Source organism: Pinus tabuliformis, chromosome 8 (genome assembly GCF_031772625.1).
Source record: "Pinus tabuliformis cultivar Carrire ecotype Pingquan chromosome 8, CPIR1, whole genome shotgun sequence".
Classification (NCBI taxonomy): domain Eukaryota; kingdom Viridiplantae; phylum Streptophyta; class Pinopsida; order Pinales; family Pinaceae; genus Pinus; species Pinus tabuliformis.
This window is the reverse complement of record NC_142294.1, coordinates 1,670,512,202-1,670,800,559: the sequence shown is the minus strand read 5'-3', so window position 1 is coordinate 1,670,800,559 and position 288,358 is coordinate 1,670,512,202.

Sequence of the window (288,358 nt, the reverse complement as noted above, 5' to 3'; positions counted from 1 at the left end):
CAGCCGAAAAACCTCCGTAACTGGCAAAGTTTCCCCCTAATGAATTATTATAAAGAGTGGAAAACCCTTGGTAAGGGTTCCAAGCTTTAGCTAAGGGTGGAAAACTTAAAAATGAATTGACCAAGGAGTATGGCACATTCCCTTATTGGCCGTAAAACAGATTCCCAACTCCTATGCCACTAAATGCAGGATTAGTCCAACCCTAAAAGGGATTGTTGCCTTGACTCGTGAAAGAAAAAGGCATAGATCGTACCATCGGATTGGATTGTGGTATATGACCACTTCCAAAAGGAAAACCCTAAAAAGATGCCAATCCACTCATCATGGATGTGGAGGCAGTTAATGGTACATTAAACGGAGCTGAAGGAATACCCTGAGAGTGCATTCGAAAAGGGAAGAATCCAAAACTGGATGCATGTGCTTGGGAACTTCCATTCGTCGACAGAATGGAAGTAGGCCCAAACAAGGATGTGCTGGCAATGGACCCATATAAAGATGTAGAAGGGATGGAAATAGTTCCTTCCGCTTATACTGATATAGGAGTCTGCATACTTTTAGCACTCGTAGTGGATGCCATGCTTCCAGCAGTGGTCATCGAAGGGATGTGCCTGTGTGGACCTAGACTTGAAGGTCTATGTGTCGGAGTCCCAATGTATAACAATACATCTAGATGATAAGAAGGCAGAGGAGAATTTGGAGCCACAAACGGCTCTGAGATTTCTTCTACCTCAATATTATCCTCCGACTAGAAGAGGACTCGAGAAAGAACTGGGGTGTTCCTCTCTGGCTCTGTGGTAGTACCAAGCCTATCTTGTACACTAATGCCCCCAAGCGGAGGATCAATCTCCGATGCACTGACTGCCACTGGGTGAAACCCACTGGTAGTATCGCTCCTACGCCTTCTAGGAGAAGGCTTTGGACTTGCAGGTGAAAGCCCATGAAGTCTAGAGGACCATTTAAGGGATCAATTAGCCACTTTGAATATTTTAATAATATATACTTAAAGACTCAAGAAAATTGAACGCTAGGCCGAATAGGAGCACAGAACACACACTATGTCCCTAAAATAATTCAACATTCAAACAACTTCCAAGTATTTCCACTACTAGCAAAGGTATCAGAGGAAGTTACGCTGACCTCCAAACAACAACTTTGTTGGTGCAAGCCCCCAAGCTTTGCAAGGGTGCCCTCCAGAAGTACTGCTAAAATTAATGCAACATCAACCTCAGGTTCCATGGGATTCCCCTTCCCAGCCACCTGTGTAGATCCCTAGGATAGGCAACTAAAGATACCAACTCGTATCAAAATCTGGGTGGAACAGTCATGAGATAAGATCCGACAAGTAAGAGAGGGGGTATCTCTCATCCTTATCTTCAAAAACCCTCGTGCTTAACTCCCAGTCATGGAGCTTTCCCGGTCTCCCTAACGCTATTGGATTTTCACTCTTTATTCAGACTTCTATGTTTGACAATTTAGAGTGGCCTTGGAGAGTTTACTCTCCTCTCACCTAATCCAAGGCCCTAAATAACCTAAAACTTGTTGGTGTACTTATTGACAATATAGAAATTTCTAGTTTATTTTATTAGCGCTTGATTTTAAGTGGTTGTTATTTTTAAGTCAAAGGGACAATACGGAAGTGAAACTGATGGCGTTCATTAACACAAAAGAAATTAATGAAAAACTAACTTATATGCAATGCACTTGTTTTTTCTTCGGTGAAAAGCAACTTCTACTTGGGTTCTAAGAAACTTCTATTAAAGCCATAAACTTTTTCTTTTCTTTTCTTATAACAGACTTCATATTCACAAAAACTAAAATACTATTGATGCTATAATGATGCAAAACTACCCTAATGCAAGGTGTACATGATAATGCAAAAATTCTAGGTTACTCTAAAAAGAAAATGAAAGTAATTTGTTTTATAATCTAACTTAAGTGTTTTGAAAATAATAAGAAGTTTGACCAAAAAATCTTTCCCAAAACAAGGAATAAACACAAAGATCGCAAATCACTCTCAAAAACCAAAAGAAACCAAACTCAAATTTGGCAAAGAACGAAAAAACAATGTTTTTGAAGGACTTTTCTTTTTCAAAAAGGAAATAAAAGCAACTTTTCAAAAGTACTCAAAATTCTACCAAAGACTCAAAGACCGAAAGCAAATTACAAGGAAACTTTGCAAGTTGTCAATTCCACACGAATGAAAAATTAACAAAATAGGTGTTTCAAGATGCACTAAATGATCCAAAAGCAGCAAAAAGAGGTTTGAGACAATGATCAAGAAATCATGAAAGACACACTTTCAAACTTGTCAACAAAAACTTTCAAAAAGCAAGAAGAAGTGAATGGCCACAAAATTGATGGGAAGCCAAGCAAGAAAACCATAAAAATGAAGTTTGACAAAAAGATTGCAAGCAATCTTCTGTTCTGGAAACCCAAACAATCAAGAGCCTCTAGAAGAAGCTTTGTGTTTTCAAACAAAAATGATAAAATTCACTGTAAAGTAAACCAAGACCAAAAACTCTTCAAAGTAGGAGATAACTTGAAACACAAAGCTCATTGAAAAACAGAAATCTGAAAAAAGAAACTAACTACTCAAGAAGCACACAGGCCAAGAAACAAATCTTTCCAGATAAAAATACTTGAAAAAATCATGCAAGACAAATGTATACGCAATTGTATCTCTACACAGCTACGTGTACATGTGCTTCAGCTAAAACAAACCCGCATATACGCAGCTTCAGTTCAAAGAAACTAGCGTGCATACGCTTCTGCAACCCGACAAAGGTGCGTATATAAAGGTTTATAAGCAAAAACAAAAATGAGGCCTGATGAAACAAATCATACTTGAAGTATGAGTTCTTATAGGAGCAGACAGTACAATCACAGCAAGCAAATTGAAAGTTGAGCCCTGATTGGTACTAAATAACCCAAACTAGGAACAACAAGATTGTTGTCCCAAGTGGAGTCACCAATTTTGTTAAGGGATAAAGTCCCCTAGGGCTTTGGGTCAGAACCCTAGCAGAGCAGGAGTAATCTACTGAAAGAAACAAGCATCAAACTCAAGCCAAATGCTTAAACGGGTAAACTGTGTGAGGATGTACATACCCGGGGGTCCTTTTTTCGGGTAGTTCTAGCTAGGGTCCAAACCCTCTGCAACTCCTCACGATCTTTGAACCTGCAAAACAACCAATTCAAAGATGCACAACAGCATATAGATAAAGGATAGTGAAATCAACTTTATAACATATAAGTAGATGGTTAGTTATACATTGAAATAGTCATTCATATATAAACCATAACAATAACATTAAATGCATGAAAAAAGTGGACATCAGGAACAAGACAGTGTTTCTTTTTATTGCAGATAACTATAACAAGACATAGAAAGAGTTCACTTGAGTCTTCCTCTTCCGGCTCCAAGCAGAACCATCCTCCAGCTCCGTCCAGTGCCGGTCTTCAAAAGGCTCCTTCCATAACCAATACAAGGATATCTCCAACAAGTGAAAGGATATCAACTCTCAAGGAAACAAGGGTTTCCTAAACTTGGGGAAGTGCTTGAAGCACAGGGATCTTTAGACTTGATCAGGGGATAATCTCAATAGAGTAATTCTCTATTTTCTCTCCTCCTTAAGGCCTTCCCATTGAAGTCTTTTTATACTTCTCCCAAAGTAGTTTTTTAGTTGGAAAACAGTTGGGAACAGTTGGGCCATAGGCACTAATAGGTAATCAATAGGTAAAACCCATGATCTCCACCCATAATTAAGGAAATTTAATTCTTTTAAGTGTTTTAAGACATATACGCGGGTTGGGTATATACTGACCCGCGTGTACACGTGTTTAATACAGGGAAAAGTCACATACAGGGAGTAAAACACTGTTTTTTTGAATATTTGGACCAAGTCTAGAAGGAGGGGTGCCCTATGCCATAAATCAAGCATCACAAATACGTAAGGTGATATTTGGAGCTATAACAGAGAGCGATTAAGGGTTCTCAGACCAAGATATAAATGAGAAACAGAGGGTAATAAAAAGCAAAGGGAAATTAAGAATCCTTTGATCTGGATTAGCAAGAAACAACCTAAACTAAGGAGAAATTAAGAATTCCTTAACTTAGATATCAGTAGAAAACATGTATATGCATACCTGTTAAAACATAGTGTAATTAAACAAATTTTGAGATATTTTTCCAACTATAGCATTCAAATTCAAAAATACATTAAAGATTGTGGAAAAACATTAAGAAAGATAACGATAACATAAGAAAATACTTGTATGTACTTCACTCAACACATGAATCCTATGAAATAGCTTGTCTTTATTCATCAATCCAGATTGTTGGATCAGTCAATGATACAATAGCTTTACATTCTTTTGATCAAAATTCTATAGAAATGTCTAGGAATCCCACCCTACATACTTTGAATTGTGAAGTATTTATACAAATATTATTACAAAATATCTCAAACTAACTTGAGATTTAATCTAAGAAATAAAAATATCTTCTTGCAAGAAGATATAGATAGCTATTGAATTGCTTTCTTGTTGTCCCATTTATTTTGGTATTGTTGGCCTTTATGGTTTGATTTTAGCCCCTTATGCTCTTTTTCGTTTGAACTTTCACACTGGAGGCTTTAGTCACTTTAGGCTTTCATCTGATACACTTTGACACTATTACTCTTTGACCGTATTGACCTGTCTTCATCTTTTCACCTGGTTGTTTTACTTTTACCCTTTTACTGCATTTTTCTTACAGTAAATTAGTCAATTTTTCCCACAATTCTGCATCAAGTAATTGGATCTTCAACATCCTTCTGTATATCTCATCTACCTCACTGTAGTTGGAAAAAGTAGGCTTATTGATGAAAAAGTTTTTTACCTCATGCTGGAGGTAAAACAAGTTTTCTTATGTCTCATAAAGTACTTTGCCTATTGGCAATGCCATCATTGAAGATGTACATGCATGTTCTATTGCTAGCTATCTGGGTTTGATGTTGTAATCTTGTTGTGTCATGAGTTTTTCATTTATGACTAAGGGACTGGGTAACCCTTTCTCTCTCAAAATTTAAAACTTAGCCATAAATCTATCAATGGATACCTACATATTTTGGCACTTGTCCTCCAAGTTTAACATCAAGATTCTCTCGGAAAGGACCTTCCTTACCTCCAAAATTTTTTCGGTTTTGTCTTCGATATCCAATTCCTGGAGCTCATATATATTTCTATTGTTAAGCAATTGGATGATTTCGGTGGCATCTTCGGGCATCTCCCCAATTCCTCTTTTACCTTTTGGATAGCTTTTGTAGCCATCTTTATTAGGTCTATCTGTTCAAAAATCACCTGAATATATGGCCAAATATCATTAATAGAGTCAATGATATTGGCCCATAGTAGTTCCTTAGCTTTTCCAAGAGGTTCTTTGAGTGTTAGGTCCTTTTCCATGGTTTTTATTCTCTCATTCATCCTAGCAGCTTTTTGCACTTCTTCCTTGTGCATGATTTTGGCAACCCTGTAATCAGTTTCCAAGCTTATCACATTTTCTTTCAGCTTATTCATTTATGTAGCCTGTATGGAAATTTCCTCCATAGATCTAACTAATTTTTCTACCTCTTCTCCTCATGTACCTGTTGCTGATGTAGACTGTACAGAAACCTGTTCTATTGTGGCCATAGGGGTTTTTGGAGCCAATGAGGATGCCAATGTAGAATGAATGGTTGTTGAGACTGTTGGGATGGAATTCACTGAAGTTGTGGTAATATCAGTCTACTTCAATTGGATTAAAGTGTCCAATTCCTTCTCTATTTCCCTTAAATGATCATTTAATTTCATGACTAGGTCCATCAATTCTTCATGTCTAGTCTGGCTATCCAAGACTTCCAATGTCTGGGGATGTTGTAGCTAAGGTATCTTCAATTTTTTTTTAAGTGTTGCAATGTCATCATTCTTTTTCTTAATTATTTGTTTAGTGGCCTTGATATATTTGGGATCATGTCCCAATTCAATCATAAGTCTTCCAAAGACTTAATTCTAGTATCCTTGGTCTGTGAGGAGGCATTTTCCAACTGATATTGAGCTGAGATATTGGTCAATGAATTCTGCAATTGATGGGAAGCTATAACGTTTCTTGTTAGGGTGGAGTAAATCATTTCTCCAACTTTTTTATGAAATTGAATTTTTTCTATGGGATGAATATCCCTTTCCAATACCTCAAAATCAATCTTCTTGTAATCTGATGATGTCCTTGGTGGTTGCACAATTGGCTTTATGAAAGACATTTGCATCTTTCCCTCCTTGATTTCAAAATCTGACATCAACCTGGTTTGATTGGTAGGTGTAATGTTTAAATACTGTGCATAAGATTAAGCCTTCAGTTTTTCATTTCTCATCTTGATTTCTTTAAACCTGTCCTTTATGTCCCTATCTTTGTCAGTAGACCTACTAAAGGATGAAACTTCTACACTAAGCTACCTTTCCAACATCTGATTCTATGATGTGGATGGCTCCTAAGTTTCTCCAAATGGAGTTGTTCCTTTACTTATGTATAGCTTAGTATCAGTTACTTGTGCTGAGTCCTATGTGTCTTCTTGTTCTGAAACAAGATTGAGCCTTGGTCTCTTGCTCTGACTAGCTATCCCTATCTACAAGACTAATCTCCAACCACTAAGATTGATTTTCATATATTTCAATCTCTGGTATGGGATGATGAATGTAAGTCCCTAATTTGACCTTTTGTCTAGGTCTGGTCATAAAACCTTGAGGGTCATATCTCCACATGAAACTATTTGGAAATTTCATTTGTTGCAGAATCAAATCTGCCTCCTGCCCTACTTCTCTAGAGTTGCAAATGAAGTGGCCTAACTGGTTTTTTACTTTGAATTGAGATATTTTCTTGGCTAAGACAAAATTTATCTCATCTGAGTTCATTATCTGTCTATAGTCTTCTAGAGCAAATAACCTCATGGGGAGGTATTTGGGGAGTTTGTATGGGGCAAGATGGCACCCATAGATTCTTATCTGAGTGTGGTTTTGGTAAATGTACCAATCTCCCACTTTACTTTGCTTGGATAACTAAAACACCCTTTTGATATCTTGACTTATTCTAGGTGGAGGGCTTCCTGTCAACATGGTCATGACTGGATGAACAAAAGACTCAATGAAATTTTTATAGGTATATGGTGATTGAAACTTGTGGAAGATTGGGGTCCAAAATATGACAGACCTGGGTTGGCCTCTCGTATCAAGCTTCTGGAGGGTAAAGGGAAATTTGTCCGCCTGGTAATATAGAAACATGTGGTACAATACATATGGGTATTTGAATATTCTCTCATTGTCCATTCTAATAAACTGTTCATGCATCCTTTCAGCTATGAACTGGGAATAATTGTATATAATAGTAGGAGGCTTTCCTGGGGTGAAAATGGACATGAAGGCCAGGATAAGATCATCAACAAATTCATCTGTGGTGCAACCCAAAATACATGATATCATAGTCACAATGTGCTTTCCCCTTTCAGAGAAAATAGAAGAAACATATGAAGGGGCATCCGTGGAAATGTTTTTGTCTTCAACAATGAAAGTTTGAAATAACTGGGTTAGTTTTTATGGACTCAATTTGGTGTACTGGTCTAGCAAATCTCCAATTGAGAGTGGGGTTAGGTTTGGACTTGGTTGGAGCTGTAACATCTCATTGATTGATTCAGCTGTGATGGTAAACAGGATTTTCTAGCTCTCTGTCTGGGAATGTAACATGCATGGCACATATGAACAATTTCTGGAAAAAAATGTACTTGTGGAAATTGGTATTTGGGAAAATTGGATTCCCAAATACCAATGTCATCAGAATGGTTCAAATATCTGTCCCTACTCAAATAATGAAGCTTGAGAAGGACCTCATATTCACTGGTATCTCTGAACTGGAAATCCCTGTTTGCTAGGGGGAGGTGATCTAGGTCCAAATGGGGAGTGGTGATAGGTCTGACATCCATGGAAACATGGGCAACCATAATTCAGTTCTTGTGAATTTGAATTTGTCTGTGTAGGGTTCTATCAGAGGTTTTGATGTAAAATGGTAGTTTTTAGAAGGGTTTCGGTATGTGGTTTGAATTTAAAGTAATTCCAATTAATTTTACTTAATTAAAACACCTTTAAATACAAAACGTTTTCAAATTAGAATTGTGGCTGGTAATTCGTTCACAGATACTTGGAGTTTAGGTGAATTGACTTCAAACTGCTATTTTGGACAACGGTGGAAGGTTGAAAGTGCTCTGAGAACTTTGAAGGTGGTCTTCGCAGCTTCTTTGAGGATTGAAATGGGGTTAATTAGTAGTTTTCATGTTTGTAGGTGTTGCACTGGTTTGCAGAGGTTTTCAAAGAGATCGAGTGAAAATGATGAAAAAAGGCTTATCAGCCTTTTTATGGAGCAATGGTCACTTTTTGGCGGTAAATTTTATGAATCAATAGTAGGTGGTTTATCTGGTTGAGCGGGGAGGTGGTTTCCCAGGCCATCGCATCGCTTATGGGAGTCAGGTGGTATTTCGGAGGGGTCACCTAATCTACTTTAGAGCTTGACACGTAGCAGTTAGGGGGCCAAGGAAAATCGCTTTATCAGGTGAGTAAAGGTCAGCCGTCGGGTGCAGCCGATATGGCTGTGGACCGTCATATGTGGGGGATGGTGATCGGACAGCAGTCAGGTGAGGGAAGATTGCAAGTGATAAGAGCATGAGTTTCGAGGGGGCCAGTGCTTTAAACTTCGATGGTTTGGGGTTAATTAAGATTTAATCACAGATTTAATTGATCGGGCGGGGGTTAATGACAGGATTAATTGGTTTTGTTGGGATATGGGGTAAATGGTATAGTTTATATTTAAAACTGAGGATTGGGATATTTATTTAGGGAATTTAATTAATATATGGGAAAAGGTATATGGGGATTTATATAATAAAGTTAAAATTAATATGAAATTAGCGTAGTGAGCAAACCCTTAGCATAATGTAAAATTTGCGCATTTTATTCACATTTGATACTTAGGATAAAGTAGTTTTGTGGGTTTTCTGAGTGAAATAGGATTTACATGGGATTTATTTAATTTTCCTAGGAAAATAAATTTTAACCTTAGGAAAAGGGGGTGTATTAGGGAAATGAAGGGAAATGAGTTTTATGAATGGAATTCTAACACTTGATGTCCATAAGTCATTAAGTTGAGGGTTTGGTCCCACCAAAAGTCATAGAAATGCTCTGAACCTCTTTGACTTGAAGGATTTTACAGTACTAGAACATACTTGTGGATAGGAAATTAGTAAGGGGGGAAATGAATGAGGGGGAGTTAATCATATTAACTTGCAAACCTTTGTTTTTGCTTCCATAATTGATCACACATATATAAATATGTGTCTAAGCAAGATGCATGTGTTTTGATCCAATCAGCTATATACTTCAGTAACCTTTCTTATACTTACCCATTTACGTACCTTACCATTTTTTCTTCATTTTATTTAGGTGCATTTAGACTAGCAAACCCTTATCATCCATCTTTCTTTTGAAAGTAATCTATCTAATTCTAACCTTATATCATCTAAGGGCTCAGATTAAACTGATGAGCTCCTTTATTTTCTCTACCTACCCAATGATCTTCCAAGATTAAACTATTTGGTCATATTTTATTATATAACTATAAACATAAAATTCAAAGCATGAAATAGCCAAGATTAAACAGTTTGATTACTATGGATTGTGGCATGAATAACAAGTTGCATTATTATGCATAAAAGTAAATAGTAGTGGCATTTAGACTTGCACACTTTCATGGTCTCTTTTTGTTTTTGGGGTTCATATATTTTCATTTTTTTTACCTTATCTTATTCTTTTTGTCCTTTGATATTTCTTTTAGGACATACTCTCTTTACATTTTTTCAATTTTTAATATAAAAAACATCTATAAAAAGCAAAGGTATGTACAATATTACAAATCTTAACCTTAGTCATTCAAAATTATGACTCCTATTGGTATAGGAACCTAACAATGGCTCCACTTGGTGATGGCATCTTTTGAAAAGATGTCAAGAACTAATGAAGATCAGTAGCCTTTGAATTATTGCTAATGTTACCTTGCAAAGTGTCCTTATGTGAATCTGCATTATTGATACTTATGAAAGTAAATTTTTTAAAGCTTAGGGCCTTCTCTTCAGGCTTCAACTTCAAAGATCCAACTGGACTTTGAAAATAAAGTATATACAAATGGGAAATGAAAATTAGTAACTTGGTTCAAAGTAATGTCTTAGAATTCTAACATTCACTGGCCCACCTTTTGCATCTGTACCATTAATTTCTCTCAAGAAGAAGGCATTATTTCCTCTATAAGCATAAATGACATAGGGACCTTTCGGTAGGAAATCAAATTTCCCATGTTTTCCTTGGTCTTCCCTCCTTGAATCCCACTTGAGCACTTTTTCACCAATGTAGAAATCTTCAACCTTGATTCTCTTATCAAAAATCATTTTAATCTTTTCCTGCGCAACTTGAGACCTGGCATAGACCTCTTCTCTGATTTGTTGTAAGTGAATAGTTTGGTTGATTCCTCTTTGAATACTTTCTGGTTCAATTGAAATTCTTGAAGTATCTTCATTAATGGTACTCCCAAAGAGGATGGAAAGACAACTTCCATCCCATAAACTGTTGGGTTGTGTTATATTCTTTCCACGTAGTTAATAGGGGGTTTGAAGGGCACCCGTAACCCCACTTTATGGGGTCCGGGGCAGCGCCCTGGAAAATTTTGGTTTTGGACCATATGTTAGGTTGGGCAGACCCACCTATGGTTTTGTGCATGATTTTCACACATGTTTTTTGGACGCGATGGTTTTCGGTCCATGGTATTGGATGCTTCGGCATGTATAAATATGTATTGTAACATTGAAAGGAACATATGAAAAATCAAGCTGGTAGTCCCGATTTTGGGATCCAGGGAAAAATCTCTGTGCATATGTATTTTATGGGTTATGCTCTCGCATTGTTTATTTTCTTTGTTTAAGAATTCGTATGCAGGTAATTTCTGTACAGGGTTAAAACCTACATTTGGTATCAGAGCAGTTTTGGCTTCAAGGGGACGCCTTTGTTGCTGAGGGGTTTCGCTCGGGCCTGTGGTAGACCCTGTTCAGTGGGAGATCTGCGAGATCGATTCTGGTGGTGAAAGAAGATGGCGAGCAGTGGAAAGATAGAGATTGAGAAGTTCAATGGTCAGAATTTTGAGTTATGGAAACTCAAGATGGAGGATCTGTTGGTGGATAAAGATCAGTGGATCGCGGTAGATCCGGGTACTAAACCATCGGGAGTGACCGATGAATAATGGAAGAAGTTGGATCGGAAGGCAAAGAGCACAATACGATTGTGTTTCTCGGATTCAGTATTGCTGAATGTATCAGGGGAAGCTACGGCAAAGGCTTTGTGGGTCAAGTTAGGGACTTTGTACCAATCTAAGTGTCTGTGAATAAACTGTTCCTGCGGAAAAAGCTGTATAACCTGAGGATGAAAGATGGAGAATCGGTGACAGAGCATCTGAATGCGTTTAATACTGTGGTAAGTCAGTTATTATCTGTTGATATTAAAATTTTAGATGAAGATAAGTGCATTAGTCTGTTGTGTTCTCTACCAGATTTGTGGGATAGTCTGGTTATTGCAATAGGTAGCAATGCAACTACTTTGCAGTTTGATGAAATAGTCTCAGCCTTGATGACGGAGGAGATGAGACGGAAAAATATGGACAACCAGAATGGTGATGCCTTGTCTGTACGAGGACGGTCCTAGAACAGAAAAAAAAATGAGTCATCGATTGGGAGATCTAAATCTAGAGGGAGATCTAAATCTCCAGGAAAACGTACAAAGCTGGTGTGCTAGAAATGCGGAAAGGAAGGGCACTTCAGAAGGGATTGTAAATCTAAAGCTCCTGATAAAGGAAAGGGATCTGATGATGCTCCTTCTGCAGAGGCGAAAACCACCTCAGATGAAGGTGGGGATGTGTGCCTGGCTTCTTCAAGTACACATGTAGATCATGAGGCATGGTTGATTGACTCAGGTGCATCCTTCCACTTCACTCCCCATAGAGAGTGGTTCTGCGAGTATGAGAAATACGATGGTGGTGATGTCTTCTTAGGAGATGATAGGAAGGCTAGAATCATTGGTCGGGGAAAAGTAAAGTTGAAGTTGCAAGGTGGAAAGGTTAGAACACTTCCGGGTGTTCTACATATTCCTGCATTGGCCAGAAATCTGATTTTTGTAAACAAGTTGGATGATGCAGGTGTAAAGACGGTGTTTGAGAAAGATACCTGCAAGATGGTTCAAGGAGCACTGATATTAATGCGGGGATTTCGGATTGGAACTCTGTACAAGCTGCAAAGTAGCACTGTTGTTGATGGGTGCAATAGTTCTATGGTTCCTGAAAATGGGGTAGAGAATCTAGTGGTCTCTGGAGAGAAGACCATGTTGTGGCATCAAATACTTGGACATATTGGAGAGAAGGGCCTTCGAATACTTCATGATAAAGGTATGGTAGAAGGTATGAATAATAGCTCTCTGGATTTTGATTTCTGTGAAAATTGTGTATATGGGAAGCAGAATCGGGTGAGTTTACCCTCTGGTGGTGAGAGGACGAAACAGATATTAGAGCTTGTGCACAGTGATGTGTTTGGACCTGTGAAGGTTCCATCACTGGGTAATTCTTTGTACTATGTATCATTCATAGATGACTTCTCAAGGAAAACATGGATATATTTTCTTAAGAAGAAATTTGAAGTCTTTGACAGGTTTAAAGAATTTAAGGCTCTGGTGGAAAATCAGACAAAGAAGAAGATAAAGGTGCTGAGGACGGATAACGGTGGAGAATTTTGCAGCAAGGAATTTGAAGAATTTTGTAAGAATTTTGGTATAGCACGGCAGAAGACTACTCAATATACACCTCAACAAAATGGAGTCGCAGAAAGAATGAACACGACGTTGATGGAAAGGGCAAGAAGCATGCTCAGTGGTGCCGGGTTAGGACAAGCATTCTGGGCAGAGGCAGTGGATACTGCATGTTACCTAATCAACAGATCACCTTCATCAACGTTGGAGGATAAGACTCCACAAGAAGTATGGACTGGTAAGAAACCCTCTCTTTCACATCTAAGGGTATTTGGATGTGATGCATATGTACATGTCCCAAAGGAGAAATGAACCAAGTTGGATAGTAAATCTGAAAAGTGCATCTTTATTGGGTATAAGGATGGTTTAAAGGGTTATAAGCTTTGGAACCCAGTCACACGGAAGGTTGTGTACAGTCGAGATGTGTTGTTCAGAGAGGTAAAAGATGTTATTCAACATGAAGTCCAACCAAAGGAACCTGAGAAGATATAATTTGAGCCAAAGGAGGAAGAATCAGACTCTGCAGCAGAGGAGGAATCAGAAGATGAAGAGCCACAAACTCCGGCCGTGAGAAGATCAGTTCGAGAAAGAAGGCAGCCAGAAAGGTATAGTCCATCTGCTTTCAGTTCAAATTTTGCTTTATCTTTTACTGATAATGATCCTAGAACTGTGAAGGAAGCAGTGGATTCAGAGGATGGAAAACTCTGGAAAGAGGCCATGGTCGATGAAATGGCATCTTTGCACAAAAATTAGGCTTGGGATCTAGTGGAGTTGCCAGCTGGAAGGAAACCCATTGGCAGCAAATGGGTGTTCAAGAAGAAGACAAATGCAGAAGGAAAGGTGGAGAAATACAAAGCTCGGTTGGTAGCAAAAGGTTATTCCCAGGTGCCAGGAATTGATTTTGGTGATATTTTTTCTCCTGTTGCCAAGGTAACTTCTATTAGATTACTTTTATCTATTGCTGCTGCTTTTGATTTTGAGGTAGAATAGATGGATGTGAAGATAGCATTTCTTCACGGGGATTTGGAAGAGGAAATCTACATGAAGCAACCTAAAGGCTTTGTGGTGAAGGGTAAGAAAGAACTGGTATGCAAGTTAAAGAAGTCTCTGTATGGGTTAAAAAAGTCACCAAGGATGTGGTATCAGAAATTTGATACATTTATACGGGGACTTGGCTTCACCAGAAGCAAAGCAGATCATTGTGTATATTTTAAATTAATTGGTGACCGTATTATTTATCTGGTCTTGTATGTGGATGATATGTTGCTGGTTGGAAATGACAAAGAAATTATCCGGGATTTGAAGACCCAATTGTCCTCCAAATTTGACATGAAAGATCTTGGTGGTGCAAACTATATTTTGGGCATGGAAATTAAAAGAGATCGGTCAAAGAGGAAGCTCTAGTTAAACCAGAGGAAGTATGTCGATACAATACTCCAGAGGTTTAATATGCAGGATAGTAAACTAGTGAAGGTTCCTATTCCTGTAGGTGTGAGGTTATCTGCTGAACAGTGTCCCAAGACACAAGAAGAGGAAGAGGACATGTCTCGTGTTCCATATGCAAGTGCAGTGGGTAGCCTGATGTATGCAATGGTCTGTACTAGACCAGACATTACATATGCAGTGGGAGTATTGAGCAGGTTTATGTCAAAACCTGGGAAGAAGCACTGGACAACAGTGAAGCGGGTTTTCAGGTATTTGCGTGGCACTAGTGATTATGGTTTGTGCTACCAAGGAAGACCAGGATTGGACAGAGTGTTGGATATTCATGGCTTTGTTGATGTAGACTGGGCTGGAGATCTGGATCAGAGAAGATCTGCAAGTGGGTATGTGTTTAACCTATTTGGAGGTGCAGTCAGTTGGATGAGTAAGAAACAATCTGTAGTGGCACTATCAACTACAGAGGCAGAATACATGGCAGCCACTCATGCAAGCAAGGAAGCAGTTTGGTTGCAGAGATTGTGTTCAAGTATGGGGTTAGTACAGGGAGCTATAAGAATAGACTGTGACAGCCAAAGTGCAATTTTCTTGGTAAAGAACCCTGCTTATCATTCAAAGACAAAGCACATTGATGTTCAGTATCACTTTGTGAGGGATATGATAGAAGACAGAAAGGTGTTGCTAGTAAAGGTGGACACTTTGAAGAATACTGCAGATGCATTGACAAAATCTGTGAGCTCTGAGAAGTTCTCTTGGTGTAGAGAAGCAATGGGAATCTTAGGGCTGAAAAAATGACTAAGCTCTCCTGTGGCCCCCTGTGGAAATAAAACAACAAGTGGGATATTGTTGGGTTGTGTTATATTCTTTCCACGTAGTTAATAGGGGGTTTGAAGGGCACCCGTAACCCCACTTTATGGGGTCCAGTGCAGCGCCCCGGAAAATTTTGGTTTTGGACCATATGTTAGGTTAGGCGGACCCACCTATGGTTTTGTGCATGATTTTCACACATGTTTTTTGGACGCGATGGTTTTCGGTCCATGGTATTGGATGCTTCAACATGTATAAATATGTATTGTAACATTGAAAGGAACATATGAAAAATCAAGCTGGTAGTCCCGGTTTTGGGATCCAGGGAAAAATCTCTGTGCATATGTGTTTTATGGGTTATGCTCTCGCATTGTTTATTTTCTTTGTTTAAGAATTCGTATGTAGGTAATTTCTGTACAGGGTTAAAACCTACATAAACTAGTTGATAGGGAGAAGTACCAATTGATTTCTTAGTAGTCAATTTGTCTGCCCATAGGGCATTGACTAGCTTTTTATTCCAAGTTTTCTTATTGTCCTCTAGTAACTTCTTGATGATGTTTACTAGGCTTTTGTTTGAGGATTCTACCATTCCATTAACTTGAGGGTAATAGGTTGTGGAATGGCCAAGGTTGATATGGTATTTATTGCATAAATCTATCATTCTTTTGGATTTAAAGGTTGTTGCATTATTAGTAATGAGCTTAGTTGGACATTCAAATCTTGATAGAATATTGGTTTCAAGGAAGGTTATGATAACATTATTTGTGGCTTGCCTTGAGGGTGTGGCCTCTATCCATTTTGTGAAGTAGTCTTTGGCTGTGAGGATCCATTTTTGTTTGGCATAGGAGGGTAGGTGAATTTCACCAATGAATTTTAAACCGCATTGCTAAAAAGTTATTTTTGCAGAGATTGGCTTGAGGGGTAAAGGTAAGAGCTTTTTCTTCCCCTAAAAAATTTGGCATTTGTGACAGTAAGTCACATATTTTTCGACATCAGTAAATAGGGTAGGCCAATAGAAACCAACGCTAAGGATTTTATCTGCAGTGGTATTCCAGTAAAGGTGTCCTCCACAGTCACCTACATGAAATTATTCCAAAAAATTGCCAGCCTCATACTTTAATAAGAAATTAAGAAGAATACCTTCATGATCTCTCCAAAACATAGCATTGTCTAATATAAAAAATTTCAAGGATTTCATCTTCAAAAACCTGCTTTTAGTCCCAGATAATTTAGGAGGAGCTTGTAAATTTAGTAAAACATAAATAATATCAGCATACCAAGGTGATTCATTAAAGGCCTAGATTATTAGTGGAGTCGTCATCTCCTCTTCATTATCTATTGTTGCAATAAAGTTCATATCCAAGGCCTAACAGTTTGATTCAGCCATGAGTTTGGCTAAACCTTGGCCCTTGATTAACTTAGTAGGTTTGATTTCTATATCATACTCTAAAATAATAGCAATCCACTTTCCCCTCTTGTCATCAGGACCATCCTCAGTTAGGATGTCTTTAATTACTAAATTAGGAATGTAGGCTACTATATGAGAATATAAGATGTATACCCTAAAGTCCTTATTGGCTTTGACTAAAGCCAAGGCTTGTTTTTCCATTATAGTATATTTCAAGGGGGCATCTCTTAGGGCTCCTTTGAAGAAAGAAATGGGTTGTTCATAGCCCTGGTCATTTTTCTGCAATAGAACTACAACAATTGTGTGCTCAGAAGCAAAGGAAAGCAAGATGAAATCTCTGTCAAATTTAGGACTGATTAACACAGGTGTCTTAGTCAAGGCTAGTTTAATGTCTTCAAAGGATTTTTTAGCCTCAACAGTCCATTTTATGGTGGAGTCTTTTTTCAGCATGTTGTTTAGTGATCTAATTAATTCTGCCATATTAGATATAAATCTTCTAAGAAAATTAATTTTTCCTAAAAAAACTTGTAACTCTTTAATGTTCCTAGGGTGTCTTATTTGCAGGATGGCTTCTATACTAGCAGGGTCTATTCTTATACCATATTTTGAAATTATGTGACCTAACAACTTTCCTTCTTCTAACCAAAACAAGGACTTTTGGGGGTTTAAGGAGATTCCAAATTTCCTACATTTAATAAAAACTTGCCTTAGATGATCCAAATGTTGATTGTCAGATTTTGAAAATACAGTAATATCATCTAGATATATCACAAGGAAATCATGAATTTATTTTGCAAAGGCTATATCCATAGCCCTCTGAAAAGTGGATCCTACATTTATTAGCCCAAAAGGCATTTTCACATACATAAATGTGTCCCACAGAGTAGTAAGGGCAGTTCTGGGTTAGTCATCTGGATGAACCAAGATTTGATTGTAACCAGAAAACCCATCCAACAAAGAGATTCTAGTTAATCCAACTACTCTCTATAAAATGTGGTCCATTTTGGGGAGAGGGTAATTGTCTTTTAGTGACACCTTGTTGAGGTTTCTTAGATCCACGCAGAGTCTGATCTCGCCAGTTTTCTTTCTAGTTGGCACCAAGTTTGAGACCCAATCAGAAAATCTTATTGGTGCAATTACTTTAGCATCATACATCCTCTGAATTTCTTTTTCGATTGCAGGTAATAAGATAGGATTAATCCTTCTAAGTTCTTGTTTGAAAGGAATTTTATTTTATTTAATAGGAATTGTGTGCTGGATGATGTTGGTGTCATAGGATTTGAGGTCCTCATAACTCCAAGCGAAGACATCTTGAAATTCTTTCAACAACTCAATGTATTTCACTTTTTCAGTTGGGGATAATGATTTTGAAAGTTTGATTAGTTTAGGATTTTCATCAGTGCCTATATTACATTCTTCTATATCAGACCTTGAAGGTTCCATTTTAGGTTTCCTAGGAACATCATTTGAATCAAATAAATCTTCCAAAGGGGTTAATCCCTTCAGTAATAAGTTATCCTTGAGATTAATTACTTTGGTTTCTTCACTGATTATTTCATCAATCTCAATTTTCTCTAAGTTATCTACTTCTAATTTGATAAATTTAGTTGGGTTGAGTCTATCTATTTCATCACTCTCTATCTCATTTATTTCTATCTCATTCTTAGTGTCAAAATATATTGATGTATCAGTATCTATATTGTTATTGGTAAACTCTTCTTTTGAAATTAAAAATTTATTTATCTGTTTATCATCAAAAAATATTTGTCAATTCTTCAAATTATCTGGAATTGTAGGTCTATGCCTAACTTTAGTAGTGTATTGATGGTTAGTTTGGAAGGGTAATTTGCAGGTGCTAGCAAACATTGCTAAACCATGGGCTTGCATGTTATGTTTTCTAGGAATTACTGCAAGCTTTGTTTCTAGGAAAGTGTTAAGTATTTCTATGATAGTTCCCCTATAACAACTTAATCTAGGGTCCTTAGTCATATATATACCATCAATCTGTTTTATAATTAGTCTAGATTCTCCCATGATAGAAACTCTTTTAGCTCCTAGATTCCTAACTAACTTAAGACCTAGAATTAATGCTTCATACTTGGCCATATTATTGGTACATTTAAAATTCAATCTATATGCATGGCCTTCTGAGTAATTATTTTCCAAATTATATATCCACACTCCTACTCCTGCTCCTAACCTATTGACTGATCCATCAAATTATAAATTCCATAATATCTCATGATCTATATTTACACTATCTAGTGCAACAAACTTTTCATCATTTATAGCAATTTTACCATCTTGTTCATTGAACAATTCTGTAGTCTTGTCAATTTCATTTTGTGTAGAAACTGCAATTTCTTTTGGTTTTGCATTAGTATTGTCTGAAATTTTTTCTTATGTTTGATCAGCATTATACAAGATAAAATAATCAATATCTTAGTGTATGGAGTAGATGGGAGATTTTTGAGGCCGAAAATATCTCAGTATAGTTTCTTAGGTTGTCCAAAGATAGAGATTGTTGCATATGACATATCTAGTTGTAAGAATCCCTGAAGTTTGGCCCCCATGATCTAGATAATAGCATGCCATACTTTGGTGGGATGTCAGCAACTACAATATCCATAAGGATTCTTTTGGCAGGATATTGGACAAAAGTGACACACATGTCTTTAATCAATCCTAGACACTTTACCTGACTAGAGTCAAATTAGAATAAGTCTTTATAAGGCCTAGTAATGTCTAGGTTTAATTTCTCCATCACTGATTTGGGCATTAAGTTGTGAGAGGTCCCAGAATCCAACATTGCATTGTGTATAATTTTGTCATGGATACTAATGCTAATGTAAAAAGATGTAACTCCTCCTTCTAATGGTTTCCCATTAACATTTCAACTAAATATGAGTTATGTTTGGTCATCAAACAAGTTGATTGGATCCTCATTTTCAGCAATGTTTAAGGTTTGGGTTATCTATGATTTATAAGTTTCATTCTTGATTAGTTTTGTTAAAAGAAATGAAATCTTTAGCTTTTCTATCTCTGTTCCCAAATTGAATGGAAAAGAGACTTTTTCTTCTTGAAGGTTTTGAATTTTTGTAGTAGGGATTTGAGTAGGCTTATCTTCTTTTCCTTTATTGGGGACCTCCTTATGTGGATTTTCAAATCTGATGTTTTGAGCTTTGTCCACTGGTTCCTTAGGGGGAAATGAAGTTGATGGTTGATTAGCAGAAGGTTGATTAGAGGTTATGTCTACAATTGTGGGACTAGAAGTTTTTGGGTTTTCCCTAGGGAGAATTTGGAAGATTTTGAAACAGAGGCTTCTTTTATTTTCGTGGGTTGATTTTGTATTGTTTTCTTGGTTTGTTCAGGGACAGAAGCATTCTTTTTGCTTCTTAGATTATATTGTTTATGAACTTCAATGATGGCAGAATCATATCCCTATTTGTAATCAAATGATTCCCCTGACTGTAATTGTAATTGTTGCAGCATATACAGTTCCTGCTCATTTTGGGTTAGAAAAACAATTTCCTCGTCATTTATTCCCATTAGGTTAATTTGTGTATCTTGTTATAGATCTTTCAGATGGGATGTCTCTGCATAATTTTCTTGAAAAGGAGGCCTAATGTTATGATTTGATCCATTTTTCCCAATGTTTTGGTTTTTTCTAATATTTGGGTTTCTATCTGGAGGTGCTTGTTGGTTATCCCATTGAGGTTTCCTCTCCATGTTCTCTATTCTATCCATTAGTATTTCCATACTTTTGGTTAAAATTTCTATTTTAATGTCAGATGGTGAATTTTCATCCTTAGCAGTCCCTCTCCTTTCATTTCTAACTCTAGCCCTTTTAGCTAACAAATTAGCTTCTACACTAATAGCTACACTTTGCATTTCTTCTAATGTTGGGGGGTTTCTTTCCCTAAGTTGGTATGCCATATTTGTGTCAAAACCATCAAGGAACTTTATTAATGCTAAGTCAGGTGGGGGTCTAAGGTTAACTGGGATTGCATTATATATATTATTGAATCTAGTGCAGTAATCTTGAACAGTTTCATTAGGTCCTCTTCTAATATTCTCATATTCTGAAAGGATTTGTAAGGGGTTCTTTTTCTTTTCCCACCTATCAATAAACAACCTTTGAAAATTTGCTAGGTCTGCAATGTGGTTGGAAGGAAAGGCTCTAAACCACTTCTTGACATCACCAATCAATGTTTGGGCAAAGAGTCTTATCAAGACATCTACCCCATCTATTTCATGCAATTCAAAAAAGTTAGACATCTTGTTTACATGTTGTTGGGCAATGTAATGACCAGTAGCATCAAACAGGAAAATCTTACTCTGATAATATGTAGACATAACATGAAGTTGGGTAGGTAAAACAAGAGGAGCATATCTATTTGCCATTGTTGTGAGTTGGGAGAGGCTGGTATGTGGGGTTGAGGTATTTGGAGATGATGCAGCAGTGGATGAAGAACCAAGACTAGTAGATGATGAATGGGTAATGACAGATTGGTGAGGGAGTGTAGGTATAAATGGTGGCGAAGCATGGACTTCAGAAAGTATTATTGTTGAAGTTGAAGGGAACAATGGTGATCTAAAAGTAGTGGAAAATTGTTTAGAAAGCTTAGGGGCAATGGTAGTATTAATGCATGATTGTGGAGATTTCAGAATGTATTCATCAATTGATTTGTTGGCCTGTTGAATTTCAAGGTCTACAATAAAATCAAGATCTAGAACTGTTTCATCGATTGCATTTTCAGATTTTGTTCTAAATAATGAAAGAGAAAATGGCACATCAAAGGGAAGTTATTCTAAAAATAACCACTCGTCAGTGTGGAGGTTTGCCGTTACACCAAAACCCGCAGGTGTTGGTAAACATTACAAGCCAGTAACTAGGATCCCCAGGGTGGAGATTACGGATTCTATAGAGGTGCGGTGATTCTTCCAACACCCCCCCTCAAACGCAACTTGGGGGAATCGAACCTGGGTCCAAGCTCTGATACCATGTGGAGGTTTGCCGTTACACCAAAACCCGCAGGTGTTGGTAAACATTACAAGCCAGTAACTAGGATCCCCAGGGTGGAGATTACGGATTCTATAGAGGTGCGGTGATTCTTCCAACAGTCAGTACATGAATTAGCATTAACTAATGGTATTTGGCTAACTGGAATTTCTTATTTTTTAGATTTTCTTGAAATCGTTGGGTGTGGAGCCTGATTATTTTCTGTATTCCAAGGTTTCAGCCAGATGTATACCCCAGGAAGACTGTACACCCCTCCACGTAGGGGGGTGCGGTGGGGACTTGTCCCCCCCATGGGGGTCCGAGGGCCAGAAATCCCCCAGTGGGGGTTCAAGGGCTAGTGATCCCCTGGCGGGGGTTTGGGGGCAACGCCCCCAAAGCTAAAAATAGATGTAAAATTTCCTTGTAAAAGTCTAGTAATTTCTAGTCAATCTGGGCCGCTCATTAGGCGGATGATCTGACAGTAGAAGTTATGTTTATTTTAGGTTTTTTTGCCCTAGAAGGTAACCCCTCAATATATATGAGGGAATCTTATTGCATCTATATATATTTGTATTCTGAGTGAGGAAGGGAGAGGAGATTGAGAGCGAAGAGGGTGTTACAGCGGATCTGATGTAGGTTGTATCTCTTCATTTTGCTGGATAATATAATAAAATAAGGATTGGCCATTTCTCCATGGACGTAGCCCAAAATGGGTGAACCACGTATATCTGTTTCTCTCTTGTTTTATGCATTTTTTGTGTTTATATTTCTGCAATATTTTATGTGTCCCAATGCTCCGTAATATATAATTTTCTAATAGAAATTAGGTTGGGATTATCAACTACTGGGGTAGGGTTTGGGTCTAGATTGGCCCTAGTAAAATGAGTCTTCCTAGAATCCAAAATTTCAAACTTTTGAATTGTTTTGGTGATAATTTTTTAAAATAACTTCTAATAAATGACTTTAAGAGGCTCAAAATGTAGATTTAGAATTTTCTTAAGCTTTATTAGGGTTGAGGATTCGTTGGTCCCCAATATGGTCGTCACTATGTTATCACTCAGAGATTTCTCTAGAAGTTATTAGAAGAAAGAAAATGATCGAGATAACCATAAACCAACTTTGGAGCATAAGCTCTAGCCAACCTATGGCTCAGAGAGGGATCTCTCTATATGATTTAGCTTTGTTTGTTGGGATTTCAGGCTAGTTATGAATGTTCTAGGGTTTTAGATTTTTATTCAATATTGGATGGTGGGATCCTTGAAATAGATGGATGGAATTATGTCTTCAAACCATTGGGCTATGGATTCAACAGAAGGGCAGAAGAACTGGATCAAATCACTAAAGGGAATGTTCAAAGGGCGAGCTAGTAGAGTAAAGTGGAGGTCTTTGGGACAGTAGGGTGGACTAGTTTTAATCAGGGTGAGAGAGAAATTAAGTTCTCAAACTGGGATATAAATGAGGAACATAGGGTAATCAAAAGCAAAGGGAAATCAAGAATCCTTTGATCTCGATAAGAAATAAAAAACCTAAACTAAGGAGAAATTAAGAATTCCTTAACTTAGATATCAGTGGAAAACATTTATATGCATACTTGTTAAAACAGTGTGTAATTAAACAAATTCTGAGATATTGTTCTAGTTATAGCATTCAGATTTAGAATTACATTAAAGATTGTGGAAAAAATTTAAGAAAGATAACGATAACATAAGCAAATATGTGTCTGCACTTCGCTCAACACATGAATCCTGTGAAATATATTGTATTTATTCATAAATCCATCTTGCTGACTCAGTCAATGATACAATAGCTTTACAGTCTTTTCATCAAAATTCTATAGAAATGTCTAGGAATCCCACCCTACATACTTCGAATTGTGAAGTATTTATACAAAAATTATTACAAAATATCTCTAACTAATTTGATATTTAATCTAGGAAATAAAAATATCTTATTTCAACAAGATAGAGACAGTTATTGAACTGCTTTCCTGCTATCCCATTTATTTTGGTATTGCTGGCCTTTATGGTTTGATTTTATCCCTTTATGCTCTTTTTTCTTTGAACTTTCACATTGGAGGCTTTAGTCACTTTAGGCTTTCATCTAATACACTTTGACACTAATACTCTTTGACCTGCTAACCTGTCTTCATCTTTTGACCTGGCTGTTTTACTTTTACCCTTTTACTGCATTTTTCTTACAGTAAATCAGTCAATTTTTCCCAACAATTCTGCATCAGGTAATTGGATCTTCAACATCCTTTTGTATATCTCATCTGCCTCAATGTACTTGGAAAAATTATACTTAATGATGAAAAAGTGTTTTACCTCATGCTGGAGGTAAAACAAGTTTTCAATGTCTGATAAAGTACTTTACATGTTGGCAATTCCTTCATTGAAGATGTATTAGCCTGTTATTTTGCTAGCTCTTTGAGTTTTCTATTGTAATCTTGTTGTGTCATGAGCTTGTCATTTATGACTAAGGGATTGGGTAACCCTTTCTCTCTCAAAATTTGAAACTTAACCATAAATCTATCAATGGTTACCTGCATATTTTGGCACTTGTCCTCCAAGTTTAACATCAAGTTTCTCTTGGAAAGGACATTCCTTACCTCCAAAATTGTTTTCGTTCTGTCTTCTATATCCAATTCTTGGAGCTCATATCAAGAATTGGATGATTCTGGTGGCATCTTCGGGCATCTCTCCCAATTCCTATTTTACCTTTTGGATGGCTTTTGTAGCCATCTTTATTAGGTCTATCTATTCAAAAATCACTTGAATAGATGGCCAAATATCATTGACAGAGTCAATGATACTGGCCCATAGCATTTCCTTAGCTTTTCCAAGAGGTCCTTTGAGTGTTCGGTCCTTTTTCATGGCTTTTATTCTCTCATTCATCTTGGCATCTTTCTGTAGTTCTTCCTTGTGCATGATTTTGGAAAGCTTGTAATCAGTTTCCATGCTTGTCACCTTTTCTTTCATCTTATTCATTTATGTAGCCTGTATGGACATTTCCTCCATAGCTCTAACTAATTTTGCTGCCTCTCCCCCTGATGTACCAGCTGTTGATGTAGACTGTGTTGAAACTTGTTCTGATGTGGCCATAGGAGTTGTTGGAACCAATGAGGCTGCCAATGTAGAAGGAACCTCTATTGATATTGTTGGGATGTTTTATCGGGAAATCTAGTGTCTATGAAGAATTGCTAGTCCCACTAATATGGGTAGCTATCTTAGAAAAAAATAGATGAAAGTTACTTTCGTTTTCCTTTGCGAGAAGTAGATAGGGGAGGAGCAAAGAATACCAACCTTGATCTTTCGCTCAGTTCCTTGCTTGTTCCTTCTCCTCTCTGACAGGTCTTTGCCGCTCCTTCCTTGACCACTCCGCTTCAAAGAGTACATGTAAAGTCAAAGCAGCATAATACCTTCAAAAAGCAGAGATCTACAATCATAAACAATATAGGACCAGATATATATTGACCACATGAATGCATATATTATCAGACATACAAGAATGTGGAGGAAAACTTGAATAGATTTATTGATGTAAAGATTAGAAGAGAGGATTACAACAAATTGATCTGACCCAGCGTCATCCTCCCAGGATGAAAGCCCTTCTTCACCTCATGAAAAGCTTAGATCACCCAACACTATGATGTTCCACCAAGAAACCAACAGCACTTCCTTACAAGATACAAGATTCCAACCTTTGGATCTCTGGGATGAGGGATCCATATATAGATGATTGTAAGGGGGTGAGTTAGCTTCTCGAATTTTGATTAGTGTTTTCTGTTTGATAGTTCTTGATTCCACTTGGAGATTGATGATCTCTTACTCATCCCTGGGCGAATTCAGAGAGGCTAGTGTCACAGGAGAAGTTTCTGGAAGATTCCATGATCGTCCACCTTGCAAACTGTCTATGCCATTTGTCTACTCTCTCCCATCGCACCCTACAAAAGGGATTTCCAGTATGCATCACACTTTTTGCACTGAGCAGGTGAGATGCATTGCACCCTTAGCACTGAGCAATCTGTATGGTCCAGTTTTGACCAGTTCTGAGCAGTTTTATGTGGAGAACTTCTGGGAGATGATGTAATCAGCTGACCTTGTTCCTTTAGGGCATGAAACAACACTTTTAGGGACTTAGAATCCCTTGGTTTATGGACATATGTGATTGGGGTTGTACTGCCCAAATATGTCTATAACAGTTGCCCCCTAAAGCATGAGGTCGAAAATATTTTGATGTTGGGTGAAATGCTTTATCATGAGGATCCGAGATTTTTCGAACTGGAAGGCGACCTGTAATAAGATACAATACAATACATTATCTTCATAACATTTTCATGATCTAGATGAGGCGGGAATTCCCATGCTCAGCTTTATAAATTCATTTTCATGTACATAGGACAGACAACCGTCTGTGTGGCAGACTAATGATTCTAATAGAGCCATCATCCTTTGATTCGGATGATTATCTGTGCAGCAATGATGTACATTTGATGTCTTTATTTTCCTAAATATATCACAGACCGGATGGATGAAAATAGATCCGGGGTCTTCAAACTCATCCAATATTCACCTAAAGTACAAGTCGATCCATGTGAAAAATGTTCTGGAGTCAAACATGGAAATACATCGCCTGATTACCAGCCAATGATGTAAGCTATTAACAGGCACGAGAGGAATCACTAATAATGATGATGACCCTCAAGGTACTACAATAAAATTCGTGTGGTGTGAAAATGAGACTTGGCGTCAAACACCATGCAAAATATTTCGGTCGAAGGCCATTGATGTAAACCTGTCGCCGGAAGTGAGAAACTTTCCATTGAGGCATGCAAGCTTCAAAGTACTGAAGGGTTGTTCCTAGGTTGACTTCCTGGATAATGAGTTGTCATCGACAACAAGTGACCCATCGTAGGAGGGCCTTAATGAATCCCACATCTACAACACGAAATGGAGCAAATGATTTTGTGGAGGTGAAAATGATCTGATGATATAGGGTTCAGGGTGGCGGTCATGAAAGAATGAAGAGTGAAGGTATTGCAGCAGGTGAGACACAAGCTGGATTGGTGAATTCTCTGATCAACTTCTCTTGAACATATCGGCGACACTGAAATGGATTGGTAGTGTTAACCCCAAATATGGATGGTAAGGTGGACCAATGGTAGTATGATCGGTGAACGAAATAACCCAACCCGACTCAATCATGGTGATGGAGTGAAAGTGTCATGTTTAAGAGCGACTCGCTACCAATAAAGTTTCTTCAAGTTTTCTTCCCAATTTTCCCTAGTCATTGCTAACCATTACCTCTTTATTTTTATCAAGCTTGAGGAGGATAACATATGCTTGTTCTATAATTTTCCCTTCGGGCAAACCCGTCGCTATGTTTTAACAAGCCTAGCGACAGTGAAACTCGTTCTTGTCTGTATGGACAAGTTTGTCACTATTGGTTTTAATGAGTTTAACGACAAAGAAAACTTGGTCCTTTTTCAATTTTAGAGAGTCTGAAAAGGGATGGAAAGGAGACTCTAGTAATCCTTTTTCGTAATATAATCCCTCAAGTCCGAAAAAGTATAAAATAATACAAAAGGGATGAATTTTTGATAGTTTTAATGAGCTGAACAAGACAAGCACTCGATATTTTTGTGTAATAATCCCTCAGGTCCAAAAAGATTAAAATATAGAGGAGGGATAGCACTTCTGATAGCTTTAACGAGCTAGAGAGGCCAATTTCTCGGCAATATTTTCATATTTTATGAATCAGATGAAAAGAGCTTAAAGGAAACTCATTTTTGAGTAACGAGTGATATTTTCGGGCAGCTACTAATTCCAGGTAAGGTTTGGAATTTTCCAGTCGCGAGAGTGTCACAAGGATGGCTAACAGAATCACTCATCGCGGTTGTTCCTCAAAAGGGGTAAACAATCAAATGGAGGTGTATGATCAGCTAAAACAGAGTGGAGGTGATGGTAAGAACACAACCATGGCTCTAAAGTTGATGATGATGCATTCGCAATGGTTATTTACTGGAGGTTGGTTCATTTTTTAATGAGCTTAAATTCTGGGGGAGCATTTTCTCATTGCTTAGGTTTAATTTTTAACGAGCTTGAACTTCGCATAAAAACTTCTCGTTCCAGTCATATAATAAGGATGTCTCATCGATAGGTTCAATTTTTAAGGAGCTTGCACCATTCGAAACTTTGCTCCGAATCCTTTCTTTATGTGAGCTAGAAACGACCAATCCTACGAGTTTAAAGGGTTGAGAATCTACAAACTAAGAAAATAAAAGGTCGCTCTTCTCTTACATGCAAAAAGGTTTTCATGCCCCCAGGTATAGCGAAGTAGAGTTTCCAGGTTACCCTTCAATTTGCAGACAAAACATTTGCTCTATCGGGAAAGGTCTACCTTTTCCAGGTTACCCTTCAATTTGCAGAAAAAACATTTGTTCTATTGGGAAAGGCCTACCTTCTAATGGAGGTATCTTATTCCAGTCCAACCCCATCTTCCTAAAATGACGGGTGTGTCAAACTAGTCATATTCCTACGTGGAAACCTACTCTATACCTGAATTTTTCCTGCCGAAGAAGACCAGGGTGCATGCCCCCTGGGTTTTAGTCATGGCCACAGAATTACTAGCATTCTTCAGGTGGATGGACTAGAGATTGATGAGATATTCCTTGCGTGAAAAGACTAGTTAGGGATGGCATTTGGCTATTAGCTATGTGTCAGCCGAGGAATGAAAGTTGGTCTACGACCTAGACCACTCTGCCTTCATGCGAAAAACACATTACTTGAAAGAGTGAGGAGACAATGGCTCCCATCCTATAAATATAGTCGCGCCCAAGGAGCAGATTATAATCTAAAGGTCCTTGGACTACCATTACGTTGAGATACACGGTTTTCCCTCTCAAAGTTATAGGCAAACTTGGAGGGATCCCTAACTATCGACTGGTTCCTTTGTCGAAGCCTGTTAGATTTCGCATCTCAGTCAAAAGCGATGGAAAACCAAGCACTTTCCAAGCAGTTGAGGAAAGGATAATCACAGAAGCCCCCTCATCTATGATGTTACCGACCATGACCATTCTGTAAGCTTGAAAAATGATTCGAAATGGTACATTAGACGGTAAACGGGGTCTGCCTAGCAGATTCCAATCGAAAGAAACGACCAGGTTGCTTGGAGGTGGGACCGAATAAACGGCCGGATATGAATCTAACGAACTTCCTTCCTGTAGTAAAGAAATGGGTAGATTTCCCCCATGTTCATCGGAGTCTGTGTTTACGAAAGAAATTTTAACGGTGTCATTCTCATTCTCTTCGGTGACTGTATCATCTGAAGATGGACCTTTCGAAGACAAGACCGGGTCGACTGTCGCCTCGACCTTTTGACTTTTGTCTGGTATGGATTCGGAGGGTTTATCTTCAATGATAGACGCTTCGACCGACCACAAAGTTGTGTCAGTCGGATTTTCAACTAGCGATGGACTCGGCAAGAGTTTCTTGTACCCAGGAGGAAGTCGTAGTGGTGAAGCAGGACAGTTATCCAAAACTCTTTTAGCTTCATCCAGGAAGGTACAATGGTGGACGACATGATTGCCTTCACATATTTTGCAAGGAAATTTACATTTTCCTTTCTGTCCAGAGACTTTGTTTTCACTAGTTGACTGTTTACTCTCAACATGATCGTCAGAGGTTGATGACACCGGATTGTGAAAATGAGGAGACCAGTCCCTTAAGATCCGATGGATGCAAGGACAATCTTGATGATAATGGTCTCCCTTGCAAATGACACAAGGAGATTTAGGCTTGGATAGTGCAGTGTGTGGATTTTCTCTAGAAGACGCATGGTTGCCCCTTTTCGCCTTTGGCTCCTTCTTCTTCTTCTCTTTCATCTTCCCTTTCTTCTTCTTCTTAGTTACTTGGTCTTCAACTTTACCAGCTTTACCAAGCGTAGAGGAAGGAGGGGAGGGAGAAATAGTGAAGCAAAAGGTTGGGGGGTAACTCTAGTATCATCTAGTTGCTGATTTGATTTCTTAGGAATCGGGGTGGTTTGAACGACAGAGGTCGAGAGAAGCCATATTGGCAAACCAATTGTCAGTCCTAGGAAGGACAATGTAGCCATATGAGGTGCACCAACATCTCTCCAAGAGGAGAAATTACTAGTATTTCCCCCAAGGGGAAATCCTTGGTTGGTGGACTCCATTTTTCTTAACCTAAGACCAGAGAGGGAACAGTGACGTTATTCCGGTTAAAAGAAATTTTAGACGCTTTGACACAACTTGCTTTTTCAATTTTTAAGAGTCGAGAAAAAGCTAAAGATGACTCTAGTTGCCTTCGATTTTTAATGAGCCTGAAGTGACAAGTTCTCAGATGGACCTTTTCCTTTAAGGAGTCTGAAAAGGAACGAAAGAGACTACTCTGGAAATCTAGACAGAGGGATTACCAAACCAATCACAAAACTGCAGAATACTTTTTACAGTATGGCAGCCAATCTTCCCAAATGTTGTGTTCAGTGCATTGCAATCGATAGGGTGGCAGATACGGCTTCCTAAGGATAAAGGATATAGCCTATTATGGTCTCCCAATATATACTCGACGGTACATGGGAGCACAAGTCCGTATTGGCACTTGTCATCTCAAAAAGGAGGAATCACCCAACCTATGATGAAAGCGATAGTTACCAGGCTTTACGACGCCGGAATACGTCTCTAGCCTAGACTTCTAAATGTTATGTGTTAGGTTCCAAAGCGTTTTTATGTTCATTGAATTTATTTTACAATTGATCTTTCTTAAGAAGTTTTCCTTTCAGGTTCACCGTATGATGTAGATATACAATTCCTAAAATGCAATCTAAGATGATAAACAATCGTTTAATCTTTTTTTGCAATGAAAATCCTAGCTACTAAGGAAAGAGAAGCAGTATTCTTTCAACATAGAGTAGAGAGCATACACTAGATGCACTGTCCTAAATCAAAATCAACAAGCAGTCTAAATGCAAATGCACATGCATGTATTTGCTTTTCACTTTCTTAATGTGTGAATGACAGAAAGAATGCTAAGTACAAAACTGAATCATTTCAAGCGACGGTACTAAAGATTTTCTTTTCAAAATACAAAAGGAAGATAATGACGACACTTTGCGATTTTGAGTTGAAAACTAATTTCTACACTTGAAAAATATTAATTCAAATCAAATATAAGAGTAACAGTGTAATCGACCATCAAGAATAGTGGGATTCTTTTCTTTTACTGAAAACGACACTTGCGACACTTCCAAATCAAAAGACGACAGCTTGATTACACTACTTCTTTGTAAAAGAGAACTGTAAATGGATCACAATACATAAAAACATTCACAATTCTTTGTACTATGGAAGCTGAAACATGCAAAGGAAGGGAGTTTCCATAGAGGTATACTGATCACAGACAGCAAAACTCCTGAATAAAGTTGAAGAGAGTGGAAAAAAACCAAAATTTGGGATCAGAAGGAGTCTTATCTGATCATCACGCTTGTAACACAGGGAAATAGCGATGCATCCCACCTACTACACATGGGAGGTGCGATGCATCCAGATTCCCAAAAGGAGAAGGTGCGATGGTCCAGGGACGAGACTTCAACTTGGTTCTCAATCACAGTTTGCAACTTAGTTCAGGGATTTAGGCCGAGCAAATGATAGTCAGTAAATGAAAAACACAGGGGCTGATATAATGAGGCTACTTGAGCAACCACCAGGGAAATTAGGATTCTTGGAAATCAATTGTTTAATTTATAAACAAAACCCGAAGATAGACTGAAGCAGCATTGATCTACTTTGCACTTTCATAGCAAATGCAGTTCAAAGGCTTGTTGGCTTGACTTCAGGCTCCGTCTGTCGTTTATAAATCAAACAAATATAGACAAGCAAACAAGCTATTCGCTCCCCAGCGGAGTCGCCATTTTGTTATCGGGAAATCTAGTGTCTATGAAAAACTGTTAGTCCCACTAAGATGGGTAGCTATCTTAGAAACAAACAGATTAAAGTTACTTTACTTTTCCTTTACGAGAAGTAGATAGGGGAGGAGCAAAGAATACCAACCTAGATCTTTCGTTCAGTTCCTTGCTTGTTCCTTCTCCTCTCTGACAGGTCTTTGCCACTCCTTCCTTGACCACTCCGCTTCAAAAAGTACCTGTAAAGTCAAAGCAGCATAATACCTTCAAAGTGCAAAGATCTACAATCATAAACAATATAGGACCAGATATATATTGACCACACAAATGCATATATTATCAGACATATAAGAATGTGGAGGAAAACTTGAATAGCTTTATTGATGTAAAGATTAGAAGAGAGGATTACAACCAATTGATCTGACCCAGCGTCATCCTTCCAGCATGAAAGCCCTTCTTCACCTCATGAAAAGCTTAGATCACCCAACACTATGATGTTTCACCAAGAAACCAACAGCACTTCCTTACAAGATACAAGATTCCAGCCTTTGGATCTCTGGGGTGAGGGATCCATATATAGATGATTGCAAGGGAGTGAGTCAGCTTCAGGGATTTTGATTAGTGTCTTCTCTCTGATATTTCTTGATTCCACATGGAGATTGATGATCTCTTACTCATCCCTGGGCGAATTCAGAGAGGCGAGTGTCACAGGAGAAGTTTCTAGAAGATTCCATGATCATCCACCTTGAAAAATGTCTATGCCATTTATCTACTCTCGCCCATCGCACCCTATAGAAGGGCTTTCCAGTATGCATCGTACGTTTTGCACTGAGAAGGTGAGATGCATCGCACCCTTAGCACTGAGCAATCTGTATGGTCCAGTTTTGACTAGTTCTGAGCATTTTTCTATGGAGAACTTCTAGGAGATGATATAATCAGCTGACCTTTTTCCTTTAGGGAATGAAACAACACTTTTAAGGACTTAGAAGCCCTTGGTTTATGGACATATGTGATTGGGGTTGCAGTGCCCAAAAATGTCTATAACAGGATGGAATTCACTAAAGTAGTGGCAACATCAGTCTACTTCAATTGGATTAAAGTGTCCAATTCCTTCTCTGTTTCCCCTAACTGATCATTTAATTTCAAGACTAGGTCCATCAATTCTTCATGCCTAGTCTGGCTCTCCAAGACTTCCAGTGTCTGGGGATGCTGCAGCTGAGGTATCTTCAATTATTTTTTAAGTGTTGCAATGTCATCTTTCTTTTTCTTAATTAGTTGTTTAGTGGCCTTGATATCTTCGGGATCATGTCCTTATTCAATCACTAAGTCTTCCAAAGACTTAATTATAGTATCCTTGGCCTATGAGGAGGCCTTTTCCAACTGATATTGAGCTGAGATATTGGTCAATGAATTATGCAATTGATGGGAAGCTATAACTTTTCCATTTAGGGTGGAGTAAATCATTTCTCCAGCTTGTTTATGAAATTCAATTTGGTCTATGGGATGAATATCCCTTGCCAATACCTCAAAATAAATCTTCTTGTAATCTGTTGATGTCCTTGGTGGTTGCACAGTTGGCTTTATGAAAGACATTTGCATCTTTCCCTCCTTGATGTCAAAAGTTGACATCAACCTGGTTTGATTGGTAGGTGTAATCTTTAAATACTGTGCATAAGATTGAGCCTTCAGTTTTTCATTTCTCATCTTGATTTCTTTAAACCTGTCCTTTATGTCCTTATCTTTGTCAGTAGACCTACTAAAGGATGAAACTTCTACATTGAGTTGCCTTTCCAACATCTGAGTCTATGATGTGGATGGCTCCTGAGTTTCTCCAGATGGAATTGTGCCTTTACTTCTGTCTAGATCAATATCTGTTATAGCTCCAAATATGACCCTTGGTATTTGTGATGCTTTGTTTATGGCCTAGGGCAACCCCTCCTTCCATACTTGGTCCAAATATTTTAAAAACAATGTTTTACTCCTTCTAGGTTACTTTTCCCTATGTTAAAAGCGTGTACACGCGGGTCAGTCAATACCCAACCCACATATATGTGTTAAAACACTTTAAAAAATTAAATATCCTTAACTATGGGTGGAGTTCACGGGTTTTACCTATTGATTACCTCCTAGTGCCCGTGGCCCAACTATTCCCAATGGTTTCCCCAACTAAAAAACTAATTGGGTGAAGTATAAAAAGATTGTTTTGGGAAGGCCTTAGGGAGGAGAGAAGAGATAGAATTACTATATTGAGATTATCCCCTAATCAAGTCTGAAGTTTCCCTGTGCTTCAAGCACTTCCCCAAGTTCAAGAAACCCTTGTTTCCTTGAGTGTTGATATTCTCCCACTTGCTTGAGATATCATGGTATTGGTTATGGAAGGAGGTTGTTGAAGACTGGGACTGGACGAACCTGGAGGATGGTTCCGCTTGGAGCCGGAAGAGGAAGACTCAGGTGAACTCTTTCCATGTTTATTATATTTTTCTACAATAAAAAGAAATGTTTTCTTGTTCCTGAGATCAAATTTGTTTATGCATCAGATGTTATTGTTATGATTCATGTATGAATGATTATTTTGATGTATAAATAACCATCTACTTAAATGATATAAGGTTGATTTCATTATAATGCTTTATATATATGCTACTATGTGTATTTGACTTGTTTAATTTTCAAATTTGAAGACCATCAGGAGTTGCAAAGGGTTTGAACCCTGGTTGGAATTACCCAAACGAAGGACATCCGGGTATGTTCATCCTCGCATAGTTTGTTAATTTAAGCATGTTTCTTGAGTTGAATGCTTGTTTCTTTCTGTAGATTACTCCTGCTCTGTTGGGGTTCTGACCCAAAGCCCTATGGGACTTATTCCCTTAACAGTATCAATTACTAGTGCTACATCCTATGTGTCTTCCTATTTTGAAATATGATTGAGCCTTGGTCTCTTGCTCTGACTAGCTATCTCTATCAACAAGAGTGTTCTCCAACCACTCAGATTAATTTGCATTTATTTCAATCCCTGGTATGGGATGATGAATGTAAGGCCCTAATCAGACCTTTTGCCTAAGTTTGGTCATAAGCCATTGAGGGTCATATTTCCACATGAAACTATTTGGAAATTTCATTTGTTGCAGAATCAGATCTGCCTCCTACCCTGCTTCTCTAGAGTTGCAAATGAAGGGGCCTAACTGGTTTTTTACTTTGAATTGAGATCTTTTCTTGGCTAAGACAAAATTGATCTCATCCAAGTTCATTATCTATCTATAGTATTTTAGAGCAAATAACCTCATGGGGAGGTATTTGGGGAGTTTGTATGGGGCAAGCTGGCACCCATAGATTCTTATCTCAGTGTGGTTTTTGTAAAGGTACCAATCTCCCATTTTACTTTGCTTGGATAACTGAAGCACCCTTTTGATATCTTGACTTATTCTAGGTGGAGGGATTCCTGTCAGCATGGTCATGACTGGATGAACAAAAGAATAAATGAAATATGTATAGGTATATGGTGATTGAAACTTGTGGAAGAGTGGGGTCCAAAATATGACAGACCTTGGTTGGCTTCTGGTATCAAGATTCTGGAGGGTAAAGGGAAATTTGTTCACCTGGTAATATAGAAACATGTGGTACAATACAGATAAGTATTTTGAATACTCTCTCATTGTCCATTCTAATAAATTGTCCATGCATCCTTTCAGCTATGAACTGGGCATGATTGTATATAGTAGCAGGAGGCTTTCCTGGGGTGAAAATGGACACGAAGGCCAGGATAAGCTCATCAACAAATTCATTAGTGATTCAGCCCACAATACATGATATCATAGTCACAATGTGCTTGTCCATTTTAGAGAAAATGCCAAAAACATATGGAGGGGCATCCTTGGAAATGTGTTTGTCTTCAACAATGAAAGTTTGAAATAACTAGGCCAGTTTTGATGGACTCAATTTGGTGCACTGGTCTAGTAAATCTCCAATTGAGAGTGGGGTTAGTTTTGTACCTGGTTGGAGCTGTAACATCTCATTGATTGATTCAGCTGTGATGGAAAACAGGATTTTCTGGTTAGGTGACATTATTTCTCTTCGACTGGGAATGTAACAGGCATGGCACATATGGACAATTTTTGGAAAAAAAATTACCTGGGGAAATTGGTATTTGGGAAAATTGGATTCCCAAAGACCAATGTCATAAGAATGGTTCAAATATTTGTCCCTACCCAAACAATGAAGTTTGAGCGGGACCTCATATGCACTGGTATCTCTGATTTGAAAATCCCTGTCCAATAGGGGGAGGTGGTCTAGGTCCAAATGGGGAGTGGTGATAGGTCTGACATCCATGGTGATAGGGGCAGCCAGAATGGTTCAAATATTTGTCCCTACCCAAATAATGAAGTTTGAGCGGGACCTCATATGCACTGGTATCTCTGATTTGGAAATCCCTGTCCAATAGGGGGAGGTGGTCTAGGTCCAAATGGGGAGTGGTGATAGGTCTGACATCCATGGTGATAGGGGCAGCCATAATTTAATTCTTGTGAATTTTAATTTGACTATGTAGGGTTGTATCAAAGGTTTTTTTGTAGACTAGCATCTTTGAGAAGGGTTTGGGTATGTGGTTTGAATTTAAAGTAATTCCAGTTAATTTTAATTAATTAAAACACCTTTAAAGACAAAACATTTCAAAATTCGAAGGGTGGCTAGTAATTCATTCACAGATACCTAGAGCTTAGGTGAAATGACTTCAAACTAGTGTTTTGGACGATGGTGGAAGGTTGAAAGGGCTCTGAGAGCTTTGAAGGTGGTCTCTGCAGTTTCTTTGTGGACTGAAATGGGGTTAATTGGTTGCTTTTAGGTTTGCAAGTGTCGCACTAGTTTGCAGAGGTTTTCAAAGAGCTCGAGAAAAAAAAGATGAAAAATGGCTTCTCAACCTTTTTACGGAGAAACAGTCACTTTTTGGCGGAAAATTTTATGAATGAACAGTAGGTGGTTTATCGGGTTGAGCGGCGAGGCGGTTTCCTAGGCCAGCACATCACTTATGGGGGTCGGGCAGTATTTTGGAGGGGTTGCCTGATCTACTTCATAGCTTGAAACATAGCAATCGGGAGGTCGAGGAAAACTGCTTTAGCGAGCGAGTAAAGGTCAGCCTTCAGGTGCAGCCAATATGGCTGTGGACCATCAGATGAGGGGGATGGTGATTGAAGGACAGTCAGGTGAGGGAAGTGCACGGGTGATAAGAGCATGGGTTTTGGGGGGAGCAATGCTTTAAACTTTGGTGTTTTGGCATTAATTAAGAATTAATCACGGATTTAATCGATCGGGCGGGGGTTAATGGTAGGATTAATTTGTTTTGTCGAGATATGGGTAAATGGTATAGTTTATATTTAAAACTAAGGGTTGGGATATTTATTTAGGGGATTTAATTAATATACGAGAAAAGGTATATGGGGATTTATATAATAAAGTTAAAATTAATATGAAATGAGCAGAGTGAGCATACCCTTAACATAATGTAAAATTTGCGCATTTTATTCACATTTGATACTTAGGATAAAGTACTTTTGTGGGTTTTTTGAGTGAAATAGGATTTACATGGGATTTATTTACTTTTCCTAGGAAAATAAAGTTTAACCTTAGGAAAAGGGGTTTTATTAGGGAAATGAAGGGAAATGAGTTTTATGAAGGGAATTCTAACACTTGATGTCCATAAGCCATTAAGCCGAGGGTCTGGTCCCACCAAAAGTCAAAAAAATGCTCTGAGCCTCTTTGACTTGAAGGGTTTTAAATTACTATTACATACTTGTGGATAGGAAATTAGTAAGTAAGGGGAAAAATTAATGAGGGGGAGTTTATCATATTAACTTGCAAACCTTTGTTTTTGCTTCCATAATTGATCATACATATAGAAATATGTGTCTATGCATGATGCATGTGTTTTGATCCAATTAGATTTATATTTCAGCAACCTTTCTTCTACTTACCCTACCATTTTTTCTTCATTTTTTTGGGTGCATTTAAATTAGCAAACCCTTATCATCCATTTTTCTTTTGAAAGTAATCTATCTAATTCTAACCTTATATCATCTAAGGGCTCAGATTAAACTGATGAGCTCCTTTATTTTCTCTACCTACCTAATGATCTACCAAGATTAAACTATTTGGTCATATTTTATACTCTAACTATAAACATGAAATTCAAAGCATGAAATAACCAAGATTAAACAGTTTGATTACCATGGATTGTGGAATGAATAACAAGTTGCACGTAATCATTATTATGCGTAAAAGTAAATAGTAGTGGCATTTATACTTGCACACTTTCATGGTCTCTTTTTGTTTTTGGGGTTCAAATATTTTCATTATTTTTTTTGACCTTCTCTTATTCTTTTTGTCCTTTGATATTTATTTTAGGACATACCCTCTTTACATTTTTTTATTTTTTAATATAGAAAACATTTTCAGAAAGCAAAGGTATGTACAATATTACAAGGCTTAACCTTATTCATTCAAAATTATGACTCCTATTAGTATAGGAACCTAACACAATAAATAAAATATGCTAAAAATAGAGAACAAAATAAAACTCACAAACCACTATTGACACAAGATATCACCTAAGAAACACTTTTCAAGAGAAAATATAGTTGGAAGGTGAGGTTGCTCTTATTTCTTTATCTGAATGTAAAAAGGATGCAAGTATAAAGAAGTGATACCTATGTCCCATCAGATACTACAATGCACAAACCCTCTCTATTTTTTCTCTCACTCTCCACTCTTAGCTAATCTACTCATATATTGAAAAAATGCACTCAAATTCAATGGAACCCCTTTTCCTCTTGGTATCTTGGTTATAAGACAACCCAATAGCCTACTAGTGGTAAGGTTTGACTCCTTCAAATATTAACTAGAGTTATAATATTGACTCTTATATAGTATTCTTCATCATGATCATGTGGTTAGCCCCTTTTCAATGAATAATGTGGGTTTACATGGAATCCCCGCAAATTATGGTGGTCGACTTAAATAGGTCAATTTTTTATGCATAACTTTTTCATACAAGCTCTGATTCAGGTGATTCTTGCATTGTTGGAAATATATCGAAATTTCTATTATGGAATGTAGGTTATAGTAAAGTTAGGACCACAAAATGTGTTGATTTAATGCCTCAAAATGGTTCCTAAATTTTTTCACCCAAAATTTTCCAAATAGGGATCACTAAGAAAAAATGGTCTTGTGCATTGATTACTCCATTGTTTCCACTCTAAAAGCTTAAAAATGGATGAAAAATAATATAATGATCCAATCTTAATCATTCCTCCCAATTTGGGGAAACTTTTATCCATAAAATATTCTACTTAATAAGGTGACGAAAAGTTTCCTCCACCTTCTCTCGGGTGCACCATATAGTCTTACCTAGAAGTTATCTTTTCAAACCAATCTACCAAATGTCATGATGCCTCTATATTTTAGTTCTATACATCTTATGAAAAACTATATCTTCTATCAACTCTTCTGAAGTATTTGTTGCCAAATCCTCTACCAAAGGTATGATTTGTTCCTCTTCCTAGTCTATCATGGAAGGCTCGTATAGTTCCATATTATCTACATTCATCACTAAGTAAATGCACGTATGTGGAGGAATATTGAATCTATAGGAATTCTCTCCAATATTTTCTAGTATCTGAAAGGGACCATTTTGCAAAGCCATGATTTACTTACCATAACCCTATAGCCTCTCCTTGTTCAATTGTAACAATACTCTATCTCCCACCTTCAATGACTTCTCTATTATATGTTAATAATTCCTAGTCTTGTAAATTTCTTATGGTTTTAACAACATCTCATTTACTTGTATATGGATTCTCCTGATCTTCTCAACAAATTTTTCATCCCTTACAACATCCCCTATAATATCCTCCCTCACTCCTCATTGCTACCCATTTGCAATATCTAAATGTGATGGTGGAAAATATCCAAAACAAATTTAAAATGGGTACTTACCAGTAGAAGTGTGCATTTCTCTATTATAAGATTTGTTGGACATTTTATGGTATGAAGGTGGTTGGCTATGTAAGTGTTGGCATTGATGTCAAACAAGGATAAGCCTGATGATGGGGCTTCATGCCTTGGTGGTTGTGATTCCATTTAGGTAGATAATTTGGAACCATATTTTGAGGCATAATATGGGCTTAGTGGCTAATCACACTCCTTTCATTGGAAAGTTATCTGGAATAGATTTCCAATGGTATGCAGAAATCCAAAAATCGACTTGTGGTTCAAGAGATATGCTATGTTGAAGTTGAAGATGATTCGGGCCTTATGCAGTGAGAAATATCGGAGATCAGAGGTCATGGCATATCGACGATCAAGGGAGTCAAGGGTTAGTGCATAGGTCTCAGTGAATTGGAATTGGAGGTCCCAGTGAATCACATATCGGAGGCCCCGTCGAATTGCATATTGACAATCCCACATGTCGGTGGTCTCGTAATTTCAAGGGATATGTTGGGACTATGCATTCCTTATTAAATCGTTGGGGAGGCCAAAAAGGAGAATACAAAGGAATTTTGTGAAAACCCAAAGTAGGCAAGGCCCCTTTCTCTCTCCTCCAGGAATGACACATGGAGGCATCCAGTTGGCTCCAATAAGGACAGAAGGCAACATCGAAGGAGCTCCGATGAGGAGAAGTGGAAAGCTCTTATTGGTTCTGATAAGGGACATGTGGTCGCTTGTGTCATCATGACATCACAGTACAGAGGAACATGTAGAAGTTTGTTTCATCATCTATGGATCGCCTAATGGGCCATATCAGAGTGACACGTGTCACTAGTCATAAGATGTCGCGTGGCATGAGATGACATCACTTCGGCAATCAGCGATCGAAGGTTTGCAATGGTTGGCTCATGTGCCACAATGAAATTTTGGTGGCATGCGGGATAGTAGGTGGTCACAAATGCTTAAGGGAACCAAGGGATAGGTCTAAACAAAGGGGCCAATCGGCAATCGGCGATCGGCGATTTTTAATGCGAAACACATTATCACAAAGTCGAAATCATCGATAAGGAGCTCTGATGTGGTAAGCGCATGGTCTGGAGTAAAGACAAGAAACCAAAGGCATGATACTTTATAAGGGAACCAAAGGCCCCCGTCAGAGCGCTAAAAGACTTAGTCCCTTAAGGCCAAGCCCCTTTTCACTTCCCTCGGTCCGATGGTGAGAAGTATGTGGTAAGGGTTGAGTGGAAGGAACTTAAAAATCATAGATCTGTGATCGTAAGTTTGTGGTTGTTGGCACATTGGCAAAAAATGAAAAACATCAATATAGGGGGCTCTGATATGGTTGTCGCTCGGTCACCGAACCAAGTCCTATGGTGGAGATATAGTAGGGGTCTAACGCAAAAGGGGCTATACTTGATGAGAGGTCGGAAATCGTCTATTTCATAGGTTTACACCACTACACAACAGTACAGTGAAAATATTTGATATGACGATACAGGGTGCCATTAAGATGTATGAATCTGTAGTTGTGGTTTTGAATGAAAAATTGTAAGGTTGATGGTCGAATACCTCTCATGCATGCATTGTAAATAACTGAAAAAAGGATACTCCATGACAATGTACAAGTAGATTGATGCGAACCATAAAGGAGCATGGGGAGCCTCTATGAAATATGTAAGGAGTGATATTTAATACATATCATGGAGGGTTAGTTGTATGATAGAGAAGTGATCGTCACCCATCCTTATGATTTTAATGCAACGACTAAACTAGAGTTTGCATAAATCAATATAAGAATGGGGTTCCATGCCTCGGGAACATGCATGGGCATAATTGATGATGACAGTGACTGCATCGAGCTAAGAGAAGCACAAGAACAAAACTTTGAACCTCCATTGAGCTAATTGGGAGTGTGAGCATACTTGCGAGAGTGCAGAGCAGTGAGTTGTGTATTGGAAAAGAGTGTTACAAGGGTAGTGTTGTGGTGAAATAGTGGAGATCCCTGAGTAGAGAGTAGAGCAGTGAGTTGTGAATTGGAGCAGAGTGTTGCAAGGGTAGTGTTGTGGTGAAATAGTGGAGAGATCTAAGTAGAGAAATCAGATCATGGAGAAATTGTTGTAGTGTGAAGCAATAGGAAGACTTCCACAAGTGTTCAGAAAGAAGAGTTGTAGAATTTTAATCTGTAGACAACTATTAAGTATTAAAATTGTACGAAATAGTAAAACAGTGGTAGTGACAGGTTGGTTCCTGCACACTTAAGAGGTTGGTGCTTGCTAAACAAGAGAGATTGGTGCCTCTTTGCAATTCGGTGCTTGCTAAACAAAATAGGTTGGTGCCTCTTGGAAAGTTGGTGCTTGCTAAACAAAGGGGGTTTGGTGCCTACAGTGAGTGGGTCCTCACAAACAAATAGGTGTAATTAATTTGGTGCTTAAATTAAATCATAAAACAAATAACAAATTGGCAGTTTTTTCCCTCTGTCTTTCCACCTAAAAACAATGTGTAAAATGTATGTTGGTCATGAGATTGTTGTTTGAGTATGTGTTCTGAAAGTTTATAAGCTTTATTGCTTCATGAATGAATGATTTCACATATGAAATAACTATAATAATAGTAAGAAAATAAAATTAAGAGTTTCTTAAATTATTGATTCACCCCCCCCAGTAATTCCTTAATTCCAACAATTGGTATCAGAGCCAAGTTCCTTCAATAACAGTTAATCACTAGAAGGTAGATCCTTAAGGAATTATGAATAGGTAAGAGAGTCAAGTAGTTTACTTGAGTAGGGTACCAGCCTTTGATGGAGACAATTATACCTTTTTGAAAGTAAGAATGGAGGCATATCTTATGTCCCTGGGGGTAGATGTTTGGACCTCAGTACTAGTAAATTACAACGTCCCAAATATTCCCCCCACGGATGAAGATAGCAAGAAAATGTATCTAAGCAATGGTAAATCCAAGCATGCCATTCTTTCTAGTCTCATTCAGTCAGAACTTGTGCATGTTATTCATTGTATGTTTTCTTATGAGATGTGGGAGAAGCTTAACCAGTGTCATGAAGGAGATGAAAAAGTGAAGCAAACAAAACTTCGGACTTTCATAAAGAAGTTTGAAAGCTTGAAGATGACTAATAATTAAAGCATAGCTGAGTACTTCCTCATAGTTGATGAAGTTGTTAATATGATTAGATGACTTGATGAGGAAGTCAAGGAAAATTTGATCATTCAAAAGGTATTAAGATCTCTACCCATGAGATTTAATGCAAAAATATCAACTATAGAGGAAATGGTCAACCTAAAGGATCTCAAGATGGATCAGATACATGCTACTCTTATAGCCTATGAGATGAGAGTAGGAATGGAGAAATATGAACCAAAGGAATTTGCATTCAGAGTATCCAATAAGGGCAAGGAATGCAGAGTTAATCAATACTTCTCTAGCAATGAATCTGATCAGGATCTAGCTCAACTAGCAAGAAAACTGAAGTGGGGCTCTGGTAAATATAAAGGGAAGTTTCCCTTTAATTGTTTCGACTATGTAAGAGTTGGAAATTTCTCTTCCAAATTCCCTTACAAACAGAGCACTGAAAGAGAAGATGGTCTGAAATTTAGAAATAAGTCCCGTACATTTCAGAAGAATAAACCCTACAATAAGAAGTGGTTCTATTACAAAGACAATAGTTCTGACCTAGAATCAGACTATGAAGATGCATCAGAAAATGAGTCAAATTAGTATCTTCTTATGACCCTCGAAACAGACTCCAAGAAACAGGGACTTATGGACTTTGACCTTGAGGGAGAACTCATCAGTGCCCTTGATGAGTTGAAGAAAGAAAGGAAGAAAAAAAGGCAGTCGAAGGAACAGTTGTAGCATGGAGAAGAAGGAATGTATAACTCAGATAATAAGGATTTTGCATATCAAAAAGAAAAATTTGAAGAGGCTATCAAGAGCAAGGATAGTCTATCTCTTCTGCTGAAAGGAGAACAAGGAAATCATGAGAAGCTAGAAGAGGAGAACAAGTAGTTGAAATAGGAGTTTCTCAAGTTGAAAAGGGAAATGGCCTTAAACATATGCAAAGATAATTTTCTATCTTTAGAGGTTGAGCTGGAGGAAGCCAGATGAAAACAAGAGGTACTTCAAGATATCATTCAAGAATTGGAAGAAAAATTCTAGTATCTTGAAGCAAAAGTGGTCTCTCTAAGAATTGACCTTGAGAAAGAAAAGATTGAGAAGGGTCTAAGTGAGAGATTTGTTGAAGGGACTAGAAGACTAAATTAGATTTTTAGCTGTTAAAGGCCCTCGGGAATCAGAACCAGACTAAGGTACTCAAAGGAACAAGAATATTCTATCGGTAATAAGAAGATAAACTTCAGGTCTACAGGAGTTGAAGAACCAAAGAGTCATAGGATGAATCATCATGAAAGAGTTCATGAAGGCAAAAGAGAAATCAGACAAAGAGGAGACCACCAATGGAGGATGATTCAAATAGACAGTCGACCAATGTATTTCTCTACTAAACCTCATAATTTTTTTGAAAATAGGTGTGCCTACTTATTTTATGGTCACTGCTACAAGTGTCATATATTTGGACATAAAGCTATTAATTTTAGAAGTGTCAAAGTTGAAAGAGATGAAAATCTCAGGTTTAATTCACACCGGACTACTAAGTCACAAGATTCCTCATTACGGAATCAAAATGCCTTCACTCCCCTAAAAATCAAAGTTGAATGTTTTAAATGTAATAATTTTAGGCACAATGACAACGAATGTAGAAGTATGTTTGAATACCTATTTAAATCTCAAACTAACATACATACTCATATACAAAAGGATAAAAGAAGTTGGAAACAAAAGACCAAAATGAGCATGACATGTGGGCTCGCTTTATTAGTGCATAGTAAAGAAAAAAATGGTATGTAGACCATGGTTGTTCCAAACACATGACAAGAGACAAGAGAGTTTCTGTCACTAAAATAAAAATATAGAGGAGGCAATGTCACCTTTGGAAACAACACTCCAGCAAGAATCAAAGGAAAAGGAGTGGTCGATCTTGATCAGAAGATAAAAGCACAAATTGTGTTGTATGTTTAAGGCCTCAAACATAATCTGCTAAGTGTTATCCAGATGTGTGATAATAGCGAATTTCTGATCTAAATGTTGTGATATTTGTAATATAAAAAATGGAAAACTATTGGGGAAGGCAGTCAGGACTCACAATAAAGTTCATGCATTCGATGACTCAAGGGTCAGTTGTTACTTAAGAAAATTCAATGAAGCACGACTATGGCATAATAGCCTCGGACACATGATTTTTGATAGCTTGATAAGGATAAGAAAGATAGGTGTGGTAAAAGGATTACCTATATTGTCAAGGCCTGATAACACCATCTGCAAGTCATGTCATATTGGGAAGTAGACCAGGACTCATTTCAAAATGAAAGAGTTCTCGTTATCAAGACCTCTAGAGCTTATTCACGCGGATATTTGTGGCCCCAAAAGAAAAAAAAAACATCAAAAGGAGAAAGGTACTTCATATACTTCATGTTGTTCATTGATGATTACACGAGGGCTACTTGGATTCTCCTCCTAAAAGAAAATTCACAAGCATTTGAGCACTTCAAGAAGTTTAAGGCTCGGGTAGAGAATGAGAAATATTTGATGATAAAATGCTTGAGATCAGACAGGGGGGGGTGTTCACCTCAAAAGAGTTTGAATAATTCTGTGAAGATCAAGATATTATAAGGTAGTTCTCAGTGGCCATAACTCCTTAGTAAAATGGAGTTGTGGAGAGGAAGAGCCGAACAATCCAAGAAATGGCCAGAGCAATGTTAGATGAAGCAGGAGTGGCTCACCACTTTTGGGGAGAAGTAGCTCAGGTAGTAGTATACTTATCAAATAGAACTCATCTCAGACTTGATAGTGACAAAACTCCATATGAGTTATGGAAGGGTAGAACTGCATTAGTTAAACAACTCAAGGTGTTTGGGAGCAAGTGCTTCATTAAAAGAAATGAAATGAACCTTGGGAAGCTTGAATCACATGTTGATGAAGGAATACTACTTGGATACTGTATTTGAAGCAAAGGGTACATATTCTACAACAAGAGGACAAGGAAGATAGAAGATTGCATTGGCATAGTGGTTGATGAATTAGGCTCACAACTTGAACCCTCTAAAATTAACTTGGACTCAGATGATGAAGAGAGTTTAGAGTTGAGGGACACAAATCTAAATGAAACAAATTCAAACAATGAAGGTGAGGAGGAAATCACATCTTCAAGGACAAGAACGCCTTCCAGGTATGTGAAAAAGGAACACCCTAAGATTCAGATTCTTGGAGATCAAAGAAAGGGTGTCTAGACCAGAAGGAGACTTGTGGGAAATAAAAAACATGAAAATTTGACTCTACTATCACAAATAGAACCAAAAAACCTCTATCAAGCAAGTGAAGATAAGTTCTAGGTGAAAGCCATGAATGAAGAGATATACCAAGTTGAAAAGAATGACACATGGGAGCTTGTCACAAGAAAAAATGAGAAAAAATTTATTGGAACCAATTGGATTTTCAATAATAAGATGAACGAAAAAGGTCAAGTAATTAGGAACAAATATTGGTTGTTTTGAAAAGGGTATGTTGAGATAGAAGGGGTAGATTTTGAAGAAACCTTTGCACCATTAGCCTGACTAGAAATCATAAGAATCTTCCTTGCTCTTTCCATTCACAAGAACATCAAAGTTTATTATATGGATGTAAAGTCTGTCTTTCTCAATGGAGACTTAGAAGAGGAGGTTTACATTGAGCCGCCTGAAGATTTTTCTACTCTCCTCTGATGAAGGAATTGTATGCAAATTAGATAAGGCTTTGTATGGTTTGAAACAAGCCCCTAGAGATTAGTATGAAAGTTTAGATAATTATCTTTAGAAACAAGGTTTTAAGAAAGGCTCATTTGATAGCAATATCTATGTAAAGTCGGAAGATGATTATTTACTAATAGTGGTTGTGTATGTGGATGAAATCATATTTGGCAATGATGTGGAGTAGTTAGGGCATCGGTTTGCAAATTGTATGAAAACAGGGTTCGAAATTTCCATGATTGGTGACTTGTCCTTCTTCTTGGGTCTACAAATGACTCAGTCCCCATGAGGATTTTTTATATCCCAGTCCAACTACCTCAAGGAAAATTTGAATAAATTCGAAATGGAGGATTGCAAACCTGTCAGCACACCCATGACTACAGGTTGTAAACTGTGCTAGGAAGATGCAATTCCACGGGTAAATCAAATTGAATACAGATCAATGATAGGAAGCTTACTTTATCTGAAAGCTTCAAGGCTAGATATCATGCAAGCATTGGGAATTGTGGCAAGATTTCAGGCTTGTCAATGATAAATTCATGTGGTGGTTGTTAAGAGGATTTTTAAATATCGTTAAGGTACAACAAAGTATGGATTATGGTATCCCAAGAGTAAATACTTCAATCCGAAGGCCTACACAGATGCATATTGGGTTGTAAGTCTAGATGACAGGAAGAGTACTTCTGATGCAGCTTTCCTTTTGGGTGACTGCTTGGTATAGTGGGTTAGCAAGAAGTAGGCCTCGATTTCTCTATCAACTACTAAAGCAGAATATATTATTGTTGTGACCTGTTGTACACATATTCTATGGATGAATAAAACCTTAAAGGATATATAGGTAGAGTTTCCTAACCCCATTCCAATAATGTGTGACAACATTACTACAATCAACATCTCAAAAAATCCAATCATACATTCAAAAACCAAGGACATTCTATCAAGTACCCTTTCTTGAGGGAACAAGTTGCAGCCAATATTATTAAACTTGTATATGTGCCCACTAAAGAGAAACTGGAAGATATCTTTACCAAGCCACTTGCAAGAGAACCATTTGAGTATCTCAGGCAGCAGATAAGAGTTGTTACTCCTAGATCCAAAAGACTTCATTTTGGTAGGATGTGGCAGCTACTCAGCAGGAGGAACTCACGGCAAAGTAGGATGCATTGATTCATGGGGAGTGCAAGTGAAGTTTTATTTTCCACTGGTGTCAAAGGGGGAGAAATTTGGCAAAGATGAGGGGGAGTCTTCAGTGTTTCCACCAATGCCAAAGGGGGTATTATTGGACATTTGACAGTATGAAAGTGGCTATTTGTGTAAGTGTTATCATTGATGTCAAACAAGGCTCCGCCTGATGATAAGGCTTCATGCATTGGTGGTTCTTATTCTAGCTAAGTAGAGACCTTGGAGCCATATTTTGAGGTGTAAGATGGGCTTAGTGGCTAGTCAAACTCATTTCATTGGAAATTTTTCTAAAATTTCTTTCAAATGGTGTGTGGAAGTCTAGAAATGGACTTGTGGTTCAAGAGATATCGCTTGCTGAAGTTCAGGATGATTCATGCCTTGTGCAGTGAGGAATATCAGAGATCTGAGGTCCTAGCATATCGAAGATCGGGCGATTCAAGGCTCAGTTTACATGTCCCAGTGAATTGCAATCAAAGGTCATAATGAATCACATATCAGAGACCCCGACAAATTGCATATCATCGATCTTGCATGTTGGTGGTCTCGCAATTTCAGGGGACAAGTTAGGACTGTGCATTCCTTGTCAAATTGTTGGGGAGGCCAAAAATAAAAATACAAAGGAATTTGGTGAAAACCCAGAGTAGGTGAGGCCCCTTTCTCTCTCCTCCAGGAAAGACACATGAAGGCATCCAATTGGCTCTGATAAGGATAGAAGGAAGCATCAAAGGAGCTCCGATGAGGAAAAGTGGTTGAATCTGATTGTTTCTGATAAGGGACACGTGGCCACTTATGTCATCATGATATCATAGTACATAGGAACACGTGGCCACTTGTGTCATCATGACATCACAATATAGAGGAACACATGGTAGGTTGTTTCGATGTCTATGGATGGCCGAATGGGCCATATCTGAATGACATGTGTCACTGGTCAGATGATGACATGTGGCATGAGATGATGTCACTTCGGCAATCGAAGATTAGACGTTTCCAATGGTTGGCTCATGTGCCACAATGAAATCTCATTTAGATGCAAGATAGCAGATGGTTGTGAAGGCTTACGGGAACCAAGGGCTAGCGCTGAACAGAGGGGCCAATCGATAATCAGCGATTGGTGATTTGTGATGGACAACACATTGTCACAAAGTGGAAATTGTTGATAAGGGGCTCCGATGTGGTAAGTGCATAGTCTAGAGGAAAGAAAAGAAACCAAGGATGTGGTTCTTTATAAGGGAACCAAGGGCCCCAAGTACAGTTTTGAAATTATTAGTGCCTTAAGGCCAAGTCCCTGGTCACCACCCTCGATCATATGGTGAGAAGTATGCGGTAAGGGATGAGCGAAGATAACTTAAAAATCGTAGATCGTTGATCGCAGGTTTTTGGTTACTGGCACATTGGCCACGAATGAAAAACATCGATATAGGGAGTTCTGATATGGTTGGCACTTGGTCACTGAACCAATTCCTATGGTGGAGATACAGCAGGGGTCTAATGCAAAAGGGGCTAGACTTGATCAGAGGTTGGAAATTGGAATTTCATAGTGCTACACCACTTCACAGCACTTCGATGAAATGCTCTGATATGATCACATGAACGCATTGTAAATAAATTCAAAATAGAGTCTCCATGACGATTGTTATAGACATTTTTGTGCCTTATATCATTGAGCATGAAATGTCCATAATCTAAGGGATCCAAAGTCCCTAAACATGTTGTTCCTACCCCTAGAGGAACAAGGCTAACAAACCACAGCAATTCACAAAAGTTCTCCACCAGAAACTGCTCAAAAACAAGTCAATTCAGGATCATTTTAGTGGATACACTAGCTGTTTGCACTGAATGTCAAAGCCAACACTGGCTACCTGCACTGAACGAGAGTGGACATGTGGCAAGTTCATTTCTCAAGGTGTCAGAACCCAGGAAGCTTCCAAAATGACACTTGCCTCAGGGAATTCGACTGGTGATGAGTAAGAGGTTCCAAATCTCCAAGTGGAAGTAAGAACCTCCAAGTGGAATCAAGAACTGATAGAGGGAGAGGACACTAGTCAGATCTCAAGCTGACTCATCCTCTATCCAAACATCTATATATGGATCTCTCCTCCATGAGATCTAGAGGCTGGAATTTTGTTATTGCAAAGAATTGTTGTTGGTTTGAGATTGGAATCATTGGGTGCTTAATGCTTTGAAGGGGGTGAAGATAGGAATTCCATTTGCTAGGAAGGAGATGCTGGATTGGAGCCCTCTGGGTTGTATCCCTTCCTGAACCTTGTTATTCATCAATAAAGCTATCTTGGTTTCTCCTATATACTGATGTATTTTTGATGTATGAATGCATTAGTATGTTTAGTTTATTTCTAATCCTGAACTAGTTATGAATATGAATCCATGTCTTTTGTAGTGTTCTCTTCTTGTGATCTTGCAGAAACCTCTTGAAGCTGGGCGAGCGAGAAGGCAGGTAGCTGGGAACTCTCCAAGAGAAGAGAAGCCGGATCGTGGGACAAACGGAAGACACCGGTTAGTCCATCTATCTCTCTCTTCATTCTTAATTCATAAAGGAAGAATACCAAAAAAGTTGTCTATGTTTGTTGCTAAGGCATTGTCACACCTTAGGTGGATAGGATCGTCCTGCATAGGCATTTTTCCCCACAACAAATTGGCGACTCCACTGGGAAGATCTGTTTAGTCATTTTATTTGTGTTTCTATCATTGTTTGTTTCATAGACTCGACAACAACAATCGAACTACATCTGCTATTCCCGGATGCAAAGTAGACAGTTGCTGCTTTGATCCAATCACTGGACTTGTCTATGATCTGAACAATGGACTCACAAATTATTTGATGATCCTTTGTGATAGATATTAGTACCCCCTCAAAGCATCCCTTTGATTGTACCTTGCTTGTTGCTTTGATTTGGCCTGAAACAGTAGATTAAATAGCAATCTGTGACCCAGAACCAGTGAGAAACGAGAGTTTATCCTTCAGCGCAGACCCAGTGAAGGGATTCTACATTTCAACGCAGGTCCCGTGAAGGCTACCTGCGCTGAATGTCAAAACCCCTGTGTTGAGGTTGCGCTGAACCAGTTTGCCCTTGTGCAGCTGGGGTTCTCTGCTCTGTTTTGCCTTGTTTTAATCTCTGATTTTTGCAGCCTGTAACCAGCATAGGTACCAGTCTGATAACTCCTTTTCTCTGCTTAAATTCCGCCTCCTTTTGTACAAAAATACTGTGAGTGTTTTTATGTGTTTGTGACATCATTTACAGTTTTCCTTTGCATGAGTGAAATAGTCATCCTGTAGCCCTTGATTCAGATCTATTGATTGTGATCTTAGGAGAGAGTTCATTGGTTGTTTGCAGTTGATTATACATTTACTCTTGCTTATTGGTTTGAGTTTGTCTCTTTTAAGTGTCGAAACAAGTATTCATTTCGAAAATTGTTAAGTGTTGTAATCTCTACTACCCTCTCTGATTTCGAAAAAGTAAACTTGTTTGTATTGGTCATTTAAAAGCAAATTCAAAGTTGTACAAAAAGCTTTCTTTGTAGGCATCAATACTAAGAAAGCGAAAAACAAACACCTGCATTATGCATTTGCATCTTGATAGTTTGCATGTTGGATTTAGGAAAAGTGCATTAGAGTGTGTTGATTGCTCTTTGAGAAAAGATGGTGTCTTTATTTTCCCTTAGTAGCTAGGATTTTCAAAGTTGAAAAGATATAAAGCTTGCTTATCATCTTTAGACTGCATTTAGGAATTGTACCATACATCTCGTGGTGAACCTTGAAAGGAAAACTTCTAAAAATATCAACCTAAAATAAATTGAATGAACTTAACAATGCTTTGCAACATAATGCACAACATAGAGGTCTAGGCTAGAGACGTGTTCCGGCGTCGTAAATCCTGGTGACTGTCGATCTCGTGGATGGTGGGTGATTCCTCTTGAGGGACGATAGCGCCAGTACGGATTGTTCTCCCACGTACCATCGCGTATATATTGGGAGACCCCTATAGGCATAAAACCTTTATCCTTAGGAAGCCGTGTCGGCCACCCTACTGATCGCAATGCACTGAACACAGCATTCAGGAAGATCGACCGCCCATACCCTAAAAAGTATTCTGCGGTTTTGCGAAAAGTTTGGCACACCCTCTGCCTAGAACTCCAGAGCAGTTTATTTTGGCCTTTTTCAAACTCTATAATAGAAAAAGTCCATCCGAGCATTTGTCACTTTGGGCTCGTTAAAACATCGAAGGAGACTAGAGTCATCTTTAGCTTTTTCTCGACTCTTTAAAATTGAAAAAGCAAGTTGTGTCTAAAGCGTCGTTAAAATTTATTTTAAACGGAACAATCACCCTTTATTCATGCGTTGATCTTTAGGTTGAAAAAATGGAGCACACCAACCAAGGAATTCCCCTTGGTGGAAATCCTAGTCCCTTCTCCTCTTCGGGAGATGTTGGTGCGCCCCATATGGCCACATTTTCGCTTCCAGGACTGACAATTGGCCTGCCGGTCTAGCTCTTTTCAACCAATGTCATTCAGAACACCATTATTCCTGAACAGTCGAGTCAACAGTTAGACCAGACTAGAATTTCCCACCAGCCTTCTACTTCATCTAATTCTTCCTCTCCTCCTTCCTCTTTGCTTGACGAAACTGGTAAAACAAAAAACCAAGTTCCTAAGGAGAAGAAGGAAAAGAAGAAGAAAGAGAAGAAGAAGAAGGAGCCAAAAGCGACTGGGGGCAAACAAGTGTCGTCTGAAAAAAATCCACACACAGCACTGATCAAGCCTAAATTGCCATGTGTCATATGCAAGGGAGACCACTTCCATAGAGATTGTCCCTGCATCCCTCGGATACTAAGGGACTGGTCTCCCCGTTTGCACAATTCGGTAGCGTCGACCTCTGATAGCCATGTTGACAGCTCACCGTCGACTAGTGAAAGTGAAGTCCCAGGACAAAAAGGGAAAGCTAGATTTCCCTGCAAACTGTGTGAAGGCGACCACGCCATCCACCGTTGTCCCTTCTTAGACAAGGCTAAAAGAGTTATGGAAGATCGCCCGATTTTACGAGCGCAACTTCCTCCTGGATATCAAAAACTCCTGCCGAGTCCTTCACTAGTTGAGAACCCGACTAGCCCGCCCAGGTGGTCAGCCGAAGCACCTATCATTGAGGATGAACCGTCTGAATCCATACCTAACGAAAGTCAAAAGGTTGAGGTGGAAGTTGACCCGGTTTTGCCTTCAGAGGCTCTATCTTCGAATGATACCATCACAGAGGAGAATAAAGACAACACCGTCCAAATTCTCTTCATCAACACAGACTCCGATGAACAAGGGGGCAATTTGCCCATTCCTTTGTCACAGGAAGGAACTTCATCAGAGTCATACCCGGCCGTCTATTTGGTCCCACCACCAAGCAACCTAGTTGTCTCGTTCGACTGGAACCAACTAGGCAGACCCCGGTTGCCAGCAAGCATACCATTCAGAATTATCATTCAAATATACAGAATGGTAATGGCTGGCACTATCATTGATGAGGGGGCATCTGTGAGTATCCTTTCCTCTATTGCTTGGAAAGCGCTTGGTTCACCAGCGCTTTTGCTTGAAATGAGAAATCTATCAGGCTTTGATAAAGGAACCAGTTGACCTTTAGGGATCCTCCCCAATGTGCCCATAACATTGAAAGGGAAGACCGTTCAAATGAACGTGATGGTCGTTCAAGGACCCTTGGATTATAACCTACTCCTTGGACGAGACTATATATATTGCATGGGAGCCATCGTCTCCTCACTCTTTAGAGTAATGTGTTTTCCGCATGAAGGAAGAGTCGTCAAGCTCGTGGACCAACTTTCATTTCCCGGATCACGCATCGCAAATAGTCATATACCATCCCTAAATGGTCTCTTCACTCAAGAAATGTCTCAACCCACTATCCGTCCTCCTGATGAGCACGAGTAATCCAGGAGGATATGACCAAAACCCAGGGGGCATGCGTCCTGGTCTGCTTCGGCAGGAAAACTTTGGGTATAGGGTAGGTTTCCGCGGGAGAATATGACTAGTCCGTACCCCGTCCGTGGTTGGAAGAGGGGTTGTTCTGGAATAAGATTCTCTTGTCAAAGTTATGTGAGAGGGCGGGTCTCGTCACTCACCTTTGTCTATTTCGGTAGACATCGCCGAAGAAGTGTTTTGTTGAAAGAATAACAGAACAATCTTTGGATAACCTGAAAGAGGTAAGCCTCTCTCGTTAAAACAATTGTTTTGACGGAAAATAAGTAGAGGTAACCTTGAAATCGTACTTTATACCTGGGGGCGTGCAAACCTTTTGGAGTGCAAGCAAAGAGCGGTTATTTATCTGTTTTTTGGGTTAGCCATTTCCTAACTTGCATAAAGAAAGGATGCGGGGCAAAGCTTCGTGAGATGAAGCTCCATAAAAAATAGAATCTCAATGAGACACTCTTATCATATGACTGGGTAATCGAGCAGTTTTAGCACAAAGTTCATGCTCGTTAAAAAATAAACACAAGATCTGAGCAGTTTTAACGCGGACTTCATGCTCTTTAAAAAATAAACATAAGCAATGAGCAAATGTTTCCACCCGCATTTAAGCTCATTAGAAAATGAACTATCCCAGTAAATAACCACTGTGAATGTAACCTTATCAGCCATTAAAGCCTTGGTCTTGTTTGCACCGTCACCTCCACTTTTCCATTGGCCGATCGTTCACCTCCATATGTTTGTTTACCCATTTTGAGGAACAGCTGCGAAGAGTGATTTCACCTAGCCATCCTTGTGACACTGCCGTGATTGGAAAATTCCAACCTGTACCTGGAATCAGTTGCTAACCCTGTTTATCACTCGTTCCTCAAAAGATGAGTCTTCTTTAAACTCTTTTCATCTGACTCGTAAAATATGAAAAGATTGTCGAGTCCTTGGCCTTCCAGCTCATTAAAGGGACAGGAAGTGCTATCCCTCCTCTAGATTTTAATCTTTTTGGACCTGAGGGATTATTGCACAAAAAGATCGAGCGCTTGTTTTATTCGGCTCGTTAAAACTATCGAAAACTCATCCCTTCTGTATTGTTTTATACTTTTTCGGACTTAAGGGATTAGATGACGAAAAAGGACTTTTGGAGTTAACTTTATGTACCTTTTCAGACTCTCTAAAAATGAAAAGGACCGAGTTATCCTTGTCGTTAGACTCGTTAAAATCATTAAATAGCGGCAAACTTGTCTTTAGACGAGAATGAGTTTCACTATCACTAGGCTCGTTAAAACATAGCAATGGGCTTTCCCGAAGGGCAGGTTGTAGAACAAGCATATGTTATCCTCCTCAAGCTTGACAAAAATAAAGAGGTACTGGTCAGCAATGACTGGGGAAAAATTGGGAGAAACTCAAGAAAACTTTGATGGTAGCAAGTCGCTCTTGAACATGACACTTTTCCTCCGTACCACAATCGGGTTGGGTTGTTTCATTCACCGGTCACATCCATGGTCTCGCCATACCATCCATATTTGGGGTAATGCTACCGATCTATCGCATCAGTGTCGCCATATGTTCAAGAGAAGTCGTTCAGAAAAGTCAACTGTGTCCCATCCACTGCCATACATTATCCTTCATCCTTTCATGACCGCCACCCTGAATCATATGTCACAGATCGTTTTCACCTCCATCAAAATCATTAGCTCCGTTCCGTGTCACTGATGTGGGATTCATTAAGGCCCTCCTTCGACGGATCACTTCTTGTCGACATCAGCTCATTATCCAAGAAGTTGATCTAGGAACAACCCCTTCAGTACTTTGAAGCTTGCATGCCTCAATGGCAAGTTTCTCACTTCCGGCGACAGGTATACATCAATGACCTTCGACCGAAAGATTTTGCGTGGTGTTCGACGCCAAGTCCGTTATTCACACCACGTGAATTGTACTGCAGTACCTTGAGGGTCATTATCATTATCGGTGATTCCTCTCGCGCTTGTTAACGGTTTACATCATTGACCGGTAATCAAGCGATGTCTTTCCATGTTCGACTTCAGAACATTTCTCACATGGATCAACTTGTACTTAGAGTGAAGATCGAATGAGTTTGAAGACCCCAGATCTAGTTTCATCCATCTGGGTTGCGATATATATTCAGGAAAGATAAAGACATTGACATGTAAATCATTGCATCAGATAATCATCCTACTCAAAGGATGATAATTTCATCAAAATTATCAGTCTACCATCAGACGATTGTCTATTCTATGTACAGAAAAATAAATTTATAAAGCTGAGCATGGGAATGCTTGCCTCAGCTAGATCATGAAAGCAGTATGAAGAATAATGTAATGTATTGTATCTTATTACAGGTCTCCTCCCAGCATTGGATGAACTTCGGATCCCCCTGATAAAGCATTTCACCCGATAAACAGCCTCATACTTTAGGGGGCAACTGTTATAGAAATTTTTGTGCCTTACAGCATTGAGCATGAAATGTCCATAATCTAAGGGATCCAAAGTCCCTAAACATGTTGTTCCTACCCCTAGAGGAACAAGGCTAACAAACCACAGCAATTCACAGAAGTTCTCCACCAGAAACTGCTCAAAAACAAGTCAATTCAGGATCATTTCAGTGGATACACTAGCTGTTTGCGCTGAATGTCAAAGCCAACACTGGCTACTTGCGCTAAATGTCAAAGGAAACACTGGCTACCTGCGCTAAAGGAGAGTGGACATGTGGCAAGTTCATTTCTCAAGGTGTCAGAACCCAGGAAGCTTCCAAAATGACACTTGCCTCAGGGAATTCGACTGGTGATGAGTAAGAGGTTCCAAATCTCCAAGTGGAAGCAAGAACCTCCAAGTGGAATCAAGAACTGATAGAGGGAGAGGACACTAGTCAGATCTCAAGCTGACTCATCCTCTATCCAAACATCTATATATGGATCTCTCCTCCATGAGATCTAGAGGCTGGAATTTTGTTATTGCAAAGAATTGTTGTTGGTTTGAGATTGGAATCATTGGGTGCTTAATGCTTTGAAGGGGGTGAAGATAGGAATTCCATTTGCTGGGAAGGAAATGCTGGATTGGAGCCCTCTGGGTTGTATCCCTTCCTGAACCTTGTTATTCATCAATAAATCTATCTTGGTTTCTCCTATATACTGATGTATTTTTGATGTATGAATGCATTAGTATGTTTAGTTTATTTCTAATCCTGAACTAGTTATGAATATGAATCCATGTCTTGTGTAGTGTTCTCTTCTTGTGATCTTGCAGAAACCTCTTGAAGCTGGGCGAGCGAGAAGGCAAGTAGCTGGGAACTCTCCAAGAGAAGAGAAGCCGGATCGTGGGACAAACGGAAGACACCGGTTAGTCCATCTATCTCTCTCTTCATTCTTAATTCATAAAGGAAGAATACCAAAATAGTTGTCTCTGTTTGTTGCTAAGGCACTGTCACACCTTAGGTGGATAGGATCGTCCTGCATAGGCATTTTTCCCCACAACAACGATGTACAGGCAGATTTATGTGAAATGAAGAAGCATGGGGAGCCTTTGTAAAATATGTAAGGAGGATTGAGATTTAATACACAGCATGGAGAGTCATTTGTATGATAGAGAAGTGATCGTCACCCGTCCTTATGATTTTAATGAAATGACTGAACTGGAGTTTTCTTAAATCAACAGAAGAATGGGGTGTCATGCCTAGGGTACATGCGTGGGCATAATTGATGATGACAGTGACTACATCGAGCCAAGAGAAGCACATGAACAAAATTGTGAACCTCCATCGAGCTAATGGGGAGTTTGAGCATACTTGCAAGAGTGCAAAGAAGTGAGTTGTGTATTGGAGAAGAGTGTTGCAAGGGTAGTACTGTGGTGAAACAGTCGAGAGCCTTGAGCAAAGAGTGGACCAGTGAGTGCGAATTGGAGCAGAGTGTTGCAATGGTAGTGTTGTGTTGAAACAGTGGATACCCATGAGCAGAGAAAGCAGAGCACGGAGAAAGTGTTGCAGCAGGAAGCAAGAGGAACACTACCACAAGTCTTTAGAAAGAAAAGTGTAGAAGTTGAATCTAGATACAGCCATTAAGTTGGTATTTTACTTGTAATTTGTATGCATCTCTTTTAGTATGAAAATTTTATGAAATAGTAAAACAGTCGCAGTGACAGGTTGGTGCTTGCACACTTAAGAGGCTGGTGCCTCTAGGCAAGTTGGTGCTTACTAAAGAAAAGAGGTTGGTGCCTCTTGGCAAGTTGGTGCTTGTTAAATAAAAGAGTTTGGTGCCTCTTTGCAAGTTGGTGCTTGCTAAAAAAGAGGGTGGTGCCTCTTAGCAAGTTGGTGCTTGCTAAAAAAAATAGGTTGGTGCCTCTTGGCAAGTTGGTTCTTGCTAAAAAAGGGGGTTGGTACCTCCAGTGAGTGGGTGCTCACAAATAAACAGGTGCAATTAAGTTGGTGCTTCAATTACATCATAAAACAAACAAAAAATTGGTGGTTTTTTCCCTCTGGTTTTCCACGTGAAAACACTATGTAAAATGTATGTTGATCATGATTTTGTTGTTTAAGTATGTGTTCTAAAAGTTTATAAGATTTATTGCTTCATGAATGAATTCTTTCACATATTAAAGAACATAATAAAGAATTATAAGCATAGTAAGAAAAGAAAATTAGGATTTTCTTGAATTACTAATCCATCCCCCCCCCCCAACAAATTCCTTAATTCCAACAAGAGTTTTGTATATACACCATGTTTTCATCCAAAATATTCAAATGCTTATGATTATAACCCCACAAAAGTTGCACAAAAATCAGCATTTTGACCACTTCTATTTTCCCATATATATGTGGATGGAATGTTGTTGAAATCCTCAACTTTGTGTCCATATTACCCTACAATGTAGTCCAAAATACACTAAGAAATTTTGTGCCAATGTCTAAAATGGTGTTCCTTGGTATCCCAAAGTGCACCTAGACCTATCTAAAGAAAAAAATTTCTACCTTTTTTCCCGTTGATGGTATTTTTACAAGGCATTATAACATACATATTGTTGAACCTGTCAACTACCATGAATAGGTAGTCATGCCCCTTCTTGTTTGTTGGTAAACCTCCCAAAAAGTCCATGGAAAATATTTCCTAATGACGCATAAGTATAGGAAAGGGATGATATAAACTTTATTTCCTATTATTAGGCTTATTGTTACATAAAATTCTTGCATCCTCTTATGAACCTAGCTACTTGTTCTTGCATCTTAGGCCAATACACATACCTCCACAAGTTAGCCATTGGCTTCCCTATACCAAAGTGTCTTGCAAACTTGGTGTTGTGAGATTCTTTGATCAATCGTATTCACGCACCTTTAGGAACATATAACTTATCTCGCATATAGATACCCATTCCAGATATGGTATTCAATTATGTTATCACCATCGTGCACATGACACTAGCTCTGCAACTATTGAAGAACCTCATTTAAGTCCTCATCCCCTTCATATGCTTCTTTGCATGCATCATGGGTCATAAATGGTCCATGTGCATCAAAGTTCCCAAACCTCTGATATTTGATGTGGGTGGCCTTGAAATCAAGTCAGCTAACCTTTTCATGTTGACCTTCTTCTAGATGATTACTAAATGTAATTGTTGTAAAAACCCCATCGACTTGCAATGTCTCATTTGTTGTATCTTACTTTGGGCATACACATAATGTAGATGCTATGAATCTATGTTTATTACTTTATCCTTTCCCATCAAATAATGTTTCCACTTCTTCACATCTTGCACAACGGCATATAGCTCCTTGTTGTAGCTGGGGTAGTTGAGAGTTCCCCGTGAAATAATTTAGAATAGTAGTATACAAGCCTTCCTCCCTCCATAAATACCACTCCCATAGCATACCCACTCATATTTGTCTCCACTTCTAAGGGTTGTTGAAGATTCAGTAATGCTAATTCTTAAATAACTTTCTTTTTTAATTCCTCAAAGGCCCTATGCTGACCCTTTCCCCATTGGAAGCTCTTTCCACTCACTATTATGGTATGGACTAGTGCTACTATTGCTAAAAATAAGGATATGAATTTCACTATGTATTTTGTTACCTCAATGACACTCCTGACCTTAGAAAAATTAGTAGGTACGACCACTTCATGATGTTAATTTGGAAACTCAATGATAAATTCCAACCATGGGATGAGATTCCTATTTTCGAGAGGACCAATTTTGATTATTGAAGTGCTCAATTTGGATAAGGAAAATTATATTTTGGAATTAAAGCTTACATGTGCTTATTTGATCAGGTCAGCTTTAAAGAAAATGTGACACCCTTGGAAGGCTATAAATACAAGTGACCTCAACCTCATTTGGGTATCATCATTATGATCATTCTTATTCTTTATTTGGTTTGGCTTGCAAAGTTCTAAGGTGGTTCATGGAAATTTTTCTCAAGATTGCAGGATCCAAAGCTCACACGTGTTATGATTTTGGTTTCTAATTACAAGTTTGTCACAAGAAATTTCCGGCACCAACTGCACACATGTCATCTCATCTGTGCAACTTCAACCTTTCAACCACATCCACATCACGCCATCCCTTTAGTTTGGATCTAAGGGTTGAATTTTTATAGTTGACCAAAGATTTTTCCAGTTGACCGCAGAGTTCAGAAATTGACCGCAAAGTTCAAAAATTGACTGCAAACAGTGATAGTTGACCACAGGATTTTGAATCAAGTTTTGATTATTGGCATTATTGGGTTTATCTCGTGATGTTTTTTAGTTTATTTTTTCTTTCTAGTTGTATGGATGAATATACGGATCACTGTACTATCTTTTGTTGAATCATTCAATGACAATCTAATAAGAAGAAGAATTTGAAAGGGTTTTCCCTGTCGTGGGTTTTTCCTTGGTCTTTGACCAATCCTAGTGTCGCTATATGTGAATGTTTTTCTTCTATTGTTCTTTTATGTTCTGTTGCATTGATAATGATATTAATTTTTCTATATAGTTTCATATGTTGTTGAATAATGATGTAAATTTGAATAATGTTATGATGTTGTGGGGTGAATTTAATATGGAAATAATGAAATCTAATTATCAAAGCAAAGAATAATATATCCCTAAGAAAAATTAACACATGATGGCCTTCATCTTGGCAAGACCTATCTTTGGCTCTCCTCCACCTATCATACACCCCAGGCATACCAAATACTATTGTTCAAACTCACACTTCTTAAGATTTTCTAGTAACTAGTGTTTTCTAAATGTCTCTAACACATGCCTCAAATGTGAGATGGATCTATAAAAGGGCACAATATATCATTCATTAACCTCACAAACGTAAATTAGCACATTGCATAGACCAAAATACGTGACTAAATACTCATAAAAACTTTGTATGGTTTTGAAGGTGGTTTTACATGTATCTTCTTCTTTGAGTTGAACCTAGTGATATTCAGAATTTAATTCCATCTGGGTGAAGTATTTGGCTTCTTACATCTCATCCAACATATCATATTTCCAAGGAAGGGGGTATCTATTCATGAGCATAGTTTTATTTAAATCCTTGTAACTAATAAACATCTATTAAGTCTCGTCCTTATTTGGCATAATGATGATGGGTGATCCACATGGTGGCATAATTTTTTGAATGACACCCTACTTCAGTATTTGTTGCAACTACTTCTTCACCTCACTTCCTTATATAATATAGTGCTTGTATAACCCAATGTTTGTCAACAAGGAGTTTGGAAAAAATTGGATCTCATGCTCCACTTACCTCTTGGGTGATAGCACTTTAGGCTCCTAGAACACACCCCTGAATGCAACCCTTTCATTTTTTGATTATGCTCTTTAGTACACCTCCAAGGATGATTTTTTTCTCATTTACTCTTCTATAGACTAATCTTATCTTAAAAATAGTAAAACGAACTTCTTGCTTGAACCAATCAGTTTCTTAGCTTGGTTGGCACTTACTAGTGAAATTTGGACTTTCCCTTGTGTTGGTTAATGTAGAATGATTTTACATCCTTGATGAGGTATTTTATTTGGATCTCTCATGAATATTTCATCATGCATGTACATATAGGGACTTCCAAATAACACTTCATCTACATCAAGGGGAACTACACCTAGTTCTACGTCATTCATAAAATTAGCATTAGTAGCAAATATGATTTTGCATTGTTTTACCTTAACTTTTGTGTCCTTATTTACTTATCCCAATGGATATGGGCTTGGATGATCACAAAATTTCAATCTCAATTTGTTGACCATCTATGTTGAAATGATATTTTCCTATGATCTTGACTCAAATAGAGCATCAAACCCTTTCTTATTGACTTGTATATTTATATGGAAGAGTTTAGTAATTTTTTTCTCTTCCTATTGTTGAATGATAGTCATATTCACCTCCTTCTACAATAATGAACATACAATATTCTCATCCATATCTAAGTTAGTTTCCACCTAATTACTTTAATTTGTGGTCGTGAGAATTTTCTTCTTAGTATCTTTCTTTTTTTTCTTTGGGTTGAGCTCTAGATGCAACTTCCAACACTTATCTTCTGTGTGACCATAAAATTTATGGAGGTTGTAGTGTTTTTTTGGATCTTTGCACTTATTTTTTATGGTTGTTGTATTTTTTTCCTTCCCCCTTTCCACTTCTACTTCCCTCCTTAAAATCTTCATGGTGTTATTTCTACTTTGACCCACTTGATTTATGTTTCTCCTAGCTTATGTTATCCAATTATTGTGCCTATACATAAGCCTAATCCAATGATATGGCCTTAAAAAGTGTTACTTGATTCCATATATGGTTTTGAAAACCCCCCAAATACTTGAGGAATACGTTTGGATTCTTTGAGTACATAACCAACATTATGCCCATATTTCTAAATTCTTTGGTGTACTCATGTACACTCTTTTCCTATCCCTCCCTAAAGTAATGCCACCAGATCCACTAGTCCTCTATATACCTGATAAGGTGTAATTATTTCTTTATGATGGTTTTGAAATCCTCCCACTTAATTGCTATTGGATCTCCCGTCAACCTCAAATTTTATGTGTGGATTTCCCACTAGGTCAGGGAATGGACCTCTAATTTCAATCAAACAAATAAAATCTTTTATTCATCCTCTATGTGATTAACACTAAAATAAACTTATAATTGTTTCAACCATTGATTTAAAGTTAGAGCGTTTATCTCACCTTGACATGTCATGATGTTAACCTTCACTTCCATTTTGAATAGGAAGTATGAATGGTTCATGACATTCAAACTAGGTTGATCATTTTTAGGTTATTTCTTAGATTTCCTCTCTAGTTCTTCATGATATATTGATTTCCCCTCTGATCCAACCTCCATGTTAGAACTTAAATCTTCTCTTGATAATATGATCTTATTATTTAAGGCCTCCATGAGGAAGCTCGCATTACAATTTATATCTGTGATTTGTGTTTTCAGCCACATAGACCTTTCCTTTGCAAGATCCTTAAGGTTATTCATAGATTCTTCAGCCATGATTGGGGTTTTGTGACTTTTAGATTAACTGATTTGGATCCTTAGTTGTTGGTCAAAGTTGTCATTGATGTCAATATGGCATTGTTGAATATAGCTAAATCTTAATGATTCCCTAACCTTAATTACTTGGAAGCCCTAGCCCTAGAAGGTTGACAAGCCATGGAAGTGTTGAAGAATGATGGTTGAACATTTATGGAAGGATCTTTGCGTCTATGAAGAAGAATACCTAGCAATGGAACCCTAGCTTCATGGAATAAACCCTCAAACAAGGTTTCCATGAAAGAATAACTGGAGGGAAAAGGATCAAATCATTTCTTCTATAAGTATCTTTGATTTCAAGTTACCAATATATTTTGAAATAAATAGAGAAGATATTGTTGAAGGATATATTAGGTGTGGGGCTAGGTGATTTACATTGGTTTAAGTTATCAAAATGCATGAGTGGGTCAAATTTGAGGCAGTTTTAGAGATTTGATGACAAATTTCCCCATAAAAGACACTTTTCCAACATGTGTATAGCCTAGCATGTGTATAGACCATAAATGATTGGAAGTTTGGTTATCTTCATAGGAAAATATTTAGGATAGATTTTATAGCCCATTTTCCATCTAAACAACAAGTGATAGCTACATGAAATGATGATCACAACCTAGAGATAAACAATTTAAAGAAAACTACAATAATTTCTAGGAGATATATTACTTCTTGGACCAAATAACTTGAAAATTGTTATGATGAATGACCTAGCTATATCAACATTATAAAGTTCCTTTGGGTATTTGTTTTGGGACATCAGAAGGTAAATAGAGTAAAGAGGAGGAGCACCCAACTTGTAAATTATTTTAACAATGTATTCGATCAAGAAACAATTCCAGAATTCAATTGAGCATAGGCACAGGCATTTGGATGAAGGAGCATGCTTTTATATATACTTTGATGGTTTGTTTGGATCAAGACTTGTAAATTTATATGGTAAAATTGTTGTAAACTCTGCCTTGTGGAAGGTTTGTAATAAACCCATGAATTCAACCATGTGGAAGGTATATAATAGACCTATGAGTTCGACCCAATGGAAGGCGGGTAAAAGACCTTTAAATTTGGCCCTATGGAACCATAGTCTCCCACAAACCTTGGCCCTTATGGAAGTTTAGGTTGGAAATAACATAGTGTTTTTGTTAATTTTTTGTAGGGTTATATTGTTCTTTTCTATGATAATTTCATTTCTTCATTTACACATTAAATTCACCCCATAATAACATAACATTATTTAGATTTACATCATTATTCAACAACATATGCAACTATATAGAAAGAAAAATATCATCATTAATGAAACAAAACATAAAGTAACAATAAAAGAAAATCATTCACACATAGAGACTCCAGGATTGATCGGAGACCAAGGAAAAACCCACTATGGGAAAACCCTTTCAAATTATTCTTCTTATTATATTGTCATTGAATGATTCTGCAAATAACAGTAAAATAAACCATATATTCAACCATAAACCTATCTATAAATAATGAACTAAACAATATCTATGAAATGAACCCATCAATGCTTATACTTGAAACCCTCATTCTGAAGCCTATAATGAATTGTCACTATCTGTGGTCAACTGTCGAACACTGCGGTTAACGAGAAAAATATTTGGATAGTTAAAATTTCAACATTTAGGTCTTAGTCGCATGTAAGAGGAGTCATGCATGTGATTGAAAGGTTTTAGTCGCTCCCTTTAGCTTATAAGCTAGCAACTACAGTCAAAATCGGCCTTTGGAAAGCTTGCGACTATGAGTCAGAAACCTTAGATGACAGTCACATGGAGGACATGTTGTGCATGCAATTGAAAATATTAATTTGCATAAATGAGTCATTTAGTGAGCTACTGCAATCTAGATCTATTTGTGTCATGCGTGTGACTAAGGCCAAAAACCCTAAAACAGAAATGTAAGCTTTGAATCCTACAATCTCTCCTTTATGCAAACCCATTCTCCATGAACGTGCCTCAGACCTGTGTGAGCCAAACAAATAAATAGAATAGAATAATGTCTCATGATGGTATCCAAATGAGTTTGAGGTCTCTCGTATTTATAGCCTTCGAAGGGTGTCCCTTTTTCTTTAGGGTCAACCCAATCAAATATTGTGGGCTTATAATTCAAAAGTACACTTTCCCTTGTCCAAATTTGATTATCTTTAGGTTGATTTTGGTCCTCTCAAAAAGAGGAATCCAATGCAATCATCATCTCCATAAAATAAGTTTTCCAAATTGTAATTTTACCATATTTTAATCTTTTAACACCCCCTCTCAACTAGGGAGAATTCCACTTGCATCATGTAATGTGTATCATGTCATCAAATCATATCTAATCTCAAGTATATCATAATCACGTATCTTCATTATTCATCTCAATTCATCTATTTCTTATTCCTTCTTATCTCTTGATTATCCCTTCTCATATGTTTAATATTATCAAATCTAAAAGAACAATAATTTGACATCAAAGGGGAGCCTAAGCTACCACCCTCTATCCATCGGGGAGCCACTGCTACCACCTGAAATCATTGCCAGTAGAGATCCCATAAATGGGGAGTCAAATATATAACCTGCATCATAATCAGAGAGAACATATCAAAATCACATCAGGGAGCATATCTCAACCTAGAATATCATGGGGGAGTTAAACATCTACAACCCCATATCGAGCAATAGGAAATATAGGGGAGCACGTCTCAACCCATCTTATTTCCTATTGATCTTCCCATCAATGACCCTAAAGAGTCATGTGGTAGAACACCTGCATCATAATTCAAGCTTGGTTGAGATATCTGACTTACCAAAAATGTAAGTATCAATCGCTCCCAAGCCTCCTCAACCTGTTGGCCAAACGAGGAGGGACAATCCCAACAAAATTGACTTGTGGGTATGATGCCAAATGGTGTATACTATGTAAAGACAAAGATAGGGGAGAAACATATCCAACCCTATGGGTAACAAATATTGGTCATACCTTATTGTCTAGAGATCCCTCAACCCTAGGAGCCCTTCATCTCAATTCCACACTATGGAAGCTCAGATATGGGGGAAGAGTTGGCTTAGCATCCTCGATTAGTGATGATATTTATACTTCAAAAACATCTCATCATGCTCATATCTAGTATCATCTTAATCATCATGTCGCAATAAAAATTGTCTCTTGTTCATGAAGGTTGTCAAACAAGATATTATATTAGAATAAAAATATACATATCAAAAAATGCTACCATAGTCATACTCCCTCTCTCGAAGGTCGCAAACACGAACCTAAGCTTGTCTCGTACATTAGAACTGGCTCAATATATGAAGGTATCTCATTCCCAACTATATATGGGATTCTCTTCCAAAATGATCCCACTCTTCGTCATCGCAATGTATCCATGTCATATCCTGAGCCTTCTCGAAAGACTTTCTAATTAGCTTCTTCATCCTTCCTCACAGCTAGCCTTGCTACTAACATCATACTCAACCTATGTATTGTTTAAATCTATGGACTTCTTATCAAAAATATCATGGCATATCTCATACTAAGGAAGCACCCAGATTCACACATCAATAATAATCCCAAACATCATTAGTACATCCATGCAATCACATATCATACGAAGAATATCTCAGATCAAAAATTGTTCATCCCATGCAAATATCTTGAAGGGTGTGTTTGGGAAAATTATAGACTTATAATTTGACAGACATATATTATCAACCAGGGTTAGGTAACCTTATGAGATGTTGCGCAAAATATATGAAGGCTAATACTTTAAGTTTTTTTTCTAAACAAAACCACATACACGCAGCTTCAATATCTCTTTTCCTCATCAACACAACAGCAAAGGATATGGAGCGGATTTAATCATCCCTCTATAGCACCTAGAATTGTTGATGTTGATCAGAAAAATATAATGGATCAATCAAACACCAATTAAACCAATTCAAAAATTCGCAATTTGAATTAAAGCTTACTCAAATAACTCTAGACATATTCATCCAATCAACTTCACCATTTAACCATCATACATGTGCTGCTACAAATTAGAAAAGAGGAACAAAATATGCATAATAATTCTGTCAACTCATGAAAATGTTTAAAAGAACACAAATCTGCAACTAGAGGAGTTGTGAGTAAAGGGGGCCCTCCCTTACTCACAACCCCTTCAACTACTAAATCAGTTTACACAACAAGATCAGTAGAACATGGAACTTTATATTAATCTGAACAAGTATTACAGTAATATAAAAGTCTGGTATATTAGCCCTCCCTTTTGCAAATGAAACATAAAAGTATTTATACAAGTGCAGAGGCATAAACTTGCCCAAATTAGGAAAACTAACATACTGCAACATTTTTCTAATAATAACTGGAAAAGACAATAAAAATAGACATGTTGATTTTGATCCATGACTGAAAGCATGGATCAAACTGATCTCATTGAGTTTGCTAGAGTTGTTTCCCAATATGGCCATCTGTGAGAGGTATGAAGATCTAGGTGGTTTCGGTGGCAGTTTTGAGGTAGCCAATAGGACAACATCCATGTAAATGGATTTCTTGACAAAACCCATGTTTTCGTTCTCCTCAAGGCTAACCAAAACATACTCAACCATCACGATCGTTGCAGGAAATTAGTGTATCTCCCAGAAATCGACGACTCTACAGGAAATCATGGATTGTCAGTAGGAAATCACGGAACCACTTCAGAAGATAGTTGGTCTGCATAAGGTCTGGTTAGCACTCTTGAAATTGCAAATAATTCGATTAGGTAATATTCAACTTCAAAAATACTCAAGCATAAAGTTGAATGATACTTTTTAAAATGATTTGCATACCTTAAAGCTCACAACACCCTTTTGGTCAAAACACATATAATATGGAAAAAAGAGAGTTGTCAAGGGTCAAAAGAGGGGAAGCAAGGCCTTATAAACATGATCAAAAATAGACAAAATCGAGACTCAACATCTCCCCCACACCTAGCTCCTTGCATATCCCCTATGCAAGTAAAAATGTTGCAAATCCAAAGGAAAAATCATTATTTGCCCTATGTTGCAGCTACTGCATCCAAGTGATCCAATTGTGCCCTGCTAGACTCAAATTTATGAACCTTACTTTTATATTCTTCATTCTTCTTCTGCAGGTGCTCAATCCAATCCTGGTTTTTCTTCATGATTCGACATGCCTTGTGATGCTTCGGTTTCCACTCCTTCATTTCTTTTTGTAGGCATAGTTTGTTCTCCTTTATAGATTCATTTTCCTTCCGAAGAACCCATTTAGGCATAGTGAGCTTGGTGATAGCTTCCTCCATCTCCTTTAGGGATTTCTTTTTCTTAGAGGTTTCCTCATCCCCATGCTTCCCCTAAAAGAACTGAGGTAGACTTGGTTCCTCCTGCTCTCTGCAACCTTCGATTGTTTTATCCCCACTTTCCTGTAGTTGTGGAACTTGGAAAGACACAGCCTCCAACTCTTCTTTTTCAACAAACATAGCTAACTTAGTCTTTACTTGCTTCCCCTTATACAAGTCTTGGGGCTTCTTATCCTTCTTCTTAGTTTTAATTTGTTGTACCCCCTCTTCTATAGTTTCCTTTATCTCCAACTTTGTTGCCTGACTTCTCGTAAAATGCATATCAGGAGAAGAGGTACCCTTTGACGGCTTAGGCTTCTTCCCCACAGTTTCCCCAACTACCACCACCTCCTCATCTTTCTTAACCTCTCTGTCAGCTGGCCATGGTTCCGAGGTTTCTTTCTCAGCTTCTCCGCTAGCTCTACGTATTTGGTTTCCAATAAATCATGCTCTTTCTCATCATCCAAAATGTAATTATCTACTAAAAACTCTTCCCATGTTTTATTTTGTTTCTTCAAAACCTCTGTCATGATAATTTTGATAAGACCGTGATGATAGAGGTTCTCCTCTATTTGGGATTCCCTTTCCATGGTAGAAGTAGCCATCTTCATCAAACACATTCCACGATAATATAGTAAATTCAAGGGTTTGTCTTGGAAATGGTCAAGGAGACAAATATGAAACAGGAAAGCTAACCCGAAACAAACTTCAAAGGTGATATACTTCTGCAAGAGAAACAAGAGACGTAGGTACTTACTTCTAAGGTAATCCTACGGAATCCCCTTGCTCTAGTCTGGGTTTGAATGTTTATTTTTTAGGAAGGGTGCCAAAATATCCTTGTTGAATCATTGGTTTTTAAACTAATGCTCTCCTTCCTGTGGAATTCCACAAGCTTGGGCTACCAACCCCTCAACTAATCTGAACTTAATATTTCCCTCATATGCCCTGTCGCCATTTAGGTTTATAGAAAAGGACTTCATTACTTTTGAATTATGCCTGCTAAACTTTAAGAACAGAGGTAGTCATCCTGTCTTCTCCAACCTTGTATTACTCTGTGGGTAAGAATCAAGTAATGTAGGACCCTAAGGTTTGAACCTGACAGCGGACTGCATTTTCAATAGTAGACAAGAGTGGGAGAGAGAAGAGTTTGATCAATTCTTTGATATGCATCTAAGACCAAGCGAGATCACTCAAAACCTGATAAGAACAAGAATGTTTTAATTTAGGAAGGGTGTAGGTTAATAATAAAACTTTGAATGACGTTGAACATGATCATGATTTCCATCATGATGCATTCTGCGGGGTAAATGTTGGGAAGATAACCAATGTACACATCAAAAAAATAATTGGGAATGGGAACTCACATTATGACACAACGGCTCGTAGCCACCTTATTCCATGAGGGTGGCCATGACTCGTATTCATGCAAATTCAAAAATTTTGTATCGTTACCTTTTTACCTTAAGTATTCTGATGCCAAACGTACATGCTTGATCTTACCTTACAACAGTCAAGTGCCTTGGGTGATGGTTGCACTTGCTTTGGAATAATAAACCACTTATAAAACATATCGTATGCAAGATCGTGTAATTACATGGCCTCAACTAATAATGAAGATTACCAACACTTGCCAGATTCTTTAGGATAATGTTCTGATGGAAATTTGTTCTTCAGGAAATATGTCATTTGCTGCAAGAAATGCAACTATTCAACTTCGCTAAAGGAAACCATGTTCTCCCCTTTTTCTTGTACAGTTTACTGCACATGAATATGTGTGTTGAAGTCGAATGTGAAGTATTCTCATTGGATTACTAGCCATTAAGGTCAGTTTTTAACCAACGCAAGGTCCATCACCATTAATGAAAGCGAGGACCAAGGTACCTCAGATGCATCCTATCAGGTGTGAATGTATGTGTTGTTTTTGAACCCCCTGTAGGATCCAGCAGTCAAGGAGCCATGATGAATCTCCATTGTTGCTGACAAGAAAGCCTGTCATTAAGGTATACAAGCTTCAAGACATAAAAAGTCTCTAATCTTGAACCCAAATAATTTGCTTATGTCGATGGGGCAAGGTTGTTGGAAGGAGGGCCTTAAGATATCCCACATCAATCCAACATGAGCAAACCAAAAATTAGCTGAAAGATAGAATTTATTTTGAGGATCCCAAAGGACCTACTATCCTATGAATTTAACGAGCCCAGGGTAGTTCATGCTCTCCTAATTTCAATTTTAGAGAGTCTAAAATACTGAAAAAGAAGACTCCAAGGGAGATCCTTTTCTATGATTAGTCCATTGGGGCCAAAAAAAAAGGAATAAACCTATACCTAATGGACATTCCTCTCATGGTTTACTGAGCACGAGAAGGAACAAAGTAAGCTCAGTTTATTATGGCAGAAAATAAAGAAGAGGTAGTGAAAGGAATGACTCCCTTCTCCACCATTTCTAGCTCTTTCTTCTTCACAATCTCTTCCACAAATTCCTCCTTATATTGGGGCTTTTTATATAGGTTGAGTTTGTTCCCATTCACCAAGAAGGTAACATTTCCATCATCAATTGTTTTAACCCAAAAAGATCCATTATCAAAAACTTTCTCAATTTCATAGGGGTCAAGCCAATGTGAGTTAAGTTTCCCTTTAAAATTCTTAAATTTTGAATCAAACAGCAATGCCCAGTCTCCCTCTTTGAACTTATTTTTATTAATGTATATGTCATGCCATTTATCCCGTTGTTGTTGGATTAGATTAGTGCTAAAAATCATCACACCTAATCTCATCCAACTCATTAAGTTGTGGGATTCTCTGTTGTTATGCTTCATTAAGGTTTATGCCTAAATATGTTGTCATCTTAAAATTTCTTATCTGAAATTAAATTGGAAGTAAAACTTGTTTTCAACACACCAATTCATACGAAGAGAAGCCAGTGGTGTTTCTCCATCTGATCCTATATGCCCACAATGCCTCGGGAAGTCAATCATACCAATCCTTCTTATGTAATTTCACTATCTTAGTCAGGATTTTCTCCATCACTTTATTTGTTGATTCCACCTGCCCATTGGCCTTTGGATGGTAAGGGGTGGACTTCCGATGAGTAATATGATATTTCTATACAATTCCCTACAAAAGCTTTGACACAAACTAAGTACCATAATCAGTAAAAATTTCCCTTGGCACCCCAAATATTACAAAAATATCATAAAACATAAATTCTACCACTCCCTTCTTCATTTCTCTAGGTAGTTCCCTCGCTTCCACCCACTTCGTAACATAATCAGTACAAACTAAAATATACTTCTTACCTTTGGAAATAGGATTGATGGGACCTACAAAATCAAGAGCCCACCTCTCGAATGGTTCTATGAGAACTTGTGGCTACAAAGGCATTTCATCCGCTTGAACAAGTCACATATTCTCTCGCAGCTGTCACATTTACAAACATACTCCTTTGCATCTTTGAAAAGACTTGTCCAATAGTAACCTGAGCAAAGGATCTTATAGGTTGTCCGCTTATCTGTGAAATTTCCTCCACAGGGTTCATCAGGACAAGCTCTCAAGATATCATACATCTCATCCTCTCTGACACACCTACAAATAATCAAGTCAAGTCTCGTGAAAAAGAGGTCTTCTTTTATCCAAGAGTAATCAACACTTTTTCTAATAATTCTCATTTTCTCACTAGATGAGAAGTAGGGTGGTAACTTTCATGTAGCAAGATAATTGGCCATTTTCGCAAACCAAGGTGTTTTGACAGAAATAGAAAACAAATTCTCATCGTGAAAGCTATAATTAATAGGAATATCCTCACCTACATGGTTGAGCCTAGATAGGAAATTAGCTACCTAGTTTTCTTTTCCTGGCCTGTCCAATACCGTGATGTCAAATTCCTGCAGCCCCAAAATCCACCTAGTAATACTACCATTATTGACTGGTTTATTCATGAGATATTGATTAGCAGAATGATCAGTATGTACAAAAACTTCGTAACAAGTGATGTAATGTCTAAACATACTAATAGCATAAATTACAGCAAGGAACTCTTTTTCAGTTATGGTGTAATTTAGTTCTGCGGGAGTTAAATTTTTACTAACAAAATAGATAGCATGGGTTATGAGATTTTCCTTTTGGCCTAATACCACTCCTATAGTTGAATTAGAGGCATCATTGGAAATATGAAAGGGAAATTTCCAATCTGGACCTCTCAAGACATGTGTTGAAGAAATCTTTTCCTTAAGTGTATCAAATGCAGCTTGACACGCATCACTCCAATGAAATTCAGATTCTTTAGTCAATAATTTAAACAATGGTGAGGTTTCCTTTGTAAAATTCTCAACAAACCTTTTGTAGTGGCCTTCATGTCCAAGGAAAATTCGATCTCCCTTTTCACTGGCTAGTGGGGGCAGCTTTTCAATTACTTCTATCTTTGCCGGATCAACTTTAATTCCTGCAGCAGAAATATGAGGACCCAAAACAATACCTTAGTCATAATCATAAACATTTTTCATTACCCAATGAAACATTAGTTTCTCTACATCTTTGCAAAACTCTCCTAAGGTTATGTAAAGCTTCTTCAAAAATATCACACATTACTGTAAAATCATCCATGTAAACCTCTACACAATCATGCAAAATATTAGAGAAAATACCAAGTGTCACCCTTTGAAATGTGGTTGTTCTACTGCATAAACCAAATGGTAGTACCTTATATTCATAGGTTCCCTAGGGAAATGTGAATTTCATCTTCTTTTGGTCTCCTGGACCTATCTTAATTTGATTGTACCCACTGAACCTATCTAGGAAAGAAAAATACTTCTTCCCTGCTAAAGTGTCCAACACTTGGTCTATAAAAGGCAAAGGAAAGTGATCTTTTAATGTAGCTTTCTTTATTTCCCTATAATCCACACACACTCACCATTTACCATTATTTTTAGGGACCATAACCAGTGGGGATACCCACTCATTGTCTGAAATAAGATAAATGAACCCTACATTTAACAATTTCTGCAATTTATTTTTTACAACTTCTCTCAAAGCGGGGTTCATTCTTCTTTGTGGTTGTCTCATAGGCTTGGAATTTCCCTCTATATAGATATGACGAATGCATGCGTCTAGGTGAATATCCATCATGTTTGTATATTCCCAATAAAATGTATCTGAAAAGTCTTTCAATGTCTGCATTAATTGTTTCTCTTGTTCAGGAGTCAAGGCAAAATTGATACTTAAAGTTTTTCCAGAAAAAATTTCAATTACCTTACCTCCACATTCAGCCATTGAATACGCAAGAAATATAGATAAGAGGGTTGAATGTAATTTAGCTTCTGTACTATATTTATAAGAGTTGTGCAGGTCAGTGATGGTATCCATATTAGGACTAGACTGCCCCTCTAAATGTTCTACAAAATCAGGATTAGAAATATAACAATTTATCAGATTTTCCTCCATATTTTCCTTAAGGCTCATGGGTTGGGCTATTGTAAACACTGGGTTTATAATTTTTGAATTATGTTCTTCATCATCCCAATAAGTATTTTCTAATTTTAGGAGGGGTTTGGCAGGGGGTATAGGTTGATGTGTTTAGTTTCAGCCCCATGAACGATGGTCATGTTTCCAAACCTACACCATATGTAGGCATCTGTAGTATCTAACCAATGTCTCTCCAAGATCAAAGGATGCCCTCTCAATTTGGTCTTAGTTTGAAGAACATAAAAATCTACAGGGTACTCCAAGGAACCCAATGAAATGACGATGTCTTCTAATACACCCTCTGGCTTTACCTTAGACTTGTCTGCTAATTCTAACAAGTAGGAGTAGAAAGTAAGTCAGAGGATCGTATGTGAGATAATGTCTCCATTTTCATAACATTGATAGTTTCACCTAAATCGATTAAATTGTTTCTTAATGGATACCCATTGATAAAGGTGGTAACCATAGGGATTCCAGGGTCTTCATGTTTCTTAGTAACAAACCCGGTGAACATAATACTTGCAAGTGTCCCACCTACTTGAATTGTAGAAGGTTCCTTCTTCCATCTCCCTGGTTTCTTGGTACATAGCTCCCTCACGGTTTTGGCATAAATCAGGATATTCTTAATTGCTTGCAGTAATAGGATCTTAATGCATACATTTCTCAGTTCAGACACAAGATCAAACTCAAATTGTTTTATTTTCATCTCCAATCTCTCTGGAAAAGGTGGCTAGATAGTATGCAATGAGGAAGGTTCTTGTGACTTTGGAATGGTTTGTTATGTTGTTTCTAGTGTTTTTTCTACTTTATTTGTATCCAGAGTGTCTTCATCTATAATCTCTTTAATTTTCCTAGGCCGAGTCACCACTTTTCCTGATCTGAGTTTAATTTCCTGCAGTGACAAAGGAAATTACTACAACACAGGAACAAAAATTTCCTGTAGAGACTGTGGTGCAATAAAATAGGTAGGAAAAGTGGGATAAGTGGCCACTCCAATATTGTGAGTAGATTGGATGCTTTATTGTTTGGATTGGATATTGGTTGGACAGGAAGTTGTGTGGGACGTGGTTAATTTGATGGGGAAGACAACTGAAGTTGTTGTTGTTGTGGCTAAACCATTTGTTGTGGTATGGGTTGTGGTGAGTAAAAGTTTTGAGGGGGATAATATTATGTAGCAGGGTAAGGAAAATTCCCCTGCCAAGGTTGTTGTGGGGCCAAGGCTTCCAGGGCATTGGAATGTTCCACATCTGATTCTGGGCATAAGGAAAATGAGAATGTTGTTGTGACATACCTATAGGACATGGTTGCCATGGTTTTTGATGTGACATTGCATAGATTTCATTGATAGCTTCATGATCGGCCAGATATGTTGCTTTAATATCTAGAAGAGAAGGACGCTGATCAGTAGAATGATAAGCCGCACAAATTCAGCATACCTCTATATTGTCTGTAGGACATTCCCTCAAGGGATGTTTTTTCCTACACTTGGATAGAACACAACCAAGGATTTCTCCACTTCCTCCTGATTCTTCTTATCCTTCAAAGCATCTAACTATGAAGACAAAGTGATAATATTGACAGATATAAAATTTTCAAATAAGTTTCCCATTTCAGCTCTAGTTACCCCATCCCCTGCCACTGATTTAGTGAGTCTGGAAGAGGTATCTCCGAATCCTTTTCCAACCTTATAATTTCCCCTCGAATATCATCAACACAACTCGCACAAATCATCATAACTTAATTTTGATACATCACCTACTCCCATCAAGTTCAAAACCTTGAGAGATTTCAGGCTTTTGGCTCTTAGCAAGATTGTTCTCAGGGTTTCCTTTTTCAGCTAATTCATCTTGGATCTTTGCAAATTATACTAGAAGATTTCTAGGAAGTATTCAAGGATTTCTTCCTCCTTCTGGGTCATGCCAAAGATTTCTTCCCTAATGTCCCTAGTTTTACAATAATCCTGGTACTTTTTCAAGAACACCTTCTTCATGTCATCCCATGTCAAAATGGAATTTGCAGTCAGTCCCATGAACCATCTGAGAGTTGCATATTTTAATGTGGCAGGAAACAACTTCAACTTTTGAGCATTTGAAGAATAATTGTAGCTCCTACACAATAAATCAAACTCAAATAAGAAGGCATCGAGATCTTCATTATAGGTACCACGAAAATTAGCTAAAGCAGAGGGAGGAACGTTTTTCATCTAACTATCCCTAATAGAATCTTTGATAGGAAATTTTAATGTAAATGGTTCCTCTTCCTTCTCAAGATAGCCCCCATTTGTAGGACTAGTACCCTCTAAATGAGCCATATCGAACCAAAAGGGAGTGGGACCCTGGTAAGTTATAGATCCTTCAGAGTCATGTATTTGGAACTTTGGTTCTTGAATAAGATTGAAGAGGAATTATTCTTTAGGTTGACCACTAAGAAAGGATGATGTCCCCCTAGTAAGAGGAGATTCTTTATGAGCAGCAACAGATGATTCTCTTTTATAACGATTCTTCTATGTCATGGGGGTATTGCTCTGCTTAGGATCAATTGGATCCCTATTCAGAATTCTCAGTCCTTGGTTCAGATTCTCCCGACTCCTTTGCCTTGTTCTTTACAAACTTATTTTTCCCTACCAATTTATTAGTGAACGAAGTGGTGCTCACACCACCACTAAAAATATTTGAAAATTTATACTGGCCCCTATCTATAAAAATTCAAAACTTCTACTTACCAAACAATTAGGACATGTCTTTGAAGAATTCTGATATTTGCAGGTATGTAGGCCTTACCCACGTCTTACCACTTCAACTCCCCCAGTCCTGAAAAAAACTCAGACAAAAAGAAATCACACTAAAACACTTTCAGTATCATCCCTTAGCACTTCCCCGACAACTGTGCCAAAATGTTTGGGCAAATTATAGACTTATAAATTGACACATAAATTATCAACCAAGGGTAGGTAACCTTATGAGATGTTGTGGAAAATATATGCAGGCTAATACTTTAAGTGTTTTTCTAAACAAAACCACATACATAGTTTCAATATCTATTTTCCTCATCAACACTTAGCAACAAAGGCTATAGAGAGGATTTAATCATCCCTATATAGCACCTAAAATTCCTGATGTTGAACAGAAAAAGATAATGCATCAATCAAACAACAATTAAACCAATTCAATAATTCACAATGTGAATTAAATATTACTCACAATACTCCAAACATATTCATCCAATAAGCTTCATCATTTAACCATCATACATGTGCTACTACAAATTAGAAAAGAGGAACAAAAGTTGTGTAGTAATTCTATCAACTCATGAAAATAATTAAAAGAACGCAAATTTGCATCTATGGTAGTTGTAAGTAAAGGGGGTCCTCCCTTACTCACAACCCCTTCAACTGCTAAAGGATTTTACAAAACAAGATCAGTAGAACATGGAACTTTATATTAATCCAAACATGTATTATAGTAGTATAGAAGTCTGGTATATCATCCCTCCCTTTTGCAAATGAAACATAAAAGTATTTATACAAGTGCAGAGGCATAAACTTGCCTGAATTAGGAAAACTAAAATACTGAAACTATTTGCTAATAATAACTGAAAAGACAATAAAATTTGACATGTTGAGTTTGATCCATGACTGAAAGCATGGATCAAACTGATTTCTTTGAGTTTGCTGGAGTTGTTTCCCAATACAACCATTTGTGAGAGGTTTGAAGATCTGTGTGGTTTCAATGGCAGTTTTGAGGTAGCCAATAGGACAACATCCATGCAAATGGGTTTCTTAACAAAACCCATGTTTTTGTTCTCCTCGAGGTTGACTGGAACATACTCAACCATCGAGATCACTGTAGAAAATCGGAGCAGTTACAGGAAATCAACGTATCTACAGGAAATCGGCGACTTTACAGGAAATCATAGGTTGTCTGCAAGAAATCATGAACCTCTTAGGAAGATAGTTGGTCTACACTCTTGAAATTGTAGATAATTCAATTACGTAACATTCAACTTCAAAAATACTCAAGAATAAAGTGAAATGATACTTTTTTAAATGATTTTCATACCTTAAAGCTCACAGCACCCTTTTGGTCAAAACACATATAATATGGAAAAACGAGAGTCATGAAGGGTTAAAAAGAGTTCAAAAGAGGGGAATCGAGGCCTTAGAAACATTATCAAAAATAGACAAAATCGGGACTCAACAGGGTGCTTAGAGGAAACTCAATCTGTATGAAGTGTCTCAATCATGAATTCACTCAAGTTCTATGCACAATATATAAAAACGGGTGTCCACATGAAACACCAATGCTTCAATCAAATTTCAGTTTCCACGTCATGTTCAACAATGTCTCTTCGTAACTTCTTGGAATTTAATTAGAGTGTCCAAGGATTTGCATTTCCACTTTCCATAAACTCTTTAATAGATTCACGATATAGATTTTCTTTTCCAAACTTCAGAAATTGATTCAACATGCCATGATTCATTACTTCAAGCTACAAAAGCCAACTCCTTCTTACTTTGATCATCAAAGGCTCATTTTTTGTCAAGAATAGACCATCAATATATAAAACCAAAATAAAAGTCATATGTTTGACCAATTTTGAAGTAGAGGTTTGGATCGACACATCATCCTAGCTTCACCAGTTAACTTGCCAATGTGTACATAACTAGCTTGGGGAGGTTGCTTCACACAATTATTTCTACAAAAATAACACCTTACCAAACCAATATTCTTAGCCTTACATAAATCAATATTGTGCAATCAAATCAACTAAGTCAACTTATCAAAATTTAGAAGCCAAATTAGAACTAATATCAAAATCATCAATGTCACTATAACAAATTATTTGGACTAGGTGATAGGCAGAAATATCATCCAATTATCAAGTTATGACTTTATGTATTATCATGCCAACAAGTTGTCATTTTCAAAGCAATATTGAACCAAACTTCATCAAGTCATCCTTGTGATCATAATATAAGTCACTAGCTGAAAATGCATACACCAAGAATAAGTACTCATGCAGGTTCCATCAATTTATTATGAGATTACTTCATACTGAATCCCAATTGTTTATCATTCAACCAACGAGTCAAATCTAATGGTGGTGACATAGAATACCAATATAAGTCACTGAAAGTCACTATGCCCATATAGCATTGTTATTAAGGAAAATCTCCAGTTGTCAAATCAAATCATTAGTCATGAGGTCAAAACCCAAATTTTCTATCACTATGATATCTATAGCCCAAAACATATCTCTGTTGAAAATAATACTGAGAGGGGGGGTGAATCATTATTATTAAATTCTTTTTCAATTCATACAAAGATTTGTATACGCAACTTCATCTAGTTAAAACAGTGTGTATACGCAACTCTGATTAATTAAACCCGCGTATAACTTGTAGACTTATAATTTAAGTTATTATTCAGTTGTTGATCATTAATCTATGTGTCAGAACCATATAAACTGTAACCATGAATAGGAAAAATAGAGCAGACAGTCACACAAAGAACACAAGATGTAAGGTGGAAACCCAATGTGGGTGAAAACCACATGCTGCAATTTGTCTCTATCTTCCTTCAATTAGAAACTTCTTTTTACAATGATTCTGTACTGGTGCAATCTTATACCAGTACACAGGCTGCTACCTGCAGAAGGCTACAACCCTCTCTCGTTCTCCAGCTTCACCTGGAAGGGAGCTACCACCCCCTTTAGCTATTGTACCAGCTGAGGTACTAGTACGCAGGCTGCTACCTGCAGAAGGCTTCAACCTTCTCTATCTTCCAAGGACCACGTTTCATAAATTTTCAGACTGGATCCATGAATAACATCAATCATACATCAAGTATATCTGCAACAATCAATCTCCTTTGTACAACCCAATATAGAATCAGCCAAATACTTCTCAGAATGCTGTAACCAAAAAATAGTAACAGTAACCAAACACCAATTCTGAACCCAAAACACTGCAGTAATAAACAGAAGCAGCTAAAGCATATTTCATAAAACGTACGCTACTTCACTATGCATAAACTTGCATACATACACAGTTGTATCACTACGAACCAGCGTATACGCTTCCTTCAGTTGTTGAACCTATGTGCATACACACTTATGCTGCACCGAACCTGCGTATAGATCTATAAAAGATAATTTACCTTTTTACTTAATCAGACATCAGTTATACCTAGATTATCAAATTTATAGATTTAATCATGCGCCAATTATAACAGATCAAAAGTTGTAAAGATACTACTATTCAAGCCTTAAAATCTTGATCCATCAACAAAACTTATCTATCTTTTAGCGCTTAGGTTCCTCCTTGGTTCAGCTCCAGAAATGCACCATAAACCAATCACCAGTATTCCAGATCTTGATCCTCTTAAGATATTCAACACTTTAGTCAATACACTTGCCAAATGATCTCCTTCCCTTTTTATAGTCCTAGGCCTTACTCAAACCATGGTCCAAAACCATTGAAAACCAATACTAGGGACCCAGAACCTAGGTTCAACACTTTGGATGCAATACCAAGGACCAAAACCATAGGTTCAAATATGATGGACTAAATACCATGGACCAAACATAACTTTTCCCACATGTACGTGCTTTTCTTTACATAAAAGTGTGTGCATACACATACGCGCCTTTTGATCAGTGATCCCGCATGTATACGCCTGTATACGCAACTCTGGTAAGAGGAACATGCGTATGCCTCATTTTCTTTCATTCTGAGAGCCTGAACTGTGATCTGCCATCTGATTGAGTTGCCATCAAGGACAACACCTGTGCCATACTACCCAACCTATGTCATAATGCCAACAATCTCCCCCTTTGGACTTGATGCCAACCCCAAGTTACTCAAAGTCATTCTCCCCCTTTGACATCAAGGGCAAAAGGGTTATGCTCCCCCTGAGTATATGTTGAATTATCTGCTCTGCTATGCTATACAAGCTCCCCCTGATTGTAGGCAAGGTCTACAAGAAGATGTTCTACATGACTTTATACATTATAAGTGACCTTCCTAAATACTCATACATACATCCATCTCCCAACCAAGTGGGGATACACCAAGAATTTACATATGATAAAACAAGAACATTACATCATTCATCCTAGGCATAGTGGGGAAACCAAGATACGCTGTTACATGACCTTAAAAAGAAATACATGACATAGAGATGAAATAGCTATAGCAAGACTAAGATAGTTATCAAAAACCAACATCTACAGCATCTGTCAATCACCATTCAGACCAGCAACCACGTTTTCGCTCTGCTCCTGCTCCTTCTGAAACCAAAACAACTATAAAATTTTACCAAGATCTTCTGAGCTAATGCCAACAATTCATTATTAGAAGAATATATGCTCCCCCTGAGCCTGTGCCAGATGATCTCTGTTAGACCCATAACAGACTCTTTTCATCCTGAGTCTGACCCCACTGCTTTTCTTCAAACCAGAATATACACGACTGCACCCACTGAAACCAGCGTATGTACGCGTATTACCCACCAAAAACTCGCGTACAACCATCAATCTCTGAATACATACAAGATTCAACAGCAGGATGATGCATCAACTACCCCTAGCTTCTGTCTAAGGTATTCAAATGTCTCCCTAAGTAATGGTTTGGTGAGTATATCAGCAACTTGTTCCTTAGAGGGAACATACTCCAATTTGACCTTTTGTTCAAGCACTTGTTCTCGGAAAAAATGATACTTGATAGGCATGTGCTTAGTCTTAGAATGCATGACAGGATTCTTTGAAATGCTGATTGCACTTGTATTATCACAAAAAATGGAAATAGGTGGAGTACAAGTGATTTGAAGGTCTTGCAACATTTGCATCATCCAAAGGAGTTGCATGCAGCAAGATGCAGCAGCCACATATTTTTCTTCAGCTGTAGATAAAGCAATGGAACTTTGTTTCTTGTTGAACCAAGATACTGATCTAGGACCCATGAAGAATGCACCACCACTAGTGCTTTTCCTGTCATCCACGCTTCCTGCCCAATCTGCATCTGTATATGCATGAAGTGTGAGATCTGTACCTCTAGGATACCACAAGCCATAGTTTTGAGCTCCTTGAAGATACTTGAAAATTCTCTTGACTACCTGAAGATGAGTTTCCTTTAGATTTGCATGAAACCTTCCAACTATCCCTACTGCATGCATAATGTCTGGTCGAGTACCTGTTAGATAGAGAAGACTACCAACCATGGATCTATAAGTTGGTTGATGTACAGCTACTGATTCATCATTTGCGCTGAGGCTACATCCTGTCACCATAGGAGTACATACTGGTTTCGAATCCTCCATCCCATATTTCTTCAAGATCTTCTTGAGATACTTGGTTTGTGATAGAAAAATACAGTCTTTGTTTTGTTGAACTTGTAAACCAAGAAAATATGTGAGCTCACCAAGCAGGGACATTTCAAATTCTTTTTGCATCACCAAGGTAAAGTTTTGACTCATGTTTTCTTCATTACTACCAAAGATGATATCATCAACATATACAACAAGTATTAGCAACTTATCATTGTCAATTTTTATATATAGATTGTTGTCTGTTGATCCTTTTGCAAAACCTTGTTGATGAAGATACTTATCCAACCGATAATTCCAAGCCCTTGGAGCCTGTTTAAGGCCACAGAGAGCCTTTTTGAGTCTGCATACAAGTTTTGGATCATTTCCAAGGATAAACCCATCTAGTTTCTCAATGTACACTTCTTCATCCAAGTCTCCATTCAGAAAGGCAGATTTGCGTCCATCTGAAATACTTTGAACTTCTAAAAGCTAGAGAGAGCAAGGAACATTCTTATAGCCTCAAGTCTACCAACTGGTGCAAAAGTTTCTTCAAAGTCTATACCTTCTTATTGCGCATACCCTTTACAAACAAGTCTTTCCTTGTTTCTAACCACATCTCCATTTTCATTCAGCTTATTTTTGAAAATCCATTTTGTCCCTATGATATTCTTATCTTTTGGTCTAGGAACCAAATCCCAAGTGTTATTCTTTTCAATCTGTTCAAGTTCTTCCTCCATGGCCTTGACTTAGCATTCATCTTTGCATGCCTCTTTTACATTTTGTGATTTGGTGGAGGAGAACAATGCTAGATAGCTTGAAGCTTCTGAAATGGTTCTCCTTGTTTGTACACATGCCTCTTTCTGCGCCAAAATTTGAGATTCTGGATGATTCTTATGAACGTATCTAGATGGAGTCTTTTATTCTATTCTTATTTGTTCTTCTGGTGCTTCATGGGTTTCTTCTTCATCATGAATCTGATTTGATGTTGAAGGATAGTCCTCATCATCTTTGAAAACTTCAGATCTTACCTGCCTAGGAGTATTTCCTTCTGCATCAACCACTACATCAATACTTTCAATAATTTTTCCAAGTCTTTTATTGTAACACTTATATGCTTTGATGTGGGGAGAGTAACCAAGGAGAATGCCTTCATCTGCTCTAGGTTCAAACTTACCAACATTTTCATCAGTCCTTTTGATGTAGCATTCGCTTCCAAAAATTTTGAAGTATTTTACCGTGGGAATCTTACCATACCAAAGTTCATGAGGAGTCTGAGTGTTATTTACCCGGACGTTTGTCTTGTTGAGAATAGTAACAGCGACAAATGCGGCTTCACCCCAGAAGGTTGTGGGAGTTCCGGACTCATCAAGCATAGCACGAGCCATTTGTTGAACCATTTTGTTCATCCTTTCCACTGCTCCGTTTTGTTGAGGAGTCCTTACAGCAGAGAATTCCCTTCCTATTCCATGTTCTTCACAAAAATCGAAAAATTCATCCAAGGTAAATTCCCCTCCTCGATCAGATCTGAGGCATTTGATTCTGCGATCTGATTCGTTTTCAACCAAGGCTTTGAAAGATTTGAACTTTTCGAAAGCTTCATCCTTATACTTCATGAGTCCTATTCAACACATCCTTGAAAAGTCATCAATGAACAATATGAAGTACTCTTCTCCTCGAGGTGACCTCTTTCTAGTTGGACCACATATATCAGTATGGACAAGTTCAAGTGGCCTGCTAGCTGATTCTTCCTTCTCAGGGAAATTAGTTCTGGTTTTCTTACCAAACTGACATGATTTGCATATTGTATTGTCTAGAATTCTGATGTCAGGAAGATCACGAACCGCCTGATATTTGCATGCTTTCCTCATCTGAGAGAAACTTAGATTCCCCAGTCTTCTGTGCCATAGCCAGTGTTCATCATTCTTGCTTAAATAACATTGTTGTTGTCCTCCCTTTAGTATGTATAAATTATTTGGAGTTCTTATGCCTTTGATCACTGTTTCTCCTGTATCAAGCTCACGAACAATACATCCATTTGATCGAAAAATTACCTCATTTCCTTGATCACACATCTGACTGAAACTTAATAGATTATGCTTTAAGCCATCAACATACATAAAATTTCCAGCTTTGACTTTTTCTTTCAAACGAACAGAACCTTTACCTTTTATAAGTGCAGGGGTGTCATTTCCAAATGAGACCTTCTTTTCCTTTTCTAAGGCAATATATGACTGGAGTTTTTCTTTATCACCTGTCATATGTTTCGAGCATCCACTGTCAATGTACCATTGATTTTCCTGTCCTTCTGCATATAAGGCTATCCCACATCGTTCTGGTTGTGGTTCTTTCTTTTTCCATGTTTTGGGACTCAATGAAGCTTGTTCCTTCTAATTTGTTTGCTGAAACCTACTCCTCCATTCAGAATCTTCACGACCGAAGTTTTTACAGATAGAACATTCTATTTCATTTTCAAGAGCAGAAAAGTTATTTTAGGTTCTTTTCATGATTCCAGTCATACTCCTTTGTTTTTGAGCTTCCCTAGTCATGATGGTCTTGTAGGAAACACATTGAGAAGCTTTATGACCAAAGTTATGACAACATAAACATTGGCAATTGAAGAAATTCCTGTGATTATAAAACCTACCAACCAATTGATTGTAGTTTCTATTGACATCCATTCTTGAGCCAAATTGATAATGATTTATCTGTGGTTGATTGAAGCTTTTGTTCATCCTTGAAGTAGATTGCCCCCAATTTACTTGGTAATCTTTGTTCATTCTTGAGGCAAATGGTCCCTAGTTTACCTGGTAATCTGTATTATACTTTTGCTGTCGATTGTCAACCTGTTCACTTCTCCTTGCTGCATCAAGATAACTTTTGGAGGTGGATGGCTTCTGTGCTTGCTTTTATGCTTGAGATGTTTCTTTAGAATATCCGAGACCTGTCTTGATTAGAGGAGAACGCTCCACTTTGATAATCTCATCTAAAGTTTCAAATCCTTTAGCAAATCTAAGATTAAGAGATTTTGTTTTCTCAATTTGTTTTCTAAGTCCCACAATTTCGTATTTTAACTCTTCATTGTGTTTATCTTTTTCAGCAAGTTAGAATGTCAAAGTATCTATAATCATATTCTTTTCCTCTAAACAAATTTTAAGTTTCGAAATTTCTTCATAAAGACCTTCTTCATTTATAGCATCCAAGAAATCATCATCTTCAAAAGCCATCAAAAGTCTATCATCATTACCTTGTTCATATTCATCACTATTTGACAATACATCATTGTCTTCATGTGTGTAATAGCTCTTCTTATTTACATTCTATTTTCTGTTCCATCTAACAGGTTCCTTTCCTTTGTCTAGTTTATCTTTATGAGGACACTTTGCAGCATAGTGACCGACTCTTCCACAAGCAAAGCATTTGAAAGGCAGCTTACCTTTGAATCTTCCAGTTCCTCGTTGAAGGTTCTTGAAAAAATTTGATTCTTCCTCTTCTTCAGACATATATCCTGACTCATTGTAATCTCCTTTTCTTGAGGCTTTGAATGTGGATTCTCTTCTGTTTGATGGTCCCCCTTTTCTCATTTCGTAAACAGTTAGAATTCCATGCAATTGAGACATTGTAAGGCTCTGTAGATTTTTATTTTCTTCTATGGCAGAAACCTTTGAATCAAACTTAGGAGACAAAGATCTTAGAACATTTTCAACCAAAAAAACTTATTTTATTTCTTCACCCAAGTTTTTCATACAATTTACGATCTCATCTATATGAAGGAAATAGTTAGCCACGCTTTCATCATTGTGCATTCTGAGACTTTCATATTGAATTCTAAGAGTTTGTAGTTTTTCTCGTTTTACCTGTTCATCTCCTTCATAGCTCAGAACGATATTGCCCCATATTTCTTTTGTGGTTTTAAGCTGCATAACCTTGACGAATTATGATTGAGATAGACTCCCTAATAGAGTATTGACAACCTTTGCATTTGTTTCATACTGCTTCTTTCCAGCCTTATCTATAGGAGTTGCTAATGGAAATGCGTATCCTGTTTCCACAATATCCCAAACTTCTGTACCAAGAGATTGAAGATAGGCAGTGATTCTTACCTTCCAATAGACGAAGTTGCTCCCAACAAAAACTAGTGGCCTGATAGATTCTTCTCTCTCGTAGTTGCTCACAATGAGATCTTCCTTCAAGCGATCAAGCTTCTTCTGAAGGACCTGCTCTGATACCAATTGTTAAAAATAATACTGAGAGGGGGGGTGAATCATTATTATTAAATTCTTTTTCAATTCATACAAAGATTTGTATACGCAACTTCATCTAGTTAAAACAATGTGTATATGCAACTCTGATTAATTAAACCCGCGTATAACTTGTAGACTTATAATTTAAGTTATTCTTCAGTTGTTGATCATTAATCTATGTGTCAGAACCATATAAACTGTAACCAGGAACAGGAAAAATAGAGCAAACAGTCACACAAAGAACACAAGATGTAAGGTGGAAACCCAATGTGGGTGAAAACCACCTGTTGCAATTTGTCTTTATCTTCTTTCAATATAAAATTCTTTTTACAATGATTATGTACTAGTGTAGTCTTATACCAGTATGCAGGCTACTACCTGCAGAAGGATACAACCCTCTCTCATTCTCCAGCTTCACCTGGAAGGTAGATACCACCCCCTTTAGCTCTTGTACTAGCTGAGGTACTAGTACGCACGCTGCTACCTGCAAAAGGCTTCAACCTTCTCTACCTTCTAGGGACCACGTTTCATAAATTTTCAGACTGGATCCTTGAATAACATCAATCATACATCAAGTATATCTGCAACAATCAATCTCCTTTGTACAACCCAATATAGAATCAACCAAATACTTCTCAGAATGCTATAACCAGAAAACAGTAACAGTAACCAGACACCAATTCTGAACCCAGAACATTGCAGTAATAAACAGAAGCAGCTAAAGCATATTTCATAAAACGTATGCTACTTCACTTAAACCTGCACACATATGCAGTTGTATCACTACCAACCAGCGTATATGCTTCCTTCAGTTGTTGAACCTGCGTGCATACGCACTTATGCCGCGCCGAACCTGCATATAGATCTATAAAAGATAATTCACCTTTTTACTTAATCAGACATTAGTTATACCCATATTATCAGATTTATAGATCTAATCATGCGCCAATTATAACAGATCAAAATTTGCAAAGATACTACTATTCAAGCCTTAAAATCTTGATCCATCAACAAAACTTATCCATCTTTTAGCACTCAAGTTCCTCCTTGGTTCAGCTCCAGCAATGCACCATAAACCAATCACCAGTATTCCAGATCTTGCTCCTCTTAAGATATTCAACACTTCGGTCGATACACTTGCCAAATGATCTCCTTCCCCTTTTATAGTCCTAGGCCTTACTCAAACCATGGTCCAAAACCATTGAAAACCAATAATAGGGACCCAGAACCTGGGTTCAACACTTTGGATGCAATACCAAGGAACAAAACCATAGGTTCAAATATGACGAACTAAATACCATGGACCAAACATAACTTTTCCCACATGTAGCGCTTTTCTTTGCATAAAAGTGTGTGCATACGCATACGCGCCTTTTGATCGGTGATCCCGCGTGTATACACCTATATATGCGACTCTGGTAAGAGGAACATGCGTATACCTCATTTTCTTTCATTCTGAGAGCTTGAACTGTGATCTGCCATCTGATTGAGTTGCCATCAAGGACAACACCTGTGCCATACTACCCAACCTGTGTCATAATGCCAACAATCTCAACATCAATTCAAAGCTCTAAATCATCATCAAGCATCATTTCAAATTTCTAAGCCAATATGCTCACTAAGTCAATTCAATAGTTCAAATCTCATGAAATTGTTATCATACACTTTCATATACTAGCATCAATGGTCAAATTGAAATAACATACTAATATGAATATTATGGTCAGCTGCAAACACAAGTTTAGTCAATAAATTCAAATTCTCTATAGTAAGTCAAATATTAAAGCTTCCTTACTCATATAACATTTTGTTTTCTGCTCCATGTCTATATGACTGTCATTGTTTCCGAGAAAACTAGTGTCTTTTTTATCTGCTAGTTCCACTAATATTGGTAGCTATCTTAGAAACAAACAACCAAAGCAATTTTCAATTTCCTTTATGTATGATAGATAAGAGAGAAACAAAGGGGACCAAACTAGATCTTCCGCTTGACTCCTTGCTTGATTTCTCTCTCCCTTGATAGAGCTTGCAACTCCTCTCCTACTTGTCCCGTTTAGAGAATACCTGTAGAAACAAAGTACCAAAACACCATCAAAGCATCTCGATCTATAATATCATAAACAATGCAAAATCAGAAATACATTGAACATACAATTGCATTCACAAATAACAAGATTCACAAATACACGATTGTATGGAGGAAAACTCAAATAACTTTATTAAAATAGAAGGGAGAATTACAACCCAGCAATCTGATCCAGCATCATCCTCCCGGCATCAAAGCCCTCTTCACCTCATGAAAAGCAAGTTCACCCAACAATACAATGTCTCTTCTCAAAGATAAACCAACAACACTTCCTTTCAAATTACAAAATTCCAACCTCTAGATCCCTCAGATGAGGGATCCATTTATAGATGTCTGCAAGGGTGTGAGTCATCTCTGGGTTTTTGATTAGTGTCATTCCACTCATAGTTCTTGGTTCCACTTAGAGATTTCATTGATCTCTTACTCATCCCTGGGCGAATTCAGAGAGGCAAGTGTCATAGGAGAAGTTTCTAGAAGATTCCATGAGCATCCACTTAGCAAACTGTCTCAGCTATTTCTCCATTCTCACTCATCGCACCCCACAGAAGTCCTCTTTAGTAGGCATGGAACCTAGCTAGTGTAGGAGTCAATATGCATCACACCTTGATAGTGGAGCAGTCAGTATGGTCCAATTTTGGCCAGTTCTGAGTGGTTTTTCATGTGGAACTTCTGGGGAAATATGTAATTAGTTGACTATGATCCTTTAGGGTATGAAACAACACTTTTAGGGATTAAAGAGCCCTTGGTTTATCGACATATATATTGGGGTTGTAATGCCCAAATATGTCTATAACAGTTGCCCCCTAAAGCATGAAGTCGTAAATCTTTTGATGTCGGGTGAAATGCTTTATCATTAGGATCTGAGGTATTTGAACTAGAAGGTGACCTGTATAAGATACAATACAATACATCATCATCATATTATTTTCATGATCTAGCTGAGGCAGGCATTCCCATGCTCAGCTTTATAAATTCATTTTTCGTGTACATAGGACAGATAATCATTTGCAGTTGCAGACTGGTGATTCTTGGTATGTAGAGTCATCATCCCTTAGCTTGGATGATCATCTGCGCAACTTCCATGTACATCTGATGTCTTTATGTTCCTGAATATATCGTAGCCTAGATGGATGAAACTAGATCTGGGGTCTTCAAACTCGTCCAATCTTCGCCCGATGTATAAGTCGATCCATGTGCAAAGATGTTCTGAAGTCGGACATGGAAAGACATCGCCTAATTACCAGCCAATGATGTAAGTTGTTAACAGGCGCGAGAGGAATCACCGGTAATGATAATGACCCTCAAGGTACCACAGTACAATTCACGTGGTGTGAATATATGATCCAATGTCAAACACCACGTAAAATCTTTCAGTCGAAGGCCATTGATGTAAACCTATCGTCGGAAGTGAGAAACTTGCCATTGAGGCATGCAAGCTTCAAAGTACTGAAAGGGTTGTTCTAAGTCAAATTCTTGGATAATGAGCTATTGTCGACAAGAAGTGACCCGTCATAGGAGGGCCTTGATTTATCCCACATCTACAACACGAAATGAAGCAAATGATTTTCTGAGGTGAAAAAAATCTGATGATACAAGGTTCAGGAATGGTGGTCATGAAAAATGGAGGGTGAAGGTATTGCAGTGGATGAGGCATTAATTGGATAGTGAATTCTCTGAATGAATTCTCTTGAACATATCGATGACACTAAGATGGATTGTTAGCGTTAACCCCAAAAGATGGATGGTATGTTGGACTAATGGTGATATGACTAGTGAACGGAATAACCCAACTCGACTCAATCATGGTGATGGAGTGAAAGTGTCATGTTCAAGAGCGACCTGCTACCGATAAAATTCTTCAAGTTTTCTTCCCTTTTTCCCTAGTCATTGCTGACCGGTACCTTTTTATTTTTGTCAAGATTGAGGAGGATAACATATGCTTGTTCAATAATTTGCCCTTCGGGTAAACCTATCCCTATGTTTTAGTGAGCCTAGCGACAGTGAAACTTGTTCTTGTCTAGATGGACAAGTTTGTCGCTATTGTTTTAACAAGTTTAACGACAAAGAAAACTCGGTCCTTTTCATGTTTAGAGAGTTTGAAAAGGGATGAAAAGGAAACTCTAGCAGTTCTTTTTCATAGCATAATCCCTTGATTCTGAAAAAAGATTAAAATAATACAAAAGGGATGACTTTTCCAATCACTTTAGCGAGCCAAAAAAGAAAAGCGCTCGATCTTTTTGTGGGATGATCCCTCAAGTCCAAAAAGATTAAAATGTACCAGAGGGATGGCACTTCCCCTTACTTTAACGAGTTGGAAAGGCCAATAGCTCGACAATCTTTTCATATTTAACGAGTGTAAAAAGAGTTTAAAAGAGACTCATTTTTTAGGGACGAGTGGTGTTTTTTAGGGTAGCAACCGGTTCCAGGTAAGCTTGGAACTTCTCAAAACATGGTGATGTGAAGAGGGTGGCTATCAGGACCACTCATCACAACTGCTCCTCAAAAAGGTAAATAATCAAGTGGAAGCATATGATCAGCCAAAAGAATGGAGGTGATGGCAAGAACACAACCAAGGCTCAAAAGGCTGTTAGCAGGGCAATCACAAAGGTTATTTACCGAGGGTGTATTCATTTTTTTAATGAGCTTGAACTAGGAGAAATTACGCTCAGTGGCGGGTTTATTTTTTAACGAGCTTGAACCTTGCGGAAACATTGCTCATACCAATAGTTAAAGATGTCTCTCATTGGTAGGTTCATTTTTTAGTGAGCTTGAACTCTACAATAACATATGCTCATTGCCTTTTTATGTAGGCTAGAAACGACCAAACTACAAAGCTAAAAACACTAAAAGCTAAGGAACTACTAAGGTTAGGTAGGATAGTTTTTTCTTCCGTCTAGACAAAACACTTCCTTTGCTTCGTCCGTGCACTGCAAACAAAGGTGAATGGTGGTTCAGACCAATCACCTAACCTAAGAAGTTGAAACTAAAAAGCTAAAAAATCTAAAAAGCTAAGAAATGAAATTGGTCATTTTTCGCTTGCATAAAAAGGTTTGCATGCCCCCAGGCATCAAGAAAAGGAGAGTCTCCAGGTAACCATATAGAAGTCACTGCGGTTAAGTAGGATTGTTTTGTTCGCAGAGCAGATAAAACATTTCCTAGGCTTTGTTCGCAACGCAAACAAAGGTGAATGGTGTGCCAGACCAATCATTTAACTTATAGGGAAATTCATATGGTAGGATGGTTTCGTCAGCGGTTAAACAAAACACTTCCTTGGCTTTATCCATAGAGTGGACAAAAGTGAATGGTGTGGGTCGGCACTTCCAATCACATAACCTACAAGGAAACCTATTTTTTCAGTTGGGCTCATCTGTTGAAGCAGACTAGGGTGCATGCCCCCTAAGCTTCATTACATTCACCGGACTACTTGCCGCAATTAGGTGGATGGAATGAAGGTTGATTTACGAGGTCTAATTAGAGACTCGACTTGGAACTTGTTATAGGGGTCCTTGTTTCATTTTTTAACGAGCTTGAAACAAGACAAGGAACTATGCTCATATCCTTGGTTTCATTTTTTAACAAGGTTGACACAAGACTACGAACTATCCTCCGGCTCCCTGATAACAACCCGTAAGAGGTCATGAAGGAAAACTCTGGTTTTAATGCCCCCAGTACATGGTGTACGACATCGTTGAATTGATCATCAGTTGATGTAGGTATGGAACTGGTTGCCACATAATTAATTCGTGGTGGGGATGATACCATTGGTGCAAAAGGACCCTTTAAGGAGGATGGTTGACTAGGAGCCATATTTGGACTGGGGAATGAAATTTGGTCAACGGTGAGAATTTTTCTTTCATGTGGGAAACAAATCACTCAAAAGAGTGTTGAAGCAATAGCTCCCATGCGATAAACATAGTCATGCCCAAGAAGTAAATTGTAATCTAAAGGTCCTGGGACTACCATCATGCTCAGGTAAACAGTTTTTCCTCAGAAAGTGATGGGTAACTGAGGAAGGATCCCTAATGGTCGACGGGTTCCTTTGTTAAAGCCCAACAGATTCTGTGTAACTAGCACAAGTGATGGTGAACCGAGTGCTTGCCAAGCAGTTGAGGAAAGGATACTCACTGATGCACCTTCATATATAATAGTGCCAGATACAATCATATTACAAACTTGTACTATGATCTGGAAAGGCACATTAGAAGGAAGGCGGGATTCTACCAATTGATTCCAATCAAAGGAAGTAACTAGACTACTTGGAGGGGGCACCGTAGAAACAGGAGAATTAACCCCTTGAGTTACGAGAACTGGAGGATTTTCCTCTTGTCTTGCTGGAACAGGTGGACTACCCCCAAGCTCATTTGAATCTAAGGTAACAAAAAGAACTTGTGTGGTATCATTTTCACTCTCTTCGGGAAAGGTCTGATCAACTGAAGATGAAATAGGGTCTAATGTTACCTTGACCTGTTGATTTTGGTCGGGTATAGACACATAGGATTCAATTTCAGAGAGAGTGGTTTCGACCGACAGTTGATTTTGGTCAGTTAGATTTTCAACTAGTAAAGGTCTTGGGGAGAGTTTCTTGTATCCAGATGGAAGTCGCTGCGATGAAGCAGGACAGTTATCAAACACTCTTTTGGCTTCATCTAGATATGGACAAAGGTGAAAGGGGTGTATACCTTCACATAACCTACATGGAACTTTGACCTTTATTTTCTGTCCGTGAACTCCACTATTACTAGTTGATGGAGTGTTACCAACATGATCACCAGAGGTTGATGACATCAGACGGTGCGAACTGGAAGACCATTCTTTCAAGATCCAAGGAAAATAAGGACAATTTCAATGAAAATGGTCTTCCACACAGATTATGCATGGATATTTGATTTTGTGTGGCTTAACGGACGGATTTTCATTAGATGTTGCATTCGAAGCAATGGTTGCTTGTTTGCCCTCTTGCTGAATTGGCTTCTTCTTCGTCTTATTCACTTTCTTCTTCTTCACTTTCTTCTTCTTCTTAGCCACTTGGTTACTAGCACCAATACTTTCACCAAGCGAAGAGGAAGAGGGGGAGGGAGAAACAAATGAGGAAGAAGGCAAAGGGTCAACTTTAGGATCAATTGGAGGTTTATTTGATTGTGGAGGAATCATGGTATTTTGAATGAAAGAGGTTGCGAATAGCCATATTGGCAAGCCAATTGTAATTCCCGGAAGGGATAATGTAGCCATATGAGGAGCACCAATATTTCTGAAAGAAGGAAAAGGACTAGGATTCCCATCAAAAGGGATTCCTTGATTGGTAGATCCCGGATTTGTCTCCATATATCTGAACCTAAGATCAACGAAGCAAGAGGGATGTTATTTCGAATTAAATAAATTTTAATGATGCTTTGACACAACTTTGCTTTTTAAATTTTTAAGAGTCGAGAAAAAACTAAAGATGACTCTAGTCGCCTTCGATTTTTAATGAGCCTAAAGTGAGAAGTGCTCAGATGGACCTTTTCTTTTAAGGAGTCGAAAAGGAACGAAAGTGACTACTCTATAAATCTAGACAGAGGGATTACCAAACCAATTGCAAAACTGCAATATACACCTTGGTGGTAAATTAAAGAGAAATTACCAAGGACTTATGTACGACAGTCAATCTTCTCGAATGTTGTGTTCAGTGCATTGCAATCGATAGGGTGGCAGACACGGCTTCCTATGGATAAAGGATATCAGCCTATTGTGGTCTCCCAATATATGCTCGACAGTACGAGGAGCACAAGTCCATACTAGCACTTGTCGTATCAAAGAGGAGGAATCACCCAACCTTCAATGAAAACGATAGTTACTAGGTTTTACAACGTTGGAACACATCTCTAGCCTAGACTTCTAGATGTGTTGCGTTAGGTTCCAAAGCATTGTTAAGTTCATTGAAATTTATTTTAGAGTTGATCATGATTAGAAGTTTGCCTTTCAAGGTTCACCTCGTGATGTAGATGTAAAATTCCTAAATATGCAATCTAAAATGATAAACAATCATTTGTTTGTTTTTAGCAATGAAAATCCTAGGTACTAAGGAAAGAAGATTATGATTCTTTCAACAAAGAGCAAAGAGCACACACTAAATGAACTTTTCCTAAATCATTTCCGCACACAATCCAAATGCAAAAGCAAATGCATGTATTTGTTTTTCGTTTCCCTTAATGTGAGAAAAGAAAAAAGGAAAACTAAGTATAGATCTGAAATATTTTATTCAAAGCGACATTTCGACAATTTCTTTTTCAAAATGAAAGGAAGACTGTTATGAAACCAGCTCAAGAAAAGATAGATCAACGCCTTAGAATTCAGCCTCTTCGAGGGGGCAACCTCCTTTACATTACATAAATGAACAATTCTTGGATGATACAAATGAAAAAACCTCCTTTCTATATATAGGAGTCTAAGGAGTCACAATATAATCCAGCCGACCTAACAATAATAATATAAAGCCACAAAAATAACAATAGAGGGATTCTATGGGGCACAGAAATAACAATATGGGGGTAATAGGGGTATAACTACAATAGTAATGGGGTAATCACTAGTATTATAGGGACCCAACATGCCCCTCTCCTTCAAAAAAGTGTTGTCCTCAACGCTTGAGTAGTTCTGGATACTTCTGCATAAAATTCTCATCCTCCCATGTGGAATCTTCAGCGGATAAGTTCTTCCACTTGATAAGATACTCTGAAATTGATCGATTTCGTAGCTGTCGAGTTCTTGTTTCTGTGACTGCTTCCGGTTCCAATATAATTTTTCCTTCCTCGTCAAGTTCTGGCAATATTGTTTGAACTGGGAGCTTGTCGCCTATAACCTTCTTTAAACATGAAACATGGAAAACTGGGTGCAATCGAGAAGCTGCAGGAAGCTCCAATTTGTATGCCATAGTACCAATCTTTTGCAACACCTTGTACGGACCATAATACTTTGGTGATAATTTATTATCCTTCTTAGCTTGCTTTAGGGACATTTGCTTATATGGTTGTAGCCGTAGGAATACCCAATCACCTACATCAAAACTTCTTTCACTGCGATGTTGATCTGCCTGTTGTTTCATTCTATTTTGTGCCAACACGAGGTTATCCTTTAAGAGTTGGAGGACTTGTTGTTGATGTTCGATGTGATGTTCCACTGCCTGAACCTTAGAATTTTCTCTTAAATATGATGTGATGGATGGTGGTTGATACCCATAAAGTGCCATAAATGGGGTCATTTTTGTTGCTGTATGGAAGGAAGTGTTATACCACCATTCAGCCAGAGGCAACCATTTGACCCATTGTGTCTGTTTATCAGATACAAAGCAACGAAGATATCCTTCCAAACATTTGTTTACTATCTCAGTTTGCCCATCAGATTGAGGATGATAAGATGAGCTATGAGCTAACTGAGTACCAAGACAAGAAAATAATTCTGTCCAAAAATTTCCAGTGAAAATGGGATCTCTGTCACTTACAATAATCTTTGGGTTTCCATGTAGCTTTTGAATTGTTTCCATAAATGCAGTAGAAACTGTACTGGCTTTAAATGGATGTGATAATGCACAAAAGTGTGCATACTTGGTAAGTCTGTCAACTACCACCATGATGACACTCTTTCCCTCAGACTTGGGTAAACCTGTGATAAAATCCATTGAAACCTCCTCCCAACGTTGGCTTGGAATGGATAAAGGTTGTAATAGACCCGGTGTCTTAATTGTTTCAACTTTATTTTGTTGGCAAACCAAACATTCCGCCACAAACTTTTGAATATCTGATTTAAGGCCATCCCAAAAAAATTCCTTCTTAACCCTGTGGTAAGTTTTTAAAAATCCTGAGTGCCCTCCTAAGGGAGAAGTGTGCAATTCCATAAGAATCTTTTGTTTTAGCTGGGAATTCTTACAGAGGTATAAGCGATCTTTGTACCATAACGAATCATTTTGCCAGCTAAATGTATCAGAAGTACTGGAATCTTGTTGTAGCTTTCGAATAAGTGCCCACACTTCTTCGTCATTCTTCCATTCCTCCCTTGCTTCGTTTATCCAATCTGGTTGGATAATAGAAATGGCACACAACAATGCTTCCACATCCTCATCCTTTCTTGAGAGTGCATCTGCCACCACATTTTGCTTCCCTTTTTTGTAGATGATTTCAAAGTCATAACCCAACATCTTTGTGACCCACTTTTGTTGCTCTTCAGAGGATAATCTTTGTTCTAAAAAGTATTTAAGGCTATCATGATCCGTTTTTACCTTGAAGTGTCTTCCCATTAGGTAGGGTCGCCATTTCTTAAGTGCATGGAGTATTGCCAACATTTCCTTCTCATAAATAGCTTTGCTTAAAAACTTTCCCTTGATTGGACGACTTTCAAAAGCAATGGGTCTTTCATCTTGCATTAGAACAGCACCAATTCCATTTCCTGAAGCATCACATTCCACAATAAAGGTTTTTGTGAAGTCCGGTGTAGCTAAGACCGGTGCTTGGCACATTGCCTCTTTAAGATGTTCAAAGGCCTTTGTTGCTTCCGGAGTCCATGAAAATGAATCTTTCTTCAATAATGTTGTTAGAGGTGCTGCTATTCTCCCATAATTCTTAACAAACTTGCGATAATACCCTGTCAACCCAAGAAATCCTCGCAGATGCTTTATGGATGTGGGGATTTTCCATTCCTTAATGGCTTTAATTTTGCTAGGGTCTACCTTAACTCCTTCATGAGATACAATATGACCCAAATATTCCACCTCCTGGACTCCAAAGAAACATTTGGATCTTTTTGCATATAATTGTTTCTCCTCCAATAGTTGTAGCACCTTGTCAACATGTTCAACATGATCCTTCCAAGACTTGCTGTAGATTAGTATATCATCAAAAAATACTAACACAAATTTTCTAAGGAATGGTTTGAAAATTGAATTCATCAAACCTTGAAATGTTGAAGGTGCATTGGTAAGGCCAAAAGGCATGACCAAAAATTCATAATGACCCTCATGAGTTCTAAATGCCGTTTTCGGAATGTCTTCAATCTTCATTCTGATTTGATGATATCCCGAACGAAGATCCAACTTGGTGAAGTAAATTGATCCATGCAATTCATCCAGTAATTCATCAATGACAGGAATGGGGAACTTATCTTTAATAGTGAGCTTGTTGAGCTCCCTATAATCTGGACACATGCGCCATGATCCATCCTTCTTGTGCACCAATACTACTGGAGCTGAGAAAGAACTTTGACTCGGTTGAATTATACCAGCCTCTAGCATTTCTGCAACCATACGTTCAATTTCACTTTTTTGGACATAGGGATATCTGTACGGCCTGATGTTTGGAGGAACACTTCCTGGAATCAGATGAATAGCATGATCATGATCACGCATAGGTGGGAGACCTTTGGGAGTCTCAAATACCTTGGAATGATTGTCCAGGACTTTTTGGAGATCTGGAGAAATAGATGATTCCAATGTGGAAACATCTAGCGAACATAATTGTGCAATTACACCTCTTTGCTCCTTTTTTAGAAGCTTTGTCATGCCATTAGAGCTGATTATCTTTCCTGGTTTCCCTGCAATACCCCTTAATTCAACTTCCTTTCCTTCCACAGAAAATTTCATGAAAAGTTCTTGAAAATTAAAAGCTATTGTACCCAAGGATTGTAGCCATTGGACTCCTAGTACAACATCAGCACCTCCCATTGGAATGGAAAGCATTGGGCTAGTCAATACATATTCTCCCATGGATAGCTTGATATTATGGCACTTTCCAGAACAATTTATTGTTCCTCCATTTGCAATCATCACTTGACACTCTGGTGCTGGATATAGGAAGCAATTCAATTCTTTTGCTACCCTACAATGAATAAAATTGTGGGTGCTTCCTGAATCAATCAACACTATTACCTTTTTCTTCTTGATTTGTCCTTCTATCTTGATGGTTTGAGGAGTGGTAATTCCCGCCAATGCATTACAAGATATGGTCGGATTTATTTGTTCTTCATCTAGGCTTTGTTCCTGGAATATATCCTCTTCTTTTGACCTTTCTTGCTCCTTTTCTTCTTCCTCTTCACAATCTATGTAGAATAATTTCTTCTCAGCACACTTATGACCTTTTGTGTATTTGCTATCACAATTGTAACAAAGCCCTTTTGCTCTTTTTTCTTCCAATTGTTGTGGTGTCAACCTTGTAGGTTGTGGAAGACTATGGGCAACAACACTTCCGTCTTTATAGTTGTGAATGGTATGCTTCCTAGTTGCCATAATTTTGCTTTCCATTTTTCTTGCTAACCTGAATGCCTTCTCTAATGAATCAGGTTCCCAAAGGCGCACATCATGTTGGATATTATCCTTTAAAGACCCTATGAACACATCAATCCTATGCTCCTCTGGAATATCTTTTACCCTTATGTTCAATTTTTGGAACTCCTCAATGTGCTCCATTATTGAACCCTTTTGTTTGAGACTTATCAATTGGCTAAAAAAAGTGTTGCTTTTTGTATCCTCATAATGTGCTATCAATTCTTCCGTAAAAATTGCCCAAGTGATAAATTGTTTACGAGAGCAAAGCCATTGATACCATACAAACTGATTTGGTTCCAAATATAAAGTTGCCATACGTACCTTTTGTGTGTTTTGCACATTATTGAGATCGAAGAATTGCTCCATCTGTAATATCCATGTGGCGGGATCCTTGCCATCAAACTTCCTCATATCGATTTTTGGAATATGGTGGGTCTTCGATCCAACATTAGAGTCTATGGAATCATGATTAACATTTCTTTTGTTCTCATCATGAGTTTCCTTTACTACCTTTTCACCATTAGTAAGTATTTCTTGTAGAAAATTTGTCAAATCTGTCTTCAAATCTGCCATGTCTGTCTTCAAATCTGTCTTCAAATCTGCCATGTCTGTCTTCAAATCTGTCTTCAAATCATCCATCTTAGCTTCCATGCCCTTTATCTTAGATTCCACGCCATTTATCTTAGATTCCACGCCATTTATCTTAGCTTCTGTTAGCTTTTGTGAGCGTGACATTTGTTGCACTTGTTCTTGTAATTTTGATATATCATGTAGCATTTCTTCCTCTTCTTCATGAGTCATGCTAGAGCTTTCAGGTTCCTTACTAGGTGTTTGCATTTTCTTTCCTCGGGGCATCAGTTACCGATAATAATGCTTTACTATGCCCTTTGAATTCCGTTAAACCAAGCTTACACAAAAATTTAAAAAAAACTACACACCTTTTTTCACTTTATAGAAGCCTGATATTGAATCTGATGTATCTCTGTAATTTCAGATCATCCAATTCTGAAGTTAACCTGTAGTAGCCTTCTGCGTCCTCTTTCCAATGCCACAAGTCTGAGCCAAATTGGATTCTCCAAGGAAGAGTTATGTGAAATCTCCCACAGTGACTTGCTTTTAGACTGGTTCAGTAGAGCGAACTTGTACGACGTGCCACGAGTCACTGTTTCAACCTTTGAATCTGAAACACACATACAAGAAACTACAGTCCGTCCTCTTTCTGTACCTTTTTACGAAATTTCAATCCGATCCTCAGAGAGAGAGTTATGACGATTTTCCCCAGGTCACCTGTTTTGAATGTAATTCAGGAGTCTGCAAAAAGACCAACTTCCTCAGATCATATCTCCGCAAATATCGCACAAAAAGCTCTGAAATTCAGACCCAAGGTTCAGCCAATTCTTCTCAAATGGGTTTTTTTTGCGACTTCTGAAACATCACAGAAAAAAAGTTATAGCGAAAATTCCACGATGACCTGTTTGGAGCAGCGAAACCCTAGAATCCAAAGCTCTGATACCAAATGTTATGAAACCAGCTCAAGAAAAGATAGAAAAGATAGATCAACGCCTTAGAATTCAGCCTCTTCGAGGGGACAACCTCCTTTACATTACATAAATGAACAATTCTTGGATGATACAAATGACAAAACCTCCTTTCTATATATAGGAGTCTAAGGAGTCACAATATAATCCAGCCGACCTAACAATAATAATATAAAGCCACAAAAATAACAATAGAGGGATTCTATGGGGCACAGAAATAACAATATGGGGGTAATAGGGGCACAAAAATATAAATAAGGGGTATAACTACAATAGTAATGGGGTAATCACTAGTATTATAGGGACCCAACAAAGACTTAAATTACACTCTTCAATTTTGAATAGAATATGCTTTCGACACTTCAAATATCAATAAATCAAATAAAATACACGACAAAAAGTTCAATCTACTATCTAGAGAAAGAAGACTCAAAGACACTTCTCTTTTTGACACAAAATGATAGTTACGACACTTTTTTGCACCAAAATGATAGTTCAATTTAAGCTACTTTTTGACAAAGGATCGTAAATGGAAAACTACATAAAACATTTACTAATCCTAATCAATGGAGGCTGAAATATGTAAAATAAGGAGGATTCAGCAATGAGATACTGATCATAAGCAGAAAAACAACTTAATAGAGCTGAAAACAAGGACTAAAAACCTAAATTTCAAAGAGATAAATGATATCACTCAATCATCGCACCTGTGCTTCACAAAAATAGGGATGCGTCTCACTTGCTACACACAGGAGGTGCGATGCATACTGGCTTCCAATTACAGACAGTGCGATGGGCCATGGAGCACAACTGAGGTGGGTTTTGGCTCAAATTTGCAGCTAATTTTAGTGAGTTAAGTTGAGCTACTATGAACAGTAAAGAACAAAGTATAGGGGTATGATCTTAGGAGGTTAATGAGCTACCAACAAGACATCTAGAGTGCTTGTAAGTCAGATCTTCAAATCATAAACTAAACTGGAGATTGACTGAAGCAGCATTCATCTACTTTGCAATTGTAGAGCAAGAGCAGTTCGAAGGCTATCTGGCTAAATTTTGGATCCATCTATAGTTTATAAAAAGAACAGTTAACAACAAACAAGCAAACTGTTTGTTCCCCAATGGAGTCGCCATTTTGTTTCCAGGAAAACTAGTGTCTTTTCGATCTACTAGTCCCACTAAGATTGGTAGCTATCTTAGAAACAAACAATCAAAGCAATTTGTGATTTCCTTTATGTATGATAGATAAGAGAGAAATAAAGGGGACAACCTGGATCTTCTGCTTGACTCCTTGACTGATTTCTCTCTCCCTTGATAGAGCTTTCAACTCCTCTCCTACTTGTACCATTTAGAGAATACCTATAGAAACAAAGTAACAAAACACCATCAAAGCATCTCGATCTATAATATCATAAACAATGCAGAATCAGAAATACATTGAACATACAATTGCATTCACAAATAACAAAATTCACAAATACATGATTGTATGGAGGAAAACTCAAAGAACTTTATTAAAATAGAAGGGAGAATTACAACCCAGCAGTTTGATCTAGCATCATCCTCCCAGCATCAAAGCCCTCTCCACCTCATGAAAAGCAAGATCACCCAACAATACAATGTCTCTTCTCAAAGATAAACCAACAACACTTCCTTACAAATTACAAAATTCCAACCTCTAGATCTCTCAAATGAGGGATCCATTTATAGATGTCTGCAAGGGTGTGAGTCATCTATGGGTTTTTTATTAGTGTCATTCCACTCATATTTCTTGGTCCCACTTGGAGATTTCATTGATCTCTTACTCATCCCCGGGCGAATTCAGAGAGGCAAGTGTCATCGGAGAAGTTTCTAGAAGATTCCATGAGCATCCACTTAGAAAACTATCTCAGCCATTTGTCCATTCTCGCTCATCGCACCCCACAGAAGGCCTCTTTAGTATGCATCGCACCTAGCTAGTGTAGGAGTCAGTATGCATCGCACCCTGATAGTGGAGCAGTCAGTATGGTCTAGTTTTGGCCAGTTTTGAGTGGTTTTTCTGGCGGAACTTCTAGGGAATGATGTAATCAATTGACTATGATCCTTTATGGTATGAAACAACACTTTTAGGGATTAAAGAGCCCTTGGTTTATCGACATATAAGATTGGGGTTGCAGTGCCCACATATGTCTATAACAGTCATCCTTTAGGTGAACGTCTGATTTCATGCACCAAACTTCATTTTTGTGTCCTACAGGCATAACACACCCATAGGCCTTCTTATGTGTGGTTGGAGAGTACAGTCGCACCCTTTGTTATAGACATTTTTGGGCACTGCAACCCCAATCAAACATGTCCATAAACCAAGGGCTCCTAAGTCCCTAAAAGTGTTGTTCCATACCCTAAAAGAAGAAGGTCAGCTGATTACATCATCTCCCAGAAGTTCTCCATGAAAAACTGCTTAGAACTGGTCAAAACTGGACCATCTCACCTACTCCATGGTCAAAGTGCGATGCATACTGCAAATCCCTTCTATGGGGTGCGATGGGAAAGAGTGGACAAATGGCAGAGACAGTTTGCGAGGTGGATGATAATGGAATCTTCCAGAAACTTCTCCTGTGACACTTGCCTCTCTGAATTCGCCCAAGGATGAGTAAGAGATCATCAAACTCCAAGTCGAATCAAGAACTATCTGAGAGAGGACACTAATCAGAATCCCAGAAGCTGACTCACCCCCCTACAATCATCTATATATGGATCCCTCATCCTAGAGATCCAGAGGCTGGAATTTTGTATTGTGTAAGGAAGTGTTGTTGGTTTCTTGTTGGAATATCATAGTGTTGGGTGATCTAAGCTTTTCATGAGGTGAAAGAAGGGCTTTCATGCTGGAGGGTGACGTTGGGTCAGAACAATTGGTTGTAATCCTCTTTGTTTATTCTTGATGTTAATAAAGCCATTCAAGTTTTCCTCCACATTCTTGTATGTTTGATGATATGTGCAATTGTGTGGTCAATATAAATCTGGTCCTATATTGTTTATGATTGTAGATCTCTATTCTTTGATAGTATTATGCTGCTTTGACTCCACGGGTGCTCCTTGAAGCTGGGTAGACAAAGGAGAAGCAGCAAGGATCTGTCAGAAGGGAGAGGAACCGAGCAAGGAACCAAGCGCAAGACTGAGGTTGGTGTCCTTCATTCCCCTCTTATCTACTTCTCATAAAGGAAAACGAAAGTGGTTTTAGTTTATTTGTTTCTAAGACAGCTACCAGTCTTAGTGGGACTAGCAGCTCCGAGTGGACACTAGATTTCCCGATAACACCCTTGAGCTTACTTATGTGTCATTGAGAGGCTACAATTTCACATGTAAGCTTTCTTTCATGCGACTGAGGCTTGGAGTAATGGAAAACTTTCTCTCTTAGATCAGAACTTTGCTACAAATCAACAATATCAAATATTTTTCTATTCATGTAAATTAAACATACTTCAACAATAAAGAATATACATATAATGAAAATGATAATAGGAGTAAGGATCTTATGGAGAGATTCTCCCTCTAAATGAGTGACCCTTTCAACCATAATTCATTAACATGTCTATAATACTATCATGCATCGGCATAGTTGTTAGATCATAAAGTCAAGCTATATCATGTTCTAAAATAGATATCCATCATGGTCAGCATCAGCTACTTCATCATCATATATGAACATGGCATCAAACTTTCTTCAAAAGTTAGAGTTTTAGAATTAGGGTAGCATGCAGGTGTAACATCATACTTCAAGAATCATGAACACAATAGTACTTTGATCAAGTCAAGGCATTCAATTTTATCATATCCCATAATTACTAAACACATCAAAAATATAATCACAGTCAACAAAAGATCCTAAATATCAATCTCATTGTTACACTTTTATCATCATGGCTATCATGATTTTCACAAAGATTATCAATAACATCAAGTTATCATGTATTAGAATCGAGGTGCTAACCTTCTTTATGGGATCAAGATATCCAAAATGATAGATTATAGTCAATCATCAAGTATACCAATATATCAAATATTAGAATCAAGGTGCTAACCTTATTTATGGGATCAAGATATCCAAAATGATAGATTATAGTCAATCATCAAGTATACCAATATATCAAATATCAATATTAAGTAGCTTTATAGAATCAAGAAATGTAAATTTCATCATAAGTACTGTTGAACCTCATAATTACCCTCTCCTTGACATTTTTTCTCACCTTTTTCCTTCACTTTCTCATAATATTACAAACCCAATCAATGATAAATGCTAGGTTTTTTCTTAAGGAAAGCATTAAAATGATTGCCATATTATTTTTCATGTTCTTGCTATTTGAATATATTTTTGCAAATTAGCTACAGAATGCAGCCTATTCTGCAGGCAACTATGGATTCCATAGCTACTCTCATGGTTTGGCAGGTTCCAGATGTCAAATGAAGAATTGGGCCACATGGGCATTTCTAGAATCATCTCCACATAGATTCTATCCTAAAGTATGTTCTCTGAAAGCAATAGGACTCTTGATTTTCTCTTTTGTAGCTAATCAAGAGTCTAACAGTTCTATTTCAAATCTAATTCGAATTAGCCACCTGTAGCTGATCAAAACTTTAAACAGTCCTATTGCAATTCGAATTAGCCACCTGTAGCAAGTTTATCTCATAAACAGTTATGTTATTTTCCTTTAAATATCAGTTGCATGGAACCGAGTTGGAAGTTAGAAGGAATTATGTTAATTTCAGGCTTTTTGCTGATACTCTATATATAGACTTCATTTTTTTCATAATACAAACTTCATGTTGCCAATGATCGTTTAAAGTGCATCCTTAACTAGCTAGCATTCCAGCCACGTCAGTTGCAAAGGGCCCCTACACTGAAGGAGGTTTTTCATTTGTTATTTTTAGTTCAATTTCCATTTCTCTGTTTTCAGCAAATCTATTTTCTAAATTAGGATGATATTTCATTTCAGATTTTAATCAATAACATAATGATAAATCACAACTGTGCAGCCTTGTTCTTCTAATATATCTTGTGGAGAAAAATGACTCTATTTCCAAACTAAATTAAGATTGAAGTAATAAGAATACACAATTTCTTAGTTTTCTTACTGTTTTGTCATTCATTTTCTTATAATGAAATTGTCAATTAATTTTGTTAATGGATGTTTTCAAAAGACATTTCAAGATGATGATGATCCTAAACTAAATGGTTAAATGTCTAATTCATACAGTGATTGAATTTACTCAGTACATTGTTATTTCCCTAGGAACTTAGGAACTAGGTATAATTGATTTCTTACACAACACTTCAAGAGGGAAATGCTTCACATTTGAATGTTGGAGAAAGTCAAAAATACATTAGTTGTTTACAGTTAGTTTTACATGCTTTTACCTTTTTTCTTTCAGATCCTCACTTAGTTGCATCATTGATATTCCCAATAATCATTTCAAGGAGATTGATTTAATCATATTCCAAAATTGAATGGTTGAATGTTTAATGAATGCAATTACTGAGTCACCTTCTGCATTAATTTCATTCTTGGTTTTAAGAATTAGATCCATGGATTAGGACTAATGATAAGATAAGATAAATGCTCTATTTTTTTATTAGGTTCTAACTAGCCAATAGTTCTTGGTCCATTTTTAGGAAATTAGATTAACTTAGGAACATTTACTTTCCTTTAAACTTCATTAGATTCACTAAAATTTTCTCATAGTTTCAGGTTGTACATTCTTAGACATCGAAGAACAAAAACCCCCCAAAAACAAAATAAAATACAAAACAACGAAGTAAGAAAAAGGTTAACTAAGCACATATAGTGCACCACACTTCATTAGCTTAAAAACCTCAGTTGATAATTTATGCAAGCAATTTAGGACACTAAATTGAGGAAACATTTTTGCACAGTTGTCGGGGAAGTGTAATTCGGTAACCTCATCTCTTACATCTAAAAAATGATATGCTTAGAGAAAGAGACTCTAGGGGTAGGTTCATAGAAAGAGGAAGAATTTTAATTCCTACAACACCACTTACTCCACCAAGGCTAAGAAGATATACACCTCCATCTCAAACTCGTATTCCACATTTCACTAGCCATATACTTCCTGAAGTTATAAGGTTAGAAATCTGATTAAGAGGATCTCCTACTTCATCTACTGAGGCAGTCCTAGAGGAAGAAAATCTTGGATCTCCAACAGAAGGAGTAGCCTTTTTCACCTCTATAGGGGAACATAGTTTAGCTGAAGAATTAGAAATTCCTAGAGGAGAGGGAGAAGGAGAACCTTTCTTCCACATACCATTGATAGAGGAACCAGAGGAAGAGAAATTAACCTTGCAAGTTGAATATTATATTAACCTTGAAGAATCTATAATGGCAGGAAGAGAAGAAGAAGGAGAGGGAGTTCTGAATGGAGAATTTGCATTATTTGGAGGAGGAAGAGGTAGAGGAAATAATGTAGAAGGTAGAGGAAATGATGGAGAAGGTAGAGGAAATAGGGAAGTTGATAATTCTTTTGGATTCCCTATAGTTGATGAAGAAACAAATGCCACAATGAAAAATATCTCACCTTCTATCTTCCCAAATTTTCATGGATTAAAAAGTGAAGATCCTGAAACCTTTTTATTTGAATTTGAAGTCTTGTACAGAGCTTATGATTATTTACAAGACTCTAAAAAACTCAAATTGTTTCCTTCAACATTGAAAGGAGTTGCTTTAAAATGGTTCATGGGATTGGTCACTCAGTCTATTAGAACATGGAATGACATGAAGAAAGCATTTTTGGATGGGTATTTGGATTATTGCATGCCTATCAATCACAAATATGAAGTGTTTAAAATGATGCAAAGAGAGGATGAAAATTTGGAGGATTTAATTGAAAGATTCAACTATAACTTAAAAAGAGCAAAAATGGAAAACTTAGATCAAGATACTTTAAAAGCTCTTTTATTAAAATCCATTAGAGATGAGTGGATGGACATCCTTAACATGATGGGGAGGGGAGATATCTCTCAACTCTCATTAAATGACATTAGAGAATTATGTGTTCATCTCTCAAGAGGAAAATCCAAAACTGGGAAAGGTCCAAGAGATCCTTCTCTTGCTAGAGTGAATAAATCTGCAACTGGATATGTGAGTAGGGCAGAAATTGGAAACATGCTTGATGGATTTAAAACAGATAATCTATGTAGACTTAGTGAATACATAGACACACTTAAGTTAAAAAAACAAGTAGAAAGTCAAGACTGGTTTTTTAGCTACTTTCTGTCCCAAGTGCAAAAAGAAGAATTCTTTAAGAGAATGCCCTTTGGATGCAAAAATCATAGAGACTTGTGTGATTTGTTCAGAAAACCATGAGACCAAGAGTTTTCCTTCAATTCCTGGTCTTCAGGTTGTTTCTCAAGAGGAAACAATTTCAAATCGAACAGAATCTCTTTTCTTTGTCTCTAGAATACTTTGGTAGGGGCCACAAAACTAGGGTTTTAACACCCAAATTTATATTTAGCCCCCACCAAATTGGAATTCTTGGCAGTAACCTTGGCCTCAATCTCAATCTCAATCTCAACCTTGGGCTCAAGGAATGCAAAATCCCTATGGAATATTCTCTCAATTCTATCAATATCCTCCATCATATCCAAAGTATCCTCCCCAATAAATTCCTCTACAAAATCAATAGCCCCAACTTCAAAACCAAAATCCTCAACTTTCACTGTCATTCCCACAGAGACCAAATCAGTTACCTGCCCAACCATTACCAAACCCCAACAATAAAAATCCTAAGAATACCTATATGGTGGAAGGACAGCAATTTCCAACTTATATGATCACTCCTCTAGATCTCAATGATGTCCAACTAAGATCTGGTAGGATATTAGAAAAGAAAAAGCCTTTTGTAGTTATTCAAGAACAAGACAATTCTGAGGAAGATTCTCTACAGCCAAATAAAATTTTTGAAGGAACATATATTCAAAACCATAATACTGAAAATGAAAAACAGAAAGAACGAATAAACTCAACTCCTATCATAGAGCAACCACCAATATCTACTTTTACACCTCCTTTTCCTAAAATATTACAAGTTGATAAAGGGGTAGAAAAGCATGTTATGTTGCCTAATTATGATTTTCTAGATGAAGTGAAAAATGTCTGTATCAAAATACCTTTGTTACAAGCCATTAAGGAGATTCCAATTCTTGCTAAAACAATAAAGGAGTTGAGCATGAAGAAACAAGGAAGAAAAACAAAAGAAATAAAAAGAATTTAGCTGGCAAGAAAAATAGTAGACATAATGATGGGGAAAATTACCATACAAAAATATGTAGATCTAGGAAGTCCAGTTGTAAAAATGCATATCAATGGAGTTGAAATTCTAAATACATTGATTGATTTAGGAGCAGCAATAAACATCATGAGCAAACAAACCATGGAACAGCTCGAGCTTCCTAATCTTCTTTTTACACCTACATTACTGGAATTGACAGATAGATCTGCAATCAAACCAGATGGTGTGTTGGAAGATATTTCAGTGTCCTTAGACTCTTGGGAGTACCATGTTTATTTTATGATCTTAATCCCTAAGAACAATCTAGGAATACATCCACTTATATTAGGAAGACCTTGGTTGGCTATAGTTGATGCTTTCATTAGCCGTAGATCTGGTGATATGTATATCTCTGATGGTAACTCAACTAATAAATTCACTCTATATCCTCCAGCAAGAACAATCACAAAGACAGATGACAAAGAATGGATTGATGATGATAATGATATTCAGCCTCTCTTTACTATTTCAACCATTAGTGAAGATAGTCAAATCTTAAATATAATGGAAAATTTTGAATCATCTCTAGAATATGAACATGATCAATTTCAAGAAAAATCCAATATTGAATATTTTTCATCTAGGTAGATGTATCTTTATTCTATGGAAGAATTTTGTAGCTCTATAATTGAAATCTTTCCTGGGAAAACATTGAACATAAACAATGACTTGGAAAATTACAACAAGAAAAGATAATCAAAACATTACAACAACATTCTTCTGCATATGCATGGGAATACACTGACATGAAAGGAATTAGTTCTAAGAATTGTATACATCACATCTACATTGAGGAAAATTGTAAACCTATCAGACAACCTCAAAGAAGGATGAATCCAAATCTTAGGGAAATTGTGAAAGAGGAGTTGCAAAAATTGTTGAATGTAAACTTCATTTACCCAATTTCAGACAACGAGTGGGTTTCTCCTCTAGTGATTGTGCCTAAAAATAATGGTAAATGGATCATATTTATTGATTATCGAGAATTGAATAAAGCTACCCTAAAAGATCATTTTCCTTTGCCCTTTATAGATCAAGTGTTAGATACATTAGCAGGTAAGAAGTATTTCTCATTTTTGGATGGTTTTAGTGGTTACAATCAAATTCAGGTAGCACCTAAAGATCAAGATAAAACCACATTCACCTGTCCATGGGGAACTTATGCCTACCAAGTACTTCCTTTTGGATTGTGCAATGCACCTGCAACATTCCAAAGAGCAGTACTAGGAATTTTTCTGATCTAATACATGATTGTGTAGAGGTGTATATGGATGACTTTACAGTTTATGGGAATACATTTGAAGATGCTTTAGGAAATTTGGAAAAAGTTCTTAAATTATGTAGGTAAGAAAACCTTTCACTAAGCCATGAAAAATGTTTTATGATGTTTACAGAAGGGATTGTTTTAGGACATCACATTTCAGGAGATGGAATTAAAGTTGATAAATCTAAAGTTGAATTCATCTCTAAACTATCAATTCCAAGTTGTCAAAAGGATGTTAGAAGTTTTCTAGGATTCACAAGATACTATAGAAGGTTTATAGAAAATTTCACTAAACTAGCATCCCCACTCTTCAAATTACTCACCAAAGATTTTGAATTCAATTGGAATCCTAATTGCCAGTTGGCATTTGAGACTTTAAAAGCAAAAATTTCTGAAGCACCCATCTTAAGAGGTCTAAATTGGAAACTACCTTTTCACATTTCAACAGATGCTTCAGATACAGCTTTGGGAGCTATATTAGGACAAAAATATTTTATCCCCTATGCCATCTATTACACAAGCAAGAATTTGACTCCCATTGAGTTAAATTACACTGTAACTAAAAAGGAATTCTTAGTTGTTGTTCATGCTATCAACAAGTTCAAACATTACATAACAGGCTATGAAACCTTTGTTCATACAGACCACTCTGCAATTAGGTACTTCATGAATAAACCTATTACTAATGGTAGAGTTACAAGATGGTTATTACTCCTACAAGAATTCAACATCATTGTTCTAGATAGACTTGGAAAACAAAACACAGTTGTTGATTTCTTGTCTAGAATTCAAAATATCAAAGATGACACTCCAGTTGAAGATAAATTTCCTGATGAATATCTTTTTGCAGTAGCTACTCAGACCCCTTGGTTTGCAGATATTTCCAATTACTTAGTCATAGGAAAATTACCTTCACAATTGTTTCCTAAGGAGAAAATAAAAATAATTCAAACAAGTGCAAGTTACTCATGGATTACTAATGAATTGTATAAAACATGTTCAAGTCTCATAATCAGAAGATGTGTTTGAGAAGATCAAATGCCTGAAATTCTTAAGGCATGTCATGATGAAGCTTGTGGTGGACACTTTGCTGACAAGAGGACAGCCTATAAAATCCCTCATTTAGGATATTATTGGCCCTCCATCTTCAGAGATGCCAAAGAATATGTCAAAAGGTGTGATAGTTTCTAGAGGGTAGGAAAACCTTCTCCTTCAGATGAAATGCCACTACAAACTCACATACTCATTGAACCTTTTGAAAAATGGGCCTTGTATTTTGTTGGACCAATTAATCCTCCATCTAAACAAAAGAAGTATATTTCGGTATGCACTAATTATGTCACTAAATGGTTACAGGCTAAATCATTACCTTTTTCTAATGAAAAATCTGTAGTTAATTTTCTTTTTGAGGACATCTTCACTCATTTTGGTGTTCCAAGAGAAATTGTGACAGATCAAGGATCTCAATTTGCATCTAAAATGGTGGAAAGTCTTATGGAAGATTACAAGATCAAAAACAGAAAGTCTACTTCTTATCATGCACAAGAAAAATGGTCAAGTTGAATCTACCAATAAGGTGATTGAAGTAATTCTCACTAAGATTGTACATCTACACAGAATAGATTGGGAAAAAAGGCTTCCTGAAGCCTTATGGGCCTACAAAACTACATGGAGGAGCACAACAGGACATACTCCCTATGAGCTTGTTTGTGGGAAGCAAGTCTTGTTCCCTATAGAGTTTCAAATTAGAACCTTCAAGATGGCAATCCAATTGGGACTGGATTTATCAGAAGCACAGAAACATAGATTGGCTCAACTCAATGAGCTTGATGAAATTAGGCAAGATGCAGTTCAAAGAACCAGTATAGTCTAGCAGCAAAGGGCTAAATGGCATGATAAGTATATCAAGGAGAAGAAGTTTCAAGCAGGGGATTGGGCACTTTTGTTCGATTCAAAATTCAAAGATTTTCAAGGAAAGTTTCAGACTCATTGGCTTGGGCCATATGAGATTGAAGAAGTCTTTAATAATGGAGCAATGAGAATAAGGACAATAGATGAAAGAAAGGTACCTCTTCTTGTGAATGGTCATCGGTTGAAGATATATCATAAGCCAATTTCAAGAGAGGATTTTATCAAGATTTTCCAAGATAACACTAAAATGAAGTTGGTGAAGAAGAATTCTTCTTCTCCACTAACTTAGCTTTTATTTTTCTTGTATATATATATATATATATATATATATATATATAAAACAACATAAAAAAATAATAATAAAATGTATAAGTATGAAAACCAATCATTAATTGGCATACTTATACAGAAAATACAGGGTGAAAATCAGAGATTTCTGACATTCTATATTTTCCATTTCCTTTCTGTAATAAGTAGTGACATAAAGCTACATTTATTTGCAGTTCATAATCTACAAATTAATTTCATTTTATAGCCTCATTCCATCTCACCCCATTTTCATTTTATTTTTCAGTTTCATTCCATCTCACTCCACTTTCATTCCATTTCATTGTCATATTCCATTTCCATTTCATTTCACATTCATGTTCCATAGCCATACTTCATTTTTTATCATTTTCTGCAGCTAATTTGATTCTGTAGCCATATCTCATTCAACGTCTCTGGCATAATTATACAACTTACAAACAAATGATGATTGCAAGAAATTGAAGAATCTTGTTTGAAGACCAATATGCTAAAAGGGTACCTACAGATCAACACCAAAGAAAACATCAAACGAAAAGGTTAAGTTCGAAAAGGTAAAGTGAAAAAAAGTATTTAAAATAGCAAGGTTAAAACATAAAGTATATATAATATGGATTTTCATATGTTTCCTTGATGAATCATCATTTGATTTGATTGCAATCTCCATCATACTACATATCTGCCACATCCTCCATATTTTGTCACATAACGGTCCATAATTAACTCCCACGTTGATTATTAACGGTCATGACTACGACATGACATACTTGTCTACATGTCTCCATAACCCCTACCATCTGTTCATTTCATACAAACTCGCAGTTCCTTTCACCATATTCACAGCCAATTCATTTCATAAAATAGAGAAGGGTAATTATGAAGGTTGAGAACTCTGCGTAGTATAAGGCATGGGGCTAATTGTTAGATCAGAACCGGTAGGAGAAAAGTACATGGAAAGCTGCCCACAGCTCAAAGAAATGTTGCAGAAAGTTGGATGGGTTGAATTCATCGAGAAATTTGAGGGTTTTCATAAGGACGTTACAAAATCCTTTTCTCGATCTTTTGATGGCACAGAGATAGAAATTGGAGATATCAAGTTTGCAGTAACTGAGTCATTCATGACTGAGGCTACAAAACTTCCAAGGCATGGTGAAAGATGTTTCAAGAATAGGGAGTTCCACAATGATTCATGGAAATTAATACTCAAAAACCCAGGTATGGATGTCTATGTTTTTAGAAAAGGTATTCCCATTTCATCTCTTAAAAGTAAGTGGAGGAACATGCTCTTGGTTTTACAAAAATTTATCACTTGTGAGGGGAGGTTTGCTTGCATGTATGTCTACCATATCCGTTTATTGATGAACTTCTTAGAAAATGGAGAAATCAATGTTCCTTTCTTCCTGCTAAATAGATTAAGCAGGATGGCCTCAAATGTGCAAAAGATAATACAGTTCATAGAAACAACCATGTATCATCATGGAATGATAAATATATTGATTGGGTTTTATTTAAAAAGCATAGGAGATACCTGGGAGAATTTCCTTATCATAAACCATTTCCAAGAAGCACCAAAGTCATCTAAAGAAGATAATTTCATAAAAAATAGAAGAAACAAGACTGGTATAGCTATTGAAAACAGACCTGAGTCTTCATTGTAGAAAGATGATGAAAAGTCAATCTTTGAAGAACTGATAGAAATCAATAAAAAAACCAAGGCAAGAGGGAAGATAAGAAAGGAGAAAAACGTCACAAATGAGGAGAATGTAAGTCCTCCACACCTTAGAAGAAGCTCTAGACTCCAAGGTTTGGTAAAGAAAACATCATCAAAAGGGACAGAGTTTATAAATGTAGATGAGGAAACCCCATAACCATCTCTTGTTAACATATCTTCTACACACAGTCCTCAAAATTCTCATGTTCATCATTTTGAAGGTAGCCCAAGTAGAAGATCTCCAGTTATAGACCCAATGCAGCAACAAATATATGACTATATAGAATCACTGGAGAAGAGAAGTGCCTCAATGAACCCAGAACCTTCTGTCAATCCGCAAGAACCTCTAATTGATTATCTCAAACAAGGAATTTATGAATTAGAGATATTGAACAAACATATCAAACAGGAGAATGAGACTTTGAAGGAACAAAATAAATTGGACAAGGAAATTCACGATAATACCATTTTGCATCTAGGACTATGGTATAAGAAAAATAGGAAATTGAAAACAAAGTATAATATTTTGAACAGAGCAGTCATTAACCTTAAGTACAACCTTCTTATGAGAAAGCCTATAATGACAGTCACTTCAAAGAAGAGCAAATGAAGGAAATTGGATGTACTAGCAGAGGTGTCTGATCAAATACATTAGGGAGGAAGAACTCACATTTTTGGAAAATTGCATCAGGACATGCAATAATTTTGTAGTGGGGGTATGTTGAACCTCAAAATTACCCTCTCCTTGAAATTTTTTCTCACCCTTTTCCCTCACTTTCTCATAATATTATAGACCCAATCAATGATAAACTCTAGTTTTTGTATTAAGGAAAGAATAAAAATGATCGCCATATTATATTTTCATGTTCTTGCTATTTGAATATATTTTTTCAAATTAGCTACAGAATGTAGCCTATTCTACAACTAGTTGTGGATTCCATAGCTACTCTCATGGTTTGGAAGGTTCTAGGTGTCAAATAAAGAATTAGGCCGCATGGGCATTTCTAGAATCATCTCCACATGGATTCTATCCCATTCACTTGGTCCAGATCGAAAGAAAAGCAAGCCTAAGGTCATTGTCAAAGATGGAGTCAAAGTATGTTATCTAGAAGCAATAGGACCCTTGATTTTCTCTTTCATAGTTAATCAAGAGTCTAATAGTTCTGTTGCAAATCTAATTCGAATTAGCCACCTGTAGCTGATCAAAATTTTAAACAGTCCTATTGAAATTCAAATTACCCACCTGTAGCAAGTTTATCTCATAAACATTCATGTTAAATTTAATTTGAATTATCCACTTGTAGCAAGTTTATCTCATAAACAGTTATCTTATTTTCCTTTAAATATCGGTTGCATGGAACTGAGTTGGAATTAGAAGGAATTACATTAAGTTCAGGATTTTTGTTGATACTCTGTATTCAGACTTCATTTTTTTCATAATACAAACTTCATGTTGCCAATGATCGTTTAAAGTGCATCCTTAACTAGCTAGCAATCTAGCCAGGTCATTTGTAGAGGGTCCCTGCACTGAAGGAGGTTTTTCATTTGTTGTTTTTAATTTAATTTCCATTACTCTGTTTTCAGCAAATCTATTTTCTAAATTAGGATGATATTTCATTTTAGTTTTTAATCAATAACATAATTATAAATCACAACTATGCAGCCTTGTTCTTCTAAGATATCTTGTGGAGAAAAATGGCTCTGTTTCCAAATTGAATTAAGATTGAAGTAATAAGAATACACAGTTGCTTAGTTTTCTTACTATTTTGTCATTCATTTTCTTAGAACAGAATTGTCAATTAACTGTGTTAATGGATGTTTTCAAAAGCCATTTCAAGATGATGATGATCCTAAACTAAATGGTTAAATGTCTAATTCATACAGTGATTGAATTTACTCAGTACATTGTTATTTCCCTAGGAACTTAGGAACTAAGGTATAATTGATTTCTTGCGCAGCACTTCAAGAGAGTAATGCTTCACATTTAAATATTGGAGAAAGTCAAAAATACATTAGTTGTTTACAGTTAGTTTTACATGCTTTTACCTTTTTTCTTTCAGATCCTCACTTATTTGCATCACTAATATTCCCAATAATCATTTCAAGGAGATTGATTTAATCATATTCCAAAATTGAATGGTTAAATGTTTAATGAATGCAATTACTGAGTTACCTTCTGCATTAATTTCATTCTTGGTTTTAAGAATTAGATCCATGGATTAGGACTAATGGTAAGATAATATATATGTGTTAAGTTATGGTATGTTCTATGCTTATAACAGTTTACTTTCTTTTTCTTACTATGTTCCACAGATTAACAATCACATGTACATAAAGTAAAGTGCAGATAGAACATTAAACGATCGACAGAAAACAAGCCAATACAAGAGACACAAGATGTGGCGGCTAGCCAGGGACAAACCCCACAATGTGTGGGGAAACCCTTTGATCAAATCTTCTTTTATCTTCAATAATTCAGCACAGAGAAATAGTACAATAAATCTGATTCATATCAGCAGCAGCAAACCCTAGATCAGCAGCATCAGCATTAGCGGCTTTATTATCAAACTAGGGAAGACGATATCTCACAAACCGACCGTCAGATTGACTTCATTCCACCACAAAAAGTTTCGGCTTCCAGAGGAGGTTCAGATGAACCTACAATGCAGTTCAGATGAGGAGATCTTCTAGGCCACGCAAGTCAATATTTACTTCTGCAGTTGCAGCTTCAGTTTCAGCAGTTTCCAGCTTCAAACTAGGGCAGTCGATATCTTGCAAACCATTTGTCGAATTGACTTTATTCCACCACCAAAAGTTTCATCTTCCAGAGGAGGTTCAGATGAACCTACAGCGCAGTTCCAAAGAGGAGATCTTCTAGGCCACACAAATCAATCTTTACTTCTGCAATTGCAGCTTCAAATTCAATAGCTTCCGGCTTCACATGTGTGAGAGGGAGACCCATTTCAGCGCAGTAGAGAAGAGACTCATTTCTGTGCAGTAGAGAGAGAGAGAGAGATGTGATGAGATGAGTGAGTGCAAATGAGGAAAAGTCCTCTTATATTTATACACAACGTTGGTGTTTGAATAGATGCCACTGTTGGGCTTCTGAGCCTACATGAGTTGTAGGTTGGCTTGATAATAATTCCATAATCAAAATAAATTCATATCTCCATGAATACTTATCGGAATCGGATGATATTTATATCAATCCGACACCTCTCGATGAGAGGAATCTAATAAAAATATTATCAGCCATGAATAAGATGACCCACATGAAGTTTTTCCCTGGTTTCCAATTTTAACACTCCCTCTCAACCAGGGAGAACTTCATCTGCAATCTGTCTATCGGTCGTTACTATTCATCAATCAAATGCATTGCCCTGTACAGCCTGACCCTTGCCCTACTCTGCTCTATTCTACCTATTCTGCTTTGTCTTGTTCTGCCCTATACTAATCGGTACTATTTTTCTCCGTTCTGCTCTACTCTTGCTTTGTTCTGTTCTGCTCTGCTTTTGTCTGAATTATGAAGAAGAAGAAATGATCGAGGATGTATCATACTGAATCAAAGTCAGTCTCAGAGTATGTACCACTGGTCCCAGACCAGTCTCAACCAACCCGAAGTCAGCGTCATAGTGAGTACAACTCCACTGGTCCTAGACCAGTATCATCCTCCACTGACTCAAAGTCAGTCTCAGAGTGTGCACCACTGGTCCCAGACTAGTCTCAGCCGACCCGAAGTCAGCTTCATAGTAAGTACCACTCCTACCACTGGTCCCAGACCAGTATTGCAGTCTCAGAGAGTGTACCATTGGTGCCAAACCAGTCTCAACCAACCCAAAGTCAGCGTCATAGTATGTACCACTCTCACTGGTCCTAGACCAGTACTGCACTGACACGAAGTCAATCTCGGAGTATGTACCACTGGTCCCAAACCAGTCTCAACAGACCCGAAGTCAGGGTCATGGTATGGTACAACTCCTACCACTGATCCTAGACTAGTATCATTGATCCCAGATCAATGGAGGTCATCCTAGTGTAGGGAGTATGGTAGATACAACGATGCATCCATCGGTACTACTATGGTCCCTAACTTCATTTCCCTGCTCATTGATCAGATGAGAGGTACTTCCCATGAGTCCCAAACTGCATGGGTAGGATGCCTCGACAGGAGAACTAATCAATCCTATCCTCACAGGAGAACACATCAATCCTGCTACAATCGCCATGGAGAACACATCAATCCAGGCCGCCATGGAGAACACATCAATCCAGGCCTCACAGGAGAACTAATAATCCTGCTACACAGGAGAGAAAATCATCCTGTTCCACAAGAGAGCGAATCATCTTGTCCCACAAGAGAGTGAATCATCTTGTTCCAGTGTGCACCACCAGGGGAGGGTAAGTCACCCTGTGGTCGTATGTTGCTCCAGTAATAACCGCAAGCCCTCAGAGCTCCCAGAGCTCAATGTATGCCAACATGCAGGACCCTTGTACAAGGGTTTCTTGCCGACTCCAAGTCGTTTTGGAAAATCACAGATTAGATCTTTCCTCGGGGCTTTGACAAGGTGTATCAACCTGTACATCATCTTAATGTGATGGAGCTTCCTTGCTCATCGACTTACCATATCCCAGATGATGTCTATCCATTGGAGCAATCGACGAATACGGGATTCCTCAATAATCGAATCCCACCTCTGGTTGTTATAGAGAATCACAGTGGTATCCAATGTAAATCCAAACAGCTCACTGAAGAGCTTTTGCAACCAGACTGCCTCACACGAGGTCATGCTAGCAACAATATATCCTGCTTCGGCGGTGCTCAAAGCCACCGACTTCTGCTTCCTGCTCATCCAGGATACGAAGCAAATCCCAAGGTTAAACAGCACCCGGAAGTGCTCTTACGGTCCACCACACTGCTTGCCCAATCAACATTAGTATATCCAAGTAGTCTCACATCTCGGACAGTGTATCTCAATCCATGAGATATTGTGTCCTAAAGACATCTTAGAATATTCCTGGCATCAATGCAGTGAGGCTCAACCAAATATGAGCACATATTGCTAACTACAAAGCATATGCTCAGACGGAGGTTCACCAAGAACATCAATGTGAATGAGTTTTTGAAACTCAGAGGCACTTCCCAAGTCTGGTTCGACATCACTACCATATAACTTCTAAAAGTTAAGATCCTTGAGGTAGTCACAGGCTTGCAGTCCATCATACCAAATCTTTCCAATATCTTTACCACATATTTTCCTTGAGATAGGAAAGTTTCTCCTGGCTTTTGCCACACTTCAAGTCCTAGGAATTAGTGCATCAGTCCTAGGTCCTTCATTTCAAATTCAGAAGCCAACTCCCTCTTACATTTGTGAATGAGAGGGTCTGCACCTGTTAGAAAGAGGTCATCCACATACAACACCAGTATGAGAGTCTTGTCATCTTCAACCTTAAAGTAAAGGTTAGGATCGACTTCACTCCTAGTGAATCCCAGCTTCATCAAGTAGCTATCGATTCTCTCATACCATGCTTGGGGTGCTTGCTTCAGCCCATAGAGAGCCTTCTTCAACCCGCATACATGATATTTTCAATCATAAATCTCAAATCCTTCAGGTTGCTTCACGTAGACCTCTTTTTTGATCGAGTCGTGCAAGAACGTAGTCTTGACATCCATCTAATGTAGGTTCCATCCTTGTGAAGCGGCAAGGGCTATGATCGAGCAGATGGTCGTATATCTGGAAACAGGTGCAAATATCTCATCATATTCTATACCTTCCTTTTGGGAGAAACCTCGAGCAAAAAAACAAGCCTTATACTTTTCCATACTTCCATCTACTGCATGATTTCTCTTGTAAAGTCATTTGGAAGTAACAACTGTCTTGTCCTGGGGTCTGGGAACTACTTCCCAGACATCATTCTCCATAATAGACTCATATTCTATGGTAATAGCACCCTTCCATAGTTAATGCTTGACGAAATTTGGGAATGATGAAGGCTCCTTTTGTATGATCGTGCTCATGATGGTCAGGTATCCCTGATACCTGTTAAGTTTCTTACTTTGACGGAAGGTTTCTCAGGGTGCACCATGTCCTTCAGCATCATCAAGTATCCCCCTAAGCCATGAAGGCCTCTTCCTAGAAGAGGAAGGCTCATGTGGATGAGAATCAATCATATCCATGGGTTCCTCTACATCAGGCATTGATTCATCATCCTTTTCTTTCGGTTCCTTAGTGTCGGCTTCTTGAGAGCTCCTCAAAGTCGAAAGGTTGCTCACCTTGCGGTGAACTTTTCTTCAGGAGTCTTGGAACCCAATGCTTGATGAGGGCATCGATTTTGTACATATACATCAGTGATTGTAGTTTCAGCCCATAGAAACTTCGAAAGTCTTTGATCATGTAGCATGGCCCGGACAGCTTCCATAATTGTGCGTTTCTTCCTTTCTGCCACACCACTCTGTTCAAGAGTATATGGGGTAGTAGTCTCCCTCTTGATGCCAGCCTCTTTACAAAAATCATGGAACTCATTAGATTCATATTCAGTCCCACTGTCATTTCTTAAGATCTTGATCTTCAATTCGATTTGATTCTCGATATTTTTTCATTTTTTCCAGGCAGCAACGGATGCATTTGATGGAGGCTCAACAATATTGCCTCTCACATGATCTAACACTCCTTGATTCTCAAGGGTTAGATTGATAGACATCTTCCATCCGTGATAGTCAGCTTTCTCACGGAGCTTGTCTTCAGTAGGAAAGAGTGTTGAGGACCCCATAGTTCTTTTAGGATAGCCTTGCCAATATTCTCTTCGGTGATTGCTCTTGCTCTTGCTCGGGCTTTGTCTTCACCTCAGCTCTGATACCATGTTAAGTTATGGTATGTTCTATGCTTATAATAGTTTACTTTCTTTTTCTTATTATATTCCACAGATTAGCAATCACATGTACATAAAGTAAAGTGCAGATAGAACATTAAACGATCAACAGAAAACAAGCCAAGACAAGAGACACAAGATGTGGCGGCTAGCCAAGGACAAACACCACAATGTGTGGGGAAACCCTTTGATCAAATCTTCTTTTATCTTCAATAATTTAGCAGAGAGAAATAGTACAATAAATCTTATTCATATCAGCAGTAGCAAACCCTAGATCAGTAGCATCAGCATTAGCGGCTTCATTATCAAACCAGGGCAGACGATATCTCACAAACCGACCGTCGGATTGACTTCATTCCACCACCAAAAGTTTTGGCTTCCAGAGGAGGTTCAGATGAACCTACAGTGTAGTTCAGATGAGGAGATCTTCTAGGCCACGCAAGTCAATCTTTACTTCTACAGTTGCAGCTTCAGTTTCAGCAGTTTCCGGCTTCGAACTAGGGCAGTCAATATCTTGCAAACCGTTCGTCGAATTGACTTTATTCCACCACCAAAAGTTTCAGCTTCCATAGGAGTTTCAGATGAAACTATAGTGTAGTTCCAAAGAGGAGATCTTCTAGGCCATGCAAATCAATCTTTACTTCTGCAGTTGCAGCTTCAAATTCAACAGCTTCCGGCTTCACATGTGTGAGAGAGAGACCCATTTCAGCGCAGTAGAGAAGAGACTCATTTCTGCGCAGTAGAGAGAGAGAGAGATGTGATGAGATGAGTGAGTGAAAATGAGGAAAAGTCCTCTTATACTTATACACAACGTTGGTGTTTGAATAGATGCCACTGTTGGGCTTCTGAGGCTACATGAGTTGTAGGTCGGCTTGATAATAATTCCATAATCAATATAAATTCATATCTCCATGAATACTTATCAGAATCGGATGATATTTATATCAATCCTACACCTCTCGACGAGAGGAATCTAATAAAAATATTATCAGCCATGAATAAGATGACCCACATGAATTTTTTCCCTGGTTTCCAATTTTAACAATATGCTATGTTTTTTTATTAGGTTCTAACTAGCCAACGGTTCTTGGTCCATTTTTAGGAAATTAGATTAACTTAGGAACATTTCCTTTCCTTTAAAATTCATTAGATTCACTTAAATTTTCTCATAGTTTCAGGTTGTACATTCTTAGACATCAAAGAATAGAAACCCCCCAAAAACAACATAAAATACAAAACAACGAAGTAATAGAAAGGTTAACTAAGCACATATAGTGCACCACACTTCATTAGATTACAAACCTCAGTTGATAATTTATGTAAGAAATTTAGGACACTAAATTGACTAAAAAAGTACCATGAATCGAAATCACTTTCATATGCATGCATGAGCCATTTGTGAAGGTGATATACTCATCATTTCTTAGGGCTTACCTTGCCATCAATATTTCATATGTATTCAAATACGTGTGCACTTCCTTATTTTACATAGGCAGGTTGTAGCACTTTGTCACCTTTTCATCAAGTGATTTTTTACCTTTTCCGATGCTATTTATTTTCTTCCTGCACTAGCCTATCTTTTATGCATCTCATATGATCCTCAAGAAGGATTCACTTATCACAACTCATTAGGAGGTTAGAATCATCCAAATACTCAAGTATACATGTAGGAAGTAATAATATGAGCAATAATCAGATGAATAAGTCTAAAAAAAAATAAAGACATAAAGGAGCATCATAAATTTAAAAATACTTATCTTTAATGAGAGGTGATTATCTCCCTCTTGAACCAGACTTAAAGAGCCATCACTATCCATTGTCATATAACAATGGTCACTTCAATATAAAAAAAAAATGATCATCAACCAAGCCTCATAGAAACTATCCCATCTAGAGCTTCATCAAATCTATCACAATTGCTTGAGCATATTCGTATTGACCATGCTAGGATTTCTAGATTTCATATCTCAAATCTTTGTCATAAACCAGGGTTTCTCTGAAACCCTAAACTCATAATATCCATCAAAACCTAATACACAAATTGTGTAAGTTTTTCTTCAAACCCTAGAATTATTTTAGGTCTTCTCCATTATCTCATGCTTCCATAAAAGGTGTCTTCATTGGGGTTATCTCCATGACTTTCTTTAGCCCAACTTTGATACCATGTTAATTTTTCATATGGATATATTATTCTTTACTATGATAATTTCATTTCTTCATTTACACATTAAATTCACCCCATAAAATCATAAAATTATTCAGATTTGGATCATTATTCAACAACGTATGAAACTTTGTAGAAATAACAATATCATCATCAATGCAACATAACATAAAGGAACAATAGAAGAAAATCATTCACACATAGAGACACCAAGATCAATCGGAGACCTAGGAAAAACCCGCTATGGGGAAAACCCTTTCAAATTCTTCTTCTTATTAGATCTTCATTGAATGATCCAGTAAATGGGAGTACAATAATCCATACCTTCAAACATAAACCTATCCAGTAATAATCAACTAAACATTTTTTATGAAATGAACCCATCAATGCTTATACTCAAAACCTTGATTCTAAAGCGTGTAATGAACTATCACTATTTGCTTTTAATTGTCAAACACTATGGTTAATGAGTAAAAACTTCAGCTAACTGAAATTTCAACATTTAGGTCCTAGACACATGCAGGAGGATTCATACGCACGGATGGGAGGTTCCAGTCACTTCCTTGAGCGTATAATCTAGCAACTACAGTCAAAATACACCTTTGGAAAGCAAGTGACTGTGACTTGTAAACCCTAGATGCCAATCGCATGGAGAACATGTTGTGCATGCGACTGAAAATATTTCGTCGCATAGATGAGTCGGTCAGTGAGCAACTGTAATCGAGATCTCTCTCGTTAGGGGAATTTTGAGGTCTAAAATGGACCTCCTAAGGAAATTATTAAATAATAGTGGAAATAATAAAATAAGATTAGATTACATCATTAATTTTAGAGGGAAAGAAGAAAAAACTATTTTTTCAACTCGTATTTTTAACTTATCTCCATATGGGTTTACTCAGATTTTAAGAAGAAACACTTATTCGATATAGAATTTGATTCCTAATCCAAGGAGTACCCATGTTTCATACTTTTGATGAATCTTGCTACATGAAAAATGTGAAATACGTGAAAAACGTGATTGCAACCACGTTTTTTCATGTATTTCTCATTTTTCTTGTAGTCCATTGTAAGTATGCAACATGGGTGCTCCTTGGATGATGAATCAAATTTTTCATCCAATGAGTACTCCTGCTCGAAATTTGAGAAAAACCTTAGGAAGATAAGTTGAAAATACAAGTTGAAAAAGTTGCTTTATTATTTTATTAATTTTTAAGCTTTTTAATTTTTTACTCAAAAATGGTGAATCATCCCCCATGGTTGACATCATCATCTTGAATCCTATTGGTTCTTATAAAGTTTATTTTGGTTGTACATTTTTCTTAGGAGGCCCATTTTAGACGTCAAAATTCCCCTAATGGTGTTATGCCTGCAACTAAGCCCAAAACCCTAAAAGAGAAATGTGAGCTTTGGACCATGCAATTTCTCCTTCGTGAAAACCCATTTTCCATGGACGTGCCTCAGGCCTATGCGAGCCAAAATCAAGAAAGAAAATAGAAGAATGGGTCATGATGATATCCAAATGATTTTGAGCTCTATTGTATTTATATTCTTCCAAGGGTGCTAAGTTTTCTTTAGGGCCAACCTAATCAAATATGCACATGTGGGGTTATAATTCAATAGTACACTTTCCCCTTGTCCAAATTTGATGATCTTTAGGTCAATTTTGTTCCTCTCAAAAATAGGAATTCAATGAAATCATCATCTCCATCAAGTAAGATGTACAAATTGTAATTTTACCTTAGTTTGATATTTTAACAGTTTTTAGACCTAAAGTGGATTTGCATGCTCAATCATGTGTTGATTCGTTTAAAACCTATGAAAGTATTTTTTCAAACCTAAGGAGATACTTATAATTGAAGATACATTTGGAGGAGAAACTTATTTTCAGATCATGATTTAAGACATAATTGCATCCTAGTTATTCTTTTAGACAATATCAAGGATCTGCAATCAAGGTATTATCAAACTTTATGAACAAGTGATCTGCAGTCAAAGTATATTGTGAATTATCCCTAGTCTCAACAAGGAGTGAATTATTAGGTCAGATCTAAGACAAGACCTACCCACAAGTGGTTGTTGGAAATAATACTAAGAGGGGCAGGGGAGGTGAATCAGTATTAGCAAATCAATAACCTTTTCATTTCCATAATCAGATTCATACACACTGCTTTAGTTAAGGGAACTCGCATGTACACGCAACTGTCTTTAATGCAACTAGCGTATATCCAACAAACTTATGATTCAGTTAATTCATCATATGTTGATCTTTAATCAGTGCATCAGAACATCATTAACCATATAAATAGTAACCAGCTGCAGTAAAAACAGAACATATCATCACACATAAGAGACACACATGAACACCATGATATAAGGTGGAAACCCAAGGCGAGACAAAAACCACCTGCTGTTGTTTTCTTTAAGATAAGAAAAACCTGTTTACAATCTTGTATTGGCACAGACTCACACCAGTACATAGGCACCCACCTACGGAAGGCTACAACCTTTTCTCATTCTCCAGATTAACTGGAAGGGAGCTACAACCCCCTAGCTCTTGTACTAGTCGATATATTTACTAGTACATAGGTGTCAGCCTACAGAAGGCTATGACCTTCTCTTTTCTTCCAAGGACCACGTTTCATAAATTTTTAGACTGGATCCATCAATAACATCAAAGCAAAAAATTAGTCACCATTGCAATACAACCATCAACTATATCCACATCATCAATCTCTGAATCACCCAAAACTGAATCACTGAAACCCTATTATCAAAACATAGTCACCAAAACACAGATTAGAACCCAGAACTCTGCAACAACCACTTTGAACCAACAGCAAACTCAAATATCAAATCTCATAATGTATATGCTACTTGGTTGTGTCAAACTAGCATGTATACGCCCTCTCACCAAAGGGAAGTAGCATACAGATCTGAAAATAATTACTTTTACCTTCGCTGCAATTTATTACTTCAGATATACCCAGATCATCATATATAAAGGATAAGGCACGCGTCAATATTCAGATCTGAACTATTCATGATCATACCATATAATGATAATGCATTTTAGTCTTCATGATCCTGGTCCATCAACCTTCATTTGCCACATAGGTTCATCTTTAGCAAAGCATCACATACCCGTAACCTGCATACTAGATCTCACATTTCATCAAATATTCATCACTTGCACATTGGCCTAATGATCTTCTTCTCCTTATATAGGTTTATACCTCTCTCAATACCATGGTCCAAAACCACGTAGGACCAATAACTTGGACCCAATACCTAAGGTCAATACCTCAGACCAAATACCATGGACCAATACCAAAATACATGGACCAAAACTTATTTTTCCAACATGTACACGCCTTTCCTTCTCTGAAAGTGTGTGTGTATGATATACGTGCCTTTGTATATAGTGAACCTGTGTGTATACGCAACTTGGTATATAGTGAACCTACGTATACCTTTCCGTATACGCGCCTTTGTATATAGTGAACCTGCATGTATACGTAGCTTGGTCAATGGTGAACCTACGTATACCTTTCTTTCTTCATTCTTGTTGTTTACCTGCTATACTGTGATCTTTCATCTAAGAGAGTTGCCATAAAGGACAACACTTGTGTCATACCTGTATCATAATGCCAACAGTGGTTGCAACAATAAGATTTGGTGCAAGACTAAGCTAATCGAGGAAGTAAGGGCTTACTCAAAGATGTAATAAGTTCTCTAAAGAGTTTCAGTATTCAGTAACATTTGTATATTGAGATACAAATATAATGTGCTCCTAAGCCCATTGCAATAATTTACATAATCCACATAGTTGAACATGTTCCACACTCTGCATTAATTACAGTGGTGAAAATTTACGTGACTTAGAGCTGATTTGATGAACCTTTGAAGACATCATAATTCAGAATTATAGAAGATCCTTAAAACCTTATTGAAGCAGTTTGTTGAAGGATATTATTAAGAGTGGTTTACATACCTATTGAAGACCCTCTTGAAGCATTTTATTGAATACATCTTGAAGCATTGTGATACATCTTTGAAGCCTTCATGGAGTAACTTTGGAAAAGTTTGTTTGGGGATCATGAAGACTCTTGGAGACACTTTCTATGGTTGATATTTATGTCATCAATAAGTGAAGTGTTACTGAAGATTAATTGAGAGCGTTGTTGAAGATATTGTTAAGGCTTGTTGCATAATATATTTGGAAGCCTTGAAGAACAATTGAACCTATATTGAAGAATTGAAGCAGAGGTTTGAAGCCCTAGAGGATTAAAGTCCTCAAGAAGACAAGATTGGAACCTTAACTAGCTGAGAGAGTTGGATCCCTAGAGGATTGGAGTCCTCAAGAATACCAAGTTGGTGCTTGGAAAAGTACAGATTGGAGCTTCTTAGATTTAATATTGAGTTATTCATCTAGGTTGGAGCCTTGAAGCATTATTTTACTTGATTTGTTATAAAGAATATTGGAGTTCTTGTCAATCTAATTAATAAAATTATTTATTCTATATTGTTCATTTTGTGTTTTGTTTATAAGTGATCTAAACTATTAAAGTAACAATTATAAAATAAATATCGATTCACTCTACCCCTAGTATTTCCAGCAATTGGTATGAGATCCAATAACTTCAATCTTAACCTTACAGCTAGAAGGTAGATCCTTAGAACACAAATGGCAAGGTCAAGGAAGAAAGAATCTAAACCTTTTGAACATGTCTCTTCCTCAGTCAAGAATTTATATGAAAGTCAAGGTGACAAAGCTCCCGTGTTGAATGGAACAAATTTGGAAGTGTGGAAAGGTAGAATGAAATTATTTTTGATGGCTCAAGGTTTTTAAGTATGGGAATTTTTGGTTACCGGAATGGAATATGAGTCCAAGGAATTTAATGCAATATAAATTAAAGCACTCATGAGTAGCCTTAAAAATCCTATAAAGGCCAAAGTAGAGAAATTTTCATCAGCAAAAGAGATATGGGAAAATCTTCAAGATCTTCATTCAAAAGGACATTTTCTCATAACCTCAAATGATGAAATCCAAGAGAACAAGGATGATCTAGAACTAGAGAATATAGTCAAAAGAAAAGTTGAAGACACCAAGAGCAAGGAAGACCTAGAAAATTAAGAAGACCTCAAAAAAATATCAAGTAAAAACTTGTAGTTGCTCTAAAAATAATTAGCAGGTTGAACAAGGATAATCATAGGAACTCAAGAAGAAGATACAAAATGGTGATCATAACCTTGACAAGAAAAATGATGAAGTTTCCCTTTCAAAGTACCAATTACAAGAAAATAATTAGGATCTCACTCATCTTAAGGAAGAATTGCATAAATTTCATAAAACACATAATGAAGAAGTCACTACCTTGGCAACTCAATTGGAAGAAAAGAAATAAATTCAAAAAGTTGAAGACAAGAATTTGAAGGAACAATTGGTCCTCCTCAAAGGAAAAATTGGTGAAGCAGAAAAGGAAAGGAATTCCATGGCATACCAACTTGAAGAAAAGGATGAAGAGATCTCCAAATTAAAATCAGATGTCACCTCTCTCAAGGCCCAATCATGTGAAGCAACAAAGATGAAGGAAGAAATGGAGAACCATTTAGGAAAGAAGGGTGAAGAATGAAAGAAGAAATTGATATTCTAAGGAAATAAATTGATCAGCTAAACAAGAGTTTAAATAGATCTCAAAACCTTGTTGAAAATAGAAACAAGAAATTTTAAAAATAGAATCTAGAATATTCCAATTTTAATTTGTCCTTGAATTAAAATTGTGAATTAAATTCGAATTTAGTCTCACCAGCTTCTTGGAAATAAATAATTAATTCATTATGGATTAATTAGTTGGATAAATTCAAGTTAGAAGTCTTTCTACAATCATGCAACAGTTAACCCTTAAATTAATGAGTTTATCCCTTAATTAAGGAGATAAGATTGAGTTATATTTGAGTTGTAATTAGTTAGCTTAGTTTATTGAGTTAAGTCTAGTTAAATTAGTTCCAAATTGTTTGAGGAACTAATTGTGAGATATCAGTCACTTGATGCATGCATGCATCCAACTAGTGTATGCTAGATAACTAAAGATTCTCTCATCAGTAACTTATGCATGTCTATTCAGAGAAAGACCCAGTTGAGCTAAATGTCAAGGAAATTGTACTATCAGTTGCATGTTTTCTCCTATAAATGAAACTCATGCATGCAGAAGGAACAAGGTTCCTTGAGGATTGCACAGTTTTACAGGGTGTGAGATCAATGTGAGTGATCAATATTACACTTGGTAACAGAAGGATCACCCATAGAAACTGCACAAGGAAATAGGAGGCTTGGAGGGTAGAGGAGAAGGTTTTTGAGAAGCCTTGTTTTCTTATGAGCATCCAGGAGGATTGTACTAAGAGCTAGTTAGCTGTGAGAACTAAGGCTTTGTATAATTCTGATGTATTTCCACCTTGTATGATAATATAGATAGTGGGGTTTTTAGTTGAGGCTTTCCGTGAGTATTCTTCTATGTTTCATGTGCATTTATTCTTCTTCTGGTTATATGTGTTCAGCTTGATCTTGCTCAAATCTTTTAAGCTTCCGCAAAATTGATTGTAGAAGTAGATTTAAGTATTTTGCTTTAGTTATATTGAATTATCAAGTTAATCTATAGTCAGAATTTCTACATGGTATCGGAGCAAAGGTTATCAGAGCTATGAACAGTATACTGAGAAGAGAATTCGAAGTTTGAAGTTCGAGGTTGCAGGTGCAAATCGAATTCATATCATACTTCAGGTTGGTCAATGGCATTCTATGGCTTGAGACTTGAGTATGCCTTGGATGACATCTCGAATTACATAGCATGCAAAGATCACATGGAGGTTGTATTAGAAGACAATGGCTTGAAGGATTTCATTGATCTAGAAATCCCAAAGCCAGTTTCAACTAATGCACAAGAGTTGGCTGAGTGTAAGAAGTGTGTGGTGAGGGCGAGACGGATCATCCTTGAGGGATTTCGAGACCATATTGTCTCGAGTCTCCATGGGAAGGATACTCCATATTTAATGTGCAAGACATTAAAGGACCTCTACCAAAATAGTAGCGACTAGAGGAAATTTGCACTCAAGGACAAGCTTCAAATAATCAATATGGAGAACGGCGATACTATTTCCACATATCTGAACAAGCTCACCACCGGCAGAGATAAGCTTAGCAGTGTGGTAATAACTACTGTTGATGATGATATGGTGAGCCTCACTCTCCTTGGCCTTCCAAAGAGCTAGAATAGCTACCAGGACTCTGTGAATGGAAGGGAGAAACTATTGGATTGGGAATGACTATGGTCAGATCTCATGCAGGAGTAGATCAGGAGGAGAATTCAAGATGGTTCTTCATCCAAGGATGATGATGAAGAAAATTTTGCCTTAGCAAGTAAGGCAAGGAAAGGGAAGGGGAAGGCATCCCATCCAGAATCGAATTCTTCTCTTGGAGCGAAGAAGGTTGACAACTCTAACGTGATATGCTTTAATTTTCACGAGATGGGACATTATGCAACTAATTGCCCATTGAAGAATTCCAAGAAGGGATCCTCAAAAGGATCGAAAGGTGAGGCATTAGCCTCTCAGATCGAGATTGACTTCACTCTCATCACATGCATGGTGTCATCAATGATGGGTTGTGGTTGGTATCTTAATAGTTTAGCCTCATTCCACATGACCAGCGACAAAATTTTATTTAGTACCTTGGAAGAGAAAGACCTCAAGATGCACATAGATATGGGTGACGATGAAAGGTATAGTGTTTTAGGAGTGGGCATAATTTATTTTCAGAGGGATCATGGAGCTTTTATCACCTTGACAGATGTGAAGTATGTACCTGGACTGAAGAAGAATTTGGTATCGATTGCGATGTTGGAGGAAAAAGTCTACGATGTTGTCTTTAATAAGGGAAATATTTTCCTTAGACACATCACCATGGGACAGGTGAAACAGATCTGTTCACAAGTTAAGAACCTGTATTCTCTTGAGATTCAAGATGCATGCAAAGCCTTGAGGAGCAAGGAAAATGTTAGAGACTTGGTGGTTGAGAGGGAGAGTAAATTACCTCTCAACATGCAGCCTCAGAAGAAGTCTCAGACAATTGTGGAGAAGCCACAATTGGAGAAGTGGGTAGAGGGATCACATGCAGCCATACCTCTAGGTGTGAGGTGGAGCGATGTGAAGTGATAGTCTCAATAAGGTTGAAATTGCACAGGGTCCATTGAGAGGTTTTATCTCGTGGATCATACCTTGCTACGGGAGCCCAAAGTACATAGTAGCGGGAGGAATCAGTGGGATTGATGCAGTCAGAGATCAAAGTGACAGAGGCTAGAGCAGTCAGATACTGAAGATCACAAAGAAGGATTGACAACAGTGCAGAAAGGTAGAGTCAGCCGAAGCGCAAAGTTTTAATTCAACGGAGGCAATAGCAATCAGAGACTTTGATAACAGATGCATCATACTGATTCAGGTTGGATGTTTTTTTTGTTTCTGAAGTTGTTGGAGCAACAGCACTAGAGAGAAGTGTTGCAAGAAGAACATTCCAAAGGTTCAAGATCAAGATCGTGTTGAATTCCTTTCTTGTTGAGAGGAAGTGTTGAAAACAGCAACAAGAAATGATAAAAATAGAATCCAAAATATTCCAATTTTAATTTGTCCTTGAATTAAAATTGTGAATTAAATTCGAATTTAGTCTCACCAGCTTCTTGGAAATAATTAATTAACTCATTATGGATTAATTAGTTGGAGAAATTCAAGTTAGAAGTCTTTATGCAGTCATGCAACAGTTATCCCTTAAATTAAGGAGATAATATTGAGTTATATTTGAGTTGTAATTAATTAGCTCAGTTTACTGAGTTAAGTCTAGTTAAATTAGTTCCAAACTGTTTGAGCAACTAATTTTGAGATATCAATCACTTGATGCATGCATGCATCCAACTAGTGTACTCCAGATAATTGAATATTCTCTCATCAGTAACTTATGCATGTTTATATATAGGATAGTGTACTATCAGTTGCATGTTTTCTCCTATAAAGGAAACTCATGCATGCAGAAGGAACAAGGTTCCTTGAGGATTACACAGTTTTACAGGGTGTGAGATTAGTGTGAGTGATCAGTGTTACACTTGGTAATAGGAGTATCACCCAAAGAAACTACACAAGGAAATAAGAGGCTTGGAAGGCAAAGGAGAAGGTTTGTGGGAAGCCTTGTTTTCTTATGAGCATCCAAGAGGATTGTACTAAGAGATGGTTAGCTGTGAGAGCTAAGGTTTTGTATAATTCTGATGTATTCCCACCTTGTATGATAATATAGTGTTGGGTCCTATAATACTAGTGATTACCCCATTACTATTGTATTTATACCCCTTATTTATATTTTTGTGCCCCTATTACCCCCATATTGTTATTTTTGTGCCCCATAGAATCCATCTATTGTCATTTTTGTGGCTTTATATTATCATTGTTAGGTCGGCTGGATTATATTGTGACTCCTTAGACTCCCATATATAGAAAGGAGGTTTTGTCATTTGTATCATCCAAGAATTGTTCATTTATGTAATGTAAAGGAGGTTGCCCCCTCGAATAGGCTGAATTCTAAGGCGTTGATCTATCTTTTCTATCTTTTCTTGAGCTGGTTTCATAACATTTGGTATCAGAGCTTTGGATTCTAGGGTTTCGTTGCTCCAAACAGGTCATCGTGGAATTTTCGCTATAACTTGTTTTCTGTGACATTTCAGAAGTCGAAAAAAAACCCATTTGAGAAGAAATCACTCTAAACCTTGGGTCCGAATTTCAAAGCTTTTTGTACAATATTTGCAGAGATATGATCTGAGGAAGTTGATCTTTTTGCAGACTCCTGAATTACATTCAAAACAGGTGACCTGGGGAAAATCGTCATAACTTTCTCTCTGGGGATCGGATTGAAATTTCGTAAGAAGGTACAGAAAGAGGACAGAATATAGTTTCTTGGGTGTGTTTTTTAGATTCAAAGGTTGAAACAGTGACTCGTGGCACGTCGTACAAGTTCGCTCTACTGAACCAGTCTAAAAGCAAGTCACTGTGGGAGATTTCACATAAATCTTCCTTGGAGAATCCAATTTGGCTCAGACTTGTGGCATTGGAAAGAGGACGTAGAAGGCTACTACAGGTAGAAATTTCAGAACTGGATGATCCGAAATTACAAAGATACATCAGATTCAATATCAGGCTTCTTTAAAGTGAAAAACGGTGTGTAGTGTTCTTTTTAATTTTTGTGTAAGCTTGGTTTAATGGAATTCAAAGGGAATAGTAAAGCATTATTATCGGTAAATGATGCCCCGAGGAAAGAAAATGGAAACACCTAGTAAGGAACCTGAAAGCTCTAGCATGACTCATGAAGAAGAGGAAGAAATGCTACATGATATATCAAAATTACAAGAACAAGTGCAACAAATGTCACGCTCACAAAAGCTAACAGAAGCTAAGATAAGTGGCGTGGAATCTAAGATAAATGGCGTGGAATCTAAGATAAAGGGCATGGAAGCTAAGATGGAGGATTCGATGGTAGATTTGAAGATGGACTTGAAGACAGACATGGAAGAATTGAAGAAGTTGCTACAAGAAAGGGTCACTAATGGTGAAAAGGTAGTAAAGGAAACTCATGATGAGAACAAAAGAAATGTTAATCATGATTCCATATATGCTAATGTTGGATCGAAGAATCACCATATTCCAAAAATCGATATGAGGAAGTTTGATGGCAAGGATCCCGCCACATGGATATTACAGATGGAGCAATTCTGATCTCAATAATGTGCAAAACGCACAAAAGGTACGTATGGCAACTGTATATTTGGAACCAAATCAGTTTGTATGGTATCAATGGCTTTGCTCTCGTAAACAATTTATCACTTGGGCAATTTTTACGGAAGAATTGATAGCACATTATGAAGATACAAAAAGCAACACTTTTTTTAGCCAATTGATAAGTCTCAAACAAAAGGGTTCAGTAATGGAGCACATTGAGGAGTTCCAAAAATTGAACATAAGGGTAAAAGATATTCCAGAGGAGCATAGGATTGATGTGTTCATAGGGTCTTTAAAGGATAATATCCAACATGATGTTCGCCTTTGGGAACCTGATTCATTAGAGAAGGCATTCAGGTTAGCAAGAAAAATGGAAAGCAAAATTATGGCAACCAGGAAGCATACCACTCACAACTATAAAGACGGAAGTGTTGTTGCCCCTAGTCTTCCACACCTATAAGGTTGACACCACAACAATTGGAAGAAAAAAGAGCAAAAGGGCTTTGTTACAGTTGTGATAGCAAATACACTAAAGGTCATAAGTGTGCTGAGAAGAAATTATTCTACATAGATTGTGAAGAGGAAGAAGAAAAGGAGCAAGAAAGGTCAAAAGAAGAAGATATACTCCAGGAACAAAGCCTAGATGAAGAACAAATAAATCCAACCATATCTTGTAATGCATTGGCGGGAATTACCACTCCTCAAACCATCAAGATAGAAGGACAAATCAAGAAGAAAAAGGTAATAGTGTTGATTGATTCAGGAAGCACCCACAATTTTATTCATTGTAGGGTAGCAAAAGAATTGAATTGCTTCCTATATCCAGCACCAGAGTGTCAAGTGATGATTGCAAATGGAGGAACAATAAATTGCTCGGAAAGTGCCATAATATCAAGCTATCCATGGGAGAATATGTATTGACTAGCCCAATGCTTTCCATTCCAATGGGAGGTGCTGATGTTGTACTAGGAGTCCAATGGCTACAATCCTTGGGTACAATAGCTTTTAATTTTCAAGAACTTTTCATCAAATTTTCTACGGAAGGAAAGGAAGTTGAATTAAGGGGTATTGCAGGGAAACCAGGAAAGATAATCAGCTCTAATGGCATGACAAAGCTTCTAAAAAAGAGCAAAGAGGTGTAATTGCACAATTATGTTCGCTAGATGTTTCCACATTGGAATCATCTATTTCTCCAGATCTCCAAAAAGTCCTGGACAATCATTCCAAGGTATTTGAGACTCCCAAAGGTCTCCCACCTATGCGTGATCATGATCATGCTATTCATCTGATTCCAGGAAGTGTTCCTCCAAACATCAGGCCGTACAGATATCCCTATGTCCAAAAAAGTGAAATTGAACGTATGGTTGCAGAAATGCTAGAGGCTGGTATAATTCAACCAAGTCAAAGTTCTTTCTCAGCTCCAGTAGTATTGGTGCACAAGAAGGATGGATCATGGCGCATGTGTCCGGATTATAGGGAGCTCAACAAGCTCACTATTAAAGATAAGTTCCCCATTCCTGTTATTGATGAATTACTGGATGAATTGCATGGATCAATTTACTTCACCAAGTTGGATCTTCGTTCGGGATATCATCAAATCAGAATGAAGATTGAAGACATTCCGAAAACGGCATTTAGAACTCATGAGGGTCATTATGAATTTTTGGTCATGCCTTTTGGCCTTACCAATGCACCTTCAACATTTCAAGGTTTGATGAATTCAATTTTCAAACCATTCCTTAGAAAATTTGTGTTAGTAAGAAACAATTATATGCAAAAAGATCCAAGTGTTTCTTTGGAGTCCAGGAGGTGGAATATTTGGGTCATATTGTATCTCATGAAGGAGTTAAGGTAGACCCTAGCAAAATTAAAGCCATTAAGGAATGGAAAATCCCCACATCCATAAAGCATCTGCGAGGATTTCTTGGGTTGACAGGGTATTATCGCAAGTTTGTTAAGAATTATGGGAGAATAGCAGCACCTCTAACAACATTATTGAAGAAAGATTCATTTTCATGGACTCCGGAAGCAACAAAGGCCTTTGAACATCTTAAAGAGGCAATGTGCCAAGCACCGGTCTTAGCTACACCGGACTTCACAAAAACCTTTATTGTGGAATGTGATGCTTCAGGAAATGGAATTGGTGCTGTTCTAATGCAAGATGAAAGACCCATTGCTTTTGAAAGTCGTCCAATCAAGGGAAAGTTTTTAAGAAAAGCTATTTATGAGAAGGAAATGTTGGCAATACTCCATGCACTTAAGAAATGGCGACCCTACCTAATGGGAAGACACTTCAAGGTAAAAACGGATCATGATAGCCTTAAATACTTTTTAGAACAAAGATTATCCTCTGAAGAGCAACAAAAGTGGGTCACAAAGATGTTGGGTTATGACTTTGAAATCATCTACAAAAAAGGGAAGCAAAATGTGGTGGCAGATGCACTCTCAAGAAAGGATGAGGATGTGGAAGCATTGTTGTGTGCCATTTCTATTATCCAACCAGATTGGATAAATGAAGCAAGGGAGGAATGGAAGAATGACGAAGAAGTGTGGGCACTTATTCGAAAGCTACAACAAGATTCCAGTACTTCTGATACATTTAGCTGGCAAAATGATTCGTTATGGTACAAAGATCGCTTATACCTCTGTAAGAATTCCCAGCTAAAACAAAAGATTCTTATGGAATTGCACACTTCTCCCTTAGGAGGGCACTCAGGATTTTTAAAAACTTACCACAGGGTTAAGAAGGAATTTTTTTGGGATGGCCTTAAATCAGATATTCAAAAGTTTGTGGCGGAATGTTTGGTTTGCCAGCAAAATAAAGTTGAAACAATTAAGACACCGGGTCTATTACAACCTTTATCCATTCCAAGCCAACGTTGGGAGGAGGTTTCAATGGATTTTATCACAGGTTTACCCAAGTCTGAGGGAAAGAGTGTCATCATGGTGGTAGTTGACAGACTTACCAAGTATGCACACTTTTGTGCATTATCACATCCATTTAAAGCCAGTACAGTTTCTACTGCATTTATGGAAACAGTTCAAAAGCTACATGGAAACCCAAAGATTATTGTAAGTGACAGAGATCCCATTTTCACTGGAAATTTTTGGACAGAATTATTTTCTTGTCTTGGTACTCAGTTAGCTCATAGCTCATCTTATCATCCTCAATCTGATGGGCAAACTGAGATAGTAAACAAATGTTTGGAAGGATATCTTCGTTGCTTTGTATCTGATAAACAGACACAATGGGTCAAATGGTTGCCTCTGGCTGAATGGTGGTATAACACTTCCTTCCATACAGCAACAAAAATGACCCCATTTATGGCACTTTATGGGTATCAACCACCATCCATCACATCATATTTAAGAGAAAATTCTAAGGTTCAGGCAGTGGAACATCACATCGAACATCAACAACAAGTCCTCCAACTCTTAAAGGATAACCTCGTGTTGGCACAAAATAGAATGAAACAACAGGCAGATCAACATCGCAGTGAAAGAAGTTTTGATGTAGGTGATTGGGTATTCCTACGGCTACAACCATATAAGCAAATGTCCCTAAAGCAAGCTAAGAAGGATAATAAATTATCACCAAAGTATTATGGTCCGTACAAGGTGTTGCAAAAGATTGGTACTATGGCATACAAATTGGAGCTTCCTGCAGCTTCTCGATTGCACCCAGTTTTCCATGTTTCATGTTTAAAGAAGGTTATAGGTGACAAGCTCCCAATTCAAACAATATTGCCAGAACTTGACGAGGAAGGAAAAATTATATTGGAACCGGAAGCAGTCACAGAAACAAGAACTCGACAGCTACGAAATCGATCAATTTCAGAGTATCTTATCAAGTGGAAGAACTTATCCGCTGAAGATTCCACATGGGAGGATGAGAATTTTATGCAGAAGTATCCAGAACTACTCAAGCGTTGAGGACAACACTTTTTTGAAGGAGAGGGGCATGTTGGGTCCCTATAATACTAGTGATTACCCCATTACTATTGTAGTTATACCCCTTATTTATATTGTTGTGCCCCTATTACCCCCATATTGTTATTTCTGTGCCCCATAGAATCCCTCTATTGTTATTTTTGTGGCTTTATATTATTATTGTTAGGTCGGCTGGATTATATTGTGACTCCTTAGACTCCTATATATAGAAAGGAGGTTTTGTCATTTGTATCATCCAAGAATTGTTCATTTATGTAATGTAAAGGAGGTTGCCCCCTCGAAGAGGCTGAATTCTAAGGCGTTGATCTATCTTTTCTATCTTTTCTTGAGCTGGTTTCATAACATATAGATAGTGGGGTTTTTAGTTGAGACTTTCCCCTAGGTATTCTTCTATGTTTTTTGTGCATTGATTCTTCTTCTGGTTATATGTGTTTAGCTTGATCTTGCTCAAATCTTTTAAGCTTCGACAATTTTGATTGTAGAAGTAGGTTAAATTATTTTTCTTTAGTTATATTGTATTATCAAGTCAATCTACAGTCAGAATTTCTACAAACCTATATGACATCCTAAGTCATCAAAGATCCCCCCTTAATAAATCAGGTCTTGGTTGTGCAAGTGAACCCTCAAGCAAAAATTATGCAAACCCTAGTGCATGAAACAACAAGGATGTGTAGAAGCTTGGAAGAAATTTTGATGCCCCCAGTTCCAGCAAAATCAAGGATATTAATAAAGATAACCTTAAAATAAAACATACTCCAACAAGGTGTCAAGAAGGTGTCAAGAATGCAAGAAGAAATGGATATCATCAAAGGATCTCAAGTAAAAAAGACTTCAAAAGTTCATTAAGGCAAGCTCCATCCTCCATGTACGAAAGTATATTTTTTTGTTATTGCTATTATTGTAAAAAAATTGGACACATGGACAAGGATCGTAGGGCATACAACAAGAAAAAAATAACAATCCTCATCAACCTCCTAGAAGCAACTTTGCAAGAAGAATTCATCCCTCCTCATTGATGAACAAGATGGAATGCTTCAAATGCCATAACATTGGACATATGGCTCATGATTGTAACTTGATTTGGGTTCCTAAACAAGATAAAAGCATGACTACCAAGTAAGAAAAGAAGTTTACACACGTTTGGAGAAGGAAGAAAATTGAATCAAAAAGTGTCTTAGACACTCAAGGCATCAACTCGTGTTATTAATCTAGTGAGTACGTAGTTGGAAAATAAGATATTTGAAGTTTTGATGATGAGATTCTTCCAATTAAGAAGAAGACCATACGTATTGTTAGGGGGAGCTTATGATAATTTTACTATTCTTACAAGATACTTCCTTGATGATCCTTGGGAAACCCTTGACGAGTCACACATGAAAAATCATGTTATGAGACACATAAATATATCTCTTGATGGATCATCTCTCAGAAATTTTGGAGAAGATATTATTTGAAAATTTTGGATAAAGACATCATCTACTCCATTTCTTTCCATGGAAGCATGCAAATTATTAGGGGGAGCAAGTCCCTTTATGAACATGATCCTTTGTCCCCACTACACATCTGATGGACCATTGTTTAACATGCCTTCCACTTGATCACAACATAGTAAGCATTCTTGGGTTCCATAAGAAAAAAGGAGAGCAAGAGAATATTTTATAGGCAGGGGGAGTTGGTTGATGTAGACTATGGGCATCTCTCTTGTGCCACATTGTCAAAATAAGGAAAGAATGATGACAAGGGGAGTTGCATGAAATGAAAAAAAGGAGTAGCGTGGAAGCATGATAGGGGTAGCACTTGTTGGGAAGATGTTGATAAGAAAAGCACCCCATTTTCCATTGATGTCAAAGGGGGAGAGAATTTTGAAAGGGCAAGAATATTTCCATCAATGAAAAAGGGGGAGATTGTTGTTCAAAGTGGTCATTGATGTCAATATGACATTGTTGAATATGGATAGATCCTAATAATTCCCTAACCCTAATTGCTTGAATCCCTAGCCCTAGAAGGTTGACAAGCCTTAGAAGTGTTGAAGAATGATGGATGAACATTTATGGAAGGAGCCTTACATCTATGAATAACAATCTCTAGCGATGGAACCCTAGCTACATGGAAGAAACCCTCAAACAAGGTTGCAATGGAAGAATAACTAGAGGGAAAAGGATCAAATCATTTCTTCTATAAGCATATTTGACTTACAGTTACCAATATGTTTTGAAATAAACATAGAATAAATTTTTGAACAATATATTAGGTGCAAAGCTGGGTGATTTACATTGGTTTAAGTTATCAAAATGCATGAGTGGGTCAAATATGTGGTATTTTTAGAGAGTTGATGACAAATTTCCTCATAACAGATACCACTTCCAGTTGTCAAGACACTTTTCCAGCATGTTTCTAGACCAGAAATGATTGCAAGTTGGGTTATCTTCATAGGAAAATATTTAGGACAGATTTATAGCCTATTTTTCCATATAAATAGAAAGTGATAGCTACAAGAAATGATGATCTCAGCCTAGAGATAAAAAAATTATAGCAGTGTACAATCATTTCTAGGATATATATCATTTCTTGGGCCACAATAATGTGACCAGATAACTTGTAAACTATTATGATGAATGACCTAGTCATATCAGCATTATAAAGTTCCTTTGGATAGTTGTTTTGGGACATCAAAAGGCAAATATAGTAAAGAGGAGGAGCATAGAACTTGTAAATTAGTTTAACAATGTATTGCTACACAAGAAGCCAAAAAAAAGGATGTGGAGGATCTACATTTTTTTAGCAGCTCTGTTCAATAGTACAGGTTGGATCTCCTCAAAGGGATGTGTCCCTCCACACACAAACTAAATACCAAGTGGGACTCCCATTTCGAAAAAGAAACTCGATTAAGAAACAATTCAATAATTCAATGAAGCATAGGCAAAGTAATTTGGACGAAGGAGCATACTTTTATATATACTTATGTGGTTCATTTGGTTCAAGACTTGTAAATTTTTGTGGTAAAGTTTTTGTAAACTCGGCCCTATGGAAGGTCTATAATGGACCTGTGAATTCATTCGTGTGGAGGGTCTATAACAGACCTTTGAATTCGACCCTATGGAAGGTATGTAACAGACCCATCAATTTGGCCCTGTGGAACTACAGACTCCCACCAACCTCAAGCCCTGTGGAAGTTTAGGTTGGAAATTGCATAGTGTTTTTAGACCTGAAGTGGATTTTCATGCTCAGATCTGTGGTGATTCGTTGGAAACCTATGAAAGCCTTTTTTCAAACCAAAGGAGATACTTAGACTTGAAGAGACATTTGGAGGAGAAACTTATTTGCAAATCATGATTGAATACATAGTTACATATTGGTTATTCTTGTAGACAGTATTAAGGATTCACAGTCAAGGAATTATCAAAATTTGTGAACAAGTGATCTAAGATCAAAGAATATTGTGAATTATCCCCGATCTTAACAAGGAGTGACTTTTGTGGTTAGATATAAGACAAGACATACCCACAAGTGGTAGCAACAACAAGATTGGGTGCAAGATTAAGCAAGTCGAGGAAGAAAGGGCTTAGTCAAAGAAGTAATAAGTGCTCTAAAGAGTTTCACTATTCAATAACATTTTCATATTGAGATATAGATATAATTTGTTTCTAATCCCATTGCAAGACTTTGCATACTCAACGTACTTGAACATATTCAACACTCTGAACTAATTACAGTGATGAAAATTTATGTGACTTGAAGTTGATTTGATAAACCTTTCAAGACATCATCATTGAGAATTATAGAAGATCCTTAAAGCCTTATTGAAGTAGCTTGTTGAAGGATATTATAAGAGTGATATACAGACCTATTGAATACCCTCTTGAAGCAACTTATTGAAGACAAATTGAAGCATTGTGATACATGATTGAAGCCTTCATGGAGTAAATTTGGAAAATAATATTTGGGGATCATGGAGACTCCAAGAGACATTTTTTGTGGTTGATAAATTTGTCATTAATAAGTGAAGTGTTATTCAAGATTAACTAAGTGAATTATTGAAGATATTTTCAAGGATTTTTTCAGAAGGTACTAGGAATCCTTGAAGAACCATTAAACCTTTCTTGAATAATTGAAGTAGAGGATTGAAGCCCCAAAATATTGGAGTCCTCAAGAAGACTAGGTTGAAGCCTGAAATAGCTAAGAGGGTTGGATCCCTAGAGGACTGGAGTCCTCAAGAAGACCAGGTTGGTGCTTGGAAAAGTACATATTAGAGCTTGTTAGATTGAAGATTGAAGTCTTCATCTAGGGTTAGATCCCTAAAGCATTATTATACTTGATTTATTGTAAAGAGGATTGGAGTCCTTGTCAATATGATTAATAAAATTATTTATTCTATATTGTTCATTTTGTGTTATGTTTATAAGTGATCTAAACTAGTAAAGTAACAATTGTAAAAATAAATATTGATTCACCCCCCCCCAGTACTTCCAACACTTGCAAGTCCCCATAATATACCAAAAGAAACTTTCTTTGATACCAATATGATCCATAAAATATCATGGATATTTTATTGGATAGTTCGCCACAAGAAATTTGAATAAATTATACTTAAAATCAAAAATATATAATATGAGGGTTAATTTCTCCTTAGACTTGTAAATTCATTAATTTTTATGTTATGCGTATGCATGCAATAGATAAAATATGGAAAAAAAATAGAGAAAAACTAAATAAAACTTACAAAGCACAATTCACACATGATATAATGTGGGAACCCCTTTGGCAGAAAACTCAGTTGGAAGGGGAGGTTGTTGTACTCTCTTTCTCTGAATGGAAAATGGATGCAAGTACAAAAAGGTGAGAATTATGGCCCAAAGTCTACTACAATGCACAAACCCTCTATGTTTTCTCTTTCACTATACACTTTTGGCTACTCTGCTCATATATGGAACAAAATTCACTTGAATAGAATGGAACCCTTTTCATCCTAGTGATTCGGTTATAACACAAACTAATAGCCTACTAGTGATTAGGTTTGATTCATTCAAATTCTAACTAGAGTTACAAAACTGAATTTTCTAGAACATTAGGGGAATTTTGAGGTCTAAAATAGACCTCATAAGAAAAATGTACAACAAAAATAAACTTTATAAGAACCAATAGGATTAAATATGATGATGTCAACCATGGGGGATGATTCGCCATTTTTGGAGTAAAAAAGAAAAAAGATTAAATAAAAATAAAATAATAAAACTACTTTTTCAACTCGTATTTTCAACTTATCTCCCTAAGGTTTTTACTCAAGTTTCTAGCTGGAGTACTCATTGGATGCAAAATTTAATTCTTCATCCAAGGAATACCCATGTTGCATACTTTTGATGGACCATGCTACACGAAAAATGAGAAATACATGACAAAATGTGATTGCAATCACGTTTTTCATGTATTTCTCAATTTTCCTGTAATAGGGCCCATCAAATTATGAAAAATGGATACTCCTTGGATGAGGAATAAAATTATGCATCCAACGAGTGTTTCCACTCGAAATTTGAGTAAACCCATAGGGAGATAAGTTGAAAAAATGGGGGCTAATGTGGCATCCTTTTGAATTATGGTGGTGAATTTTGATAGTTCAACTTCAGAGAGGCATAACTTTCTCATACTAACTCTGATTGAGGTGATTCTTGCATCGTTGGAAACATCTTAGAGTGCATATTGTGAAATTTAGGCCCCTAGTAAGGTCAGGACCAAAAAAGGTGTTCATTTAATGCCTCAAAATGGATCCTAAAGTTTTTTACCTTGAATTCCCAAACTAGGACCATTAGTAAAAGTGGTCATGTGCACTAATTCCTCCACTTTGTGCACTCTTAAAGCATCAATAGATATGAAAAATAATATAATTATCCAATCTCAATCACCATAGGAAAAAGAACTAGATAAATTTAATTATACTTTTCCAACGCCTTGCTTGAAATGAGATGTGAAATTTGATTTATCAATGTATGATGGAGATATTAATGTAAAGAAATTGGATCATTGGGTCAAGAAAATTAAAGTAAATTGTAGAGTTCAAAATTTGTAATTGAATAAGAAAAAGTATAACTAGTCACTTTTATAGTGGGAGGTACAACATTAATATAGTGGGAGAGTAAGAGACAAGAAGATCCTCTTAAGCAAGGTAAAATGATGTTTTCCTAGTATGAATTTAGTGTTGTATTAAATAGGTTATGGTATATGCAACAAGCAATAATGGATTGGAAAAATCTAAGGAAAATTAGAGGATAGAATGTGCACGATTGCAATCAAAAGTTTAGAAAGAGAGCATTGATATTGGGCATTCATCTTTATACACAAGGAACCATTTAAAGTATATTTTAATGTTGCATAGATATTTGATACATATTATTCGTATGTTTAATCTAACTAATCTTGATGAATTTTGTGCCCAAGGCACTCATATTGAGTTAAAAGGAAAGAATATCATGGACAACTTCTCAAAGAATCAATTTAGCCACTTGTAGGAAAGAGAAAAGTAAAAGGTAAAATCAAACGAACAACCATGGTGAATAAAGAAGATGAGAAACCTTCATCTAGAACTAAGATGAAAAATATTCAAGAATAAGATGAATAATAAGAAGACCACTACTATAACCCAATGGGATCTTGGCTTAGATTCAAGTGATCAAACTAAGATCCTGACCATGGGAATAGAAAGTGCATCTTATTCCACTAGTTATAGTATTAATACTCATTCTTTAAAATATGAAACAACACATGAAATTATGAATGGAGGTGAGATAATCCATATGAGTTATCTCAAAAAATACTAAGATTGATACGCTTTTTAATAGAGATTCACAAGATAATCTCATTTATGAAGAAATTGTTAAGGCATTGGGACCTGAAACTAGGCCTCTTTAAAAACCATATCCTTTAGGATGGGTATGTGAAGATGCTAAGTTGAAAATATATAAACAATGTAAGCTCATATTTTTAATCACCTCTAAGTTCATAGATGAGGTAGAATTATATATCACTTAATGTTTGTGGAATTGTTTTGAGAATTCATTATTTATATGATAATAAAATTATCTTCTACATGGAGGAGAAAAAGTATAATCTTACAAAATTATCTAGATGGATATAGGTTGCCACCCACCTATTCCATTGTCTCAATGGTTCTCTATCTTCTTGGAAGTTTTTTAATGCTTTTTTGGTCCCAACCTTATGGGACCATTTTGAGGCCCTAAACGATTATTTTTTGGAAATGTATTGGGCCAAGGGTTTCCATGGCATTCCTGGACCTAATGAAAAGTTGTATTCCTTGGATATTTATTTCCAATGAGCTATTGTACACCCCAAATGAATATATGCAAAATTTGTGGCCTTGAGAAGTTGATGTACCAACTAGCCACTTTGGGGCCCGCAAAGCTTTTGGTGTTTCATATTCTAGGTTGAGATTTTTTGACCTCTATGTTTCTCTATTTATGTTAAAAGACCATTGTTTTGGCCTTTTATAACAACTTTTTTGAATGTGAATTTACACCATATATCTCTTTTCAAAGATTTCTACCACCATTCTAGCCAATTTGTGTTTTGCAATATTTTGTTATTTGATTTATTAATAGAAGTTTGGTTTTTACCATATTATTGTAATCTCTGCTATGTTTATCTATGTGTATTCCATTTCATTTCCTACATTTTAGTTCATTTCATTCCTTGTATAACCTGGTTCACAACATATGGTATTGAGTCTATTGTGAAAACTTGTCATATGAAGATTAACTTGTCTCTTGTTACTACATGACAGATGAAAAGGCTTGTATATGCAAGAAAAAAAATTGTACTTGTGATTGTAAAAGCTAAGACTGATCATAAATATAAAGATCTCTAAGTATGTGATACTAAACATAATGATGAATTTTTTAAGATTATTTCTAACTATAATAAAGTGTTTTAGGAACCACAAGGTTTACCTCCAAGGAGAAAGATACACCATGGGATTCCATTATAGAAAGATGCATCTATTCCTAACATTGGAATGTGTAGGTTAATATGTGAATGAGAATGAAGAAATAAAGAAGCAAGTTTAGGAGTCTCTCAAGAAATGAGTCATTTGACTATTTACTTCTCCCTATGGATCACTCATTGCATTGGTACTGAAGAAATATAGTATATGGATAATGTGTGTGGATTATCAAGAATTAAACAAAATTACAATCCAAAATTGTTACCATATTCCTTATATTGATGATTTGTTGGATTAATTGAAAAATGCAGTTTATTTCACTAAGTTAGACTTAAAAAGTCGTTATCATCAAACAAGGATATTTGAAGATGATATGTGAAGAATTTCTTTTAAAAACAAAACAAGGGTTATTCTAATGGTTGGTTATGCCCTTTGGGCTTTGTAATGATCACGATACTTTAATGTGGATTATGAATGATGTGTTTAGGCCATTTATAAATGATTTTTTTAATAATCTACTTAGGTGATATATTTATTTTTAGTAAAAGTTGGTAAGATCATGTAAAGCATGTTAGCAAGTATTAGGTGTTTTAAAAAATTAGAATTTGTGCCTAAATATGTCAAAATATGAATTTGGGAAAACATCTTTACTTTTTTTGGGCTATATAGTCAGGGTGGTGAATTGAAAATTGATCCATCTAAAGTTGAACCTTGAATATGAAGTGACCTAAGCCTAATAATATAATAGAAGCTAGCAGCTTCCTAGTTGTAGTTTGATATTGGAGGAAGTTCATTGCTAACATTTTTTTTACATGACAGGTACTAAGCAAGTCTTACAATGATGAAGTAAACAACAAAAATCCTTTGACACCTTGAAAAGAAAGATTAGTACAACCTCAATTATAGAACTGCCAAATTCACAACAACAATTTGAGATTGAAACCGATGTAAGTGACTACACCATCAAAGGATTGTTAATACAAAAGTGGAAACGATTATGCTACCATTATGAACCTTCATTGGTTCAGCAAGAAATTACCTATTTATCACAAAGAATTTTATGCTCTAATTGAGAGTTTAAAGATATGGAAACATTGTTTGAGGGTACAAAGGTACTCACTCATATGGATCATTAGTATTTGCAGTATCTCCAATCACAAACCAACTTACAAAAATTATGTTGTTTCCAAAGGATGGAATTCTTGTAAAAATACCATTTAATCATCAAGTATAAGAAATATATATAATACAAAATTATTGATATGTGTTGGTTTTAACTCTACAGTTAATTGTTGCAAACTAACTCTTAATAAATAATATGAAAGATGAAATGACACACATACACACACTTAACATGGATATTTTACATTATAAATCACAAATCAAGAAAACCATAAAATATTTTTCGTATATCATTTCTTTACAATATTACAATATAATATAAACCCATAATTCATTAATCGTGGATTAGAATACAACTGTAGTTCCTTAACCAGAATTAAATTTTCGTGGACCACAAAATTGTGTGCCATGAATACATCAAAATGATAAAACATTGAAAAGAAAAATCACTTAATAAAAACCTCTTAGAATCATAAAAGGGTTATTTTTTACGGAGATTTCACTCTCACTGCCATAATTTATCCTTACAACTTGTACCAACCCAATACCTAAGCATACTATTTGTAATTATATTACTTCCTTTTTTGCATTAGTGTCTCTACAGACTATCTCTTGCTCATCTAATTGGATTATCCTCCAACTAAATTTAACACATACCCACTTGTATATATTTTGTGATATAGATCTCCATCCTATTATATTTCCAGTGTTCTATGTTGTTACAATCAATTTAACCCAATATTTTATTCAATTAAAAATATTTCCAAAACAATCTAAACTTCCAATGATCAATAGAAATTATACATAAAATAGTAAATTCAATGAAAATTAAGATACAATCAAGAGAAATAACAAGAAACACAAAATTTGGTCAAATACCAGGCAAAAACCCACAACGGGGAAAACCCTTTCAAATTCTTCATTTTATTAGATTGTCATAAAGTGTTTACTAGAGAGATACAATGATTACATTCATCAACAACAATCTTAAAGTCAAATATTTGACCATTAAAAAAAACTGTAACAACCTCCAGGGTAAATGTGCATATAAAAAAAACATAATAGGAACAGAAATACAATAAACATATCAACCATAAAAATCCATATATACATCAGCATACTTACACCAAATCAAGGGAATGAACTTTTTTCATTAATAAATGCAATGAACCAACCGGAGATGGGACTACCACGTTCCACCCAACCATAGAATGGCTGAGACAAGTCTCTCCTCAGCCAATCACCTTCGTGCCATATTCCAAGCACAAATGTGGGATCTCATAAAACACATCAATCAAAACTCATCCATGACTTCCAAATGCCACCCACCTCAACCCACCAAACAGTGATTCCACCTCATAGTCGGACATCACCAAAAACCATCATCAGATTGGTCTCCATCCAAGCCTTCCAATGCCTCCAGAGCATTTGTCCAACCAAGGCTTCCAGAACTAGTAACTCAACCCACAACTTATACAGGGCTTCCAAAGTGTTTATCCAACCAAGGCTTCCAAGACTAGTAAATTAGCTTACCAAGGGCTTCCAGAGCATTTGTCGAACCAGGGCTTCTAGAGTGTTAGTTCAACTAGGGCTTCCAGGACTAGTAACTCAACCCAAGCTACGGAAAAATGAGAACCAACCAAAACAAAGCAATGAAAGTAAACCCACAATCACATGGCTATCCAGGAAATGGCAAGGTTAGTCAATCCACTTTCAATATTGACCATCCACCATGCCAATGGCAGATCATAACCAAGAAACAACATGCATGTTCCATGCATGCCAAAACTAGTGAAGAAATCATACATGCAACTCTGTACCTGTAAGAAAATTTGATGTAGCTACTAATGTCAATGCCTTCTTGTGCTTTCCTACTCTTCCTTTGCCTTCTTGCTCCAAGAATCCAAGTATGCCACACCCTCCAAGAGTGTTCTAAGAAAACTCTAAGTAACCAAGAGTATGAGAGAGAGAATAATGAGAGAGCTCCAAAGCCAAACTGACCAAGTCTTGCCAACTAATCCTTAGAAGCCTTTTTATTAATGAGGCCTCTAATTTCTTCATTTTCCAATTCCAAACGAATAATTTCTTTGCATACATGAGCTCTTATTAACCTTAATCTAGTTTTACATTATGTGGATACATGCTATATTCATCAACATGTACTTGACATGTATATTAGTTAGTCTTTAGCTACAGGTGGATCTGTTAAAGGATTGGAGTCCCTTGAGAGATGTTGTGGATGTGTTCAGTTGCAAGCAGCTTGCTTGGCATAATAAGATGAGGTAATTGGTGTATTATTATGCTTAATTATACATTGACAGTTATGTGTTTATGGCAGCATGATGCAGGGAGTTGCATGGTAAGACAAGTTTCCATGAAATCTTGAAGAAGGCTCTGGTTGAATTTCCCTGGGAACCATGGGGATCGAGTCATGATGTTTGTTGTTAGTCTTGTGCTTTTGGATTTTTGCGATTGTTGTGCTTGATTTGTAAATTTTATTGTGTCTGGTGCATAGTTATGCCACTTTGTTTGCAGAGTTATGTTGTTATTGGTTTTCATGGTTTTCTTCTTGACTATCATTCTTGTCTATCTGACACGTGTGCATATAACTACATTGATCAACTAACATCTATCATGAATGTAACCATAACATAAAAGGCGTGTACATAACCTAATATATATAACCCTAATGCATATAACAATGCTTAACCTACATACCTACATGCCAAATACACAAACCTGTATGATCACATTTCCTCGCCTCGAGGTCCAATGTTGCAACTTCACTTGATGATCTGCATCCCTTGCTCTATCTCAACTAGCGCATTAGCATCATAACAGCCAATAGCATCATGATGACCTAAATTTCATACAATGACTTCACAAGGCATTTTTTACCTAATATTCAAACTATAACCAAGACCATACATGCATAACAACTTCATATAGATATATAACACATGAGTACCAAACCATATACACATCATTCTAGCTAGAGTCCAGTCATCAATGCATGACCACATCAACTACACAAACCATGACCTTATGCATGACAACAACCATTACTCCACTATACACATTGCCACATGCAACCAACAATATGCATAAGCAATGTTAAATCAACTACACCTGCGCATAAACGCATGTAGTCAAACATAAGTGATCAAATCTTGTAATCAACCTACAAGATTGATACATGTAATCAAAAATATTCAAAAACATAACCTAACATACAAGGATGTAAATAGGTATCATGAAATCAACATGTAAGCGACATATAATCCATACACAGTCAGTCAAATCTTCCAAAAATCAAGACATCGTGTCTATTAATTTGAAATCAACATTCACAAATACTAACAACCTATAAACATAACCCTTACTATACATGGTCCACACTAAGGTAGAAGGAGGAAGCTACTATAATGGCCCGATCTCCAATGTCCAATTATGGAAATGGGATCTCCAAAGCTCTACTAAATTTAACCACACTTGAAAAGAAATCAATTTTCATTTCTCATACATTTTGTATGAGATTAAGTCAAAACATTGCACTTATTCAACTTGTAACATAATAACTAAAAACATGCCACTTTTCCATTTCCTTACATGCAACTTTTCAAATCCCTTACATGCAACCTTTTAAATTCCTTACATGCAATTCTTCAAATTATTTGAATGAAAATAGGCATATATCAGCTACAGCCATATTATCATACTACACTACTATCCCATCAAAAAAGGAATATTTTCTTCAAACAATTACCATACTTTTACATTTTCTTCAAACAACTACTATATTATTACATTAGCATGTAAGAATTTCTTTAAACACTTTACATGCAAACTAATATAGTAAACTATTTGCATACAAGTAAGCATATATCAACTACAGCGATACTATTACACATCAATACTATCCCCAACCACAAACAACATAATCATTGGGGCAATTTATCAAACAGATTGTATGCAATTAATCATTGAACCATTTAAGCATTTCATCAAACACTTTGCATGCAAACTAATATAATGAATGATTCAATGAATATATCCTAAACTGTAGTAGTACAAGTTATGGAAACTGAACCATATGATTAGTGGAATTATTCTTGACTATAGTTCAAGTTTCAGCTTCTAATATTCCATAGATGAAAAGTTATAACAAAATACCAACACAATCCTATTTGGTGCACAATTCTAGGAGTATCCAGAAAGCTCGATTTACATTAGTCATATCTCCTCAAATATAGGAATAAATGTCTGAAATTTTTATCACAATATAAGTGGGATTTCCTCTCATTGTGGAAGAAATTTTAGCTCCTGAGAGTTTCCATAACAAAAGTTATAACAAAAATGTCAACCTAACCTGTTTGAGACCTGATTTTAGGAGCATTCTGAAGGCTCGACGCCCTCTGCTCATATCTCCTAAAATATTGCGACCCAATATCTGAAATTTCTACCACATAACCATTGGTATTTCCCTTCAATATGGACAAATTTTCAGGTTCTAAAAGCCTACAAAAGAAAAGTTATTACAGAAATTCCAATGTGAAATGTTTAAAGGTGCATTCAGGAAGGTCATCTTCCTTAGATCATAATTCCTAAAGTATTGTGAACCAATATATGAAATTTTTACCACATTATCAATGGGATTTACCTTCAGTATGGACAAATTTTCGACTTCTAATATTCCACAAAAGAAAAGTTATAATAGATATGACAGAAAGGTCTAAAAATTAACCTTTTTCTTCTTTTTGCCTATGATAGAGCCCATCTTGTCCAAGTGTTTGAACCATGCTCTGATACCACTCTATAACGACCTCCGGGGTAAATGTGCATATAAAAAAATATAATAGGAACATAAATATAATTTTAGATATAACAAGCCTCCAAAAGAAGAAATGATGTGTGATGATCATCTCAAATGAGGGTGACTTTACCTGTATTTATAGGCATTGGAGGAGGGCTAACTTTACTTCTAGGCCAGCCTGAACTTTTGTGCACTTTTGGGTTTTTACATTAAAAAATATTTTTTCCATGACCAAATTAAATTATTCCAAGGGAAATTTGGGGCTAGACTAGATGAGGAATATTCTCCAATGGAGGAAATTTATCCTTGAGCTGCCAAATTAACACATCCCAATTTGTATCAACAAAGTCATGTATGTTTCTCAATATGTCCAATCCTAGTCTTCCTTGGGATTAAAATCCATAATCAGTAGTGGCACACAAATACTGAAAACCTTTTTTACAGTTACCCAATGATCCTTCCCATGTTTTGACATATACCTGCTCAGAACTCCCACTTCATGTGCAATGTAAGGTTCAGTACAAACCATTATATACATCAAAATACCAACCACACTAGCATATGAAACATGGGAGATGTATTCTTCCCCTTCCTGTGTCTTGAAACATTGATCTGCAAATAAATTTACACCTGCAGGAATAGAGACCTTTACTAGTTTACATTCCTACATATTAAACCTCCATAATATTGCCTCAAGATATCCTTTACCAATTTAAATTTATACATATTAAACCTTTGAATATTATCTCAACACATTTCCTCTAATTTAATGATAGTTTCTTGCTTACCCAATATCTTTTAATTTCCATGTGCAAAATGAAATTTGCAATATGTCGATCATTGGGATTAGTCAAAGTAAGAAAAACAAATTTTAAAGGAAAAAGATTCCCCCCTCTTTTTTATATAGGTGCCACTTCTCTTTTAAATAAAGGGAATAAAGACAATTTTAGATATAAAATTCATGAGACAGGAATAGGATTTATATCAAATTAGTATTAACAATTATATAATACAACATTCACATAAGAATAAATAAAAGGTGTATATTCATCAAACATTATTTTTAGCATTACATAGAGTAGAGCATCACGCATTTGCATGGATGAAATAAAGATGGATTGCATATGCACAAAAATTTAAATGACGATTACATTTTGAACTTCTAGAGATGAAATAAGATATGCACTTGCAATGTTAAGATTATAACTCAAATCCAAATATCTCACTAGATATGAACTCCTACGCGTTCTTTGTGGTACCATTAAAAGGATAAAAATATCTATTTAAATTTTCAAAAATATATTTGAGAAATTAAAATGTGTTCATCCATTTAAGTACTGGATGAGAATAGTTTTTAGGATTAGTTCAATTGATGGAATCGTTGTAGTTAACCACCTCTGATATTGAGAAGTCACAGGTTCAAATTCTCTCGACACTCTTGGCATAAGGCTCCATGTTTGAGCTAGTGGGGGACTATGAACCACATAGAAAGAAAAAAGAATAAAAGCACACATGGCATAAAATAGATAATGATTGGATATATTTCTAAGCCACTCCGTGATATGAAGGTCCTTGGTTCAAAACTCTATGGGAAAAATTCCAGTCATTTTAAGGGTTTGTGGCCCAGGGAAGGTGTGATCTTGGGTGATTTTGATAGCTTATATGCCCCTAGGTCACGGTTTCTCAAGCCCCTGTATTCATCTTTGGAGGACACAGACAACTTGAAAAACAAAACAAAAAGGACTAGGATGAGGCTCCCATCGACCATATAAATAGTAAAAATAGACCTAAAAAAGAAAGAAACTATAGTCAGGAATCAATCTTAACATTAAAAAATACTATTAAATGAGGAGGTTGGATGATTATTAACTGAGATGAAATAAGGAAAGGAAAGAAAGACCAAAATAAACACTTTCTTGGCGATGCTAAAAAAAGACCCCCTTTTAAATCTAAATCACAACTCTTTTAAAAAATTCTCCTCATTTTCTTGGAATTGGTTTATGACTAGCCTATATTTCCTTTTGTGAAGTTTAATATTAATTCCCTAAATAAGGGATCACTTTAAACATTTGAAAAACTTCAAATCATTTTTCGAAAATAATTTGTTACCAAGACAGAAATAGACATGATTGTTATTTTAATTTGTAGGGCATGATAACTATCATTATAGCTAAGGAAGTTATATCCAATTTTTTCTTCTTGTCTTTATATTTCTAGCAAGTTCTCTTTTTCTCAATTTGGACATTAGGAGCTCAAGATATGGCCTCTAGGAACTAGTGGCTCTATAATCAGTGATCTCCATGTGAAGCTTGGACTTTGATTTATAAATCAACCCTATTTATCCCACATGCATTATGGAAGGGAATTTATAACAATTTATAAAGAAATAGGCTTCCCAAATTATTTGTTTATGAAGTAGAAAGGTCCATGGAAATTTCTATATGTATATTATAGTTTTCGATTGCCATCTCATTGCCCAGTTATCATGCTAAGTCACTACTCAATAATACATGCCCAACCAATACCATACAGTTGTCACCCAGAATTGGGCATGCTTCATTTTCATGTGTCATTGGGATATGTACCAAAGAAAAATGGGGGGTGCGGGTGGGCAAGGAGGGAACTTAGGATATGAGAATGCATGAAAATAATCTAACTCTAGAAAATAATGTTGAGAAGTGAAACTATAAAATATAAGAAAAAAATGGATGAGTATAAAAGTAATGGAAAATGACTAGGTATACAATGGTAATGTGGATTAAAAGACTCATGAAAATGGCTAAGTTTTAAAAAGGGAGCAATTTGCAGGCTACAAAAATGGAGATGCAAATCGCAGGCGATGAACTTGTAGACTTCTGAAGAGGTAAAGTGATGGAGTGAAATGAGGAAAGGTCTAAAATTGTCATTCATAAAATTACTAAGTTAAAAAGGTTAAGTAAAGATGGAGGAGGTGAAATAGTAATTCCGCATAAAAATATAAATAATCACTTAGTTAAAAATTAAAAATGGTGGGAAAATAGATAATTAGTGGAAAATAATGATGGGAAAATGAAAAATGAATTGAAAATAAAGGATAATGGAAATCATGGATAGTATACAATGGTAATGTGGATTAAAAGACTCATGAAAATGGCTAAGTTTAAAAAAGGGAGCAATTTGCAGGCTACAAAAATGGAGATGCAAATCGCAGGCGATGAACTTGCAGACTTTTGAATAGGTAAAGTGATGGAGTGAAATGAGGAAAGGTCTAAAATTGTCATTCATAAAATGACTAAGTTAAAAAGGTTAAGTAAAGATGGAGGAGGTGAAATAGTAATTCCGCATAAAAATATAAATAATCACTTAGTTAAAAATTAAAAATGGTGGGAAAATAGATAATGAGTGGAAAAGAATGATGGGAAAATGAAAAATGAATGGAAAATAAAGGATCATGGAAATCATGGATAAATGATAATTAGAAATGGATAAAATTGGATGACAAGAAAAATGGTGATATCTTGGGCATTGACCTTTTCCTTTATTCTATAAAATGTTGGATAAAGCTAGCACATAGGGCTATCCATTGAGAGGATAAATAGAAAAATTTCCTTCATTTTTATTATCATTTTAAAGGAAGAAACAATCCACATTGACCTTATGTGAGGAACCACTGCAAAATAGAAATTGACTATGAATTATTAAAGACTTGCTAGGTCTACATTATCAATAAGTGAATCTCATATGAAACTTTCCAAATTTCAAACTTTGGTTTCGATCTATAGGAATATAGTTTCAAGTATTAATTAAAATGCCTTGATTTAATGTGTGATACAAAAACAAATCTAACAACACCAAAACCTTTCATGTCAAATTTGGAGGAAAATTAAGCTTTCACGTCATAAATGATTCCATTCTTATTTCCAATCAACAACATATCACCCACATACAAAACCAAACAAATAAGATGGTCACCAACTAATTTGAAATACACACAATGATCCATTTTGTTATTTCTGAAGCTAAGTCCCAATATGTCAATATCAAATATATGATACAACATCCTTAATAATTGCTTTAATCTTGTTGGGTGTGTATTATATTCTTTCCACGACTAACCCCAATTGTGAAGTCGGGGGGTTAGATGGGGTGCGACAAGTGTGCCCTTCGTTGCGCCAGGTGCAGTGATGGGGTGGGGGGGGGGGGCGCGGTGACGGGGGCGACTGAAGCCCCCCCTGTCGTGGGGTTTGAGAGGGGTGGTAGTCCCCCTCTCTAGGGTCCGAGGCAGCACCCTGGAGAAAAAGAAAAAAAATGGACCCTATATTAGGTGGGCGAACCTACTTATGGTTTTGTGCATTGGTTTTGCACATGTTTTTGGGCATGATGGTTTTCTGCCCCTAGTATCTTGTAGATACAATCAAGGAAATTGTGATTATGTTCTAATGCAGGGTTAATGGATTGGGGTTTATGGATGCTTCGACATGTATATATATATATGTATTGTAACATTGAATGGACCATAATGAAAAATCAATCGGGTAGTACAGGTTTTGGGATTCAAGGGAAAATATTTGTGTATATTTGTTTTATGTTTTATTCTCTTTCCATTGTTTATTTTTTTCTTTTATAATTCATATGCAGGTAATATTTGTACGGGATTAAAACCTACAAACCCATAGAGGGATATTTTTAGCCTGCATACTAGCTCTTTATTTTCCTTCACTGTGAAGTACCTTCTAGTGACTTCATATATATTTATTATTTCATATCCCCGTATAGGATTTTTGTCTTCATGTCCATCCCTTCTACTTCAAAATAAAAATAAAAACAACAATAGATGAAGGAAATCTAATATAAGTTAACATTGTAACAAAAGAAAAAATATCACCAAAGTCAAATCCCTCTGCATCAAAATAACCTTTTTCTATTAACTCAGCATTGCATTTCTTCACTTTGCCTCATTTTGATCCGGATTTAAGTAGGAACGCAATAGATTACATAGATAACCATAAATACAGAGATGCGATAACCATAAAAACAGAGATGCAACAGAAATAATAATATGCGATAACCATAAAAACAGAGATGCCGCGGAAATAATACTTCATTTCATTAATGGAGAATACTGAAATATGCTTACAAATAGAAATAACCCAGCTAGGGCGATGGTAGCTTATCTCTGAGAAGAGATGTGTCGGCTACATGCCTCTGAACTATTTTGAACTCTGTTACAATGAGGCTCGAGGGCCTATTTATTGTTGAGAAACAATGGAAAACCCTTCACATTCCAAAACCTAACCCTAGAAGATGAAACGCCAATTTGTGGGCCCCGTTTTCGGGTAAGTTGGTACATCAACTTCCCGGGGTCGCGAATTGGTCATACTATCTCCGTTTGACGTGCATGATAGCCCATTGGAAAGATCTCTCCGAGGACTACAACAGAAAAGATGATTTTTATCAAAAAAATCGTTGGCGGTGGATTTCCCAAAAAACGTCGTTTAGGGCCTCAAAACGGCTCTGGAAGTTTAGGACCCGAAAAACTGCTAAAAATAGTAAACTGTGCTATAATTAAGGAAACTGATAAAAACTGTAAGAAGCACTAGAGGGGATCCAAGTGGAATTAGCGGGTGGCCACCAATATCCACCTGGATCATTCCTCCCCCCTTAGGAAGCAATGGTCCCCATTGCGTTGAGTTCCTCCATGAGATGAGGGAACTTCTGCTGCACTTGGTCCCTGGTGAGCCACTTGCCCTGGTGAAGGAGTTGTCCTGCTTTGACAACTTGATACAGTTGGATATTCTGCTGGTGAGTGTGCTTGATCTGTGTGTCCATGATCCGATCAGTTGCAACTTGTTCCATGCAAGATGGATTTAACTCTGTGGGTGTGAGTTGTTCTGCAATGTCGGACGTGTCTAGTAATGGTGGAAAGTATGGCCGAAGGCGGTCGACATTGAACACCGGGTGCAGGCCAAGGAATGGGGGAATGCTGAGCTCAAATGCATTGTCTCCCATAGCTTTGGTAATGGTGTAAGTACCATGTCGAAGTGGTCTGAGTTTCTGATGGGTTCTGGTAAGGCGCTCCCTCTGCAGATGTAACCAAACTTTGTCGCCCACCTGAAACTTGTGTGGTACCCCTACAGGTAACGAGAAGTTGTTCCTGTGTTCTGTCATGACTGTATCCCTCTGTTGCTACTGCTGTGTGGAGGAACCCTTCGCGGGGGTCATGGATGTAGCAACGATCTTCCCCTTACTTTGGGAACGAACCAGACAGAAAAATATTTCCTAGTCTGTGAGATGAGCTTGCTACCTTTCTTAGCAGTGATCAAAGAGGTGGCGGTAGGTGGTGCTACCTCTGGTATCCTGTATAATGAATTATCCAAAGAAATGATGACAGCACGAGGCCTTGACTCATACACAGCATGTCGCCTCCACAAGTATGGCTGGCCTAATAGTACATCACAAACATCCAGAGGTGTAACATCACACAATACCTCGTCTATGAAGGGCTTGATGCTGTAGGGAAGGCGGCACTGCTGGCGAACTTTGAGATCTCGTCCTTCGTGAAGCCAACCAATACTGTACGGCTGTGGGTGTGGTGTAGTTGGTAGGCCCAACCGCTTCACGACCTCTACTGAAATGAGATTCTTTTGGCTGCCACTGTCGACAATGAATTGCAGCGACAAACCCTTCACCCACATCTGTGAGTGGAAAAGACGTTCCCCCTCCTTTGGATCTTCGGGCTCATTTTTCTGGATCTTGGCAGTAGCAACAGTGGCGCTGGGATCCGCATCAATAATCTGCTTCCCTTTGTCATTCCCCTTGTCGGGTTCTGGCTCAGAGTCGGAACGTGCATCTGATTCGGACGCCTTCAACTCGGCCACCAGCGACTGCTTGGTCCGACACTCACTTGTGTTATGAGTGGGACTCTTGTGGAACTCACACCAATTTCCTGTGTCCTTCTTCGGCTTCGTGGTGTTGTTCTTTTCTTGCAGCTTCGACGAGTTGTCTTGGGTCACCCCGCCTTGGCTTTGTCCTTTGGGCTTTGGATTTGCAGATCCAAAGTCTCGCTTCTTCTGTTTGAACTTTTGCTCGATTTTGACAGCGTATCGGTATGCTGTGCCGAGTGAGGAGATGTTCAAGAACTCCATCTCTTCCTGGATGTATCTGTGTAGGCAGTCGCGGTATTTGAGTACCAGATGCAGCTCAGAATATTTGATACCCAACTGTGTGCGAAGGGTATGAAAAATGTTTGTGAACTCCGGCACATCTTGGTCTCGTCCCTGCCACAGTGTGGTCCATTTGATGTATTTGTCCTCATAGCTTCCGACGGGGTAGTACTGCTCCTTGATGGCATCCCGGAAGTCATTCCAAGTGGGTGCGGTTGAAAATAGTGAGCCTGTACTTTCATCCTTCTGCTCGCAATATGTTTCCCACCAGTCCTTGACGTGGGGGGCTGCTTTGAGAAGAGCGAAAACAATCTTCTCCCGACTTGAAAATTCGTGAACAGAAAAATACCCATCTAGCAGATTTAACCATTTATCTACGGCATCTGCGTCTATTTGACCCTCGAACATGGGGATTTCAAAATTAACTTGTACCTTAAACGGTGTGGCGTTTCCAGAGTAGCTGTTGGAAGTCGATGCGTCGCCTCTGGGTAGCCGCTGAAGGATCTGCGCAAAGCTATCCATCATCGCGTTCCTTTGCCGCTCAAGCGCTTCTTCGAGCAAGATTTTGATAGGATCTCCTGCCCCCTCGTCTTTCTTCTCATTCGCCATGGGAGGACGTCGAGATTTGCGAGGCTGGTCTTGCAAAGGTTCGACCAGTTCAAGCCCTAACTCCTTATATCCCAACCTCGTTGGGGACATGCAAATAAAAACAGAGAAAAAGCAGACCGCTTTGATACCACTGATCCGGATTTAAGCAGGAATGCAATAGATTACATAGATAACCATAAATACAGAGATGCGATAACCATAAAAACAGAGATGCAACAGAAATAATAATATGCGATAACCATAAAAACAGAGATGCCGCGGAAATAATACTTCATTTCATTAATGGAGAATACTGAAATATGCTTACAAATAGAAATAACCCAACTAGGGCGATGGTAGCTTATCTCTGAGAAGAGATGTGTCGGCTACATGCCTCTGAACTGTTTTGAACTCTGTTACAATGAGGCTCGAGGGCCTATTTATTGTTGAGAAACAATGGAAAACCCTTCACATTCCAAAACCTAACCCTAGAAGATGAAACGCCAATTTGTGGGCCCCGTTTTCGGGTAAGTTGGTACATCAACTTCCCGGGGTCGCGAATTGGTCATACTATCTCCGTTTGACGTGCATGATAGCCTGTTGGAAAGATCTCTCCGAGGACTACGACAGAAAAGATGATTTTTATCAGAAAAATCGCTGGCGGTGGATTTCCCAAAAAACGTCGTTTAGGGCCTCAAAACGGCTCCGGAAGTTTAGGACCCGAAAAACTGCTAAAAATAGTAAACTGTGCTATAATTAAGGAAACTGATAAAAACTGTAAGAAGCACTAGAGGGGATCCAAGTGGAATTAGCGGGTGGCCACCAATATCCACCTGGATCACATTTATTCAACTTCTTCTTAAACATCCATCTGTTGCCAATGGTATTTCTTAAATCCAATAATTCCTCTAGATCCCAAGCCTCATTCTTGTCCATGGCTACTATTTCTTCAACCATGGCCTTTTTACAAAGTTTACCATTCTCTGAATCCACTATGTCCCTAACAATTCTAGGAAAATCATCAGTAATAAATAAAGAAAAATTGAAATGGAAATTAGGTGGAGTATGCCTTGTTCGCTACACTCCTTTTTGAACTAATCTCTTCAACACTAGAGTATGTGATTTCTCTTCTTATTCACGTTCTTTTTCAGACTCTAATTCATCATCCTTCAGTCCAAACTCTATTTCCTCTGGTTCTTTCTCTATTTGTAGAACTTCATGTTTGACATCATATTTGGTTTCTCAAAACTCCACATATTGATTATACCCAACCTTATTAGTTTTTATATTCCAAAGGTTATAACCTTTCAAATCATCTTTATATCTAGTAAAGTTACAATTTTCAACTTTATTATCCAATTTACTCACATTCTCCTTTGGAATGTGTACATAAGCAACACAACCAAATACCCTAAAATGTTTAAAATGGGGTTTCCTACCAATCCATACCTCATCTAAATTATTTCCATATAATGTTAATGAGAGTGATCTATTTACCAAACATTGAGTACCCATTGCCTTTGCCTTGAATTTTTATCCTAACCTAACACCATTAAATAGTAAAACGACACATAAAAGAGAAAGAAACTATATTCAGGAATCAATATTAACATTCAAAAAGACTATGAAATGAGAAGGTTGGATGATTATTAATTGAGAGGAAATGATAAAAGGAAAGAAAGAACAAAATAGACATTTTCCTTACGATGCTAAAAAAAGAACCCCCCCCCCCTTTAAGTATACTTCACATATCATTTATAATATTCTCCTCATTTTCTTGGAATTGGTGTACGTTTAGGATTTATTTCCTTTTATGAACTTTAATATTCATTCCCTAAACAAAGGATCACTTCAAACATTTGAAAATTCTTTTAAACCATTTTTCGAAAATAATTTGTTACCAAGCTAGAAATAGACATGATTGTTATTTTAATTTTTAGGGCATGATAACTATCATTGTATCTAAGGAAACCATTTCCAATTTGTTTTCCATGTCTTTATATTTCCAACGAGTTCCCGTTTTCTCAATTTGAACATTATGAGCTCAAGGTATGGCCTCTGGAAAATATCTAATTTGTAATCAATGATCTCCTCTATGTGAATCTTGGCCTTTGAATTATAGATACACCCTATTTATAAAAATTATTTGTTTAAAAGTGTAACCAAATTTTGTCTTCATAATTACTTCTAACTATGATTTTATGTAATGAGATGTAAAGAAGAAAAATAAAATTATTAAATTGCTTGCTTCATGGGTTTCATGAGAAAGATATTTCATTTTTTATTCAAGACTCCCATTGAGAGTCTTTAGGAAATATTTGTCTTCTAGTCATAAAATGATAGAGTTATTGTCATGTAATGAAGTCATGTTACACGCCATAAAAGTTCAAACTTGTCTATGTAAAGTATCCTCCAAGACCTTGTCACTTATCCTCTTCAAGTCGGCCTACAACGAAGAAGGAACTTGCTAGAACATGTTGGATTTCCTACTTGAGATCATGTCGACCTAAGGGACATGAGAAAATGTGTATAAGTAGCCACACTTGGCCTCACTTATAGGAAATAAACTCGACAAGCATTCAATCAAGAAGAAGTGTGAAGTAGAGTCCAGCAGCAGAAGTGCGAAGAAGGTATGGTGAAGGAAGGTTTCTTCTAGAGATAACAAAGAAAGGATTCTTATCGGATAGCAAAGGAAAGATTCCTCTAGGTATGGAAAACAAAGGTTTCTTCTAGGAATAGTGAAGAAAGGATTCTTCTCGGATCATTGAAGGAAGAAGGAATGAAGGCATCATAAGAAGACTAAAGGGAAGAAGCATAGGTCTCTCTTAAGGATACTAGGGTTTCTATTCTAGGATAAACCTAAGAGAACGAGATTCTCTGGGTAACCAAGATAGAGGATAGAGACCAAGATTCTCTAGAGGAAACCGATGAAATCCTAGAGACTGGGATTCTCTAGAGGAATCCGAGAAGAAGCAGTGTGAAGGATAGAGACCGAGTTTCTTTAGATGAAGCTTAGGAGAGGAGTTCAAGATCTAGAAGGAAGTAGAAGTAGGGAAGAGGTAGAACATCAGGGTTAGTGACAAGGTTCTTGGAAGGATACTAGATTCAAGGGTATTTGTCATGGTCATGGTGTTCATCAATTGAAGATCTATAAGAACAATTTTGATCGGATTTTCCTCTGAAGAGGTGAGAGGTTTTGGCCATGGTTGACAAGCCTACATACCATGTCACTTGTCTTCTATTGTGCATATTGGTAATTTTATTGATGAAAAGAACACAATAATAATATAGTGAAGAGAAGACTATAAGCTAATAAGTAAAAAAGTATAACACAAGTAATTATCAAGAAGAGAAATATTTTAACTCTTCATGCCCTAGATTTCTCAACATGGTATGAGATCTTAGGTGCTAAAGTCAAGAAGGGTAATTTAATCAGTAAGACATCAAGCCTCCAAGAAGGATCGTAGAAAATTCAAAAGCTACCAAGGGAAAGATCTTCAAAACCCTAGATCGAATAATCTACACCAACAAAAATCTTGAATCCATCTTCAAGAAGGAAGACTATAACATTCAAGAAGGATGGTGAATCAAGATATCTCTCTCTCATCATTCACTAAATAATAAAATCCTCTATCAACATCAAGATTAAGGAGGAAGGAAGCATCAATCACTCAAGTAAGTCTATAACTATATCTGATAATATCAAAGTGTCTTTTTGCAAGGAAATAAATAAATTTGTTGGGGATGCAAATTACCTTGCATGGAAGAAAATGAGAGACCTAAATACTATTGAGAATGAGGTCATGGATCATATCAAAGGGTCAATAACCTAGCCTCCGAAGGAATATTCTCAAGCACATGATAGCTTCATGAAGGGAGAAGTGAAAGCCTAGAGGATTCTTATAGAATCTCTAAAATACTCTCTAATCCTATATGTATCAAAGTTGGACATTGCAAAAGCTATATATGACAAATTGGTAGAGTTGTTTTCTATAAGCATTGCAAGAGAAGTAATCTCATTAAGGAAGGAACTCTACAAAATGAATATGTCCAAGGAATAAGGAATAGCCTCATACTTCATGAGGATATCAGAAATTCGATATCAACTACAAGAGCTGGGAGAAGTCATGTCTGATAAAGAGGTGATCACAGTGGTGTTGAATGAACTACTGGAAGAATGGGGTAGCTTCACTTCAAGTTTATATGGGAAGAAAGAGAATATTTAGTTTCAATATCTATGATCACTCTATAAGATCTAAGAAACCAGACTGAAGGCGAAGGTTTATGTAGGACCAAATGAGCAAAATCAAGCATATGCTGTTATGATAAGAAGAAAAGGAAAATTTGCAAAATTTGGTCCTCAAAAGAAAAGTAAGAACATGGCTAATGTAAGAACTTATAGATGTAAGGAACTTGGGCACTATAGAATATATTGTCCTAAACATAAGAAGGACAAGAGGGATAGGGAAGAAGCCCATATTACTAAGGAAGTGAAAGAACCTAAGACAAAGAAGCTTCAGATGAAGAAGTAAAAGATCTCTACTATGACTGAGATTATCATCTTCCCTAAAAGGTACCTTTCATTTGTAATTTGTAGATAGGAAGTAGTGTAAATAAGATAGGATGCATCATATTAGAAAATAGCATCATGTTAGAAGCATTAGAAGTAAGAGCTCGTGACATGGGAAACAGAAACAATGTATGGAATAAATTCTACTCATTACAAATAATAAGTGCTCTTGGAAACCTCATTAAAATCTCAAGTGATACTTATGGAAATAAATAGAGGTCATCATCAACTAGGATCATCATACATTATTCAATAAGGAAACATTTGTTGGATGAGTATAGGTAAGATCCTAAATTTTCTCTGATGGAATCCTTATCAAGAGGATTCACCTATCTAGAAAGAAAGCAATTGTTTCATCAAGATTTCCAACTTGTGCGATTCATGGGATGATGATATGATGACATAACATGTGAAGCAAGTCAAGAGGATAAATCTCTTTCAAAGGAAGATGTTGCAGAAAGTATGGATGATCCAAAGGAAAGATGAGGTATGTATGCGTACATAGGTTATTAGAAAGTAATGTCATATGGTTGCAGATAATATGGATCACTATTTCGATCATGGGAAACATGATCAAAAGAAGAACGGATTTCCTCCTCTAAAAGATTACAAAAAGATATATGTCACACTAGATGAAATCAACATAATATGTTCTCATATGAAGTATGAAGGAGATGACTACAATTAAGGAACTCTAATTGGAAGCTCCTGAGAATGAAGTGTGTGAGAAAAAGGAGGAAGAGATCATAAAATATGTAACAAAGGTAAGAAGGAATTCAACATCCGAGACCAAGAAGAGTTTACTAGAATATCTCCAAGAAAGATATGAAGACTCTGATAGGAGTCGGAAAAATATGGATACCCTTGACAATAAATAACTTTAAGAGATGTGTCAACATGCATGTAGGATGTTGATACCTATAGGAATATGTCATGATGAAAGACCATTACAAAGATAATTTTTATTTAACTGATCATTTCTTATTTTTTAACTAATTTCTGGATGGGCTTATGTTGGACTGCCAAAGGGAAATATGTGGATGAATTCCAAGAGGACCATATATAAGGACGTAAGATCCTTCCAAAAAATATGGCATGAATAAATTATCATTACATGAAGCAAATCCATATGAAAAACTGATGGCTCACTTTCTTATGGAAGGAATGAGGACATGATTGACTCATGGATGAAAGTGATGGATTTTTTGTACCCTATGAAGAAGTCCCAAAAATATGAAGACTCGATAACAAAATAAATTCATGACATCGAAGAAAAGAGGATTTGTTCAAGAAGTTGGTTGTCTCATCATCTCCACATGAGGAGTTGTTGTAGGTCCCTAGTTAAGTGGGAGCATGAAAAGAAGTTTCTTACTTGGAAGAAACTTGGAAATTCCTAAGCTAAGAGGGAGCTTAAGTACATTCCATTTGTAGGAATGAGTAGATTCCTTTATTGGAATATGTCCTCCATATTTAAGAGGGAGAGATAGACACATCATTTTGGTCTTCACCTGGGAAGACAGAATGGAGAATTGGGTAATCATTTGACATTTGATGCTCTTTGAGGGTGATATAGGGAATCCAAGAGAAGAGTGATCGCAGACAACCAGTATTCTTTGAGGACTGGGAATCCAAAATAAGAATAGTCCTGATGGAACACACCCTGAGAACCCAGGTGGGGTATGTTTTGGGAGAGACAATGATGAGGATGTCTTGTCTATAAATCATTGGTCTTGCCAGCATTGAGCTCAGATCTTGTGGAGAGATAGAGTTGTTAGTCAAGGCCTTGTTATGTGATGATGTTGGTTGATATGATGCTATACAAATGAGTTACCAATTTTAATTCTTCTTATGAGGAATTCTCCAGATTGAGAATGGCCAAGTACCATTATTAATACCTCCCTAGCTAAGAGGGGGTGTTAAAAAGTGTAACTAGGTTCAGTCTTCATAATGACTTGTAATTATGATTTTAAGTAATGAGATGTAAAGAAGAAAAATAAAATTATCGTATTGCTTGCTTCATGGTTTCATGAGCAAGAGATTTTATTTTTTTGTTAATACTCCCATTGAGAGTCTTCAGAAATTATTTTTCATCTATTCATAAAATGATAGAGTCATTGTCAAGTAATGAAATCATGTTACACATTGTAAAATGTCAAACTTTTGTATGTAAAGTATCCTCCAAGGCCTTGTCACTTATCCTCTTCAAGTAGACCTACAACGAAGAAGGAACTTTCTAGAATATGTCAGCTTTCCTACTTGAGATCATGTCTGTCTAAGGGACATGAGAAAAATTGTATAAGTAGGCACACTTGTGTTGTAGGGAAAAGTATCCGACTCGGATGACCCTATCCCACTCTAAGGGTGATAGTACCTCAGCAACAACTGTAAAGAAAACTACTTAAGGTTTACTTCTTTACGAAAGCAAGGGAGAATGAAGAAATGTACTAACCGTTGCCTTGCGCTTAATGTCGAATCCAAACTCTTCTCTTTGCTGCTTGCTCCCAGCTCCTTGCTCTTTTGCTGGCCCAGCTACAATGAGATCCTGCAAAATAACAAAGAAGGAAACTACAAGAAGCATGCAATCATAACTGATTCAAGGATTAGCATAAATCAAATATACAATTATCACAATACATCATTGAAACAAGTGCATATAGAAGAACCTCAATAGCTTTTATTAATGGAAGAAGTAAAGTTCTGAGAGTGTTACAACCATTGAAGGCCCCAATCCAGCAACACCTCCCAGCAGAAAGAATTTCTCCTCTTCACCTCCTTCAAGCGATCACCCAATAGTTCTATAGTGAAACCAACAGCATATCATTACTTTGCACAAAATTCCAGCCTCCTGAGCTCATAGGAGAGAGCTCAATATATAGATGAATTGAGAAAGGATGAGTCAGCTTGCAACTGGTGTGTAGCTGCCTTGTGTCCTTTCTCTCTTCAGTTGATCTTCAGTTCTTGAGTCCACTTGGAGAACCTTGCTTCCACTTGGAGAAACAGAGCCTCTGACTCATCACAAGGCAAAATCCCTGATCCAAGTGTCATTTTTGGAAGATTCCAGAGCAATGACTCAGTGTGCCACTTGTCCCATCTCGCTCAGCGCAGGTGGTCTTTGTTCTACCTGCTTTGCAACGCAGGTACACCATGGAGGAGTTGAGTTTCAGCGCAGAAGCCTAGTGGAGCACCTGCTTTGATTTCAGGATTGCTTGTTTTTTAGTGTTTTCAGGTGGAGAACTGATCTGAGAGCTGTTGGTTTGTTGATCTTGTTCCTCTAGGGGTAGGAACATCATGTTTAGGGACTTTGGATCCCTTGGATTATTGACAATTCATGCCTGATGTTGCAAGGCACAAAATTGTCTATAACAGATGCCCCCTAAAGTATGAGGTCGTTTATCGAGTGAAATGCTTTATTAGGAGGATCCGAAGTTCATTCAATCTGCTGAGAAGTGTCCTGTAATAAGATACAATACAATACATTATTTTTCATTCTTTTTCATGATCTAGCTGAGGCGGGCATTCCCATGCTCAGCTTTATAAATTCATTTTGGTACATAGCACAGACGATCGTCTGATGATAGACTGATAATTCTCTGCTGAAATTATCATCCTTTGAGAAGGATGATCATCTGCTGCAATGATGTACATATCAAATGTCTTTATATCCTGAATATATATCGCAGCCCGGATGGATGAAACTAGATCTGGGGTCTTCAATCTCTTCCGATCTTCACTCGATGTACAAGTCGATCCATGTGAGAATTTCTTGAAGTCGAACATGGAAAGACATCGCTTGATTACCGGTCAATGATGTAAACCATTAACAAGCGCGAGAGGAATCACCGATAAGGATGATGACCCTCAAGGTACAGCAGTACAATTCACATGGTGGGAATAAAGGACTTGGTGTTGACCACCATGCAAAATCCTTTGGTCGAAGGTCATTGATGTATACCTGTCGCCGGAAGTGAGAAACTTGCTATTGAGGCATGCAAGCTTCAAAGTACTGAAGGGGTTGTTCCTAGATCAACTCCTTGGATAATGAGCTGATGTCGACAAGGAGCTATCCGTCAAAGGAGGGCCTTAATGAATCCCACATCAGTGACACGGAACGGAGCTAGTGATTTTGATGAGGTGAAAACAAACTGTGATGTATGATTCAGGGTGGCGGTCATGAAATGGATGAAGGACAATGTATGGCAGTGGATGGGACACGGTTGACTCTTTGCAGAACAACATCTCTTGAACATATAACGACACTGATGTGATGGATTGGTAGCATTACCCCAAATGTGGATGGTGTGGCGAGGACCATGGTGATGAGACCGGTGAATGAAACAACCCAACCCGATGTGATATGGAGGACAAAGTGTCATGTTCAAGAGCGACTTGCTACCATTAAAGCTGTGAGGTTCTCCCAATTTTTCCCCAGTCATTGTTGACCAATACCTCTTTATTTTTATCAAGCTTGAGGAGGATAACATATGCTTGTTCTATAACCTGCCCTTCGGGCAAGCCCATCGCTATGTTTTAACGAGCCTAGCGATAGGGAAACTCGTTCTCGTCTAAAGACAAGTTTGTCGCTATTTAATGAATTTAACGAGTCTAACGACAAGGATAACTCGGTCCTTTTCATTTTTAGAGAGTCTGAAAAGGTACATAAAGTCAACTCCAGAATTCCTTTTTCGTCATCTAATCCCTTAAGTCCGAAAAAGTATAAAACAATACAGAAGGGATGAATTTTCGATTGCTTTAACGAGCCGAACAAAACAAGCGCTCGATCTTTTTGTGCAATAATCCCTCGGGTCCAAAAAGATTAAAATCTAGAGGAGGGATAGCTCTTCCGGTCATTTAACGAGCTGGAAGGCCAAAACTCGGCAAACTTTTCATATTTTACGAGTCAGGAGAAAAGAGCTCAAAGAAGACTCGTCTTTTGAGGAACGAGTGATAAACAGGGATAGCAACAGATTCCAGGTACAGGTTGGAATTTTCCAATCACGGCAGTGTCACAAGGATGGCTAAGTGAAATCACTCTTCGCAGCTATTCCTCAAAATGGGTAAACAAACATATGGAGATGAACGATTGGCCAAATGAACGGATGGAGGTGAGACTGCAAGAACACGACCAAGGGCTTTAATATGGCTGTCAAAGGTTACATTTACCAAGGCTATTTACCGGTTCATTTTTTCTGGGTGAGCTTGAACTCTAGGGGAAGATTGCTCACAAATTATGTTTATTTTTTAACGAGCATGAACTATGTGCTAAAACTGCTCGGATCTTGCGTTTATTTTTTAACGAGCATGAACTGTGTGCTAAAACTGCTCGAATCTTGTGTTTATTTTTTAACGAGCATGAACATTGCTAAAACTGCTCGATTATACCAGTCTTAATACAAGGAACGCCTCAGGTGAGGTAGTCATATTTAAGGAGCTATACCTCACTAGTTACTCCAATTTGGCAAGTTTTAACTTTTGCCCCACATCCTTTCTTTATGCAAGCTGGAAACGGCTAATCCTACGAGTTTAACGGGTTAGACCTACAGGTTTAAAGGGAGGACCTAAAAATTTAAAAAATAAATAGTCGTCCCATGCTTGCACTCCAAAAGGTTCGCATGCCCCCAGGTATAAAGTATAATTTCAAGGCTACCCCTCCTCTGTCCCACCTCTGTTTTTCTACTTGTCGTCTTGCTATATTTTTAACGATACTTGTCTTCTCGTTATTTTTCGGTGCCGACGGTACTTGTCTTCCCATCAGTTCACTTTTTGATTTTTGCAAGATCGCAACAGATAAAACATTGGCGTTACAGAGGGAGGTTTGCCTCTTACTTATTATCCGAAAAATGGTTTTGTTCACTGCCGCAAACTAAACTCTTTTTCCCGGCGATGTCTATTACTAGGTTACTAAAGATGGTGACCACTTGTTGCAGCAATTGCATCTCTTTCTTTGGAGGCTGCCCCTACTTATCCTTCAAAACATATGTTTTAATGGGTGAGGCTTGCCTTCAAAGATGGTGGCTACTTGCCGCCACAAATGGATCTCCTCCCTCGGCATCCTACTTACCTAGACAAGGGGAGCGAGAAGCTGATTATCTCACTCACATAACTTTGACAAAAGAACTTTATCCTAGAACAACCCTCTCTTCCATGCCGGACGGTGTACGGACTAGTCATATTCTTCTGCGGAAATTAACTTTATACCCAAGGTTTTCTCTGCCCAAGGCAGGCCAGGGTGCATGCCCCCTGGGTCCCAGTTCTTTCTTCCGAATCACTCGCATTCATCGGGAAGTAGAACCGGGGGTGGAGGCATTCCTTGAGTGAATAAACCGTTAAGGGATGGTATTTGACTATTTGCGATGCGTGATTCTGGAAATGAAAGTTGGTCTACGAGCTTGACCATTCTTCCTTCGTGCGGAAAACACATAACTCTGAAGAGTGAGGACACTATCGCCTCCATGCAATATATATAGTCTCGTCCAAGGAGTAAGTTATACACCAAGGGTCCCTGGACGACCATGACATTCATATGAACTGTCTTCCCCTTCAATGTAACGGGAACATTGGGGAGAATCCCTAACGAGCGACTGGTTCCTTTATCAAAACCTGATAGATTTCTCATCTCAGGTAAAAGCGCCGGGGAACCCAGTGCTTTCCAAGCAATAGAGGAAAGGATACTCACAGATGCCCCTTCATCAATGATAGTTCCAGCCATCACCATTCTGTAGATTTGGACGATGATTCTGAATGGGATACTGGCTGGTAACCGGGGTCTACCTAGTTGATTCCAATCAAAGGACACAACCAGGTTGCTTGGTGGTGGGACCAAATACACGGCCGGATACGACCCTGACGATGTTCCTTCCTGCGATAAAGGAATGGGCGCGTTGCCCTGATGCTCATCAGAGTCTGTGTTGATGAAAAGAATCTGGATGGTGTCATCCTTGTTCTCTTCAGTGAGGGTGTCATTTGAAGATGAATCTTCAACGACGGTGTCATTTGAGGATGAAACCTCTGAAGGAAGAACCGGGTCAACTGCCGTTTCGACCCTTAGACTTTCGTCTGGTCTGGATTCAGTAGGTTCATTCTCAATGACCGACACTTCAGCTGACCACTTGATCGGGCCAGCTGGATTTTCAACTATCGAGGGACTTGGCACGAGTTTTTGGTATCCAGGAGGAAGTCGTAACGGTGAAACCGGACGATCTTCCAAAACTCTCTTCGCCTCATCTAAGAATGGACAACGGTGGATGGCGTGATCGCCTTCACACAGTCTGCAGGGTGATCTTGGTCTCCCTCTTTGTCCTTCACTCTCGCTAGTTGACGGAATGCAATCAACATGTCTATCAGAGGTTGATGCTACCGGATTGTGCAACCTGGGGGACCAGTCCCTTAGTATCCAGGGAATACAAGGACAGTCACGGTGGAAGTGGGTCCCTTTGCAAATGACACATGGCGATTTAGGCCCGGTCGGTGCAGTGTGTGGATTTTTGTCAGATGTCTTTTGCTTGCCCCCAGTCGCCTTCGCCTTAGGCTCCTTCTGCTTCTTTTCTTTCTTCTTCTTCTCCTTCTTCTCCATGGGAGGCTGACTTTTGCCGGCTCTACCTTGCGAAGATGAAGGATCAGAGGAAGAATTGTAAGAAGTGGAAGGCTGGTGGGTAGCTCTAGACTGGTCTGACTGTTGATTCGACTGCTCAGGATTAGTGGTGATCTGAACTACATTAGTTGAAAAGAGCCATACAGGTAGGCCAATTGTCAATCCTGGAAGTGACAATGTGGCCATATGAGGCGCACCAACATCTCCCCAAGAGGAGAAGGGATTGGGACTTCCACCAAGGTGACTTCCTTGGTTGGTGGGCTCCATACTTTTCAACTGAAAGATCAACGTGGGAATAACAGGTGATTATGTTCCGATTAAAATAAATTTTATTAACGACGCTTTAGACACAACTTTGCTTTTTCATGTTTTAAGAGTCGAGAAAAAGCTAAAGATGACTCTAGTCTCCTTCGATGTTTTAACGAGACCGAAGTGACAAATGCTCGGATGGACTTTTTCAGTTATAGAGTTTGAAAAAGGCCAAAAGAAACTTCTCTGGAGTTCTAGGCAGAGGGTGTGCCAAACTTTTCGCGAAACCACAGAATACGTTTTACGGTACGGGTGGTCGATCTTCGTGAATGCTCTGTTCACTGCATCGCGATCAGTAGGGCGGCCGACACGGCTTCCTATGGATAAAGGCTTTGCTCCTATAGGGGTCTCCCAATATATACGTGACGGTACGTGGGAGCACAAGTCCGTATTAGTGCCACCGACTCTCAGGAGGAATCACCCACCTTCGTAGAGATCGACAGTCACTATGTTTAACGACGCCAGAACACGTCTCTACCTAGACCTCTATGTGTTTGCGTTATGTTACAAAGCGTTGTTATGTAAATTGAATTTATTTTAATGTTGATCTTGTTTAGCAGTTTGCCTTTAAGGATCACCACGAGATGTATGTAACAAATTCCTGAATGCAGTCTAAGATGAGAAGCAAACTTTTCAATCTTTCAACTTTGAAAATCTTAACTACTGAGGGAAAAGAAAGACAAATCTTTTCACACAGATCATAGAGCACACACTAATGCAATTTTTCCTAAATCAGTATGCAAACAGTCAAATGCAAAATGCACAATGCATGTATTTTCTTTTCCCTTTCTTAATGTTGATGTATTACAAAAAGAAAGTTGTTATATAACTTTGATTTCGATTTCAAGCGAAAGTAAACAAGCTAGTCCAAAATCAAAAGACACCTTAAGATTTACTCGTTTAAACACTGGAAATGCATGAAATCAAACCATAATGACAAAAGTAAAAAGACTAATCAGCTATGGACAGCAAACAAGCTAACTCTTTAGACCAGCAAAATGCCTAACACAGGTTCAGATCTAAGAGGCCAAAGCAAGACTAGTTCACTTTCGTTATGGGAAATTGTAAATGATGTAAGAAATACAAAAGAACAAGTACAATTTCGTTATATAATAGAGGCGGAATGATGGCAAGTAAGGTTGGTTTCAGAACAGGTACAAGGCTGGTAACTGGCTGCAAAATCTATAGTGAAAACAGGCAAGAAAAAGGGAGGAAACCCCAAATGCACAAGGCAAAATTGGGCCAACGCAGGTGCTGCACAGCCAGTCTGGCTCTCAGCGCAGGTAGCCCCTTCGGGACCTTCGTTGCAAAGCAGGTAGCCTGTGTACTACCTGCTTTGGAAAACGAAAGTTACGTTTTCTCAGTTTCCGGGTCACAATTTTCTCAAAAATTCACAGTTTTTGCTCAAATCAGAAGCTATCAGTCAAGCACACACTAAGGGATGACAAGGAAGATGAAAAGCTATCACTAAGAGCTTACAAGGATCCTTGTAGATCAGCTCTTCAAATCATGAACATGCTCAGAAATGAGCTAGAGTAGCTGCCCTCTACTTCGCTTTTGATATAGTCAAAAGCTTTTCGATTTGGTACTCTTTTGTTCAGGAAATGAATAGAAAAATACTACAAACAATCAAACAGATACGATCCCCAGCGGAGTCGCCAGTTTGTTGTAGGGAAAAGTATCCGACTCGGATGACCCTATCCCACTCTAAGGGTGATAGTACCTCAGCAACAACTGTAAAGAAAACTACTTAAGGTTTACTTCGTTACGAAAGCAAGAGAGAATGAAGAAATGCACTAACCGTTGCCTTGCGCTTAATGTCGAATCCAAACTCTTCTCTTTGATGCTTGCTCCCAGCTCCTTGCTCTTTTGCTGGCCCAGCTACAATGAGATCCTGCAAAATAACAAAGAAGAAAACTACAAGAAGCATGCAATCATAACTGATTCAAGGATTAGCATAAATCAAATATACAATTATCACAATACATCATTGAAACAAGTGCATATAGAAGAACCTCAATAGCTTTTATTAATGGAAGAAGTAAAGTTCTGAGAGTGTTACAACCATTGAAGGCCCCAATCCAGCAACACCTCCCAGCAGAAAGAATTTCTCCTCTTCACCTCCTTCAAGCAATCACCCAATAGTTCTATAGTGAAACCAACAGCATATCATTACTTTGCACAAAATTCCAGCCTCCTGAGCTCATAGGAGAGAGCTCAATATATAGATGAATTGAGAAAGGATGAGTCAGCTTGCAACTGGTGTGTAGCTGCCTTGTGTCCTTTCTCTCTTCAGTTGATCTTCAGTTCTTGAGTCCACTTGGAGAACCTTGCTTCCACTTGGAGAAACAGAGCCTCTGACTCATCACAAGGCGAAATCCATGATCCAAGTGTCATTTTTGGAAGATTCCAGAGCAATGACTCAGTGTGCCACTTGTCCCATCTCGCTCAGCGCAGGTGGCCTTTGTTCTACCTGCTTTGCAACGCAGGTACACCATGGAGGAGTTGAGTTTCAGCGCAGAAGCCTAGTGGAGCACCTGCTTTGATTTCAGGATTGCTTGTTTTTGAGTGTTTTCAGGTGGAGAACTGATCTGAGAGCTGTTGGTTTGCTGATCTTGTTCCTCTAGGGGTAGGAACATCATGTTTAGGGACTTTGGATCCCTTGGATTATTGACAATTCATGCCTGATGCTGCAAGGCACAAAATTGTCTATAACAACTTGGCATCACTTAGAAGAAAGCAACTCGACAAGCATTCAATCAAGAAGAAGTACGAAGTAGAGTCCAGCAGTAGAAGTGTGAAGAAGGTATAGTGAAGTAAGGTTTCTTTTGGAGATAACGAAGAAAGGAATCTTTTGGGAAATCAAAGGAAGGATTCTTCTAGGTATAGCGAAGAAAGGTTTCTTCTGGGAATAGAAAACAAAGGATTATTCTAGGATCAACGAAGGAAGAAGGAGCAAAGGTATCACAAGAAGACTGAAGGGAAGAAGTATAGGTCTCTCTTAAGGACATTAGGGTTTCTATTCTAGGGTAAAACTAAGAGAGTGAGATTCTCTAGGTAACCAAGAGAGAAGATAGAGATAGATATTCTCTAGAGGAAACCGGTGAAAGCCTAGAGACCAAGATTCTCTAGGAGAGTTCGAGAAGAGGTAGTGTGAAGGATAGAGATCGATTTTGTCAAGAGGAAGCTGAGGAGAGGAGTTTGAGATATATAAGGATGTCGAAGCAGGGAAGAGGCGGATCATCAAGGTTAGTCACAAGGTTCTTGGCAGGGATACTAGATGCAAGGGTCTTTTAAATGGTCATGGTATTTATCAATTGAAGATCTATAAGAATAATTATGATTGGGTTTTCCTCTCAAGAGGTGAGAGACTTTGGCCCTGGCTAACAAGCCTATATATTGTGTCACTTGTCTTCTATTGGGAATTTTAGTAATTGTCTTGATGAAAATAAGACAATAATAATATAACGGAGAGAAGACTATAATCTAAGAAGTAAAAGTATATCACAAGCAATTATCAAGCAGAGAAATATTTTAACTCTTCATGCCCTAGTTTTATCAACATGGTATCAGAGCTTAGGTGCTAAAGTCAAGAAGGGGAATTCAATCAAGAAGAAATCAAACCTCCAAGAAGGATCATAGAAAATCCAAATGCTAACAAGGGAAACATCTTCAAAACCCTAGATCGAATAAATCTACACCAGCAAGATTCTTGAATCCATATTCAAGAAGGAAGACTAGAAAATTCAAGAAGAATTGTGAATCAAGAACTCTCTCATCATTCACTAAATAATAAAATCCTCTATCAACATCAAGATTAAGGAGGAAGCAAGAATAAATAACTCAAGTAAGTTTATAACTATATCTGATAATATCAAAATGTATTTTTGCAAGGGGGCAGCAAATTACCTTGCATGGAAGAAAAGGAGAGACCTAAATCTTATTGACAATGAGTTCATGGATCATATCAAATGGGTCAATAACCTAGCCTCCAAAGGAAGATACTCAAGCACATGATAAATTCATGAAGGGAGAAGTGAGAGCCTAGAGGATTCTTATAGAATCTATAAAAGACTCTCTAATCCTATATGTATCAAAGTTGGAGACTACAAAAGCTATATATTGCAAATTGTTAGAGTTTTTTCTGTAAGCATTGCAAGAGAAGTAATCTCATTAAGGAAGGAACTCTACAAAATGAATGTCCAAGGATGATGGAATAGCCTCATACTTCATGAGGATATCAGAAATTTGATATCATGTTAGGTCCCTATAGTACTAGTGATTACCCCATTACTATTGTAGTTGTATCCCTTATTAATATTTTTGTGCCCCTATTGTCCCCATATTTTTATTACTGTGCCCCATAGAATCCCTCTATTGTTATTTTTGTGGCTTTATATTATAATTGTTAGGTCCGCTAGGTTATATTGTGACTCCTTATACTCCTATATATAGAAAGGATGTTTTGTCATTTGAATCATCCAAGAATTGTTCATTTTTATAATGTAAAGGAGGTTGCCCCCTCGAAGGGGCTGAATTCTATCTTTTTGTGAGCTGGTTTCATAACATTTGGTATCAGAGCTTTGGATTCTAGGGTTTCGCTGCTCCAAATAGGTCATTGTGTCATTTTCGCTATAGCTTTTTTTCTGCGACGTTTCAGAAGTGAAAAAAAAACCCATTTGAGCTGAAATCGCACTAAACCTAGGGTCCAAATTTCAGAGCTTTTCGTGCTATATTTACGGAGATATGATCTGAGGAAGTTGGTATTTTTGCAGACTCCTAAATTACATTCCAAACAGGTAGCCTGGGGAAAATCGTCATAACTTTCTCTCTAAGCATCAGATTGAAATTTTGTAAGAAGGTACAGAAAGATTATGGACTTTAGTTTCTTGTATATAATTTTTAATGCCAAAGGTTGAAATAGTGACACGTGGCACTTCATAAAAGTTCACTCTTCTGGAAAGGTCTATAGTCAGGTCATCTTGGGAGATTGTGCATAACTCTTTCTTGGAGAATCCAATTTGGATCATACTGGTGGCATTGGAAAGAGGACACGGAGGGCTACTACAAATCACAATTTCAAAACTGGATGATCCGAAATTACAGAGATACATCAGATTCAATATCAAGCTCCTACAAAGTGAAAAAATGTGTGTAGTTATTTTAAATTTTTGCATAAGCCTGGTTTGAAAAATTAGTTTGAAGAAATTCAAATGGCATAGTAAAGCATTATTATCGGTAATTGATGCCCCGAGGAAAGAAAATGAAAACACCTAGTAAGCAACCTAAAAGCTCTAGCATGACTCATGAAGAAGAGGAAGAAATGCAACATGATATATCAACATTACGAGACCAAGTGCAACAAGTGTCACTTGCACAAAAAGTAACAGAATATAAGATGAAAGATGTAGAAGCTAAGATGGATGGTTTAAAGAAAGGTGTAGAAGCTAAGATGGATTGTTTAAAGAAAGGCGTAGAAGCTAAGATGGATGGCATGGAAGCTAAGATGAATGGCATGGACGCTAAAATGGATGGCATGGACGATAAGATGGAAGACAAATATGAATAAGTTGCTACAAGAAATGGTCACTAATGGTGAAAGGGTAGTAAAGGAAACTCATGATGAGAACAAAAGAAATGTTAATCATGATTCGATAGACTCTAATGTTGGATCGAAGACCCACCATATTCCAAAAATCAATATGAGGAAGTTTGATGGCAAGGATCCCGCAACATGGATATTACAGATGGAACCAAATCAATTTGTATGGTATCAATGGCTTTGCTCTCGTAAACAAATTATCACTTGGGCAATTTTTACGGAAGAATTGACAGCACATTATGAGGATACAAAAAGCAACACTTTTTTTAGCCAATTGATAAGTCTCAAACAAAAGGGTTCAATAATGGAGCACATTGAGGAGTTCCAAAAATTGAACATAAGGGTAAAAAATATTCCAGAGGAGCATAGGATTGATGTGTTCATAGGGACTTTAAAGGATAATATCCAACATGATGTTCGCCTTTGGGAACCTGATTCATTAGAGAAGGCATTCAGGTTAGCCAGAAAAATGGAAAGCAAAATTATGGCAACCAGGAAGCATACCAGACACAACTATAAAGATGGAAGTGTTGTTACCCATAGCCTTCCACAACCTATAAGGTTGACACCACAAAAATTGGAAGAAAAAAGAGCAAAAGGGCTTTGTTACAGTTGTGATAGCAAATACACTAAAGGTCATAAGTGTGCTGAGAAGAAATTATTCTACATAGATTGTGAAGAGGAAGAAGAAAATGAGCAAGAAAGGTCAAAGGAAGAGGATATACTACAGGAACAAACCCTAGATAAAGAAAAAATGAATCCGACCATATCTTGTAATGCATTGGCTGGAATTACCACTCCTCAAACCATCAAGATTGAAGGACAAATCAAGAAGAAAAAGGTAATAGTGTTGATTGATTCAGGAAGTACCCACAATTTTATTCATTGTAAGGTAGCAAAAGAATTGAATTGCTTCCTATATCCAGCACCAGAGTGTCAAGTGATGGTTGCAAATGGAGGAACAATAAATTGCTCTGGAAAGTGCCATAATATCAAGCTATCCATGGGAGAATATGTATTGACTAGCCCAATGCTTACCATTCCAATGGGAGGTGTTGATGTTGTACTAGGAGTCCAATGGCTACAATCATTGGATACAATAGCTTTTAATTTTCAAGAACTTTTCATGAAATTTTCTACGAAAGGAAAGGAAGTTGAATTAAGGGGTATTGTAGGGAAACCAGGAAAGATAATCAGCTCTAATTGTATGACAAAGCTTCTAAAAAAGGAACAAAGAGGTGTAGTTGCTCGATTATGTTCGCTATATGTTTCCACATCGGAATCATCTATTTCTTCAGATCTCCAAAAAGTCTTGGACAATCATTCCAAGGTATTTGAGACTCCCAAAGGTCTCCCACCTATTCGTGATCATGATCATGTTATTCATCTGATTCCAGGAAGTGTTCTTCCAAACAACAGGCCATACAAATATCCCTATGCCCAAAAGAGTGAAATTGAACGTATGGTTGCAAAAATGCTAGAGGCTGGTATAATTCAACCTAGTCAAAGTTCTTTCTCTGCTCCAGTAGTATTGGTGCATAAGAAGGATGGATCATGGCGCATGTGTCCAGATTATAGGGAGCTCAACAAGCTCACTATTAAAGATAAGTTTCCCATTCCTGTCATTGATGAATTACTGGATGAATTGCATGGATCAATTTACTTCACCAAGTTGAATCTTCGTTCAAGATATCATCAAATCAGAATGAAGACTGAAGACATTCCGAAAACAGCATTTAGAACTCATGAGGGTCATTATGAATTTTTGGTCATGCCTTTTGGCCTTACCAATGCACCTTCTACATTTCAAGGTTTGATGAATTCCATTTTCAAACCCTTCCTTAGAAAATTTGTGTTAGTATTTTTTGATGATATACTAATCTACAGCAAGTCTTGGAAGGATCATGTTGAACATGTTGACAGGGTGCTACAACTATTGGAGGAGAAACAATTATATGCAAAAAGATCCAAATGTTTCTTTGGAGTACAAGAGGTGGAATATCGGGGTCATATTGTATCTCATGAAGGAGTTAAGGTAGACCCTAGCAAAATTAAAGCCATTAAGGAATGGAAAATCCCCACATCCATAAAGCATCTGTGAGGATTTCTCGGGTTGACAGGGTATTATCGCAAGTTTGTTAAGAATTATGGGAGAATAGCGGCACCTCTAACAACATTATTGAAGAAAGATGCATTTTCATGGACTCCAGAAGCAACAAAGGCCTTCGAACATCTTAAAGAGGCAATGTGCCAAGCACCGGTCTTAGCTACACCGGACTTCACAAAAACCTTTATTGTGGAATGTGATGCTTCAGGAAATGGAATTGGTGCTATTTTAATGCAAGATGAAAGACCCATTGCTTTTGAAAGTCATCCAATCAAGGAAAAGTTTTTACACAAAGCTATTTATGAGAAGGAAATGTTGGCAATACTACATGCACTTAAGAAATGGCGACCCTACCTAATGGGAAGACACTTCAAGGTAAAAACGGATCATGATAGCCTTAAATACTTTTTAGAACAAAGATTATCCTCTGAAGAGCAACAAAAGTGGGTCACAAAGATGTTGGGTTATGACTTTGAAATCATCTACAAAAAAGGGAAGCAAAATGTGGTGGCAGATGCACTCTCAAGAAAGGATGAGGATGTGGAAGCATTGTTGTGCGCCATTCCTATTATCCAACCAGATTGGATAAATGAAGCAAGGGAGGAATGGAAGAATGATGAAGAAGTATGGGCACTTATTCGAAAGTTACAACAAGATTCCAGTACATCTGATACATTTAGCTGGAAAAATGATTCGTTATGGTACAAAGATCGCTTATACCTCTGTAATAATTCGCAACTCAAACAAAAGATTCTTATGGAATTGCACACTTCTCCCTTAGGAGGGCACTCAGGATTTTTAAAAACTTACCACAGGGTTAAGAAGGAATTTTTTTGGGATGGCCTTAAATCAGATATTCAAAAGTTTGTGGCGGAATGTTTGGTTTGCCAACAAAATAAAGTTGAAACAATTAAGAACCGAGTCTATTACAACCTTTATCCATTCCAAGCCAACGTTAGGAGGAGGTTTCAATGGATTTTATCATAGGTTTACCCAAGTCTGAGGGAAAGAGTGTCATCATGGTGGTAGTTGACAGACTTACCAAGTATGCACACTTTTGTGCATTATCACATCCATTTAAAGCTAGTACAGTTTCTACTACATTTATGGAAACAATTCAAAAGCTGCATGGAAACCCAAAGATTATTGTAAGTGACAGAGATCCCATTTTCACTAGAAATTTTTGGACATAATTATTTTCTTGTCTTGGTACTGAGTTAGCTCATAGATCATCTTATCATCCTCAATCTGATGGGAAAACTGAGATAGTAAACAAATGTTTGGAAGGATATATTTGTTGCTTTGTATCTGATAAATAGACACAATGGGTCAAATGGTTGCCTCTGGCTAAATGGTGGTATAACACTTCCTTCCATACAGCAACAAAAATGACCCCATTTATGGCACTTTATGGATATCAGCCACCATCCATCACATCATATTTAAGAGAAAATTCTAAGGTTCAAGCAATGGAACATCACATCGAACATCAACAACAAGTCCTCCAACTCTTAAAGGATAACCTCGTGTTGGCACAGAATAGAATGAAACAACAAGCAGATCAACATCGCAGCGAAAGAAGTTTTGATGTAGGTGATTGGGTATTCCTACGGCTACAACCATATAAAAAAATGTCCCTCAAGCAAGCTAAGAAGGATAATAAATTATCACCAAAGTATTATGGTCCATACAAGGTGTTGCAAAATATTGGTACTATGGCATACAAATTGGAGCTTCCAGCAGCTTCTCGAGTGCACCCAGTTTTCCATGTTTCATGTTTAAAGAAGGTTATAGGCGACAAGCTCCCAGTTCAAACAATATTTCCAGAACTTGACGAGGAAGGAAAAATTATATTGGAACCGGAAGCAGTCACAGAGACAAGAACTCGATAGCTACGAAATTGATCAATTTCGGATTATCTCATCAAGTGGAAGAACTTATCCACTAAAGATTCCACATCGGAGGATGAGAATTTTATACAGAAGCATCCAGAACTACTCAAGTGTTGAGGACAACACTTTTTTTGAAGGTTTGGGCATGTTAGGTCCCTATAATACTAGTGATTACCCCATTACTATTGTAGTTGTATCCCTTATTAATATTGTTGTGCCCCTATTGTCCCCATATTTTTATTATTGTGCCCCATAGAATCCCTCTATTATTATTTTTGTGGCTTTATATTATAATTGTTAGGTCGGCTGGGTTATATTGTGACTCCTTAGACTCCTATATATAGAAAGGAGGTTTTGTCATTTGAATCATCCAAGAATTGTTCATTTTTATAATGTAAAGGAGGTTTCCCCCTCGAAGAGGCTGAATTATAAGGCATTGATCTCTCTTTTCTATCTTTTCGTGAGCTGGTTTCATAACATATCAACTACAAGAGCTGGGAGAAGTCATGTCTGATAAAGAGATGATCACAGTGGTGTTGAATGCACTACTGGAAGAATGGGGTAACTTCACTTCAATTTTATATGGGAAGAAAGAGAATACTATGTTTCAATATCTATGATCACCCTATAAGATAGAATAAACTAGACAGAAGGCAAATTTTGATGTAGGACCAAATGGCAAAATCAAGCATACGCTGCTATGACAAGAAGAAAAGGAAAATTTGCAAAATTTGGTCCTCAAAAGAAATGTAAGAACATGGCTAATGTAAGATGTTACAGATGTCAGGAACTTGGGCACTATAGAATATATTGTCATAAATGTAAGAAGGATAAGAGGGATAGGGAAGAAGCCCATATTACTAAGGAAGTGAAAGAACCTGAGACAAAGAAGCTTAAAAATGAAGAAGTAAAATATCTCTACTATGACTGAGATTATCTTCATCACTAAAAAGTACCTTTCATTTGTAATTTATAGATATGAAGCAGTGTAAATAATATAGGATGCATCAGATTAGAAAATAGCATCATGATAGAAGCATTAGAAGTAAGAGATCATGACATGGGAAATAGAAACAATGTCTAGAACAAATTCTACTCATTACAAATAATAATAGCTCTTGGAAACCTCATTAAAATCTCATGTGATACTTATGGAAATAAGTATAGGTCATCATCAACTAGGATCATCATACATTAGTCAATAAGGAAAAATCCGTTGGTTGAGGATAAGTAAGATCCTAAAGTTTCTCTGATGGAATCCTTATCAAGATGATTCACCTATCTAGAAAGAAAGCAATTGTTTCATCAAGAATTCCAACTTGTGGGATTCATGGAATGATGATATGATGACATAACATGTGAAGCAAGTCAAGAGGATAAATCTTTTTCAAAGGAAGCTGCTGCATAAAGTATGGATGATCCAAAGGAAAGATGAGGTATGTATGCTTACATAGGTTATTAGAAAGTAATTTCATATGGTTGCAGATAATATGTTAGGCCCCTATACTACTAGTGTAACCCCTTATTGTTATTAGTACAACCCACTTATTATATTGATGTACCCATGTAGTGCCCATATTGTTACTATTGTGCCACATAGAAGCCCACTATTGTTATTATTGTGCCCTTACATTATTATTGTTATGTCGGCTCTGATTATGTTATGACCCCTTAGACTCCTATATATAGAAAGGAGGTCTTTTCATTTGTATCATCCAAGAATTGTTCATTTATGTAATGTAAAGGAGGTTGCCCCCTCGAAGAGGCTAAATTCTAAGGCGTTGATCTATCTTTTCTATATTTTCTTGAGCTAGTTTCATAACATTTGGTATCAGAGCTTTGGATTCTAGGGTTTCGCTGCTCCAAACAGTTCATCGTGGCATTTGCACTATAACTTTTTTTCTGTGATGTTTCAAAAGCTAAAAAAAAACCATTTGAGAAGAAATCGCGCTGAATCTCGGGTCCAATTTTCAGATCTTTTTGCACTATATTTGCAGAGATATGATCTGAGGAAGTTGGTCTTTTTTGCAGACTCCTGAATTACATTCCAAACAGGAGACCTGGGGAAAATCGTCATAACTTTCTCTCTGAGCATCGGATTGAAATTTCATAGGAAGTTAAAGAAAGAGGACGGATTTTAGTTTCGTGTATATATTTTTCAAAGCCAAAGGTTGAAACAGTGACACGTGGCACTTCATAAAAGTTCGCTCTTTTGGAAAGGTCTATAATCAGGTCATCTTGGGAGATTGTGCATAACTCTTTCTTAGAGAATCCAATTTGGATTAGAATGGTGGCATTGGAAAGAGGACGTAGAGGGTTACTACAGGTCACAATTTCAAAAGTTAAAGATCTAAAAGTACAGAGTTACAGTCATTTCAAGATCGAGCTCCTAAAATCAAGAAAAAGCAAGATGAGGAAGTTTGATGGCAAGGATCTGGTAAATTGGATACTTCAGATGGATCAATATTTTGATCTACATGGTGTACCACTATTACGAAAGGTATGTATTGCATCTTCATATTTAGAACCGGATCAATTTTTATGGTATGAAGGGCTTTGTTCTCTTAAACAACTTGTTATGTGGTCAATTTTCACAGAGGAAATGATAGCACATTATGAGGATACAAAGAGCAACACCACAACAATTGGAAAGAGTAAAAGGGCTTTGTGACATAGTGGAAATCAAAATTATGGAAACCAGGAAGCATACCCCTCACAACTATAAAGATGGAAGTGTTGTTTCTCCTAGCCTTCCACAACCTACAAGGGTTACACCACAACAATTGGAAGAAAAAAGATAAAAATGGCCTTGTTACAATTGTGATAGCAAATGCACTAAAGGTCATAAGTGTGCTGAGAAGAAATTATTTTACATAGAATATGAAGAGGAGGAAGAAAAGGATCAAGAAACATCAAAAGAAGAATATATACGCCAGGACCCCACCCCAAAGAAAGAGGAAATGAATCAAACCATATCTTGTAAAGCATTGGCAAGAATTACCACTCCTCAAACTCTCAAGATAGAAGGACATATCAAGAAGAAAAAGGTGCAAGTGAAAGATCACATCGAGAAAGAAGAAATGAATCCAACCATATCTTGTAATTCATTGGTCGAAATTACCACTCCTCAAACTATCAAGATAGAAGGACATATCAAGAAGAAAAATGTTCAAGAAGTGAAAGATCACATCGAGCATCAAAAAATGAATCCGACCATATCTTGTAAAGGATTGGAAGAAATTACCACTCCTCAAACTCTAGAGATAGAAGGACATATCAAGAATAAAAAGGTTCAAGCAGTGAAAGATCACATCGAGCATCAACAATAAGTTCTCCAAATTTTAAAGGATAATGCCACTTCGGTGCCAAATCAAACGAAACAACAGGTAGATCAACATCGTAGTGAAAAATGTTTTGATGTAGGTGATTGGGTATTTTTTAGCTACATCTCAAGCAAGCTATTTATGAAAAGGAAATGTTGGCAATACTACATGCACTTAGAAAATTGCGACCTTACCGAATGGGAAGACTCTTCAGGGATGAGGATGTGGAAGCATTGTTTTGTGCTATTTCTATTATCCAACCAGATTGGATAAACGAAGCAAGGGATGAATGGAAGAAGGATGAAGAAGTATGGAAAATTATTCAAAAGTTGCAAAAGACCCCAATTCAAACAATATTGTCAGAAATTGAAGAGGAAGGAAAAATCATATTGGAACCTGGAGCAGTGATAGAAACAAGAACCCGACAGCTACGAAATCGATCAAGTTCAAAGTATCTCATCAAGTGGAAAATCTTACCCGCTGAAGATTCCACATGGAAGGACAAGAATTTTATACAGAAGCATCAAGAACTACTCAAGCGTTGAGTACAACGCTTTTTGAAGGAGAGGGGCATGTTAGGCCCCTATACTACTAGTGTAACCCCTTATTATTATTAGTACAACCCACTTATTATATTGATGTACCCATGTAGTGCCCATATTGTTACTATTGTGCCACATAGAAGCCCACTATTGTTATTATTGTGCCCTTACATTATTATTGTTATGTCGGCTCTGATTATGTTATGACCCCTTAGACTCCCATATATAGAAAGGAGGTCTTTTCATTTGTATCATCCAAGAATTGTTCATTTATGTAATGTAAAGGAGGTTTCCCCCTCGAAGAGGCTGAATTCTAAGGCATTGATCTATCTTTTTTATCTTTTCTTGAGCTAGTTTCATAACATAATATGGACCACTATTTCCATCTTGGGAAACATGATCAGAGGAATAAGTGATCTCCTCCTCTAAAGTATTACAGAAAGATATATGTCACACTAGATGAAATCAACATAATATGTTCTCATATGAATCATGACGGAGATGACTACAATTAAGGAACTCTAGTTGGAACCTCATGAGAATGAAGTGTGTGAGGAAAAGGAGGAAGAGATCATAGAATATGCAACAAAAGTAAGAAGGAATTCAACATCTGGGACCAAGAAGAGTTTACTAGAATATCTCCACAAAAGATATGAAGATTCTCATAGGAGTCAGAAAAATATGGATACCCTTGAAAATCAATAACTTTAAGAGATTTGTAAACATGCATGCAGGATGTTGATACCTACAGGAATATGTCATGGTGAAAGACCATTACAAAGGTAATTTTGATTTAATTGTTCATTTCTTATTTTTAAACTAATATCTAGATGGGCTTATGTTGGACTGCCAAATGGAAATATGTGGATGAATTCCAAGAGGACCATATATAAGGATGTAATTTCCTTCCGAAAAATATGGCATGAAGAAAGTAGCATGACATGAAGCAAATCCATATGAAAAACTGATGGATCACTTTCTGATGGAAGGAATGAAGACATGACTAACTCGTGGATGAAAGTGATGAATTTTTTTTACCCTATGAAGAAGTCCCAAAAGATGAAGACTCCGTAACAAAATAAATTCATGACATCGAAGAAAAGAGGATTTGTTCAAGAATTTGGTTGTCTCATCATCCCCAACTGAGGAGTTGTTGAAGGTCCCTAATTAAGTGGGAGCCTTAAAAGAAGTTTCTTACTTGGAAGAAACTTGGAAATTCCTAAGCTAAGAGGGAGCTTAAGTACATTTCTTTTGTAGGAATGAGTAGATTCCTTTATTGGAATATGTCCTCCCTATTTAAGAGGGAGAGATAGACACATCATTTTGGTCTTCACCTGGGAAGACAGAATGGAGAATTGGGTAATAATTTGACATTTTATGCTCTTTGAGGATGATATAGGGAATCCAAGAGAATAGTGATCGCAGACAACCAGTATTCTTTGAGGACTGGGAATCCAAAATAAGAATAGTCCTTATGGAACACACCCTGAGAACCTAGGTGGGGTATGTTCCAAGAGAGACAATGATGAGTATGTCTATAAATCATTGGTCTCTCCAGCATTGAACTCAGATCTTGTGGATAGATAGAGTTGTTAGTCAAGGCCTTGTTATGTGACGACATTGGTTGATATGATGCTATACAAATGAGTTACCAATCTGAATTCTTCTTATGAGAAATTCTCTAGATTGAGAATGACCAAATACCATTATGAATACCTCCCTAGTTAAGAGGGGGTGTTGAAAAGTGTAACTAGGTTCAGTCTTCATAATGACTTGTAATTATGATTTTATGTAATGAGATGTAAAGAAGAAAAATAAAATTATTGTATTTCTTGCTTCATGGGGTTCATGAGCAAGAGATTTTATTTTTGTGTTAAGACTCCCATTGAGAGTCTTTAGGAATTATTTTTCATCTATTCATAAAATGATAGAGTCATTGTCAAGTAATGAAATCATGTTACACATTGTCAAATGTCAAACTTTTCTATGTAAAGTATCCTCTAAGACCTTGTCACTTATCCTCTTCAAGTCAACCTACAACGAAGGAGGAACTTTCTATAACATGTCGGCTTTCCTTCTTGAGATCATGTCAGCCTAAGGGACATGAGAAAAATTATATAAGTAGCCACACTTGGCCTAACTTAGAAGAAAGCAACTCAAAAAGCATTCAATCAAGAAGAAGTGTGAAGTAGATTCCAACAGTAGAAGTGTGAAGAAGGTATAGCGAAGGAAGGTTTCCTTTGGATATAACGAAGAAAGGATTCTTCTGGGATAGCGAAGGAAGGAATCTTCTGGGTATAGCGAAGAAAGGTTTCTTCTGGGAATAGCGAACAAAGGATTCTTCTGGATCAACGAAGGAAGAAGGAATGAAGGCATCACAATAAGACTAAAGGGAAGAAGTATAGGTCTCTCTTAAGGTTATTAGGGTTTCTATTCTAGGGTAAACCTAAGAGAGAAAGATTATCTGGGTAACCAAGATAGAAGATAGAGATATATATTCTCTAGAGGAGACCGGTGAAAGCCTAGAGACCAAGATTCTTTAAGCGAAGCTGAGAAGAAGTAGTGTGAAGGATAAATATTGATTTTCTCTAGAGGAAGCTGAGGATAGGAGTTCGAGATCTAGAAGCATGTCGAAGCAGGGAAGAGGTAGAACATCAAGGTTAGTTACAAGGTTCTTGGGAGGATACTAGATTCGAGGGTATTTTAAGTGGTCATCGTATTTTTCAATTGAATATCTATAAGAATAATTATGATCGGGTTTTCCTCTCAAGAGGTGAGGGATTTTGAACCTGGCTAACAAGCCTACATATTGTGTCACTTGTCTTCTATTGGGCATATTGGTAATTGTCTTCATGAAAAGAACACAATAATAATATAACGAAGAGAAGACAATAAGCTATGAAGTAAAAGTATATCACAAGCAATTATCAAGCAAAGAAATATTTTAACTCTTCATGCCCTAGATTTATGAACATGGTATCAGAGCTTAGGTGCTAAAGTCAAGAAGGGGAATTAAATCAAGAAGAAATCAAACCTCCAAGAAGGATCATAGAAAATTCAAAGGCTACCAAGGGAAACATCTTCAAAACCCTAGATCAAATAAATCTACACCAACAAGATTCTTGAATCCATCTTCAAGAAGGTAGACTAGAACATTCAAGAAGGATAGTGAATCAAGCTCTCTCTCATCATTCACTAAATAATAAAATCCTCTATCAACATCAAGATTAAGGAGGAAGCAAGCATCAATCACTCAAGTAAGTCTATAACTATATATGATAATATCAAAATGTATTTTTTCAAGGAAAGCAATAACTTGGTTGGGGCAGCAAATTACCTTGCATGGAAGAAAAGGAGAGACCTAAATCTTATTGAGAATGAGGTCATGGTCATATCAAAGGGTCAATAAACCAGCCTCCAAATTAAGATACTCAAGCACATGATAGATTCATGAAGGGAGAAGTGAGAGCCTAGAGGATTCTTATAGAATCTATAAAAGACTCTCTAATCCTATATGTATTAAAGTTGGAGATTGCAAAAGCTATTTATGACAAATTGGTAGAGATGTTTTTTGTAAGCATTGCAAGAGAAGTAATCTCATTAAGGAAGGAACTCTACAAAATGAATATGTCCAAGGAAGATGGAATAACCTCATACTTCATGAGGATATCAGAAATTCGATATCAACTACAAGAGTTGGGAGAAGTAATGTCTGATAAAGAGATGATCACAGTGGTGTTGAATGCACTATTGGAAGAATGGGGTAACTTCACTTCAAGTTTATATGGGAAGAAATAGACTACTCTATTTCAATATCTATGATCACTCTATAAGATCGAAGAAACCAGACTCAAGGCAAAGGTTGATGTAGGACCAAATGAGCAAAATCAATCATATGCTACTATGACAAGAATAAAAGGGAAATTTGCAAAAATTGGTCCTCAAAATAAAGGGAAGAACATGAATAAGGTAAGATGTTATGGATATCAGGAACTTGGGAACTATATAAGAGATTGTCCTAAACGTAAGAAGGGCAAGAGGGATAGGGAAGAAGCCCATATTATTGAGGAAGTGAAAGAACCTCAGACAAAGTAGCTTAAGAATGAAGAAGTAAAAGATCTTTACTATGACTAAGATGATATCCTTCACTAAAAGGTACCTATCACTTGTAATTTATAGATAGGAAGTAGTGTAAATAAGATAGGATGCATTAGATTAGAAAATAGCATCATGATAGAATCATTAGAAGTAAGATCTCGGGAAACGGGAAACGGAAATAATGTCTAGAGTAAATTCTATTTATTATAAAGAATAAGATATATTGGAAACCTCATTAAAATCTCAAGTGATACTTATAGAAAGAAGTAGAGGCCATCATCAACTAGCATCATCATACATTAGTCAATAAGGAAAGATCTGTTGAATGAGGATATGTATGATCCTCACGTTTCTCTGATGGAATCCTTATCAACATGATTCACCTATCTAGAAAGAAAGAAAGTGTTTCAACAACAATTCAAACACGTGGGATTCAAGGGATGATGATATGATTACAGAACAAGTGAAGCAAGTCAAGAGGATAAATCTCTTTCAAAGGAAGTTGTTGTAGAAACTCTGGATGATCCAAAAGAAAGATGAGGTATGTATGCTTGCATAGGTTATTATGAAATTCATGTCATATGGTTGCAGATAATATGGCTCACTATTTCCATCTTGGGAAACATGATCAAAAGAAGAAGGGATCACTATTCATGTAAAATGTTGGATAAAACTAACACATAGGACTATCCAATGAGAAGATAAGTACAAAAAATTCCTTCATTTTTAGTATCATTTTAAAATAAGAAACCATCCACGTTGACCTTATGAGGAAGCACTACAAAAATGAATTTGACTCTAAATTATAAGGAATTGCTAGGTCTCCATGATTAATAAGTGAAGTTCATATGGCACTTTCCAATTTTCAGAATTTGGTTTCCATATAGAGGCATATAGGTTCAAGTATGAATTAAAATGACTCAAGTTAATGTGTGATACGAAAACACATCTACACAACACCAAAATCCTTCATGTCAAATTTATAGGACAATTAAGTGTTCACATCCTGGATGATTTCGTTGTTGTTTCCAATGAACAACATATCACCCACATACAACACCAAATAAATAATATGATCAACAACTAATTTGAAATACACACATTGATCCTCTTCACTCTGTATGAATCCAAGTCCCAATATGTCAATATCAAATATATGATACAACATCCTTAGTGACTGTTTTAACCCATAGAGGGATTATTTTAGCTTGCATACTAGCTCTTTCTTTTCCTTCACTACGAAGCCTTCTAGTTACTTCATATATATTTCTTCTTCCAAATCCCCATATAGGATTGTTATCTTCATGTCCATCTGCTCTACTTCAAAATAAAAAAAAACAATAACAGATAAAATAAATCTAATAGAATTTAACATGGCAACAAAAGAAAAAATATCACCATTGTCAATTCCCTCTACATGGAAGTAACCTTTTTCTATTAACCGAGATTTGCATTAGGCTTCACTTTGCCTCATGTATTCAACTTCTTCTTAAAAATCCATCTATTTCCAATAGGATTTCCTAAATCCAACATGTCCACTAGATCCCATGCCTCACTCTTGTCCATGGGTTCTATTACTTAAACCATGGACTTTTACTATAGTTTACCATCCTCTGAATCGATTATGTTCCTAACAATTCTAGGGTCATTGTCAGTAATAAACAAAGCAAAATTGAAATGTAAATTAGGTGCCGTATACCTTGTTTTCTAAACTCCTTTTTGAACTAATCTCTTCAATACTAGATTATGCGATTCTTCTTCTTATTCATGTTATTTTGTAGACTCTAATTCATCATCCTTCAATCTAAACTCTATTTCCTCTTGTTCTTTCTCCCTTCATATAAATTCATGTTTGACATTATCTTTGGTTTCTCAAAATACCACATCTTGATTATACCCAACCCTTTTTAGTTTTTGGATTCCAAAGCTTGTAACCTTTCATATAATCTTTATATACAGTAAAGTTACACTTTTCAACTTTATTATCTAATTTACTCATATTATCCTTTGTAACGTTTACATAAGAAACATAGTCAAAAACCCTGAAATGCTTAAAAGAGGGTTTCCTACCATTGAATCCATACCTTGTCTAAATTGTTTTCTTCCAATGTTGATCAGAGTGATCTATTTACCAAGTAACTTTGAGTACCCACTGCCTTTGCTTTGAATTCCTATCATAACCCGACACCACTAAACATGCTCCTCATTTTTTCTATCAGTGTCATGTTTATCCTTTCTACAACCCCATTTTGTTGAGGTGTGTATGGTGTATCCTTCTACATTTTTATATTACACTACTTACGTAACTCCTCAAACTCATTCTCGTAGAATTCCCCACCATTTTTTGTCTGCAATGCCTTAATTTTATGCTCTGTCTGATTTTTCCACAAGAGCCTTAAACTCTTTAGTTTTTTTCAAAGGCTTCAGGTTTCTTATTAAGGAAATAAAACATGTGTTTCACAATAAGTCACGTATAAATGAGACATAAAACACAAATTTACCCAGTGATTGAACTGAAATAGGTTCAAAAACATCATTGTGCACCAATTGTAGTATTATTTATGGACTTGTAGCAATAGAGAAGAATCTTACCAGATTTCACTTCCCATATAAGCAATGTTCACAAAAATCAAAATCTAGAGAGAAATTAGAAATACCTTCAACCATACCTTTACCTTGTAGCATTTGATTTCCATTCTCTCTAATATGTCCAAATCTTTGATGCCACAACATAGTCTTTACTTTAGAGAATATAGGAGTTTTTTCTTCTTCAACTCCACCCTCAGGAACAATGGAATTGTTGCACCCATCACTAATAGTACTTCCTAGCAACTTATACAGACTTCCATTTAAAACTCCACACAAGGCAATTTTGAGGTAAAAAATGGACTTCAAAATGAAAAATGTACAAACAAAATGAACTTTAAAAGTGTTGGAAAAGTAATTAGGTTAAATCTTCATATTTATATTTGTACTTGTATCAATTTTTATTTTTATATAAAAGAAGAAAAAGAATTTTATTTAAGCATGGGTTTCATGCTCAAGTCTAGGTTAAGCATGTTCATCATGCTTCTAGGTTTTGATTAAGTCAAAGAATTAAATTTGAGTCAAAGTCCATTAGGACTCTTAGTAAGAAAAGGAAAAAGATTTATTTTTTTAGTCAAAAGGACTCAAATTGACCTCCATAAGACCAATTTGGCCCTCCAAATGGTCAATTAGGCTCACTCAAAAGGACATGTATGTTTGTATGTGAGAAAAATTATTTATAGGTGTGGATCATCTTCCAAAATAGAAGAAAGTTTGATGGTATCTCCTATGGAAAGATATGAATTTTTTTTGGAAAGCTTGTGGTAGTTTTCAAGGAAAGTTCATTCAATTTTTCTGTAGCAATTTTGTGGATGAAGACAGAAGAATAAGTGTGAGTTTTTTGTGGATTAGATGCTAGTATCTTGTGATCATAATTTTGTAAAAATAGTGCGAGCTATGACAGACTTCTTCCATAAATAATGATTGTAGTACATGTGAAATACAAGTTGTAGTATCTGTGATATGCCAGTTGTTAAAGGGTTATAAGATTCGTAAATGATAAGCTACAAGAAGGACAAAGTATCATTGTGGGATAAGGGATCTTGTGACAAATCAAGCTATCTTATTAAAGATGAATCTTGAAAGAGAAAGGAGGGATGACTTGGTGGTTGGAGAAGGTCTTGGTCTTTGGATATTGGAGGTCTCATTTTGATCTAATTCTATAAGAAGAGGATTATTTTGATTTTCTCATGTTGTGGGGTTTTTCCCTGACGTGGAACCTATATCTTGTGTTCTTTGTGTTTTGTGATCTTCATGTTTTTGATAATTTCTTGATGAAGAAATAAAACGTAATAATAAAATGCCAACAAATATTACAAGTAATTATCAAGTAATAAGAATCAAAATTAATCTATAAATATCTTAATTCTCCAACAAAAAGAACCAACATGATTCAATATGATCGAATATTTTTGGAAGAAAGATAAGAAAACAACTTTTTCTTTATCATATTTTTGACTTATCTCCTTACATGTTTACTCAAATTTCAAGTGTTAATGCTCGTTGGATGCATAATTAGATTATGCATTCAACAAGTTCCCACACTTGAAATTTGAGTTAATATGTAAATAGAAAAGTTGAAAATACAACAAAAGAAAGTAATTTTCTTTCTTTTCCTTTAAACAATCATAAGTATATCTTTAAAAAAAAAAAACTGTAATTTTTATTAGGTATAACAAAAATTACACTTTATAAACACATAAATAGTGTGTATGCATATTGTCTTCACATCATCTAAAAGTTAATATTATGAATATGAGCATATCTTGTTATAAAATGAACATGAGAAAACGAGCATATGCCAAGAAAAAGAAACAAGTAAAAAAAAAAACTATGGATGACAATTTGAGCTGATTTTTTCATTTTTACCCTTCCTTCTTTGCACATTTCACCATCTGATTAGATATGGATCAACCAAAACCAAAGCTATTTCTTGTCCCCCCTTCAAATGAGGGGGTTTCTTGTCATATTTTGAGCCCTTGTAGGAATGTTCTCATTTGGTGCCACCTTGAGCCTTCGAAGGTTGATGATATTCTAATTTTGGACCCATCAGAGGTGGGGTGGCATACCCATCCTGGACCATAACCTCCCTCTCCATTTTTTCTTCAATTTACACAAAATGAAAGGGGGAGATTTGTAGCCTCACTCAAACTGACATTGTAGAGACTGTCATGGTGTTGTCATCAAACTCAAGGAACCAAGGCATAATGAATAACATGTATCTACCCTAAAACCATGACTTTGCATGAAAAGAGTAATCCAAATACTTTTTTTGTTTCGAATTGTATTATGAAGGAAACATTTTAAGCACAAGGAAATTTCAAATTTTGAGGTCCAATTGTAGACAAACCGTTGTATAAGTGCCTCTGGTTTCGGCTAGAACCCTTTGAATATGCAGATGACTACTTTGGATTGCAGAACTTAGAAAATAGAGTTTACCTCGGAGACGTTTACTTCCATAAATGGGCCTTTTTCCATTTCTTCAAATATGTATGGGCCTGATATGATTTGAGACTAATCTATTGATGTTGTGACATTCCTTTGTGTTTTTTCATCCTCCTATGAGACATGAGATTTACAAAATGATTTTGTAGGAGGAGCTCCCCCATAAAGTCTTGTATTCAATATGATGGAAGATTTTTTGGAAATATTATAGCCTTGTAACTGGTGAGAATCTACTGATACCTTCCCTTCAAAGTGTAGACTTTGAAACAATAAGGAATGTCAATTAAGACTTCAATAGTCTGTTTTATAGAGCATATAGAGGAAGCGGTTTTGACCCATATGAGCATTGATCTCCCATGGAGACGTTTAATAAAGATCTAGAATGTGGGGTTCATTTTATGCTTTGTCAATGGAGAACCATTAATTAGAAACTGGAGTGGGAAATTCAAGTTTTTCACTGTCAATGTAGAAACATTCTAATGTCGAAGATTGTTATCATGGATCTTGCATCAGCAGACTATCGATGGAAACTCAAAGATTTGTTTCACCCTCAACTCATTTGAGTGCAGAACCCGATGAATGGGAAATGATAACTGTAAAGGTGTTGAGGTTAGCATAAATACCTTATGCAGGAACACCCCAACATAGAAACATAGTTCCCATGCAACTGGAATGTGGAATATGGAGAAATATTGAACATGAGAGTAGAAAAGGGGAAATACTAGGATTATGGCATGGTGCGAGAATATAATTTGTCCATATGCATCTATAACATACAAATACCCAAGAAAAATCAAGATAGAGTAATCCCCTGAGGAAATGAAACTTTGATCAGTTTTAGTTGTATACAAAGTGTCACCATCTAACGAAGCACATATCCAATGAATAGTCAAGAGGTGAGAAAATGAGCTCTAGTACCTGGCGGCAACGGACTCACAAGATGCAGAAATTTGAATAACCCTAATCAACATTGCTACTCCTCTATAAAGTTACACATGAATCTAATTTTATTATTTTTACTATTATTTTATTATTTTCTTTAGCATACCAATTTTAGACTTTAAAATTCCCCTAATGCCTTAGCAATACCATTCCTCCTCAAACCATCTTATGGGTTTCCTTTTTAATCATTGTTTGTATACCTGCATCATGCATATTTCTTATATAAATAAAATTTCTAGCCAATTTGGGATCTATAGAACACCAAGGATGTCAATTTTTCTTAGGGTTATATTGTTCTTTTCTTTGATAATTGCATTTCATTATTTCCATATTAAATTTGCCACATAACATCATAACATTATTCAGATTTACTTCATTATTCGACAACATATGAAACTATGTAGAAAGAACAATACCATCATCAATGCAGCGAAACATAAAGGAACAATAGAAGAAATTCATTCACACATAGAGACACCAGTATTGGTTGGAGATCAGGGAAAAACCCAATATGGGGAAATCCCTTTCAAATTCTTCTTCTTATTAGATTGTCAATGAATGATTCAGCAAAAGAAAGTACAATGAAATATATCTTCATCCACACAACTATCCAACAACATCAACTATGAAATATCCATAAGATAAAACCAACATTGTTAATACTCATAACCCTGCATTAGAAGCCTGCAATCAACTATCATTGTTTGCAATCAACTACCGAACCTTGCGGTCAACGAATGAAATATGTGATCAACTAATAAAACCAAACCCTAGTTTCTAACCATAGGAAGGACGTGTTGTGTGTGCACCTGAAAGGCTTCACTAGCATAGATGAGCCAACCAGAGTGTGACTGCAATTGATATTTCTTTGTGACATGCCCATCGTTGAGACCTAAAACCCTAAAATATAGATGTAAGCTTCGAACCCTACAATTTCACCTTTGTGCGAACCCGTTCCTCTGTGTACTTGCCTCAGAACTGTGTGAGCCAAAAATAAGAAACAAAATATAAGAATGATCCAAGATGATTGTCCAAATGAGGTTGATGTCACTTGTATTTATGGCTTCCAAGGGTGTTGTTGGCATCGTGAAAAAAACCCTCCAAAATTTTGCCTACACTTGAATTTTGGAGCCTACTGAGCTCTTGTGATCGGCCGTTCCGTAGTCTCTTCTTGGTTGGCTATGATGTATTATTGAGTTTTTTAGCTCCCTCTTGGATTATAGGTGTCGAAGCCACCTACTTGCACATGCTCAAACTGTAAACAAGTTCATGAACGCATTCTTTTACGCAAGCTTATATAGGCATATCATAGTCCATAAATACTATGCCTATGTGATGATCAATCCATGTTGACAGTCACTGCCCGCATTCATTAGCAATCTCTCACTTTTGGTTGTGATTGTACTTTTGTTTCGGTGATTTTTCCAAACTATCGCTTTTGCATGCCTTCACTTTTGCAAGTGTTGCTTTCACATTTTTTTACTGTCACATTCACTTAATTTCATCTTAATTAGTGTCATTTTCATGTTATCTTAGCTCTGGCATGTGTATTTTTCACCATCATTTGCACATCGCAAGTGGCATTAACACTTTTCTCTTTATATAGCAAATGTCGTCTTTTGGCATGGGAAGTTCCACTTATCATGTAAAGTAGAGTATTGGCTTGTTTCAAGGGGTAAATTTGGTGTTGATGAGTCCTACTAGTCATGTAGACATATTTTACACTCATTCCCAAAGTTTCATGCACTGTCACATAAGTGTCATCACTTTCGTCGCAAAGTGTATCTTTTTTATCACACTTTGAGAGGTATGTTGCATTGGTTTCACATTGAGGGAATCATGTTGTTTTTGTTTTTTGAGTGATCAATGTTGTTTCATCGACTGTTTAGAGTGTGTGATCATGATCTAGTTTTTTCTCTTCTCACTTAAGCCTCACTGATCCCACATTTAACCTTATCTGGAACACTTCATTCCCAAGAAACTTAAATTCACTCAGCCTTCCTGAACTGCACCTTGTTCACTCTCAACCCTCAAGCACTAAACTTTCCTCTTGGAACTATGCACTACATAGTATTAGTTCTCAGCCCCAGTCCTTGAGATCCATTGCTGCATAATCCTTGCCTTCAGTCAACCTTCTATGCGCACTCTGCGGTCTCAAGCATCAATCCTTAGCCTTGAGCTCTTAAACTACACAATTGCGTAATCACTTGTCCTCTCTCCTTCCAGAACTATGTATTGGGAAACTTCTAGCCTCAAGATTCAAGCTTGAGGCCTTGAACCCCTCAACTACATAATCTCCTAGCTTGTTCTCTTGTCTGAACTATGCATTGGGGAACTTCAAGCCTCAATCTTGGCCTCTTGAGTTCCTCAATTACGCAGTCACTCAATCTAGGCCTTCAGAACTCTGCATTGCACAGACTCAAGCCTCCAACCTCCAACTTGAGCTCTTAAGTCCCTAAAATATGTAACCCCTCTACCTGGGCCTCCAGAATTGTGCATTGCACAGCCTCAAGGCTCAAGCCTCCAACCTGATTCCTTGATTCCCTCAACTTCACAATCCTTTGACCCTAGCCATCTTGAACTGCACATTGTGCATTCTCAAACCTTATTCCCAGATCTTGGCCTCTAGAACTGGACAATCTCTGAGTCATTCACTAAACCAGTCACCAGTTTCATCCCTAACAAGTGATTTCATGAAACATCTTAGGCTAGGGATTTATTAGATTGATGTCATCTTGTTATGAGTGGATTGCATCCACATTTATTCCATTATATCATGACAGGATAATGATGAAGGATATGGAGAAGGAGACCATTCTAGAAGACACCTAAGGAGCTAAGGAGATAATATGATCATCATACAATAAAACAAAGGAACACTAAATTACAACAGAACACCAAATATCATGACCCCTTGAAGACTCCATACTGATTCACAACTCATTGGAGGGTGGATATAATGAAAAAATCATATCTCTTATGAAAAATAAGACCATGTTCCACAATTCATGAAGACACAAAGAAAGTATACGCAAAGTGGCTTGAGATTACCATGTCATCATATAGTCCATGTCATCAATCTCATTTCATGTCTGTCATGATTCATCATGTGCCACATCATTTCGTGGATTATGTAAATTCTATAATGGAGAAATGTAATGTAAAGTGGAAGTACAAGGGATATGTATGGAGTGTGAAAGGTCACATAGGAGTTGAAAGGCCATCAAGAAGTCAAACAGTCATGATAGTATTCCAAGAGTCACAAGGGAGGTGAATGGTCACCCCATTTGTTATATATACGCCCTCATAGCTCATGCAAATCAATTTTCACCTTGGCACCTTCTACCAAACATTGGATAGTAAGGTAGTTGTTTTGGAGGAGCAAGTGACTGCTCTAATGGTCCACTATTGGGGCTAGTGGTGTTCATTTTCTTGATGCATCTTGGAAATTTTACTTAATTCAGAAGCTCGTTGAGCCAACATGCTTTCATGCATATTTTTGGAATATTATAAGACTATTATTTGAATGTTTGCGATGCATATTGTTTTAATCTGTACTAAGGAAATTGAACTATTTCGGTGGATTTGGTACTTATCTTGTAGAAGGTGTGTTGTATTTGCTTTAACAATCGTTACTTCCTTGTGAACTATTTCATTGGTTGATCAACGACTCATTCATATGTATATGCTCGTGTGGATTTTCTAGATTACTACTATTACTTGTTTTTAAAGGACCCACTTTTCTCTTCCCTTTAGTGTAAGGACCTTAATATTATCCATAGTTGAACATTTCACAAGGCTACTCACTTGTTGATCTAAGATTACATGTTTATTACTCTCTTATGTTGAACTTTGTAGCCAAGGAAAATCTATAAGAACATATGGTAGTTGGGCCAATATCGTGGATGGGGCTCCTATTACAAACAATGTGAGGTTTAATTGGGACATCACATTAGGGATACCCCCTTGGTTGATGGATCTCCATCACCTGTCAACATGTGTCCAATTTGTTTTAGGTCTGACCTGATCAAATATGCACGTGGGATTTTAATTCAAAAATCCACTTTCCCTTATCCAAATTGAGCGCTTCAATAGTCAATTTTTTTACTCTTGAAAATAGGAATCTCATCCCATGGTTGGAATTTTTCAATAAGCTTCCAAATTAACACTCCCTTTCAACTAGGGAGAAATTCCAATTGCATCATGTAATCATTGCAAAAGTCTTGTCAGCAAATCATATCTAATCTCAAGTATCTCGTCATCAAATTTCATCAATGCTCATCCCTTGCTTATTCTTTCTTATCTCTTGACTTTCCCTACTCATATGTTGAACATTATCGAAAATAAAAGAAGAAGAATTTGATATCGAAGGGGAGACTAAGCTACCACCCTCGATTCATTAGGGATCCACTACTACCACCCAAAATCACTACCTACGAGGAGCCTAAAGCTACCACCCGGGAAACATCATAGAGCTTATCCTCGAGGAGCTTTGCTCAACTTGGAACCACGTCATGGAGCTTAGTCTCAACCTGGAACTATATTAAGTGACACATCTCAACCAAAAATCTCATGGGGGAGAAAAACATCTTCAACTCCATATCGAGCAATAGGTGATATAGGGGAGCACATCTCAACCCTTCCTATTACCCACTAGTCTTCCCAAAAATTACACTCAATATTCATGTGGTATAACACCTGCATCATAATCATCTTGGGTTAAACAACCCTAAGTACACTCTCAACTCATTGGCCAAACGGGGAGTGATATTCCCAACAAGCCCAACTTGTGGGTATGATGCCAACTGGGGTATACTCTGCAAAGACCAAGATAAGGGAGAAACATCTCCAAACATATGGGTAACAGATAGGGCAGAAACATTTATGACCCTATTCTCCAGATATCCCTCAACCTAAGGAGCCCTCTGGTGAGCCTAGTGTTGCACAAAAAGTGTTACAACTCTCAAGGGCTCCTCAACTCTATTTATCAACTCGGGGTTTGTACAAAGTTCAAGGTGACAGTGCTATATACACAGTAGATGGGATTCTACTCATGCCACCCTCAACTAGTAAATTTGATCAATAGTGCTCCAAGACCATTCTTTCTACTAAATTAGAATGAAATTAACTACTGAAGGTGCAATTCAAAAGCTAGTTGTAATGACAAAAAGGTAAAAAAAAATTAAACCTCAACTTGTAGATGTTATCAACTTGTAAATTCTACTGAATCAATTCATGAAAGTAAATAAGAGCTATACTACCAACAGAAAGGGAACTACACTATTTTTTAATCAACCATATAGCTATCAAATCCACTTCTAAACAGGAAATTATCATACCAAATCATAACTCAAGATTTCATGCATCATATATCTAATTAATACTTGCATATAAATCAATGTTCTACTTGTCCTAAATCTATGATAAAGAATCCAATGCTATTCTATCTTGCAGTGAAGGAAAAACGATGATTGGAATGGCCTAGGTGTTTCCCTTGATCATGGAGCCCAAATTGGGGGTCAACCTACTCCTAAACTAAGTCAAAATTACATCACAGGTCAAAATAGGGGGCAAAACATGCTGCTACAGGCATGCTACAAGAGCCCTATATTGCTACAGGAAGGCCTATAATGCTTCAGGAAGGCTTTCGAGAGGGTTTGGAATGTAGGAATGGTGATTTCAATCGATGGTAAGGTAGATGGAGGTTGTGGTAGATGGATGAAAGGTGGCCAACGCCCCTAGCCAAACTCAACACTTCAGGAAGGCATTTTTGAACTAAGAGGATTGCTCATGGTGACCTAAGGGAATGAGCTCAAGAACAGAATTTTGGGATTCATCAAAGAGGGTGAAGAAGTCCTGGATGGAGATGGTGGAAGGACCCTTGCCTGCAGATCCAAACAACCTTGCAACTTCACGTGCACATGATCATTGATCATTGACAAAATAAAATAACCAATGTTGGAAAAGATGAGTTGAATTTAAATACCATCTAATCTATAACAAGAACTCTGATCTAATCAACAAATCAAATTCCAAACTATAGCAAGTAGATTCATAACAAAATGAATAACGTAGGCCTTCTTCCAAGAAATCATAAACATAGAATTTTTGGGTTGTGATTGTAGATTCTTCCACTCATGCTCCCACGAGAGAGATGGGATAGAGGTAGCAATCACAAGATTTTTGAGGGGTTATGTTCTAATGAAATGTAGAAAACTAATAAACATTATACGCTTAAAAGTGATATCAATACATAAGAGGGACCTAAGCCACTAGGGTTGGGCCCAAACCCAAGAGCCTCAACCCTCTGAAACTAACTCAGTGATGGATCAATAAGAAATTTCTCATTATCATTGCATCAATGTCAAATACATCACATAATCAATCAAAAATAACAGTATCAAGTGCTTGAGCTTAATAGCCTCTTAGCTAGAAACAAAATTCGAATCCTAATGAGCTCTTTAGCATGTTTATTTATACAGGAGAGTAGCTACCAACATATCCCTAGAAAATAGGAAAGTTTGTCTCACAAAACTCGAGAAGGGTGGATCTAGATCTTGTTCAATTGCACATGCTTGGCTACCAATGACCTCGTCCTCCTTAGCTGCCAAGGACCTGGATTTGATGAGAGATAAATTCGTTATCTTGGTTGATTGAGGGAGTTAAGGAGGTGGACAACCTCCTAAATTCTCTCTTTGTTTTCTACTATGAACTCATGCATTGAAATCATCTCAAAATTTCTCCATTTCCTGCATTTAAACCTCATTAGGCCACATGACAAATAAAAACATATTTTACCCCTCTCACTAAGCATAATATAACAAAAATTGTAAATAAATGTGAGAAAGAGATGGTTCTAAAGTTGGAGGATGGAATTATGACCCTTATGATTGTAGAATTTTCTACAAATCTAGCTCTGATACTATGTATAAAATATGATGGTAGGTTAACCCGATAATGCAATATAGATCAAAGCAGATTACTATAACCTACTTCTACTATCAATTTGCGGAAGCTTAAAGATCAAGTTGAACAATATAACCAGAAGAAGAAGAATCAATCGCATAATACACATGAAAATACTTTGGGGAAAGCCTCAGCTAAAAACCCCACTATCTGTATTATCATACAAGGTGGAAATACATAGGAATTATACAAAGCCTTAGCTCCCACAACTAGCCAGCTCTCAGTACAATCCTCACAAATGCTCACAAGCAATCTTGGCTTCTCTCCATCCTTCCTCTCTGCCCTCCAAGCTCCTATTTCCTTGTGTTGTTCCTTGTGGATGATTCACCTATTACCAAGTGGATGATCTCCTTCCAAAACTGTGCAATCCTCAAGGATTAAATCCTTGACTGCATACATGAGTTTTCTCCATGAGAAAACACATGCAACTGATAGTACATTGTCCTTGACTTTAATCTTAACTGGGTCTTTCTCAAAATAGACATGCTTGAGTTTCTGATGAGGGAATCTTCAGTTAACTGGAGTAGCATTAGTTGAGTCCATGCATGCCTCAACTAAATGCTAACTCATTATTAGTTCCTCAAACAGTTTGGAACTAATTTAACTGGACTTAACTCAGTAAACTGAGTTAAATAATTACAACTCAAATATAACTCAAAATTATCTCCTTAATTTAAGGGATAACTCTTGCATGACTTCAGAAAGACTTCTAACTTGAATTTCTCCAACTAATTAATTTAAAATAAATTAATTAATTATTTCCAAGTAGTTGTTAAGACTAAATTCGATTTTAATTCACAATTTAATTCAAGGACAAAATAAATTGGAATATTCTTGTTGCCATATTTCAACACTCCCTCTCAACAAGAAGGGGATTATCTGCCACCCCGATCCTGTCTCTATGGAACTTGAATTTACACTTTAACAATGCCTTTGTCAAAATGTCAGCATCTTGTTCCTTTGTCGAAATATACTACAGCAACATGATCCTCTCGACCTATGAAAAGCCACGGACAACAAATCTTGCCTTATTCTTCTCCACACTACCATCAACAGATTGCTTTACCATGTAAATCCAATGGGAACTCACAACTGACTTGTTCTCTGCTCTCGGAACCACGTCCCAAACATTGTTACGAACTATCGAGTCATACTCCTCCACCATAGCATCAACCCAAATCGGTTGTTGCACTGCTTCCTCAACGGAAGATGGCTCGCTCTGAACACATTCCCAACAAGGGCCATGTATCCAGTGTACCTCTAAGGTGACCTCCTCTATCTACACTAAGAATATGGTGCTCCCACATTCACTCTCGCATCCTCCAACAATTTTTCAGCTACTCTTGTGCGCTTTTGTCCATCTCTAGAAGACTCTGCTTGAGTGGATGTCTCCATTCCTGGAACCTCTGCATGTAGCTGCTCTGCATCAATCTGAGGTTCCTCCTCCTTAGGAACCAACAGTTCCTCCACAGCTGGTAGTTGGAGCTCCCTCTCAAGGGACACTCACATGGCCTTCTGCTCATCAAACTTCAGATCTCTGCGAACCACTGTCCTCCAACTGGTAGGCAAGTACACCTAATAGTTGTGAGGTGTATTAGTGTACCCCACAAATATCCCCAACTCTATTGTCAGCTCAAGCTTCTCCCGTGCATCCTTTGTCACATGGAAATATACCGATGAGCCAAAGATCCTAAAGTGACCCACATCTGGTCTCTTACCAAAGAAAGCTTCCTCTCGTGTCTTCATCCCAAGTATGCAATGTGGGCTTCTATTCTGCAAATAGACTGTTGTGTTCCATGCCTCAACCCACAAGTAATGTGGTAAGCCTTGGTCATGCAGCATTGCCCATGCTACCCCTACAATAGTTATGTTCTTCCTCTCAGCTACCCCATTTTGTTGTAGTTATGAGGTGCCGTCAACTCTCGTTTAATTCCTTCCACTACACAGAAGTCCTTAAACTCTTGAGAGATGTATTCTCCACTGTTTTCACTTCTCAAGGCCTTGATATTCTTCCCTGACTCTTTCTCGACCAATGCTTTGAACTCATAAACTTTGTGAAATTTTGGTCCTTCTTCTGCATGAAATAAATCTAGAATTTACAAGAATAGTCATTAATGAAAATCACATAATACCTTTTCTTCACTATGGATGCCATCGAGAATGGTCCACACAAATCAGTATGAACTCGCTCTAAGATAACCTCTACTCGACTATCTCTATCATGAAAGGAATACTTGGTGTACCTTCCCAAGGTACAACCTTTGCATGTGTCAACTTGCTCAAGTTTACCTTTGGGAAGTCCTGTAGATATCTGTTGCATTACTTTCAAAGCCCCATGATGCAAATGGCCCAACCACCTATGCCACAACTCACCAATGTCTTGGCTTTGCATCAATTCTGCTTTCATACTCAATGCTGCACAATCATCTACCTCTATTTTATAGAGATTATTCACCCGAATCCCTATCCTCTTAGTCTGACCTGTGGCTATGTGTATTAGGAACGCCTTTCCTTTACGAAAGACAACATCGTAGCCTTTGTCCTCCAACATCGCGACCGATACCAAGTTCTTCTTCAATCCAGGAACATACATCACATATGTCAAGGTGAGAGGAGCTCCATGCTTCCTTTGAAAAGAAACTGTGCCCACTCTTGAAACACTATACCTTCCATCGTCGCCCATCTCTATGTGCATCTTGAGGTCTTTCTCCACCAAGGCACTGAATAAATTTTTATCACCAGTCATGTGGAATAAGGATCCACTGTCAAGATACTAGACACAACCCATCATCGATGACACCATGCATGCGATAAGGGTAAAGTCCATGTCGAATTGAGAGGCTAATGCCTCACCTTCCAATCCTTCCTAGGATCCCTTCTTGGACTTCTTCGATGGGAAATTAGTCGCATAATGTCCCATATTGTCATAGTTAAAGCATCTTACTTTAGACATGTCACCCTTCTTCCCTCCATGAGAAGAATTCGATTTGAAATGGGAAGCCTTCCCCTTCCCTTTCCTTGCCTTACTTGCTAAGGCCAGATTTTCTTCATCATCATTCTTGGATGAAGAACCATCTCAAGTGCTCCTCCTAATCTCCTCTTGCATAAGATCCGACCAAAGTCGTTCCCAATACGATAGTTTCTCCCTTCCATTCACAGAGTCCTGGCAGCTATTCCAACTCCTTGGAAGGCCAAGGAGAGCGAGGCTCACCATATCATCATTGGTAGTAGTTATTTCCACACTGCCAAGCTCATCTCTACAGGTGGTGAGCTTGTTCAGATAAATAAATAGTATCGCCCTTCTCCTTCTTGATTCTTTGAAGCTTATCCTTGAGTGCCAATTTCCTCTGGTCGCTATTATTCTGGTAGAGGTCCTCCAATGTATTCCACATTGAAAATGGAGTATCCTTCCCATGGAGACTTGAGACACTATGGTCTCGAACCCTCTCAAGGATGATTTGTCTCGCCTTCGCCACACACTTCTTCCACTTAGCCAACTCTTATGCATTAGTTGAAGTTAGCTTTGGGATTTCTTGATCAATGAATTCCTTCAAGCCATTGTCTTCTAATACAGCCTCCATTCTATCTTTCCATGCTATGTAATTCGAGCTACCTTCCAAGGCATACTTGAGTCTTAAGCAATAGAACGCCATTGGTCAACCTTGAAGTATGATATGAATTCGATTTGCACTTGCAACCCCGAACTTCAAACTTTGAATTCTCTTCTCAATACACTGTTCATAGCTCCGATACCATGTAGAATTTTCTACAAATCTAGCTCTGATACCATGTAGAAAATTTGATGGTAGGTTAACTCGATAATGCAATATAAATCAAAGCAAAATACTATAACCTACTTCTACTATCAATTTGCGGAAGCTTAAAGATCAAGTTGAACAATATAACCAGAATAAGAAGAATCAATCTCACAATACACATGAAAATAATTTGGGGAAAGCCAAAGCTAAAAACCCCACTATTTGTATTATCATACAAGGTGGAAATACATAGGAATTATACAAAGCCTTAGCTCTCACAGCTAGCCAGCTCTCAATACAATCCTCACAGATGCTCACAGGAAATCTTGGCTTCTCTCTAGCCTTCCTCTCTGCCCTCCAAGCTCCTATTTCCCTACGCTGTTCTTTGTGGATGATTCACCTGTTACCAAGTGCATGATCTCCTTCCAAAACTATGCAATCCTCAAGGATTAAGTCCTTTACTGCTTTCATGAGTTTTCTCCATGAGAAAATACATGCAATTGATAGTACACTGTCCTTGACTTTAATCTCAATTGGCTCTTTCTCAGAATAGACATGCATAAGTTTCTGATGAGGGAATCTTTAGTTAACTGAAGTAGCATTAGTTGAGTGCATGTGTGCATGCATGCATCAACTGACTGTTAACTCATTATTAGTTCCTCAAATAGTTTGGAACTAATTTAATTGGACTTAACTCAGTAAACTGAGTTAACTAATTACAACTCAAATATAACTCAATCTTATCTCCTTAATTTAAGGGATAACTCTTGCATGACTTTAGAAATACTTCTAACTTGAATTTCTCCAACTAATTAATTTAAAATTAATTAATTAATTATTTCCAAGTAGCTGTTAATACTAAATTCAATTTTAATTCACAATTTAATTCAAGGACAAATTAAATTGGAATATTCTTATTGCCATATTTCAACAATGATGTACCTACTAATGAGCCTCATCATCACCTCCCTACTGAAACTATTGATCATCCTCTAAGAAACTCAGTCATCTATGTCCATGTCCTTCATGGACCTGGTGACCTCTATGACATCCTAAGGCTCCTCAGATGTTGTGCCTTCTTGAGGATAGAATTTTTAATTCTTTTCTATTTCTATCCACTCCTTCCTCTCCTCTGTGTCATTTCTTCCTTCATGTAGGCCTAGCAACAAGGGTCAACTAAGCATGAATCCAATCCAATTGACTTTTAATCTTTGCATGAGTATTTTGTACAGGGGTTTCCTTTCCAATGCATTCCTCCTCCTTTCAGGAGAGTGATACTCCCTGATTTAGACACTATGGGGTAAGGCATTCCATCTCCTCTAGCAGGCTTGTTGGCTTTTTGTCCCTAACAGCCTAAGTGTGTCTTCAAAATATCAGATGGCTCTCTCCTGGGTGGAAAGGTATTTGGTGCTAGGTCAGAATTATTGGAGATGATGTTGTGATTGTTAATGACATCCATTGGGGTTATTAGCTATGCCCTAATATATAGTGGTTTATTTTCTTCATTTTTTGTGACTCTATTTATTTTATCAGCTCTTGCCTCCTCATGAGTCATCCAAGATGCTAGGGCCATCAGTTGTGTATCCCTCAAATTTTCATTTGGATCCAAAATATTCATATCAGTCATGGTGAGGTTATAAATGTAGAACTCAACCAATTTTTCTATGTCTTTGATGCCAACTTGGTTTCAAAAATCAATGAATTGTTTGTAATCTTGAAAAGGAACAGATAAATGTTGTGCTAAGGTCTTTATTTGGAATTGCATCCACTGATCTTTGAGAGAGAGTGCATACTAATTGTACGGTTTTGTACATTTTAATGCCTCCATGGAGAGGCTTTCCATTGTGGCCAGTTGAGTTTCATTCTCCTACAGCTTCTCCCTCAACCACCTATTTTCTGCTTGTAGTTGCTCCCTCATTGTGGACTCTCTCTCTCTCTTATCTCACTTAATTCTTTATCCATTTCAAGGAACTTTTCTTCTATGAGGCCCACATATTCCACCTTGTTAGACTTAGAAATTTTCATCCATCTGTGGGTTCTTCCTCTTTCTACTTTTCTTCTATGAGGCCCACATATTCCACCTTTTTAGACTTAGAAATTTTCATCCATCTGTGGGTTCTTCCTCTTTCTACTTCTAGCTCAAAAAAAATTGGGACTGCAAATTTGTGTGGAATAACTCTCCCTTATTCAGTGAATTTATAATAGGAGCTTAAACTAGGTTGTGGACTAGGCTCCTGGAGCTCTGGGAAGTCATTCTCATATGTTTTGGGGGAAGCTACTACCTCTTGTAGCATTGTGTCACATTCTGACCCTCCTTTTTCTCATTTTTCTCGTCTTGTAGCCTCCTTTGTTCCTCTTGTAGCATACTTTGCTTTTCTTGTAGCATACTATGTTTTTCCCGTAACATGCTCTCCCCTTCCTATAGCTTCCACTTTTCTTATTTTTTTAGGGTGGTAGGTGTCTTGGGTTGTTTAAAGGAGGTTGATCTAGTGGTGGGCCTCCTTACATATGCTATAGGAGTCTTTGTTATGGATTTTGGAGAGGTGACCTTTTCTATTTTTCTTTCAGTGGGTCCCACCTCCTCTTTCTTACTTGGGGACTCTTCAATTGTGATAGGGGCCTTTGTGGGCATTTTAATCCTTCCTTGCTTGATCCTGGTGCTTTTCTTGGTCTTAAAGTATAGGGGGGCTTTCCTTTGTCTCTTCTTTTTAGGTTCGACTGGGGTGATCAAGGTAGCTAAGGTTGCAGCTACCTCTTTTTCAGTGGGTCCTGGAGACAAACTTGCTTTCTATGGGGATACCTCTACTTATCTAGGCTCATTATTTTTCTCAGGACTTGGTTTTTCCTATTTATCCCCCTATTCCTCTTAATATTGCTCTTTTTCTACCTTTACCTCTGGTTCTTCCTCTATCCTCTTTGCATCTGTTTCTCTTTCCTCTTCTTCTAACCCTACCATTTCTTCCTCTCTTGCCTTTACCCCCTCTTTTTCTTCTTCTACTTTCTCCTCTCTTTCTCCAACACTAGAGGCTGGGGTCTCACCTGGCGTGAGGCTCTATGTGTCAATGAAGGCCTCTCTAGCCATGTCTATGAATTTGTACCAAAGGAAAGGGATTCTCAATTTATTCAACGCATCCACCACTATCATTTTAATGAGGCCATGGTGGCCTAGGTGTTGGTTTTTTCCGTCTCTCACTTTTTGAATCGTGTCCCTAATGGACTGTAGGAGGAAGTATGGTACACTGAGTCTTTGAGATAGGGGAAATTCTACCTAGAATTTGAGTTCATGAAGTAATATAAAATGGTAGGCATAGACCACACTCAGCCTCCCCTCACAGGAGATGTATTTCAGGATATGGTATGCCACCTCATCCAAAGGATAAGGTAGGCTTTCCCTCCTAAATCCATTCTTATCGTCGACAGGATTTTCATTGGCAGTGAAGAAGTTCATTTTAGCAGTGGCACTGGTGGTCTTGTCTTCTCTGCCCCATTTGATCCCTAGGGGTAGGGTTTTCACTCTACTAATTAGCTCAATTCTGAGTGAAATAGCTAATCACATCACCACAGTGGTAGCACTATCTTTTGTTTGTGAGTTCAGAGCCATGGAAAATTCAAATGAAATCTCATCATAATATCCTTTCAACAGTTCAAATCATCCTAACCACCGGTGTCTTCTAAAAATGTCTACCACAGGAGGGTGTACATGGATTCTTTTGGTATCTTAGGGCTCCCTTCTGTTAAATATTCCCCCCATCTCTTATCAATGTTTTTAGCTAAGTGAAGGAGAGATACTTCCTATAATAGGTTTTGTGTATATTTCAGTGGAAATAGTGGGTTAAAATACATGGTTCATGATAATTTCCTACATTCCCTCTAATTTACAACCCGAAACGATATTTTAATTTCACAATTTGATTGTTATTTCCTGTAGAATTCGAAGTGCACCTTGCATACAATTTATGGGTGGATGAAGGAGATGGTACACTTATTCTTTATCACGTGGTATGGGATGAAGGTAATAAATTGGAGACCACTTCAACCCTTTGTAGTGTCCCTTCACCCTTTTAGGCTTCTTGTATCAGTCTCTCAACCTTCCTGTAGCAGTTGCAAGCTTTCCTATAGATTCCTCCTATAGAAATGGTAGAATAGGGTTTGAAACTCCTCGATGGCACCCCGAGCTCATCCTCTCCTTATTTTTTTTTTAAATGAGCAAAATAATTTGAGCCCCAGTACATAATATGCCATTTTTGGCTTAGGCTTGGAGCATTGTGATGACCTGGCAGTCACACAAGGTTTCCTCTTTTGGACTGTTGTCCCCACTCTGAGAAATTATTGCCTCATTCCTCATAATCACCACCCACTCTCTGTGATCCCAACTCAACTCATGTGATACATCCACGTTGCATGAGTGCTTACCATCACTTTTGTTTACTAATCATGGGTGGCCAAGTTAACTAGCCACCTCCAGCTTATTAAAACACCTCCTCTCGACATTTACACACTTTTTTTATTTACACATAGGGAGGAGATGAGATTTTTCCATACCTGTGCCTACCTCATGATCGAACTGGTGCAGGGATGTGCATGTTTGATCTAGACATGATTATTGTCATCAAGGGAGTGCAGGGATGTGCATGTTTGATCTAGACATGATTATTGTCATCAAGGGAGTTGACTACTTGTGTTTATTTCCTATGTATTCCTTCTTTGCTCCTCATGATATTTGACTATTGTGGTTGTTGTGTGTGCAAGTACCTTGTTGGTGTCCAAGCTTCTCCTACTGGTGGAGAGTCCTATGAGAGTGATATGAATATTGTAGAGTGGCCTCATAAGTTTTCATCACCCCCCTACTGATGAGAAAAAACAAGATTATTGTTTACAGTTATATGTGCACAGGTTGCTACAAGAGGAGGTTGTCTTCCTGTAGTAGTTTTTTTCTTTTCTTCTAGGGTATTCAAGTTGCATGGGGGTGATGAGAGAGGATATAAAATGTCTTGAGGAAAATTCTATGACTTGAGAGATTGGTGTACATTTGTGGAAATGAAGAAGATGTGTTGTGTGGGTTTCCTCAAGAAATTTTTTAACAGGGGTAACTGGTATGGATGAGTGATGGATGGATGGTGGACCATGGTGGGGAAACCTTATTCATTATTTTCAAGTTCATGTTGGGTTGTCCTTTCCTTCGTATCTCCTTCCTATAGATTTTCGAAGCCCTCTTGTAGCACTACAAGACCTTCCTATAGCAATTATAGTTCCTTCCTATAGCAATCCAGAGAGGGGGTGTAACTTGAATTTTGAGCTAATTGGATGATGAATAGGGGTGATCACATGAGTGTGGATGATGGACATGGAGTGGGTGGAGGGAGGAGTGAAGAGAATATTAAGAATGTTGGCCTTCTAGCTATAGAATCTACCAGTGTCTTCAATCCTACAAAATGACAAAAAAATTAACATACATGTTGTAGATCCATTTCTTGTGTTTTTTCTTTTCATTTTTTTTTAAGAAACAAAGGTTGCCTCAGAGGAGGTTTTCAACATGTATGCCTACCCTAGGTGCCTCAATAGATGTTTTCACCCAGATATATTTATTATTTCTCATATTTTTTCCTCCTGGGATGCCTCACAGAGGTTTTCAACCCAAGAGTTGGCCTCAGATGCCTCATAAAGGTTTTCATCCAAGCATTTTATTTTCTTTTTTCTTTTTCCTTTTCTTTTCAAAAAAAAAAGTATCTAGAAATGTTTTGGAATGGAAGCTATGACACTTCCAATCACAATGACCTCTTTTTTGATTGTGCTGATGAATTCTTCCTTATACATAGGTTTTCTATATACCTTCAACATGTAGTCATTGACAAGCAAGGGAATATCTTCCTCATCAATGGTATTGATTTGAACAGCTCCATTGTCATGACATTTCTCTGTTAGGTATGGGCCTAACCATCTTGTCATAAATTTTCCTTTGAAATCCTTAAACCTAGAGTCATATAATAATTCCCAATCCCCTTCTTGAAAAATGTTGTCCTTGATATGCCTATCATGCCATACATTCCTTTGCAATTGTATAGCTTCAGTGTGTAGGAGGGCCTACATTTTGAACTCATCCAACCCATTCAATTGGAGCAACCTCTCTTGTTGTGCTTTGGTGACATCTAAGTCCAATTGGGCTGCCATTCTCAAATTATTATAATTAAACTCAATAGAAAGCAAAGATTTTTTTCCATAAACTAGATCATATGGGGTGAACCCAGTAGTTTCCTTCCAAGTAGTCTTATAGGACAAAGTGGCCTCCACTAATCTATCTACCCAATATCTCCTATTGTTGCTCAAAACCTTAGTGAGGATTCTCTCCAATGTCCTATTTGTAACCTCTACTTGCCCATTTTCCTGAGGGTGATAGGCAATAGATGTTGTGTGTTTGATATGATGTTGCCTTAAAATATTCTCGATCAGATGTGATGTGAATTGAGATCCCTTATCGGTGACTATCTCTCTAGGGTACAAAAATTTGTAGAAGACATTTTCCCTTAAGAAATTTTCCACTTTCTCCTTTGTTGTTGCCTTAACAGCCTTTGTCTCAACCCACTTTTTGAAGTAATCAGTACACACAATGATGTACTTTTTCTTCCTGATGGTGGATCATTTGGCCCAATGAAATCCATGTCCTGAATCTCAAATGGCTCCAAGGCCACTTGAGGTTGTAGGAGAATTTCATCCCTGGGTGTGGGTTTACCCACCCTCTAGTACTGATCACATATGTTGGTATATATTCTTGCATCTTGGTGGAGAGTGGGACAATAATAGCCAGCTTGTAGAGCTTTGAAATATGTTCTTTTGGTAGAAAAATGACCTCCACCGGGCCCATCATGATATGCTAAGAGGATATCAAAGACTTCCTCTTCCTAACACATCTCCTTAAGATCTGATCTGGTCCCAACTTGAAGAGATTACCCCTAATTCAAGTGAAAGGGGAAATTTTCCTTACAATTCTTCTCTTCTCCCTAGATGACAGATTTGGGGGAAATTTTGCACCAACTAGGTAGTTGGCTATGTCAGCAAACCATGGAGAGAGCACTGAAATAGAAAATAGGTTCTCATATGGAAGCTTATCATCAACCAACCCTTCATCATGTGCAGGCAAAGCAAGTCGAGACAAAAAAATTTGCAACTACATTTTATTTTCCTGGCTTGTCAATGATAGTTAAATCAAATTGTTGTAACAACAGAAACCATCTAATGATTCTATCATTCACATCAGATTTATTCATAAAATATTTAATAGTTAGATGGTCAGTATGCACAAATGTTTGGTATCCAGTGATGTAGTGTATGAATTTTTTCAAGGAGTACACAACAGCTAGGAGTTCTTTCTTAGTTACAGTTTAGTTCAGTTAAGACTTGGACATATTTTAACTAATGAATTAAATGGCATAAGGTAACTTATCATCTATTTGTCCAAGGTTGCCCCCACAACTTTGTCGAATGCATCTGCATGGATATGGAAAGGCAGAGCCCAATTTGGGCCCCTAAGTATGGGTGTGTTGGTTAATGTTTCTTTCAAACTCTCAAGGACCTCTTAGAAGTTATTTCAACAGCAGAATTTTGAGTCCTTAGCTGGCAATCCAAACAATGGTGAAGTCACCTTACTAAAGTCCTCGATAAACCTCCTGTAATATCCATCTATGCCCAAGAAAATCCTAACATCCCTGTATTTTTTAGGAGTAAGGACACTTTTGATGATGGAATCTTGTTTGGGTCCACTTGTATTCCCTCCTAAGATATTGAATGGCCAAGGATAGTCCCTGAATTCATTAATAATTCACATTTCTCAGGACTAAGTGAGAGGTTCATTTCAGTGCACTTCCTCGGGAATTTTCCTAGGTTAGAGAGATCCTCCAGGAATTCACACCCATAGGGAGTGAAATATTCCATGTAGATCTCTACAAAGTCATGAACTAGCTCAATAAAGATGCTCAGAACTTCCCTTTGAAAAGTGGCAGGGGCATCACATAGACCGAAAGGGAGGACCCTACAAGAAAATGTACCCCAAGGAAATGTGAATATACTTTTGTCCTAATCCTCAAGGTTGATCTGGATCTGATTGTAACAACTGAATCCATCCAAGAAAGATAATAACTTCTTCCCTGCAAGACCATATAAAACTTGATAAATGAAAGGCAAAGGGAAATGTTCTTTCTTGGTGCCTTTGTTCAGTTCTCTATAATCCACATAGATCCTCCACTTCTCATTCTTATTTGGGACCAAAACTAGAGGGGACACCCACTCACTATTTGAGATGGGGTATATGAATCATGCATCCAGGAACTTTTGCAATTCTTCCTTTACTATGTCCTTGAGGGTTGGGTTAATTATCCTCTAAGGTTGGTGCACATGTTTGCATCCCTCCTTTATGTAGATGTTATGAGTACAAACCAAAGGATACACTCCCTTCATTTCTTTATAGTTCCAAGAAAAAGCATCTAAGTGTTCTCTCGGCACCTTGAGCAACTTCTCTTCTTGGTTAGTTGAGAGAGAGGGGTTAATCTAAAGTTCTAGATGGACCAAATTCTACAACCTTGACATGGGCATGACCTAGGTCAAATAAGCATAATTTAGTCCAAGGACCACTCTCACACTCTTTCACAAGCTCAGCAAGAGGCATGGTAATGGGGGGTTGGTTATGGAGGATTTGGTCAATGAGGTCATCTTCATTAGGTTAATGTCCTCCCATGACAACATCTAGGGTAAAAATTAGATGGGATGTTGTAGGGTACACTTCATCTTACTCCTCCTCTTCTAGCCATAGGGGTAATTCAAGCTCAATGGATGGTTGAGCAAGAGGGTACAGTTCCAATTGTTTGGAAAAATTCTCATTCTTAATGGTCATGTTACTAGCCCTGCAACTAATGTAAGCATCAGCAGTGGCTAACCATGGCCTTCCCAAGATGATAGGGTAACCATTGAATTTTTTTTTGGGTTGGAGAACCAAGAAGTTAGTAGGATACTCCCAGGAGTCAATAGAGACCACTACATACTCAACAACTCCCTCAAGAGTCACTGTGGATCTATCTGCAATTTATAGAACTGTGGTGGTCTTTCTTAAGGATCCTTGGAGGTTTAGTTTTAGCATGGTTTCTTTAGTCATCATATTGATGGCAGCCCCAATATCAATCAGTGTATGAGGGACAATGATTCCATCAATGTGTACATCTACTATTGGACTTCCAAGGTCTAGATATTTTGGACAAATCACTCTCCCCAACATCAAATCAGATAATTGACCAATAACATTAATGGTGGGGTTGTCTCTTTTCCTCCTCCCAGGGTATTTGAAACATTTCTCTTTGATAAGCTTATTGTATATGGGGACATCCTTAATAGCTTGGAGGAGGGGTATTTTAACACACATATTCTTCAATTCTCACAGAAGTTCAGTATCTCTTGGGGTGTGCTAGTTAGCATGGATCAATCTCTCAAGAAAAGGAGGTGGATTTTCTTGAGGGATACTCTCTTCCTTTTCCTCTTCATTTTTTTCAAGTGAAGATGGAGGTTGGTTATCTAGAAGCACCCTTCCAAACCTGAGGTTGATTTCTTGAATCTCCACAGCATAGGTAGAGTAAGATGTCACTCCATTGTAGACCTGTTGTGCTTGCTTGTTATTCAAGTTTGGATTAGGTTGAGCAGGAATATGAGATTGCTTGGTTGGAATAGGATGAGTGAGTTTTGGTTGAGATGGATGTGAAGGAAGTAAAGAAAGAGGTTGGTTGGGTTGAGGACTCCACCCTTGTAATGGGTTATTCCATTGAAGATGTTGAGAAGCATATGGTTGAAATGATTCATTGACATGTTGGGGAGGATATTGAGGAGAATAAGGCCAAGAAGGAGGTGTGGACCATGATGGATGAGTGGAAGAGTACCAAGGTGGAAAGGGTGCATTCTATTTGGGATGGTAATAAGAGTAATATGCACCTTGCATGCCCTACTGGTATGGTTGAAATCCTTAAGGCCTCCTTTAATTTATAAAGCAGAGTTGCTCAACCCCACCTTCTGCCCCTTGGTATACATATTTTAAACCAAGAAAAGAACAAAATTTTTTCCTCACAGACTGAGAAGACCTCTATGACATTTAATGGGCATTCATTTCTGGGGTGCCTTCTAGTGCATTTAGGGAAGAAAATAGCTAGGGCCCTCTCTGCTTCCTCTTGTCTCCTCTTGACCTACATGGTATCCATTTGCAAGGCAAAGGTATGCATCATTTCACTTTTAAAGTCCTCCAACATGTTCCCATTCTCCTTTTTATTGATGTTGTGGAAGGAGAGGAACTAACCAAGGCTTGAATAGCCCTACCCTTCTTCCTAACATCCCTAGAGTGGTTTTTGAACATTGTTTTGATGTCATCATAGGATAATTAATAGATGTCTCCCCATACCGCATGTTGAGGGTTTCTAGCGTGTCCTCCTTGATCCCTCAGAGAAGAACTAGCTTGAGTGATTCGGGATCAAGGGTGCATCTGGCCCTCCTATAAATGAGTTGAAATCTCTCCTCATATTCCTCTAGGGATTCATCAAGTCCAAGAATCATTCTAAATATTTCCTCCTTGGTTTATTTGTACCTACATTAGTCCATGTACTTGTTGTTAAAGTCTTGTTTCATTTGAGCCCAAGTAGTGATCTTATCCCCAAGAAAATCCATAAACCAACACAAGTATGCATCATTAAGGGTAGATGGGAATAACTTCATCTTCTGGTCATCAAAGGCATAGTCATAGGTCCTATAGATAATAGAAAATTCAAACATAAAAGTATCAAGATCCTCAGAGGTTAATACATGGAAGTGTGGAAGGGAAGTAGGGCTTATATTCTTCATTTTAGCCTTCCCATTAGTCTCTCGGATATGGAACACCTCATTGTTCCTATTTTCATCCATGGTTTTAGTAGGTGAAATGGGTTCTTTTTCTTCCCAAATAGGTTCTTCAAATATCTTAGGCTGCTCACCTAAAGGGTCTTCTAACTCCCATATAGTCAGAGAGGGAAGCTAATAGTCACCGAAGAAGAGTGAATGTTGATTGTTTGAGGGTGTGGGGGTGTTTGGTAAGAATTTTCCTTGAGTATCTCTATTCCTACGAAGCATGAAAGAAAAAATTCTTCTTTTATGTGATTTTTTCAAAAATGAATGTAAAAAAAAAAAGTAATGCATCATCTATCTAATTCACACTTCCATATAAATTAATGTTCTACTTGTGCTAAATTTGTGATAAAGAAGCTAATGTTATTCTATCTTGCAATGAAGAAAAAAGGATGGTTGGAATGGCCTAGGTGTTTCCCTTGATAATGGAGTCCAAACTAGGGGTCAACCTACTTCTAAAATAAGTCAAACTTGCATCACAAATCAAAACAGGGGGTAAAAAAGGCTACTAAATGCATGCTACAGGAAGCTACTACAGAAGCCATGTGTTGCTACAAGAAGGCCTATAATGCTACAGTAAGTTTTTCATGAGGGTTTGAAAGATAGGAATGGTGAGTTCAATGGATGGTAATGTAGACGTAGGTTGTGGTATTTGGATGAAATATGACCAACACCCCTAGCCAAGCTCAACACCTAAGGAAGACATGTTTTGGACTAAGAGGGTTTCTCATGGTGACCTAAGGGAATGAGCTCAAGAATAGAATTTTGGGATTCATCAAAGAGGGTGAAGAAGTCCTGGATGGAGATGGTGAAAGGCCCCTTTCCTGTAGACCCAAACACCCCCACAACATTAGACGCACATTCTCCTTGATCATTGACAAAACAAAATAACCAATCATGGAAAATATGAGTTGAATTTAAATACCAACTAATCTATGACAAAAACTCTAATCTAGTCAACAAATAACCTCTAAGCTACAACAAGCATATTCAAAAAAAAATGACTAACATATACCTTCTTCCAAGAAATCATAAACATATCATTTTTGGGTTGTGATTGTAGATTTTTCCACTCATGTTCCCATGAGAGTGATGAGATAGAGATAGCAGTCACAAGATTTTTGAGGGGTTATGTTCTAATGAAATGAAGAAAACTAATAAACATTCTAAGCTAAAAATTAATACCAATACATAAGAGGGACCTAAGCCACTAGGGTTGGGCCCAAACCCAAGACCCTCAACCCTCTAAAAATAAATTAATGATGGATCAATAATAAATTCCTCATGATCATTGCATCGATGTCAAATACATCACATAACTAGTCAAAAAATAATAGTATCAAGTGCTTGAGCTCAATAGCCTCCTAGATGAAAACAAAATTTGAATCCTAATGAGCTCTTTGGCATGTTTATTTGTACAATAGGGTATCTACCAATAGCTCCCTAGAAAATAGGAATGTCTGTCTCCCAAAACTCGAGAAGGATGGATATAGATCTTGTTTAACTGCACATGCTTGGCTACCAGTGACCTCATCCTGCTTGGCTACCAATGACCTCGAGTTGATAAGAGAGAAAGTGGAAATCTTGGTTGATTGAGGGAGTTAAGTAGGTGGAAAACATCCTATAATCTATCCTTTTTCTCTACTCTGAGATTATTCATTGAAATCATCTCAAAATTGCTCCATTTCCTACATTTAAACCATATTTATGCCACATGACATAGAAAAACATATTTTTCCCCTCTCACTAAGCTTAATTATATAACAAAAATTGTAAATAAATGTGAGAAAGAGATAGTTCTAAAGTTGGAGGATCGAAGTATGACCCTTATGATGTACCTATTGATGAACCTCATCACCCTCCATCTCAATTCCTCACCCTGGGAGGTGAAATAGGGAGGAAGATTCGGCTCAGTGCTCTTGATCAGTCCTACTCTCTATAGATCATAAACATATCATCATGGTCATATTTGGTGTTAGCTTAATCATCATGCCATAATAGCATCAGTCTCTTGTTCATATATTACATCATATCAAATATTATATTATAACAAAAATATATATATCACAAAAGGATACCATATTCATCCTCCCTCTCATGAAGGCAACAACCACATGCCTAAGCTTTTTTCATACAACAACATTGTCTCCATGAAGGAATCTCAGTCCCAACTATATATGAGATTCGTTTTCAATTGTATCCCACTCAATATTATCATAATGTATCACTGTCACATCTAGAACCTATTCAAAATAACTTTCCAAAGATTTTCTTCAATCTACCTTATAGTTAGCCATGTTAGCAACATTGTACTCAACCTCTAGTGTACTTAATGCTACGAACTTCTCATCCACAATATCATGGCATATCTCATGCTAAAGAAGCACCTACATGTGCTCATCTCATCAATAACGATCCCAAATAGCATTAGTACATCCATGCAGCCACATATCATAGAAAGAATATTTCAGACCAATTTTCCTATGCAAATATCTTGAAGTGTGCTTGGTGGAAAATCAATGTGTATGAAGAGAGAGAGAGAGAGAGAGAGAGAGAGAGAGAGAGAGAGAGAGAGAGAGAGAGAGACTGGTGTTCATACAGAACATCAATGTTTTAATCAACTATTTGTTGTCAAGTCAAGTTCAATAATATCTCTTCATAACTTCTTGAAATTCAATTGGAATGTCCAAGGATTTTCATGTATTCTTTATTTAATACCTTCACAATATAGAATTTCTTTTCTTAACTTCAAAACACAATTCATCATGCCATGATTCGTCATTTCGAACTTCAACGGCCAACTCCCTCTTACTTTGATCATCATAGGCTCATTACCTGTCAAGAATAGACCATAAGCATATAAAACCAAAATCAAAGTTATATCTTGGAGCACTTTTGTAGTAGAGGTTTGGATTGGCACATCTTCCTAGATTTACCAAATAATTGTCAATGCACACATACCAGGCTCAAGGAGCTTGCTTCATACAATTCTTTCTGCAAACATAAAACTTGACCAAACCAATATTCTCATCCTTACACAAATCAATAGTATGCAATCAAATCAACTAAGTTAGTTCATCAAGATTTAGATTCCAAATCAAAACTAATATCAAAATCATAAAAGTTTCTGACAATATCCTTGTGACAACCTTTTCATACCAAATGTCAGGTGGGGCTTACATCGAAATACCAAGTTACAACAACCTTTTATTTACCAAGCATTATCCAATCTAACTTTATCAATTCATCCTTATGATCATAGCATGAATCATTTCTATCACTAAATATGAATGTATACATCAAGGACAAGTCATATAAGTTTCATGCATATACCAAGAATGATTCATACAAGTTCCATCCATTCATTGTGAGATTACTTCATACTGAATCACAATTGTTTCAACCAATGTGCCAAAGACAATGAGGCCAATACAAAATCATTATTGAATACCAATATTAGTCACTGAAAGTTACTATGCTCACATAGCACTATCATCAAGGAAAATCATCAAATATAAAGTCAAATCATTAGTCATCAATTCAAAACCCTAATTTGTCATCTCCGTGAATTCAGTCAATCCATAATCCAAAAACATATGAAACATCATGTCAATTTTCTAAAGAATATTTATGAAATATCAAGCATCATGTCAAAACTCCAAATGTTTCTTGTCTATACTAATCAGCCAAATCTTGTCAAACCCTTGCAATTGTTTTTTTTTTTTTTTAACAACTTCGATTACTTTCATATTATAAAACCCCAGGATCAAAATTCTAGTACATAGATATCAGAGATTAGAGCGAAGAGGATCAAAATTGGGTATGCAGACCCATTTTCCTCAATTCTGCCTCTATAGTGACTGAAGTTAAAAAGAGATTGGCTATATTGCCTTACAAAGGTGCCGCCTAACCAGCAGAATTTGAAAACCATGTAAGATTTTAAGGGAGTTTTTGTGTGACCAAATCATCCGGCATGGGATCCCTACTTGCACTAGCCTTGGTGGAGGCTTCAGCCTGGTAACTTTGAGAGAGTGCTTTAATCTGTTCGATGGGTTCTTCAAGGTGACTGCACCTTCCTTTGAGACTTTCAATCTCTTTCTTCTGTTTCTCTAGCTTCTTTCTCTTCAACCTGCTATCAGTTTCGAAATCATCCTTCAAATCCTTAAACTGCTTCACAAAATTGTTGGTCATTATTGTGTGAGCATTACACATGGTGCAGTCTCTGCTAAAGAGTCTGTCGATTGGCCTGATGGCTGGGTCATGGACATTTATCAGGTCTTGGTTTTCCATGAGGTAGTGAACGGAGTGAAGAGCAGAGGGGTGATAGTGGAGGAGGGTAGCAGGGCGGAGAAGAACAAAGGGAGGGACAAAAATCCTGAGAGGGGGGATCGGAGGAGAAGAAGCGCAGTCCACTATGAAATAAGTAATCCCTGGACCTCTGCGAAAACAGAACGAAAGATTAGTTAGACTAATGAAAACCGAGAGGAGCCCGATGTTTACCATAAACAAAAAGCTGATCTTATGATCCTGGAAGGAGCCCGCTAACTGAAGTCTTCGCCTATAGAAATCACCGCGCCTCTGTCTTGCATTGCCTTGAACTGTGGTGGTCCTGAGATGCTCACTGTCATTTTTAGGAGCGGTGAGGACTTGCTCATTCTTGTTTCGAGTAGTAGAGTATCTGTTCTTGGTATCGGTGAGATCTTTAGAGGTGGTTTTTACGTGCCCTAGGAGCCTGCCACCAGTTTGGGCGTGATCACACCATCTGAAAATGTCTGCGCTGGTCATTGAGAGAATCCATATCCTGCCTGCGTTCCTCGGATCCTGAGGGCGATATGCTGTCCTGTAACACCTGTTTTGGCAGTCGAGAAGGATAGGAAATGATGAAGATAAGTTGTGGAAGGGCCAGATGCTTTGATACGGATGCCTGAGGTGACCGATAACCTGGAGAGAGGGGATAGGGGCCTGTCTATGGAATATCCCTTTCATATGACTCATTGTTTTCCCTTACCTGGCCCGTGGATCTTCCTGTTGCATTGTTTGCTTGCTCATCCGCTTACACGTTGTTGCTTCTTAGGATATGCTTGAATGTAACTTTGCTGAAACCCCTGATCTGATCCATGATTCTGCCTTTGATTCTGTTTAAGGCTGTTTGGTTAAAGTCTTTTCCAGAGTTCATAGCTGCTATTATGATTGCAGAGTCGCCCAGTACTAGAAGATTTTGGATGCCTAGTTTCATGGCGATGGAGGTCCCCATTAGAAGGCTGTAAGCTTCAGCCTTGTTATTCGTCATGGTACCCAAGCCCCACTCATATGTAACAATCGTTTTCCCCTGAGGATCCCTAATTATTCCCCCAGCTCCAGCTCTGCCTGGATTATTTTTTGAAGCCCCGTCAAAGTGGAGTGTAAACCTCTTTTGATTTTGAATCCAGTTGTTGACTTCGTCCTTTGTCCCTCTCAGTTTCCAATCCTTTTGTCCAGGACCTGTTATTGTATTATTTTTTGCTCTTGGTTTATAGTTGAATCTCCGAACCCACTCCTTCACCCTGCCATCTGTATAGTCCGGGTCAGCTTGAGAGATTCCATTTGTTTCTATTGTTTATGTGATGAGAGCAGTTGTTTTGGCCAGAATGCTGGATATACTAGGTTTCGTATTTTTGAAAATACTTTCATTCCTAGCTAACCATAACTGCCAACAGAGATTTGAAGGGATGCTGGTCCATATCCTCTTTGCCAGATTCATATTTTTGTTGGCGTAAGGGAAGCTTTTCCCCCAACCTTTCTGGAGGAGAGAAATCTGATTGGGAAGGTCTCCAATATTTAGAGGACTAGTTATAAGCTTCCAACAGGACCTTGCTACTGGACAGTCAATGAAAAGGTGATTGATGTTTTCCTCTGCCTCCCTACACATGAAACAAAATGAGGGGCCCTGGATACCCTTTTTCCTAAGGTTTTCTGCTGTTAGGATTTTGCCATGAAGCAGGGTCCAATTGAATAGTTTTATCTTCGGCAGGCTTTCAATTCTCCATGCTGCTTTATATAGATGCCAGTTGTTGATTGCTATTGAAATTTGGAGTGCCTTGTAACCTTCTTTCACTGTGTAGTTGCCTCCGTTTGGATCCCAAACATAATTGTCATCTGTCGTTCTGTTTATAGGGGCTGACCCTGTGAGAGAGAGCTTAAGGTCACTCCGGAGGTTCTCTATTTCATTGGGGAGATGCAGTGCTTTCCATCCTATCCAGTTGTTTTGGTCCCAAAGGGAGATGTCAAAGAGGGTTTTGAGGTTAGCTTCTGTCATCCACTGATGAAGGGGCCTGAATTTGGTGGACTTTTCCCTGGCTTCCGTGCCCATAATTCTATCCTCCCATATGCTGATATGTCTTCCGTTACCTGGGGATTTAGATATGCTAGATTTGAAGAGGGGAAGAGTTTTTTTGATCAATTTCCAAACAGGTGTACAATGTCTGTCAGTGATGACTTCAGAGAGGATGTTGCTATTGATCCCATTCAGATATTTCCTTTTGATGGCCTCTACCCACCAGGTCCCTTTCTCGTTGAGGATTCTCCAAGTTAACTTGAAGCCCATTGCCATATTTGCCAGTCTTGGAATTCTAATTCCAAGTCCTCCTTTTTCTAGGGGAAGGATGACCTTTTCCCATTTCACCAAGCTGAATTTTTTTGTGTCTTGCTTTCCCCCCTTCCATAGGAAACTTCTGATAATCAGCTCCATGTGCTTATGGATGCTTGTTGGGGCGAGGGTAATGGCAAATTGGTAGATAGGAAGAGCTGATAGAATGGCCTTGATGAGTATTGTTCTGCCCGCCAAGTTGAGCCAATACATCCCCCAGCTCTGCAGTTTCCCTCTCAATTTCTCGATTAGCTTTACCCAAACTTCATTTTTGATTGATTCTTTGGCTAGTGGCAGCCCTAAGTACATAAAGTGGGACCAATTTGATTGGGCTGGGATTTCCATGATCATAGAGATTCTTTGAGTTATGTATCTTGGGACATTCCAGGTATAGACCATGCACTTATTGTTGTTTAATTTGCCCCCAGAGGCTTGAAGGAAGAGGTCCAGGATGTTCTTGAATCTCCTGGCCATGAGGCTTGATGCACCACCGATTAGAAGGGTGTCGTCTGCAAATAAGGAGTGATTGATCCCCTTGGTTCCTCGAACAATGTCCACTCCTATTATTTCCTTTAACTTTCGCTTGTTTTCCAGGTGCAAACTTAGTGTTTCTGCCATGATGATATAGAGGAAAGGAGATAGAGGACATCCTTGCCTCAAGCCTCTTGAACTCTTGAAGGCGCTGCAGGGCCTACCATTAATTAAAGGGGCTGTCCAATTGTAGGAGATGCATTCCATGACCCTGCTGATGAAGAGCTCTGAGACACCGAAGTTCTTTAGGACTGCCTGCAGAAATGAGTGGTTTACCCTATCAAAAGCGTTCGCCATGTCCAGCTTGATGATCATACCCTTTTCATTTCTGGCTAAGCTGCTGTGTATCGCCTCCTGAATGAGAATAACATTATCTGTTATATGTCTCTTGGAGACAAATCCTCCTTGGTTTTCGGAAATGAGTGAGGGAAGGATTTTTTTTAACCTATTTGCCAGGATCTTAGTGATAATTTTGTAAGAGACATTGCACAATGATATAGGTCTGAACCTGTCAAAAGATTGGGGATTGGGCTCTTTTGGGATTAGCGCTAAATGTGAAGATTTGATGCTGCTGCCCATTTTACATTTTGAGTGGAAATTTTTCACCCAAACCCTTGCAATTGTTATCCAATATTGTCATTCACTATCTTCAATGGTTAAATCATAATGACATATTGACTTTCATATCTCGGTCACCTACAAACACGAGTTTAGTCAACACATTCCCATTCTCTCTAGTAACTCAAATATACAAACTTCCATGCTCATAGGGCATTATATTATCTACTCCATGTCTGTAGGACTGTCATATTATAGGTGTACTTATGATTTTATGCATAAAGCTTTAGTTTTTTAACCTACAGGGATAACCGCTCCCATAGGTTTTCTTCCATGGAATTTGAGGCCTATAATTACACCCTTAAGCTTGCTTCGTGTGGTTGGGGCTTAGACTAAGGGAAACCCTCTCTTCTCATACCAGAACTTGCTACAAATTATCAAAATCAGATATTTATTCTATTCATGTCCAGAAATCATACTTCAATAGTACATATTATTTTATCATTTAATGCAAATGACAATAGGTGTAGGGATCTTATGAAAAGTTTCTCCCTCTTAATGAGTGTTAGGTCCCTATAATACTAGTGTATTCCCTTATTATTATTGTCATTGTAGCCCCTTATTATTATTGTTGTGCCCATGTTGTCCCCATATTGTTATTATTGTGCCCCATAGAAGCCCACTATTGTTATTATTGCACCCTTACATTATTATTGTTATGTTGGCTTTGACTATATTGTGACCCCTTAGACTCCTATATATAGAACGGAGGTGTTGTCATTTGTATCATCCAATAATTGCTCATTTGTGTAATGTAAAGGAGGTTTCCCCCTTGAAGAGGTTGATTTTTAAGTCGTTTCTCTATCTTTTCTTCTATTTTGTGAACTGGTTGCATAACAATTGGTATCAAAGGTTTGGATTCTAGGGTTTCGCTACTTCAAACAGGTCATCGTGGAATTTTCACTATAACTTTTTTTCTACGATGTTTCATAAGCTAAAATTAAAACCCATTTGATATTAAATCTTGATGAACCTCGGGTACAAATTTCAGATCTTGTCTCGCTATATTTTCGTAGATATAATCCAAGGAAGTTAGGGTTTTTGCAGGCTCCTGAATTATATCTCAAATAGGTGACCTGGGAAAAATCGTCATACCTTTCTCTCTAAGCATCGGATTGAAATTTCATAAAATGGTACAGAAAGAGAACGAACTGTAGTTTGTTTTTTATTGGTTTTAGGTCCGAAGGTCGAAAAAGTGACACGTGGAACTTTGTACAATTTCTCTCTACTGAACCAGTCTATAATCAAGTCATCGTGGGGGATTTGTAATAACTCTTTCTTGGAGAATCCAATCTTGATCAGACTTCCGGGTTGGAATGAGGACTCAGAGGGATACCACAGGATGAAATTTTAGACCTTGGAGATCGAAAATTATAAAGATACAATTGTTGGATCATTAATATACCATTATTATTGTCACTTTTGAATGCTTATTCCACCCATTTCTACCATTCTTTATCACGTCATTTATCATAATTTATCATATAATTCTATTTTACAATGATTTATGCTCTTATGTAAAAATATTATTTATTCTCCTTTATTTCTAATAAATTGATGATTATGCATGATTTTATCAATGAAATTTTAATAAATTGGTTATAACATTATTCACCATTTTTAGCCTCCAAGTTAATTTCCAAATTGAAGATTTGATCATTAAAAGTGCCAACTCAGAAATGCGTTGGAATAAGAAGTGACAGTTTTGCGGTTGAGATTCTGAGCAAATGAAGATGAATCTGGAAAATCTAGAACATGGGTTTTGTCCAGAACGGACCAAATTAACTTTCGTAAAGAATGGTTTGCCCAAATTCAGCTTGTATTGAGAGAAACGCAGGGTTCTTTGAGCATGATTTTCTCAGATTCGTTGTGTGGCCGTTTTCCAAATCTCAGCTGCAAAGCCAAATTCACCTTGCTCTTGTTGAAAGATGGATGGAAATATATCTTCTTGTTGATCAATTGGTTGGAAACAATCTAATTTTGTAATAGAAATCATGTTGTACTTATCTTTATTGTAACTTCTCTCTGATCTCTCTCTATTTAAATGAAAACAGAGATCAGAGATGAAGATGATTTGGGGATGGAAAAATGATGGGGAATTGAGGATTCAGAATTAGAGATTCAAGAATGATGATGGGATAGAATAGAATAGGAGGAAAAGGACATTGTTGCATTTCCATTGTAATTCTCAAAGCTTTAGCTCTTGTAATAATTTCACAGTTTGATGATGAATAAATAAAAGGGTTGTTGTTCACTCTTCTCATCTGAAGTAGTCCAGCAACATCCGCTGGCGACTAAGGGCCGAGCCACTGGTGGATTATGCTACTGCTGTGTATTATATCTTTTCAATTTCCGTCGTGTGATGGTTTGATTTAATTCTTATTTCTTTGAATCGTATTGCCTTACAGTTTCATGTTTTTGCAGTGAGCTGTTATAATATTTTATGAAATTGTTTTATTGCACAGCTGAGATTGAATTGTGCGACTGTTCTTTTCCATCATGACAGAGGTTATCATACTTCTCAATGTATATTGTTACGCTGTTCATTTCAAATGTAAAGCTTCGTTGTTCATTCCAGACCTTGATATTCATTATAGACTGTTGGTTATTCGATTCCTTTAAAAAGTTTGTTGTCCATTTACTTTGTTGTTCATTTCTATTGATTAATTGCAATAGTTTGCTTTTAAAGAGTTTTCCTAGTTTACTTTCAATGGCAGCTTTAGTTCAATTTCTATTTCCTTTTAATTGCTTTAAAGCAGGAATGTCAACTATAGAGAACATTGGTTATTGCTTCCTCGTTCCCAAATTGATTGTCTTGTTCTAGTTTGATTTCAATTGCATCAATCTCTAGAGGAATGAGTTATTGCTACTGTATCCTCAATTGATGTTCACTGAGTGAATAGTTGGATTTCAGAGCATTTGAGTTTATGTTATTGTTAGATTTCTTTTTCAAACATTCATTTACTTTTGGATTTTAAGCACTATACTGCAAAACATTACTCTTGAGTAAATAGCCGCCTCATACTGAGTACACTCTTGAAATAAAAAGTCATCTCTGGGTTGATAATTAATGTGAAGATAATTAGGAGTTAAAAAGACACTTTTTTATCGCTCGACGTTTTGGCGCCGTTGCCGGGGAGAGTGTAGCCATTTTTAAAAGAGTAGTGTGCATCCGATGAGCGTCTGTTAGCAAAGAATAGGGTATTAAAAACGAAAGGTAAGAACCTACGTACGGAGCATGTAAAAGCCCTGCTCCCCCACCCGCTTTTCAACAGAATTGTTAAAGAACTTAGAGTAGAAATAGATGTTTGAATTTTTGTGTGAATGACTAGGGAAAAAAATAGAAATTTTGAAAAACGAATCATATGATTTCACTCAAGTGGTGATGTAAGCACCACCCATTTCACTAACTAATTGACAGGAACATTGGAAGAAGGAGTTTTGAAGAAACACATGAAGAACATCTTCTGTTATGGTAAGAAACTGCCCAACATTTCTACTTTTGAATTTCCTGCTCAACTAATTCCGCACCCTCGCCACAATAAACCAGTACAACATGCTTACAATGTTGAACTGCCAAATTTACCCACCCTTCCAACCCATTCTATCTCACATGTGCCATTAGATAAAATTTACAATGAGATTTAGAATGTTCTAAATTCAAAAATTGTAGAAGCTATGGAAGAAAATGAGCTTTCTTTTAGTATGCATCAACAAACCATTTTAAAAGCTCAAGAACTTCATGATATGACAGCTATGGGAAATCAAGAAAGTAACGGATACATTGAAGATTGGTTTCACTTCATCATTTGTTTGCATTATCACTTCATACTTCAACAATTTTTGATACCATCTTTTCAAGGGAAGTTGGCTTCTCATACCCTAATTTTTATCAACACGCATTTTTCAAATTTGGGTATGTGCATACGTAAAGCCTTATTTCTAAAATGGTTCCACTAGAAATACTCTTATACATAAACATATTCAATTCTCAAAGAAGAGTAGGATAGTGGAGAAAATAAAATAAATAAACAAATAAAACAAACACATCTTTTTTTATTTTTATTTTTGTAAAGCTATTTGTTTTTTGTTGCAACATGCTATGGAAATCAACATCGGTGATAATTTTTAATTCATTTGTGTATGTAGATGACTTGTAATGGAAATAATATTTCTACAAACACTCATATTCACTTTTATCACCAATTTGAAAAAATGGTTGAATATCACATTTTTTTTAGCTTGCGGGCTTGATGAAATTTCTGAAAAAAAGTCGGGATAGACATGTTTTGAGGGACCAAAATGCAATATTTTTAAAACTTGTTTCTATCCTAAGCATCCCTTGATGTCTACTTTCCAACCCAATTTGAATTACTCAATTTGGATTTGAAACGAAAAAGTTCGAACCAAAACATTGACAGGGTGTCTAGCGGGCAGCTTAAGAACAGAGTTGGAACAGTCAGTTTTTGGAGGCCTAAATGTATGAATTTTTAAAACCTGTTTCTATAGTAGATTTCCCTATGAATTTAGTTTACAATTCAATTGGAATCACTCATTTTCGATATCGTATGAGGAATTTATGATCAAAATACTGACTGTCTATCGTAAATCAGCACCCTTAAAACTATGTCTTTTCGGCTGTTCCTTATAGTATTTGACCTATCAATTCTTTTTGTCTTCAAAACCTGTTTCTATTGGAGATAAATTAATGAATCTAATTTCATTTCCAATTTGAATCATTTGAATCTGACATCAAACGAAAAATTTATGCTTGAAGTATCAACTATTGGTCTAAGCTGGGTAATTGAAAATGACTGTGTTATGCAGGTTGTTCTAACTAAAATTGAAATATCATATCATTGAATTTTTAAAACCTGTTGCTACTGGAGATAAACCTTTGAATTAGCTCTCATTTGGCTTTGGAATCACTCAATTTGGACGAAAAACAAAGAAGTTGTGATCAAAACACTGCAGGTTAGCATGATTGGCCACTGCTCTCCCGCAAGTGACAAATAAATTTTAATTTGTTATTTTCTCCGTGGATTTGTTTTATATAGTAACTACTTGTTAGTTTTTTGACATAATTCATGGATTAGGGGAGCCGTGCACCTCTCTTTCTCCATGATTTAATGTTTTATTGCAGGTACACACTCGTTTTTGCAGGTCCTAGGAGAAAAAGAATGTCAATTTATGGACGAGTGATTCTTGAAAGAAATTTTAAATGAAACAAAGGAATTTCATCCAACTCATTACCCAACGGATTCATAATAAAATAAATGAAGAATTGATTTCCATTTGAAGATTCATGTCATGTCTTTGCTGCCAAAACATTTTTCGAATAAATGATTTTTTTGACATAATATCATAGCTATTGTAACTTAATTTATTTATTTACATATTGTTTTTTAAATAAAATGTTGTTCCTTTCCTGATTTCTCTTATATTTTGTGTTTTAGGTGTTGCTTCATTCAAACTATAACCCATCCTCAGCATCAATACAGTGAACAGTGAATTCCTTCTTTGCATGCTTGCATTTTATGCTTGTGCATTTTGCTATTCCTTTTCTGAAGGGACAGCATTTGTGTGCACTTTTGTTGTTTCTGCTGTTCCTTTTCCAAAGGGACAACATTTGCGTTTTGCTTTTCATTTTTCAAAAGAACAACACCTTTTGTGTCAGCCATTCCTTTTTCACTTTCATTTTGCCGTTCCTTTTCCACGGTTCATTTTGCCATTCCTTTTCCACGGTTCATTTTGCCATTCCTTTTCCACGGTTCATTTTGCTGTTCCTTTTTCACTTTTCATTTTTGTTGTTCATTTTCCAAAGGAACAGCAGTTGCATTTTTGCTGTTCCTTTTCCAAAGGAACGGCACTTTTCATTTTTGTTGTTCCTTTTCCAAAGAAACGGCACTTGCGTTTTTGTTGTTCCTTTTCCAAAGGAACGGCACTTTTCATTTTTGTTGTTCCTTTTCCAAAGGAACGACACTTTTCATTTTTGTTGTTCCTTTTCCAAAGGAACGGCACTTGCATTTTTGCTGTTCCTTTTCCAAAGGAACGACACTTTTCATTTTTTGCTGTTTTTTCCAAAAGAACAACACTTGCATTTTTGTTGTTCCTTTTCCAAAGGAACGACACTTTTCATTTTTGTTCTTCCTTTTCAAAGGAACAGCACTTGCATTTTTAATGTTCATTTTCCAAAGGAACAACACTTTTTGCTGTTCCTTTTCTAAAGGAATGGCACTTTTAGTTTTTGTTGTTCCTTTTTCCAAAGGAATGGCATTTGCGTTTTCACACTTTTTTATGTGTATTTTTGCTTTTTGGTGTGCATTTCCTTTGTTGTTCCCTACACGAAACACCACTTTTTGAGTGCTTTTGTTGTTCATTCAAAAGAGCAACACTTTGGGAATATTTTTGAGAGCAACCCTTTCCTCCTCTTGTGGGATTATTCCTTGTTCATCTCAACCACATTTTACTGATTCCCTTTCATGGCATGAAGTACATTATTTTTATGAGGAAAAGAATTATGGATTCTATTGAAGCTAGTTAATATCATTCATGTTATGATTTTTAACAGGACAGCTCATTGATGATAGATTTTTTTCAAAATGGACACAATTATTATACTACTTTACTGCATTGTTTTCTGTTGTACATGATACTGATTGATCATCTTAATACCATGTTGGTTCCATCCTTCCTGATTATAATCTTCTCTGTCTATAATCAATGAGATTATGGGTATATTTTTTTTTCTATTGACATGTTCAACTTCTTCCACCATCCCTGCTCTTAAGGAGTACTGAGCCTCCCTCTTTTTATCATAAAAATGTGTAATAACAACAAAATTTTGTTCGCAAATGGAGGATAGGGGGTCTCATTACGAGCTAGCCTACCATGTTCATAAGGTTGTAACAGAGTGACATTCCCATTATGGCCACCACACCAGGGTTATGATCCATTGGATAGCCAAATTATCCTTGGAACAAGAGGCCTCATCACGAGCTGGCCTGATCACTTTTGCTACATCCCAGTGAATGGCAGTGTGGTTATCTAGTTACCACGCTAGCACATTGATCTCTTCTGTGGAACAGCACTGTAACTCTCTATTTATAAATTGAGGATCTTGGCTCATATGGGTTAAAAAGCAACCCTGCCGAGGCTATGGACGCCTACTGGCAGCAGCGGCTCTGCTTATGGTATTGAAGTTATATCTTATCGTCCCTTATTACTATATACCCTTTTCTTATTTTTTCTTTTTATCAGAGAAGTTATTTCCTTAATTTTTTTTCCATATTTTGAATATTTACGCATGAGAAATTGTTTTCAGATCAATTGCATCATTTTCAGCTAGAATACTGTCAGCAAAGCATCTTTGTGGCATATTGTTGTCATTTTTCTCTTTTTCATAACTTATCATCAATCCAAAGCGTCCTATCTCTTATTCATAACTATCTTTACACACGTTGCTTTCATTATAACCATAACTCTCGCTATCATATCATTGATATGTGTACTCTACTTCATTTACTGCTATATGGTTCATTCCCTTGCCTTGCTCTCAGCACAACACCTTTCATATGTTGTATGGTCATGGAATCCATTTTCCAATTGGAGGGGGGGATGTATGCATTATGGGATTGCATGTGATATGATTACTGCACTTTTCCATTACTTCTTTATTTGACAACATATTAGTATTGCATGTATACATAAGTTTTTCTAATTGAAATTTTGCATGCATCTTATCTATTGCTATTCAAAGCTAACACTATGGATTCAAGAACATTGTATGCAAATTAGTGCTTTGTTTACAGGAAAACAACAAGTATGGGCAGAATTCTATTCACAGCATGACCACACTATTGCAACTAACAGAAGAGGCTCGAGAAACTCGCGAACGTGAACAATTCTTCAGACATGATGTGCTTACCTGGATTCCACCTTTTGCATCACTTTCAGCACCAACTCTGCCTACATCAGCTTCAACAACTTCCAATCCATATATGTCATTCCACATTTTTCTTTTTGGAGGTAAAACTTGAGGTAAAATCGCATAATTTTCTGATTTATTATGAATTTAGGAGAATTTCATAAAAATCCATTTTGAGCATTATTTATCATCCTTCAGTCCACATCTGTACCACTTCCCATTTTTCAGCCGCATATCATCTTTCAGTTTGGGGGAGTGTTGCTTTCATTCATTTCTTTCTTATAACCATGTTATTCATATTCTTTATCATCCATTGCTATTCTTATTTCTTCTCAACACCTCCCTTATTCCATGTTGTTTTACACCAAGAATAGCATTCAACAGCTGGTCGCAACCACCTCTATTTGTTTTCTAGCATTGCATGAGGACATGCCAATTTTTCAGAGAGGGTGAGGAATTGCTACGCATGATGGATGTTTTCTATTTTCTTTCTCATTTAAGGCATACAATTTCATTTTTACACAGTGTAGAAATTGATTTCCATAATATAAAAATAAAAAAAATAAAAATAAATAAATAAATAAATAAAAATAAAAATAAAATGAACTCAATTCTTGTGATCTCTGGAAAACACGGACATATTGTTAAAATACACATACCCAGATAATTTCAAGATAAATTGGTTCATTCGGAAATCATGCACTCTCACCTACAGCCATTTTGTTTATATCTCATGATCTGTGCATCAAAACGATCTGATTTTTGGATCATAGAGGCATTCATATATTACAAATTTACTTGCAACATTTCAACAAAATCTAGTTTGTAGTTTTTGGGAAAATGGTTAATGAAGGTTGTTGTCACTTATATCATATTTTGCTGCAACCTCATATGCACATAACTTGAACGTCAATGAAAAAAATTGTTATCCCTTCATCAAGAGTGCTAAAAGTGAATATTTATTAATTAAGGAAGAATTCATTTGTTCTATCCATTTCATGAGCTGGGATGAATAAAAAAAAATTATTGCTTGGTTAACACATGGGTTTTGTCTTTGGGTTGCATGAGGACATGCAACATATTGAGTGTGGGGGTATGTTGGATCGTTAATATACCATTATTATTGTCACTTTTGAATGCTTATTCCACCCATTTCTACCATTTTTCATCACGTCATTTATCATATAATTCTATTTTACAATGATTTATGCTCTTATGTAAAAATATTATTTATTCTCCTTTATTTCTAATAAATTGATGATTATGCATGATTTTATCAATGAAAGTTTAATAAATTGGTTATAACATTATTCACCATTTTTAGCCTCCAAGATAATTTCCAGATTGAAGATTTGATCATTAAAAGTGCCAACTCAGAAATGCGTTGGAATAAGAAGTGACAGTTTTGCGGTTGAGATTATGAGCAAATGAAGATGAATATGGAAAATCTAGAACATGGGTTTTGTCCAGAACGGACCAAATTAACTTTTTTAAATAACGGTTTGCCCAAATTCAGCTTTTATTGATAGAAACGCAGGGTTCTTTGAGCACGATTTTTTGAGATTCGCTGTGTGGCCATTTTCCAAATCTCAGCTGCAAAGCCAAATTCGCCTTGCTCTTGTTGAAAGATGGATGGAAATATATCTTCTTGTTGATCAATTGGTTGGAAACAATCTAATTTTGTAATAGAAATCATGTTGTACTTATCTTTATTGTAACTTCTCTCTGATCTCTCTCTATTTAAATGAAAACAGAGATCAGAGATGAAGATGATTTGGGGATGGAAAAATGATGGGGAATTGAGGATTCAGAATTAGAGATTCAAGAATGATGATGGGATAGGATAGAATAGGAGGAAAATGAGATTGTTGCATTGCCATTGTAATTCTCAAAGCTTTAGCTCTTGTAATAATTTCACAGTTTGATGATGAATAAATAAAAGGGTTGTTGTTCACTCTTCTCATCTGAAGTAGCCCAGCAGCATCCGCTAGCGGCTAAGGGCCTAGCCACTGGTGGATTATGCTACTGCTGTGTATTATATCTTTTCAATTTCCGCCGTGTGATGGTTTGATTTAATTCTTATTTCTTTGAATCGTATTGCCTTACAGTTTCATGTTTTTGTAGCGAGCTGTTATAATATTTTATGAAACTGTTTTATTGCACAAGCTGAGATTGAATCGTGTGGCTGTTCTTTTCCATCATGACAGAGGTTATCATCCTTCTCAATGTATATTGTTATGCTATTCATTTCAAATGTAAAGCTTCGTTGTTCATTCCAGACCTTGATATTCATTATAGATGTTGATTATTCGATTCCTTTATTTACGTTTGTTGTCCATTTAATTTGTTGTTCATTTCTGTTGATTAATTGCAATAGTTTGTTTTTAAAGAGTTTTCCTAGTTTACTTTCAATGGCATCTTTAGTTCAATTTCTATTTCCTTTTAATTGCTTTAAAGCAGGACTGTCAACTATAGAGAACATTGGTTATTGCTTCCTTATTCCCAGATTGATTGTCTTGTTCTAGTTTGATTTCAATTGCATCAATCTCTAGAGGAATGAGTTATTGCTACTGTATCCTCAATTGATGTTCGCTGAGTGAATAGTTGGATTTCAGAGCATTTGAGTTTATGTTATTGTTAGATTTCTTTTTCAAGCATTCATTTACTTTTGGATTTTAAGCACTATACTGCAAAACATTACTCTTGAGTAAATAGTCGCCTCAGACTGAGTACACTCTTGAAATAAAAAGTCGTCCCTGGGTTGATAATTAATGTGAAGGTAATTAGAGGTGAAAGAGACCCTTTTTATAGCTCCACAACAACAGATTCAATATCGAGCTCCTACAAAGCCAAAAAAAGTGTGTAGTCTTTTTAAAATTTTGCATAAGTTTGGTTTGAAAAATTAGTTTGAAGGAATTCAAAGGACATAGTGAAGCATAATTATCATTAATTGATGCCCCGAAGAAAGAAAATGGAAAAACCTAGTAAGCAACCTGAAATCTTTAGCATGACTCATGAAGAAGAGAAAGAAATGCAACATGATGTATCAAAATTACAATACCAAGTGCAACAAATTTCACTCTCACAAAAAGTAGCAGAAGCTAAGATGGATGGTTTAAAGAAATGTGTGGAAGTTAAGATGGATGGCGTGGAAGCTAAGAAGAATTGTGTGGAATCTAAGATGGATGGCGTGGAAGCTAAGATGAATGGCGTGGAATCTAATATGGATGGCGTGGAAGCTAAGATTGATGGCATGGAAGCTAAAATGGATGGTATAGAAGCAAAACTTAAAGGCAACATGGAATATTTTAAGATAGATTTGACAAAGTTGCTACAAGAAATGATTACTAATGGTGAAAGGGTAGTAAAGGAAACTCATTATGATAAAAAAATAAATGTTAATCATGATTTCATACACTCTAACGTTGGATTAAAGACCCATCATGTTCCAAAGATTGATATGAGGAAGTTTGATGGCAAGGATCCCGTAACATGGATGCCACAGATGGAGAAATATTTCGATCTCCATAATGTGAAAAACACGCAAACGGTACGCATTGCAAATTTATATTTGGACCCCAATCAATTTGTATGGCATCAATGGTTTTTCTCTCATAAATAAATTGTCACTTGGGCAATTTTTATGGAAAAAATGATAGTACATTATGAGGATACAAAAATAAACACCTTTTTTAGCCAATTGATAAATCTCAAACAAAAAGGTTTAAAGGTGGAGCACATTGAGGATTTCCAAAAATTGAATATAAGGGTAAAATATATTCTAGAGGAGCATAGGATTGACATGTTCATAGGGACATTAAAAGATAAAATTCAACATGAGGTTAGCCTTTGGGAACCTGATTCATTTGAGAAGCCATTCAGGTTGGAAAGAAAAATTGAAAGCAAAATTATGGCAACAAAGAAGCCTACCAATCACAACTATAAAGATGGAAGTGTTGTTTCCCCTAGCCTTCCACAACCTACAAGGTTGACACCACAACAATTGGAAGAAAAAAGAGAAAAAGGGCTTTGTTACAGTTGCGATAGAAAATACACTAAAGGTCATAAATGTGTTGAGAAGAAATCGTTTTACATAGATTGTGAAGAGGAAGAAGAAAAGGAACAAGAAACATCAAAAAAGGAGGATACACACCAGGAACAAAACCTAGAGAAAGAGGAAATGAATCCAATCATATCTTATAATGCATTGGTCGAAATAACCACTCCTCAAACTATCAAGATAGAAGGAAATATCAAGAAGAAAAAGGTAATAATTTTGATTGATTCGGGCAGTACCCATAATTTAATTCATTGTAAGATACCGAAGGAATTGACTTGCTTCCTATATCCAACACCAAAGTTTCAAGTGATGGTTGCAAATGGAAGAACCATAAATTTCTCTGGAAAGTTCCCTAATATCAAGCTATCCATGGGACAATATGTGTTGAATAGTCCAATGTTTTCCATTCCAATGGGTGGTACTGATGTTGTACTAGAAGTTCAATGGCTACAATCTTTGGGTATGATAGCTTTTAATTTTCAAGAAATTTTCTTGAATTTTTTTCAGAAGAAAAGGAAGTTGAATTAATGGGTATCATGGGGAAAACAAGAAAGATTTTCAACTCTAACGACATGACAAAGCTTCTACATAAATAACAATGTGGCATAATTGCACAATTATATTCGCCAGAGGTTCCCACGTCAAAATCATCTATTTCTCCAAATCTTTAAAAAGTCTTGGACAATCATTCCAAGGTATTTGAGACTCCCAAAGGCCTCCTACCTATTCGTGATCATGATCATGATATTCATTTGATTCCAGGAAGTTCCTCCAAACATCAGACCTTACAGAGATCCCTATGCCCAAAATATGAAATTGAACGTATGGTTGCAGAAATGCTAGAGGTTGGTATAATTCAATCTAGTCAAAGTTCTTTCTCTGCTCCAGTATTATTGGTCCACAAGAAGGATGGATCATGGCACATGTGTCTGAATTATAAGGAGCTCAACAATCTCACTATTAAAGATAAATTTCCCATTCCTTTCATTGATGAATTATTGGATGAATTGCATGGAGCAATTTACTTCACCAAGTTGGACCTTCGTTCAGTATATCATCAAATCAGAATGAACATTGAAGACATTTTGAAAACAACATTTAAAACTCACGGGGGTCATTATGAATTTTTGGTCATGCCTTTTGGCCTTACCAATGCACCTTCTACATTTCAAGGTTTGATGAATTCCATTTTCAAACCCACCCTTAGAAAATTTGTATTAGTATTTTTTGATGATATACTAATCTACAGCAAGTCTGGGAAGGATCATGTTCAACATGTTAATCGAGTGCTCAAACTATTGGAGGAGAAACAAATATATGCAAAAACCTCCAAATGTTTCTTTGGAGTACAAGAGGTGGAATATTTGGGTCATATTTTATGTCATGAAGGCATTAAGGTAGACCCTAGAAAAATTAAGACCATTAAGGAATGGAAAATCCCCACATCCATAAAGCATCTACGAGGATATTATCACAATTTTGTTAAGAATTATGAGAGAATAGCAGCACCTCTAACAACATTACTGAAGAAAGATGCATTTTCTTGGACTCCCGGAGCAACAAAAGCCTTTGAACATCTTAAAGAGGCAATGTGCCAAGCACCAGTCTTAGCTACACCAGACTTCACAAAAACCTTTATTGTGGAATGTGATGCCTCAGGAAATGGAATTGCGTTGTTTTAATGCAAGAAGAAATACCCATTTCTTTTGAAAGTCATCCACTCAAAGGAAATTATTTACACAAACCTATTTATGAGAAGGAAATATTGGAAATACTATATGCACTTAAGAAATGGAAACCTTACCTAATGGGAAGACACTTCAAGGTATAAACAGATCATGATAGTCTTAAATACTTTTTAGAACAAAGATTTTCTTCAAAAGAGATCCAAAAATGGGTCACAAAAATGTTGGGTTATGACTTTGAAATCATCTACAAAAAAGGGAAGCAAAATGTTGTTGCAGATGCACTCTCAAGAAAGGATGAGGATGTGGAAGCATTTCTTTGTGCCATTTCTATTATCCAACCAGATTGGATAAACAAAGCAAGGGATGAATGGAAGAATGATGAAGAAGTGTGTGCACTCATTCAAAAGTTACAACAAAACCCTAGTACATCTTATACATTTAGCTGGAAAAAATGATTCGTTATGGTACAAAGATCGCTTACACCTCTGTAGGAATTCCCAACTCAAACACAAGACTCTTATGGAATGATCTGAAAATCACCCTATGAGTGATCTCAGTTAAAGATTTATTTGAATGAAGGTATTACAGACTCATGTGTTGGTGTGTGTCTATGTTATTTAGGCAACGAATCAATCAGATTGCAAATACACAGACACTTGAAATGGAAAACAGCAGAGAAATACAGTAAGCAAATACAAGGAGACAAGAAATTAATAACGAATTCACCCTATCCTCCAGGGCTACATTTTCGGTCCAGCTCTAAATGGTGGCCTAATTTTATTGTGTCTTAAGCAGAGAATTACAATGAAGGAGCTCAATATGAGTCTCCTGAAACAGAATTTGCTTGGCAGGGTGGTTCTTGGATTCCCCAAGCCACTAGAGTGCACAAACTCTTTTCTTTACCAGCTCTTTGACCTCTTCAGTCTTTAATGGAAGGAGCCCAATGTGGTGCTCAGTCCTGATAGATCCTCTCAGGGATGGCCCGAATCTCTCAAGCTCTCTGGTGCTCGACGCTGCCTTTGGTCAGCTCGGCCCTCTGTCTTCTTTCTGCTTGTTGCTTCACTCTTTCTTCTCTTCTTTGTCTTCTATCTTTGGTTCTTCTTCTCCAGGTTCCATGTCTTCTGCCTTGTCTGTTCATGGATTTAAATCCATTCAGTCTCATGGCTATTCAATTCCCCTTCAACCTCCGTCGGATCGCCTACTACAGCTTTGCTTGGAGTTCCCTGTCTCGGCACCAACATCAGCCTCACAGGGAGTGGCCACTTGTCCTCCTGCAACTGCGCCAGCTTGCTTTGTCGGTTCGGTTTTTCAATTACATCATGGAATGAGTCATCCACCACCTTGGCGGTCAAATCAGACTTCATAATTCTTTATGCCACGGCTTAATCCCCTGTTAAATTCGGTCTCCCCATTGGGCGCATTCTCAGCCGTTAGATCTGGGGCCTCTAGATCTGACGCCATTTGTACATTTTGCGCGGATGACTTGTTCGACTGTTAGCGCGCGACGGGCAGAGGTTTTCTCTCTCCTCCACTTGCCACGCGTCGAGCACTGAGTGGAATCGCTCCGTTTTCGCCAAATCTGCTTACTGCCCAAGGGTGCCCTCGATAAATACTGCCGGTTTTTGGAGCGCTTGTCCCGCCTTTGCCTTTAGCCTTTTTCCTCATGGATTTCCAAGCTCTCATGCGACCGAGTGCTTGGGGCCTTTCCTTCTTGAGGGGCTTTTCCCAGTGCTAATCACGCATCAAAAACTGCCTCCTTTTCCCGATCTGGGTTCCCAGGGGCTAGTTTCGCCTCCTGCGCAATCTCCATGGGCCTCGGTCAACACGCTTTGACCGAGGTCCTCGTCGTTCCACGCTGGCTACTAACTACCACTGTTTAGAGGTGTTTCTGATCACTGCTCTTAATTCTTTGAAGTTTGTCCCGATATGATACAGTCATGGTTCTCTGATAACTCTTCATGGATCCAATTCGGATCACGGCCTTCCCACTGAAAAAGCTTTTGGACCACCAAAAGTTGGTTTTCAAGCATCAACTAAGTGAGGGTACTGTTGTCTCACTTTTCCAATCTCAATCCACTTTGCACTACTCAGCTTTTAACCTTTGAGCCCAAATTTGAGGTACTCAACATCTCCTCTGCGCGTTGTCCTCACCTTCTTGTCCAGCACTGTCTCTTCCTGCAATTCATTAAGATATTCAGGTAGCAGGTCATCAATAGAAGGAAATTGACTCTGCTCTTCAGGATCCTCAATCATTCAAGGTTCAAACAATCTCAAGCAGTATGCATTTACAACTGAGTAGCAGTGCATGTAAGCTGGTAGATCAAGGCGAAAAGCATTTTCACCAATCTTCTCAAATACTTTGAAGGGTCCATATCTTGTAGGCTTTAGCTTTTTACCTTCACCTTGCATTTTTTCCTTCTGATATACAGCCAGACCTGGTCACCAATTTTGAAACTATGCTCCATCCGATGCTTGTCATGCCTAGCCTTGTATTTGGCTTGGCTATTTTCCAGTTGTTCCTGTACTGCCTAGTGGATCTCCTAGGTTTGTTCAATGAACCTAGTTGCCTTGTCCACATCACTGTGTCCATCAACTGTGGTATCTTTACCAAAGACAAAATCCAAAGGAGACCTTGGTGTTAAAGCAAAACAAGTCTCAAAAGGAGATCTCTGTGTAGAAGAATGTTTTGCTCTGTTGTAAGCATGTTGCACATAACACAAGTGTTCATCCCAAAGCTTAGGATGTTTGCTGCAATATCCTCTAAGTAACTAGATCACTGTCCTGTTAACTACTTCTGTCTGGCCATCAGTTTGTGGATGAAAAGTTGTGCTTTTCTTTAGTTTGGTGTCCATCAGTTCCCACAGACTTGACCAAAACTTCCCCACAAATCGGGTGTCTCGATCAGATATAATGGAAGTGGGTAATCCAAAATGAACCCATACATGTTCAAAGAACAGTTTTGCAGTTTGTTCAGCTGTAATCTGTTTATTACAAGGTATCAAAATACACATCTTGCTGAACCTATCCACAACAACATATAGATAATCATGACCTTTCCTAGATTTAGGCAGTCCTCCAACAAAATCCATGGAAACACTTTCCCAAGGGTGAGAAGGAACTGGTAATGGAGTGTACAAGCCTAGTTTTCTGTTGTTGGGCTTGCTTTTAGCACACATAGTACACCCTCCTACATATCTAGAAACTGTCTCAGTCATTTTTGGCCAATAACAAAATCTTTGCAGCTGTGCAACTGTTTTACTTACTCCAAAGTGACCTGATATTAGAGAAGTGTGTGCTTCTCTAATTATCTTTACTCTCTCAGTTTGTGGAATGTAGAGTTTTCTCACAATGATATAAGAGTCGGTCCTTTACATGATAATCCAATTCTTCTACTCTTGTGCCTTGACTCAAAGTTGCATATACATCTTTAAAGTCCATATCTTGAGCATATTGTTCAATGTAGCTTTCATGTAGTACAGAATTATGCTTAAGTAGAGTAGATGCATTTATAATGGGTCTAGATAGCATGTTTGCAACTTTTTTATGTATGCCCTTTTTATATCTGATGACTAAATGAAACTGTTGTAGAAAACCCATCCATCTATAGTGTCTTGATTGCTGCAACTTAGTTTGGGAGTGTAGATATTGAAGTGGTTGATGATCAGTATGTATTACTGTCTCTTTTCCCATTAAGTAATGTTTCCACTTTTTCACACTCTGAACTAATGCATACAATTCTTTATCATATGTAGGATAGTTAACTACTACAGGATTAAAAGTCTCAGAATGATAACATATGGGTTTACCGTGCTGTGTCAACACTGCTCCCATGGCATAGTCACTGGCATCTGTTTGGATCTCAAATGGTCTTTGCAGATCAGGCAGTGCTAGTACAGGTGTTGTACTAATCTTTTCTTTCAAGGTGTCGAAGGCTTTCTGATGTTTTCCTCCCCATTGAAACACCTTGTTCAATCATGTTAAAGCATGTAAGGGAGCTACAATTGAGGAAAAGTTAGAAATGAACTTCCTCCAATATTGTGTTTCTCCTAAGAAGCTTCTCACTTCTGTAGCAGACTTGGGTTTAGGCCAGTTTACAATGACTGCCACTTTAGAGGGATCTCTTCTCAATTCACCACCTCATACTATATGACCCAAATAATTTAGATATGTTTTGCCAAATTCACATTTTGAGAGTTTAACATGAAGTTTTTCTCTTTTCAAAACATCTAATGTCTACTTAACATGCTTTAAGTGTTCTTCCCACATTTTACTAAAAATCAGAATGTCATCCAGATACACAATAACAAAATCATCAAGAAAGGGTCTGAGTACATCATTCATTAATCTCACGAGAGTAGTAGGAGCATTGGTTAAGCTAAAAGGCATAACCAGCCACTCATACAATCCCTGCTTTGTTTTGAAAGCAATCTTCCATGCATATTTTTCTGCAACTCTGACCTGATGGTATCCATTGTGCAAGTCCAGCTTGGTGAAATAAATAGCTTATTTCAATTGATCTAAAAGGTCATCTATGAGGAAGGGGATAACAATATTTGATTGTTATCTTATTCAGTGCTCGATAGTCAATGCACATTCTCCACGAGCCATCTTTCTTTCTCACCAAAATGATTGGTGACCCACATGGTGATGTGCTAGGCCTGATGAACCCCTTCTCAAGCAACTTGTGCACCTGCTTCTTGATTTCAACATTCTCTAAAGCAGACAACCTGTACATTCCAATGTTAGGCAATGGAGCATCTTGCTGCAAAATAATATCATGTACTATTTCCCTTTTGGGTGGCAGACCTTTAGGTTCTTGAAACAAGACATCATACTCTGAAACAACCTTTTCTATATCAGCTTGTTGTTTAGCATTACAACCCTCAAATACATTGGTTTTATCAGCTTTCTTTTCCTTTACAACCATCAGTAAGAATTGTTTGCATGAATTTATCATTATTTTCATCTGCGCTGAGTTTATGAGAGTATAATTATTCTTGAGCTTATGAGCTCTTACAAATTATTTGATTCCATCTTTAACAAGTAGATACTTGTTCTCAACTCTATAGAAAATAGCTTTTCTATCATACAAGTAAGGACTTCCTAAAACAATTCCACATATATCCAAAGGAATTATGTCTAACTCAACCTCATCTACCAATGCTGACCCAAAAGAAAACTTGAGTTTGCACTGTCTAGTCACTTGTAGTTGTGCTTTATCATTCAACCATCCTAATGGGTATGGTTTCTTGTGAGGTGTAGTTGCTAATCCAAATTTATTTACAATTGCTTCATAAATTAGATTTACTTGTGAGCCACTATCAAACAAAGTATTAATATTTTGATATTTGGAAACAACTCGAATATGGAAAAGCTCACGTCTTTTTCTCTCATGTTCTTCATCAATAATACATTGAGCAGAATTACTAGTAGATGCTTCAGAATTCTTACCTCTTATACTTGTGGTTGCAATGGTTGTTTCATCTCCCGAGTCTAACCCCAAATCTTTTTGAATAGTTGCAGCAGTCTTCTTTTTCTTTCCCTCGAACTTCTTAGGTCTCAGCTCTGGATGCAGAATCCAACAATGCTCATCATCATGCCCATCCTTTTTACAGTGAGTGCATGAAGCTTTACTTTTCTTTGCAGTGTTAACCTTCCTTGATTTCCACTTCTACTTTCTTTTCTCCTTGCTCTTGCTTGCAGTGGGTTGGGATGGTCCCCCAACTTTTGGATTTCCATTCTTTCCTCTAGCTTCTAGATGAGTAGCTTATACAGATACCTCATCAATACTAGTGGAATTAAACATGAGGATGGTATGCCTCATGTAGCTGTGTAGACCACCAATGTACTTCAAAAGAGTCTCTGGTGAGTCTAATAAGATTCCCTAGAATCAATGCTCTCTTTCTAAATTCTTGAGTGTACCCTTGCACACTTTGCCCTTTCAAATGCAGAAGAGTTTGCCAACTCATCGTGGTTTGTTGCATGTAGGCCAATGGATAGAACTGCTTTTTGATTGCAGAAACAAATTCACTCCAGACATAGATAGTCTTACCATGTCTTTTCATGTTAGCTTGGGTTTTGCCTTCCCACTAAACCAAGGCAGTGCCTCCTAGGCATAGGCTTGCCAGTTGAATCTTACTCTTGTCTGAGTTGATGTTCTGTACTCTGCAATAAACATCAATTTTTCTAATCCAATTGTCCAACTTTTTATCATTTAACTCTCCATCATATATAGGCAAATCAAATTTAACATCTAGTTTGATCAAAGATGCTTTCTTGTTATGCACAGGGCTATTAGGAGGTATGAGAAATTTTTCCTCTTTCCCTTTTCTTTTTGAGCGGTCATGGAAGTGAGACTCATCTTCTTCTTTGTCTTGCTTAAGACCTGATGAATCTTCATCCTTATGCTTTCTAAAGTCCCTATAAATTTCTTCTACCATGGACTTTATGGCTAGGAAATTTTCTATGAATTGAGGGTCTGGCCCCATAGAACCTTCCTCTGACATTGTCTTCCAAGGATAGACTCTCCCAATTTCAGGATTAGTTTCGACCAACTCTCCTTCTCCTAATTTGAGCTTTAATTTAGTGAGCATTCAACAGATAAATCAACACAAGCTTGTCTAACCTTACAGCCTAAAGCTCTGATACCACTTGATCTAAAAATCACCCTATGAGTGATCTCAGTTAAAGATTTATTTGAATAAGTATTATAGACTCATGTGTTGGTGTGTGTCTATGTTATTTAGGCAACGGATCGATCAGATTGCAAATACACAGACACTTGAAATGGAAAACAGCAGAGAAATACAGTAAGCAAATACAAGGACACAAGAAATTAATAAGGAGTTCACCCTATCCTCTAAGACTACATCTTCGGTCCAACTCCCAGTGGTGGCCTAATTTTATTGTGTCTTAAGAAGAGAATTACAATGAAGGAGCTCAATATGAGTCTCCTGAAATAGAATTTTCTTGGCAGGGTGGTTCTTGGATTCCCCAAGCCACTAGAGTGCACAGACTCTTTTCCTTACCGGCTCTTTGACCTCTTCTGTCTTTAATGGAAGGAGCCCAATGTGGTGCTCAGTCCTAACAGATCCTCTCAGGGATGGCACGAATCTCTCAAGCTCTTTGGTGCTCGACGGTGCCTTTGGTTAGCTCGGCCCTCTGTCTTCTTTCTACTTGTTGCTTCATTGTTTCTTCTCTTCTTTGTCTTTCGCCTTCAGTTCTTCCTCTCCATGTTTCGTGTCTTCGGCCTTGTCTGTTCATGGCGTTAAAGCCATTCGGTCTCATGGCTGTTTGATTCCCCTTCCACCTCCATCGGATCGCCTGCTACAGCTTCGCTTGGAGTTCCCTGTCTCGGTGCCAACATCAGGCTCACAGGGAGTGGCCACTTGTCCTCTTGCAACTGCACCAGCTTGCTTCGTCGGTTCGGTTTTTCAATTACATCGTGGAATGAGCCATCCGCCACCTTGGTGGTCAAATCAGACTTCAGAATTCTTTATGCCATAGCTTAATCCCCTGTTAAATCCAGTCTCCCCATCGGGCACGTTCTTAGCCGTTAGATCTGGAGCCTCTAGATCCGATGCCATTTGCACATTTCACGCAGTTGACTTGCTCGACTGTTAGCGCGCAATGGGCGGCGGTTTTCTCTCTCCTCCACTTGCCACGAATTGGGCGCTGAGTGGAAACGCTCCCTTTTCGCCAAATCTGCTTACCGCCCAAGGGTGCCCCCAATAAATACCGTCAGTTTTTGGAGCACGGGTCCTGCCTTTGCCTTTAGCCTTTTTCCTCACGGTTTTCTGGGCTCTCATGCGACCGAGCGCTCGGAACCTCTCCTTCTTGAGGGGTTTTTCCTAGCGATGCGCAATTCGCGCTTAGAAAAACCGCCTCCTTTTCCCGATCCGGGCTTCCCAGGGGCTAGTTTCACCTCCTACGCAGTCTCCATGGGCCTCGGTCAGCATGCTTTGACTGAGGTCCTCGTCGTTCCACGTTGGCTGCTAATACCACTGTTTAGAGGTGTTTCTAATCACTGCTCTTAATTCTTTGAACTCTGTCCTGATCTGATACAGTCATGGTTCTCTGATAACTCTTCATGGATCCAATTCGAATCATGGAATTGCACACCTCTCCCATAGGAAGGCACTCGGGATTTTTAAAAACTTACCACAGGGTTAAGAAGGAATTTTTTTGGGGTGGCCTTAAATATGATATTGAAAATTTTGTGGCGGAAAGTTTGGTTTGCCAACAAAATAAAGTTGAAACAATTAAGACCCCGGGTTTATTACAACATTTATCCATTCTAAGTCAACGTTGGGAGGAGGTTTCAATGGGTTTTATCACAAGTTTACCCAAGTCTGAAGGAAAGAGTGTCATCATGGTGGTAATTGATAGACTCACCAAGTATGCACACTTTTGTGCATTATCTCATCCCTTTAAATCGAATACAATTTCTATTGCATTTATGGAAACAATTAAAAACCTTCATGGAAAACCAAATATTATTGTAAGCGACAGAGATCCCATTTTCACTGGAAATTTTTGGACAAAATTTTTTTCTTATCTGGGTACTCAGTTAGCTCATAACTCATCTTATCATCCTCAATCTGGTGGGAAAACTGAGATAGTGAACAAATGTTTGGAAGTATATCTTTGTTGTTTTGTATCTGATAAACAAACACAATGGATCAAATGGTTGCCACTCGCTGAATGGTGGTATAAAACTTCCTTCCATACTGTAACAAAAATGACCCCATTTATGGCACTTTATGGATATCATCCACCATCCATCACATCATATTTAAGAGAAAATTCTAAGGTTCAAGCAGTGGACAATCACATCAAGCGTCAACAACAAGTTATCCAACTCTTAAAGGAAAACCTCACTTCAACACAGAATAGAATGAAACAACAGGCAGATCAACATCGTAGCGAAAGAAGTTTTGATGTAGGTGACTGGGTATTTCTATGGCTATAACCATACAAACAAATTTCCCTCAAGAAATCTAATAAGGATAATAAATTATCACCAAAGTATTATGGTTCGTACAAGTTATTGCAAAATATTGGTACTATGGCATACAAATTGGAGCTTCCTATAGCTTCCCGAGTGCACCCAGTTTTCTATGTTTCATTCTTAAAGAAGGTTATAGGTGACAAGCTCTCAGTTCAAACAATATTGCTAGAACTTGACGAGGAAGGAAAAATCATATTGGAACCTGAAGCAGTCACAGGAACAAGAACTCGACAGCTACGAAATCAATCAATTTCAGAGTATCTCATCAAGTGGAAGAATTTACTGGCTGAAAATTCCACATGGGAGGATAAGAATTTTATACAGAAGCATCCAAAACTACTCAAGCGTTGAGGAAAACACTTTTCTGAAAGAGAGGGGCATGTTAGGTCCCTATAATACTAGTGTATTCCCTTATTATTATTTCCATTGTATCCCCTCATTATTATTGTTGTGCCCATGTTGTCCCCATATTGTTATTATTGTGCCCCATAGAAACCCACTATTGTTATTGTTGTGCCCTTACATTATTATTGTTATGTCGGCTTTGACTATATTGTGACCCCTTAGACTCCTATATATAAAGGAGGTCTTTTCATTTGTATCATCCAATAATTATTCATTTGTGTAATGTAAAGGAGGTTTCCCCCTCGAAGAGGTTGATTTTGAAGTTGTTTCTCTATCTTTTCTTCTATTTTATGAGTTGTTTGCATAACAATGAGTAGCCCTTCAGCCATTATTATTCAATTCATCAACCTATCTATAATATTTTCATGCATCAGCAGAATTATTAAATCATAAAATCAAACTATATCAGGTTCTAACACATATATTCATCATGGTCATAACATGTCAGTATCAGCTACTTCATCATCTCATATGAGCATGACATCAAATTTTCATCAAGGGTTAAGATTCATATAATTAGGGAAGTTGTCAAGTGCTTCATCATACTTTAAGGATCATAATCACTTCATTACTTCTTTTACATTCATTCAATCATCAAATCAGGGCATCCAATTTTACCATATGTCATAATTACTAAGCCAAGGTCAACAAGGATATCTTGAGCAATAATCTTATTGTTACACTTCCATCATCATGGTTATCATGCTTATCATAAACAATATCAATAGCATTAAGCTACCATATATAAGAATCAATATGTTAGCCTTCTTTACAGGATCAGGAAATCCATCATGTCTAAAATGAAATATTCTTTCCAAATATCAAGAGCACCAATATATCAAAAATCAATGTTTCTATGTAGCTTTATCATGACTTAATAGAATGTAAGATACTTGTCCAATACTAAGTGCATCATCCCATAATAAGTATCATGAATCAAACTTACTTTCATATGCATGCATAAGCCATTTGTGAAGGATATGTTCTCATCATACCTTAGGGCTTACCTTGCCATCCAGTATTGCAGTTGAATCATAACATTGAAACAATACACCATATATACTTTGCAGTATTCAAATACATGTGCACCTTCTTATCACATTAGCAATGGGAGAAATTTGTCATGGGAAATTGTAGCTCTTTAATTCCTCCACTAGCCATCTTTTCCTATATCTCATATGATCCTCAAGAAGGATCCACTTATCACATCTCATCAAGAGGTTACAAGTATCCAAATACTCACATATATATGCAGGAAGTATAATTAATAATCAAAGCAAAAAACCAAACAGGAATAGAATCACAAAAAAAATCTTGAAGGTACTTATCTTTTAACGAGAGGATACCAGCTCCCTCTTGAACCAACCTTCAAGAGTCATGAGTGTCCATTGACCATATAACATTGTTTCCTTAAATATATTCATCAACTTCATCAATAACCAAGGCCTAATTAAGACTATCTCATCTAGGGATTCATCATGTTTGTGCTTGAACATCTTCACATCGGTCATGCTAGGGTTTCTAAATTTCATATCTCAAATCTTTGCCATAAAGCAGGGTTTCTCCCAAACCCTAACCTCGTAATATCCATAAAACCCTAATAACCAAATAGCTTAAGGTTTCCTTCAAACCCTAGTATTCTTTTAGGTCTCCTCCATCTTTTCTTGCTTCCATTAATGGTGTCTTCATAAGGGTGACCTTCAATGACTTTTCTTCAGCCCAACTTTGATACCATGTTAATTTTTCTTAGGGTTATATTTTTTTTTCTTTGATACATGTTAATTTTTCTTACGGTTATATTGTTTTTTCTTTGATAATTGCATTTCATTATTTTCATATTAAATTCACCCCATAACATCATAACATTATTCAAATTTACTTCATTATTCAGCACATATGCAACTATGTAGAAAGAAAAATAGCATCATCAATTCAATGAAACATAAAGGAAAAATAGAAGAAATGCATCCACACATAGAGACACCAAGATTGGTCGAAGACTAGGGGAAAACCAACTATGCGGAAAACCCTTTCAAATTATTCTTCTTTTTAGATTTCCATTTAACAATTCAGCAAAAGGGAGTACATTGATCCATATATTCATCCACAACTATTCAAAAACATCAACTAAACAATATCCTTAAGATAAACCCAGCAATGTTAATAGTCATAATCATGCTTCAGAAGCCTGCAATCAACTGCCATTATCTGCGGTCAATTGTTGAACCCTGTAGTTAATGAGTGAAATTTGTTGTCAACTGGTAAAACCAAACCCTATTTTCCAACCGCATGGGAGGACGTGTTGTGCGTGCAGTTGAAAGGCTTCATTGTCATAGATGAGTCGGACAGCATGCGGCTGCAGCTGTCATTTCTCCGTGAGATGCCTACGACTTAGACCCGAAACCCTAAAACAGAGATGTGAGATTTAGACCTTGCAATTTCACCTGCGTTCGAACCCATTCCTCCATGGACCTGACTCAGACCTATGCAAGCCAAAAACAAGAACGAAAATAGAAGAATGATTAAAGATGATTTTCCAAATGAGGTTGAGGTCACTTGTATTTATATCCTTCCAAGGGTGTCCAATTTGTTTTAGGGCCAAATTGATCAAATATGAACATGTGGGCTTTTAATTCAAAAACACACTTTCCCTTGTCCAAATTGAGCACTTCAATAATCAAAATTGGTCCTCTCGTAAAGAAGAATATCGCCCCATGGTTGGAATTTGTCATTGAGCTTCCAAATTAACAAGGGAGTGCTCTAATCCTTCCATCCATGAGCTTGAACTTGAAATTTCCTAATCCTATGGCTCTAGCCATCAAGTCATCTCCTAGAAAAACATCACCACCATCATATCTTTCATGCTCAGAAAAGAACTTGTGAGTAATATGAAAACATGTACTTGAGTCGACCAGCCACACCTCATGCTATACATATGTGCTTGAAGAAACAAGGTACACATCCCCTCCTTCATTTGAGGTTTTCTCTTATGTAGAAGGAGCACCATAAAATCCCTTCCATTTCTCAACACTTTTGGATTTACAATGTTTCTTGTAATTCCCTTCTTTTTCATATCTCCAGCATACTTTTATGAATTTTTTTAGAAATTTAGATCATCCTCTAGATTTAGATTTCCCATTTAAAGAATTATTTGTATTTCTATCACAAGGGCATCCTCTTATAGATAAGTTATATGGGTTATCACATTCCATGATTAGTCAATAAGATCTAGGAGGTCTTGCCACATTTACTAAATGGAGTGGATTCTCTTAATTTAATTTAGGTTAATTTAATGTAATTAAATATATGGATTTGATTTTCTAGTTAAAGTATAGATTTATTTAATAAATGAAGGATTATTTCATTGTCGACATGTAATACACCATTTAAGGAGAGGTGTTGAGGAGTTAGAGGTTTTAGGCTTAGATTTGATATTTTCTATGCGTGGATGATTAGATCCATCTTTAGTGGATCTCAACAAACCATCCTTGTTGTATATAATTGATCTTTATGAATAAAATAAAAGAGGAGAAATAGAATGAGATAGTTGAGAAAGGTTTGAGAGAGGAGAGGACTAATTATTTGTGTATTTAAGATATACTTATACAAGTGTTGTATTAATCAAGATAGTGTTAACATCCTCCATTATGTGTGTTTTATGTTTGTGTTTGGAATCGATATGTTATGTTATGTGAGCACCTGAGGTATAATACCTATTATTGTGATTATCAGAATGAGCCATACTAGTTTTAGGATCAATTGTTGCAAGAGTAGCTTAGGTTCAATATAGGTTTTGTAGCATATGTCTTTGTTATCGGTCCTTAAGGTTATAACGGGTTCGCATCATAAGTCTTGGGGATAGAGAAATTGGAGTTTTACCTTTACCGAGAGTGAAAAACTATAATTCAAAGGAGCAACAAATCCAAGTCTTTTCAATTTTTGTCAGTTGACAGAATGTCAAATTTCTTGTGAAAGGTTTCCTATTTATTGGCTTCTCGGCTTTAGGCTTGTACAATTATTCGTTGCACATGAGGTTGTTCCAATTCGAGATGACGACGTTGAAACATCGAGTTTAGGAGCACATTGTTAATTAATAGGAACATAGAATTTTTCCATCAATTATTTCTATCCATCAACCATCAGCCACTGGAGTTAGTGAAGCCTTGGCACAAACAAGACCTTGTTGATTTGATCTGACTAGCATCGGTCAATCCTATTTACTAATGAATCCAAAAGACGAACTATTCCACAACAATTATAGCTCTATCTGCCACCACCGCCTGAAAGGAGAGTGTGAGGGTTACAAAATGTCAATGGTCCCATACAAGGAAATTATGTCAGTTACTGGACACAACAAACAAAATCTTCAACTAAAGTTTATCTACCACCACCAATCAATTGTGGCAGTAACAAGGGTTATGTTCTCGTCAACTAAGGAGCCCGATAGACAATACATTTCATGTCAATAGTGGTTCCATCAACACTACAGACCTACTGTAAATACACCAAAGCTTGTAAAGCACTGACAAGCAACAAGGCAGTCTCGTTAGTAAGTGGACCTGATAGACATGATCCTTCACAGAAGTTGTAAGATCTATTATTACCATCACCATGTTAGTATAGTTCACCACCATCAAGTTAAACAAGAAAGATTCAGTGGTGTGGGGGCTCAACAGTTCTTAGCGCATTTTGGGTTAAGCCCCGGGTTCTGACCTAGGGTCACTTGTTTAATGTTGTTAAGATCTTGGTGCTAAGGGCTAGTTCAAATTTAGTGTATCGTGCATAGTTTCGCATTGTTTATTGTGGAGGCATTGGAAATTTGGGAAAGCGCTAATGGTGTTGATTCAAGAATTCAACCCCCAATCCATAGTCCTAATTTAATAATGGACATGTGGGATTCTCCTACACAAAATCAAAGTTGATCCAAGGGTTAAAAAGGAAAATTTTGATTTGGGCCACCAAGTTTAAGTGAAATGTGGATGCGGTTTGCATGAAAGTGGTATTAGAGTGAATTAAAACTATGCATTTGAATACTTGACAGTAAGAGAACCTATGGGTGAAATTATAAAGAAGAATTCAAGGTGGGAGATCAGAAGTTCTCAGCGTTCTACAAAGGACATCAATGATAAGCAAGAATAAAGGTTTGCTTAAAGAAACATAGCACAAAGGATATGGTACAAGGGAGATGACAAATCTAGCCAAAGAGAAAAGTTGGGAAAAATTGTTAAATATAGTTTTGAAGACTGGTAACAGAAAGAATCTTGTAGGGGTTTGAAGAAAAGGGACTTCTGATGTTCTTGGAAGTGTGGATCTATTAGATATGACAGATAAATGGTCTTTATATTCTCAATTTAATTTGAGCAGAGAAATTGTTGATGGCAGGTAGCAGTAAGTAAAAGTAAAATGTGGCAGACATTGTGTAATAAAGATAACTTGTAACAATTTCCAACTAAGGTTGGGTAGAAATTGTTGAGACAGATCCACAATTGTAAATGTGGGTAGAGTTTTCTAGATAAAGGAGCAACTGAATCTCTGGGGAGAAGTGAGTAAAAATGCGAAATATTAAAGGAGAAAAGAAGCTCAACAATTTCAAGAGGAGAGAACCAAGAATACCAAAAGACGAGGTTGAGGAGAACCTTGGTGAGGTATTGTAGTAAGGTGAAACAAACTTGCTATTGCAAAGACTTAGTATAATTCACAAATGAGCATGAAGAAGCTCATAAGAGAAGAGTAAAGATTATTATTAATGGTCATGACAAGGGATCAAAGGAAATCCACAATAACATTATCTGGCAAACTAATCACTCTTGTAGGCAAGCATCTCCTTAGATTCAGAAACCAAATACTAGAACAAAACAAAGAAAATGCATAGAAACATTCCCTAAATTCATTACCATTAAATCATAGATGTAGATTGGATGAATGGTTCATACCTTTTTTGAAATGTTTGTCCTCATTGTTGTATCTTTCAATCTCATTCTCAAAGCTTTGAGAAGAGGTTTGCAAAGGAAGAAACATACAAATGATCAAAGCATATAGTACATAAATTACTTAACATAATCTATACATGTGATCAAGGAACTTCATAACAATCATCATAACAATGAATGTGGGAAAGAATATGCATTTATATTAATAAAGAAGAAAAGGAGAGAGTTACAACCAAGCCTTCATGTTCAAAGCTTCCTCCCAATGATCCTCAATACCAACCTTGAAATCAAAAAGTCTCCAGTGGATACTTTGGCAGCATGAAAGTCTAGTTCAAGAGTAAAAAATCCAAACCCCTTCTCTTTGAGTGTACTTCTTTTATAGGCCAAGGATGGAAGTTTGAGATCCACTTTGGTAGGAATGAGATCCACAATGGAGGGAATGGGATCCACTATGGTAGGGATGAGATCCACGATGGTAGGAGTTCGAGCCCATATCCTTACTACTTGGATAGATACCTTCACAAGGATTCTAGAAAGGAATTTTTTTTATTTATTTATTTTTACATGTAAAAGGATCGTCGCACTTGTAATGAAGGTGAGTTGTGACAATATCGCAACATGTTTATCATGCAAGATGCAACGTCACATGTTTCAATACTGGACACCTGTGACGATCTCCAAAAATAGGTTTTTTTGAGGTACTTAATCTAGGATTCATATACTTCATGAGAGGTAATTCTTCCATCTTTCTTAGGAATTGATTACAATAGTTCTTCGGATGGCGAAAGATCTAGATTTGGCATCATTTTCTTGGATACAACAAAATGATGTGTAACAAACATGAAGGAAGATGCCATAATAATTGGTAGAAGAAAGAAGCAAATGAGTTCAGAGAAATTTGACACAGAGGATTTTAAGATGAAGGAATAGCTCAGTTATAATGATGTCATTGTAGGAAAGTGAAAGAGACTAGAGACGTGGATGAAGAATGAAGAAGCAGGTTACATGGCCTATTAAGAAATTATTTGCAATAAATCTAAGGAATAATTTGAGGCACGTGATGAGTGCTTGGTTGAAGGAAGATAACTCAGAGTAGTTGAGTATGATGAGGAAGAAGTTCACTATTGTAAAACAAAGAAAATATAATTCCTTGGAGAGGATGATGGTAACGATGTTGATGGGAGACGTCATGAGAGTCTCATTTGTTGTTTGGAAGGTCTAGATCAGCATGAAGATCCGATAACAAAGACATCAAAAGGGCTAGAGAGCCTTATATTTTTTAAAATAATAATTTGTGTAAGAATGTCAGTTTTGCAAATATTGAAGGTGATGGATAGTCCTTAGAAATTGACATAAAGATGGAGGAAGATGAAGGAATGATTTTTCAAAGCATTAAAGAAAACAAAATTAAAATTTTGTTATAAAAAAGGGAGAGACAAAATTGTCTTATAAAGGTAATCAAAGTGGAAATCATATGCAGTGGACAAATGTAGCTACGGGAGAACAGTTACAGAACTTGTTGTTATAGTGAATAAAGAAAGTTTCACTTATGAAGACAAGCTAAAGGAGGACAAAAGAGATGAAAAAAACAATTAGAAGTGAAGCTAATAGATTTTGATGAGGAAACCAAGTTATTGGGAAATTTGTTGAAGAAACTTGAGATGGAGAAATATTTAGATTTCCTTGATAGAGAAAAGGTGTCTAAAGCATCTAAAGAGATAGGGAGCCTTTCCATTTTTGAACAAATTATGTGTTGTTAAATAGAGAATCCATACAGGTGAGAGTGGTTTTAGATGGAGGAGGAATGACCTGTTGTAGAGTTTTGTGAACCCAACGTTTCGGACTACAAAGTGAGTCCATCATCAGGGGAAGCGACAATAGATGATCTTTTAAAATTAATGATGTATCCCAGAGTTATGAACGTTAATATATATAAAAGGGTTATTAAGGAATGATGAGAGAAATTAGGTCGGCTTATTTTATTTAAAATTTATTTATTTATTATTCATTTTTATTATATATATATATATATATATATATATATATATCTTTTTATTATTATTATTATTTTTTTATTATTTATTTATTTATTTAATTGTTATTAATATCATAATAATTATTAATTTTTTTTTTATTTGTTATTATTATTAATATTATTATTTAATTATTTCATAATAAAGTTAATAAATAATAATAATAATAATAATAACAAATAAAAAGAAAAAATTAATAATTATTATGATATTAATAACAATTAAATAAATAAATAAATAATAAAAAAATAATAATAATAATAAAAAGATATATATATATATAAAATAATAATAAAAATGAATAATAAATAAATAAATTTTAAATAAAATAAGCCGACCTAATTTCTCTCATCATTCCTTAATAACCCTTTTATATATATTAACGTTCATAACTCTGGGATACATCATTAATTTTAAAAGATCATCTATTGTCGCTTCCCCTGATGATGGACTCACTTTGTAGTCCGAAACGTTGGGTTCACAAAACTCTACAACAGGTCATTCCTCCTCCATCTAAAATTATGTGTTCACAAGTACAGAGGATGATGACATGTACAAAAAGATTCCATCATGTGGAATAACAGATGAAAACCATATACCAAAAGAAGGAAATGCAAATCATAATGAATAATTGAGTATGTTAGAAGAATGGCTAGTCAATCCAAGGATTGAGGAGAACTATAGGGATTGTGTGCATGAAGTATGAAGAAGAAGAGATGCATGAGGCATCTAATGAAATTAATGTTTCTAAAACTGACTTTGAATATAAAGGACAACAAGAGCAAAACATTTATTTGAAATCAATGAATGAGATGATGGGGCAGTCATATGTCTCATTAGCAAATGAGAGAAATTTTGGGAAAAGTCAGAATGGAGAATATGCACAACAAATATATAAAGGTAACCAACACGCTGCAAAAGATGAATCAGAGGATCAAAGAGAAATGAATGCACATGGAGGGAAAAAAGACTACATATTTATAGACAACATTGATTTTTATCATTGATGGTGATTTTGAGAGATCTAAGGTTTGTTGTAATAAATTTATTTTAAGTGCAAATGCAAGCAAAATCCAGATTTTGGAAAATAGAATTCAATCTTTCATAAAATTATCATGAAGGAGGCAACAAAGAGCCTCAAACATCTTTGAAGAGATGTCTGATGATGAAGAAAGGAAGCTATGTAGTTGTGGAAACATTGAAATGGCAGTTGAGGCCATAAATTTTTTAAATTTTGAAGTACATTTGTTGATAAGTAGTGTTAGCAACATGGATCAACAAAGGAGTAAGTTGAACATTGAAATTGATGAATTATGTATGTTGATGGAGACATTTTCTATTGAATTGAAGAAGACAGTTAGCTATAAAAATCAATTAAATGTGATCGAGTACATCAATAGGGCAAGTGGAGCATTGCAAAATAAAATATATAAACATCGAAAATTAAGGACAATGACAACAAATTAACAACTACAATAAGTGAAGGGGGCAAAGTTAATGAGGAAGTTTGGAATTAGAGCAAAGTTTACTGAAGGTGTTCATGATAGTGAGGCAAATGGACAACAAAAAAACAAAGTTTGGGATCCAAGGAGGAGAAAATGCAATAGATGCACTTGCAATTGTAAAATCTTAGACAATAAGACAGAGGGTATAACCAACAAAAGCAAATAGAAGACTCATGAACAAGAGTTCATGAATTATTTTTACCTTGGGAGTCTAATACAGAAGCATTTATTCAAGTCAAGAAGACCTAAGATGTCTTAACACATTTACTAAAGGGAGTGGAATCCCTTAACTTGATTTAAGTTAATTTAATGTAATTAAAGATAAAGATTTGATTTTCTAGTTGAAATGAAGATTTATTTAAGAAATGATGGATTAATTCTTCATCAACATATAAACATCGTTTATGGAGAGTTGTTGAGAAGTTAGAGGTTTTAAGCTTAGATTTGATATTTTCTATTCATATTTAGTGGATCTCAACCAAGCATATTTGTTGTATATAATTGATCTATATAAATAAAATAAGAGAGGAAGAATAAAAGTGAGATAGTAGAGAGGGCCTAAAGGACCGTGAGAGGTCTTAGAGAGAGGAGAGGGCCAATTATTTGTGTAATAAGGCTAGATTTGTACAAGTGTTTTGTTAATGAAGATAGTGTGAATATCCAACGTCATGTGTTTTGGAATTGATATGTTTGACCTCTGTTTTTTGGAATTGATATGTTTATATTGTGTGAATTCCTGAGTTATAAAAGTCGTTATTATGATTAGTGGAATGAGCCAGATTAGTTGCAGGATCAATTGTTACCGGAGTAGTTAGGGTTCGATATTTATTTTGTAGCATAAGCTTTTTTTATTAGTCCTTAAAGTTATAGTGGGTTCGATCGTAAGTCTGGGGCACAGAATACAGTGATATGAGGTTCAACGGTAAGTTTCCGGGGTGTAACCCGCGAGATGAGGGTTCAAATCTCATTGAGTATATATATGACCTGTTGTGTCTTGGCTAGAAGAGTAGGCGACCCCATAGCGGACGTCTCGGCTCTTGTTGAGGCATAAGTTTCCTGCTATTGTGCGGCTTGCAGGCGGTTGCACATAACCTAGGTTTATAGTGGCAGCCAGTTTAGATTTGATCCTAGATTTGTTGAGGATAACTCTCACTAGTTACCGATTTTCCTAGATTTAGAAAAAAGAAAGAAAAAAAAAAGGTCTTGGGCACGGAGAAATTGGAGTTCGTTCTTTCAGAGGCTATGATGCAGGGGTGCAACAAATCCAAACATTTTCAATTTCTATCAATTGTGACAGAACGTCAACCTTCTCGTCACATGTTTCCCATCTATCGACTTCTCAGCTTCGTCCTTGTACAATTATTCGTTGCACATCAAGATAATTCTTATTCGAGATGCTGACACCAAAAAACTGAGTTTAGGAGCGCACCATTAGCTAACAAGAACAAGGGATTTTCCATCAAATCTTTCCATCTATCAGCCATCACCAACAGATTCAGTGAATACTTGGCGCAAACAAGACCTTGCTAAGTCAATTCGACAAGCATCAAACATCCTCATCAATTAATGAGTCCAACAAACGAACTATTCCACAACAACTGTAGTTTTGTTTGTTGCCCCTGCATAACGAGAGATTGTAAGGGTTGCAAAGCACTGATGGTCTTGTCAGTTAACGCAACAGATACCTCTTTCACGTTAACTGAAGTTTGTCTACGGCGGCCATCCAATTGTGGAAGTAACGAGGGTTGTAAAGTGCCAACAAGCGGCCAGACGATCCCATCAACTAAAGATCTTGATAGACAAGACATTTCACATCAATTGTAGTTTTGTCACACAGCCACCTACCTGCTGTAAAGGCACCAAAGCTTGTAAAGCGTCGACAAGCGGCGAGGTGGTCCTATCAATTAGCATTATCGATAGGTGATATATTTTTCACGGTAGTTCTAAGATCTATCATTACCATCACTGTGTTGGTTCGATTCACCACCATCGAGTTAAAAAAGAAAGCATTAGCGATGTAGGGACCCAATAGGCTTTATCACCTTTTGGGTTAAGCCCTAGATTCTGGCCCGTGGTCACCTATTTAATGTTGTTAAGCCCTTGGTTTTAAGCGCTTCATAAAATTTGGGGGATTGCACATAGTTGCGCATGGTTGATTGTGGAGGCATTGGAAATTTGGGAAAGGGTTAATGGTGTTGATTCAAAATTTCAACCCCCAATCCATATTCTTGATTTAACAACAAATATGTGGGATTCTCGCATATAGGATCGAAGTTTATCCAAAAAGCTAAAAGGGAAATTTTAATTTGGGCCATCATGTTTAGGTGAAAAGTGGATGTAGTGTATATCATCATCTCTTATGATAACAAGGATGAGAATGTTTTATTAGAACCTAAAGTAGTTGCATTGTTACCTATGGAAACGTCCAAATTATTTTACAAGTTTGGTAAAAAACACAAGAAATTGACACACTTCATTTGAAATCTTAATATCAATAAATAATAGTTGACTTATCATAGTATTGAAAATGTTCAGATGCCTTTTTGTTGAGTCTCCATTTTTCATCCTCAAGTTATATAGCTTTTTCCATGAGCACAATTTGTTCACTAGGGACTTAGACTAATACAAAGCCCATAATTTTTTTCCATAATTCCTTGGTTGTAATTTCTCTTGAAACATTTAGTGATACTAAATTTGAGAGGCACAACCATATTGTATTATTTTTCTTTCGAACAAACTTGATCTAGTCTTCCTATAACATCCCCCTCGGCACAATATTCATTTCCACAACAATCCACTATTTTTTGTCCACCAAAATATTTTCAATTTTCAGCTTCCACAATTCAAAAACTTTCCCCATTGAATTTATCAATATCTCTATTTGAATATCACACCATTTCCTTTCACCATAAGAATCGATATCTTAGATCTCCCATTGTAACAAGGTCTACCACAAGGCTAAGCCAAAACCCTTAGCCACAAAGGCAACACCTTAAGTCAAACTGCGCTAATGTCAAATGCTAGTCTTAAACTTGTATTATTAATCACTACAAACAAATTCTTAACAAAATAGAAAATATGTGATGGCACACACACAACTTTTAACAAAGATATTTTACCCTTGGATCCTAAACCAAAAATACTAGAAAAAATTTACAGTATATTATTTCTTTACAATGCTAGAATACAATAAAACTCTAAAATCTAATAACCCTGGATTTGTATACAACCATAGTTCCTTAACTAGCATGACATTACCATGGACCACAAAACTATGTTCCATGAAACCATAAAATGAAGAAAACCATAAAGAGAAAAATCACTTGATAAAAACCTATGCACTCATACCATGGTGGTCAACATAGTAGGTCAATTTGCAGGAGGCATAACTTTTGCATACAAATTCCATTTGATGTGATTCTTGCATTTTTGGAAGCCTCTGAGTGTAGAACACCACTTGAGGGTATTGGCAAAAGCAAGAGTTTTTTAACCCTAAGAAACATTATTTAGTGCCTCAAAATGGCTCTGTAAGGTTTCAAACCCCATTTCTCGAAATTAGGACCCATCAATAAAAACGGCTCTACACACATATTGCTCCAATTTTTCCACTCTAAAAGGGTCATGATAGATGACAAATAATATAATGTTTCAATGCATATCACCAATGGTGTAGTTGAGCGTAAAAATGGGGCTATCATGGAAACTACGCATTGTATGCTACTCTAAAACATGTAGCTTTCCTTCTAAAGTGAAGGAGTTCATTGTGCCTCATTTCTTAACCAAACATCTTGTTTTGTCTTTGATATGAAATATTTATGAGTGCTTGCATAGGTAGAAGCCCTCTATTAAGCCTATCTCATCGAAATCACACTCTATCACCTATCTAATATATTCCTTGACAAACTATGGTACTACAATGAGTCTTTCCTAGGGGATAACATCTTTATGGCCCCATCACTCACCATGTGACTAAGCATCATGCGGCTATCTTTGATAACCAAGTTCCTCATTGTCCACCAAGGTCTCTTCCATCACTTCTTTCTAGTGTTGATTATCAGCATGTCTCCATGGAACATATCTCTTCTTATTTAATGGATTTAGTTGCTTATGACTTGCAGTTTGTTATTTTGGATCTTACCACATCTTCATTGAATCGTAGAGCATCAATGGGTACTTTTTCGAGATCTCCTTGTATAAAAACATTAAGAACTTATGAGCCTACTCGATCATGCATGTCCAAAGGTCTCTTAACCCTCTTTTGACAAGGATAGGCAGCACAATGTTGAGTCTTCTTCTAACGAGTAATCTAGTGATGAACCCTCTTTTGATGAGTAGTCCAATGATAAACTCTCACAAGATATGCATCCTAGTGATGGGTCCTCTCTAGATGTGTAGCATAGTGATGTTCAATTTACTGATGAAAGAACCTGCTTGGAGTTATCAATGTTGGATGATGATGATCCTACTAATTCGTCTTACCATCTTTGCCCAAGTAGGTCATTGCCACTCATACCAATGTTGTTGACTTTCTCACTTAACCTCTTAGCCATCAGAGTCACCCTCATCTCCAAAGTCAATGAGAGGCCCTTATTTTAGTTGGCCCTTTACCTAAAAATATAAGTTTGCACCAACAAAGATCATTTTTGTCAAGGTTGATCCCACTATCATTAATGAAGGTTTTCTTCAAGAGCAATTAGGATCTTGAAATCCTCGCCTTCATTAGTATGGATTTTGAAAATCCCAACTCAACATTATGGGGTGATGATATGGCAATAATTTGTGATAATATATAGATGTAATGTTGTCTATATTGTCCTTTTTATGAGGAGACATTGAGATATTTTGGCTAATATTCACTTGATGCCCCACTTTTTGGGTAGTATAAGCTCTTAATGAGCTAACAAATAGGTAATAATTACACAATTATTGTTTTTTTACTTGGAATTAAAGCACGAAAAACCCTAGAGTACTTCCCCACATTTTGTGGATGGTAAATTGAGTAAATCGTCAGCCCTGATTGAGGGGCCTCACCCCAAAATAAATTGAAAAGAGTCAAACCCATGATCACCAACAACTAACAATAATATCAAAAAACTTTACGTCTGGCTCTAGATAGATCATTTGAGCTAACCCTTGGTGCCACATTATTATTACACTTTGTTATATTTTATTGTAAAAGAGTAAGCTCAACCTACCCTCCTTAGGGCTAGTGCCTTAACTATAATGGAACCTTATAAATACACTACATCCCTTGGTCTATAAACTACTGTGGATATTCCACTAGACAGTTCGTCATAACAAATATGATAAAGCTATATTTAAAAATATAAAATCTACATTTGTTAGGGTTTTATTTCTCTTTAGACTTTTGTATTTGTAGATTACTATTAATTGTGTATGCATGCAAATTAAAATTGTGTAGAAAATAGAGAACAATGAAATAAAAACTCACAAACCACAATTGACACAAGATATGACTTGGGAAACCCTTTCAAGAGAAAATCCAATTGGAAGGTGAGGTTGCTCTGTTTTCTTTATCTGAATAGAAAATGTTTGCGAGTACAAAGAAGTATGGTTTGAGGCTTGTGGACTACTACAGTGCACAAATATTCTCTGTGTGCTCTATCTCCTATCCCTCTCGGCTATTTTGCACAACTATGGAACAAATGCACTTGAGATAATGAAACCTTTTTCCTTCTAGTGGCCCGATTATAACATTGTCTGATAGCCTACTAGTGCTTAGGTTTGATTGCGTCAACTCTTAATCAAAGTTACAATATAGACTCTTCTAAAGCCTTCTTCATCATAATCAAGTGGCTAGCCTCTTTTCCACGAATAATGGGGGCTGACGTGGCCTCCTTTTGAATTATGGTAGTGAAAACAGGAAAGTCAACTTTTCAATGGCATAACTTTTGCTTATAGACTCTGATTATGCAATTCTTACACCGTTGGAAAGGTCTTTATATGCAGAATACGAAGAAAAAAAGTTCAGCACTACAACAAAGTCTTACCCGCAAAAAATGTCATTTGATGTCTCAAAATGCTCCCGGAAAGTTTCAGACCCCAATTTGCAAAACTGAGTCCCAGCGGTAAAAACAGTCCTATGCACTAATTTCTCTCAATTTTCCACTCTAAAAACATCGAGATGGATGGCAAACAATCTAATGATCCAATCTTGATCATCTCTCATTTGTAACATCATTGCATCCAAGTGAGTTTAATTATTCTTTTGCCCTTGTGGGCCTACACCAACTCATTCTACTTATAATTGTACAGGAACATTATTGCCAAATTTAGGAACAATGAAGGTTGATTATAAGAAAATAATTGTAATCTAGTAGTTCCCTACTTCTTCCTGAGCGATGATGCTTTCAGTGCCACTTTCAACATGGATGTATGTTCATGATGGAATGGAATTTGTAGATAACATTATCAGGGGCCACGATTTTGTTTGGCATTAAGGTTTGGGACCTAGTTTGTTTAACGATGATTGGGACAAAATGGAGTGCCCATTCCTGTAAGTATACATTCCAGCCACTATTTGAAAAGGCTGTAAATGTGCCTTCTTTCTGAATTTCAATAGTGAAGATAGGCTGCTGTCTGTTACAAGATGCTAAAACCCTATCAAGAATGATACATTTACAGCATTGCAACAGTGCCCTTCCTGTACCTATCAAGCTATCTAAACTGGATCTCAAATGCTTTAATCTCCGTTTCAACTGAGGTGCAACTTTCTCCTTTCCGTGTAGGTGACTAAAATTTACTTACGCCTAGAGTTTTCAGTTCAATTTCTTCTGAAATTCTACCACGTTGCTGAGGTTATCATTCAACAACAGATCTGACCTGAAATGCGTTAATCTCTGTTTCAACTGAGGTGCAACTTTCTCCTTTCCGTGTAGGTGACTATCTGAACATTCATCTAAGGTATTAGTCTATGTGTATTGTTGCAAGAAGCAAGAGATACTCCCTCTGAAATTGCAGACTAATGATACTTTTCATTGAATGCAGATTTTCGTTGTTTCAAATACCACCTCAGTCTTGAAACTTTAGAAAAGCAAGTACGAAAACTCAAAAAGGCACACTAGGGTAGGGGTGTGTGTGTGGTTCTTTCTTAACACCACAACAAAAGGACAAGTCGGCTCTATTATTTGATGGAATAGGTCAGCTTCATGCGTACTAATGCACAAGTCAGTACAGGTCAGCCCCCTTAAGCTGGCACCTCTCCCACAAAGGTCAGCTTAGGCCTCTAATTCTGCAATAGGTGAAGGTTACACCTCAAAACATGTGCCACGAATCAAGTGATGCAAGGAATGGTTCGTCGTACCTTTCATGAATGCTGAGCGATACTTCAGTAACTGTCAGCAATCTATTGTGTAATATGTTTGCTACTCTGTCCTCATAGCCTCTCAATAGACTACATCAATTTCAAAATATGTGGTTAACAAAACTTTATTTTCCTTTAAAACCTGGAACTGGATCGATATTCACACAAACATTACTGTCATCATTTTGTGAGAGAATATAATGAGGTCGTAATTTTTATGATGACTTTTCTAAGTATGAAAGGGCAAACAACTTTATTTTCCTTTAAATCCTGGAACTCTGGATCGATAGTCACACAAACATTACAGTCATTATTTTGTGAAAGAATATAATGAGGTCGTAATTTTTATGATGACTTTTCTAAGTATGAAAGGGCAAAAAATGTCTTCAGTTATGGCCTATTTGCTGCCTACAATCAATGTTATGACAGCACAATGTCTGACATAGTGTACTTTTGTGGCCTCAACCATGCTGGAAACAATCCCCTTTACTGCTACCAAAAAAGACTGAAAAATTCAAAAATAGGATTCATAATGCTGAAGAGTTAAAACATAATTATCCACCAGCATGCTGATCCCAAAGGCATGAAGATAATCAATTAGATGGATGATCAATCAATAGCAGAGGAACATGTCATCCCTTGTCCAAGTAACTATGAAGAGAAATAGGCACCAGATAATCCACCATACAAGCCCATGAAACAATGTGCAGCACCCATGCACTATCTCAACCAAACATAGAAGCATCACCCACGAAGACTAGCCATATGTGTGATGAAGATAATGCTTGTTAACCATCATACAATATCATGGATAGATCCCAAATCCAGTTCAAGTTGAGTATCTAAAACACTATACATATTGACCAATAGATGCCGAGAGGAGTGTATATACACCCATTATCAATCAACAGACTCAAATGTTATGGTTGGGCCAGCAAAAGACAATAAGGACACATCATCCACCATCCTTGCTTGGCTCTGCTCCTCCCTGAATGTAAAAAATAAAAATTAGGAAACCCAACAAACAAGAATCTAACAAGAATACATCTTGATGACTCGTTGAGCAGAATCTCATAATCAAGATTTACTTTCTTGGGTTCCAGGTTCCAAAATTCACATTGATAGGTTTCTGAAATATAAATTGTACTACTTGCAAGAAGAAACTGAAAAGCTGAAAACAAACTACGTAAAAAATACAAAATCATTTTCCAAAAGCACAAATATATGTGTATGCGTGCTGAATAAGAATAAAGACCTAAAAAATTGACTACTTTGACGGTAGTTTTCTGAAACCCACTTACAATATACGGAAAAGAATTTTCTATATCTGTCGCCTAACACTCGGACATGAAATTTGAGTCTCCAACAAGGAGACATGGACCCCTAAAATAGGAAACAGGAGATACATATATATGTGCGTGTGTGTGAAATGAAATACAGACATAAATATGTAAATATTTCTAATATTAGAAAATATATCTACATCAACACACAAGATCTCAGTACAACATAGATCATACATATATGACCATAGACTCAAGAGTTAGAAGTTAGAACTACATTTTTCTTCTTCTTTGATGCAATATTTGTTCAAGAAGACCAGCCCATTCTTTGATGACACCATGAAATTGCTGAGGGGATGGCAAACTGGACGCATCCATCCATCGGAAAGAATACTAACACCTGATGAGGACCATGCAGATTTAATAGGCTCTAGAGTTCATCCACCTTCTCTGCCTTCACCAACGATGTGGTTCTGAGCTTCTTCCACATGGAAAGTACACACGAAATTGGAGCCCATTAAACTAGAGCTCGACACATCTCAATAAATGAAGGAAAACAGCAACATTAAATGAAACAAAATTGAATTGAAAAAAGAAAATAACTCAATAGTAAGCTATATCTCCTCCCGCAGCCCTGCTTGAGAAATTGTCCATTGGACCACTAAGAGCATGCCTCTTCCTTGCTGCTACAGTTGCTCCACTATCAAATTTAGCCTTACTTCCATTGGATGCTCTCTTCAAAATAGAAAAAGAAACTCATCTCTATGTACCTTACATATTGCTACCATCTTTGCTACACCAACAGAGTCCACTTTTGACATACTTTTCTTTGGTCAGGAGAAACCATTTTACATACTCTAATTCCTCTATCTAGGCAGGCCAACACATGGCCCTTAACTCAGAAGCAGATGCTCTTAAATTCAACCTTGTAGAAGTTGCATGTCCAAAAGTAGATTCCACCACCAACAGCCTTAGCCCCAGGTACTTCTCTTTTGATTACATATTTCCACAGCAAGTATTATTTCCTGTCTTTGCTTTCTTGTTGGTGGAGCTCTATGTCTAGCAATGGTAGCTCTACTTCCAACAAATGGAGCAATTACCATAGCAGCACTTGAACATGGATGAGGAACACCTACACCAAAAAAAACTCTCTTCCTTTGAGCAGAAACTCTTGATGAACAAGCCATAATTTCTGTAGAAGAACATTATTGTTCAAGAAATTACAAACTCAGAAAAATGATGGCAGTATTTAGATGCAAAAGCACTTGAAACCTTGAGTTTCTCCTTTATGGCATGCACTATTAGGATTTTCCAAAATGATGGTCAATGAAATGAGGCCCAACAGACCCTTGTATAATGTGTTTCCAACCCAAAGATGTGATTTTTCTTGCCTTTCCTGTCGGACAGATCAGGACATGTGGGGCATGTGTGCTTGACATGTGTGACATGCATTCAACATCTCGCACAGGTCAAACACACAAGAAAGTGGTAATCAATGAATCCACATGTCCAACATGCAGATTCAAGACACCCAGGGGGAACAAATCCTGTTTCATAAGATAACATGTTAGAGTTAGGGTAAGAATATCATTATAATTTATGATAAAACAGAATACATGATAATAATGAAGAGAACCCAGCATACAACAAAATGCATGATATAACAAGGTATGAATGTCATCATGATATTTCCACCAGAGTGTACCGTTGTTTAATATGACAACACATTTGGTTTAGTGTTTAGTAGACAGCACATCCTGATAAAATGCATCAGTTTCTGAATTTAAAATGAATTTGGTTTAACAGTTAGTGTGTTGCAAATTGCAACTAGCAACTGATGAAGTGCTCCAGGTTAATTTCAATGAGATTGTTCACATTATTAAACAATGATGACATTGTACAACGATCTAATGACACAATACTTGATGATTACAAATGAAATTTTGGGCACCTCGTATAAATAGGTGCTAGGATAGATTAGACATATCCCATAACCCTAGATATGGGACCACGAAGGCCATACACTAATAATGCCTATGTGACCATGGATTGACCACGAACGGTTTACATTTATAACTCACAGGACCACCAGAGTCTAGATGCTCCTTAAAGGGTTATAAGTCACCAAAGCAAGAGTAAGCACCATAAGAACACTAACATCCCCCTTAAGCTTAACTTGAGGACAAAAATTGTGAAGAGGTGGCATAACAAGACAACCCTTGAGACCACAATTTCATTACTAAAGGTGCCAACAAATAATCATCATATATTTGACCAAGTAAATATAACGTCCCAACACTTTTGCACTTTAAGTTAACCCATTCTGAGGGAAAGCATCTCCAAAAGTATGTCTTTCTTCTAGTATTTAAGATATGCTTCCTCATCAAATGAAACATGCATTATTAATAATTGCATATTTAAGTCAAAAAGTTCTTTCATGGTTTGGCCCAACAATAAATATGATAGGAAATTATAACATCCAAAATAAGGTCATTGTCTACATCACATATGAGAACTCCAAGCTGCAGACGAAACATGCACTCCACATTTTACATCTCAAACATATTGCAACTTACAAGAGTACGTACAAAGTACTTTTTAGATGTGCCACTGAAACTCTTATGCCAAAGGTGCGACGGGAAGGATAAAGGAATACAAACTATTCTAATTCATTCACAGAAAATGCACAAAAACATAGGATACCATGCAACAAAATAAACAATTAAAACACATGTATACCAACATTGGTATGACCCCAAGAACGGCATACATGGGGTTAAATGTATATAATATGACCCCAAGGGGGGGCATATATTGGGTTAAATGTGCATGTAATGTGCAAATGTATATGTAATAGAGTTGGCCTAATAGTGAAGGGGCCACATGTGCAATGTGTGAATAAGTATATATATGTTGGATATGTGTTATATTCTTTGCATGACCACCTACGTGCATTGTGTGTTGTACTTGGTGCAGCTACATGGACGTCACAAAAGGGGGGAAGCCACTCTATGCGAAGGTTAAGGGGCAATGCCCCTAAAAGAAATAGTGGTTTTTTGCATCTGGTTTTAGTGTTTTTAGACACATAGTCTTCACCTTTAGCGATTTTGTGATGCATGGTGGTTTAGCCCATCATTTTGTAGTTTTGGTTAAGGAACTACAAGTGTGTCCTAATCCATGGTAAATGGAATATATATATACTGTAGTATTGTAAAGAAGAATATATGAAAAAATTATTCTGCTTTTCCCAGTTTGACTTTCCAGCATAACATCTTTGTGTTAATGTGTGTTTGCCATTGCATTTTTTCCGTTTTATTAAGAATATGTTTGCAGCAAATAATTGTACAAGGTTAAAACCTACATTTGGTATCAAATTAGTTTTGGCTACAAGGAGACATTTTTGTGGCTAAGAGGTTTTTCTTAGGTCTATTACCCACCACTTTGTAGGTGATATCCCCAGGAGAATTTTTTCTCCATGATGAGCCTCAGCCGGCAGCCAGCAGCCCCTTGATGCCTCCTACTAGCTCATTGTGTCATTTCTATGCCACCTGAGCTAGCCATGTGGTCCCTCACCCACCTGCATTGGTCATATGTTTGAAGGTTGGCCTCCCGAATCTAAAGGTATGTCTTGTCATTTGGTAATTGAGTATTGGGTTTATTTATCATGTATACTTCTAGGTATGGATTGATGGGGAGATTTGGAGGAAAAAGTGGACTTAGTTTGTGCTCTTGTCCCCTTGATCTCTTTTGGTTGTTACCCTTGGATCTTAGTCTCGTGGGATCTCCTTTATTGACCATTTGGTTCTAGGGTGGTACTACTTGGGAAACCCCGACTTTGGGTGTGTGGTCCCGCTCCTTTACCCGCACATATTACTCCCTTTCCACTCACTATACCCCCATTCATCGTTTCTCCCACCTAGGTCGACATTTCCATTTTGTGTCCACATAAGGCCACCCTCCCTATCCCCTTGTCCCCACCTTGGGTCAGGCCTAGAATGATGCCCTGGAGATTGAAGCAATTAAAAAAAGAGAAAAGCATAATTGGCCACATTTAACAAGAAATTGTACCACAAAATGCACAAGATGGTCAGGACAAAATAATCAGCACATGGGCAAAATCCAATGCATGAGGCGCCCTTGATGAGCCTCCTTTATCATTCAGGAACTCATGATTGTCCCAACCCCTGGAGGGCAATGAACCACCCTACCTAAAAGGGGGCAATCACTACTATATCTTACACACCATGCTCTTGTGCTTTGAGCCTCAAGCAGTTAATTAAAGAAAATTCATAAAAAGTAAAAGGCATATAAAGAAGGGTGGAAAAATCAAGGTCGGGGCACCTCACGTACCACAATTGCTCCCTCCTACAGATTACATACCCAAGTGTGGGCTTCCCCTTCTCTAGCTACCCCTATGCCTCACTATGTGGCCCAGGATTGCCCCTCTTGTTCCCTTTTCCATTCCAGTTATTTGTCACTTGCCACCCCCATTAAAAGGATGTACCTTGGACATACTATCCCCTTTAAGGGTTGAAACCACCTAATAAGATACTTGGTTAACTCCCCTTGGAACTTGGAGACACTAGCACAAGCCAAAGCCCACTATGGAAGGGCATTCCATTGTGAAGTGCCCACTTTGTTTACCATGATTTGTAAACTCTTTTACCTGATTATTTTAATGACTGGTTGTACTGAAAGCCTAGGGAATGCATTGGATATTATGCAAGATTACAGGTGGTTTTCATTTGGGTTTGGTCTCCCTATACAGGATCCTAACCTCCAAAGGTCTACATTGGCACATGTAGGGTGTGCATAGAGAGCCATTGGCCTCCACAGTAGCAAATAGCACTCCACGAATCTTCATGCATGCTCAGAGACTACTAGCGATCCACTTTTGGGATGATGGTGATATGCTTGGTACATTATGCCTAGCGGGCCCCCACAAGAGCCCCACACTCTTGGCAAGTGTTCTAGGACCTGTACGATGTCATGGCGACATTCATTCCACCACTTGGACCCTTGCAAAGGATCTACAGGCATATCCGATTCATATGGAGACTCATGGGGTCATTTATGTGCCCTCAGACCCACTGAGAGCACCACAGGTCTACTACTTGGAGAACAAGGGGCCACCCCCTTGTCCATAATATTCCGAGGAATTTATTCCACAATATGGCACTTCAGGATATTATTATGCCTTTTGAGGGCCCCACGACATGTACATATTATTATTTGGCCCATTGTGAGGCTTATTTCTACACTTGTGAGCTAGTTTGGTGGGCTTGTCACCAATAGGGGTTTTATTTGCACATTATTTTATCATTAGGGGCTAATGTAGTCCCATAGGCTAATTCGAACTCCTTAGGAGGCTATATATTAATGTTAGATACATTCATTTGAATCATCACTTGACTTGGGATCTCTCTAATCATAGAGAACTTCCCATTTTTTCCTTGGAGGATATTTTTTGGACATGGATGAATTTTGAAGTATGGATTTGGGCTATTTATCTTGTCTAGGAGCTTTGTTTTGCAAACAAAATGTTGGTTGGATATACTCTATAACGTTGTAAGTAAATTTTGATGTTGTTATTCTTGTTGTTGCATACTGCTAAAATTAAGGCTAGTTGTTGCATAATTGAAATGTGGAATTAAGCATGTTTTAGCTAATTTAATGTATGGGCCAATCTTATATGAATGAAATGTCCTAGAGATTATTTGTCTTTATAATCTTGCATAGTTTTCTTTGAAGTATAAATGCTTGAAGGTCACTTTTTTTTCTTTCTCTCAACATTAGATGAAGCTAACTTTCCACTTTCCAGGTCTCCTTGATCAAGAAACCAAGTTCTTATTCATCATCATCCTTGACTCTATATCCCCAAGTGAATTAGGCACTGATCCCTTAAAAGGGTGGTCATTTCCTTCATCTTTTTCACCTTTTACCACTTTTTCCTAGGTCTAGCCCCCAAAGGTCTCCTAGGGCATCAATTTCCCAGGAATTGACCCAAGGAAAAACTTCGATCTCCTAGAGGATACTGCGTTAGTGAGTCCCCTCCCTCTCCTCCAAATTTGAGGCAATTCTAACAGTGGAATCTCCAGGAATCGCAAGCCCTAGCTCTAGGATCGAATTTTGCCTAGGCATCCCCAAAGCTAGACCTCAATAGGATCAATTCAACCTTTTGAAGAAAAAATTCTTGTTTGGTTCTTTCCCTTCACCTTGTCCAGGATAAGAACATCATTGGCTATTGCATTCCATCCTCGAACCTGGGTTGGGTCCACTTGGCCCCATGTGGTCCCACTTCTCAATAAATATTATTTGTCAAGGACCATTTGGGAATCCAAGTTTCCCAAGGATTATAAGGATTGAGAACCTCGTGTATAAGACTATTCCTTCTCCCTCAAACCCTCCAATCCTCACCTATTAATTTTAGGTATGTTCTATGATATAGCAATTTATTTAAATTTTCATAGTTAGCAATCACATCAACGTTAAGATAAACTGCAAACAGAACATAAATATAAAACGCAGAAGACAAGCCAAGACAAGAGGACACAAGATATGGCGCGAGCCAAGGACAAACCCCACAATGTGTGGGGAAACCCTTTGATCAAATCTTCTTTTATCTTCAAAGTTCAGCAGAGAAAGAGAGAGAGAGAGTACATTTACAACAAAAGTCAACACTTTGACTTATCTAGATCTAGCATAGATCATTTCGTATAACGATGAGATCAGTTGAAGACATTCTGCTTCAACTGATTCTCAAGGTGATGACTCCACCTATCATCGTGCTGCATCTCGTCCATTTGTTGCACCTTACCATGTAGCACCATCATGCTGCTCATGATCTCATACATCACACTGCCCATACATCATGTTGTCCATGATCTGCATCATGCTGCCCATGATCTACATCATAATGTTGTTGTTATAACTTATTGATGCCTCATCATACAGCCATATGCACATCAGCCTTAGCTGCTTGCTATGGCTTGCAGCCTAGCAAAGAAGCTAGGCTATAGTTCCATGCAATACTCTATGTAGTCCCATTATTTTCCATATAGGGTTTGCTCAGCTTGACTGCGTTCATATGTGCTATATTATTTCCTATGTCCTGATCATGAACCTTGTAGATATTACCACTGTGTACCAATATTGACTGCGTGGCATATTACATTACCTGCGTTCCATTTATATGACAGCGTTTACATACATATGATTCCATGCACAGCGTATAGGTCTCACCATGAACAGGCCTATGCTATTTTGTTGTTCCTTATGACTGCGTTTCACCATAATTCCATTGCGTTCACCATAACTGTGTGCCATGCTGCGTGTTATCTACGCTGCCAGATTCAAGTGTATGTTGTGTGTATACGTAATGACCAGCGTATAGGGTTTCATCATATTGCTGCGGCTGCATTCCAATATGTATTGTCCTTCCATTATAGCGTATTTATGCCCAACGTATATTCTTTCTATGACCAGCGTTTCTATGCCCAGCGTGAAGACGTTGACTGCGTTCCTTCCATTATTTATGCCCAGCGTATATCTGTGTGGCATTATATTCTTCATTGCTGAAGACGTTGACTGCGTTCCTTTATTTATGCCCAGCGTATATCTGCATGGCATTATATTCTTCATTGCTAAAGACGTTGACTACGTTCCTTTATTTATGCCAAGCGTATATCTGCATGGCATTATATTCTTCATTGCTGAAGACGTTGACTGCGTTCCTCTATTTATGCCCAGCGTATATCTGCATGGCATTATATTCTTCATTGCTGAAGACGTTGACTACGTTCCTTTATTTATGCCCAGTGTATATCTGCATGGCATTATATTCTTCATTGCTGAAGACGTTGACTGCGTTCCTTTATTTATGCCCAGCGTATATCTGCATGGCATTATATTCTTCATTGCTATGCGTAGTCTTCATTGCTGCGTATATGCTAATGCTTCCATGACAATGTATGATCATGTACAGTGTAGGTGTCTCCCGGATCTGCGTATATATATCTTCATTACTGAACAACGTAGTAATCTTTATCTAGGGCATCATCTCCTTCACCAAAAACCCAAACGTGGAGAGGAGGAGACCACTTAAAGATGTTGTGTGAAATGACTTCAAGTCCTCTCCTATTTATACTAAAACGTATAGCTTGAATAGACATGACGTTTGGGCTTCTTGAGCCTACATAAGAGTTGGTCGGCTTGATAATAATTAGATAATCAAAATAAATTCATATCTCCATAATTACTTATCGGAATCGGATGATCTTTAGATCAATCCTACACCTCTCGACGAGAGGGATCCAATAAAAATATCAGTTGCCATAAATAAGCTGACCCACATGGAGTTTGGCCCTAGTTTCCTATTTAACATCACCCCTTACCCCTGGTGGACCAAGTCCCTTACTTAAAGAGAAAGTTTCATTCTTCACTCCATCCTTGGGAAAGGGTTTCCAAGGTCACTTCTCACCTATCCATTGACATATACTTTACAAGTGATCCCTACACTACCGGGACTCCTCACATCAGCGAAATTCTGTAAAGAGTAGGGAGACTAAGTTGTGATGACAATGGGCTAAGCCTCCACCGTTGCCCTTAACCTAGTAGTTTCCCTCTTAGGAAACCCTTTAGGGTCCCCTGCTGGTTTGAGTGGTAACATTTCTGGCGTCATTGTTGGGGATCGAAGCATGTGTTTTGTTCTGTTCCCCATACGTCTTATTGTCATATCATTATTATTGGTGACTCCATTGGAAGAACGAAGCCCTAGTTCTTCATTGAACTGTGAGGTTGATGCTTGTAGGGTGAAGCAAGCATTTTTCTAGGCATATTTAATTTCACCCTGGCGACTCCTACATATGTTTCATCTATACCTCAAATAGGTTGTCATTCTTTCGTAAATTTCTCTCTTTGTACATTACTAGTATCCTTGGACATCCTAATCATGTCATGGGAAGGATGCTACATGGGATGTCTGTGTTTGATGTTGATACACTCTCTGCAACTAACCACGTAGAAATATCTAATGCACTTGCTTCAAGAGAGAAGGTTGTCCACCAAGATGTCCTTATGTTGTTGTTCATGGGGTCGCTCGGTGGTCATAACTCATGGATACATGATCACGAACCTAGGAGAATTTCGTCTATTGAAGAGTTCGTTGAGGATTTTCTTAGAGATTCTCAAGTACACCCTGCATTAAGCATCCAAGAGGAAGCTTTCATCGAGCATCATCAAGACATTGAGAATCTAGGTAATGAGCAAGAAGACGAATCCTCCTTGGGTCCACATGATCAAAATGATGATTTTGGGGACACGTGCTGGAAAGGGTGAATTTATGGAAAGTGAAATTGAGACCAACCCAACCTTTCTCAAGGATATTACTCCCGATGAATCCTCTTTTGAAAACCTTGAGAGAGATCATCCCATTAGCCCCTTAAAAAATGACATTGAAGATTATTTCCACATTGAAAAGGAGAAATGGGAAATTGTTGGTCCTCAATTTGATTGTGCTCCCATTTATGACACCAACAAGGAGGATGAGGATGAAATTGGTCTTCCCTTCCCCTAAGGCGCTATTTATGATGACATACCCATTGATACCCTTGGGAAGAAAAATTATTATTTTCCCTTGCATAAAGAAGGACAATCTTTGATGGAAGTGATTGACTCTCCTTTTAATGAAAGCCCAATCTTTGACTCTCCTTTTAATGAAGGCCCAATCTTTAATACTTATAATGAGGAAAGAAACGAGGCTCTTACCTACCCACCTTATGATTATGTATTCAAATCACTTGAGCCTTTAGATTGTGGGGAAGGAAAACCCATTGAATATGACACTTCACCCTCCCCTTTGCCTTTCCCTCTTGTTCATCACCTTGAGTCTTCCTCAAGTAAGTCCCTCATCCCTTTTGGTATCACCTTGAGTGACCATGCCCCTTTTCCCCTTTCTGAATATGGTGTCAAGAAAGAGCCCTTAATTGAATATACTTTATCCCCTTTGACCCATCCTTAGGATTATGATCACTTGTTGACCTCCCCTCTCATATGTGACCATCACATTGAGCGACTTCTTTGTTGCACTCCTTTCTCTCACCCTTTGTTCCCCTCTCATCACAACCGTGTGACATCTTCAAAGCATGATATTACAAATAGTGATTGTGATGAGGAGTTCTTCAGAGTGATCATTCATTCCACCATTGTGTACCTAGAAGGAAAGCTCGGGACCTCTAGATTGACCTGTTTTCTTTCCCCTAGGACTTCCCTTTATCTCGGATGGAGATCATAGTTTCCCGCCTCCCACCCGCTTCATCCGCCATGTGACTATCTCCACATTCAATTTGGGGGTTGCTACATGAGTAACTGAATATTGAGTTTAAAGACATATGTTGGTTGCATTGACTTTATGATTACACTTAGTATTAACATTTATATACATGTTAGGGTAGGATGCATTGCATGCTGATTTTCTTCATTATAACGAACCACATATGATATTTCTAATAATAGATTAAATTGCATTTAGGATAATAAAAAAATGGCATATTTTATTTCTTGTTGGTTTATGGGCTAACATTAAGCATGGGTGATCATAAGACACCGTGAAAAACATGTTTCCCTATGGCTTTGATCTTTGACATGTGCAGATAACAAGTCTATGGTGACCAAGAGATTGTTGGAGTTCTCGTGACCTCCCATTCGAGCAGCCTCGTCCACTTCGAGAGAGATCACGTCCCAGTTGGAGCCAAATGTTACCCACCACTTTGTGGGTGATATCCCCAGGAGAATTTTTTCTCCATGATGAGCCTCAGCTGGCAGCCCCTTGATGCCTCCTACTAGCTCGTTGTGTCATTTCTCTGCCACCTGAGCCAGCCATGTGGTCCCTCACCCACCTATATTGATCGTATGTTTGAAGGTGGGCCTCCCGAATCTAAAGGTATGTCTTGTCATTTGGAAATTGAGTATTGGGTTTATTTACCATGGATACTTCTGGGCATGGATTGATGGGGGGATTTGGTGGAAAGAGTAGGCTTAGTTTGTGCTCTCGTCCCCTTGATCTCTTTTGGTTGTTACCCTTAGACATTAGTCCTGTGGGATCTCCTTTATTGACCATTTGGTTCTAGGGTGGTATTACTTGGAAAACCCCGACTTTGGGTGTGTGGTCTCGCTCCTTTACCCGCACATATTACTCCGTTTCTACTCACTATATCCCCATTCATCGTTTCTCCCACTTGGGTCCACATTTACATTTTGGGTCCACATAAGGCCTGCCTCCCTGTCCCCTTGCCCCCACCTTGGGTCAGGCCTAGAATGATGCCCTGGAGTTTGAAGCAATTAAAAAAAACGAGAAAAGCATAATTGGCCACATTTAACAAGAAATTGTACCACAAAATGCAAAAAATAGCCGGGACAAAATAATTAGCACGTGGGCAAAAGCCAATGCATGAGCTCCATACACCCTAGATGAGCCTCCTTTATCATTTAGGAACCTATGATTGTCTCAACCCTTGGAGGGCAATGAACCGCCCTACCTAAAAGGGAGTATTCACTACTATATCTTACTCATCATGCTCTTGCCCTTTGAGCCCCGAGCAGTTAATTAAAAAAAATTCATAAAAGGTAGAAGACATATAAAGAAGGGTAGAAAAATCAAGGTCAGGGCGCCTCATGTACCATGATTTCTCCCTCCCACACATTACATACCCAAGTGTGGGCTTCCCCTTACCTAGTTACCCCTATGCCCCACTATGTGGCCCAAGATTTCCCCCCTCATTCTCTATTCCATTCCACTTATTTGTCACTTGCCACCCCCGTTAGAGGTGTTGTCGCACAGGAAGGTCTAGGCATTGCAACAACAGCTCAGATCGGGGCTTGTCACCCTGATCCTCAATCTCTCCATTGAAGTTGTCTCCCAATAGCAGACTAAGGGGGGTAGACCCTATGGAAATGGAATGAAGGAGAACTAGTTGGGAACCAACCATTTTGGGAAACACAGTTAAGCGACCAAGTACTTGTTTTATATTTAGCAATACTTATAGGATTCGATTAGATTTAGGCGATTGATACCAGTGCCTTATGGAGTCAACTATCTTGCTAGAAAATTTAGGACCAAGTAATTGATGAGCAGTCACTGCTTGGATGAATGACTATCTTATATGAAATGTGGATCCTAAAACTAATGTGAGATGCAAGAATCTTGGTTAATTTTAGCTAAATGCCTATTTAAGTTTTAACCCTTCAATCCTTTCTATATTGAGCCTGATTTCGTAGCAAGTGGCAGAGAGAAGATAAGGTAAAGCACACTAAGGTGTGATTAATGATACCTCTCCTGAAAATCTAACATACCTGGTGCCTCTAGCGTTGTAGAGAGTTGTAGCTCTAACAACTGCAAGGTCACTTTTTTAAGTACTATTAAAACCAGGCTTCTCAAGCAAAGATGGATGGCTACTTATCTTTCTATTGACCAAGCTTATGCTTGGAAGTAAATTTTAATTATGCAAGGCTAACTTAATATGCAAATGCACGAGATGATTAGAAGATGAAGCTAGATTCAAGGATTGAAAGCACTTATGTCACGATCTATTTTTTATTTAAATGCCAAAGCCTTAAATGCCAAAATCAATATTCACTTCACAAAATAATGACTGAAAGATAAACTTCTCAGAAATGCACTTAAAATATCACAGTATAATGCCCAATATGAAATTAAATCACAAGCTTCAATTCTTTTTAATGCAATTATAGCTCAAAGAGAACAAAAATTTCTTCACAATTCTTCAATATCACTCTCAAGATAAATGCCAATTATATAGATGCTCAAATATACTCAATTTACGAAATGAAAGAGATGCAATTTACCACAATTCCATAAGAATTACTTGAAAATTTCTCAAAATTTTAATATGCAATAAATATTAATTCAAGTAATTAACACCAATGTTTTAAAAACTGGAACCGATGACCGGACCAGTCCACCTAATGAACCGGGTTTCGAACTGGAACCGGTCAAACCGGGACTGGTCAGGTCTAAACAAACTGATTTTAAAAAAATTCATTAAATAATTAATTTTTAATGAACCAAAAACTATTTTTAAGATTTAAAACCATGATTCCAAACCAATAGAGACAAAATATGCAAAGATTGCTCATTTATATACCATGTAAAGGTGAATATATCAAAATGGCACCGAGTGCAATACATATCATCGACAAAATACATAAGCAATGAGGCTCTAAATGGCCTCTAGAGTGCAAAAACAAAGCCTACAAACTATGGGGCCACTGGCCTACTACAAGTCTACATATATGATAATAGTGATCAGCATTATCACTTGAAACTTCTCATGAGTCATCATGATCAAACTCAGTTGGTTGAGTCTCGACTCCCAAACTTTGCAACTGCTTGAGTCACAAACTTCTCTATTGGTTCAGTGACTTGAGTCTCAAACTTCTAAAGGTATTCTGCCCTAATATGCCCTATTGAGTCATTTGGTGCTTCACATGGCTTTACATGGCCTCCTATCCCAGCCAAGTGTTGCTTGAACCTGTTAATACCCCCTCCAATAGATTTTTGGCAATATTTGTAGATCATTTTGCCATCAATCATATCACAATGAGCCCATGCAGTATCCTTGGGTTTTGGAGGCATGATGACTACTACTTAGCTTAAACTCTTTGTTGTTCCACTCTCCAAGCTCTCAATCAAACTCACAAAAACTCCAAATGAGATGTGTGAGGCAAATGAGGGGGTTGAGATCCTGTTAAAGGCTTGGAGAGGGTGTTTTTGGAGGGAAAGAACCCTTTATTTCCCTCCAAAACACACTACAAACTTGGAAAACCGCGCTGCGTGGGTCCACCATGGCCTTGCCAGCGAATTGGCCGGTTTAGGATGGAACCGGCTGGTTTGACCATAAACCGGCCGGTTCCGTCCTAAATCGGCCAGTTAGGACTGGTTTTTCCCTTTTTGGGGCGAAATGAAGGGTCAACCCGGGTTTTTCTGCCGGTTTGACCGGTTACCGATTCAAACCGGCCGGGTTTAAAACACTAATTAAAACCATGCTTAGATTTAATTAAACGATGAGTAATCTCAATAGATGTCAAGCACAAAAATTTTCAAAACCCAATATCAATGATTATGAAACTTAGCATGCAAAAGTCCTAAGCACTTAAATTTCAAAAATTAATTACTATGAAAAAACCATGAAATCCAAATGCTAAACACTTCAAGCAATTCCAAAATTAAAATGATTTTCTTAAGTAACCCAAACCCAGAAAATTTCCTCCTATAGTCAAACCTTAGAGATATTAAAAAAATTTAAATGTGCCTTGACTATAGAAGAATCTAAATTTTTTAACCCCACAAAAATATTTCAAGGACCTAAGACCCCAAAACCCTTTCTCACAAAAATTTAAAAAATAACTTAAGATGAACTTTTATTCATGTCACACTTAAAAAATCTTTTGAAACTAAAATGTAAACAATAAATAAATAAAAAAATTTAATGTGGAAACATAAAAGTTAGATTTTAATTTTTTTTTTTAAAAGGATCAATGTAAAACCCCTTTTTTTTTAGAAATTGCCAAAGTTTTATTTTTGTTTTATATGGGCCAAAAGCCACACATAAAATTGCAAATCGAATTTTTAATTTTTTCCTTTTAAACCCAAACCAAATCAAAATGAAAAACGAATAAAATAAAAAATTTGAATTTTTGTTTTATTACATTGCTTTAAAACTAAACCTAAAGAGAAATAAAATAAAATAAAAAATGAAAGCAATTTGAGAGGGTGAGCTTTGCAGGTTGGAGAAGCGTAAAGGAGAAGTCGAAGGAGGGACGACAGGGAGATGGCAGCGAGGGAAGGATGCAGGAGGAGAGGAGCATGCAGAGGAAGGGCTGAGACACAGGCTGGCAGAGGAGAAAATGGGACTGCGAAAAAAAAAAAAAAAAAAAACCACGCACAGGTAGAATAAATGAGGGAAGGAGACAAAGGAGACGGGGGAGCGATGGAGGCGTTTCTGGCTTTTAGGGTTTCAGAGAAAGTTTTCTGCGCCGTTGCGGCCCCAAAAGGCCTGAATGACCATGGATCGGCTAGTCGCATGGCCGATGGATATCTTGGAATCGGGGTCTCTCTTCGGTTCTGGGCCGGATCTGTTGGGGAGAAGTTACGTTATGTCTCGAATCAGAATAACCTGCAACTGCTATGCCATCCCTCTTTCAGGATGCAGGAGGCTTATCTCAGAGCGGCACCAGGAATCATTTGCTCGGAGCTTTTCACGCCAAAACAACAAATTTTTACCCTGTATTTAAATGATACGCACTCCTCAGTGAATGCTATACATGGGTATGGCAAATCTGAAAACGATCATGGAGAAAAGAGGCGTCCGGCAATTACCATGCCTCAGTTCGAAGCGCTATGGTCTCGATCTGCGGACTTAGGGCGGTTTTTGCTTGGAAGAGTCGCAGATCAAGTAGGGGATGGGAGTAAGGAAATGGTCATGCGATGTATGGAGTTTCTCTTGCTCTTTGCAGCGCCGATCTGGGGCCATATTCTCCCGACGATGCGTCAAAACAGAGGGATCAAAGAGCAGATCATGCAAAAGAGCTACAGGCACAATAGGAGCCCCGATCCGGCAAATAGCACTTCAGATCAGGCAAAAACTTGCAGATCCGGGGTGGATCTAACTGATTTGGCAAAATCATTAGCAGATCCAGACAGTTTCAAGAAAAATCAATCAAAATCTGGGTCAGACTTGGAGGCATGCTTACAGCCAGAGCAGGTAAAAATTTCTTGTTTTCAGATTTTGATCAAACCCCCTCAGGGAAAATCTCGTTTAGTTTGGGTTCATGCAGGTAGCACATCCCTGCAGCTGAAACAACAGATCTGGGCTGAAATGGGTTACCCAGTTCAGACTCAACATCTGATCAGTGGAAGGAGGACTCTCCAGGATATCAGAACGATTGATAGCTATGAGATAGGGCCTGGATCGACCATTACATTAAATTTCAGATTGAGAGGAGGGGCCATGCCTCAGGGACAGCCAAGGGCTCCACCTCAAGGACAGCAAAATGGAGACAAGGGAAAAAAAACTGCATCCTACAAAAACATTCTTCAGGGCAGCAGAGAAGCAGGGCCATCTTCAGATCCAAGCAGAAACGTACCCAGGCCATACATTGTAGATCAGGCAGAACATACCCCAGCTATAACTCTAGATTCTACAGGGCTTGACGATTTCGTCCAATCCTATGAAACACAAGCTCTAATCTGCCGATTTAACAGCTATTGGCCCAAACCCTCGGATCTATTCCATTGGATTTTCACCAAATGGACCATGGAATGTGAGATCCACCTATGTTCTAAGGGGTTTTTTATCATAAAATTTACATCCCAGGAGGTCAGAGATACAGTCATCAGTACAGGCCCATGGTTTTGGGGAACTTCGGGGCTGTTTATGACCCCATGGTTCCCGGATTTTGATCCAAACAAAATGACAGTTACCAAAATGCCAGTCTGGGTCAGACTATACAACCTTCCTTTGCACTTCTGGAACGAACGAGTCTTGGAAGGCATTGGAAACAGTATAGGGAAATACATTAAAACAGACCTGGAAAGGATCGATGACAGGATCTATACTTTCGCACGTATTTGTGTGGAAGTAGATTTAAGTAAAGGGCTGCCGGACAGTATAAAGCTAATCTACAAACAACAAAACTGGCAGCAAGTACTTGACTATGAAAACACGGCCTTCAGATGCAGGCTATGTAGGCAGACCGGACACCTGCAAAGCACATGCCCAGAAGCAAAGAAAACCAACAAGAAGCAGAAAGGGAAGCAGAAGAAAGGCTGGCAATTCTCACCCCCAGATTCTGAGGAAGAAGAGTCAGAAGCAGAGGAGGAAGTGACCCCTGCAGAGAAAACTGAGATATCACAAGAAATGGAGAATCAGAAGGGAACTAGTCTACATGACAAGACAGAGATAACAATGGTGGATCCAAGCACGGGAGGCACCAAACGACATCACCACTCTGATACTTCAGACTCAGATAAAGAAACCATCCCACAGAATACAGAATCTCAGATAGTCATAGTTTCGACCGAACCCTCTCAAGGAGAATGGCGTAAGGTCGAAAAGAAAAAGGGGAGAAAAACGTGAAGCATGAATTGTTAGGATATTCCGACACATAGGATATAGTTAAGTTCAACTTGGTCTAGTATAGAGTTAGGTTAGAGTTAGGTAAAGTGTGTTTCTTTACCGTTGTACATTTTGTAACTTACAATCCGACGGTCACGATATGTAAGTGATCCGACGGTTCACTCTCACCTCGGTATTACCGACACTTGATCCGTGGCTTGACACCCGATTGGTCCATGAGTTCTATTTAAAGCGCATGGAGGGTCATTGTTCGGGAAATCCGTGCATGAGAGAAGCTTATGTAAATTTTCATTCTTTGATTAATAAATTGTCTATACCCACGTTGGGACAGGCCGTGGACTGTTTCCCTCCTTGCACTCTGAGGGTTTTAACCACGTCAAAAATACTGGTGTATTGATTTGAGATCTGGTTGTGAGCGGTGTCCTCTTGGTATTCTTTCTGAGGAACTTACCCTGTAAATTCCTACATGGTATCAGAGCTATTTGAGGGGCGCGTCCGTTGGTGATCCAAATCTGAAGCCGGTAGAACTGCATGCGGCTGTCGTTTCCTAGATCTGCTGTTTCTGACTGCTTTCGGGCCGAGAGGACTGCTCTGTTGCGTTCGGAGCATCTGTTTCAGTGAGGAACCCCTTTCGTTTCACGCGAAAAGGTTTCCGGTAGCCCTAGCTGCGTCATTTTTCAGATCGGGAGGTATACAGTGTTTTTTTTTGCAGTTTACTGTCATTTTCTCTCTGCTTATTTCGGTTTCGGTTTATTTAGCCTTTTTTTTCCCGGATCTATACCTTTCATTTCTGCGTATGCTCTTTGCCCTGCGACTCTGTGCGATCTGGGCAAATCAGAAACAGAAAGAAAGGATTTTTCTCATGCGTATGCTCTTTTCCCTGCACCTTAGTGTGATCTCGGAAAATCAGAAACATTGAGAAAAATATTTAGTTTTTCGGCTAAAAGCTAACTTTGAGATTTTTTTTAAAAAATTTCTAGTTTTTTGGCTAAAGCTAACTTCGAGCCGTAAGGTTCGTTTTTCTTTGGATATTCGTGTTGGGTTTTGTGTTTTGTGTTTTGTAGGGGAAAAGAGTCTTCCCAAGGCAAGCACGCAAATCGAGGCCCCCCCCCCTCTCTCTCTCTCTCTCTCTCTCTCTCTCTCAAATATTTTGTATAGATCAATTGGTTCAAAGACCTTTTACGAGAGTAGAGGTCTTGGGTTCAAGTCTCCATTTTGTGGGGGCGGATTTTTTCATTCCCGCACATTCGCGCACTTTGCCGGCAACGTCAACAATTTTTTTTCAAAAAGCCATAACTTCTTCATCCGGAAGCCTTTTTCAGAGCCGTTTTTTTTAAAACCGCCTATTTTTTCGAGATCTATCCATTGGACCACTTACTTTCAGCATCTTCAGCTTCAGTTGTTTTTCAAAAAAATGGAAAGTCCATGCCAAGTCATTCTTGACAGCACTAACTACTTCCAATGGGTAGCCTACATGGGAGATTTACTTAGAAGTAAAGGTCTCTTCAGAATAGCCACAGACCAAGAAAAGAAACCCAAAGATGAAGACAAGGCCGAAAAATGGGAAAATCGACAAGATCAAGCACGTGGTTTGATAGGAATGTCTGTTTCTCCTGATCTTAGATTCCACATTGCAGAAATTGAAACTCCTCATGAAGCATTAGAAAAACTTGCTAAAGTTTTTGGGATTAAAAATGAAATTAGAGCCCATCAACTTGAGAATGAGTTGCTTACTTTGGATCCTAATAATTTTTCTTGCATTGAAGATTTCTTGTCCAAATTCAAGACCCTTAGATATCTCTTGGAAGGTGTTAAAGTTAAGAAAGAAGATGGTAACCTTATTTATTCCATCCTTACTAAGTTGGAACCAGCCTACTCTGTATTTGTTTCCACTTTCCATTCTACCAGGGAAGCTTTCATTTGTCAAGGCAAAGACTACAAGCCCCCTTCCTTTGACTCCTTTTGTGATTCCTTAATAAGAGAACAAGAAAAACTCTTACACCTTGGTCTTCTTAATCTTGGAAACTCTTCCTCAAAAGCGTTAGCCGCCCAGCAGCAACCAAATTCAAAGAATCCTAAGAAGTCTTATCCTCAAAGGAATGGTCCTAAACCAACTCAGCCTCAAGATGAAAGATCATTTCAGCAATATGACAAGACCAATAAAAACAAATGGAAGAAGACTGACAGACATTGTAACTTTTGTAATCGAGATGGCCACTTAGAATCTAAATGCTTTAAGAAGATGGAAGCCTTGGAAGCCGCAATGAAGAAACATAACATCCATCTGGAGCCTACTTCAACTTCAACTTCCGGAACGGCATTTTCTGCATGTCATCGTCAATCATCTCAGTCTGGTTATGCATTAAATGTATCTTCTTCTTCTTCTCATTCTCATGAGTGGCTCATTGATTCTGGAGCCTCTTGTCACATGGCCAAAAACCAAGCCATGTTTTCTTCTTTAAATGATTGTAACACCAAAAATATATATGTTGGTGATGATAGATCTCTTAATGTTGTAGGGACTGGAACTGTTCATCTAGACAATGGTCAGTTCAATGATGTATTATGTGTTCCAAACTTATCCTGCAACCTTCTATCTGTCTATCAGATAACTCATTCAGGTGAAGGTAAAATTGTTGAATTTTCACCTCATGATGTTGTAATCAAGGATCTAAAAGATCCTAAACAGATTCTAGCTACTGGTCTTGCTGATGATTCCAAAAGGTTGTATAAGTTTCACAACTTTGGGTCATCCCATCTTCCCTCAGTATTTGTTGCTCATAATGATGAAGTGAGCAAACTTTGGCATGAGCGGTATGGTCACTTAAACTATCGCTCCCTTCAGCATCTATGTAAAGAAAACATGGTGACAGGTCTTCCTATGGTATCTTGCAAAGATGGTGTTTGTTCCGGATGTGTACTCGGAAAACATCATCGGGACAGTTTTGACAAACGTGCCTCTTGGCACGCCTCAGCCCCTTTACAGCTTGTGCACAGTGATTTATGTGGTCCTCTTCCTGTTGCTTCATTCTCTGGCTGCAAGTACTTCTTAACTTTCATTGATGATTTCTCCAGACGCACTTGGGTATACTTCTTAAAACTCAAGAGCGAAGTATTTACCACCTTTTTGGCCTTCAAAGCATTCGTTGAAAAACAATCTGGACATCAAATTCTTAAGCTAAGAACTGATAATGGTGGAGAATATGTTAAAAATGCATTCATCAACTTTTGCACCGAAAATGGAATTCAAATGCAACATACTGTTCCATACACTCCACAACAAAATGGTGTAGCTGAAAGGAAAAATCGCACCTTAAAGGAAATGGCTAATTGTATGCTGCAATCTAAAGGACTCAGTCTTAGTTTTTGGGCCGAAGCAATTAATTGTGCAAATTATATAATCAATCGCACTCCTACTAAGGTTCTAGAGAATATCACTCCAGAAGAAGCCTGGAGTTCCATTAAACCAGATGTAAGTCACTTTCGTGTGTTTGGAAGTGAAGCATGGGCCCATATTCCAGATGAAAAGCATAAAGCCTTAGAACCTAAGAGTGAGAAATGTACTTTTGTTGGATATTCTGAAGATGTAAAAGGCTATAGACTTATTCCATTTAAGTCCAAAAATGTTATCATTAGAAGAGATGTAAAATTTGATGAAAATAAATCGGCCTGCGAGCCTAGTCCGGCGGATGTGCCACCTCTTCCTATCTCTTCTATCTTTGAAAACATTTCTTCTTCTGATGATGAAAGCGAGGATGATAATCCTTCCCCACCTTCTCAGGATCCTCAACTTCCAAGATGGGTCCGTGCTACTCGGGATGCAGCAGGTGATCTTGCCGGTGATCCTACAGATCAGCGACGTACACGTTCTCAGTTTGAAAGAGCCTCTTCTTTACTGGCTCAAGCTCCAGTAAATCATGATCCTGACACTTTTGCAGAAGCTTCAGGCCATCCACATTGGGAAACAGCTATGAATGAAGAATATCATTCATTGATGACAAATGATACATGGGATCTTGTTCCTCTACCAAAGGGACGCAAACTTGTTAGATGCAAATGGGTTTACAGAACCAAGTATGGACCAGATGGGAAAGTTGATAAACATAAAGCTCGTCTAGTTGCTAAGGGCTTTTCACAGGTTGAAGGCATTGACTACACTGAAACCTTCTCTCCAGTTGCCAAAATGAACTCTATCCGCCTTGTTCTTTCCCTTGCTGCCTCTTTAAAATGGGAAGTCCATCAAATGGATGTTAAATCTGCCTTCTTGCATGGTGACTTGCAGGAAGAAATCTATATGGAACAACCCATTGGCTTCATACAAACAGACTCCAGCCTCGTTTGTCGACTTAAGAAATCCCTTTATGGCCTCAAGCAAGCTCCTCGAGCTTGGTATGCCAAAATGGATAGCTTTCTTTTAGAATCTGGCTTTTCTAGGTGTCATTCTGACAATACTGTCTACACCAAGAAAGTGGGCAACTCTCTCATCATCCTTGTTCTTTATGTTGATGATCTTATTCTTACTGGTAGTGATCCCAACCTTATAAACCATGTGAAGTCCAGCCTTAAAAAGAAATTTGAAATGACAGACTTAGGACACTTACACTATTTTCTCGGTCTTCAAGTCTTGCAATCCCAAGAGGGTATTTTCCTTTCCCAGTCCAAGTATGCTTGTGATATTCTTCGTCATTTTCACATGGAAGACTGTAAGCCAGCCACTTCTCCCTTTCAGTCTGGAGTCAAACTTTCAGTCTCTTGTACTTCTCCTGAAGTTGATGCTACCTTATACCGTCAACTTGTCGGAAAACTCTTGTATTTAACCCATACTCGTCCTGATCTTTCCTTTGCTGTTGGCCTTGTTGCTCGTTTTATGCAAAACCCCCGTGAAAGTCATTGGAAAGCAGCTAAAAGAATACTTCGTTATGTTCGAGGTACAGTACAGTTTGGGATTCATTACAGTGCCAAAGCAGCTCCTCTGTTAGTTGGTTTCACTGATTCTGATTGGGCTGGTGACCTTGATGATCGGAAGTCTACTGCCGGTTATGTCTTCACTCTTGGTTCAGGACCTATTACATGGGCTTGTAAGAAACAGGCTGCCATTTCTCTTTCATCAGCAGAAGCAGAGTATCGTGGTGCCGTGGAAGCTAGTAAGGAAGCCTTGTGGCTTCGTCAGATCCTATCAGAGTTTGGCTTTGAGCAGCAGCATCCAACCACACTTTGGTGTGATAATCAAAGTGCCATTCAGCTATGCAAAGATCCAGTCCAGCATCAGCGCAGCAAACACATTGAACTACACATGCACTTCATCAGAAAGCTCATTCATGACCATGTTCTTGAAGTGCAATATTGTCCAACAGATGATCAGGTTGCAGACATCTTCACAAAGGCTCTCACAGAGGCGAAGTTCACTAAACTTCGATATATGCTTGGAGTTCAGGAAGTTGTCACTAAGGGGGGATAGGCTCTAGTGCCTCCTTCCTTCTCCTATTGTGTCATATTTGTAAATCCT